General features: G+C 36.1%; 2 protein-coding genes and 1 long non-coding RNA gene across 4 annotated transcripts; all 3 read left to right on the top strand.

The window, feature by feature from the left end:
* The first annotated feature begins 37409 nt into the window (after window positions 1–37409).
* LOC134749640 (uncharacterized) lies at window positions 37410–40267 on the top strand. Its single transcript, XM_063684660.1, has 3 exons — window positions 37410–37746; window positions 37996–39779; window positions 40097–40267. Exons 1-3 carry the CDS (start codon window positions 37410–37412, stop codon window positions 40265–40267), a joined length of 2292 nt encoding a protein of 763 aa, XP_063540730.1.
* A 76668-nt stretch (window positions 40268–116935) lies between these two features.
* On the top strand, window positions 116936–251185 carry LOC134752371 (uncharacterized). 2 transcript variants are annotated; one of them, XM_063688068.1, is made up of 6 exons: window positions 116936–117419; window positions 143434–143461; window positions 182362–182392; window positions 208403–208450; window positions 228943–230848; window positions 250056–251185. In XM_063688068.1, exon 5 carries the CDS (start codon window positions 228961–228963, stop codon window positions 230839–230841), a length of 1881 nt encoding a protein of 626 aa, XP_063544138.1. In that variant the 5' UTR covers window positions 116936–117419; window positions 143434–143461; window positions 182362–182392; window positions 208403–208450; window positions 228943–228960; the 3' UTR covers window positions 230842–230848; window positions 250056–251185. The 2 variants fall into 2 exon arrangements, with proteins under 2 accessions (XP_063544138.1, XP_063544148.1); XM_063688078.1 differs by lacking the exons at window positions 116936–117419; window positions 143434–143461; window positions 208403–208450 and having other exon boundaries at window positions 182374–182392.
* LOC134755460 (uncharacterized) lies at window positions 147179–147488 on the top strand. The gene is made up of 2 exons (XR_010129047.1): window positions 147179–147246; window positions 147411–147488. It is a non-coding gene; the product is annotated as an uncharacterized LOC134755460 (long non-coding RNA).
* Window positions 251186–251397: the final 212 nt, after the last annotated feature.

Genomic DNA, 251397 nt, shown 5'->3' with positions numbered 1-251397 from the left:
AAGACAATAATTGGAAAGGTATTAAGATTATATTATTATTAGAAACTATGCAATTAACATAAACAAAAGAACATTAGTAGGTAACAATTGTAACAATGATTTTCTACGGAGTACTTAATATAGGAACAGAATAGCATATGTTTCGTGTAGTTAGTATTTACCTTAAACGGGGCTGGTCACGTGTATATTTTCGAACTCCCTTAACCTCGTAATGGGCTCGTTTACAATTATTGACCACACAACGGTCCACCTACCATACCTATGTACCTACGCTATAGCCAGGCATACTTTCTGGCAAACGATTTGACCAGTATAGCAAGACCCCTCATTAAATAGCTTTTGGGCCTTTTATTTAGCTCCATCATCCCTTGATTGATCCTACTCATAACTATTAGGACTTATAAAGTATGTATTATGCCGTTCAATTTACGGTTTTAACATTCCATTTATTAGAAAAAATAACTAAAGTTATCTCAGAACAAACTATAAAATATCAAAAAACTTGAAATGCCGATGCGTGCGTCTAGCCAGCCGTGTGTTCTAAGTTGAATGTAAGAACTTCACTTCGCTTTGCTCGCTCTTTCGGTTATAATCGTTTTCATGAATTTTAAAATGTTTTCCATTGTTCCCTCATTCATTCCTAATCCGAGGGACACTAGAGTTAGACCAAGGTAAGTCTTTTTAAACGTCAAACTTCTATGAAATCGTGACGTATACATTATACTTGCACTACGTATGCTACATATCAAAATGGTTTGCAGACTTTTCTTGGTCCAACTCTATCGACGTATCGGTCGAAAAAGTAACTCCAAAAATGTATGCGAAATTCAAATATCACCGGCGTCGTTTCTCGTTAGCCACCGATTGTCAGCTTGCATCGTGCATGAGTTGCATCAAGCTATGCAGTACCACACATATATACTTATTTTAACTGGATTGATCGCAGGCCTTTTTTTTTCGGAATTTCAGAATTCGCTAAATGATTTTTCCCCTCACTAGCTCGGAAAGTTGTCGTTTATCCTTCAATACAAGCGGGGAAAAACGCGTTTTATCCACTAGTGGGGAAAGTAATTTGACCTTGGATGGAGCGTGTTTAAGTAGCTTGACAGATAACAAAACGTAAAACGCTCATGATAATGGTTTGTTCGATATTAATTATCATTAAATAAATGGTTTGAGAATCTAATAAAAAATACCAAATTTAGCTTTATTTAATGATTTCAAGTCATAAACCTTAAAACTCCATAAGAAACGTTTGTTTTTTTATAATGATGTTAAATATAATTCTGAACGCACAAGTTGAGTCGATGCAATTTCAAAACGCATCGTTGACATTTCATACATCAGAAATGTCAACATTGTCAACAATTTTTTTACTTAAAACCTTTTCTCACCGACTCGCGTAAAAATACACAACTTCCAGAGTTTTCTGTTATAATATCGTAAAGAAATGAGTGAGTGATTCCAGTGATGAAGATGATCTAACGCCTGTGGATGTTGCACTTTCCTCGCTATAGTGAGGTGAAAAGTTTTGTGTTACACACGGGCGCAAATGTATTTTACTTCTCGTGTTTCAATTCCACACTCGCGGGTAAAATACAACTTTGCACCCTTGTATAACAAATAACTATTATTTTATCAAAGATGCCCATGATACCTATATTATATAATGTTATACATATTATTATATAACTACCTGTTTTTGTAAGAGATTAGTTTCCTTGCCAGTTGGGCGTACTTAGAGATCGTACAGTTGGTCGAGCTGGAAGGAGTTAAGAAGGAGTCTCTAAATTTCACTGCAAAAAATTACTCCTCAACATCAGAAATGCAGTGATACTAATAGGTCAATCAACTATAAACTCAAATGAATCAATCAGCTCTATCAGCTTTTTAGTATTCCATTGTTAGTATCCCTTACCAAATACATACAGGGTGACTAAAAAATAAGTGCATTCCCGTTGCCAGGGGGGTTTTGGGATTATACTGAGCAACTTTTACTGTGGGACCAAACACAACATGGCGAAAAATATTTTACCCTCCCATAGAAAATGGACCTTCCAAAATGTATGAAACAGCCAATTTTTTTTCGCGATTTCGGGGTTGGTCACATAGTAAAAGTTGCTCAGTATAATCCCAAAACCTCCCCGGCAATGGGAATGCACTTATTTTTTAGCCACCGAGTATATTATGTGGAAAATCTATCTACATTTTGGTGAATCGAATATCATTAATATCATCGTAAACTCGCAGTCTCATGATTTATGAACTTACGTCGTGTCCATTTCATCGGATCTTTGAAATATCCTTTACTGAAATGGTAGTTGCCAGTAGCTATTGTAGTAAGCTTTGTGCTCTGATGTAAGAAAACTTAACCAACTCTAAGAACAAATTAAATTATTTTCTATGAAAATATTTTAATTTGTATTTTTTTCAAGTAGACACACTACTATTTAAACTATAAACTGAAATAAATGTCATATACGAAGGAAAAAATGACCAAAGCCTCCAGTGTCCAGAGCTGGAATCGAATCAGCGTCCCCCGTTTACCAGACAGGTGCCTGAACCGCTCGGCTATCCGGTCACGGTGGCATGGTCGAAATTTCCAAGTATATGACAATTTCCCGAAGGCTTGTGGCGCCCCCTGGCCATCTCTAAGGTAGAACAGTATGGTTCGACCTTCTAACTGAATCATTTTTTTTTCCTTCGTATATGACATTTATTTCAGTTTAAATTTAACCAAGTTGACAGTTAGACTTTTTCTGAAAATTATACTGCGGTAATATATTATTGACCGAAGCGTAGCGAAGGTCTACGGTTTGACTCGCGCATTTTGCTTTTGTATGTCCGGATGTTCTCCTCTACAGGTCGCAATTCTCAACCGATTCTCGTGAAATTTTGTGACCAAATTCTATGATTAAATAGAATGTTTTTGTCGACCCGGTTTTTGGAAATTTTTCAAACTGGCGGAGTCGTGATAGCTCGCGCCCAAACAAATAGTCGTATGGATATCATAACAGTATTTTCTTTTAGAGATATGTTTACAGATTAAACGGCAAAAAATGCAGAAATTTTGTATTGCTTGTTTTGGCGGTATTTAGATGTTTAGTTTTTACTCGAGAAAGAGTAGCTGTATTTCGTCAGCTAATATAAGAATTGGCGTGGCGTGTTTTGCAAACAGTCGCTTTTTTTCGTTTGCAACGGGTGGTCCCTGGTTCGATCCCCGGTAATTGTATGCTGCTGCATAACTTTTTGTATTTATTTCACTTAAATTTCGTATTGTTTTTTTATTTATTTTATATTTTTCTATTTTCAAAAAATGAAAATAATATTATTGATTGATCAAGCGCGGGCTAAGCGTATTCGTTTCATTTTTACAAGCTTTTATTTAACTAGATCTAAAACATATGTTTTTTTATTTTAATTTTCTAGTCTTCTTAACCGCGGAGCCATACATTTATTTAGATTTAAGTGGTTCTCCTTCCGAATTTAATATAATTTTATTTACAGTATTTCTCTTAAAATACGTAGATTTTTTGCGCTATAAACTTTGAGGTTTAGGTAGTATAGATTCGTTTATGGCGGGTTTATGGAGCCAATTATTCAATAATATTATTGAAAAATTCAATAAAAACTGAGAAAATTTTGCCCAACGCCTGTCCATGTGAGTGATCATCCATGTTAAACAAGATGGTGAAGTTAAGTTTAATAATAACTAACAAAGATGTCACTTTAACACAGGTGACCTAGCTAAGTAGTGCCTAATTTGCTCGATATGTGGTGACATCGTGATGTCGAAACGGGCCGATTTTTAGGGTTCCTTATCCAAAGGGTAAAAACGGGACCCTATTACTTACTAAGACTTCTCTGTCCGTCTGCATGTCACCAGGCTGTGTCTAATGAACCGTGATAGCTAGACAGTTGAAATTTTCATAAATGATGTATTTCTGTTGCCGCTATAGGAACAAATACTAAAACGTACGGAACCCTCGGTGGGCGAGTCCGACCCGCACTTCGAGCGCTTGATTTCGTGTGGCTCCCTTCAATATATCTCCACTACTAAGCATTTCAATACTTTTAGAAATTCAAAAATCAGCCAGGTATACATGGTGGTTTGGGTCAGTAAGGGCAACTACCAGATCCCGTGCTGCTACGTGAAAATGGTCTTAGAAAACCTTTCCTCAATTTCAAATTAATGAAGATTGGGGTTTACCGATTTTGGAAAAAACATAGGTACCTACAGGATGCAAGAAAAAGATCATTTTTGACAAATGCCTGCGGCGCCCTTTTTCTCTTACCTACAAGCTTTTCACTGTAGGGTAGGGCAAAGCTCAACATTCAAGTCTTACATACAGGGCGCCTGCTTTACGCTATGAGGTCCCTAAGCGGCCCTATGCGGTCTTCGCAATATCTTTTCCACGCCACGTTTCACGTCAACCACTGCGGCTGTGTCCCTAATAGCCTTTTCCCACGTTTTTTTGATGCCAATCGATCCCATTCCTATCCACGATCAACAGCTTGTATGGGACCATAAAAAACTTCGCCTAGGAAAGCCACAAATCGAGGAAAACTTTTCCCATACAATTTGTATGGAATGAAAACTTTTATTTTTCACATGCTATTTTTTATGCCAATCGATTCCATTCCTATCCAGTATCAATAGTTTCATAGGGTTCAACTAATGGTAATGTACCTACTAAAAAGCAACAATAATTTTCAAAGCGAAATTTATAAACATAGAAAATATTATGCTGAAGCGATCAACATCAAAATCAAAGTGATTTAGTTAGTCGAAACCGTTTTCTCCCGAAATAAAGTACCTATTGTCTATAGCTATTCTACCCTCTTATTTAAACCATCCTAGACACATCCATCTTAAGCTATGCTCGCGAGGTCTACAGCTCACAGAGCCACTAGTTATAGTGTTTTTTGGAGGAAAGCACATGCGAAGAAATAAGACAATTTATTTGATTATTTAGCTCCTACACATCAAAAACGATATCCCTCTAAGGCATTAATACAACTCATATAGCCATGTTCATTCCAAATACTTGTGTAATATAAAATAATGTAATAACGAAGAGTGGCAGAGTATAAAAACAGCAGTGACAAGTTCAGCTAAGAGCACTATTGGAGAAGCAAAACGTTCAAAAAATATGGAATGATTTGATAAGGAATACGAGCAAGCCCTCAATAAAAAGAATGAAATGCGGCTTAAATATCTTCAAAACGACGACTTAGAAAACAAGGAACTTTATAAGACCGAGAGGAACAAATACTGAAAATGGCGCGACGCAATAAGAGAAATATGGAAAGGGAGAGGTTTAGGAGAATGGAGGATTTGAGGGTGCGTCATTTCGTACGACCGTTTTACAAGGAATCAAACAGCCTACGTAGTGGAAACCAGCCTAAAACCAATGCATGCCAAAATACCTCTGGAAGTCTTCTCACGGAAAAGGCAGATGTGCTTAGGAGATGGACAGCCGCGGAAAAGGTGCCCATTTACTTTGACGTTGAAGAACGATTACAGTCGCCTACTTGGTTAGAAGTCCAGCGGGCCATGCGTTGCCTGAAGAATAACAAGGCGCCGGGGCTTGATACTAATACCTCAGAGTTACTCAAAAAAGGAGGCAGCGATCTCGAGGAGCGAATGTTTAGACTCGTATCTATGATATGGGAAGGAGAAAAGAATTTAGGTATTATTGTGCCTATCTTCAAAAAAGGAAATAAGAGCATCTGTAGCAACTACCGAGGTATATCTGTTTTGTCTGCGGCTTATAAAGTGTTATCAGGAGTCGTGTATAAGCACCTTTGCGGCTATGCTGAAGAGATATTAGGAGAGTATCAATGCGGATTTAGGCCTAACCGCTCTACTGTAGATCAGATCCACCTACTGCGGCAAACACTGGAAAAGGCATACGAATACAACATCGACCTGCATCACATGTTTGTGGACTTCAAGCAGGCATTTGACAGTGTTAACCGTGCACAAATACTGTCCAGCATGCTGTGTTTGGGTGTGCCAAGCAAGTTGGTTAGACTTGTTGATGCCACTTTGAAACACTCCAAATCCGTCGTGGCGATACAAAACGATTTATCTGAGCCTTTTGAGATTCGTTCGGGAGTGAAGCAGGGAGATGCGCTTTCGTCCATAGTTTTCAACCTGGTACTTGAGGCTGCAAGCTGCAACACATAAACTAAACATCAATGGACTGATCGACTACAACACCACTCAGCTTGCTGCATATGCTGATGACATTGTCATTACCAGTAGGTCGAGAAACAAAATGGCCGATCACTGCCTAAACCTACAGACAGAAGCCGCTACGTTTGGATTACGTGTAAACGTATCCAAGACTAAGTACCTTGCGACATCAAGGCGGACTGGACTGCCAACAAAAATCTCTGTCGGCAATCAAGACATCAAAGGTGTGAGCAGCTTCAAGTATCTCTCGGTCGACGATTAACTCTCAGAACAGAACTGACGAAGAGATAAAGGCCCGCATTGCTGCTGGGCACAAATGTTTGTACGCATGTAGCAAACTTTTGAGCTCTAAACTGCTTAGCATACGATCTAAACTTATTATCTATCGTACCATCATCAAACCTGTCATGACTTACGCCTGCGAAACATGGACCTTAACTCAGAAACACGAACTAAAACTTGCAGTGTTCGAAAGAAAAGTGCTCAGAAAGATCTATGATCCTGTAAAAGAACATGATATCTACCGTCAACGCATGAACCACGAGTTGGATTTACTCATAGAGCACGAGAACATCGTCAGGTTCTGTAAGTCGCCGCGGCTGAGATGGGCGGGTCACCTTGAAAGGATGCCGGACAAGAGGGCAGCAAAAGTAATGACAAGGTGGACGCCGCAACAAAAAACACCGCATGGCAAGCCTAAGAAGCATTGGATGGATTGTGTAGAGGAAGATCTAAGGAAGATGGGAAAGTTTACCAACTGGAAGAAGGTCGCGAGGCACCGCGACAAACTGGAGGAAGATTGTGGAGGAGGCCAAGACCCACAAAGGGTTGTAGCGCCAACGGAAAGAAAGAATATAAAATAATGTTTGTTCAATAATAAAAGCTACTGTGCACGCTGTTTTGGCATACCTTAGATCCATAAAATAATAATATATTACCTGTGTAGTATTTTTATGTAGTATTCGCACAATCAGCAACTGTTTTGTAAGAACGAGACATGTAAGGTTATTAATCTCCTTACTTACTCTATCCTATAAGATTGTAATGATAGCTGTACTGTACCAGTACCAGGTCGTGTGGACGCGGCTTTAATAACCGGCTGTTACTATTTTTCTTTGAAAAAAAAAACAGTACAACAATGTACTTTTGTACTACTTTCCGTCCGCTAAAACAGTACAACAATGTTTTTTTTATTTTTTTTTATTTTGAGTTTGTCCATAATGAAGAACTTCCTGTACTATTTTTGCTACAATAACCTGAATACCTATTTCCAAGCATATTGGAGAAAAAATACTTTGCTTATACAAATTAACAAGCACAGGACACCAACAGTATCCAGCTCCATGAGTCATATTGTACTAGCTAACTAGTTCATTCTTGTTGTACAGTGGAATATTTCAAACGAAGTCTGGTTAATTTTTCCCCGAAATGGGTGGGATTACGTTCCATAAGTTTGGACCGCGTCGGCACGTGACATCGTTACGGAGACGTGGCCGCAGTAAGGACGTGCCCATACTCCAACAAATTATCTTGACAAAAGGATAGTTTATTATTATTGCAGTGCATTAATGAACTGGACAATTCAACCAAGATCTTAAATACTAATCAAGACAAAGTAGAGAAACTCTTCATAGATATTATACGATAAATTATAACAAAAATATCCTTATTATGGTGTGATACATATAGGCGCGTGTTGGGTTTGGCAATTACTCTGTAACTGCTGGGTTAAGGTACTTTTATAATATCACTAACACCTGATAAAACAAAGTCCGCCGCCGCGTTTGTCTGTATCCTGTATGTCTGTATGTTCGCGATAAACTCAAAAATTATTGAACGGACTTTCATGCGGTTTTCACCTATTAATAGAGTGATTCTTAAGGAAGGATTAGGTATATAATTAATCAAGGTTTTAGTGTAACCCGTGTGAAGCCGGGGCGCGTGGCTAGCAATAGTAGCAATACATAATAATATATAATTAAAAATAATGCGACACGCGAAGTACCTAAATTTTGCGGGTTCTAGGTATAATACTTGTGTTTTTAGTTTATAATGGTAATTTTACAAAAAATTCTTGAGAAATGCCATGTATCTTCTCTCTTGTACAGTTAAGTGAAAAAATATTTATGGGTGCCATGTCATGTTGGACGAAGTCAATTACAGCAACTAGTCTCCAAAATGGATGAATGTTTTATTCAATTCGGACTTAAAATAAATTGCAAAAAAACTAAAACTTACAGTTGCAAAAAACATTCTGACAGCATCGAACCGCCCAAAAGTTTACAAACCCATCATACTACAGGACACACCCATAGAACAAGTAAATCAGTACAAATATTTAGGAAGCGTGATAACCAATGACTCTAGATGCACCGAAGACATTAAGCCGAGAATCGCTATGGCTAAAGGAGCCTTCAATAACAAAAAAGACCTACTTAAGGCACGCATTTCCAAAAAAGCCAAGAAACGATTGATAAAAGTGTTTATCTGGAGCATTGCGTTGTATGCGAGTGGGACGTGGACACTGAGACAAAAAGACTGAAAAAGGTTGGAAGCTTTCGAAATGTGGTGTTGGCGGAGGATGGAAAGGATTAGCTGGACTGAAAGAAAGACGAATGAAGAGGTTTTGAATATGGTAGGAGAAAGGCGAAGCTTATTAAATACCATAAGGAATAGCAGAGGCAAGATGTTAGGACACCTATTACGAAACGACAACTTTTTCCTTAACATCCTGGAAGGAAAAATTGAAAAGACGAGAGGCAGTGGAAAGCCTAGAATCACATACCTGAGCCAAGTAAAAGAGAATGCATCGTATGAGCAAATCAAAAGACTGGCTCAGGAAAGGAAGGACTGGCAATTACTCCACCGACAAGAGCAAAGCTCTTAAGTGATGATGATGACAACTTACTCAAAAATATGTCCCATGGTTCTTAATTCGCGACATAAGAGCTATAGGACTTATTTTTGAGTATGATGAGTATATACCCATATTTTTACACTTGACTGTACCTAATACTCGTAGCTTTTTTGTGAGCAAAATTATAGTTACTATATTAAAACTATTGAATAAAACTGTCACATTCTTTATCAATAGCCAGTTAGGCAGGGACCGCCCTATCTAGCAAAAAACCTCTATGAATAACGCGTGAAAACTTTTCGGCACTTTCTTCCCTTTTGACCCTAGGTATTATAGACTTCCATGCAATACCTAGCGGTAAAAGTGCGTTGTGACGATCGCGTGGACATAGTGAGTGCAGTGTGCTTGACTACAGCCGAGCCGTGTGGTCGATACAGCCGCCCTACCAGACCTTCACTTGACGACTCCAGCTGCGGACGTGCGGACTGCCCTGCGCCCCCCGCCCCCGCCCCATCAGCGCGCGCGCAACGAGCGACGAGGCGGGCGGCGCGGGCAGTGCACGAAGTACAGCCGCCCCGGACACTCGTGCCTGAGGAAGGATTCCCGACGAATCCGAAACATGTCGCCAAAAGCGACTAAAAATAATAGTGACTGAAACCGTACTGATCTAAATATGTAACATAAATACTATAACATTTTCACTACTTGGTCTAACAAATTAGAAGAAAAGGTCCAATATTTCACAATGCAGAGTTGATTTTGAACTGCTCTAGATTGAAAACTACTGAATGGATTATTCCCAAATTTTATACCAAGTGACTGTGAATATCCTCTATATAATGTTCAAAGTTAATTAACCAGAAATATTAAAAAATAAGAGAAGTACATTAATTTCAATAACAGTATTTTCTGTTATAGGAAACTACTAAAATACTGTTATAATTTTTTTTTTTTACTAAAAACATACCATGTGAGTTTAAATAAGTAATACTAATAACTGCAAACATTCGATGAATTCTTACGACCTTCCGCTTACCGTTTAGGACTACCTACGTACGTTCTTGTGTTTTATACGTAGTCATCACACTATTGCAAACTCATTCTGATAAAATATAAAATATAATAACCTTACGTATTAAATTTTTGCATCCAATTAGGAAATCATTTTTGTATTTATTCGAATATAGATGCATCAATATGTACCAAATATATTTATAGCCATGCAGATATTGCTGTGGTAATGAATGCATATCGCATAATGATTAATGACCTAAATGTCCACCCGCAATGTTTTCCACAATATAATGCGTCATAAAATCCATTAGCATTGTGATAACCAATATATCTTTAACATTTAGCAAAAGTTACGCTTTATTTGTTGGATATGTAAAAGTTTATTGCCGTTTCTTATTTCTTATTTATTACAAGTACTGGAATGAAATGAAGACATGCAGGCAAACCAAAGAAATTCTACCGGAACTGAACCACAAACTTACCAAAATATTACTGAAAACACCAAGAAGCCAACTACGTAAAATAGTAGGATTAATAACAGGACATAACACACTAAACAGACACCTACATATTATGGGTAAAACGGACAGCCCCATGTGCAGAGCGTGCATGGCAGAAGAAGAAACAACAAAACATATTCTCCTAGACTGTAAACAGGTAGAAGTATATAGGAGCAAATACCTAGGAAATCCATGCACACTAAAGGAAGCAACTAGCAACCTGAAGACCTTGCTAGGCTTCGTGGAGGAGCTGGGGTGGTTAGAGTAGCGCTACCTCGTTTCACGCAAAATAGGCACATTGGATGTCGAGTTGCGGAAAATGCCCAGCAAAACTAACTAACTATTTCTTACATCAACACACAAAACAGCGTTACACTTAAGACGTTTAACAAAATAGAACCGTTTTTCCCCCGAAGGGTAAAAAACGGATATTTAGGTTCCTGCCGAAGCTTGAACCACATATGAGATAACACCCTTGTAACTCAGCCCTAATTAAGGGAATTTATCAACTTGCAGCGCCATCTATCGCGCTACTCAAGTACTAATGTCGCCCGGTTGCTAGCGCTCGGCTGCTTTCTCGTCAGTACCATATGTATAAGCCGATAAGGCCCTTAGGCGTGGTTCAAGCTTCGGCAGGAACCTAAATATCCGTTTTTTACCCTTCGGGGGAAAAACGGTTCTATTTAGGTATCCTTGCCTCCCGCTTGAACCACATTTGAGACGTGTTTAAACCTCTGCCGGCGCTGGCCCGGGCGTACTGTGACCTGTGACTGATAGTTATAATATTTATGCAAAAATCACATAATAAGAATATGGGCTTGAAATATATTCCGTATTGATATACCAAAAGATTGTTTGCGTCAAACCTTAATGACTAGAATGTCCTCATTTGTAATTATCGATAGATACGACAATCGTTAACACTGACTGGCAACATAACTAAAGTTATTCATTGCGACTATGTAAGTATGCTGAATCACATCTGAAGCTACGCGAGCTGTGATACTTGCAAAGTGAACCCCATCAAGTGAGTTTTATATCGTCCACACTACCTCTGATGCTTTCCTTACAACACCCCACTAGGTGAAAATGATAAATAGGTTATGTTGTATAATGTAATGATAATTATTATTTTACAAAAAAAAGAATACTACTTGTCTACTGCTTAACACAATGAAATATAGAACTGCCGATCCATCCAAAAATCTGTTTCAATTCGTAACTAATTGGAAAAACCCTGGGTCCTCTCTGATTTAAAGTATTTTCTATCAATTAAATGTAAATTGGTAAGTATAGGTCAGATGTAATGTAATATGTATTTTAATATGCACGAATAACCAAATGTTTGTATTTTTAGACATTAATAGTTATTTACTATACCGGCTTCATTTGTACATAGCCCACTACATAATGACAACAAATTCCGTAAATGTGTTGAAAATTATATGTATACCTACATAATGTGTTTATTTGCGGAAATAATTGAATTGTATTTCGAATCGAGTACTGCTCTGCCTGAAAGTAGCGTCAGAAAATGAAGAAGAAAATACATCATTTCACGATTTAGCACTTTAATATCTAGTAACAACTTTCAGCTAGTAGTAGTTTCAACTGAGCCGATAATACATCCTTATTGATTGGTTTTATGTGAGGGTTGCTTTAAAACAACCACATTAATGTTAAGCTATGAATAGTTAATAATTCTTATATGAAATGGTAGGCTCCTATTTATTTTAAGTGTCAATTATGCTGCTAAATTTACTATCCACAGATAACTGAAAACATGCCATTAGGCTGGTACCGCTTCAACTGAGCTTATATTATATACTTGTCAGTCATGCAAGCGAATGTAACGAATGGCGAATGAACAGAATTACTGAGTAACAATCACGCAGGTGACAATCCTATGGTGTTGATGATTGTAAATTTAAAGTGATGCTGACAACTCCAGTTGTTGTGGATGGCATCTCTCCATGATACTGTGCGTTTACTGAAGATACGTCTACCAAGTAGAATATTTTAGAAGATATTTTAATCATTGAATCATTCAAATGAGTTCACCTATAACCTTTAGGTTTGGCATTTTAGGTTGTTTAACGTTCACTCTTTCTGGTGGCGAATTGATTCCCAAAATGAATATTTTATGGTTCGCGCGCTGGTAGTGGATTGTACAATAGTTTATTGTTAGTCTTAGCACACTTCGTGAGTTTTTTATTGCTTTCGTACCTATACATACGATCTTCTAATAAGAGCGTAAACACCTCTTGGCTGACCACGGAACTCTTTGAATAAGAATAGACGAAGTGAAAATATCTACTTTAAATTGTAGTGCAACCTATTAAAACCAATTGCGAAACTTTCGTGAGACTAAGACAAATTACATTACATTACAGTATTATTTGTTTATGTCCACGGGTCGAGCTTCATAACGTAATCTAATCTCAAGTGCTGCGCTAGCGCCGTCGCGCATGTGGTGCCGTGGCACAGTTCCTATTGACCCTTGACACGTGTAGATGCATTCATTACCAAATATTAATTTTGATAAGAGATTTAGCAATGCAAGGACGTTGTATGTTGTTTATTGACTTTCATGCAATTGTGCCATCAGGCAGGGTATAATGCTACAAATATTTATTTACCGCTACTGTAGTCAGTTTGACATATACTCACAAATAAAAACACTTTGAACTTTGTATACCAGTTGAATTTAGACTGTTTTTATTATCTTGAAGGAACCCTAGTACTAATCTGTCATCATGATGTCCCCAAGTAGACAATTATTTGATGATCTAGGCCTTTCTGCGACATATTATTTGTCACTTCGTTGACGTAAAGCTGATATATATCTAGAAATCTCATATTTACTATATTTAATGAATGTATAAATATATTCATGATACATTCATTAAGAATTGTAGTTGTCTTCACAAGTAATGCTGTAATTGGATTAGCAGCGCGTCTGCCCTATATCCAAGACACGATGATTTTGTAGGGTACTACAAACCTACAACACTACTTGATTGCATTGACGATGATGTTTACAATTGCGAGTACATGCCATACGAGACCTGTTACAACAGTATGCTGTAAGCCCTGGACTGCTGTAAGCCCTGGACTTCTACCTTTCAGTTAAGCTTGTAGTACTTAGATCTGGCAATGACAACAGAACTAGTGTTGATTTTTAGAGTACATTGCACTCTATTTAACTGGCGAGCATATTGTAGTCATGAGACACTACTAGAATCATATTCGGCTTAGATCTTGCGCGATCCTTTGATGAGCGTTCCAACGTTATTATCAAGCCTCTGATTCCGTGCACTGGTATTTATTTGGGATTTGACCTAGTTGACTCGTCTTTTAAGGATGTTCTCTTTCTGGTATTTGTCTAAGAATATTACATATTATCTTGAACTTGGGTGCCTTTGGCCTAAAACTCCGTATGTTATAGTTCTTTTGTAAAAGCATGTGACTACTTCGTAGGAAGGGAAACATCTCAACTAGAAATCGAAAGAAGGGTTTGTATTTCCGATCCGTGCTCTTTTCGAATCAGGTATCTGCTATCGGTGACTGCCTGCAAATATTTTCTAAATATTACTCTTGTATGTACGTTTGCGTACGTTGTACCTTTGTATGTACATATAATGGCTTTCCCCGCAGTCCACATGGTTTCGAAGATTTGGAAGTTATTTGTCTTATTGGAAAATCAAACAACCCCTCGGAGCAATTAACGAGTTTTATTGTTTTATCATGTGTGGTCGTTTGAGTTAAAGACTTCCAAGTTCATTTAGATACAAAGCCGTGGACCATGGCTGTTGGTTCGACGGTTTAGTTCCCTTAGTCGGCTTCACTAATTTAATTCGCGATTTTTCGGTACACAGGATCAGTAACTCCACTCTAACTGAACTACCGAAAAATCTTTTCATAAATTCTTTCTTTATTTACACAAAGGGAAGCTTCGTCAGACATATAACATCTACCACTAACGAAACCGATGTTTCCGCTCCTATTGAAATGGAACTGGAACGTTTGCGGTCAACGTATTATGATTTAAAACCCGCTGCTAAGATAATCTTCCAAAGTGGAGCTCGTTACTTACAGCATTTGAAGCTGAGTTTACAAGTTTCTACCTGATTGATGTGAATAGAGCATTATAAATGCTTTTGTTAGTTCGGCCTTTTGAACGGAATGTGATAGAAGGTATGTTTTCTACGTGTTACTCTTAGTTCTGTGGTCTCTGTGTGACAGCTACTTAGTAGACGTTTTGAAATATAGATAATTTCTAGACTAGCGCAAAGGTTTCTCTTTGTGACAGGCCGCTATTTTGTAGCTATAGACTATAGTCAACATTAGAAGAGGATACAGGAGATGTTTTAGTATCCCCAAAAAGACTATCAAAACCTGACTAGTCATCCAAAAGAGGGATTAAGTGCGATGATTTTTTCACTCATATATATCATAATATGACAGTCGTAAACGAATTTGTATTTTACGTGTATTTATATTCCTATTCAGAGGAGAGCGTTTTAATCTTCTTTTCTTCTTTAAAACTGATGTCGATTTTCCTTGCCTCCCCCTCTCTCGTTTTGGTAAAGGATCTAGTTGGGCAAAGTATAACACAAGGTTTTTCACTCTGTGCTTTTCCCTCTGCACAGTTTCTTAACTGCCATTTTGCAGTTGGTTATACAGTTACGATCCTCAGAATGTATATAGGTATGTTAGTTTTTTAGGTTCGTTCACGGCAAACAATTCCTTGTTTGTTATCGACCAAGACCAACATTTGTACACAACCAAGATTTACTGTAACTGCGTTTCTTTATCAATTTCGCGCCAAACCCGCCAATAGAAATTCAGCTGCTCATCGTCCTAAAAGGTGACACACAATTCGATCGATGACGTAGACTAACCGGGTCGCACATGGGTAATATCAGGACCATGCAGATCTTGACCAAGCAGACATCGAACAATAATGCGACCAATAAGACGTCCGCCACCGTATTAATGGTAGACCATGAGACAACGGTTGTTTGTCTAACAATACAACGTCATTTCAGAGGACGATACGATGCCGTCTCATAGGACGACACATTAGGGTCTCACGATACGACAAAATGTCGTCTTATCGAACAACAGAATGTAGTTCTACGGGGCGACGCAATATCTTCTCACGGGACGATACCACAGGATGACGCGATATCTTTCCACAGGATGACGTAACTCATCAGGACGACGCCTTGTCGTTTTACCGGACGACGCTTGGCGTTCCACAGGGATGCCAAGTCGTCTCATGAGACGACGCTACGTGTGCTAGTGTTAAATATCATTTGAAAAGAATGTTGGGCTCACATGTTTTAACATATGAATTTCTGTACACTGCACTCGTTCAAATTGAGAGCATTTTGAACTCAAGGCCTATAACGCCAATGTCATCAGATATTGAGGATCTATCGTATTTAACGCCAGGGCATTTCTTAACCGGTGCGCCCTTAACTTGCTATCCTGAACAGGATATCACAAACTTACCTGATAATAGATTGAAGTTTTGGCGGAAATGTACTGCTCTGCAGCAGCATTTTTGGCGATATTGGTCTAAACAATACCTAAATGTCTTACAAAACCGTCCTAAATGGAAGACTGCCTTGCCTAATATTAACGTAGGTGCTCTAGTTATCTTGCGTGAAATAGATGCTCCGCCTATGACTTGGCCAATGGCTAGAGTGACTAAGGTTTTTCCAGGTCAGGATGGGAAGATAAGAGCCTTAGAAGTTAAAAAGGCTAATGGTAAAGTTCATACAACTTCTATTACCAAAGTGTGTATATTGCCTTTAGATGAATAGGTAATGTTTTAAAAATGTTATAATATCTGTATTTTGATATTTTAGTTAAATATTATTATGACTAATAATCCTACTGAATTGTACTGATACTTAATTTAGTATAACTGTAAGTAGGTAGTCATGAGATATATGTTGATGCTGGTCGCATCTAATATATTAAGATGTTTATTTAGTTCTATAAAATGTGTCTAATCTTGTGTTCTTACATACTGTCCCATAACTACATTCGTAGCAATCTTGTGAACTTGCTTACATAGCAACTTATTAAGTTTTAATAAGAGTTATATTAATTTAAATTTCACAAACCTTAAAAGATTACAGTCCACTCTAAATATTGATCTGTGTAATACAAGTATACAAGGAGCTAATGTAAAATGTAGTTTATATTTAATAAGGTATTGATTTTGTGCCTAGTTATGTTATTTCTGTTGGCGGAATATGTTGCAGAATAGAGTTTATATAGCAACATTTAAGAAAACTACTGGTTACCATAGCAATGTGTCAACATTCTTCTTGGACAAAATATAAAAGCATTCGTTTGTACTTTCGCATTTTAATTCATAAAAATTACTTATTTTGACTCCAAGCCAAAAGTATATACTTTAACATAAGTACCAGTGTACTTTTATGACGGTGCCTGTAGTAAGGTCACTGCGTCTCGTCGCTGGGCCACGGGCACCGAGCGGAATGTCATCGGAATGATGAATGTCAGGGATGCCATGTCGTCTCACGGGGCGACGTCATGTCGTCTCACGGGACGACGCCATGTCATCTCACGGGACGACACCATGTCGTCTCACGAGACGACACCATGTCGTCTCACGGGACGACGCTTGTCGTCCCAGAGGACGAAACCATGAGGCATAAGTAACCGTGTACTTTTTGTGACGGTGCCTGTAGTAAGGTCACTGCGTCTCGTCGCTGGGCCATGGGCACCGAGCGGAATTTCACGAAGTCGGAGGTATTCAAAATTCTTCCACGTCCCACAGGACGACGCCATGAGGCATAAGTACTTACCCGTGTATTTTTTATGACGGTGCCTATAGGAAGGTCACTGCGTCTCGTCGCTGGGCCATGGGCACCGAGCGGAATGTCACGAAGTCGAAGGTATTCAAAACATTTTTACGATTTGAAATTTCTCGATCTCCTTTAAACTTGCTTTGTAAACGTGTTGCTCGGCTGAGTTACAAAAGCGTACTGACGAGAAAGCAGCCGAGCGCTAGCAACCGGGCGACATTAGTACTTGAGTAGCGCGATAGATGGCGCTGCAAGTTGATAAATTCCCTTAATTAGGGCTGAGTTACAAGGGTGTTATCTCATATGTGGTTCAAGCGGGAGGCAAGGATACCTAAATACAGATTTTGCCCCTCATTGTTGATAAAGAACATAATCCATTAACTCAGTCATGACATTTTTACCCTTGTAAGACCGGCCAAGTGCGAGTCGGACTCGCGCACCGAGGGTTCCGTACATTACATAATTTTAACAATAAGTTAACAATGTATTTTTTATGTAAACCGTGAGTGAAAGGTAAATTGCGGTTTACGATTTATGACGTATTAAAAAAAACTACTTACTAAATCTCGTTCAAATGATATTAGAAACCTCAATATCATTCTTGAAGACCTATCCATAGATACCCCACACGTATGGGTTTGATAAAAAAAAAATTGAGTTTCAGTTCCAAGTATTAGTAACCCCCAAAATTTATTGTTTTTTTTTTCTATTTTTGTGTAAAAATCTGAATGCGGTTCACAGTTTACACAACAAACAATTAACAATTAATATAATAAGTACCTACAATATGATTTTGCATTAGCCCCCTCCACCTCTAAGTCTAAACATAAGTTGATTTACCCATTCAACAGTTGAAATGGAAATAAAATAAAGAGGTACATATATTATTATCTAAAGGGAAATCTAATATTATTTTACACAGAAACGCTGTAATAAATTATATACCTAGTCTGTTGAATTAGCTACGTGCAGACAGCGTTCTAAACTAACATGTCGATGGGGCGTGCTACTGACCGGTCAATTCGAATAACGTGATAATTAGACTTATATTGACCGGGATATAGACCGTGATTACCTCATTCTTGCGCGTTGGTCTTATTGGTCTGGTCGCGTTCACACTCGTAATCACGGTCTATATCCCGGTCAATATAAAGTCTAGTGAAACTAACCGTGAATCATTCAAAACTCTAAACGTGATAATTACTAGATACGAGGACAATGCGAGATCTAATAGATACGTTATAGTTGAATGACAAAAATCAAGTAGGGTGACTGCTATTAATTGGCCACTACATAGTAATTGGCAATAAGACTTCTTAACGGCTTAACAATAAGACTTCTTTTTGCTTGTTTCTTTCTGATTTGTAGTTTAGTTCTCAACTACCTAGTTATCTTTTGCAGTTCGATTCGAGAAACCAATTGCCATTTCACGCTACAATAATATAACCAAAGATAGATATAACTCCGTAATAGATGCATACAGTCTAAGGAAAAAACGTGCCTCGAAAATCACGAAAATTTGATTCTCGACCAGATGGCGCGCCACTACCTTTGGCCTACTCTCGTATAGAGGGCGTTGACGGTTTCGTTTGTTATTTAATAATTTTAACGCATATCAGTGAAACAAACAAACAGTATCATATTTAAAAACATTTTATCGTATTTTTATAAATCTTCATTTTTAGTTTTAAAGTGTGTCGATAGATGGCAGTGAATTTACTGTGGTTACAAAATTTACTATGGCAGTACCGCTCTATCCTATTATATCCTCTTTGATATTACCATGATGTTCTGTCTCTAAATGTGTTTTAGTTAGTTAGATCTAAAGGTCACGCTGTGTTATTTAATTCAACGTGGCTACCAGTGCATATAATTTAGGCTATTATTTAATGCACCCGTTCAATAGCTAACGAGCACCATTCAACCCCTGTAGGTGCCGGCTATGAACTAGATTCTATGCGGCCTGTTATAAATTCACTCCTGGTGTGTACTTGGTCAAATTTGGTTACCTACATGAATTAAATTTATTTTGTTGGTGTAATACCACCATTAGATATACTTGCATATTGAAGCAAACATCAGGCTCATTTTTATTATGGTATTTTCTTTGTAATTAAATTTTCTTTGCTAGTATAATTTTTTTTTTTTGTGTCATGGTGTTTGTATATTGTGTGTCATTGCAGCTGTAAGTGAGAACTTACTTCTGACGCAGCCCAATGGCTGAGAACCTTGGATATAAACCTGTGACATACCTGTTATATTTTCGATTTATTTGTGACTTTTTATGCCATTCGATTAAATAAAATTGCAGCTGTCAAATAAATGATTTATCTATCTATCTATCATAAGAACATACGTGTATACGATTCGAATACGTGTATACTTACGAAGTAGATCAATCTCGATTTATATGTAGACGTACATAGGTTATATAATATGTTATTGGAAATTTCTGTTTTAAATTCGATTGATGCAATTCCAATCGATGTGTCAGTGTTTGCCTACCAAATTTAGGGAAGACTAACACGAAAAGATTAATCGGTGGCGTCGTACGAAATGACTGCCAATCGCCTTCAATCACGTAACTGCGATTGACAATCGCTTCAATCGAGTTTGTAAACAATCAATCGAGGTTGTCAATTTCACGTCACTAGACAATCGTGACTCAATAATATCTATTTTTTGTAAGTATCTAAATCTACATTTATTTAAACAATATAAAATAAATTTCCTGGCGCAGAGATTGTCCATCGCGGTTCAGCGCGGAAATGCGGCTAGCGTGATGGGCACCTTTTCGCCGGGAGCGATGCGGGGTGGGTTATTCTATTAGTTTTTGAAGATTAATTCAGTTTTAGTTTTATTAGTAGTACCTAAATGTCTTAGTTCTTAGGATTTTTAGTGATTAAAACAAAATAGATTAAAAACCTTCACATAAATATTATTTACTTTGGTCTCCTTAATAGATGTCAATTTTTATAGATTGTAATTATACCTATTTATACATATGTTACATAATCACCTGTGTAGTTAAGAGCCAACAGGAGCCGAGACCAAACTCAATTTTGAGATTTGAAAGAGAATATCGTCGTCGCGCTGACGGGGGCGGTACCGCGTACCGAGGGACTATCCCAGTGTGTGTGGTGCACGCACACCGACGCGCACGTTATTTGCGCTCCTCGCCGGCCTCACGCCGCTCGCGTTTTTAGTAACTAAATTCAATATCCTTCTACAACCTGCAATCTAATTAACATTTCGAGTTACAGAATAGTAAAAAAACATAACACAACATGGACATACAAGAAAACATTGTTGTATAAAAACATACAAGATAACGGCTGTTAAATTAATCCAATTAAATATTTTTAAATATGATAAACAAAAATTTTAAATTATAGTCGTGAGTATTTTAAAAGTAAAACTCCCTTATACCTTGATTTTAAACAAAGTATTTTACTTATAACTTACTTGGTTCGTATGAATTAGTGACATACCTAATTAAAAAAGAAAGCTATAACTCCCTCGGGAACAATATAGGCCTTTTCCCTTCAGTACACCTGCATGAAATAAGATCTTTTCGAGCAAGCGTCTTGAAAAACAAATTTGCCGCTCTCCGGCTCCGTTGAATAGAAAAAAAGAAAGCCTCAGGTTAGATAAAATTATCATAATAAAGAAACATGTGACATGTGATATTTCTTACTTTGATGTAATTATACAGTTTTATTGATGGTCCGTTTTTTTATTTATGTGTCAGATTTTGATAAAAATAGGTATAAATTGAAGAGCTCCTAATTCTGATCGGAATAAATATGAAACCCAATAAATAAATAAATAATAATAAATATTAAATCAATTTTATAGGACATTCTTACACAGATTGACTAAGTCCCACGGTAAGCCCAAGGAGGCTTGTGTTATGGGTACTCAGACAACGATATACATAATATATAAATACTTAAATACAAATAGAAAACACCCATGACTCAGGAACAAATATCTGTGCTCATCATATCATATCATCGAACCCAGGACCATCGGCTTCACAGGCAGGGTCACTACCTCCTAGGCCAGACGACCGGTCGTCGCCCAATATTTTGGGACAATAGTCTAGTCTACAAAAGGTTCAAGGTGGTGAAAAAAATAGTGTAAGCTGTTCGCATAAAAAAACCGCAAATCGATGTACAGGTTAGCCGTTTGGTACACGTATATACTAGTCAAAACAAAATTTTTGACCCGCAGTTCCTAAAAAAAATTCCCTTAGGGGAGTGCTGAAACCTTTTTTTGTATAAAAAAAAACATTTTTTTTAAACCTATCGTATACTTCTCATCTATCATACGAAAGGGCTTTTTGAAGCGATTCTGAAAATATACCACATCATTGCATTTTAGCCATTTTTAGGGTTCCGTAGCCAAATGGCAAAAAACGGAACCCTTATGGATTCGTCATGTCTGTCTGTCTGTCGTCCGTCCGTATGTCACAGCCACTTCTTTCCGAAACTATAAGAACTGTTGAAACTTGGTAAGTAGATGTATTCTGTGAACCGCATTAAGATTTTCACTTAAAAATAGGAAAAAAAAATTTTAGGGGTTCCCCATACTTAGAACTGAAACCCAAAAATTTTTTTTTTCATCAAACCCATACGTGTGTGGTATCTATGGATAGGTCTTCAAAAATGATATTGAGGTTTCTCATATATTTTTTTTCTAAACTGAATAGTTTGCGCGAGACCGAGAGACACTTCCAAAGTGGTAAAATGTGTAACCCCCCCTCTAACTTCTAAAATAAGAGAATGATAAAACTGAAAAAATATATGATGTACATTACCTTGCCAACTTTTACCGAGAACTGGTTTGAACGAGATCTAGTTAGTAGTTTTTTTTAATACGTTATAAATCGTAAACCGCAATTTACCTTTCACTCACGTTTCACATAAAAATACATTGTTTAAATTGTGTAATGTACGGAACCCTCGGCGCCCGATTCCGATTCGCACTTGGCCGGTTTTTTCTTAAATTGAAAGAAAAAGAATTTTCAAAACATACCAAGTTTGGGCTCCTCCAGATACGATATGGCTGATTTTTTTTGTACAAATGATACGTGATATCCTCATATGTAACCCCAAAAAAGCAATAAAAAATTTATTTAGTTTTTTTTTTTCAATACAAAGTGACACAGTTCTACTTAACCCTTTAACTTGACCCCAAACTTGGTGTGTTTTGAAAATTCTATTTGTTTTAATTTACAAAAAAATGGCTAAAATGTAATGATGTGGTATAATTTTAGAATCGCCTCAAAAAGCCCTTTCGTATGATACCACACACGATAGGTTTTTGGAAAAAAAAATATGTTTTTTTTTTCATACAAAAAAAATGTTTTAGCATACCCCTCCTAAGGGATTTTTTTTTTAGAAACTGCGGGTCATAAATTTTGTTTTGACCTCTTAGTATGCGTGTGCCAAACGGCTAACCTGTACATCGATTTGCGGTTTTTCTTTGAAATTGGGCTTGTACGGCTGCCACTAATAGAGATACTAACTCCTAAAAATACGTATGATACCTCATTGGATTCAGAATGATGTCTAGAAAAATGTATTCGAAGCGTTTATTCCCACATAAAAAAAGTTCAAAGCTATTAACAAAAAACGGCCAAGTGCGAGTCGGTTCCGTACCATTACGCAAAAAACGGCAAAAAATCCCGTTTGTTGTTTGGGAGCCCCACTTAAAAAAATATTTTATTCTGTTTTTAGTATTTGTTGTTATAGCGGCAACAGAAATACATCATCCGTAAATATTGCAACTTTTTAGCTATCACGGTTCACGAGATACAGCCTGGTGACAGACGGACAGGCAGATTGACAGACAGACAGACAGATATTATTTTAAAGGTATTAAATATTCTTTTAAAAATTAGGAAATAATATGGTGTATTTAAAACATATCATGGAATATACTACGGTTATAAATTGATATTATGTAAAGTAATTTTTTCAACAAGTTAGGCAATTATTAAGTAACCACATTTTTTTCGAACTTTCGTCTTTGTTGTAAATTAAAAAAAAAAGAAAATAATTGGCGTAAAAAGTATTTCGCCTCGTGGAGCCCCTTTCATGAGATCACGTCACAAAAGTTTTAATAAAATTAATACTTTGTTTAAAATAATTTTTTGAATAATAGTGAAAATTGTAAAATATAAAGCAATATAATAATACGTACTTAGAACTGATACTTTTCTAAATAAAGAATGAATAAACTAAATTGTGTAATTAATTTTTAGTGCAAATCACCACAATTTGCTTCTAAAGAGCAAATCTGTGACCAAAAATTATATATAGTTTTAATTTTTCGTTCGTATATTCAGATTTGTGTATGAAAATGTGAAACTATTATTTCTAAAATAAATTATTCGTCCCTAATTTACACAAAATTTATACCAAATTTGATCTCATATCAAGAGATAGGTAGAAATAGAGGCAAACTGGACCGCAGAAGCCGACTTTTCCCCTCCCTTTTTGGGGGGTAGCCAGGACTTAATCTCGTAGCTAGTGCGTCAGCTCAGCTTTGTATGAACCAAGGAATAATAAATAGTGTTAAACGATATCCCCTGAGGCCAAAGTGCATACTCACTTTACTTACTTCGCCTACTAAGAGGCAAATCGCGACTTTGTTATGGTTTATCGATAACTTATCACATCACTAGATTATCGACTTTAAATGTCGACTATTGCCCATCACTTTTCTGTCCGTGTACGTATTTAGAAACTTGACCCCGCCCCTAAAATTAGTGCGATAAGGACAACTGCAGCTTAGGCGAAAAATCCTGCGTAAAAATCTCAAAAATCGAGGTTTCGTACTCGACTGTTTCCTCCTCCAAAACTTAAGCAATCGTAACCAAATTTGGAAATCTAAATGATTATGAAATTGTCTGTGTCGGACTGTTTTGATTTTTTGGCTAATTGATACCAGTTTTGAATACCACGCCTCTCATTGCGGCATAGTCAGTGAGGCCATTTTTGGCCATGTTTGAAGGGCTCTAGCGCCTTAAAAAACAAAAATATCAAAAAAAGCAAAACACACCGACACAGATATTGACAATATTAATCTGTGTTGAAAAAATCATTCCTCTAGCTTCAAAAACCAGGGAGGAAACAGTCGAGTACGTTTGTATGGAGAAATGACCACTCCTGTTGGCTCTTAAAGATTATATTACACATACATAATTACTTATTGAAATAGAATCATCTAACAGATGGTGACCCTTTGTATTAGATTTAGTTATAATCGGGGGTGAAATCTTATCTGCATAGTTTAACTTAAGGGAGGCACAAACACTTGCGTAGACTTTAGATCCAAGAAGTAGATACTAGTAAGAGCAAATCTTGTTGTTGTTGTTAGCTAACGATAACCATCCATATTATTGTAATTATTAAACGAAATATTCTAAAAATTTAACTTAGCGAAACGAGATCGACTTTTCGTCTTCGTGGGCCCTGATTTACCTATGTTAAAGTACCTATAGGTATATTATACAAAATATTAAAATATTGTATGTGTTGTGTTTGGTTTTGTTTAGGTGTGTTTGAAGGCTATCGCCCCGCATCTTAAGTACTTATAGCAAATTTGGATTGTTCGCGCTAAGCTGTGGTACACAAATCGAAGTTTCTACTGTCCCCTTATCTAGAACTTTTGTTGCATGAAAAGTTCAACAAATACGTTCAACTCCAATAATAGCGTATGCTCGTAGTATAACCAACCAACACGTTATATATCTAGTATTGCAGAGAAATCAGCCTTTTCACACGGTTTAGTAAAGCTCATATAAACTTGAGATAAAGAAGTAGAAGTTGAAAATCATTTTTAAAGTAGGTAGTACCTTTTTTTCTGTTTCACTCTTTCTCGTCTTTTATATAGGTACATAATACATAAACCTATAAGGTTTATTTTGCGACAGGTACCCAGGTTAGGGATTACGTACCATTAAGGTAGCACAAATTTGCAATATATTTTGACAAATGCACTGGCTGTATTACCCTTAGCACGAGTGCGCCGCCCAAATATATCGGATACGACATATACTACTCATCTTATTCTATTTTAATATAAAAAAGAGATGGGCAGTCTGTCTTGCGCTCTAGATACTCTCGGGATACACTCGTACCAGAGCCGGAGCATTGGACTAAAAAAAAAATTAAATGTTTAATTACTTTTAACCCAATAAATACAGATTTTATTTTATTATATTAATACGATCCAGATAATATTAGAAAAACTCAAAAAGATTAATTCAGATTTATTTCTGGCTATGAAATTAAGGTGTTATTATTAGAACTTTTAAATGCTGCGTTTTCTTATTAAGTAATCTGTCTTCGCTCCGCTCGCTTTGACACCGCACAGTTTTTACAGCTCTTCACACTCTTTTACGAACAGCAGTCGGGCTATAAATTCAAAATGTCCACTTTATCCCGACCTCCTTCACCCCCCTTTATGCCTCCAACATCACACGCTAAAAGTTCAAATCTATTGCCACAGACAGTTCTGGGAAAACTGGTTTGTAAAGTGATTGAAAAGCAATATCAAGATGGTATTGATAACTTGCAAGCTTTGTTTTGGTTAGATATTACTATTCAATTAGCAAATGGTGGAATTCAATTATTGATATCGAAGCTTAAGCCACGTTGGGCCACGTTGTTTATTTGGTATTTATTTTATATTTGCTAGTTTTACACATTAGATTTCTTTGATAATTTACAGTGCAGTCCTTTCAGCAAGCGAAATAAACAGGAAGGAAAATAAAATAATGTCCAGTAATGACACTAAATGCTAAATTTATTTGAGCACAAGAAAACACGATATATTTATTACGTTGGTTAAATCATTCTAACTGTTGTATTAGTCTAATCAAAATGTCGAATTTATTTATATGTAACTACTTAATGCCTGAACGTATTCTAAAATGTGTTAGTTATTTGTGCGTTGTGCATATATGTTTTAAGGGTACCTACAGGAAAAGTCGCAATGACTAGTCCCAATTACCCACGATTATCTTAGGGAACTAGTCAAATTATTTTATTCAATATTTTGATTTGTGTTCTTTTAAATAGGTAGGTACTACTATATTATATAAATTATAAACTAAAATGAATACCAGAGTTGGGTTTTTTTAGTTAGTATATGACATATTTCAGTTTAGAGCTTAATAATGAAATGAATGAAAGTATTTAATATAATTATGTACTTATAGATTCAAATTTTTCGAGATTTGATAACTATATGAACTAGAATGTTTTCTCTTTTGTATGTCTCGTGTTTGTGTGAGTGTTGCGTGTTGGAATATTGACAATAACTAACTTACGTGTGGTACCCACTGGTTTGACTTTGTGATATCTCCCCCAACTGTTTCATAAACTTTTCGTCAGGTAGTTACGGAAATCTCTGTTTTGACATTTTGCTCGCGTATCAGTTATCTGCGATCCGCGAATAACCTGAGTTAAAACGTCGGAATTAAAGGTACCTAAGCAGGTCCTAAACAGGATTAATTCCCGATAGACCCGCTAAAAATTATGCTTTGATAAGTATTGTGTTTTATAAACTTGACGGTACACTGTTGTACGATGTACATATCAATGCGGTAGGATGACACAACACAATGCTAAATTACAGACGTTTCGCTCATTCCATTTGCGCAAGCTTTAGTTTTACCTGTTAAAAACATTGCAATGCACAAAATTGCACACACAGATTTACCAAAAGTGTAGTTATCAACAAAAGTAATAAAGTCAGACAGCAAATTTATTATCGCGGCGTTACACTCATTTTGTGCACTGAATATACTCCCGTAACAACCAGGGCAGAGTGTAGAGAGGCAGCGGGTTTGTTTTGTTGAAATATTTTCCTACTCTAGTTACTGATATCTGTCATTTATACATCCATGAACACTAATATAAGAACATACATAATAGGTTTGAAGAAAAGTCTATATTGTCTATTCCCCATAACAGCACTTGTGCTTTAAAATCGCTTAAACGTTACTGCGACTGCTACCAACCTAACAAAATCGAAATTAATACAGTCTAAGGTCATTGCTGCCAACTTACAAAATATTCATTAGGTTGTATAGTAGAAACAATTGTTTCATAAGTCAGAAACACGCATGTGACACCCTTAATATAACTTAGCGTTGCTTGTTAGTCTCCATAGGCTAAGGTGGCCAAAATCGAGAAAAAAACTGTCCAAAAATTCATTTAACAAAGAGCAAAGTGCCAGGTATCTATAGACTACGAAGACCGCTTTTTAGTCACTACTTACATACGAGAGCGTTTCAAGTATCTCTCTTCTATCAGATGTTCTCAGACTCATATTCTTGCTCCTCCCTCATCTATTTCAAAATTATTAGCTAAATCTCTCCCCATATTCAAAAATCAAGTAAAACTATAGTTTCTATCTCTGCCTTAAGTTGCCTTTTTATATATTGTATATATGCTTGTATAAATATATATATTATTTATACTATATATATATGTATTGTATATTTATTTGTGTGTTAGGTTTTGTTTTAATACTTATATGTATAAGTAGTAATTGTAGTATGTGTGTTTGTGTTTAATAGTCTCCATATTTAACTCCTTGCACTTCCTGTATGAGTACTTTTGTATGAGTTCTACATTTCCTACATTCCCAAATTTATTACATTCCCAAAGGTTGTCTGGAAGAGATCGCTTTTTAGCGATAAGACCGCCTGATGTTACCTGGTTCTATTTTTTGGTTATAATGTATGTAAAATGTATAATTTTGGTGCAATAAAGAATATTTACTTACGTACGTACTTAACTCAAGGCTTAATAACTGCGTTCGAGCGCGAAACTACCTCGGCAGAAATGAGTGCCATTAATATTCTAAACAATATGGATTCCTAGCTTTATGGAGTATTGAAATTACAATTTGATAATTCAACGCGTAAACGACTGTGTGATATAGGATAACCGCTTTCGCGTTTGCACCCCAACAAGGCTGCTACAGCTTAATTTGAAGCGGAGCGACCACAATAGCACGGCGCAAATGGGCCGTGGCATAACGCTAAACATCGTTTAGGACTTTTTTCGCCCCAAAACGTTGAATAAAAACAATTTTTGCATGTCTTTTTCTTTACAAATGAAAACAATTGAATGCAAGTGAATGTTAATTTTGTTTCGGGTCGTAACTAATTGTTTTGGTGTAAAACGTTTATAAATTGATAAAATAATGAGTTAGGAGTTAGTTTAGGTAAGTCGGTAACTAATAAAAAGGACTGCCAGGGATATGAAGTGCCCATAAATCGGGGAAAATTTTTGGATGGTAAAGTTATATTAATTCATATTGACTTAATATAATGAGGATAACTCGATAAATTTGGAATCTTGAATACTAATAATGTTGATGTTTATGATATTATGATACTATGCTATAATTAATTAAAAATTATTTGCCATTATAATAAATTATTAATAAATAAATAAATCTAACTCGGACTGGTATGGTACGGGATACATTCCCAATATACCTAACATAGAATAAAAATAAGTTAAGTTAATATATATATATATGTTTTTAGTCTTAAGGTCAATAATTTTGTGTGCCCTTATAGGGTGTTCTCTACCTACTGTTTTATGCTTGTAACACCTTACTGTATTATGAACATGTCTACAATTAAATAAATAATAAAGAATATGTTCGTGAAATATTAAAATGCGTTGGTCTGGTCTACCAATGTCAGCGTTGTGGATTTATCGGCTGTCACCATGCCTGTCATGTTCTAACAAGAATGTAAATGCGATAGTGACGCATAACACGACAGGCTATACAAGGGAGTTTTCAGAAAATAGTGTACCCAATTAGCGTGAGTAGTCAAGAAAAGTTAATCGCTGTCAGTTTTGTGAAGCATGAATTCTTTATAGGAATCAACTTTTTGCCTTTTTTATATTGTAATATCGCTTATAGTTTATGAAATGAACACCAAACCCAAGTTTTTATTGAAATTTAATTCTTAACCCTTAATTTGGCATCATCCAAAATACTGTAAACTATTTCTGAAAAAATGTAGGCAAGTAGTTTATTAGTAAAGATCACTTATAATTATCGTCACAAAACAGTGATTTTTTGGGTACACTATTTTGTGAAAACTCCCAAAAACGCGACCATGCTACCGCCGCTGATCTAGATCTCGCGATACATGAAATCCTTGCTCAAGTTGTCAATGTGGGCGACAGCAATGGGGCAACGAAAACAACGCAATTTAACAGCGAAATAGTTGACATAGGAGATATTGCTGCCAATATCGCCTATGTCAACCTTTACAGCGCTGCGGTGAGTGGTAACAGCAACCGCCATTAATTGCAACAATTAAGAACTACTTGGCATCGCTTCGCTCTCTCGTTCGACTATGATTGGCATTTGCAGTCAGGAAAAAAAATAGTTAGCAACAAAACCAAAATTCATTTTTGATAAATTAATTAATAATCGACAAGCATTAAAAATTAAAATAATGTTTTGATGCTTATCGTCCAAAAACCAGCAGTTTATGTGCAGCAGCAGTATATCATGGTATAGTGCATCGTACAAGCACGCACGCATGCACACACACACACAAACACAAACACACACACACACACACACACACACACACACACACACACACACACACACACACACACACACACACACACACACTTAAGTAATTATCTTAGCAGTAAATTAATTAGTCATATTCCTATCATCTTTGCTAAACTTTAAAAATTGTATACGTAACAGCGATCTGACCATCTGTATCTGTTTTTAACTTGTGTACACAACCAACCTTTGCTGCATTGCTAGAACTGGCGGTGGTTCATTCCCTGATTCCTATAAGACAGGTTTACCTAGTTTAGGGCTCAGGACACTATTCCTAGGCTTTCTAACAATGGAATACTCCTAAAAATGTAATTGTACTATAAGCTGCATTTTTGATACACAAATAAATCAATTTTCATTTTCATAATATATGTACAGCACATGATTGTTCTATTGTTCTAAGCCCTAATAGTGGAAAAATGTGATTACGGGAAAAAATCTATCGATGACAAAAACCATTCGAGACACCCCCGTCGTCACCAATCACAACAACGACCACAACCGTCACATACTATTATCAATTTTACTGTTCTTCATCCATTCGTAATTCTTAGGTAAAAGCTTCTTATATTACATTTTGTTGAAATAAAATCATTCAAATGACATACCTGCACGATTTAATAAAGGTACCTATATAGGGCCGGTGGGGCCGGGTGACTTGTTATAAGAATTCAGAGGCAATGTGTCGGCGAGGGTAAATAAGCCTACATTTGTCTGCATTGCGTCCCATCTGATAGAATTACAATGGCGGCCAATCAAATTAGGTACTAAATAGGGAAGTATGTGTTATTTTTTGATTAACCAACACAATCGATTTTTGCTACCGCAAAAAATTGTGTTTTACTATAATATAGATAAAAAGACAACTTCGAGCGGTCGATTTGTTTTGTGACGATTTCTTTATTGCTTTATTTGTCTACAAAACTAATATTTTACAGTGTTCATTATAATTGAAAACGAATGGTACAGTATTTTTGTATGATACGAATATAATATTTCTATCGAAACATTTTCTATAATATAAAAAAAAACGAATTTAATACCAGGGGCAGGGACCACAGGAGTTCCACTTGAGAAACACTGTACAAACAAACAGTAACTATAATATATATATATAGTCCTCCTCATCGTTTTCGATGACGGCGACCCCAAATAAACATTATGGACGTTGTCTAGCGTGAGCCCTAATGTGGCTGGCCAGGCCGAACTTGTTCTTAAATGTTCTATTGCACGCGTGACAATAAAGTTGGCCAGCTGCGTTGAACGTGTACACGTAGGAGGGCTTAGGTTTTTCTTTCCGCAACTGGCGTTTTATGTCTAGGCTGGTGAGGCGATTATCTTCAAATATTTTGACACCGTTATGGATGGTAGAACGCCAACATGACCTTCTTCCAGCAAGCTCCTCCCAACGCCCAGGGTCGATGGCGCAGGCGCTCAGATGCCGTTTGAGCACGTCCTTGTAGCGCAGGTGCTGACCACCGTGCTTCCGCTTACCCACCGCCAACTCAGAGTAGAGAACAGCTTTAGGCAAGCGGTGGTCATCCATTCTAAGGACGTGCCCACACCATCTGAGCTGCCGCTGCGTTAGCATGGCTTCCATACCATACATTTCGTAACTATAATAATGTGTAGTAGTAGTAGTATTTTTACTTATGCTGTATTTTTAGTCATGATCGTGATATGTAGTAGTGTTTCACTTTGTCAGCAGTGCCAAATAAACGGCAGGGTCAAATTAATTATATTTTTTTTAAATGTTTTTTCTTGCCCCATTTAGATAAGGTGCTGTGAAAGGTAAGGTTCTATTTTGTTTGTAGCGGCAGTTAGAAATTTTGCACCATTTTGCATTTTGCATATTTAGATTCTAAGTGGAATGACACGTTTGTCTCGGGAGAATGTTACGTCATGTTTTAAGGTGTACATACATTCGGAAAAAAGTACATAATCACTACATAGTATAAAATCAAAGTCGCTTCCTGCTGTCTTTGACGGATTTTGATGCGGTTTTTTTAAATAGATAAAGTGATTCAAGAGGAAGATTTAAAAATATGTACAAAACATTAGCATTGCACCCGTGCGAAGCCGGGGCGGGTCCCTAGTATAATATAAAAATGCTAATTTTTACCATTCGGAAATGTTACTTTAAAATCCTGTATATTTCATGTTAGGAGTTTAACCAAATAGAGTTAGACCAAGATAACTCTGCAAGGCTTTTGATAGCATAGACTGTGCAAGTGTTATTTATACGTCATAATTCCATAGAAGTTTGACTTTTAACATAACACTTCCACAGTCTTAGCTATCAAAATCGCTGCAGGCTTTTCTTGGTCTAACTCTATTTTATTAATCTAAAAATAGTGTATAGTGTGTAGTGAGTATTATATATATAAATACCAATAACTAAAATAACCCCATAACAAACAATTTAATAGCAACATTCAGATAAAAACCAACGATACGAAATTACATAGTAAACCTATTCCATGAAATAGTTTCGAAATTTTTACACATTGACAAATGGTCGGTATATGCGCCCCCGCGGCGACGGTTGGCCAAGGCCCGAGCATCTCTCAGCGTCTTCGGGCCCAAAATATACAATAAAATTCCAATTGACATAAGAAATGCAGGCAGTGACACAATTTTCAAAAATAAATTAAAGGCGTTACTAATTAAATGTGCTTGTGACGATATAAATGAATTTGAAAACCTAAGTGATAATTTGCAGTATTAAGTAGTGGATATTTGTTGCATGCATCTTTTGTTTGTAATTTAATCGAATCGATGATACTGACATTTTGTAATTTAATTATTAATTTATAACATTATTCTATGATTATTAACTTGAACCAATAACTTTACTGACATATTGAAATTGTATTTTATTATATCTATCGTACATTTAAGTCTAATCTTGAAGCATTTGGAAATATGACGTGTAATTTTTTTTATTTTTTTTACCAATAAATAATCTGAATCTGAATCTGAATCTATGGGTCTCTAATGTTTGACATAATTATTGAAAGTCATAATGTAATGATTGTCATATTATCATTAGTCATAATTTGGTTTTTCTCAGAAACACGTAACTTCAGGATTGCCATAAAACAAACCTAACCTAACCTAACCTATATATAGGATAACCCGAGGAAAATCCTGAAAGTTAACGGTTTTAAAATTATGACTAATGATATTATGACAATCGTTACATTATGACTTGCAATAATTATGACAAACAAAGGGACCCCTGTTGGTATAAATACTTAAGCCACTTAAGCACGGAAACAGGTGTCACTATACTCATTGTTAAAAGCGCGCACGCAGTGCGCAAGCGAAGCAGCGCATTTGCTAGATCTGGGTGCGTAGCCAACACGCCTATCGTTTACGTTCCGTAGTAAACGAGACGCAACTGTCACCATCGCACAAATATGGAAGATAGACGGGCCAATTCGAGTTTTAGTTGTGCGATCTGTATCCGATACGATACTGATCTGTCAGTGTTAAAAGTGACGTTTTTAGTTGAAGATATGTTTTGACACCGACAGATCAGTATCGTATCGGAATCAGATCACATAACTAAAACTCAAATCGGCCCGATTGATACACAATAGCGTTTCGTTGTCGTACCTAGTGCAAGCAATTGTCACCTAGGCTAGGCACCCTGGACTGAACGGACTTATAGAACGCCACTAAACTTGTACCCTACTTGCCCTAAAATATGTCCTCAAAAGGTGTCACGGATGTAGTTACATATCTGCTGCAGTTATTACCCACCTACTATACAATGTGTGGCCTGTAATAGGAGCAAAAAATTAAACTGTAGGCTATACTCCTCAAACTGACCAACATTTGTTCAGCGACTTTTAAAAACAATGAAGACTTTAGACTTCGTATTTTTCATACAAAATAAATATTATCTTCAATGTACGCCATTATCATTGTGATTGACATTGCCTGACACCTTAAACAACAAAATTCCCAATACATTGCGTCTTGGAAAAAACTTTAAAGTGTATTAAAAATCAAAACACATGTTATTTTTAAAAGCCGCTGAACAAATGTTGGTCGGTATGAGGAGTACAGCCTACAGTTTAATTTTTTGCTCCTATTACAGGCCACACATTGTAGATAAGCATGTTTCAATGAAGGCAATATTATCAAATTTTCCCGAAAATAAACAATGCCTGCGTCAATGTAATTAAAACTTTGAGAAACCCGTACGTCTTTCGGCAAAGCTTAATTGTGTTTCATCAGTTTCTTCAATAAAATTCTTTAAGCCGTTTAAGGCATACCTTTATTTTATTTGGTAACATTTTGCTAGGATGTTAATTTATCTTACTATGTAATTTTATCTGAAAACTAAGATTTTGTAAGAAAAATCGACGTTTATGAAATGTGTAATCTAAAAGTTTTTCTTAAATCTATATTTCTTCACTAGTACCTTTTGTAGGCCATTGTATTTACTTCAGCCAAATAAGCCTTTTGTTAAGCATCTGTAAAGAAATCTGTAAACCCAATTTTCGCGATTGCAAAATTTACATTCAAAAATCGTAAAACCTTCACGTCATTATTTACAACCGCATTATGACACAAAAGAGCGGATATAAGATTTTTTACGGCCTACGCCAGATTTTACATCGCCTTTCTTTTATAAGCGTGGTAGGTATGAGTTTAGTGAAAAAATATTTTTTATGACGGGAGGTTATAGGGTGTTATTCCGTCGTTGTTCTTAAGTAATTTTATTTTGGCGTCCGAAATGCTACGAGGCTTATAGATACTTATTAATAACAACTGTACAGTAGAAGTCATGGAACATGTAAACACTAGTGGCTCTGTGAGCTGTAGACCTCGCGGTAACATTGATAAACTTAAAAACATGTAAAAACAAAAAATACTTACTTCGTTTTGAGTTATTTTTATAGTGTATAATATTTCTATAGTCTTAAGTGCCAGTGTTGGCCGAAATGTTAATGCAATTAACCATTAACCAGTACAAATTGAACCGTAAACTATAACCGTCCGTTACGATTACAATTTGTACTGGTTAATGGTTTATTGCAATTAACGTTCGGCCAACACTGTTTAGTGCCATAGACCCTAATGGGCACTTAAGTCTTTTATGCCAACTTCCACCATATTGAACATTTAAATAACGAAACCACAGAAAAATTCTATGTAAATACTGAACCTGCTCACAAAACTTCACGAGAATCGGTTGAGAATTGCGACCTGTAGAGGAGGAACATCCGGACATACGACAGCGGATTGTCCAAGTCAAAACGGAGACCTTCGTTAACTCTTCCGTCAATAATTACATCAATAAGCTGCACTTGATTTTTATAACATCGGGCCGAACCAAGGACCAAAGAGGTACCTAATGACGCTAAGTGCTGCAGCTGTAATTGTTATGAATATTAGTAATTATGAATGAATATGAGTTTGTAAGCTGCCACCGAGGTGTTGATGCATTGCAGGCATTTCATTACAGCCATTGTAATACAAGTTATAATTTGACTATATACGAATGAAACTTTGTGTACAGTTTAGTTTGCACGGCAGTGCCCGCGGGGCGTTATTTCGTCGCAAAGGCGCACTTTAACAGAATAAAGCCGCGAAGCTGCGCATTTCTCACGCCGTATCGCCGGCTTCTGCATCCCGTTTGCACAAACAGATATAAATGTTTTGTTTACGCGCTTAATGGACTTGTTTTTATTTTTTGGTAAAATAAGTTGAGATATATTTAAATGAACAAGTAGAAGTGCGAAGAAGAACACAAATGTGTGTCTTATTAATAGCAGCTTCACTAAATAGATGTGTTAACTACCATATTCTTTAAGCTCCGGTCATGACAAAAAAAATGCTTTATAGCAATATGACAATTTACAGTTTTTGATTAGCCAGTGGTTTATTGGTAGTCTCCGTGAGGTTTTAAAATATTTGGGTTCAGAATTGGGTTCGGGGACAAACCAATTTGAAAGAAAGAAAGAAAATAAATTTATTCAGGACGCTTACAATATTGCTTAAATGTAATACACTTTTATTAATATAAAACATAAACGTCACTGAAAAGGTCTCCCCTCAGCTTGATGTCAAGTTACCTTTCAGGTATCTTGACGCTGGTCTTCCGTGGAGACCTGTCCAAGCGATCGCGTCAGCACGTAAATTTAACTAACATTGGTTAAACTAAATTGATATATGGCTTATTTAATAACATATTTTTGTAAGACTTATTAGAGTAAAGGTTGGCACTTACAAGTGATCCACTCTTTGAGCAGATTTCTGCAAATTCAGAATATACTTTTTGTATTCTACTTTGAAAGACAAAATGGAATGTGTGTTTCTTATGGGCGGCGGTATGTTGTTCCAGCATTTCGTGGCAGAGTATCTAAAACTACCACGAAATGCAGTTGTATTGTGCCGTGGGCAGATAAGACGAGTAGCTTCTCTAACATGCCGCTGAGAAAATTGCAATTTTTTAGATAAATATTGGGGTGTCAATGACTTAATAATGCCAAATAGCATACATGCGAAATGCAATAAACGACGTGACTCCGTGTTCATCAGCCCGCTGTTATTAAGGTAAGGAGTTATATGAGTTCTGGGCGGTATAACGAAACAAAATCGAGCACATGCGTTCTGCACTCGCTGTATGAGCTTTTTTGTTTTGTATAGAAGACATCTTCCTATAACCGTATCTGCATAATTCAGTTTTGATAAGACTAGTGATTCACAAAGAGCAATTCTAACATCAGTTGACATATATTTACGAACTTGGTATAGTATCTTAAGTCGATAAAAACATATTCTTGAAATGTCTATCACATGGTTATGGAAATTTAGTTTACCGTCCATAAGAATGCCTAGGTTTTTAGCTTCTGGGACCAGATCAATACGGTCCGTGCCGATTTTAATAACAGGGTTACAATTGTTAATATCACGTCTTTGCTTATCAGAGCCTAATATTATAAATTTTGACTTGAGAGGGTTTAAAACCAAACTATTTCGGCTGGACAACTGAATTATCCGTTCCAGATCGTCATTGATTTTATTGACTACGCTAGGAGTATCAATAGGCTTGACAGGCAAGTACACCTGCAGGTCGTCAGCATAAATATGATATTTACAGTATAATTTGCTAAGTTTCTACTGCATTCCGTAATCATAAATCTCCCTGAAGGATTATAAATACCTTTGTATAAAGCGAAAGTGAGTTTTAGTGAGGAGCAGATTCGGAATTAGTTCCGGTAGGTATTAGGGGCTGGCAATACAAAGATAACGCGCGGTTTTGCTAAGAATACTTTAAGGGAAGTTTGGATGTGGCAACTTAAAAACACACATTTTAATAGGCATCTACCATGTCCAAAGCAAAAACAGCGAGAAGTAAATCAACGCAGAGTATTAGCTTCTACTACCAGAACGTACGCGGATTGAGGTCGAAAACTGATGTCTTCCATACTAACATGCTGCTGAGCTCATACAGCGTCGTAGCACTAACTGAGACCTTCCTTGTCAGTTCAGTGAAGGACGCAGAGCTATTCTCCAAAGATTATATAGTGTTAAGGAAAGATCGACTAGGTGATGTGGGCTGGGGTGGTGTGTTGCTTGCTGTGCACAAAAGCTTATCTGTGCGTCGTCTGTCTAATATCGATGGTTTAAGTAACGACATGGAACTAGTTTCTGCTTTAGTCGTGGGTAAAGCGGTAAAATTTGTGTGTTGCGTGGTTTACCTCCCACCTAGTTATAGAGATGACCAATATTTGAAAGTTTTGACATGTTTAGAAAATGTAATTTGTAAATTCCCTGACCATGAAATTATTATTTTAGGTGATTTTAATTTGAATTCGTGTAGTGTAAATGTCCAGAATAATTTTAAATGTTTTATGGAATTTTGTCAACTGTATCAACATAATAATGTGTGTAATGGGCATGATGGTATGCTAGACCTGGTTTTGAGCGGCTTTACCCCAGAGACTGAGAGAGTGAGCGTTTGCGGCGAAGTCGATGCGTTTGTACCGGCTGATACGTACCACCCACCCCTTGAGGTATTGGTAAAGTTTAAACGTGTTGGTATGCGTTCCCCGACCTTGCAGCCTCGTCCTCCTGTTTCGGGTCCTAAATGGAACTTTCGTAAGGCTGATCTTAGAGTGCTTTATAGCGCTATATCGGATATTGATTGGGGTGATGTGCTCACTGAGAACTGTTCTGGCACTGCCGCTGAATTATTTTACGCCAAATTGAAAAATTGTATCGACAGTAATGTCCCCCTCAAAAAACCTGCATCTGGAAATAGATATTGTTATCCTACCTGGTTTACTGCAGATATTATTAAAAACATCAAGTTTAAGCATTTTCACTTAAAAAGGTACAGAGAGAAAGGAGAGCTTTTTAATCTGGAAATGTTTAGATACTATAGGACGCATGTAAAGACTTTGATTGAAAGTGCGTTCCGACATTACATACGCAGTATTGAGAGAGACATTACTGACGATCCTAGTAAATTTTGGAAATTTGTTGACAGTAAAAGGAAGGATAGACGATGTGACACCGAGTTTGTGTACAAAGGGAAGACTGTGATGGGACAAGAAGCGACAGACTCTTTTGCTGAATACTTCGCCTCAGTATTTCAGGGGGATGTTCCACTCTTGAATGCTAAGTTGGCGGCGCAAAGTTGTTCCGGCCTTCCAGTTAGTAGTGCACGCGTGGCAGTGGAAAAGATAGATGCTGCAGACCTTCATAAAGCAGCAAAAGATTTAAAAGCACGAGCTTCTGCTGGACCTGATGACATATCATCTTTTCTGGTAAAAGACTGTATTTCAGTTCTCGAGGCAGCACTTTTACACATTTTTAACTTAAGTCTGAAAAATGGGGAGTATCCAGCATGTTGGAAGGTCTCGAGGGTGACTCCTGTTCCTAAGAGCGGCACCGGTCGTGATGTGTCCAATTTCAGACCTATAGCTGTGCTACCAGGTTTCGCCAAGTTATTTGAGTCCATAATAGAAAGCCGCATCAGCCTTCAGATACAATGTTGGTTAGGTGACAGTCAGCACGGATTTCGTCGTGCACGGTCTACTGTCACTAACCATGTGAACTTTGTGGACCACGTCAGAGATGAACTGGATGCAGGTCGGCAGGTGGATGCGGCTTATTTCGACTTCAAAAAGGCATTTGATCTGGTAGACAACGATATCCTGCTTCAAAAATGCAGTGCCCTGGGTTTTACGCCGCACCTACTGAACTTTCTATCTAGTTACCTTCGTGACAGAAACCAGTATGTTGAATGGGGTGGATATAGTTCAAGGCCCTTTTTCACTCGGTCCGGCGTGAGTCAGGGCAGCACTCTTGGCTCAACATTATTTACGATAATGATAAATGACTTGCCGAGGGTGGTACACACTGCTGGCTGTTTGTTGTTCGCTGATGACTTGAAACTGTATCTGGGAGCAGGAGACAAGTCTGATCTAGAAGATCTCCAGAGGGACATTGACGCGGTGACCGAGTGGAGTGAGAACAATAAACTGCATTTTAACACCTCCAAATGTAAAGTTATTACTTTCTCGAGAATTCGGTCACCTCACATTAAACAATATCACATTAAAGACGCAGTGATGGATCGCGTTGATGAGATAACTGACCTGGGGCTGACCTTGGACTCGAGACTTGACTTTAGGACGCACGTTACCAACATCTGTAAGCAGGCGAATAAGGTCCTGGGGTTTGTCATGAGGGTATCTAGCCAGTTTCGTGACACTCGTGTTTTGCAGCTGCTATACAACGCCTATGTTCGCAGCAAACTTGAATTTGGCGCTTGTGTCTGGGATCCACACGAAAGCAAGTATACCCTCATGATAGAAAAAATCCAGAGGAAATTTGCTAGATTTCTGTATAGGAAAAAGTTTGGATATTATCCTTATTTGTATCCATCACTGTTTGTCAGTGGTATGGTCGGGATGGATACATTAGAGTTGCGGCGGAAGTTGTTACTGATGGTACATTACTATAAGCTACTTCGCAACCAAGTCGCGAATCCATCTGCACTGTCTAGAATAGGTCTATCGGTGCCGCCCCCTCGCCGTTGCCCAGCGGCAGGGGAGGGTGGGGCGGTGGTTTCGCGGCGGCGCCGCCGCCGGCGTCTGTTCGCGTGCCCGGGCTCGGTGAGGCGCACGCGCTGGGCTGCAAACGCTCCCTCTGCAAGAGCTATCGCTCTGTTAAATGATATGTCTCTGCGATTACCTGACGTTGACATTTTTTATCATGCGTCTTACCCAGTTATCAAAGGCATTTATGAATTTTTGAATTTAATTTAATTGATAATTATTTATTTACTTTACTGACATAATATTATATAATTGAATTTGTTTCTCTTTTTTTTTGTAATTTTGACATGTAATTTTATAGTGTAAGTGTAACATACCATGTATGATATAATAACATGTAAGCGCCTTGGTTATAGACTGTAAGCTTATTTGTAAATAAATAAAATGAAATGAAATGTCCATGTTGTGTGATAAGTTTGGTAAAGAATAGGTAGTTTTATTTCAAAATTTGCATAGACATATTTCTAAAATTCTGTTAAGTCAAGCTATTTTAACAGAGAAATTGAGCACTATTTAAGGATGTTTATGATAAATACTCTATTTAATAAAGGAAAATAACTTTACTTGCCACGTAACACAATACAGATTATTAAGTAGATATCTATAGGTACTTTTCATCAATATCTGTCTATTCTCTGGTCACGTCACAATGATTCCTATGTGGCCAATTCGAACGTACATTTCAATATCTAAATGATGTTAATTTGTTTTAACCTTGTAGGCGTGCATTTCGCTCGTACTTGTTTGTACATGTATTGGCGCGAGCGAGACGGAGGAGCGAAACGTTATCAAAATATAATTAATCAGATATCAAAATATACGTTTGTATTGGGTTCAATATTACCCACGGATAATTAATATTGCAAGTCAATCATGCCACATCAAATGCTGCCTGAATCTTTGCCTCCAATTTCCTTATCTAGGGCGCCAAAAGTGTAAAGTTTCCGGAGTTTGTTCGCAACGGACGGACGGACGACAGATAACTTGGCTGTTTTCATATCATCATCGTAATCCTGAAAAAGAACACTCCAGTACAAGTTTCGAACAGGCTTCACTTGCGAAAGATTTATTAAATTAAGCTATGATAGACAGGCGGTCTTATCGCCAAAGAGCGGTTTCTTCCAGACAACCTTAGGGTAGTGGAGACAAGGCAAAAGAAAAGTAATGTGTATCGTATTAATTTTTTAGGGTTCCGTACCTCAAAAGGAAAAAACGGAACCCTTCTAGGATCACTCGTGCGTCTGTCTGTCTGTCCGTCTGTCACAGCCTATTTTCTCCGAAACTACTGGACCAATTAAGTTGAAATTTGGTATACATATGTAAGTTTGTTACCCAAACTGCCTGGCCACGACATTGGGCGACCTGCGGCAGCGGCGGCGGCGGCGAGCGAAAAGGGAATGTTACAAAATAAGGTGAAAGAAGAGAGAGGCCACGACCCGCCGCTGCCAGCGGCGACTCGCGCGAATTTACTCGAGCGGCCGGCGGCGACGGGGAGCAGCGCGGCGGGCGGTGGAAACAAACACGAGGGCGCGAGGAACGCGGCCTCGACTCACAGCGGCGCGACCGGCGTGAGCGGCGGTACGCATCGGGCGGTGAATCGAAGAACAATTTTTTTATAACATTCGCGCACGACAAACAACACGGGAGTGCTTATCACGGAAATATTTAATAGGCCTGCAATTTGGATGTCGAAACTACCTAAACATAAGTTGCGGGACGTAATTAAAAGGTTGTGGGAAGAAATAAAAGAATTTTTTCCTGCTTCTACACTCATTCTAGTATACTCGAAAAATTTTGCGGGATACTTTCTATATTCTTCGCACAACACTCTAAATTCGCCTAACATATAACGTTCGTGCACACCTCTTATATTTAAAATAACTCTCATGAAAAATGACCTGCCGTCGAGGCACTGAAGAGCCACTTTTGGCAAAGATATTTTTTAAACAGTTGAGTACGTCCCATTCGCCCGATGCCGCCAACGCTACTGCGAAGTCGTGGCATGCTCGCCGCGCCGCTCTACCTTGCCGCGCCGCCCGCCGCACCGCTCGCATGTCGTAGATGGACATGTAACGTTGTCGCGCTTGGGAATGTTCTGACCTACTAATTGTCCCGATAGGAATGGGAAATTTGAAATGAGTAGGCAGAAGAACGTTCAATAAAAATATTTATTACCACAACTAGCTCAGATGGTCAAAAACGGATAAAATGTCGTGGTTCGCGCTAATACTTGTTGAGATCGGATTCCGCTAGTCGTTTGCAGCCAAAGTACTCCCCTGACGGTGCCGAGGTGGTAGGCGCAGGTCTTTCGGGTCGGCGCTGAGTTCAGCGCAGCTCGTAACTGTGTGGCGCTGAGTCGGGGAAAGGGCCAGAAGCAGAACGGCAAGCGGGCGGCAAGCAGGAAGCCAATAAAAGTCACTCTGGACTTTGGACCCTGGAACGCGCCATCATACAATGCGTTAGAAACGGTCCATAAGCCTTTGTGAACACCAGCGGCAAGAAGGAAAGCACTATAGTAGTTGTGTTGCCGTGGAAGTTCACAATTCAGATACGGAGATTACAAAAAGGCGAAGTAAATTAACGAAATAAGGAATTTAAATGCAACTATTATTTTTAATACAAAATGGAGGGTCGGTTGACAAAAGGTCATGACGACTATGAATAGAACTATAGTGAGGAAGTGATTTATCTTTAGTTAAATGACAATTACTATGAAATGGTTGTAATTTCAATATGTAAGTTAAAATTCCAAAGCAATAAAATAACACTAAAACATCCTAAGCAACTAACATATAAAATGTATCCACTTACCCAATTCGGGGTACACTTTAAAACATAATTAAACACCACAGTGATTTTATAATCGTTGAGGGACGCGTAGGGACGAAGTCAAAATTCGATTACGGATTCGTTATTTCGAACCGTAGCAGAGATCGATAATGAGCGACGTGCGTTCCACTCAACTTCAATGATAGAATGAACGAGCGAGCGGGTGCGCGCGATGACATGACACAGCGCACCGATAAGTGCATTCATTCAAGCACTCGCGAATGTGAACATTATTGTGAATGAATGTTATAACTATGGCGCGACATATTTGAAATAATCAGCGTGATGATGATTTTATATTCCTGAATACACAGTTTTAAGACAGTATTGTTGTATATTTTAGTGTGTAATATAGTTAACAATTCTAAATATATTTTTAATTAGGTAAGTAGTATAGGTAGTTCTTAAGGTCTATTTTTATGAAACATGTAACGTATTACGTTACAACGTAACCAAATGAATTTTAAACATGGGGGCCACTTTTGGGGGTAAATGAGAAAATTAAAAATAAAAATTTCAAGCAATATCGTGTTACATATCAAATAAAAGAGGTCATTGTGAGAATCTCAAATATATATTTCTTTTTTAATTTTAGGATAAATAGTTTAGAAGTTATTCAAGAAAATAGGCAAAAAATGACCATTCCCTCCCCTTAATCCCCGAAACTATTGGGTCTAAAATTTTGAAAAAAAAATACACATAATAGTTATTTACCTATAGATTACAGGAAAACCTATTAGAAATGTGCAGTCAAGCGTGAGTCGGACTTAATTACTTAGTTTTTGATCCGACCCCTACGGGTTTTTTCTGACTCGCACTTGGCCGGTTTTTTTTAATGAAATTAATTTCGGTCAAATAATATCTTAATAATATCTATTGGGCAAATTTTTCTTCGGAAATTATCGATAAGCCCCCTAATTTAAATGCAAGGGTAATCAAACAATATCTGTAAAATTTAACTTTGGTACCTACTATATTTTTCATTCAGGGTATTTTTAGGGTTCCGTACCTCAAAAGGAGAAAACGGAACCCGTATAGGATCACTCGTGCGTCTGTCTGTCTGTCCGTCTGTCACAGCCGATTTTCTCCGAAACTACTGGACCAATTAAGTTGAAATTTGGTATACATATGTAAATTTGTCACCCAAAGTCGGACATGTAACGTAAACAAATGAATTTTATATATGGAGGCCACTTTTGGGGGTAAATGAGAAAATTAAAAAATAAAGTTTTTCAAACTATATCGTGTTACATATCAAATGAAAGAGCTCATTGTGAGAATCTCAGATACATTTTTTTATAATTTTAGGATAACCAATTTAGAAGTTATTCAAAAAAATAGACAAAAAATTACCATTCCCCCCCTTTATCTCCGAAACTACTTGGTCAAAAATTAAAAAAAAATACACAAAATAGATCTTTACCTATAGATTACAGGAAAACCTATTAGAAATGTGCAGCCAAGCGTGAGTCGGACTTAATTACATAGTTTTTAATTGGATCCCTACGGGTTTTTTAAAGACATTTCACTTACGTAACTCACGTTTCACATAAAAAATACATATTGTGTAATGTACGGAACCCTTGGAACGCGAGTCCGACCCGCACTTGGCCGGTTTTTTTTGAAATACGTTAACTACGGCGTTTGACTAAGTACATTTTAGGAAACTAAATGACATTGTTAGATTTTGTAAAGGCGTATCGTGTCGCCCGTGCGTCTCACTCGCGCCAATACATGTAGGCACGTACAAGAACAAGCGAAATGCACGCGCGACTGACATCATTTAAATAAAAACAAGAGATATAAAAATTAAATTAAATATATACAAACTAACTTATTTCTAAATTAATTATAACTAAATTATTAATATCAATATAGATTGCAGACAATTTATTCACGCCACATTACCTATACGGTTTGGTGGCCTAGGCATAAGACAAATATCTAGTGTCGCATTGCCCGCTTTTCTGTCTTCCGTTCATGGTACGCTATCCCTCGTTGGTAAAATCCTTATCCCATCACTACGTGATTTCGAGGTAGCGTACCTGACGGAAGCAGAAAATGCATGGCGTTCGGCCTGCCCGGACAAAGACATGCCGACCGAAAAAGCCACACAACGTTTGTGGGACGAACTGCTCTGCCGCCAGGTACAAAACTGGCTCCTGAATTCAACACAATCTAGAACAGAAAAAGCCCGTCTCCTTGCTTCTTCACAACACGAATCCGGATTCTGGCTCCACGCTTTCCCCTCTAGTAACTGCGCAACTTTATTAGATAACAATTCTTTTAGACTGGCTGTCGGCCTCCGCCTGGGTGCCGAAATAGTTGTCCCCCACCGCTGTCCCTGCGGAACTGAAGTTGAGGGTCAGGGCTCCCACGGCCTCTCTTGCCGAAGGAGTGCCGGTCGTCTATCCCGCCATGCCAGCCTTAACGATGTCATCCGTCGGGCCCTTGTCAGCGTGGGCGTGCCAGCCGCGTTGGAACCACCCGGCCTGGCGCGCGACGATGGCAAGAGGCCTGATGGCATAACTCTCATCCCATGGAAGATGGGGCGGCCGCTCATCTGGGATGCTACATGTGTAGACACCCTAGCGCCGTCCCATCTAGCCGCCACGTCACTGAAGGCTGGCGGAGCGGCGGCAGCGGCTGAAGTCCTAAAGCGCCGCAAATATGCTGGTCTCTCAAATAACCACATGTTTGCGGCGTTTGCGGTAGAAACCCTTGGGCCGTGGAGCTGCGACGCCCTTAACCTTTTTCACGATTAAATAAAAACTACTGGAGACCTCGGGTGACTGGCTCATTCCTTGGGCAAAGAATAGGCATAGCCATCCAGCGGGGTAATGTAGCCAGCCTCATGGGCACCCTTCCGCAGGAGACAGACTTGGGGGACCTTTCATAGGTGGGTATCTATATTACTTTAATTTTTAAGTAGTTTTATTTTAATATTAGTTTAGTTATTTTTTGCAATAATATAACAAATATAACTTATTTCTAAAATAAAGCTAAATTAAAATAGATCGGTTATCTATTTATTAATCATTCACATTACCTACGGGCATGACATTGTCCTATACCTCGTTTTTTAGCATTAGAAAAAGGGTAAATAATCTTGCCGTGTCTTTTTATTGAAAACCAATTTTGAAAATTAAGTTACAACAAATATGTAACAATTATATTGCAAGGTTATATACATATTTACATTCTTTTGGTTTCATAAGTTTTTATTTTTTTAAGGGTTTTTAAATAAAAAGATTGGTTACCATTTTTCTAATGCTAAAAAAAAGACGAGGTATAGCCAGATGCAATGTAGGTAAGTAATAAAGCAAACGTTCGCGTGCAAGGTTTGAAAGCGTCCACAGGATTTAATACATCTTCAAGGCAAATATTGAGTATTCACTCGCTCTATGTATGCTGAACACTTGGACGTAATGTAATGGACAGAGGCCTTTACCTACATTACTACTTTGCATAATGGATAAAGCGGTTCAGCAGTTTGGGTGGTTTAGTTTTGATTTAGTGATTTAGTGATAGGTAATATTTAAGTTATATCATATTTGTCAGTCAATTGTTAATAGAACAATAGGACTTATTATTTTGTACTTAGAAACAAACAATTGCCTTAAAAGGTTGGTAAAATTTCAAGGAAACATTTATATTACAAGTGCATTTTGTGAACAATTAAGCAAATAAGTACACATTATTAGAAAACATTAAATGTAGCAAATCAGAATATTACCGCAACCTTACATCGATACACAGAAACCCAATTCTACCTGGCACAATAAAATCAAACCGTTCCTTTGTAGGATTCGTTTTTGCAAGTGGCGATAACTATTCTGAATAGAACACATTCCATTCCGGAGCTTAACCAGAACGAGCTGCTAAAGACGAAAGTTATCTTAGCCTCCTCACAAAAATCTGAATTGGAAAACGAAGTTGAATTCCGTAGTTTAACTGCCAACAACAGCCAAACGAGCAACACTTGAAACTGGGACAACGGAGTTGAACTTTTTGAATGGACAATTTGTAGAAGCGCCCCACAGGCTATGCTCGTCCGTAAATGTCATGCACATGTCATGTAACAATGATAACAAGAGTTTAGGATACGGTAAGCTAATTTACCTTCAGGGTTTTCGAGTATGAATACCTAAGCGCCCATTTTATTTCTGCAACATTACATTTAAATCATTTCAAAGTAGGTTACACAATGCGTGTTCGGTCATGGTGGTAGCAATAAGTTTAAAGATACTTACTGTTTACTGCCAATACATTTATGCAAATAAAATGTATGTTCATAAAGACATTGTGACATACACAATATTAACACAAGAAGCAATGCAATGACAAGTCACACGGCTGCAAAAAATCAAAACTTATTTTGAAGGTAATTGTGTACGGTTTTACAATAAACTGCTAAGCAGTATAAATAAGCTTCCAATGCAATTTTAATTTTAGAAATACATTAAAAGTAAACTAATTTGTAAAGCTTATTATAGTACCAAAGGTTCTATTAATGACAAAACTGCCTGGGTCTGAATTAACTTCATGATATTCATGTTTGTTTTATTTCTCGTGCTGACGTTTTATTCCCCTGTTTGTATGCAATTTTGACATTGATTTTGTAATAATTTATTAATTGTTACCAATTGTATTTATTTATTTCTGGTTTAAAATTAAATGTATGTTTGTTATATTTTAGCTGTACACTTATGACTTGTCAAAAGTGCTTATTTTTAAGCCTACCTACTTGAATAGGTAAATATTTTTTGAAGTTTAAAGTGTCTTTACGAACGTCATTTTTTTATACAATTTTGACATGAATGATGACATTGCCACACTGTCATTTCAAATGCCATGCAGAGTTAGCTTGGTTGGACTCTAGGTAGGCTTAAGCTAATCCTACGTTAGTACATGACATTGCACGTTCCCGTGGGAAATCCCAATCGGTTTCGCACTACCCATGAACCCCTAATCAGGCTGTAGCAGCGCAAGCGATCTAGTTTCTTCCAATTTAAATAATTCAGACGAGATTGAGCAGCGTTCCGCTATTCGATGGAAAACGGGGTGCAATGGCTTAAGGGCCTGCTTACCTTACCTTTATTTATATACGTATTTGTTTTAAATAGATAAGCGAACAAAAAACATTTTTAAGGAAATGTGTTTAATTACCAGTTAGAATAATATTCTTGAATTGAAGAGATTAAGGCCTACGTATCCAATTTGATAATCAAACTGTAACTGTCAAAAATTTTGCAATGACACTAGAATTAATATCAGAAAATAATTATCTGTTGTCTCCGTCCACATAGATTTTGTTAAAAACTTTTAACCCCATGGGTTGAACTAAAAAATTCCATCCTTAATGCCCCTACAACTTTTGAAGAAAATGGATTTCAAATTAAAACGACCTTTAACGGTTATACTTTATTCAAAAAGTCGTGTGTCTCCTTAAATTTTCTCTAAAATAGAAATGCAGTTTGCATTTGGTTTTGGCAAAAACATTCTGCGCAAAAGGAACGCTATCGCGAGTCGAAATCTTAGCACTGATTGGAATCAGCTATCAAAACGTAACAAAGCCACGCTAGGTGAACATACGGACCAACGTTAACATCGAACTTAGACCCGTGAAAAGTATCTCGCACTTTCAGTTCCATTTATTTTATGCTGCTATTAGCTCGGGCCAATGTACCAATATCTGGGAGACCGAGCTTTGCTCGGAAAACATAATTATAAAAACTCAAAAATGCGCGTTTTCCCAGAGATAAGACCTAGCTAGATCGATTTTTCGCTCCCGAAAACCCCCATATAGTAAATTTCATCGAAATCCGTTGGTCGTTTAAAGGTATAAGATACTCAAATTAAGGAACCTAAAAAAAGAGCTCGGTCAAAAATATCCTCCTGGGTCTTTTTATAAAGGCCTCGTTCCCAAATTAAATTTTAAATATTGCGTATAAGTCTTGACGTTTCGAAAACTTTACAGCCAGCTTGCACCAGCGTGGAATTCAGTAGTTCATCTGATAACACACTTTATAATTTTTTGATATCGGATAATCAAAATTGACATTATATTTTGCATTCCAAATATAACGTTTCCAATATTTAAGCGGTTATCACAATGTTCCGCACTTCGGACCGGCATCCGGTGCTGCAGTTTTTAACTGTGTACCTACTGTAGAGTCTTAATTGATTTGTCTTGTATGCAAAATCCGCATGGTATAATATAACACACTGCTCCGCCTCTCCGTGCGAAGCTGCGAACGACGCACGACGGTTCGCGGACGGAGAAACCGTGCGGGCCCAGGGTACGCCACGCCGAGCTCCGTAGTACGGATTTTGTACATAAATGCGGTTCGTGCACGGCAGCCCCGGTTAAAAAATACGGAGCGGTGGCGCGTCGTCGCCGCACGTGAATTCGTCGCTCCGCACGCCCCAACGAAATACGGCGGCAGAGTAATAACCGCCTCACAAGTAACCAGCCAGTTACACAACCAATTTATGTTAAGTGACAATATGGCCGCCATGTCACGAGTTGTCATTGCAACAATTGAAATACCGTTCCATATTTAACATTTTTATGGCTACTATCACAAAAAGCGTTATTTTATTATTAGATAGTTAATTGCCATATATAACGATAACTCACTTTAGATGCTGTCTGACGCTATTCAGCCCCGAGATCGTTACTCGGAAAATGAGAAAATTATTACTTTAATGCTGATAAGATCTAAATGGATTAAATTATAAAAGGAAATTTTAACACCGATCTTCTTCTATTAATTGAAATTATAAATACTTCAGAATTTTATAGAAAATTAAGTTTCCAACGGTAAAATTACGTCCTAATTAATGATTTTTTATTAGAATCCTGAGGAAACTAAAGTACCTATTACATACTTACCTGTCATTTTATTTAAAGTATAACTTGAAATTTTTTACATGCTATACCTAAAGCTAAACCTGACCATGTAAGCCCCGACTAACTTAGTCAGACATTTAATGTATAAATTTATTATTCAAAATCAATCACAGGCCCATGTACTAAATTCACAACGAAGGTAAAGTCGAGAATACGAGTACATGAAAAGTACCCGCAACAAACTTGCCCGAAACTCCAGATAAATAATCAATCACAATGGCCCGCTTGCTACACTCAAAAATTTTAACTGTAGTTTTAGATACCTACTTATTGCACCTTTTCTAGGGATCCGTACTCAAAGGGCGGGACCCTATTACTAAGACTCCTCTGTCCGTCTGTGTGTCCGTCTGTGTGTCCGTCTGTCTGTCACCAGGCTGTATCTCATGAACCATGAGAGCTATGACTTATTCACAGATGATGTATTTCTGTTGCCGCTATAACAACAAATACTAAAAACAGAATAAAATAAATATTTATGTGGGGCTCCCATACAACAAACGTGATTTTATTGCCCTTTTTTGCGTAAAGGATGACTCACGCTAGACCGGGCCGTGACCGGGCCGGAGCTTCCGGCGCTTCGTTTTCTATGTAAAGCATCACGTGATCACCTGTCATGTCATAGAAAAGTAAGCGCCGGAAGCTCCGGCCCGGTCACGGCCCGGTCTAACGTGAGTCATCCTTTATGGTGCGGAACCCTTCGTGCGTGAGTCCGACTCGCACTTTTATTTTGCCAGTTTTATTCAAAATTATTGATAATTTTTCATTTTCTTCGAGTTGAAGGAGATGTACATAACGATTAAGCTGGTTTTCACGGGACTTTGCGAACACTAGTTTAGAGTGAAAATTTCCAGTTAAAATTAGCTTTCACCGAGGCGTTACGGAGAACTAGTTTTAACTAGGGAAACGAGTTTTCAATAAGAACGGGTTTTACGGTGACTTATGGGCTGAAAAACAGGAAGGGTCAGTCAAGATTTACATTAAATTTAAAAACGTTTACTTATGTAATTATTATCTTCAGCGACAGCAAGAAGAATTAAGGAAAACAATCAATCTTAATTTTTACTTTGGGAAATTTGTAGGTATCCGTTGAAAACAAAGTAGCGTGCAAAGCATAAAGAAGAGGAAGAAACCAAAAGATTGACAATTATTTTTGGTGACCTTTTTTTAGGCTATTTGTATGGAGGTAAATTCAAAATCGTTAGAGAGTGCTGAAACGGATACGTGGAAACCACTTAAGATATGGCCTTCTTGTATGGGGAAATGGTACCTACTAATAAAGATCAAGCATTCTTATCCCAGAAAAATGTGTACGTGTTAACTGGGGAATAGCTCCAACCGAATCATGCAAACCATTGTTTCAGTCAGAAGAGTCGTGGAATGTATGGGGCCCCATACATTCCACGACTCTTCTCTTTCCGCACAGACTCTACACAGTTTATAATATCTGTATGGTCTGGTCTGTACCTAACATACCAAAATCGCAGGCGGTAAGTAAAGGGGCCCACTGACTATCAGTCCGCCGGACGATACCGGCCTGTCAGTTGTTCGGAACTGTCAAATTTTTGTTCTAACTGACAGGCCGATATCGTCCGGCGGACTGATAGTCAGTGGGCCCCTTAAGTAAATTAAAGAGGTTCGCCACAATCGCCACATATCAATAATAATTTTCAACTAAAAAAAAACGATTTCAATGGGGGATGCCGTTGAAAGATTATTATTACTCTTAGATTCCAGACAATGAAATGAAAAAGCATCTTTTGCCTAATTATGTAGAAAGGGAGGTAAAACCACCCACTTTATTAGTAGCATTTCGTTTCTGTAAGGGTCACCACAGTTCTACCTAACCTAACCCACTTTTCTGATAGCAGTTTGGTTCTGTGAGGATCGCCGTTCAAACCTAACCTAACCCACTTTTCTAGTAGCATTTCCGGGTCCGGGTCTGGGTTCGGGTCCGGTTCCGGGTTTTATTAGTCCGCATCCAGGTTCAGGTTCAGATCCAAGACCATCCGGGCCATGAGTCCGGGTCCGTGTCCGGCTGTCCGGGTCCAAATTTGGGTCCGAGTTCGGCGTTGAAGAGTTCCATTCTGATCATCATCAGCAGTTCCACTTCATCAAATGTCACTTTTTTAAATGTAAATGCTTGATTTGTTGATAAAAATACTAAAATCACTATATGTATGCCTTTAACATTTGAGGAGCTCCCTCGATTCCTCATGGATCCCATCATCAGAACTGCGTTTTGATAAAAACGGGACCAATCTGTATGTATATACTTACAATCAAAAAAATATTTTTTTAAATCTGTCTACATACATGACGGAGTTATCTTAGAGTAACAAACATAAAGAAAAAACAAAATATATATACATATATACAACCGAATTGATAACCTCCTCCTTTTGAAATCTTGAAGTCGGTTAAAAAATAAGATCTCTCTCTTTTTTTGGTTACTTCTAAAAGTAGCACAGTGGTCGTTCTCGTCACCTCTGATAATGTGGCAAGTTTTATCCGTTGCCGTTCGACGCTTGAGGCAACTTTTCTTGTCTGCATGGGTCAGTAGATTTTCATTTATTTAGCTTGGACGTACTAGTTTGTGCCCGTTGCTTTCAAAAACAAGTCTCCATCGCCTTAGGCGGCAACGCTGCAAGCGTGATAGGGACTTTTGGACGGAACATGGCACAGAATAAGGTTTAGGTTAGATAGTTTTTAGTAGGTGTAATATATATTTTCTCAAACATGCTATGTAATATTGATATTACGTTCTTTATATTAGGCTGGGAAGTATCACGTTTCAGGCGCGGCTAGACGAGAGGTCTGTAATGAAATTTCATACAAAGTTGCAGGCCTAGACCGGGAAGTGGCTTTTTTTTTAATTTCTATTTCACATATAATTGTGTCACAGCATCATGGCATTCAGCCATTAAAAAAAAACTATAAGCAATATTTGCTTTTTGGTTCGTTTATGACATTCTGCCAATACGCCTTTTTTTTTTGTTAAACCTGACGGGCTCTATGGCACTATGGCCATTAGAGCGGTAGGACTGTGTGGGGGGATGGTAGCCTGGGGAAAATCCAGGACCCTTCCGCATCACACGAGACGGTTTTGCTACGCTGGAATACTCCTAAAGTAAAAAAAAAACAATAAACGATATTTGATTGATATATATAGTTGGTCAAGCAAATCTTGTCAGTAAATACAAAACAAAAAAAACTATACTCATCCTTTTCTTTTGGGTGTTAGTACTAGTGTAAGACAAAGATAATATGATTCTCTCTGTCTATGTTTGAAATAAGACAGTCCTTTGACAAACTATATACCTATATTAAACGTTTGAGAAAAGCACTATACATGCATCGGCGTGAAAACGGGTTGTCGGCCTCATAACTATTCGGCCGGCAACCCCTTCCTTCCCGGCCTCTGTAGTAATGTACTATATAATATTGTCTTCGGTTACGGCGATGGTTACTCATGAAATAAAACTATGAAAACGGATTTTATCGCGTATAATAAATTTATCATACATTCCGACGTTTCGAACCCTTTACAGTTTACAGCGATCGTGGTCACGTTGATAAGTTCATTATACGCGATACCGTGACCCGGATTACCGTGTTCATAGTTTTATTTTAGGTGTAAAGGGGCCCACTGACTATCAGTCCGCCGGACGATATCGGCCCGTCAGTTAGAACAAAAATTTGACAGTTCCGAACAACTGACCGGCCGATATCGTCCGGCGGACTGATAGTCAGTGGGCCCCTTAATACGAGTATATATTTACCTAAAATATATATTATAATATACTAGAATCATCTAGGTATCATACAAATGCTTTACTGTACCATGTAAAAGTTTAATTTCGTAATTAGTTTTACTCTCCACACAAATTCAATGAGCAAATACATTTCGACCAAATTTGCTATAAGTATTTCTAAAGGCGCTTCTTAGATCTACCTGTTGAAACAAAGTTAAGTTAAGAGCATTAAACTAGCCCGAAGTAGTTTCATTGCGCTGTAAACGGACACCGGGCACGACAGTAAACCGTAAATGGTAGAACGGCAGAAGAATTACTTGATGAGCCATTAAGGTTTACTAACCAAGGGAATGAGGTCTAACATTTATGTACGTAAAATAATAAAGCTTAGAAAAGTATCTAGTTTGTAACTAGAAACAGTTTAATATTTAAAACTTCTCGTTTTGAACACATATTTAATAATGATTTTGTCGGGTCTTTCGCGTTTTTTTTACTTACTTTTGTTTCCCACGCTTTGACGCAAGTTACACTATACATACCTACCTACTACACTGATCTTGTTCGCGGATTACCAACACCAAGAGCCTGCGTCGAAACGTCGCCGTCGGGAATAAAGGTTAAAAAATAAATTTGCGATAGACCCGATAAAATTGGGATTTATTATGTGTAAAAAAAATTCCTTCGTATATTTATACTTTAACAGTTATTTGTTTTACAAGGGGGCAAAGTTGTTGTTTAACCTCTCGTGCTAATATTGATACCCGAGCAAGCGAAAGATTCCAAAATTGAACTACGAGCGTAACGAGAGGTTTGAAAAATGGAATCTTTAGCGATGCGAGTGTTTCAAGGCCTGGGGGTAAACAAATTTTGCCACCGAGTGAAAAACAAAATTTTTAACCACACCAACACAAGGAAAATACCAACTGTAAAATATCAAACAAAATCAAAGCAAATTGACTCAAAATCATTTAAAAGTCAATTCTACCAGCCAACATAAGGAAAGAACTCAAAATTTGCATTTGATTACTTTGCCCCACATGTGGATAAAATGGAACTTTCTCATCAGTTATTGAACAATCAAGAGAGCCTTTACCAGCTGCTGTGGTGAAATAGTTATTTCATACAAGGGTGCAAAGTTGTATTTTACGCGCGAGTGTGGTATTGACACACGATTGTTTTAACACACGAGAAGTAAAATACATTTGCACCCGTGTGTAACACAAAACTTTTCCCCTCACTATAGCGAGGAAAGTGCAACATCCACAGGCGTTAGATCATCTTCATCAACTGGAATCACTCATTTTTTTACGATATTATAACAAAAAACTCTGGAAATTCTGTACTTTTACGTGAGAAGTTTTTGAGTAGGCAAAATTTTGGTTGACAATGTTGACATTTCTGACGTATGAAATGTCAATGATGCGTTTTGAAATTGCATCGACTTAACTTGTGCGTTCAGAATTATATTTAACATAATTATTAAAAAACAAACGTTTATTATGGAATTTTAAGGTTTATGACTTAAAATCATTAAATAAAGCTAAATCTGGTATTTTTTATTAGATTCTCAAACCATTTATTTAATGATCATTAATATCGAACGAACCATTTTGTTATCTGTCAAGCTACTTAAACAAAACGCTCCATCCAAGGTCAAATTACTTTCCCCACTAATGGATAAAATGCGTTTTTTCCCGCTTGTTTTAAAGGATAAAAGACGACTTTCCGAGCTAGTGAGGGGAAAAATGTATTTATATTATTTCAGCGTTCTTATATTTTGATGATAAAGTGTGGACCAGGAAATTACACGCCTTTGAAAGCTTTATGTAAATCACCCATTTCAGCTTTCACGAGCTATGTTAGGCTCTATAGTGGTCAAACGCAGGCCGTAATATAACTGAATATTTATCTTCTCGTTTTAAAATGCAAACGCCTCGCTACGCGGGCCCCTAACGCGTTCAAAGTTGTTTCCCGTCGACAGCTAATTTTGCCGTAAACAGTTATGACGCTAAAATTCTGCAATGTTTATCCTTTATCGTCTCTATTTTAGGAAGGATAATTTGCGAACTTTTCTGTATATAGTGCACTGCATACTTCCAAGCTTTATTGAAACAACGGAAGTTACCAAGCTTTTCGTTTTAATAAGTGCCTCTCATTCATAAAATTGAACGAACATTATGTTACATAGACATAATATGTCTATTGCTCAGACGTAGGAACTTGAGCGGCTTGAGCCATATCCCTACAAGGAGTATCTCACAAAGGTATGAAAATATGCGAAGCATTCAAAGTCTTCAGAATATTGCGAAAAGATCTTTCATAACGCAGATGCTCAGAAAGTACCTACTTATAACATTGTATACAATATTATAAATTATGCGCAGTTAATGTCTAAGGAACGGAACCGTTTCTAACCGGCTTCAAAAGAATGAGGTTCTAAATTCGCCCGTTTCGTTGTTTTATTCTATATTTGTATCCACCCATACTCTCAGACATGGATTTAGAAAATGTTTTTGTTTGAAACTCACGAATCAAATTAGGTTTACAGATTAATGGCAGACGAAGTAACTTAAAAAAATCTAATGACGTAAAGGTGACTGTCCAATTGTAACTGCCGCTGCACTGCAGTTGCGACGTTACGCGGTGCCGCACTACTGTAGCAGCACGACTGCGGCTGTTGCGGCGTGCAGTCGCGACAGCGTTCGTTGATGGCTTGTCAATGTCAAGTCATATAATGTCATACGTACAAATAAAATACTAATTTACTTTTGTATTTTTTACGTGAAGAAGCGAGTGACGATAATGCTACATGCTACATGAAAAAGAAGACCAGTTTGCCTTTCTACAATAGTCAGAGTCCGACGAAGGCAGCTACGCAATATTAATAAAAAATCTGATGTTTAATGGTGATCCTTTATTCAGATAATATTGCCGATTAAATGAAAAGCAATTCAACATTGAATGAGACTTAATAATTGACGAAATACAATCAAATTACTCAAATAAAATTAATGCAGAGGAAAAATTATTCTTAACATTAAGGTAAGTTCACAATGTGAAATTTTCTTCCCCATCCTCTTGCCTAAATGCGTGACCACCGCACACAGCAATCCGACGGAAACGGGACTCATGGAGTTCGTGATATATACGGGGGGAGTGCGCACTTGATCCACCTGCATCACGTATAGGTACTCGGCCGTCAGAAACGTGCGGCTGGATTTAGAAGTCTGTAATAAACGTCCCCTCAAAACCATGCCAGGTAGGCTCTTTTAGCAGGCCTTTTATTGATTTCTGCAAAGTGATTCGTGGGTTCTGGAGATGACGATGCGACACGTAAGAATAAAATTATCCAATGGTGGGCAGGCAGTCGTTCGGTGTTAGCAAAATATTACAGATTTATCTTTCTAAGTATCAATATTAAGCCAATTTTACTTTCCTTAGGTACCAAACAGTGAAGTATGATGAATAAAATAATTTGTAATTTACACTTCATATTGTCCAGTTGCAGGTGTGAATGGGCGACGGCACTCTATGATATGACCGCACCATCCATATAAAACTTGACGGGCGAGACAAGAAATCCTTTATGAAGAAAGATATTTCCCTCGCCTTGGCCGATAGAAAGAACTTTTAATAAATTAATTTGAATAATAAATGGTTTCCTCGTGTTGGTGTGAAGAATTACGTGTTGCACTGTAACACAGTTTGTTTAACCCTCATGCCTTGAGACCTCCGCAACTGTCAATATTCTAAATTTTAAACCATTCGCTTCTCTCGTGGTTCAATTTTGTATCGTTTCGTATGTTTGGATATCAATATGTTACCATGAGGTATTAAATAACATCTTTGCCCCTTGTAATAAAAATAAATGATTGCTTCTTTTATTTAGCTCAGGAATGGCTTTGCAATGACAAAATGAGAAATTGTCACCATAAACGACATTATATAATATGATATATTACAATACAATTACAGTTGCCAGGAATATTCGGCAACTATTCGGTATTTGGCCACTTTGCCGGATATTCGGTATTCTATTTGCCTCTCTATCGCTCGTGCCCTGTCGAGCTTATAGCTATCCTCGCAAAACTACGAAAAAATAAAAGAACAGTTTATTTAATGAATCTATAAATAATATCGTCGTATTATTTGAATCCCTAAATCAATAATCTCAAAATACGCTAAATTTGTGAAAGCTGATTCCACAAATCTGCCTTAAGTTATATACCTTAGTTTTATTGGATGTATATAATGTACAAATTTCTAGAGAAGGCGGAGAATGTAAAGTTATAGCAAGAATTGTGCCTGGGCGTGGGCATAGATTTAATAATAAACTATACAATTATTTTCTGGATCAACAAGAGTAGAACCTAAATCAACTTCAACTGAATGCTACTAAACAAAGCCCTCAATGTCAACCTTACGTGCAGAACATGTTGAACATATAATGTATACACTTTTTTGGGAAACAGGTTTTTCGTAAATTAATAAAAAAGTAAAAAATAAGACATGTTTTATTTTTCACAACTCTTTATTAACTTTAGTTTTGTCCGCCATGATCGTGATATCAGCAGCTTGAGCCTTGAACTGCAACTTGTAGGTACCTGGAAATTAGAAATTATCTTTTCAGTTTCATGTTGTATTTTGAATATAACTATGTATTTTTGTATGTATATGATTTATTGCTTGCAAGTTACATATATGTATGTCTGTTTGTTGAATTTAACTTCAAATCAGTAAAACGGAGCTAGTAGCGGACAAGCTGTGTTAAACGGTTTGTCTTTAGATATTCTGGCCACATCATCACAGAAAATAAATAGGTAATAGTGACCCGACCACCAAAATGGACTTTTAAATATTCGTAGTAAAATAATATTAATTTTATACTTACATCGACGTGATCCTCACAGCAATATTGTGTGTAACACTTGAAGTATTCCATTCCACATTTACTTCACGACAACACCGTCTTTCACGTAGGTCTTCGCGGACTATAATTTTTGTAAATCATTCCCACAAGTGGAAACAAGGTTTTTGATATATTAAGCAATCAAAATCTACTGTTTAGGTATTAAAAATTATAAATCAAATCGTAAGAAACTAGCGGTTTAACTGAATTTTTTTATTATGACAATTGATGACAATGACATCTTTGACAATTACGTAAGTGACGGATTTATTTACTATGGTTCGATAACTTTTACTATACGATGACATTATTATATTCAGCCTCGCGAGAAGGTCAAAGGTTTGTTGAAATATCTTGAATCCTCGATTATTATATCGCAGCAAATGTCGGAAACTGTTTAAAAACCTAATATCTCGAAATGGTTTTCGAAATAGAACATTAAAAAAAATTAACAATCCTAATTCAGATACGACCGAGGTGCTAAATGTATCTGAACATGCACTCTAGCGCCTTGACAATAAAGGCGTGTTCAGATATCTGTGAGCTCCTTGGCCGCCCCGATATATCTGCGATATATGGCGACGGTACCATCGGGGTTGTTTATCCGTGGGTGTAATAACTCCTTAGAACGTAGTGGTTATATCCTCTTTGCTTAAAACTACTAATATCTGTGATCAAAGACAATTCAGTGCAGGTGACAGATTTGACGTGCGGTCTGCAGCCGCAGTTGCAATAATACACCAAATACGCAAAAATGGCCATGCTACGTGCAGTCGGTCTCGTCATTCATTTTACTATGGAAATTGACAATAACACCGACGTGTCGGAGCAGTAGTGCAGCTGCGGTCGGGAAAACGTTAAAATCACCATATTACGTGCAGTCGATATCGTCATTCATTTTACTATGGAAATTGACAATAACACCGACGCGTTTGGGCCGCCGCAGTAGTGTCGGAGCAGCAGTGCAGCTGCGGTTGGAAACGGACAGTCACCTTTATACATCAAACAAAGTGAATCAATTGCCGGGAACTCGGTTTTATTTACTTCTGACACACTGCTATCATACAACACCAAATTTAAGGCTAAATCTCCTGAAAACCTTTCAGCATATCACACCTGAAAGTTGACTAGATCGAAATTTCAAACTTAATTTTTATTTCTCTTTCAAAGTGAATCAATTGCCGGTAATATATATACAATATAATAATATATAATATATAATAATAATAATATATAATATAATATATAATATATATATGTATACTTTAGACACACTGCTATCATACAAGACCAAATTCAAGCATAAATCTCCTGAAAACGTTTCAGCATATCACACCTGTAAGTTGACTAAATCGAAATTTCTAATTTAAATCTTATCACACTTTTACAGCATTACAGCTGGTTAAGGTTCCTAGAACTCCACTGTTTTATACACTACAGTCACACATCTATCATTTAAGATCAAAATCTTCCACAAATCTGCTGAAAATGTTTCAGCATATCATGTCTCTTTATTGAAAAAATCAAACTTTCAAAGGTAATGGTTTTCTACACTTTAAAGTCAGACCAGGGCCAGCCTCTCCCTAGTTTTGTTTACATTAAACGCACAGCTATCATTATAGACTCAAAACTCGCTTAGAACTTTTAAAAATATCATTGTATATTGCACGTGTATTTTTTTTAATTTTTTGTTATTGAAAGTTACGTTTTTTGTGGCTTCCTCGCTCGATTTAGAACCGAGAACGCCTAAGTTCTGTAAACAATTGAGCAGGAGCTTTCGTTCGGAACCAAATATATGTCTGTGTGTCGTTCAATGACATCAGAATAGCATGTGTGAACTTAACATATCATATAATTACAATAATAGATAAAAAATTCGTAAATGTTCTCAAGAGATGCCTTTTTTGTGTCAAGAACTCTTTTTTACCATGTATAGAGGCTAGGATATTTTTTTTATCCCATTTGTAACAAAATAATATGCTAGTATGTGAACTTAGCAATTAGCATATCATTTTGTGAAATTCCATAGTGTTGCTTTTTACGATAAAAACGCCAGAACTATTGCTAAAAAGTATCAGGAACTCTATAACTATGGTGCATGCTAATAGAACTCCAATAAAAACGTGATCTGCTAGACTTTGATATGCCAACTTCACAGACATTTCATAAACGCGCTACAAGTCTCAATTAGCTATTAATCGTTTGTCGTAATCCATCATTTTGACTTAGGTATGTACCTATTTGTAAGATAGGGATTGAACATAAATTAACTAATTGAGGTTTGCAAAGTTAAGAAACTCGCTCATTGAAGAAAATTACGTTAAACAAAAGCCAATCGAGCGCACAGAAAAGCCCAGCGGGAACTTATATCAGAACGTACCACAAACAAGTGATGAGTCAATTTCCAGTAGACTTTCCATGACCTTGAAGAAGGTACTTAAGACATATTACATTATTTTAAAATGGGTCACTCACGTATTATTAAGTCGAATAGCTCGACATCTTAAGATACTTAAGAAGACAGTGTAGGTACACGAAGTTATATATCTTATCCGTTAGCGGGTTAGATGACATAGACATAATTTCGGTTAGTTCGAAAACTTCGGTAAGTTAATATTTTTTTTAGATATATCGAGTGATATTCGACATTACCTATATCATCATCAACGACATAATATATCATTCATCAATCCCGGTTCAGCCATTTAGTTAAGAGGGAACATAAGGATAGACAATATAGACGTACACATTTTAGCTCTAACCGCTGTAATAGCTTACCTGCTCATCTACGGCCACGGCCTAAACCATGTATGATGAAGTTGGTTAGAATGAGAAATGAAGCATTTATTTCTTGATAGGTAGTCATACTTCTAGCGTCTTTAGATTGCGAGATATGGACACTGTGTCAATTTATCTTTGTATTAACCTACCTCGGTCTCCCCTCTAAACTTCTATAATATCTAAGTATTTGTTGAGCTAACTTTGACTGAACAATTGAGGTAGGTAAAATAGTCTTATTTATGGAATCTGGAAATGAGCCACTTTCAGATTATGAGAATTGTAAGTACATAAACACTCGTTTTTGTAGTACTTGTTTTCAAACACAACAAATGCTCCGTAACTGATGTTATGAAATTATTCTATCTGACCCTTGCCCAAAATTCGTATTAAAGATGACATACAAAAACAATTGATGATAAAACCAAAGCAAATATTAGGTATAAGTTTAGATTAAGGCACAGAAGTTTCTGTACAAGAAACCTCGTCGTACAAGTGTGGACATATAACCCTTCTTATGGTCAGAACTCTAACACGCCGGCCAAGAGTGTCCTGAGTAGTCGAAGTTTAAGGCATAAGCGATGTTCAGAAAAACAGGAGTAGCATTCTCATTTCAAGGATATTATTTTTAATTTATTAATAAATTTGCGAGCCCTGAGATGTAGATCTTTGCCAATTTGTTCCTTCAGTTCCTTGTCACTCGCGAGGCATTATGAAGCTGTAATAGAATACAGATATTAGCGTTAGATCATCATCATGATACTGTCCTGGCAGGTTTCGGCCACGGCGACTGTTTAGTACTGCTTATTGAGAGCGACGCTCGTGAGCTCTCAGGTGGCTGACATAACCGATTTTAGCAGCAAATTTACGGCCGCATTCACTGCAGATCAGCACCCCTCCGAAAAAATTGTAATTGATGACCTCAGGTGGTCGGGCTTTTAACTTGTCACGCTTCGCATCGAGATCTACTCGCCTCTGCTCTTCGAAGGCTTGCACTTTTGTACTTACTGTATACCTCCACTTCGGCCGATCTTGTGCCGAAGTCTCCCAGTGCGATGGTTCTATGTCACATCTCCGCATGTGGCGCTTCAGCACATCTTTATAGCGCAAAAGTTGGCCGCCATTTTGCAGCTCAGAGAAAAAGATGCGCTGCCGCTTAGCTACTCTGTCATTGGACATACGGGAGACATGACCACACCATCGCAGCTGTCTGTCATTTTTATTTTTATTTTTTATTATAATTTTTTTCTATTATTGTATTTATTCTATTTTCCTATTTTATAACCTTGGTTGTTGTTATACGTATATTTTTACAATTATTTTGGATATTTTTATTTTTTATATTCTTAATTACTTTGATCGATTTTTACTGTTTACCTTTCTATTTATAGAAAGTGGTTTTATGCACAATGACTTTTTTACTGTTTTATTTTCTTTTGATTATATATTAACGGACATTATTTCATGTTATAGTTTTTTTTTCTTATTTTATATTTTCTTTATTTATCTTTCATCTTAGGCTAGGTTTTTATAATGTATATAAAAGTAAAATACAAAAAGTTATACAAAGATAATACAAAATACATATTAGACGTATAATATAAAACCTAACCTAGGGTGCCGCCAGCAGCGGGGCAAGGCCCAAGCTGCCGGTGGTCAGGGCCGCAGAGAGAGGAACCGGCGGACTATCCGCACCGTGTCCAAGATCACCGCCTTTTGCATCTGACCCTTGATCCAACCACCTAGCGAGTCTCTCTAGATGTTGGTCGAGACTTCGCTATTAGACCGTCGAATCAACATCCCACATGGCGGTTATCTCGTGAGCCAAGTTTAGGTACTTACTGGACTTGTCCTTCACCACTTTCACGAGATTCTCATCCTGGGGGATGGTAATGTCGACGAGCATGGCCTGGCGTTGCGATCGATCTATTATCACAATGTCAGGTTTATTGGCTACAATAGTCCTGTCAGTGATGATAGATCGATCACAATAGAGCGTGGCACGACCATTCTCGAGAACTGGCGCAGGTAAAGTGATACTTAATTATTATTATTGATATTGTGTTGCGACGATCCTTTTGTGAATGCATTTTATTTTGATATATAAAATATAATGTACATTTTCAATACTTAATAAAAAATTAAAACACCGGAATAAGGTTTCGTTGTTTTTACTGAGTGTGTAGGGGTTGTCCTCCTCACGTCTCATGAATCCGTCTGTAGGTATATTGAATTATTTAGCACACATTGTGTCACAATGTTTAGGCGTTTCGAAATAACAGGACTCAGGATTCCGTAACGCAGCGTACTACGTAGGCGAACAACACGCGAACACGAAGCGAAGCGATGCGGCGCGGGGTGAATCAACCCTTTGATACCTATAGAAGTGTTCTACGTGGGCGATCTCGTTGCGAACGTGAACGCCGTGGGCCCGCGTTCGTGAGTTGTTCGCTTACGTAAGAAGCAGTGGTATGTGAAACTGCGAATTGTCGCAGTTTGTTGTTAATATTGATTAATACTGACTTCGCTTCGCTCTCATAACTTGCGCCTCACAATCAGGAGCCAGCAGTCATAAAACACAAGCGTCTTCACCAATAAAACGCAGATTTATACGGAACCCCCATTATATGCGCGTTCCTCTTTTATTCGCCCCGAAGAGCTCTCCATACGCTATCGAGATTGGGGCAAAGTAACATATTTGGCGATATCTAAAGAGGCTTATTATTTTGTTAGGCATATTTGGATTGAAAAAATCTTGTTTTTTTAATTAGAAGATTATTTCATATCGGGAATTATTCGGGAGAATCTGAAGAAAAACTTTGTTTTAAAGATAAATGTTCGTTTCATTTCCAAAATTAGTGTGTGAATCAGAAAGTAAGTTAGATATCCATAATAAACTATTGGTACAAATGTAAAGTAAAATATTTTATTCTAAAGCTCATATATTGCTGGCGTTTGTATTCATATTGTTTATGGCTAATAAATAACAACAATAAGAATAAGTTAAAACTTAAAAGGAAATGAGATACGTACTGGTTACCCAAGGTATTTGCAATTACTAACATAACTCTTGTACGGTCGGGTCGGTGCCCCAACTTAAGTACCTGTACCTACCCACGTCGCCATACTAATTGAATAGAAAAGCGGATACTACAACGCACTTATTACAACACAATTAAAATATTTGCTACTAATAATATATACAATAAACATACGATTCTAACGTGTGCCCGTGCCCCTTATCTTGCATATAACTTAGAATTATGTTTTCAGCAAGTTAGAACGCTGCGCGGCTGTTTTCGTTTCAAGACAAAACAATTGGAAACACACAAATCAACGTCCCAAGACGTCGATGGAAGTTTTGAAATATTTCATCTCGTACGAAATTCAAAAGAAAGCGAAATGGAAACCTGGAAAAATATTTTGATACCGAAAAAAAATATTTATTTTACGAAGATTAATTATAACGTCAACGTTTCGAGTCAACTTTGTAAATAAGAAAACAAAATAAAACAAAGTTAAAATGCGGCAGGTACCTATTACGGCAGTGCAGTTTTGCCATATACACTTTACATAATTTATGTGACTACTACATAATGAAACTTGAGCGATTTGTATGAAACTTGCTTTCAGCTCGTTTCATAAAGTCACGTTCATCGTTTAATGCCTAGTTAAGTACAGTACACTGCTATATCTACACACATGTTATTAGCTCTCTATGTTGTGTTCAGGAACATATGTTACGACCGCCATTGCGACATTTGATCACACGCTTTATAAAATGTCATCTCGACTGATACTGGAAATGAGGTCAAATCAAATTCCTTTGTTTTTCAGAGATGTTCGAAATTTGAATGTCATTATTAATTCTTTATCGACGTTATTATTACGCAATAATAACATTTTCACAGATAATAATTTTGGTGTAACAAAACATTTTATCTTTATGCTGGCCGCAATTATAGGCTTAATGAAAAAATTTTGTTAAAGGTATAAATCGATCAGGTTTGTGTTCGGGATCAAATGTCTATATAGGACCCCATAGCATTGCAAAACACTACAAAAGTCAGAAATGATAGTCAAAGTCCGACAGTCGTACTTCACTCGCGAAACGCTCCTAACAAAAGGATAAGTGAACAGTGAACGTGACGTCAAGGTCACTGAGAGCCCATCTTGAATGTATGGAAAATAAGTAAAATTGCGATTTTGTCGGTGAAATATTGCATTTATGCATATAGTGGTAGCAGTAAGTACAACGTACGAAAGAAAACAAAAACGTTAACCCTGTTTAGTGTTTAGCAAAGATAGATATAACTCCGTAATAGATGGATCGTTTGTTATTTATAATTTTAACGCATATCAGTGAAAGAACATGGGTCAAAATCATATAAAAATAATTAATGCAAATAAAAAAATCATTTATCCATATTTAAATACATTTTAACGTATTTTTATAAATCTTCATTTTTAGTTTTAAAGTATGTCAATAGATGGCAGTGAATTTACAGTGGTTACAAAATTTACTATGACAGTACCGCTCTATCTTATTATATCCTCTTTGGTGTTTAGGTACAGTGATTAAGTGTTTAGTGCGAGTTCATACATTTGTTACTTGCATTAAGTAGAAAATGTACGAGTCCACACTTAACACTAGTCATTGTAGTATAAAGAGGCTGTTACTCAATTTAAACACTTCTATTTTATAGTTTCGTCGTCTGAGATAACGATTAAGTTGCGAAAGCCTTTTCGGTAAAAACTCAAACCACAGCTCCTACTGGCGAATATCCAAGTAGATGAACATGAAGAAAAAAGAAGCTCTGGAAAAAACCTACCAGATAACCCTAAAGCGATTTGAAGGAAGATCGCTTCCCCCTTTTCACTCGAGAGACATTTTCAGAACTTTTTTCGTCTAAATCGGGTAGGCCAAAAATGCTCGCCTAAACCGGGTGAGATTGGAAAAAGTGCTTATTCGGTTTATTGCAGTTACGTATTGCTGTGAAAATTTATTTATTACAGGAAAAAAATACGTATGAACAACTACGTCAATTTTGTTATTTAATTTACCTAATTGTAAGAAATTCATGCTAAATTATTTTTAGACTGAGGTAAGTCTGCAACGATTTTGATACCATCGTCGCAGACATCTCGGTCTGGCTCTGGTACTCTTCTAATTTACCCCCCAAAAAGGCCAATGATTTCGGAGCAAATTGGCTGTAATAGACGGACGGACAGACAGACAGACAGACACGAGTGGTCCTATAAGGGTTTAGGTTTTTTCCTTTTGAGGTACGGAACCCTAAAAATATCAAATGTTAAAGTATGAAGAATAAGGCTGAACTAAAATTAATTATATAGACGAGTACCTATGTCCCGTTAGTGAAAGATGCATTTTAATTTGGTGTTATTGAAAACTTTCACAGCAAATAAAAACTTTAATTTAAATATAAAGGTTTTAAGTTTTATAGTATAGTAGGTCATGATTAGTTCGAGATATTCATATCCCGATCTCTCCATACAAACTTTGTAACTGAAATTAGTTTTTTTTTTTGCTGTGAAAGTTTTCAAGTTACGTTTGTATTTGAAACTTTGTACTTACAATAGGATAAGGTATATCTAGGGCTGTAATTAATTTATGTAGCCTCAGGTACCATAGTTTAAAAAATACAGCGAATTTAAGTTTTTCATACAAATAAAACTTGTTTTTACTCTATTTCGTTTATTAAATCACATCACACAAAGTGTGTAAAGTTTGGGGTAGACATCACATTTTCAAACAATCCACTACACATAAATACACTTTTCGTCGGGTAGTCACACAAATCTCTGTTTTGACGTTTTGCTGGGACTTCAGTTAGCCGCGACCACGACCAGTGAGACCTACGAAACGTCGGTAAATAAAGGTAACAATAGTAATTTGTGCAACAAGAGAGGAAAGTTGGTTTTTCTTGCGAGGGACTCAATAACACGAGATGTAAAACAACTTTGCACTAGTGTTGCACACATAATTTTTCACCTCAGTAGTGAGAACATATTAAAGGTTAAAATGTATTTCGAATTATACAGAATAAACAGAAAAAAAAGTATTATAATATGTACGATACGATACGATACGATACGATATGAGACGAGACCGGACCGGACCGGACCGGACCGTACCGTACCGTACCGTACCGTACAGTACCGTACAGTACCGTACCGTAACGTAACGTACCGTACCGTACCGTACCATACCATAAAAAAAATGTAATAAAAGTATAAAGTTCATGGCCTTCACTAAATTAAAAAGCTACATTGTTTCACTCCCTGGAGTGAGGAAAGTCGCACTTTCCTCACTCTAGGGAGTGACGAAAGTAGGCTTGTTCGAGCTGCTGAGGTGAAAAATAAATTCGCGATAGACCCGATTGTAAATGTGATTTAATATGTGTTCAAAACGCGAAAGTTTTAAATGTTCTATTTCGTTTGTCTAGAGCTATATAAACTAATTACAGGACTAGATACAGCTAATGTCATTGTATGTGCAAAGTTTCATTACAATCCAAAACGTAGTTTTGTAATGAGAACCTAGCCTAGTTTGCCGGGGACGAAAGTGGAGGACCCGCGCGTAGTCGCCTTTTCATACAAACATCCTCATTTTCCTCCCTGGATATTAAGATTATTGAAAATATTTTGTCACAATCTGTTGTATATCAACCACAGCTATGCCCTTAGGTTTGTTTTATTATCGAATTTTTAATTATTAATAAAAGCATTTAACAATTTGTATGAAATCTGTTTAACGCCCCCAATTTTTACAATAATCAAAATCGAAAAAAGTCAAACGTAGGGGCATAACTATGATTAATATTAATATACATCAAGTTATCCAAAAATATTTTGCATAATGTCAATACCCAGAGAGGAAAATGGGCACTACGTTTGTATAAAGAAGAAGCCGCCATTCCTCTTAATTAAGTTTAATGGGAGGTTTCTACAATAAATACCTATGTGTTTTATTTCGATCTATTTCCAAAGGATCTAAAACAGCTGTAAAAATCATCTTTACATTGCAAGGCCTTTTGAAGCAATAAAATATTTAGGCGCGTAATTTTCATTTCGACAGAATTGTTTACACTCGCCATAAAACAGAATATTGCGTGATTATATTGAGTTCTTGTTATACTATGTAAGCATGTGACACTGTCTGTTCCTATTTACCTCAGGTGTAATAACTTCTCCTTGTGGTACCAAGGACTCCTTGGTACCACAATCGTACATGACGCTTCACTATGACCCGCGCCTAAACAACACCATATTTAAATATTATTACGACGTTATTAAAGAAATATATTCATACAATAAATTAACGCAACTTATTCAAGTAAGTAATACATATTTGTCCTTCGCGACAAATGAAAAACAGATATTTCATTACCTATGTATAGGATGCGGGGTCCCTTTGTTTGACATAATTATTGAAAGTCATAATGTAATGATTGTCATATTATTATTAGCCATAATTCCGAAACCGTTAACTTTTCAGGATTTTCCTCGGGTTATCCTATAGATAGGTTAGATTAGGTTGTTTTATGGCAATCCTGAAAAGTTACGCGTTTCTGAGAAAAACCAACCGAATTATAAATCATAATATAAATTCATGTAGATTAATTAGTCTAGCATCATTTATAATGTAATTTCATATTATCAGAATAAATATATAATCTAATCTAATCTATGACTAATGTTAATATGACAATCATTACATTATGACTTTCAATAATTATGTCAAACAATACCAATAGGATGCATTACCTGGAAAGAGGCGGGTCACCATCACCTTCTTGACTTGGTCATCAAATATTATAGTATTTTTCATATAGTTTGGGTACGGTGACAGTTGTCATCTCCATGCAAATTATAACGCAGCGTCTTAGGTAGGTACGTAAGCGAACAACTCGCGAACGCGAAGCGAAGCGGCGCGGCACGGTGCGGCAGGCCCACGGCGTTCGCGTTCGCAACGAGATCGCCCACGATACTTCTATATTAGGTATCAAAGGATTGATTCACCCCGCGCCACCGCATCGCTTCACTTCGCGTTCGCGTGTTGTTCACCTACGTAATACGCTGCGTAACCTTACAACGTAAAATCGGCAAAATATGTTGTACAGTCGCCATCAGATATAACTGAGCGGTCAAGGCTCTCACAAATATCTGAACACGTGTCTATTGTCAAGGCGTTAGAGTGCGTGTTCAGATATTGTGAACACCTCGGCCGCTCCGATATGTCTGATGGCGACTGTACCATGACCATGACCATGAGTCACTGACAGTGTCAAAACTGACATATACGCTAACGTCTACGTAATTTACTTTCTTACTGTACTCGCATATTAGTGCGAGCGAGATGTATAGAAACTAAGTTACGTTCACGATAGCGTTTATACACAGTGCCAAAATGGTGGTAGCCACACTGAGACTTCTCAGCAGTTAATAGTGCACGTAAAAACGGAGAAATACGAGTCGTAAGCACCAACGTCTACTATATTTTGTATCGAATTTAACCTTGAACCTTACTTGGATACTTACTGACTACTTAAATTCAGCTTTCAAGGCGTTATGAGGGAACCGTCATATGCTAGACAGAGCTACCCTCTTTTCAAGTCGTAATATTTAATCCCACAGCTGCCGTCTGCCTGCAAACTTTGTTTCGGCAAACTCTGTGGAGTTGGAAGCTCAGCTCGCTTCAAGTTTGTATCTCTTTCATTAATATTTGATGATTTAAAACAAACATTAAACAGCATTGTCAAAATCACTTATCCATTACTATACATTCTAGTTTCAATTTGCTTTTTCAGGGTTATGTAGAGCAAGTTTTCTTTATGCAAAATAGAGTTGAAATGAACATGGTTCATAGTGTTCATACACAGATTGTAAAACAAAAGTTGCGCGAGTTGGCGTTGCGGCAGGCGCGGCGCGGCGGGCCCACGACGTTCGCGTTCGCAACGAGATCGCCCACGTAAGACACTTCTATAATTAGGTATCAAAGGATTGATTAACCCCGCGCCGCATCGCTTCGCTTCGCGTTCGCGTGTTGTTCGCCTACGTAGTACGCTACGTTAGGCGGTAAAAATTGCCTAGAGGCGCACGGCACGTGCCGCGTCGTCCATCACGCTTTTCAATTAATGTTTTTAAGTCGTATTTTCACGATTTTTTTAGAGAATATAGAAATACAAAGAAATGGTCCAACTTTTGTTACTAAATGGCCTCGCTTTACTCGCTTGTTAATATTGCACTCGGCTGGAAATACGTTGACCAACAATTTTGAACTACTTACAAAATGTTATTAAAAATTAAAACTAATATCAAATAATAAAAAACGTCAGACAACAAGCATTTAATAGGCTTTATGGAAATATGCGTTAAAAATAAAGGACAAACCGAAATACATTCCTTCATTTAACAATATCGATACGATTATTCTAAGGAAATAAAGCTATGGGCATTTCGCTGTAACTGGGTTATAAAGTTCCGCTCGGTACAGCCAATTAAATTATATTTATTACTTTCAGATTTTCAGGTGAGTGTTGTTTTCCGTTTGAGTGTTTAATTTATTATCTTTTGCAACTTTTACGCTGGACGACTTTAGGATATTTATTGATAATTAAATTAATTAATTATTAAAGTTCCTCTAATGTACCTAGTTTAACAAGGGTTCCATTAACAATAATCTGTTCAATTTGCCCGTTCAAAATGTTTGCAGTGCACTACTACTACAGTACTACCTACCCGTTCACTTCAAGTTGGCCGTTACCCCCCGGCCCGCACATCACCCCTCTGATGCCTTATTCACTTGGCTACCACAGTTTTACAACTTAGGTACATTTAATACAATCACAAACAATATTAAATTAAGTGAGCATTAAAAAATAAAGTACGAAATTATTTTTTGTCGAAAGTACTAGTAATTTTATTATACCCTGTGACGTTATCATGTTACGGCGACGGCCAACTTGAAGCGAGCGGTTAGTATTTTTAACCAACCCTGACAGTGACGCCCAAGTTTCATATAAAAACAGGCAGGGAATATAATAAATTGAAGAAAAACCCTATTGTTTTAAATACTTAAATGAAAATAAAAAATAAGTACCTGCAATTGCATCATAAATTATGGCAGCGTTCTCGGGTGAATTTCATTAAGACAAAAGGGGACGAAGTTACGTGACCGCTTCTCCGTACAAACGTAGCTCCCATTTTCCTCTTTGGCACCGTGCGAAGTACATGGTGGGGGTAAGTAAAACGATCGCAGCGCAGAAGGTGGTAAAAAATTGACAACTAACGGATTAGCGTTAACATTTCATACAAGTTATATGGATCGAAATGGAACTTATGGAACTTTAATTTACGATTAATCTTGAGATATTCATTTAAATTGTATGGTGTAAGGGACCATTGTAATCTGTATGAAATGCTTAATATAACTAACGTATTTAATTTGATAATTATTACTACTGTATCCGTGTAAATAGCTTTGCAAATAAGTAAGTTATCCTTAAAAGATAGACATACACTATCGCGGACTCTTTTGTAGAGCAATGAAAGAGAGATCTTTCCACCATACATTGTTTTGTTATATCTCAAAAGGGTTGGGCAGCGTTTTCGATTAAAGCTCTTAGCCAGCGTGATTTTTTTCTGACTTCATTACCAAATATCGTCATATTTCAACCAATTTACACAAAACCTTAACAACATAACCTTCCTCAAGAATCACTATTCATAGGTGAAAACCGCATAAAAATCCGTTTATCCGTTCAGTAGTTTTCACTGAAATTATTACGATTTACTTACTTCTCGCTTAATTGTTTTGACAAAATACAAGCCTATAGTTGCAACCGCTGTGTGGCGCTGTCGTCGTGCACGGTCCCAAGTCCCAATTAACATTATAGAAAATTATGATTACGCAATGTGATGAATGTGGGGAAAGGGAACACCGTACCTAAGCTATGTAAAAAATACTCTAATAGCAAAAGAGTAAAGTAAGTAGGTAATAACAATAATAAAACCATATTTAAAGAAAACGAAATTTGCATTACAGCGCCATCTAGTTCAAACAAGGGGAACTTGTTTGTCCATTGGACTGTGTAGCATATCAACCAATTTGAAGTGTGCTTGCAATGTACCTGTTCCTGTTACGCTACGTAGTTTCAAATAATTCCAATAGATGGCAGTAAACTTTAATCATGAGAATCCAGGAAGGATTTGCACAGATTTGTATATGTTATTGTATTGTATTTATTACTGTAATAAATAAGAAACTCTCGGACATTTCACGTTCACGTCTCGAGTAATGCTGCCCCTAGCCTACCGGACTGGCTCTCAACGAATGGAATGTATATACAGGTGTACCTATACAGTAACACGCACACACACACACACACACACACACACATACTTGTGGGTTCTTTACCTACAGCCTACAGGCATACAGGTAAATTTTTCAAGTATTATTGGAAACTAATTTACGTGTTATCATTGTCGTACCACTCGTACCAATTTCTGGTTGTACATATATGCTTAGCAAACTAATATTTAATCAGTTTTTTATAAATTAATGAAAACTTACGTTGAATCAAGTACAGTACAATATATTATTTATAAGTACCTATTTATTTACATACGTTCCATTTTAAGTGACAAATGCAAATACAACGACGCTAACTTAAGCGCACTTCCGTGAAAATATCTCAACAGCAAGTAGGCATAGAGTAACTTATACTAGAGCGGTACTGTCATAGTAAATTTTGTAACCCCAGTAAATTCACTGCCATCTGTCGACACACTTTAAAACTAAAAATGCAGATTTATAAAAATACGATAAAATGTATTTCATCATCATCATCATCATGTCAGCCGATAGACGTCCACTGCTGGACATAGGCCTCCCCCAAGGCTCGCCACTCCGACCGATCCTGTGCCGCTCGCATCCACCGAATTCCCGCGATGTAAGTAATGTATTTAAATATAGATAAATGATTTTTTTTATTTGCATTAATTATTTTTATGATTTTGACCCATGTCCTTTATGCGTTATGATATGCGTTAAAATTGTTAAATAACAAACGAAACCGTCAACGCCATCTATACGACAGTAAGCCAAAACTAGTAGCGCCCTCTGAACGGGAATCAAATTTTCTTGATTTTCGAGGCACGTTTTTTCCTTAGACTGTATCCATCTATTACGGAGTTATATATCTTTGAAGTAGGTAATACATACTATGTTACATATAACAATTTTTTTGCTGACTATGTTTTAAATAATAATCAGAGGCAGCCTGTTTCATTTCTTCTTCTTGGTCCCAAGATAACCTGAAAAGCTTCAATAGTTTTGATTCAACTTTTTATTGATTTAATTTGGATCCATTTTTGGTCGCATATTTCATGGTTTTTAGGGTTCCGTACCCAAAGAGTAAAAACGGGACCCTATTACTAAGACTTTGCTGTCCGTCTGTCTGTCTGTATATCTGTCTATCTGTCCGTCTGTCTGTCACCAGGCTGTATTTCATGAATTGTGATGTGAGACAGTTGAAATTTTCACAGATGATGTATTTCTGTTGCCGCTACAACAACAAATACTAAAAAGTACGGAATCCTCGGTGGGCGAGTCCGGCTCGCACTTGTCCGGTTTTTTAGAACATTCAAGCTATCATATTTATTCACAATACGTGATCTGGGTGTTACAGCGCATAGGTAGATTTTTCCTTTTTTAGGTTCACTGAAATTGCCATTGACAGAATTGAACAACTTATCGAAGAAAAGCAGAATATCTGCCGTGTCGCAACTTTCTTCTGATTTTTCTTTCTTTTTATATGATGTTACCCGTGTTCTTTTACTGATATGTGTTAAAATTGTTAAATAACAAACGAAACGTGTAGGCGCCATCTGTCCGAGAATCAATTTTTCTTGATTTCCGAGGCAAGTTTTTTCCTAAGCATGTATCTCACTCGATTACTAGCCAAAAAGCAACGAAATGTCGGCGTTAATAATATACAATAATTTAGAGTATTATTAAATAATAATAATAAATAATAGTGCATAATATATCACAGAGGTCGATATGGGGTAGGTATAATATACGTACATTTTGTTCAAAGTAGCCTGTCTATCTAACTATACTCTTTTTCATTTCATTCGCGCACCGAAATGCCATGGTAATCGTCAATGTCGTGAATGTAATTAAGGCGGTTCCCTGAGCCAGAAAGCGAAAAATATCCTTATATGATCATGTTTTTCTAAGAGGCATTGATATTCGTAGACGTGGAAAAAATATATGTAGTTTTTGACTATATTATCTTTAATATCATAGCTTCCGATACACGAATTATGACACTTCGCTCGATACAATTAATTCCCAAAGTAACCTGTAACTCGGACTTTTAATCCAACTTTACTCGGTTATTTATTGTGATACAAAAAAAGAAGAAAAAACAATCTTAACTTAAATAGTAATTTCATAGCTTTCGAATTTCGATATTGTAGGGTAATGATTTTAAAATAAATAAAAATCGACAAAATTTGATCAAAATGGACACTTGGCGCGCATGCTCTTTCCCGTTCTTTCTTGCGAAATGTGACAGAGACAGCGGCAAACCGATGGAACGGCCTTAACAAAATCCATATAAAAAGGGAATGGGCTAGTCTAGAAGACAAATGTGTATTAACTTAAACAGTTTTACTATACTTAACCATAAAGTAGAAGCTTACGTTTTCGTAGATCCGATGAACGTTCTTTTCTCATAAATTTAAATAATTAGAACATTCGATTTTATTTTAGTGGCCTTTTCGTATTTGTAGCCTCACGAAACGAAGCCGTGACGATTCAAGAATTAAGGTGCCGTAGGTTCATAGAGCGGAGTTTTTGAAAAATTGTACCGCTTTTTAGTTCCCAATACGGTTGCCAGAAATTTAATTAGCAATCTTGACTATTTTCTCTAGTGACTTCATCAATTCGTTGACAGAAAAAAATCACGAAACACTGATTTAAACTTTCACGATTTTTACTCATTATTATTCACAACGACGGGACTTAATCGCGCAAAATAACGCCTGCCGCAACAAGTCTGCCGTTGCTGAGCATTTACTAGAGTCAGGGCCAAACCACTGGATTGAGCTTCACAACCCTAGAATACTCTCTACAGATCGTGGGTTTTATAGTAGAAAAATCCGTGAAGCCATTGAAATCAAAAAACATAGAAATTTCAATCGAGACGAAGGTTTTAAGATCTCATCAACATGGAACCCAGTCATTAGTAAGTGTAAGCGAAAACAAATATCGAAAGTTGAAAAATCGAATATTGTGAGTGTTGTGTGTCGACCCGGTGACATCCCTAGTGCGCAAAACGTTCAAGTTAATAAACAAGATCAAGTGCGGGTAGTTCGAAAAACTCGCGCGCCTAGAAGATGTTGATGTCAACTTTAGCCAGTTTTCTCCGAGACCACGGGGACAACGCCGTCCTCGAAACGTTGGAGGTAAATTTAAAACTTATTTTGCGCGATAAAGTCCCGTAGATGTGAATAATAAAAATCACGAACATAGCAATCCTCTTACAACAAATTAAATTTCAAAAACACGATTTCCGCGGTCCTGAGCACGCACGCACATCCATCTTGCTCACGCTTACACTAAGCGAGAGAGAGAAGAGCACGAACCTACGGGGCTTTAAAATGTTGTTAATTTACTTCTACATAATACGGGTGTTACAACAAATATTATGAATAAGAAACTGCCATCGAATTCGAATTGGAACTGACCTCCAATACGCTGGTTTTTAGTCATTCTCCCGCGTACATGAACTTAATGCCGAAAGGACGAAAGGTGAGGCAGGTATTCTAGATGTTGAGCTTTTGTAACATTGTTCGCGATGGGCTTGATTAAAGTTTTATTTTAATGTTAAATAACTTGTGTGAAGTCAAGTTGGAAAATCCATAAAGTCAATTAAATTACACTTAAGGACATTCCAGTTAAAATGCATAACCTAATCAATAAATGCTACACAATACGAAGAAATTCATTCATATTCGGTTAAGTTATATTACCTACAGGAAAAGAGTCCGAAGTTTGATATCGTTTCGGATCCGCATCGTTGCATCCATTTAGCGCTAGCTAGCAGTCGTGCGTGCCCACAGTGAGATAACGACGATTCCAATATGGATGCAGTAATGAGCATTCGGAGACCTTATGTGGCATATATTGTGGGAACAGAGGTTATATAGAGCAGGCCGCACTTATGTATGTAGGTAGGTTATAAATACAACAACAACATTTTATTATTGTTAAATACAACACAAAGCCCATTGCGAACAATGTTACAAAAGCTCAACATCTAGATGACCTGCCCCACCTTTCGTCCTTTCGGCATTAAGTTGTAAATGTTATTCTTTTGTTTTGGCTAAGATAGATATAACTCCGTAATAAATGGATTCAGTGTAAGGAAAAAACGTGCCTCGAAAATCACGAAAATTTGATTCTCGATCAGATGGCGCCACTACCTTCGGCCTACTCTCGTATAGAGGGCGTTGACGGTTTCGTTTGTTATTTAACCATTTTAACGCATATCAGTGAAAGAACATGGCTCAAAATCATGTAAAAAAAATTATGCAAATAAAAAAATCGTTTATCCATATTTAAATACATTTTATCGCATTTTTTTAAAATCTTTATTTTTAGTTTTAAAGTTTGTCGATAGATGGCAGTGAGTTTACTGTGGTTACAAAATTTACTGTGACCGTACCGCTCTATCCTCTTTGGTTTTGGTTATGGTGTTGTTCGGGGAATCCAGTGCTTGGCAGTACTAAAGTACTTACTTAGACAGCGTTTATATGTATGATTTAGTAAACAAAAGAAACCAATTCAAGAGCAAAATATTGACATTTGCAAAATCAATATTAAATAAATATTTATATTTCTGTCTTGAAACTCTATAAAGCGGTAGTTAATAGGTACCTAATCTTAGCGATTGTCATATTTCACAATAAAATGTTTCATTCCTATTTAGTAACTTGGGCTGTTTTTAGCATCCAAAGAAAAAAGAGAGGTGTCTGAGGTGTCATATGTATAAAGTGTTTGATTTTCTGTGGTATCGTAACTACGAAATCACCAGGTTTTGCTATTTTTTTCTGTGCAGATATTAATTTCGAATGCTTCGTCTGAAAAATGTTAGAAGCTATACCCACTCCACAGTTATCTCTGTTCCGTTGACAGAGGGTGCGGTCGTTCAACCTGGTATCGGTGAAATAACCTTAACAGTTAAGCCTTCCTTCTTTGACTAATCTGGGGATCTCGCGGAAGTATAATAGACCCTGAGTAACGCAAATTGCTCATGCCTAAGTCTAGTTATTTAGGTTTAAATTGTGCCTGAAGATTCTGGTGGGAAACGAAATCCCTTAACTTTTTAGTGCATAAAACCTGATCTATTTGAATGACACCTCAGTTAAATTTAGTAAAGCCGTTCTTCCAAAGCATATCAAATCAATAAACTAAGTCACATACAGGCATTAACTGTAATGACAAAGAATACAAAGAATTTTGTATTATTAATATTTCTTTTAGTTACACGTATGTCAATAAAAATTTAAACTACAATCATTTAAGTTGCAGGAGGCTCAGATAACGGAGTTTTTGAAAAGTCATAGCGCTTTTTAGATCACAATAAGTTTGCTAAAAATTTCGTTAGCCATCTTGAGGCCTTTCTCTATTAGGGACTTCAGGGGTTGGAATCCTGAGTTTTTGACTTTCACTTGATAGAAAAAAATCACCAAAATAGGTCTAAAATGCACTTTAAAAAATTATAATAAATTTTGCACAAGAACTAAACGTATGATAATTATTATGCTTGAGTGAACTCGGCGATTACGTTTTTGTTATTAAAACACACAAAAACTTAAAATTCAAACACTAAACATGATATCTGCGGTCCCGAGCACGCACCTCAACCTCCATCCCGCTGAGAAGAACATGAACTTACTGGGCCTTAACCAAAACAAAACGTATACCTAGGTATCTTAAAAAAGAATTCCCTAGTTTTGATACACAAACATTTGTCAAAATTATAAACAGTATCTGTGCCGCAGCAAAAAAAATTGTCAATATTTTTGGGCCCGCCTGTATTATATAGTAGGTAGGTAAGTAATAAAAACATTAAGTACCTATAACGTTTTATTTTATTATTTAGATATACTATCTGATGATAAAGAAACTGTGCCTGTAAATAAAATAATACGAACTTGCCTTATAAGTTAGCTAACAGGTTTATTTTTACGTTACATAATTTAAATTTGAAAAATACAGCAAAACAGAAAACAGATTTATAATTTGGGTGTACATGTAGATCGTTAAATATGTCTTAATTACGTAGAATCTTAATAGCGGGTGAAGGGAATTGAAACGATCCCAAATGGATCGAAGTTTAACAACTAGGGGCCCCAACACCTAAATTATAGGATACTCGTAATTTTCATGTGAAAAGCGGGTAAAAAGGTCATAAGGACAAGACTTTTACGTCACCAAGTGATGTTCCCACGGCCGCAAACAAAGGTAGGTTCGTTCTCCATGAGAGGTCCTTTCCTGGGCCTAATAAGGGATTGGACACTGAGTGCATTTAGAGTAGCATTAGCAAGCTGATTCATTGACAAGTTAATGCGCGTTTCATCGACTACAACAGCAAATTTACTAGGTAAGCAAACTCTCTTGAGAGTGTCTAAATATACGTTTTTTTTTACGTTGAATTAGAAGTTTGATTTTTTCACAGCTTCAAGGGGCTGTAGACCTGTTAATGGTTTTCAATTCAACTTGATACCTACCTATACGCGTTCCCGAGATAAAGGGTCTTGACAGACAGACAGACGGACGGACAACAAAGTAATCCTATAAGGGTTCCGTTTTTTCCTTTTGAAGTACGGAACCCTAAAAAGTAGACGTCAGGGATCGATCTCCCATGCAAATTTTCAATTACGCGCCTTACAAAGTTTGCCTGCAATGCGCTGCGACAGTATATCACGCGCGAAATATCCTACCCATCCCTCTCTAATTAATACAGTCAGAAAAAAACGAGTACCTAGTCTATCTACATACTCTCGCTTGTGCTAAGCCTACAGAAGCACAGACAGACTACATGACGTCCTGTAAGTAATAAAGAAGGTTCTTTTTATTAGGGTTCCGTACCCAAAGGGTAAAAACGGGACCCTATTACTAAGACTCCACTCTCCGTCTCTGTCTGTCTGTCGGTCTGTCTGTCAACAGGCTGTTCATGAAGCGTGATAGCTAGACAGTTGAATTTTTCACAAATGATGTATTTCTGTTGCCGAAATAACAATAAATACTAAAAAGTACGGAACCCTCGGTGGGCGAGTCCGACTCGCAAATGTCCTGTTTTTATTAAGACAAAATGCAATGGACTGGATTTGCTTTTGTTATCTAGCTTAGTTATTAACTATCGGGCAAATATATAAAATAAAGTTTTGTTGAGAGAAAATGAAATTTAATAACTACAAAATCAGTTTCTGCTTGAATTTTAAATATTCTTGTAATTTACATTTAATTTCAGTAGGTACCGGTAATAATTGACGATGATATATATATGATTACAATTTATCTAAGTAAGTATTTAATATACCATAACTTTTTCAAGCTATGTGCTCCTGGGTGCCAGGGAAATGCAATTAGTTGTACCTACGTTATAGGAAGATACCTTTCTAAATTCTAATTCCTACTTATTCTATTAGTTATAAAACTTCAGGTCCAGGTGCTTATTTTGTGAATTTTGGCTGATGTCTGACTTGTAACTATTGCATGTTTCATGTTTTTGTATCAGAATTAGATTAAGTGAAATTAAAATAATTTTAAGAAGTAAATTAAACTATATTAGGTACTTAAATATTTTACAACCAAGATGTAGTACTTCTAGCGCAGCGAGCATTTGTGTTTATATATGTAATGTACATTCTCGTGTTTTGTTATTTTTGTTATTTTTAATCGTTACATAATGTAACTCAATGGATGACTGTTATTGGCCTTGTTTTATGTAAACATAATTATGTCTTAGTTATATTTACGGCTGTTGTTATCCTTAATACCAATAAAATAAAAAATAAATTATAATAAAATAAAATCGATGTCATTAGGTATATTTTATGAAAGACGGGCCGTCATTTGTATTACAGCTTGTAAATAGTCTGACAATTCAACTGTTACTTTCTTAGTAGTACTAGTAGGTAGTTATCTACTACTACTAGTAGTACGTTAGTAGTTATGATGGCGCTGGTGGCCTAGCGGTAAGAGCGTGCGACTTGCAATCCGAAGGTCGCAGGTTCAAACCCTGGCTCGTACCAATGAGTTTTTCGGAACTTATGTACGAAATATCGTTTGATATTTACCAGTCGCTTTTCGGTGAAGGAAAACATCGTGAGGAAACCGGACTAATCCCAACAAGGCCTAGTTTTCCCTCTGGGTTGGAAGGTCAGATGGCAGTCGCTTTCGTAAAAACTAGTGCCTACGCCAAATCTTGGGATTAGTTGCCAAGCGGACCCCAGGCTCCCATGAGCCGTGGCAAAATGCCGGGACAACGAGAGGAAGAAGACTAGTAGGTAGTTATCACTTTATTGTACCCAACACAGGTATACAAAAATAAATTACAGTAATGCAAGTACTAAGGCGAACTTTTCCCTAATCCTAATCCAGCTAATCCTTATCCCTAACTTTCTTTAGTTTATAAGAAAATTAATTTTTAAGAAAAAAAAACCGACTTCAATGGTTTGCCGTTGAAAGGTTACTTATTGTTGATGGTGCACTCCAGACAATGAAATAAAAAAGACAGCATCTTTTGCCTAACTAAAAGGAGGTAAAACCATCCACTTTTCTAGTAGCATTTCGTTTCTGTAAGGGTCACAGTTCTAACCTAACCCACTTTTCTGATAGCAGTTCGGTTCTGCGAGGATCGCACTTCAAAAAAAAGTCCAGGTCCAAGTTTGGGTCTGGGTCCATAACGAAGAGAATAAATTGCTAAACGTGAACGTAAACGTTGAAGAGTTCCACTCTGATCATCATCAGCAGTTCCACTTCATCAAATGTTACTTTTTTTAAATGTAAATGCTTGATTTGTTAATGAAAATACTAAAATCACTATATGTATGCCTTTAACATTTGAGGAGTTCCCTCGATTTCTCATGGATCCCATCATCAGAACTGCGTTTTGATAAAAACGGGACCAATCTGTATGTATATACTTACAATCAAAAAAAGAATTTTCAAAATCGGTCCAGAAATGACGGAGTTACTCCATGTAACAAACATTTAAAAAAAAAACCGAATTGAGAACCCTTCCCTCCTTTGACCCTCCTTTTGAAATCTTGAAGTCGGTTAATAAAAACTTGTTCTATCCCCACTATCCACGTAGAAGAGTCCTTAAAAAGTCCTCAGCAGGATGACAGACCGTTTTCCGTGGCCAGTCCTGACCTCATCAGCCCAATAGCGATTCCCATGGCAATTGTGTGAGATTGGCCGATACTTCCTCATTGCCTTCGTATTTCGATAGCGGTCCCTGTAGTAAATATCAAAGTTACAGTAAGTCAACTGATTGATTTGATGAGATTTGTTTTACAAGTACATATACATATTATATAATATGGTTTTACATATTCTTAAAAGGAAGGTAGCAAATACCTACAATCATATAAATTGTTATAAATTATACACACGAAAGTATCTATACGCCGTGCACCTGAGAGTTAAGTGGTTGTTTATTCTTCACAAATTTACCGCCTCGTAAGGACCGATATTATATATGTACTCTACTACAGTAGAGTTCGGTTATTTTAAATACACTCAGTAATATTGGTAGTAATTAATTTATTTCTACACTTTTCGAATCAACTATCCCATTGAAAATAATTCGCCAATTAATACTGCTTACTCTGGTGTGGTGAAGGCGGCCGCAGCACACCATTGACGTCATATAATATCACGCATATTTAAAACTTAAAAATAGCAACAAAATATATATTTATACCGTGAGAGATACAAATATATCCAGAGCTTAAAAAACTACTCTAAACTAAACTAAACTAAACTTAAAGTCTACTTTCTGACAGGTCAGCAATTTCTAATTTGGTTTGAAAATTGAATTGTGAATACTCATCAACAATACCCACTGTGTTGCGGTTAACACTTTGTTTCGATTATTTCAAAACGTGTCTGATTGTTTTTATAACGGACCGAGGAGATGAGATATCATCACGCTTATGTTTGTAACGTTCTAGTTTACAAAATAATCGCATTTAAATTGAATGTTCTAATTACTGGTAATTTGAACATTAAACGTATAGACAGAGGCACGTGCCTCTGCCTATACTTACCCTACATCAATAATCTTCCAAATCTTAGATACAACGAAATAAGGGTTCAAACCCCACTTATACATAACATAATGATTAAATTGTAGTTTATAAGTTATAAATGATGCAACCATTTTCAATTTTATTTTACTAAAAATATGAGATTCCACTTGATTAACATAATATCCAGTCTCGTGATGTTGTGATATCGCAAATTATCATAAAATTCGTCATTAATATAGGAAACCCATTTTTTTCACGTAGGTTATTTATTGCCCGGTCCTACAATATTCTGTCATTTAGAAAATAGTAACATTATCAACACGGTTTCCTAAGTTGGTTTCTGACGAGTTACATTTCCGCGTTTCTAAAACTTAGCAAGTAAAAACAATGCCAAAACTTTGCTGAACTACAGTGGGAGTTATTATTCCACGAAAATGCAAATTTTGAACTTAGGAAATAGTTTACTCTGCACGGAAAGTAGGTGCCTACTTATATAAGTTTTGCGCCTATTTGAATTGCCTTGGCCTTTTGTCTAACATTGTGTTTAAAATTAATTTTTAATACAGTTGCTCAAAAAGTGCTACTTTTCGTGGCTGTTTAGCGTGCGGAAAGTTGGTTTTCGCGAACTAGTGCTTTTTACTTTTCCAATTTTTTTAAATTTTTACTTGTTCCAATTCATGACTACTTATTGATGAGTGTTAATATTAGTTTCCTTTAAACGTCGTAATCAACATAAGAACCTACTGTTAATGTAAGAATACGAAAAATATGCATATTTCATATTTTATTACTTACCTCTTCATCATTATAAGTATTATAACACGTTAATTTTTTAATGTTGAAAAACCGTTCTTAATAAGTTGTTTGAATGGAACGGAACGCCTGTCAAAGAAGAGGCGTATTTTCTTACTGCAAGAATGTTTTAAGTTTCCAAAGGCAACATTCGATATTGTTTTTATAAATATACGATACACAAATAATCGTAAATAACGATATTTAGGTAATGATAGTACAATGTTTTAATATTTACAATTGTTTCTGTCTTATAGAACATGCATTTGAAAAAAAAACTCATTGAAGTGGGTTCAATAATAATAACAAAATCTATCCTAGTCGAATAAAAGCTAGAAAAACACCTCTTCATAATGTCAATGTCAATGATGTCAGTGTCACAGAATTAATAATATAAAAGTTTCGAATTCCATTCCTTACTTGTTGCTTTTCTTATTTTTTCGCAACTGTATTAAAAAACGTATATCTCGGTACTCGTGCCGTAATGACATACTTTCCGCACTAGCATCGAAATGTACTATTATATAATTATTTGACAGTGTATGATTAATACCGAATAAAATATATCTATCTATCTATCTATCATAATTACTTATACGTATTATATTTTTCGAGTCAATTAAAAATATATATTACTATATTTTCCAAGTCAAATATGTAGATCTAAGTAGATTAATTTAAAAGAACTAAATGTTTCACTAGGTTAAAATTTGCAAGTTTACATAAGTTACTCGTATTGACCTATTCATATTTAAACGACGGTAGCTATACGTGAAACATATCTTGAAAAATAGAAGAATATGGAGAGTTCCAAAAAATCCGACTTTAGGCATCCCAAGAATCCCCTTATAATTCAAAGGTCGTCCAACAATAGATGGAACGAATAAAAAATCTGGCAAAAACTGAAGACATTCATCTTCGTTTGGCATCGGCCCGGTTGACTAAAATGTATATTAATTATTAATATTATATAATCTTTCAATTTTTACAATAAAAAACATGTTTTGAAAATATTTGAAAATGCCAACATTTTAGGTAAGTACATACCAGTCACCTGCAATAATATGGTTCACAACGAAGGCCACAAAAATATCTGACGCGATCTTATTTGTAGAGCCATAAGAGCGTGTCACATATTTTTGCGGCCTTCGAAGAGTAACATATTATTATTGCAGGTGACTGTATATAATATATTTTTCCCCTCACTAGCTCGGAAAGTTGTCTTTTATCGTTTAAAACAAGCGGGGAAAAACTAATTTTATCCACTAGTGGGGAAAGTAATTTGACATTGGATGGAGCGTGTTTAAGTAGCTTGACAGATAACAAAGCGTAAAACGCTCATAATAATGATTCGTTTGATATTAATTATCATATTTTGTATGTCATAAACCTTAAAGTGCCATAAGAAACGTTTGTTTTTTAATAATGATGTTAAATATAATTCTGAACGCACAAGTTGAGTCAATCAATCAATCTTTAAGTAGTATGGCTCCATCGATACTGTCGATGATTTCGCCAACGTCAAAGTGGGATCCACGTGGGATCGAATTAATATTTCTTGATTTTCTTCAGCCAGTGTACGGTAAATAAAATTATCTCTAGGGCTCTAGCCAGACACGGTTAGAGGTAGAAATACCAAATGCTCTTAGAGCACGACGTTGTTCGGTAGTTATTGTTGTTATTGTCTCGTAAAACCGATAGCTGGATTTTACGAGAAGCACGTGGACTACCGGCCGTTGACTCCAAAATGGTGGTTAAACACGCTTTGAGATTAATTCTCCATTCACTGCACACTACCAAATTATATTACTGTATAATAAAGCTATCGATATTACACTTTAAACAATTTTAATGAGCAACAAACAAAGGAATTAATCACGAGGCTACTATCAAGATGGCGTTCGAACGGGAAGTCCTAATAGAAAAGCAAGTTGAGTCGATGCAATTTCAAAACGCATCATTGACATTTCATACGTCAGAAATGTCATCATTGTCAACAAAAATTTTACTTAAAAACTTCTCACGTAAAAATACAGAATTTCCAGTTTTTTGTTATAATATCGTAAAAAAATGAGTGATTTCAATGATGAAGATGATCTAACGCCTGTGGATGTTGCACTTTCCTCGCTATAGTAAGGTGAAAACTTTTGTGTTACACACGGGTGCAAATATGTATTTTACTTCTCGTGTGTTGAAACACTTGCTACGCTCAGGATTCTATTTTAGAACCACTCACTTCGCTCGTGGTTCAACTATAGAATCCTTTCGCTTGCTCGTTTCAATGCCACACTCGCGGGTAAAATACAACTTTGCACCCTTGTATAACAAATAACTATTTACCACCCACTTCACCGCAGCAAAAGGTACTTTCCGACAGCAAATCCATGAGTTACTTAACAATGTATATAAATAATGTGTAACAATGTAGGGGTAAATAATGTTGTCCATGACCAAAATTGTTAATAGTTGATATGTTTTGTGAAATATTAGGTATTCTCACTGCACCCACACTTTCGAGGATTTCTGTTTTGTCTTATGGTTGACTGGTAGGGAATGCCTTAAAGTATTAAGGCCAGCTATTTATAGGTAGGTACTTATTTCTATTGTACACACTAAAGTTTAAGTAATAATAACAAATAAACCATTAAATACTTATACCATACGGATTGGCGCATCATCATGGTAAGTGTTATCCAATTTTCAACACTTACGAGTCGCCAGTACATACAGAGCCGCCGAATTTACCTTTTCATACAATTGAAGTTACGCTCTCCTTTTATAACGACATGCTGGAATAACATGAAACTTGGTATGAACATTTAAGTAATTATAATTTTTCTATGTACTTAAATCTTCTTCTCGCTCTATTTTCTTTGTATTACAAAGCAATGAAAACTATTTTCAGGCATAGATATAGGTATGTTACCTCAATGTTTATGCCAAATTTCATGTTATAAAATTTTAGTATGTCGTTATAAAAACTGTAACTACGTTTGTATAGCGGCAGCTCTGTACTGGCGACTCCTACCTGCACATAATATATTTAGTTATAAGTAATTATCTTAATTGTTGACTTTTTAATTTTAATATTATGATAATTTTAAACTTCGTTTGTTAGCTATGTAGGTAGTTAAATGTACTCGTTGGTGTAGTACATGGTAGGTTAGCATATATTAGTAGTCGGCCTTAGGCCAGTATTCGATTGTTACACGGCTGATTGCTTGACCCGTGGATAGCTAGATTTAAGGGACCCTTAAGTAGCGGCAGTTTGATCCCACACTCGCATTTCGCCTTAGGCATATGTCTATAACTTGAAATTTATGGATTTAACAGTAAGTACCGAACGGCTTCTTTATGTCAGTGCTACCAGGAAATTGTGTATACGTATACTCGTTATAAAAAGTGACTTATACAACACAATTGAGGATGAACAATCAGGAGATATTTGTCTATAGTCACTTAAACCAAGATTAACTTCCATTATTTAACTGGGCCTAAAAAAGCCCAAATTATACGAAGGCGTGTCGGCATATTAGAGCGAGAAGAACTGACAGACGGACGAAATGTTATTATTAAGGTTTCAAGGCCCGAATTCCAAATGACCAAACGCAGAAGAGCATTCGTCTCGCCCGGACTATTATAACGGCGACATTGATATCCATGACAACTTCGCTATATTGGAGCTCAGACTAATGATTGTTCGCTGACGGACGGTAAACAATGAGAATAACAACTATAAGGGATTACAGTGGTGAGAATTTAAATTTGGTTCACGCTTCGGTAGGAACGCAAAAAATCGTTTTGGAAACATTTTAGAAGATTAGACGGCCTTTTGTTTTTTTAAGAAATAAATGGCTGTGCAAACTGTGGGACTAATGTAATCGCGTAAGGAACTAATGCTGAACGATGAATATACGAGTATTAACGAACCAGTTCTCGAAAACGTCTCTTACGATTAAATTTACAAGATAGAATAATAAAAACGGAGAAAAGAAATCGAATAGAAGGAGGTCTCCAAGTCACGGGACCAACGTTTTTTTGACATAAAGACTGTCCCGGAAATCGTGCACGTTTCAAATCATTTTGTTGTTAGTTATTAATTAAGACTTGCGATATCGAAAGTTTATTTGAAAAACCGGCACAGAAAAATTACATTTTCATTTTCACATTCAAAAGCACATTTTCACATTTTTAATTTTTTTTTTTAATTTTTATCAGTGGCCAGTGTTTATGACGAACGTGCACGATTCTCTTAAGAGTTTGTAAGCGATTCGTTTGACGAGCGGGTATGCGAGTAAATGTATAGTTATGTATTCAATTAAAAAAAAACACCTTGTTATACCACAGATAAAATAAAGTAATTATATTCATTTGATAGCTTATTAAAGAGGCATACTTTGTTGAAAAATCTGGAGGTGTCGCTGGCGTGATAATACTTTTTAAAAAAAATTAAAAATATATTAGTATGGCAATATGTCACAAAATTAATATCATGTAATTGTCCTTACTACATGCACAATATACGTGTCGCACGTGAAAATCGGCTGGCTAGAAAAAAAAATTTGAAAAAAGTTCATATTTCGTTTTTTTTATTTAACTATAAAGTTGGGGTCGCTGAAATTTGGCATACTCGATACTAATAGAAAGACAAATCACAAAAAAAAATTACAAGCCAAGACTCACTTAGCTTATCCTGGCATGGCCTTACATATTTTGAAAATAAATTTGTCTCTACTTCCGGGACACCCCAGTAGTTTCCCGATGTTAGCTTTTAATCTTGCCAAATAGAGGAAGATTCTTATGGGATTCTGATAGTTCTACCTATATTTTATTAAAAAAAAATCGTATAAAATAAACGTGCCTAAATTTAAACTAGTTCAACATTAAACTGTTAAATTTAGCATTCCTTCATCTGGCACGAAGTTCCAACCGCGACTAACTTTGTAATTGCAGTGAAACTTCGGATTTATTCCCTGAAATAATGATAATTAGAGCATTCCGTGACACGACGCGATTTGGCTAATGCGACTGTTTTAACTTTGTATTTAGGGCTACGGTGCCGGCTATACTATCACAGAATTATAAACTTAAGTTGATTATTGCCCAGGTCAAAACGAGCAATCAATGAAGGTTCCATAAAGTGACCCCCTAGTTCCGCAGCTCCAGCAGTCTTTCCTCTTCTCAAGTTCTCACCTAAAATATGTAACTTGTTTTGGTATGTGAATGTGACAGTCGTGCAGTATTTCAATTTAAAAAAAACCGGCCAAGTGCGAGTTGGACTCGCGCACGAAGAGATCCGTACTATTACACAAAAAACGGCAAAAAAATCGCGTTTGTTGTATGGGAGCCCCACTTAAATATTTATTTTATTCTGTTTCTAGTATTTTTTGTTATAGCGGCAACAGAAATAAATCATCTGTGAAAATTTCAACTGTCTAGCTATCACGGTTCATGAGATACAGCCTGGTGTCAGACAGACGGACAGTGAAGTCTTATAGTAATAGGCTCCCGTTTTTACCCTTTGGGTACGGAACCCTAAAATGCACATGCAGTATTAATTTGTAAATTGAAATCATATCTAGAAAGCCACTATTGCATGCAAAGTTCAATACGTTGCGGTTGCGGTATTTGGCCAATCGACTCGCCGATGTTTAAATCCACTAATCTAATCGGATACATTTTCTGCTACTACAGTATCGCCTTAACATAATGTAACACAAACACCCCCCTCATCAAATCACGTTTACCTATTTGTAAAAGCCTTGAAATGCCACATTATACCAGGGTCGTGCGCCCCTGACATTGCCATAATTTACTATTCGCCACCAAACATCACGCGATGATTAGCTAAAACATTATCTGGTTTCTTTTGTCGTAACTCGGGTATAATGGGTGTTTATAAATTAGATTTCTGTAAGGTCATCGTTGACGACCCCTAGCTTTTTGGCTAATGGGATGGAACAAATAAGGTTATTACTTGTACCTCGTACTAAAGACCTCGGTATGTAACGACTTACCTATACTACATATAGGTATATTGTATGATGCATACTGTTCAATTGTACAAATTAGGTATGTCACCGAAAACGTAAAACAATGTTTTTCTACTCGTCGAGTATAATCTGTGTATTACAACTTCATATGCAACACTACAACCTTACTCTTTTCAACGTTGGATAGTCTATGGCACTTCCGACTCAAGCATAAGAATTTTATCGATACGGTTTAGTCAATTATAAATTTTTTGAAAATAGAACTTCATACATTTCGATAAAATATTTCGTGTTTAAGGAGACTCGATTCAATGCAAATTAGCCTACTTACACGCTGCTGCGTCGCATCTGCTTTGTGATTGGTTGGCCAACAAAAACATTTTATTTTATGTTGTAGTAGAAACAATTGCTTCATAAGTCAGAAACACTCATGTGACACCCTTCATATAGCAACATCCATACCCTACGAAAACCGCTTAGCATTGCTTGTTAGTCTCCATAGGCTACGGTGGCCAAAATCGAGAAAAAAACTTAATCTTAACATTGAATTTAGCAAGGAGACGACGAGGTGTCGTTGACCAACCCGCCGGGGCGCCGGGCCCGGCGGCCGGGGCGCGTACGAGTACGAAGGTATCGCGGGCTGCGGCAGCTCGCGTATCTTAGCTGTATACTTTTGGTTTGTTTACCTATATGATTCTACTAATTGAAAGTATCATTTTTTTGTCTCGTAGAAAAAGTATTGTATACAATAGTGATATAATCAAGCTTTTCAATCTCGTACCTTGACTTAAGCAACTCAGCAAGCTTCGTTGCTTAAACACGGTACTCGACTGAAAAGCTCTCTATTATATCACGATTGTATAAAATACTATTTTATTAATGCTTAATAATCATAATTGATATGCTATATTGTCATATCCTGGCCATTTTACTTTATAGACAAACTGACAAGTTTAATAGCGATCCTGTATCCTTTATCATCTATGATTTAATAGGTTCCTATAGATATATATATATAGCTGCTATACCCGCAACATTTGCTCCCTTAATTTATTAAACTTACATATAAAAGTACCTACATCATAAAAACGTCATTAATAAATAATGTAAGGATGGCATAAAGTCGGTATATAACTAGTATTAAGTGCCCATAAATAAAATATTATTTCCGATTCCCTCTAGTAGCATTCCTCCTAGCCTCACTCTACTCATAGCATAAAACCTATTCCCAACTCAAATATAATTTTAACAAAACACCATAAATAAACCGTTAAATAGGCAGTTTCTCACACGAAAATATGTATAAAACACCAAAAAACAGTCATTCTAAAACCACAACCCGATAGAAATAGTGTCACACAGAAATGAATCTTAAAAAAATACCCGTAAAAGTTCATTCTTGAAGGTCTTATACAAAAGCTAAGTTGTTTCGGTTTCAGAAATATTTATGGTTTTTATGACGTCACTCAACCCATTCATATGGCTCATCGTTTATTTGTTCAGACGCGCCTACTTTACATAAAACGTTTTTGACAGTTTCTTATTGTTAAATAGTTAAAGTTCATTTTTGACTAGGCCCATGTTGACGTGATTTGGTAGGACTTTCTTATCTGCGCCCTTGACACTGTGGGGCTTAAAATAGCTGAAAAAATGGGGGAAACCACGGAGTAGGATGGAGATGGCATGTGGGCGTTCCCGTCTATCCGACAGTTAGTAGCGACCGACTCACTTTATGCACAGACTATGCTCAGTTGTTGTGTAAACTTCATGCTCGAATGACATTCACGTCGTACGTACGCTCGTCTAACAAAAATTGATAATTAAATTTAAAATGCCGTATTGTGCAGTATTAAGCTGCAGAAATCACAGCGGTTTAAAAAATCTTTCACGTGGAGGTATTTCCTATCACCGGTGGTTATTTATTTAAATATAATCCGATAAATACGAAAAATCTGTTTATTTTGCATTATTTACGAATGTTCGTTAAGTAAATCTATATTTTATCAGTTAGAACTTAGAGTTCACAATCCTTTGTCACTATTCTTTACGTTTATCTGGAATATTCGCTATCCTAAATGTCAAATAACTTCGCTACTCAGATGCTGCGCAATGTCGATATTTATATCGATAAAGTTAAAGTTACGATATTTCAAGTTTGATGTTTGGTTCGGTAATAAATTATTATTTTAGACACGTTTCTAATTATTATTTGGGATAATCAATGTCTTAGTAAATATGGCAGCTCTGGTCATCAAGCACTAAGTTAAGTCGGGGTCATTTCATGGCAACCTTTCAAACCTTCGTATTCCTTTACATACGTTTTTGTTTTTTACACCCATCATATTTTCATCGTTAATATAATTAGACCAGGTACTTAATGCACTTATGCGTACAATGCATGCAATGTGCCATGAATAAACGTTTTATATTTTCTATTTCTTTATTATTAATTATTGTAGGTTACCACAAGATGCCGATATTAAAAATTAATGGATCAATGCCACTGGGCAAGAAAATTAGTTTCCGCAAAAATATAGCACCATTTGCTAGGAGCATTTCTTAGAGAAAGATTTCTGGGGCTAAAATTGCCATACATCTCATCTAGCGTCCACACGCCTAAAACTTAGTTACTAATTTAGTAATTATTAGTGACATTCGGGCTCACTAAATTAATAAAAAGTGTTCCGTACCACGCAAACTAGCGTCAAATATTGGAATTTTGCCGCCTCCCTTCCTGATTTGATAGGTCACAATCTTACAATCAAATCAAGTGGGATCGATGAGCCAGTTTCATGTATGCTTTCACACCATACAATTAATTTGACAATTTAATCAGGTTGTCCCGTCTAGATTGGCCTTAAATGCTGCTACAAGTAAATATATTGTTAAAGACGAATACTTACCTATGTAAGTAATTGCAGATTTGTGATTACAAAATAACAGCAATACCGAGTTAATAGACCTTTAAAGAACTATGATTTTTATCTGTTTGACTTTAAGATATATTTAATGTTCACATTAACAACCTAGTTGGTCAATTAATAAGTAACAAATTTCTAGTTAGATATTTGTTGTACTGTACTACATATTATTTTTCATACAATCACGATTATCACTACCTATATTATAATCATAAATAAAGTATCATCTAAATGTGTTAAAACATACGGTAATGAAATATCAATACCTAACTGAACACACAAATATCGATAAAACACTCCGATTACACTGTCCCCTCCCTATATCGTCGAATGGAAAGAAGTTCCAACGGTTAGCTACTCGCAGGCGTGTAGAGATCTCGAAAACACCAGTGTAACGTGACCGTGAGATCCGTAACAAACCATGCATAGTTAGACCTTACTTATACTGGTTTATTAGCCCTTTTCTCGCCTGTAATAAGTAAGTGATTTGAAATTATATAAAATAACGCCATCTGCTGTTGAGTAGTTGTATTAGGTGAACGTTGAGCGAGCTTTTGTGAGATGAATGAGATAATGAAAGAGTCGTATGTCATATAGCTTTGACATTATATTTTAAATCGTCACTCATGTAGCCTACAGTTGATATTCGTTCGAGAAATGTCCACCGGTAATAACCTTTTGGTATGGAAAGTTGCTACGAATCAGAGCAATTTTGTAAGTGTGTGACGTATTTTAACGTGGCTATGAATGTGTGAGTTTAGCGACACTGGTTTTCATACTAAATAGGAGTCATTTCACATCCACTAGTTTATTAATTCGTGGGGGAAACAGATGAAATGTCGAATTACGTAGATAAGGAGTAAAACGTAAATGTCATAATTCTCATAAAACACAGGTTGACAAAAATGAAACTAAAATTTTAACTATACTCGACGCGGCGAAAGATCATCCCTATGACAGTTCCGCCAATTCGCTTTTGGATAAACTTTATTTAAAAAATAGTTGAAGAAATAAGTTTTTACCGTCTTTTTATTACTTAATTGTTACATTTCTAAATAAAAAAATGTGTTAAAATACCAAAAGAAGTCCAAAAACATTTGACATTGACAGTTACTCCATACAAAAATGAACTATTTTAAACTAATTTACTCTAGAAATAGGTAGGATAAGCAGGGATAATGCCAATAAATTCATAAAATTGGTAGGTATGAGAGCCGCATCTGGGAAAAAAAATGCTGAAATAGTGTATTATTTTTAAGCATCTAAGAGCAAATGTTGGTACTTACACAATATTTTGATCTAATTATTCACTGGATATTCATTTACAGAGGTAAGTTCGTATTTAACACATTCTATCATTTGTAATTTAATACATTTTATTTATCGATATTTTTATTGTTCAACAATATTTTTAATTTTATTGGAAAAATAAGTTTTCAACCTCGTACGATTCAGGTAGAGCGTAAGTGTGCTCAAAATATTTGTATTCGATTTTCAATTACCGATTATTCCGTTTTCTGGTGTTTTTATGCTTAAACTCCGACATCGCTGGTTAAACTTCTTCTTCTTCAGGTGACATATCCTCTACGGATGTCGGCTACCACAGTCCGGAACTTATCTATTATTTTATCGGTAAGACTACAACAGGATAGAATCTTCGTAGGTAACGCATCTAACTTTGACTTGTTTATTCTGAAAACCACACAAAGGCTCAATCAGACATGAAATCTCCAACAAGCACGCAATAGGATAGCCCGCTTTAGTCTAAAGCAGACAATAACGAAGTATTACACACATTTTTTTAAGTCAAAAGCAGCCTTAAATCCATTATTTAGTTTATTATTCAAAGAAAAATATAATATACTCATTTAAACTAACACGGGACTTAATCGCGTATAAACTTACATTTATTTATGGCCTGACGTTTCGAACGTGACGTTACGTTGGTGGTCAGAGGCAGACGGGTGAGGAATTTGTATCAACACCATCTTGCCGCGCGGGTTTTTCGAACTACCCGCACTTAATCTTGATTATTAACTTGTACGCTAGGGTTGTCACTTTGCCTACACACAACACTCACGACATCCGATGGTATGTGGTGGGATGTTTTTCCCCCTTACATTTGCTAATTACTGGATTCCACGAAGTCGAAAAGGACGAATTAAGTCCCGTGTTAGTTTAAAAAAATATTACATTACAAATTACAAATAGTATATAGGTGAAATTTCAAACAATTACACAATCAGTTCCAAATTCTTTTTTTTTTTCTTAATTACTCCACGGACTGCGTAACATAATCAATAATTATTTTTACTCAAATAACTTCTTATTGTTATACAAGGTCTGAAGCCGCGTGTACCCTTTTAAACGAAGTCACTTTAGAGCCTATTACCTACACAATCACAAACCCCAACGCTAAATGTAGGAGTGCTAAGTCGTTATAACCATTAAATGATACTCTGCTAAGGGTCAAAGTATACTGGCCGCTGATTAAACACATTAACCTCTACAATGAGGTCACGTAGTTTTGTTTTGTCAACATAAATAAACTAAAAAAAAATGACGTAGATCAGGGTGAGCTTTAACGGTGTTAAATATAACAGTTTTTGTTTGCCTATTTATTGAAATAGGTAGAATTGAATAATGCGTCTAGTGTGTGTATGTGACACATTAATATTTTTTGTATTGGTATTTTAAATTACTGATTATTTCATATTTTATTTCTTATTTATATTTTTATTTTGTGATTGATTTGGTAATCGTTGCGCAAAAACGAGGAATGATGAAACGAAGTGCACAGTCCCTGCAGTTGTAAAATGCCTTTTTTATTTATTAATGTACCAAATTAGGGAATAACATGTGAGACTAAAGAAACATAGTGGCAGATTACATACAAGCGAGCGATCCTATTACTTGAGTCGATTGCAATATAATTGAAGTTACCTAGCATGAAAGTATTTTTGCGTATGCTATAGACTTATATGTGTATGAATTAAGTATAATAAATACAATACAATTACCATGGTTAATTTTCGTAACATAAATGAATCAATTAAATTAAGACTAATCACAGCTTCTTAATTACGTACAAATTTATTTTCATGCTAACTTCAATTTAAATTGAAGTTACCATGAAAGTGGTTTGCGTATGCTATAGACTTATATGTGTATGAATTAAGTACAATAAATACAATACAATTAACATGCTTAATTGTCGTAACACAATGAAATCAATTAACTTTAGACGAATTTCCGGGTCCTTCACTAGGTGCGTTTTTTTTTTCAATTCACTCACTTATCGATTCATAATGTTATATAAATTATAGAGAAAATCGGTTAAGTAGTACGTAATAAAAGTAAAAGCGAAATGAGAACAAATAAATAACCAATAAAGGGCGATTTGCATAATATTCGTCGGTGAAAGTAGTTCCGATGCGGCAGTGAACTTGACTCCGCTCCAATGAGCTAACTAGTTTCTCTAAATAAATAATAAAGACGCTAAGACATTGACCACAGCGAGGCTTAAAAGACGTTAATGTGGTGTTTACATAGCAAATGTATGACAAAAAGGCAATGGATAAGGACGGCAGCTCACTGTGTCAGGTTTGAGCAAATATTTGCTACTTTTTTGCATAAAGAAAAACAACAGTATGCTGCTACGTACTAATGAACCACAAAGCACAGAATACTAAAGAAAGACCAAGGACAGCATGTAAAAAAATATGAAGAAATAAAAATATTACGAAAGAGGTCTATCATGCATTTTTGTAGTATGTAGGGTCAAAAACGTTCAGATAACGGGCGTCATTGACCATATCCAAACAATTAACCATTTTAGTACCTACATTTTACTAATTCATTAATTTATTCTATCATATAGCTTCTAAGCGCCACTTGCACCATCCCACTAACCCGGGGTTATTCGGTTAAACCGTTAACCCAGTGTCAAATTGTACAGGTAACCATGGTAACTCCAGGTTTAACCGGTTAACCCCCGGGTTAGTGAATGGTGCAAGTGGCGCTAAGAAGTAGAAGGTACCAACATATAAACAAGGGAAGGAGAGCAAGGAAGGGAATGAAAATACATTTATTGTAAATATGTTGTCCACAGGAAAGACGCATAAAGCTAACTCATATTAGAAATGTGTTTGACCCTCGGTGATACCCCGTAGATAATTGCTTTATTTGCAGTTCGATGTGTTTTTTTTTTCATAAATACCGGCTAGAAACAAGTAGAAAGCTTAAAAGGTTAGGTTAGGTTATACAAGACAAGTAAAAAAACCACTCGCCCTTCATCTTACAAATTACCAAAAAAATGTTTTAAAAAGTGTCGTGAATTTTATGGAAATGGTACTTGATGTAAATATAAAATCGTGTTTGAAAACGAACAAAAAGCAAAAGCAGACTTTAAAAAATTACATAAACTGACACAGTAGTGTACACGCACAAACTGATACCTGCTGACATCATACATACTGGGAAAAAGAAGAGATTTTTCTTAATTAAGTATTATTACGGTATGGTGGGTGGCCCAAATAAGCTAACTAGATTAAACCAACCTTAGGTATGAGTATCAGTAAACCTTTAGTTGACTTCATGAGCCGGCCGGTCGGCATACCGATTTGTCGAGGCTTGCATCACTTGATGGGATTATAGACCAGTCTCGAGATTATAGTTTGCTTGACCAGAGACGTGTGTCCGTTGTTGCCCGTCAATCCCGTCATAATAACGCATTTACTGCCGGATTTTTGATGAGGGTAACCAAATGTGTATTAAAAAAACATGACTAAAGGTCGGTTGCACCAAACTGTTTGACATCGTTAAAGAATTCGCTAAATTTTATTACTTATATAGAAAGTTTCATAGTAAACCGCCGCGGCGCGCCGGGTGACGTTAATCAGTCTGTCAAGTGCGGATGGTGCAACTGGCACTAAGTATAAACTTACATAGTACTTCTCAGGGGTACTTTAAATTGGGGTGCTACGGACAGGAAACCTCCTAGAGTGCCGAGTCCCTTCTCATTCCTCTTGATCAGCTGATACGGGGGAAAGGGAAGGGCTCTTGGACGGTGCGCCCCGGGGGCAACGGTAAGTAATCTCTTGGTTTCCAAATAATTGATTACCGGTGCAGTGCCAATGTCTTGTCGTGGGGGGTGCTATCAATGAGGGAGAGTTTACCCGAGTGTGTGCTGGAGGGGGGCCTTCGGGCCGGGCGGCTGCGTTCGCGGATGGGTCCTTCGGGCCAGGCGCCGTAGGGCGGGTGAGGGCACAGGAATGCCGCTGACCTGTATAAAACTGCCGTCCGCGTAACAGAGGACCTATAATGACAGCCGGGGGGTTGCTAATAAAAATGCTCTATAAAAATCGCTAAGGCAACCTGAGGGGGTGGAACCAGGGGTTTTCTCGTCTCCTCCCGGCGTGGAAATTGTCATGAGGAACCAATGTGTGGTGTCGCCCTGCATACTACCTTCGAGAGGTGGAGCTTCGGTTCCAGGGCCTTCGGGTCCAAGGAGGTGACAGCACCGGCTGTCGGCAGCAGGCGGTGTTCGCGGTGGAATGCTCTGCGTCCGTGTCACCGCAACCATTGCTGTGAGACAGGCATACCGTGGAGGATTTAGTTGGTATTTAGCTCCTTGGCCACGACTCCGACATATCCGTCCTAGTTGCCCGCCGGCTAGGCGAAATACATTACTCCACGTAAAAGGAAAAAAGGAGTACTTTCAATTAAGAATTTAGATAAAAGTATCGTTACTTATGGAATGGGGAGTTAAATATGGAGAGTGGAAACTGTCCAAAAAATCCATTTAAAACAAAATCTTAATTGCTTATCGTAAATTGCTTATCGTATCGCCTTTTCCCAGCAGAATAATAATATCGTAAAAAAAACCTCCTTACTTGGAATGTAAAATGCTCTAGTGCAGAAACGTACCACTTACTGCACACCTTGTATAACAACAATGGGCCGCTTTCAGAGCATGAAAAATAATAATTAATATTCTTACTTTTAGTTTTTCTATCAAGGTATGTTTCTATAATACATATTATGTATGATTCTTATATATTATGTTCACACTTTATTATTCTTAATAAAAAATAACCATTCGTGATGCTTTTAATAAGGAATATAATTATTAAATGACAGATTTTTTTGGGTGCGTATCATAATGAATACGCACTCTTGGTATAATTTCAGTTTACAAACGTTCAAAAAGTATACTAATCTTATGTATAAATTGTATAATGCACTAAATGTCTATTTTCAATTACTATAACATAAAAATAATATAACATACGCTGTTTGGTATAACATTACATATAAACTAATGACATTCAATATAACTTTCATTACGCATAAAAATTTAAATTATTAATAAAACATATGAATGCTGTTAAGCAAAAATTTATTGCAAAATTAATGTGGGTTGACACATTATTGCTAAACTGCATCCATATTTTTATAACTATCTGCACAAAACACCGTTTAAATTATTTGCATAGCTCAGAATTTCAAAGCTCATAGAAACTAATTACAGTCAGAAAGTAGGTTAGAAATGTTGCCCCTCATAATCATAATCACAATCATAATCATTTATTTGCACATAATAAGGGTTTTACATAGATATTATAAAAGTTACATGGTCTAGCCTTTTTAGCTGTTATTGGCAGCATGCAATGCAATTTGGCGGGTCCTTATAATAGATTATTACATAAGACTACCTTAAGTCAGAAAAATAAACTGCTACCAGAAAAGTAGGTTAGGTTAATAGGTTAGAACTGTGACCCCTCAGAAAAAGAAACTGCTACCAGAAATGAAGGTTACGTTATGTTAGAACTGTTACCCCCTAGAAAATAAACTGCCACCAGAAAAGTAGATCACGTTAGGTTAGAACTGTAACCCCCAACAGAAAGAAACTGCTACCAGAAAAGTAGGTTAGGTTAGAAATGTGACCCCCTACAGAAAAAAACTGCAATCTGAACACACATATACTGCAATAATGGTTTAGAAAAATAATGAAGCAACTATGCATGCTATCTGCGTAATTGCATCTTTAATGTGGTTCGCGCTTAGAGTCAGACCAAGACAAGTCTTCAACGATTTTGATAGCACACGCAGTGCAAGTATTTTTTTAAACGTAAACTTGTATGAAATTATGACGTATAAATAACACTGGCACTGCGTGTGCTGTCAAAATCTCTGCAGACTTATCTTGCTCTAACTCAATATTTTTTTTGTGATATTTGTTTTGTACCTATATTATGTTATTTAAACGTTATACCTATTTATATTTATCATAAGCGTATCTTTGTATCTGTGTGAGGTACCAGCTTCGGCACAGCTGTTCCGCCAGCCGTTGCCGCTAGGAGCATCAAATACGTGTGTCCGCGGTACAGGAGTAACAAATACCATTTTTTGTTAAAATCTATATATCTCTTTTACTAGCCATAAATTTAACAAAAGAAGATATACTTTGTATACCTTAGTAAATTTGGCATCAACTCAGTACAAAAAAATAATATTTTGAGTTAATTTTGGGGCCTGAAATCAACTTAAAAAAAAAAACCCGGCCAAGTGCGAGTCGGACTCGCGTTCCAAGGGTTCCGTACATTACACAATTTAAACAATGTATTTTTTATGTGAAATGTCTTTAAAATACCCGTAGGGGTCGGATCAAAAACTAAGTAATTAAGTCCGACTCACGCTTGACTACACATTTTTAATAGGTTTTCTTGTGATCTATAGGTAAAGAACTATTTTGTGTATTTTTTTCAAAATTTTAGACCCAGTAGTTTCGGAGATAAAGGGGGGTATGGTCATTTTTGGTATATTTTCTTGAATAACTTCTGAACTGTTTATTCTAAAATTATAAGAAAAATATATTTGAGTTTCTCATAATGAGCTCTTTCATTTGATATGTAACACAATATAGTTTGAAAAACTTTATTCTATAATTTTCTCATTTACCCCCAAAAAGTGGTCCCCATGTTTAAATTTTATTTGTTTACGTTACATGCCCATCTTTGGGTCACAAACTTACATTTGTATACCGAATTTCAACTTAATTGGTTCACTAGTTTCGGAGAAAATACGCTGTGACAGACGGACAGACAGACAGACAGACAGACAGACGCACGAGTGATCCTATAAGGGTTCCGTTTTTTCCTTTTGAGGTACGGAACGCTAAAAAGGTGTAAAAAGCTGCCCCGCTTCCCCCTACCTATAAATAAAAGTAGGAATGTTATATTTAAAACTCCCACTCACATTATGTGACAAAAATTTGAGTAGTAAGACGTATGTTATGTGCCTTGCAGGATTTAATGTACAGTCGCCATCAGATATATCGGAGCGGCCAAGATGCTCAAAAATAAAACATTTAAAACTTTCGCGGTTTGAACACATATTAAATCACATTTAGAAACGGGTCTATCATAAAATTCATAAACCAAAAGTTGTCTCCACTGAACGCCATTATTATCCTCGAGTTGTGCGAGAAGCGATTGAAATTACCTTACCTATGTTGAACAAATAAAAGCTTTTGACTTTTTGACTTTTGAAATCAAGAAGCACCCCAGAAATTTTAATAGGGAAGATGGTTTTAACTTATCGGCAACTTGGGGACCAGTGATCCAGAAGTTAAAGCCAAGGGATCTATCTTCGGATGTGTGCGCGGATGTTGTGAGTGTTGTGTGTCGGACTATTGACAATAATTAACTTTTATGTGTAGTGGGTGGTTTGAAAATGTGATGTCTACCTCGAACTTTAAATGCACTTTTCGTGGGGTAGTCACACAAATCTCTGTTTTGACATTTTGCTGGGACGTCAGTTAGCCGCGACCACGACCAGTGAAACCTGTGTCGAAACGTCGGTAAATAAAGGTAACAAAATAAATTCGCGATAGACCCGTTTCTAAATGTGATTTAATATATGCTCAAAAATGTCTGAAAATGCTCTTTAGCCTCTTGATAATAAAGGCTTTGTTCAAATACTTTGGCCGCTCCGATATATCTGATGGCGACTGTATAATGTTTCAATAGTATAGGCGCCAAAGTAGTTAAATTTTAATAAAATCTTGCAAGTAATCAAAGTTACTTATTACTTACCTACAAGTTAGAACCGACATTGGGCACGTGCCTCAATTCTGATGGATTAGTTTTTAATGGGGCTAGCAAACCAAATTGCATAAGACCCAGTACTAATGCATCCGATTTAATAAGACGATGAAATAGGAAACCGTTTCAGCCATAGATGTGATTAAGGCATGGAAATTGACTAGTTATAGAATCTCAAACCAGTTAGAAATAAAGGTCCAGTTATAATTAGAATGTCCATTTAGTTGGAAATTGAAATTGGATGGATAATAGTATTTTGTGCAACAGTTATGTAGGGTTCTTAAAATTCAAGAGCCGAAATTACAAAAATCAATCAATCAATCAATCTTTAATGTCAAAAACACATGTCAATAATTACAATACAAATAAAATTAAAAATACACAACACCCTAAATTAAATAACAAAATCACACATTAAAAAATTAAATATAGTTATATATACAAATGTCAAAAATAAAAAACCATTAAAAATCAAAAACACATGTCAATAAAATAAAATTCACTGGGAATCATTTCATGTTAAACTTAGTATAAAATTCTTTTACCGTGAAAAATGCCTTGTCAATTAAAAACGCTTTCAACTTTTTAACAAATAGCTCAAAAAGAAACGAAGTTGAGTTTTGTCAATACAGGCCCGAAAATTTTAAGACCTAATTATGTACCTTGCACACTATATTTTTTTAAGAAAGCAAACACCTAAAATTATAATTAAAATCAAAGTAAATAATTGTTTGTAGATCTTTGCCTAGAAGTCAGGATAAAAAAAAACAACAGTTGCATAATATTGTATGACAATTCCTAAAAACACTGCTGTTAGGATCCTAAGAACACTGCACCGGGGCCCCGCGCGCCGCTCTTCTTATGAAGTTGATTTCAATCTCACTGGCAGTCATTTACTCTACAAATAAGTGCTGGAGTAGAAAAATGCTTTATGCTTGCTCATAAAACTCATAATACTTACTCATTCTTGGGTGAAATAATCAGCCGCGTCTATTGATCCCTTATTTCATTTGTAATAAATGTCAGTTGTGATAACAAAATGTACTTACTTATGTATTACTAATATTACGTACTGTTAAAACCAGTTTTAAGTTAAAACGCGTTTTTTTTTTTTTTTTTTTTTCAATTTATTTGGGACAAAAAACAGTAACACACAGGGTTTAGGCACAGAAATAGAGTACAAAGAATACTATAGTGTGAGACCAACCACATCGTCCACAGATTATTAGATCTACAGTATACATATAGCGCTAGGTAACAATATATCTGATAAAAAGCTAAAATTAACAAAGCTACGATTACGAAATAAATTTGTGGATACAATAACAAATTCATATTTCTGGCAGCAAAAGTACATACTTTTATACATAGTCGTACAATTTAATGAGCGAGTAAAAACAGTAATAAAAAACAGCATGGCTCACCGGAGCGACTTTTAATTATGTTTTGTTTGAAGCAACTGAATCACATTCTTTTTATACACATTGTCAGACATCACGAAAATGTCAATTTCATTAAAATACATGTTGTAACATTTAACCAGCCTGTATAGGGGATCACGTTCTCCAGCGTGGGTGCGGCAGCGCGAGTCCGCAAACAGCTGGTGCTTGCGCGCAGCGCGCTGCCGCGCCCGCGTCGGTACGCGGTAGCTAATAGCCCCGCTCAGGCTGGGACAGTCGAATTTGTTATGGCAAAGGTTATATAGGACCATCGCGTCCAGAAGGAGGCGTCGGTTTTGTAAGTTGAGCAAATTGTACTTATCGAGAAGCTGTTGGTAACTTGATCGCGAACGGTTTTATCTCATTAAATCTAGTTTTCCTAAATTCCTCGGTTAAAACACGTTCAATTTCTAGTATTTCTACTAACATGCAGATTCCAGGCTCACTGATACTCAAACTGATAGAAGTAATTAGACACCATTGACACCCTTTGGGTTCGATTGTTTCTAGATGGCCGAAGGCGAATAGTGGAAAAAACAATTTTGTAAAGTTCGAGTACAGTAAACGTACCTATGTAGCAAAAATACATTGTACACTGTATTGTGGTGTCTATTGAAAGAACGCGTTGAAACGGCACTATCCTTAATGTTGCCTTTGCTTAGTTTTCTGAACATGCTCTTTACTTTCTTTTGCTGTGAGTAAAAATAAAACATTAGGCGGTGAGTGCATTCGTGTTTGCTCACTAATTAGCGCGGGGCGCACCTATGGAGTTGAGAACAAAATAGAAGCGCCAATTTAATTTGTATGTTTAGTGATTCCAATCTATTCGATTCGAGGATATTGGGGTAGAGGGGAACAATATGTCGTGACGTAGGGTGACGAAAGCGTATCTCGGGCTCCGTATTGGCCGCGATAGGTATCACGCGACATACGCAACTGCGTCTCTCCGACAAGGCGACAAGAGATGTCGCTGTGAGTCTCGTACGGAACATGCCCCCGGCCTTGAAAGATCTGGCTTTCAAGAGGATTCTTGAGCGTCTCTCCTCTCTTCATCTGGCTGAGACACCAAGGGGCAGATTTTGGTGTAAGCGCGTCTTATGGTGCCTGATGCAGTATGGATGTCTGCCACTCTTGACACTCCGTCTCGCCCAGGGATAGTCTTGACGACACGTCCTAAATGCCATTTTAGCGGAGGCAGATTGTCGTCCTTTATGAGAACCAGTGTGTTCGGCTTCAGGTCTTCGCAGTGGCTCCTCCACTTGGATCGCGTCTGTAATTCGGAGACGTACTCCTTGGACCAGCGGGCCCAGAAATGCTGCCTAATCTTCTCCACCATCTGGTACCGGTTGAGTCGATGAGCAGGCGCGTGCTGAAGGTCCTCTGAGGCGGGCGACGTCAAAGTGCGACCGACGAGAAAGTGCGCAGGGCTCAGAGGACGAAGATCGTGCGGATCCGATGACATGGCGTATAAAGGACGGGAATTTAGGGCCGCCTCAATTTGATTTAATGCCGTGCTAAATTCCTCGAACGTGAGGTGAGCGTTACCAATAACACGGCGTAAATGAAACTTACATGATTTTACTCCAGCTTCCCATAGGGAACCAAAATGGGGTGCGTAAGGTGGAATAAAATGAAATTTTATATTACAACTAGTAGCGTAATCTGTGATGTCGGGACTACATTGCGATAAAAACTTGGCAAAGTCGTGCATCAAACCCACAAAGTTCCTGCCATTATCTGAGTATATTTCGTTAGGCTTTCCGCGTCTCGCTATAAAGCGTTTGAGAGCTAGAAGGTAAGCATCGGCAGTCAGATCGCTGACAAGCTCTAAGTGGATGGCTCGCGTGACGAAACATACAAACAAGCAAATATATGCCTTCACAGTTTGAGCACCTCTGCCTTTGCGGTTCAATATGAAAACTGGCCCTGCATAGTCCACGCCGCAAGTTAAAAAAGGATATGTAGGCGTAATTCTCTCCTCGGGTAGGTTTCCCATAAAAGGAGTAAGGGTTTTCCCTCTTAATCGCTTACAAACAACACAGTCATAAAAAATCTTTCGCGCTAGATTTCTACCACCTAGTGGCCACCAAGCATCATGCAGTTCAAAAAGAAGGGCTTGAGGCGCAGCGTGTAGAAGTTTTTTATGTTCGTGGCGAAATAATAAAAGCGCAAAGTGATGTTTGCTTGTTATTAAAATCGGGTACTTTTTTTCGTAAGCAAAGTATTGCGAATAACCAATGCGACCGCCGACTCGCATAACGCGATCTTCATCGATAAACAAATTTAATTTACTTAAATTATGCTTAGTTTTAATTGTTTGTTTATTAGTCAATAGCTTGTACTCATCTGGAAACGATTCCAGTTGAGACAGCCTGACTAATAAATTTGTTGATTCCCGCAGTTCCTCGACGCTAATACTGCCCGTACGCTTATTATTCTTATTGCGCGCGTTATGAATAAAACGTAAAACATAAGCAGCGGCGTGTATCATGCGCGAGAACTGAGAAAACCGCTCGAAAGGAAATAATGCCGCTTGTGTGGTAGCGGTAAGCGCTAAATCTACGTTAGATTTAACCTCCGGCAGTATGTCGTGCGCATCATTCGAATTTGGTAATTTTGGCATGTTTTTAGGGTCAAAATTAACATCCTGCAGAAATTCAGGTCCTTCCCACCATAAACTGGATCCAGCTAGGTCTTCCAATCGAACGCCTCTCGAAACTAAGTCGGCTGGGTTAATTTTACCGCTGACGTGGCGCCATGGAAGCCCTTTGGTTAGTTCATGGATCTCAGTGACTCGATTCTGCACAAAAGTTTTTAATAAGTTAGGTGCCATGCGCAACCACCCTAAAACGCAAGTCGAATCGGAATAAAAAACGACGTCATCAAATTTGCAATGAAGACTATTTATGACCTTGTCATATAATTTAGCGCCTAGAAGTGCGCTGCAAAGTTCCAGACGGGGCGTACTAAGGGCTTTAATAGGACTCAATTTCCCTTTCGAACATAACAATCGTGAGCATACTTCATCATCATCATTTATTGTGCGAATATAAATGCAAGTGCCGTAAGCAACCTGTGACGCGTCTGTGAAGATATGCATTTCTATGCGCGTATAATTACTGCTACCTATTACATAACGCGGCACTCGGATAGTACTTATAGCAACTGATAACGATTTAGTAAAATCATTCCAGGTGCGCATGACGTCAGAAGGTACTTCATCGTCCCAATCAAGTTTAAGAAGCCATAAACGCTTGAGTAAGACCTTGGCGAGCATAATTGTTGGACTTAATAAACCTAAGGGATCATAAATTTGCGAGATATGTGATAAAATAATACGCTTGGTTACTTTATCATTGGGTTTCATTAAATCAAGTTGCGAGTTAAAATAAAATTGATCATAGTAATTATTCCAACCTATGCCCAACGTCTTTGAATTGCAGTCTTTATCGAACGTTAGTTTAGTTTGCGCGTCAGACAGTAGTGCGAAATTAGACTCTAACGACGGCTCACTAAAGTTGAATACCCTGAATAATAAGCGCGGTTTCATTGCATAATCGTAACAATTCAAGTTTATCCTGTGACCCAGTTATCATGTCGTCTACGTAAAAATCTTCGTTAATTATTCTTTTAATGTCGGGATCGGTGCATTCAGTGGCTAACTGTTTTAAACAACGGACACTTAAGAAAGCCGCCGACGCCATACCGTAAGTGACACGATTTAAGCGATAAATTTGTATCGGTTCGTCGGGGCTGTCGCGCCAAAGGATCAGTTGAAGGTCACGTTGATTTTCTGCCATTAGTACCTGACGATACATTTTAGCTACGTCCGCGCATGCCACGTAACGATGCTGCCTAAAGCGTAAAAGAATCGACAGAAGGTCGCCCTGGATCGCGGGACCTACCATTTGAATGTCGTTCAAAGACGTACCCGTGCTAGATGCCGCACTAGCATCGAAAACTGCCCTTAAACGTGTGGTTGTAGATTCACGAAAAATTCCATGATGTGGCAAAAAGAAATGCGGTGAGTTATATGACGTCACTTTACTCATGTGCCCTAAATCGAGGTACTCATGCATAAAGTCTGTATATAATTTTTTAAACGTTTCTGAACGCTGTAATCGGTTTTCCAGCGCCAGTAAACGACGTTCAGCTTGAGGATACGTTTCTCCTAGCATTTCGGGTGGCTGCTTGAGTGGCATGCTAACACAGAACCTTCCTTCGCTGTCGCGCGTAGTGGTGCGAACGAAATGCTCCTCGCAAGCCTTCTCCTCGTCAGACAATGCGTCCCGAGTGGTAGGTACCTCCTCAATCTCCCAGAACCGCCGTAATAACGAATCTGTTGTTTGCGTAAAATTACATTGGATGTGGCCTTCAATGCGTGCGTTTAAATTGATAGGACCTGCTACTACCCATCCAAATTCGGTATTTAATAAGTAGGGACCGTTACGTAATTTTATTTTTTCCATCGTAAACAAATTCCAGAACTTATCACCACCTATTAAGATATCGAAATCTTTGTAGTCTAAAAATTGCGGATCTGCCAGTTGTATATTATCTGGAATATCGAATTTTGCGCAATGTTTATATACAACTGGCATTGCTGTATTTATTTCCGATAAAACAAAACAATGCAAATTTGTTGTGTAGGCATTAATGCGCGATTTTACTTGAACATTGCAGGTTTGCGTACACTGCGTCACAGTACGACCTACACCGCTTATTTCGTGAGTGGACTGTACTAATCGTGCGCCTAATAAATCACGTAAGGATTCTTTTATAAAACATCGTTGCGAGCCATCATCAAGCAGAGCAACGACCGTATGCGGTTTATTATTTTTATCAATCACGTCGATAAGCGCAGTTGACAACAAGACCGGCTCCAAGATCGGGTACTGCGAAGGAATTCGCTGACAATGCACATTGACCGACACGGCGGCGGCCGAACTAGATGCAGCTGCGGCCGAAGTGGATGCAGCGGGGGGCGTGACGTCAGCGGGGGCAGGGACGCGAGCGCACTCATCACTAGGAGGATGGATAATTGAATTATGTTTATTATTACACTTGCGACACGGGCCGAATACGCATGACTCCACGGAATGTCCCGCTCGGAGGCAGTTAGTGCATAACTTGTTGTCGGCTATAAACTTAAGTTTAGATTCGTAGTTAATATCGAGAAATTTGACACAAGAATAAAGTGGATGACTTAAGTTACACATAGGACACGCGAATTTTGATTTGTGCTGTGATTTTTGTGGTTTGCTGTTGGTAGAAACATTGCAATTTACTTTGTTATTGTTGTAGTTGTGAGTGGAGCTAGGAGTGATATATTTTTTGTTCACTTCGTGCTTATCGCGTACACTCGTACTTTGTGAATGTGATGCCTGCAATGTTTCTAACATATCAGCACGGTTTCGTAAAAATTGCAATAAATCATCCAATTTAATCTTCATCTGAGTGTCGCCGCTCGTAAGGCTACTTTTATGTTGTTCCCACTCGCGTTCAGTGGTTTTATCGAGCTTTGACACTAAGATGTAAATAATTAGGGTATCCCATGACGATACAGGTTCGCCTAGGACCTTCAAAGCGCGTAAATTCTTTAGTGTTGTGTCAATTAACTTTCGAAGAAGTATGTGTGATTCTTTAGGCAGAGACTGAAGCGTAAATAGTGCCTTGACGTGATTGTGGATTAATAACCTATTGTTATTGTAGCGATTAAGAAGGAGCTCCCATGCCACCGCGTAGTTACTTGATGTTAGTTCGAGCGCTTCTATTACTAACAAAGCACTACCTGTCAGCGATGACTTTAGGTAGTGGAACCTTTGGATGTCACAGAGATCCTTCGTATTGTGAACTAGTGATAAATAAATATCTCTAAAAGCGAGCCAGTTTTCATACGTGCCGTCGAAAGAGGGAAGTGATAAAACTGGCAGTTTAATTGCCTTCATTGTTGTGTTTTGCGAAATAGTGGGACTTTGGCTTTCTGTACTATTAAATTTACTTAGTATAGACTCGGCGAGGGACTGCGCACTGAAATAACTATCCTCAAACTGATCTCGTTGCGTTAACTGATCATCGAGATTTGATTCGTACACATTCGCTTCTATTTGAGTTTGAATATCGTTAAATTCAGTGTACAGGCTCTCTGCTCCTTGTATGCGTAATTTTAAATTGATTCTACAAGGCTCAGTTAAATCGTTTAAATTATCGCTACAGCTTTGAATGTGGGTTGCGAACTTTGTGAGTCTAGCCTTTATAATGCCACGTTTTTTCACCAATTCGCGAACGTGAGGTTCAATCGCGGCGTCACAGATGGCCCTAGATGGCGATTTATCGCGTGATTTACCATCAGTTGGTACCACAATATCATCTTTTCCCATTTTGATTAGGTTTAGTATAGAAAGCTGGAGTACTCACGTGTGGACTTTGGACCCTGATGCAACTCCGCGTTGTGTGGCGGCAAAAAGGAGTCCGAGAGTACCGGTCACGCAATGATTACTCGTCACAGGCTCACTGGAATTGATTAAGCACGGCATTAAGCAACTGAAGACAAAGGGTTAGGTATAGGGTGGCTGGATGTCCGTACCGAAATATGCGCGTTTAAAATCGTTGGATGTCCAGTTCTCGTCCTATAGGTATCCGCAGTTTCCCAAATTAGCGCGTCCTTGGGTGTCTTCGTGCTGCATACGCGCCTTCCGTCCAAGAAGAAATGTCGATGTGCGCTTTCTCTTCCAAAGGTGCTGGTTCTCAATGGCCTCTCATTTCGTACTCGACGATTGGCGAAGAAACCTTTGATATATTTGGCGAAGAAGGACCAATATGTTCGTGACTAGGCGCTGCGTATTTTGAGATCGACCTTTTCTTGGATGGTGAAATAAAATCCGAAATTTTATGTGCTTACTGTTATAATTCTAAATGCTTAATCTACGTGTACATGATTCGAGGATATTGGGGTAGAGGGGAACAATATGTCGTGACGTAGGGTGACGAAAGCGTATCTCGGGCTCCGTATTGGCCGCGATAGGTATCACGCGACATACGCAACTGCGTCTCTCCGACAAGGCGACAAGAGATGTCGCTGTGAGTCTCGTACGGAACAACCCAATAAAGCGTATTGTTGAAATTTTTTAGGCATCCGAATGTTAAGTAGGTAGCTACTTAAGAGCTCTTGTTACAATCCTGACATCGTAAAAGTTCTAATCATACATATGTTTTGCGTTGGTGTTTCGCAAACCACCAAAAGGCTTATTTTTATGATTTTAATTATTAAAATTTTAATTATTTTAATCACTGAAATAAAAACATGGTAATTTACAAGGGAAGAAGAACCGATTGACATCTTTCAAAAAAATTATGCTATTACATTATGGTAATATTGCAGTCGTTTATACCAAATTATACCCTTATGCCCAACACTTCGCAGAAAATATTGTCCATGAGATTCGTAGGAGTGCTGGAAATATGTTTACTCTTTTAGTTTCTAAGTCGGCACAATGTTTCTGATTGCACACTATGCCTATCTCGGGACCTTCGTGAGGCTGTTGGTGCACTAAGACACAACTTTATTTTGTGACTTACTTTCGGTATTTCCAGACTATAGAGAGCTAGCGCTTGACAGAAGGTGTCATTTAATATCGTTATATTTAGGTATATTTTTTTTAATTAATTTTATTTAGGTATTCGGTGTCATAAATATTTCAGAAATAAATGATTTGATTGATTGATTGATTGATAATTGCTCGACATAATAATAAGTATCGATGAGAGACTATGACTTAATTCATAGATTACCTGCAGGTTTGAATAATCTATGTAGTATATACTTTTTATTACAAGTTGATGTAGGTAAATATTTAAATATAAACGTCCCGTCCGGTTGTCTCGTTGTTTTACACTTTAATTTTATTGAATTCAAGGTGTTGTTAGCTTCATTATAATTATGAATTAAGATTAATAAAAATGTCACTAATATGGTAGTAACTAAGTTTAGCGAGTTCCCTAAATTCCTCACGGATCCCATCATCAGAACTGAGTTTTGACAAAAACGGGATCAACTTGGAACTATATACGGTTCAGAAATGACGGAGTTCTAAGGTAACATACATACAAAAAAATACGGTCGAATTGATAACCTCCTCCTTTTTTGAAGTCGGTTAATTACAGTAATGGAAGTACAAAGCCGACTTATAGGGATCTCTCAGCTAACATTCGAGTAGATGAGTGGAAAACTCTAGTCGGGTAGTAGTTTATTTTATGTATTTACATATTTATCAATTCTGGCACCATCGTCATTAATGTTAATAGGGTAAATTAATTGTAACATCTTGTGTATATCCAGCCTTATAACATCAGGGCTAACTTCTCTTCAAACAATGTAGAGATGCAGATGTAAACCTATTTTCTAAGAAACAGCAGTCTTTGTAAATGCATATATTGCCAATAAGAAAAGGTAAACTAGCTGTGTATGTGTGTTACTTAGGTGATGAGGGCTTTTGATGTAGTTGAGAAGGTGAAGTTCACGAAATGAAAAGGTATAATATGTACGCGTCTCCTTTAATTTACAATTGCGTTTAGTCGTTTTCGCTTTAAGTATTTATTGCAAGTTGATTTAATAGTAATACAATAAAACCATAATTGGCTGATGCCAACGTTTTACGATTAAAACTGATGAAAAAAGGAAATAGCAGTGCTAAGAATACGCTTTAATAGAATCTGTAAGTAAATACATATAGTCGTAAAACCAGCATTTTGCCATTAACGTCAAAACCCATTGAATATTTTAACTTAATAGCAACTAATCGTGGTAGCATATATGTAAGTACCTATGTAGGACCATTCTAACTTTTCACATGATTACAAATTAAAATGTTAGTATAGTATGTATCTTCTAAAATGATTTTTACGCCTAAAACACTAATCTGTTAAACAAAAACCATTGTTTATTTTGCGCGGGCTACCGTGTCTGAGCGCGTGCCAAAGCAACAATGTCGTTTAAAAAGCGGCTTATCGTGGTGGTTTTAAGGTTCAAACTTAAGTACATGTAACACGTTTTGATAATGTAGTACCATCGACCACCTCAATGTAGGCGAGCGCTTTTTAAACGACATTGTTACGTTGGCACGCGCTCAGACACGGTAGCCCACTGCTCACTTAAAATAAACAATGGCTTTTGTTTAAAAGATTAGGGTCTTAGGCGTAAAAATCATTTGAGAAATTTCATACTATACACTTATACTATACAGTTTACTGCAAAAAGTAACCCAAACCACGCCAAGTTTTGTCTTGGCGACTATGCTAATCAAACATGGTACATTTTTTTTTGAAAAAATAAAGACGAGTAATTTAACAGTTGTAACTGATATCTACTCATTAAATTACCATCCTTTTATGTAGCTGCGTACACACAAAGAGATTCTCGAATAGCAAGTTTATAGAAAGACCAGAGAAAGACTAAGTTCGAAAACCCCTTACCAAAACTTATATTGATAAGTTATAAGCTTTCTTTAAAAGTGTAAAATTCAAATTTCAAAAAACGAACGCTAGGTTTGCACCTTTTGTCACGCTTGCCGGGTAAAAAATGCAAGACGTCCTTATGAAAAACTCAACGCGTTGAAAAGAGACGGTTATAGGTTTGCCAATACGTCAAGAACCCGTTTAACAATACCTAACATGATGTGATGTGATGAGCTCGTCCATCGCTTTTCGTAAAAAAGTAAATGCAAAGATATTATTCCTGTCCTGACGTTCAATAAATTCGTATTTTCATTTTAATTATCTAAATTATTTATGAATAGGGTTAAAAGTGATACGTTTCGACCCAATAGGCATTTTAATGGATTTGTCATATAATTTCCATTCTGATATTTAGCTCCCAATTCCATAAATAACGATCCTTATACCTTTTTAAGTTAACTGAAGAAATACTACAAGTGTATACTGGGTAATTTTAAGGGTGTTAAGTGAAAATTTATAGGGTATACTTACTTCCCGTTGACCTAGAACTAAATTTTGGCAAGTAATATCGTCTTACACTACAAGTAAGTACAGGGAAAAATCTAAAATCTATAATTTTTTAGAAAAACAATACAGTTAAATTTGTACGGAACCCTCGGTGGGCGAGTCCGACTCGCACTTGGCAGGTTTATTTTAATACACCATGTATTTGTCTTATTCAAAATAGAATGTTTAACTCGAGTTACTCGGATGAAAGCACCCATTTCTAACTCGAACCATTGGTGCTCTCACTCGGTTTGAGAGACAAAATATCTCATCAGAAATCTTGTTGACATCAATAGTAACGACGTACGTTATAAATGTACGCAATACCTACATTTACAAACCACATAAATACCACTGAATCATAAATGCTGATGTATCTCAAATCATTTGCAGAAAATCACAGGCAACAGGCAAGACAAATGGCTCAAAAATATGTGAACACGACTTTATTGTCTAAGGTGTAAGAGCGTGCACATATTTTTGAAACTTTGGGAATGTATATATATTTATATTATTTATGCCCTTGACTGTACATTAGTAAATATGTACATTTTTGTGTGCACGCAGAAACCCTACACGCATACCTATGTAGGTATATCGTCTAGGGTTCATGGTTGATAAAAGAGTTAGGTATATGTTTCAGCTAACTTTAATATGCAACGTTTTCAAATATCGATAGTTACAACGGGAAAAAACAAGTGCAAAAATTTCATGAAAATGGTCATGGTACTCAACACATTCAACTTAGTTGTCAACAAAAAAAGTAACCCGTTGGTACCTAAATCAAAATCAGGTAATTCAGTGTAACTGTTATTAATTATAAAACCGAACCAACCAAAACCAGATATTTAATCCATCGTAATTTAATTACGAACTTGACTGTGCAATAAATTACCGCTCAACCAACTTTGTATGGTTGTATCGTTGTATTTCAATTCTAAGAGTTCCCTTGGGTTCAATATCATACGTCGTGCTTTGATGTTTTATATTAAAATACGTTTTCACCTCAGCAGCTCGAACAAGGGTACTTTGCTGCGTAAAAACAGTGAGACAAAATGACATTCAAGTGACCTTTATATTCCAATGTCAATTCAACGTGCATTAATTCCTATACAAGTACGAAATGCTTGGATTATATTCCCTCTGTCACTTTCACGTCATTAGCAAGAAGAAAAAGACAAAAAAATTCAAAAGTCATTCAACGGTATAATAACGGTTTATAATAGACCTCTGAAATAAGTAAGAATAAGAACGCATCGTTCCAAAACACACGCGTATGAATTCGTAATATTTAATTAATTAATGAAAATAAGTTTAAAATTTTATAAAACACTATATTTTACGTATTTTATTGTAAAATTAAACTAATAAACTTAAAAAAATACAAAGATTATCACGAAAAATTTATAATTTCAAATATTCTACTTTTATCAATCTCGACTATAGTTGACTATAGCCGCCGTCCGCAATTCGGACCGTATCTTAGTTTTTTTTTTTTTTTTCAAAAAAGTTGTTGGAATTTGTCAATTAAAGTTCTTTATTTCCATAGACATAGTATATACACGTAGTTAATTATATAGACGCGCCACCTAGCGACCGGGGGTAAGAGAAAGAATATTCATATAAAATTTGGGCAGCATAGGATTTTTTCTCTCTCGCTCTTATAAATTTCGGTATTTCGCCTTCGCCTCCTACCTATGATGCCACCCGGTCAGTGATAAGGACAAAGCATGGCACTATTTTCTCTTTCCTCTTATAGGAATCGCAATAAGACTATCTTTATCTATCAAAAAGTGTCAGGCCCTTGGTTATTTCCATATTATTTCATTGAAGTTTCGTTCGTTTTGTTATTGTATTTTATGGCGATGGCGGTAATTAAACTGAATTGTTAGAATACCTTTTTCACAAGGTATTCACCGTAAAAAAATGGGTAAACGAGTTTCGATTTGGTCGGGAAGCTGTCGAAGATCTGGGACATGATGAAAGATGAGATGAGGTCCTCAATTCTGAAAATACCAACAGCGTCCAAGAGGAAGTTTTAAGTGATCGCCGCCTAAAGATCAGAGAAATAGCAGCAAGACTAGGGCTTTCTAAGAGCACCGTCCACCGCATAATTCACGATCATCTTCACATGAGTAAGGTCAGTGCAAGGTGGGCACCTAAACTTATATCAGCTGTTCAGAAAGAGGAACGCGTGAAATGTGCTTCTAAATTTTTGGAGCTCTGTAGCGAAAACCCTAAAAGCATAATTGAACGGCTGGTGACTGGAGACGAAACAATGGTGCTTTATTATAATCCCGAGAGCAAACGCGAGTCGATGGAGTGGCGTTTTAAAAACGAAAAGCCCCCTATTAAAGCGAAGGATACCATGGCAATCCCAAAACATTGTGCACATCAGCTTTTTGGTGGACTGGTGCACCTTCAATTCAATTCAATTGAATCTTTTGGGATTGCCATGGTATCCTGATGGTCGATTTTAAAGAACGTAATACCGTTATAAATGGCGCGTACTATGCTTCTCTGATCCATAAATTGCGGGCATGAATAAAAGAAAAGAGACGAGGAAAACTAGCCAAAGGGGTACTGCTGCGGCGGTATGCACGACAATGCTCCCGTGCATACCGCCTTCGTGGCCAAGGCTGCAGTTCGCGAGTGCGGGTTCACAGGTCGACCATCCCCCGTATAGTCCGGACATGGCTCCTAGTGTTTTACACTGTTCGTAGAAAAGACAGTTTATTTATTTACGTTTTACCTTAAACGTAAAACCTATACTGGCGCCTTTTATAAAATACTCTGACTGGCTAACCCCATTGACTCCAGCCTGTCCGACACTTACGTGGCAGACAAGTTGATACTGAACCCTTAAAAACCCTTAAGTTTGTCGTACATGGCGAAATGTTTAACATGCAACCGTACAACGCCCCCTGAGTTGATGCCAATTAAAACAAACTCGCCAAAGCTCGATTTCGGCGAAACCGTTTGAGATAATCGGCGTCCGAACGTCAGGGGCAATTTCAATGTTCAACATGCTTGCTTCGTGAGTTATGACTAAATCCTGATCTGACGCCGTCCTTAATCCGATAGCAATAACGTTAAACATGCGAATTATAGTACAGTACAACTAAGTTGAACGCCATCAACAACGGTTCAAAATTAATTATATCTATTATAATTGTGTTCGTGCGACAGATTATACAGTGTCGCATTCGGTATGGAACAAATGAGACCTTAAGACGAAAGTGGAGGACTCACGCGAAATCGCCTTTTCATTCAAACGTAGTCTTCATTTTCCTCTCTGAATATTAACATTATTGAAAATATTTAGACACAATTTGTTGTATATCAACCACAGCTACGAATTAGATTATTTTGAACTTTTAATTATTATAAGAGGAGCATTTAAAAATTTGTATGAAATCTGTTTTGCGCTCCTAATTTTTACAATAATCAAGAAATCGAAAAAAGTCAAACGTAGGAGCATAGCTATGGTTATTATACATCAAATTATTTCCATATTTTGCATAAAATATGTATGTATACGTAAAAATATTTTCCATAATGGCAATATCCAGAGAGGAAAATGGGGACTAGGTTTGTATGGAGAAACGACCTTAAGAGTTACAAAAGTAAGGTCTAAATGGTTCCCAGCTGGACAAGTCTCCCAGATTCCCGGACGCCCCTTAAAAACAAGAGGGCTTTATACTTACCCTTACTCGTACTACCTACCACCTACCTCTGTAACATTATGACACACAGGTGAAACAAATGTAATGAAAACAAATTGTGAAAAAATTCCAAAAAGTAATGAAATTATCGTGTTTCTGAAATACGAAAGAAATAAGGAAAGAAAGGTATTTTTCCATTTTGAAAAAAAAAAACCAGAAGTTTTGTTTTTTACTTTGAGTGATGTACGTGTATTCAAGACCTTTTCGTGTGGGATATTTCGCAAATTTGGAAACTTTCCATTGGAAAATTCGTAGATTTCATGCATATTTATACCCTAAAATAGAATTTTAGTTCCAAAATCAAAAACTGACACTAAAGCTCATCGCAAACTTGAAAAATACGTAGGCAGAAAGCATACAGGCACTTTTGCCCAAAGCCAAACCGGTCGTACCTAACTTCACTCGCATTTGATTCTACGAAGGTCAACTGTCTGCGAGCTAGCTCAGATGCGCACAGAACGCAGCCGCGACCGACCGCTCGCTCCGGCCACGTGAAAACTTTTACGTCACCAAATAACTATAAAAACAATACTTAAAACAAACAAAACTTTATCTTAAACATTTAGAGCAATTTTAAGTTATCGTGTACAAATAGTGTTCATGTTTCAGTTTAAATTGGTAAAGTTCAAGTAGAAAGTTGGCATTGCATTGACAATCTCACAAACACAGCCTGCATGTGTTACGCTCTTAGTTTTGTGCACAGTGCTTATGTGGGGTTTTTGAACTGTATCCGGAATTTTGAAGCTGTTTGGTAAGTTTTTAAGACATTTTGCATAACTGTTAAAGTAATAAACAATAGGTAAGTACCAATCAAGTCATACGGTTAAAGAAAGTAACAGTTGCCTTGTTAGTCAAGAAAACTGTCTACTTGCATAAACCACAGGTGATGTTACAATTAAAATGACTTCTTCCAAAACTAATTAAATGTTTTATTGACTACTGTACTATTCTATAATATTTAATTTAAACATGTTACAAAAAGTTTATTTTAATTTTTATAATTTGTCAGGCTATGTTTAAGTGCTCTATAAGAATTATATTAATTACTTAATTATTGGTAATTCTATTCATTATTCTTTATATTGATCATTTAAGTATTATTTACCCCTACCTCAAATAGAATACAGCAAGCTGTGAATGAAATGAACCTCCCTTTAGGTACAAAACAATTTTTTGGACATCGACTCTACATAGAGGTCGGGTAACAATAGAGTGGATGTCAAGATATTTTTGAGCGTGTGTTTATATAGTTTATTTTTCAGCTGGCTTTAGAGACCTATCCTGTATAGGTATTTGACACCATTCCATCGCCATGGTCGAAATCGGCCGGAAGGATCATCATCATTATCAATTCATTATCATAATATACCTTTAATACAACTGGTTTTTTTTATTACTCGCAGATATCATAATAATAGGTACCTATTTTCATATTTAGAAGAGTAAATCTAAATATATATATGGTGCGACTCTGTCCGTCCGCCTGTGTCTATCACATTGCTAAATATCTCGAGAACTACTTACGCTATTAATTTTTTATAAAGAATGAATACTCGTACACGTTTCATTACCTACTTTTACTTAGATAAAGTTACAGTACTATTTTACGAAATTACGTCATAATTGGAAAACGAAGAATCAAATTACAATATTACATAGTAATCATAACATAATCGTGATAAGATCGTTTATTCATAGACAAGGTTTTTTATTTATACAGCCGGGCTTTCTCGTACCAAAGTAGTTTTGCTCTTTTACTGGCCGGGCTTTCACGTTGCTCACCGTGTAGCCGAGCCAAACGTCATGTGAACTAGTATCCTTTGGGATCCATATCAATTATACAAAATCTGAACGCACTATAATGGTTCTCCAGATCTATGACTCGGTGCACGGTGTGATACGGGAATATCACTAGACGTATATTCTCACTGCGAGTCGAAGGGCCGGGGTCACCACAGTGAGTAGGTACTTACAGTGATGTCTGGATCTATATTTACTTTTTAAATACCAATAAAAGAATAATAAGCTGACACCGGAGTCTATAGACGCTTCTAAATTCAACGACGGTGTCACAAGCGCGTTACCAACCGCAAAAAAATACAACAGAACTCGTATAGGTACACGCCAATACATATAAATTCCCTAGAGCGTCCGACTCGCTAGTGAAGTGGTCGATACAAATAACACCCCTCAAATATCTCAATAGTCAGCCTTGGAGATTTTATGACCTAGGTCCGAACCTGGTTTCGCTCACTTTCAAGTTGCAATCCGTCATATAACTTGAAACCAGTCTTGCTGGGTGTTACCGAGTTTACACGTTGCAATCTTTTTTCAGTTCGGCACTAGTTAGATTTAAATTTTACGTTTTATACAAATATCCACTCACCACTACTGGTGTTCAAAACCTTTACGAGGTTCGATTTTGAGAAAGAAAACTTTTTTAAAATATAAAATACTATGATAATAGTAACGGTTACTCTATTCTAGTAAGTAGTCTAGTAAGGTGTCGCGCGCGACAACGCAAGGTGGTTTATTGGGAGACTTGAACCGTTGTATAAAACGTTCGAGAAATCGGGCAGGCCGTCTTTTCTGTGGACATTACAAAAGTTAACGATTAGGAAATTTGGAAGGCATCATCATAAAACTTTTAAGAAGTAGGTGTTAACGTGCCTGTATGCATACAAGGAAATTTGATTTTATGATATCTACAGGAAAGATCACAAAAGTTTTTGACCCTGATGTCTGTGTGACCAATTCCGCACCGCCAAGTTAGGCGACTCTGACACAGATTGTGCAATTATACATAGTTATTAAGTCTCGATTTCATATCCATGGTGTATGAGAGATGACCTAATATACAGCTTGGTACCACCAGTTTGGTACTGACACAAACGTTAGCGTGAACGTAACTTTCTATGCATCTCGCTCGTACTGGCGTATGGCATATTAGTGCGAGCGAGATGTATAGAAAAATAAATAAAAAAGTAAATTACGTAGAAGTTAGCGTTATACGTCAGTGACTCGTGGTAGGGTTACTATTTATTTTGTAAATAAAGTAAAGTTTAAACGAGAAAAGAGCAAACTACCGCGGGCAATTGTAAGTTAGGTATTACTTATCTGTACCTATGTAATCTCATTGAATAAATATATTACGCAATAAATACCATATAAAGTTACATCATCATATCCACTTGACACAAAATCTATATATCTAGATAATAATAACAATATAGTACTTTACTAAGATCTTCATTTCACCGCACACAGGGAAAGTTCGTTGAACCCATGGCAAAAGCGATAGCATCTCGGATAGCAATGATTTATAATGACTAATGACGATAAAAATCTTAGCATATTGAACTAATTTCAACTACAGTTATATGTTGCGCTATTGCGAGCGAAGACCGTGAAATGAAATTGCATGAACACGCAAGCTTATTGATCTTAATTAGCATTGAATTATAATTTTATTATTACAGCAAGAAATAGAAACAAAAACGTATCGTCTCGTCTATTTCGAGCCCGTGGGATTATTTAAACCTAGTGTGGGATTATATATTCTTGGTTCATATGAACCAAGAAAGTTTTTGTATGTTGTTTAAATGACACTGACACCCCTAATGTCACATAATTATAAGAGCAAGTTCAGATACTTAGTTAGAATAGTTCGCAAAGCTAGAATATATTGATACTATTTTTTCTCAGTCAATATCTAGACTACAATCATTAAATTAAGTTAGAAAACTTAGAAGTTAAAATACTGATTACCATGTTTTCATTTTTTTTGTGATCTAAACTAGTTAAAGGTAAGTAAATTATATTATCAAATTACTACTATTTTGAATGCAAAGAAATGTTTGGGTACGAGTACGAGAGCGTGTTACATTTTCTTAAATAATAGTAAAATGTAAAAAAGTAAAAAAAAGCAACCTGTTTTTGCAACTTAGCTCATTAATAGCAAAGAGGGATATAATAAGATAGATCGGTACTGTAATAGTAAATTTTGTAACCACAGAAAATTCACTGCCATCTATCGATATACTAAAAATGAAGATTTATAAAAATACGATAAAATGTATTTAAATATGGATAAATGTTTTTTTTATTTGCATTAATTATTTTTATATGATTTGACCCATGTCCTTTCACTGATATGCGTTAAAATTGTTAAATAACAAACGAAACCGTCGACGCCCTTTATACGAGAGTAGGCCAAAGGTAGTGGCGCCATCTGATCGAGAATCAAATTTTCAAGATTTTCGAGGCACGTTTTTTCCTTAGACTGTATCCATCTATTACTGAGTTATATCTATCTTTGTTAATAGTAAAAAATGTAACCCGTCCGAAAATGGTGACGTGACAAACTACGCCTAATTCATAATTAATTTTAAAACAGCATTAATATCTATTGGCATTGACCGAGGTGTAGCAGAAATGCGATTAAATTAATTTGGTAATTAAAACCGTAAGTAACTTCATAACGGCTTAACGGTAGCTATTTTAGGATACAACTTTCATTTGGAAACCTTGATTGCACTTTAATCTTTAAAATCATAACTGATGTACGGTCACAGACAGGTTCACGCTAATTTGGTTATCAATACTAACGCTATGAAATGACCAATGTAAAGTCAACCCTAAATGGCTCAACATTTAAAGTCCGTGACTGTACATAGAAATTAAACATTGGGAATTTTAAGTGTCATTAATTACCCAATTTAATGTGCGACCTGCAAAAATGCACGAACACATTATGAATGGAATTAATTCCTAAAGTGGCCATGCACTTCTGCAGCTGGGTAGCTGAAAATTAAATTGAAATTTTTGCAAATACTTATTAGAGATAGCCACAATTTAGATAGCCAATCAAATTATCAACGCCTTATCACAAAGATTGTCAGGTAGTTAGTAATTTAAATAAGGAACAATAATTAGGTGATAACTTGATTCCTAATAATTAGTTTAAAGTAAAGTAGAAAAGGCATGACAATCATTTTATACTCTACAATAAGTTTTTGGCAAAAATTACATTTTTGGTACAAACTTTTATCGCTGACTTTACTTTTCTTTCCACAGGCAACTAATACTCATCGAGACAATTCTAACAACCCCAAACACAATATGTTTTATCACAGAGTTCCTAAGGCCACCTCCTGTCTCCATCATCAGATCAGCTCGATGGTACCATTGCTTGGTCAGCTTGATGGTAATATTGCATTTTCACCCGACTTATGACAGTTACATATGTATATACCTATGCAAATGCTTCATAACCGGGAAGTGAGTCAAATTTAACTTGCAAAATTTTATAACTGGACAGGTGAAATAAAAGCTTGTAATAATCCTCTATTTTCTCCCTGGTTAAAAATATAACATACCTATATTTTATTATTGCATAATCCACGACTAAGTATCATGTTATAATTTTTTTACCATACTTGTAATTAAATTGTGTTTAATGAAAAATAAAATGATGTAGTCAACGACCAAATTTTGGCATAGGTATGTTTGAGTGAGAGACTTCAATCAAGCAAAATAAATGAGTACCTATAGTATGTCAGATCGCAAATACATAAGTAAAACACACACACACACACACATTAGGGGCTGTTCCCTATAAACAGAAAATTAACAAAAACAAACAAGGAAGTCAGTGGCTTAATATTGACATGCTAAATAAAAATATTTAATTGATAGAGGCATATATAAATAGTCTACCTTTACCTGCAGTTTATATTACTCAAGTGTTTCTATAAATTGAATAGTTAAGGTCACGCCTTGTTTCTCATGATGAGTCGAACATGACGTCAGTGCAATGACGTTATTGCTGTGGTCTGACTTTGGAGAATTGATTGTAGGTCCTGGTTCGTTTGGTAACGTTCAAGGATCACTACTTATGTATGATGACTCGTTTAACATGTTACAGGTACCTTATGATTATGAATAAGCACAACCAGTAATAGTTACTTGTTTTACAAGGGGGGCAAAGTTGCTATTTTACTCCTCGTGCTATTGATACCCGTATCCCAAGCAAGCGACAGGTTCAAAATTGAACCACGAGCGTACCGAGGAGGTGGAATCTTCAGCATTGCTAGGACGAGGAGAGAAAAACATACTCTGTGAGAATTTTATTTATCTATCTATTACGGTTCTTGAAATACAACCCGTAGTCAGACGGATGGACGACGAGACAGCTGAGACTTACTCATAAATAAAGTTACATTTAAGTACCTTTCGGCTGCGAAGCCCTAAATAATAAAAAAGATGTAAGCACCTAAAAACATTGCTTCATGTTTCTAATTTGCACATAATTCAATCTACTCATAGCTAGTGCTGGATGCAGCCGTCTCTCTTATCCAAAATTATCCCCATGACTCGTTAAGAGGCCAGTGTCGATATTAGGCGCAAATTGTAAAATTGATAGATTGTCTGGGAAATTGTACACCTTTTGTTACCTAATTGAAATAACAAGTACTGGTTTTTGCTAGCACGTCTTGCCTTTTATCAGATCATTTTTTTGAAAACAGACTCACTAAATTAGTAATGATTTTTTTCTGATGGACGTTTAGGTAAACGCGCGTAAATCACTGATTTTGTCGCTCTTATTTGTAAATTTCGTAAAGTTTGGACACCTAAAAATGGTAAATTTGTATTACACATATTCTGTACTTGACCTTTATCAGATTACATTTTTGTTATATGACTTAGTTCGAGGAAATGAAGGTCAAACGAATTCAATTTTCTCCAGAAATTACTTCAAAATAAGTGCCAATTTCTCTGAAAATCGACTTAATTTCAAAGTAATTTTGATACTTAAACAATCTACAACATTTGCTGAAACTATTCTTATACATCAATTTGTATAATTTACCACCATAATTTTTTGATGAATTTTTAAAAACTGCCCCTTCTCTTCATATATTACCGGTGACGCACGCTCGCGACTTCATTATTAAAAGGCAAGATGAGAAGACGTGCTAATAGAAACCAATACTTGTTATTTAGATATTACGTAACAAAACGTGTATAATTTCAACGACTAAATCTATCAATTTTACATTTTTGCTCCAAAATCGACACCGGCCTCTTAAAAGTAGGTTACGATTGAAGAAATGAAAAAATAAAAGTAGGTACGAGTACCTACGTGTAGTGGTGCAAAACGTAATAAGCGAAGTAAATAATGTTCTCTTATCGATGATAATTCGATTTCAGGTTATCGGCTGACACACTTCCAAGTAATTCGGTCCAATATGTTCCCGATACCCGTAATCTAACAATGTCGATGTATGTTAGAGATCGGGCAGGAGTTTTAAATCATTAAAAATATTGATAGAAAATCGCGCTACTTAAATACGCACTTCTGTTTCCGAGGAGAAAGTAGAAAAATAAGATTATTAAATTTTATAACCATTTTTAGGGTTCCGTACCCAAAGGGTAAAAACGGGACCCTATTACTAAGACTCCGCTGTCCGTCTTTCCGTCTGTCTGTCTGTCTGTCTGTCTGTCTGTCACCAGGCTGTATCTCATCAGCCGTGATAGCTAGACAGTTGAAATTTTCACAGATGATGTATTTCTGTTGCCGCTATAACAACAAATACTAAAAAGTACGGAACCCTCGGTGCGTGAGTCCGACTCGCACTTGGCCAGTTTTTTTTACTATACTTGACGCGGCGAATGATGATCCCTATGGCAGTTCCTCTAATTCACTTTTGGATAGACTTAATTTAAAAAAAGAATTCAAGGGTTTTACCGTGTTTTTTTTATTACTTAATTGTTACATTTCTTAATAAAAAAACGTGGTAAAGTACTAAAAGTTTTTTCTTCTTTTAAATTTCCTATGCTACCATGTACTTAATGCTTTTTAAAAACGTGCCAAGTGCGTGTCGCATCCAAAAACCTGGAGGGTACAATAGAATAGAAAAACGCTTATTGCAAAAATCGTCTACATACAGCACCATATAAGTTTTAAAAACGAAGATCTACGAAGAAAAACGCCGGCAAAGAAGCGTTTTGTAAATTTTATTACGCTCAAAATACCTAAACACTGTGTTAAAATTTAACTGTTTCACTATTTTAGTTAATTAATAAACATATAACAGAAAGACGAACGGCGAAAGATTTCGATCCTTTTTACACGACTGCCCAAAAAAAAAGAGTGTAATTGACTCAGATTCTAAAGTTCAGAATTTTAGGATAATAGGTATCTGCAAAATAGTTTTAACTTTATGTATAGTTACCATCACAGTTTACGCCATAAAACACGAAATTTTGGTAAGTGTGCATATATTATCAGCAATATGCATTGCGGGCCCGGTAATTAGGTAAATGGATTACGAGAAATGGAGCGTAGAGCCGATCGATTGATAGTTTTTTAACTCATCCGCTACAAAGGGAGTTAAGAGTAACGGAGTTTAGGTACGCCATTAATCTGTTTGAATGGGTTTTAACATGCTTCCTCTAACTAAATTACAATATCCTGTTTTTAGAGATTTACTACACATGGTGTTTTTTATTGAATTCCGTTAACTTCGGCATACGGCATACACCATACGGTGACATTGATAACATATCAATGTCATTTCGAACATCGATAATCAAGTCAAGTCAAAGTATTTCCTTTAGTATCAAATGTATGAACTTGCACTAAACACTAATCAATATGTAAACAGGCCCTAAGGTAAGAAGTGTACACGCTTCTAAGGACATCATAAAAAAATATATATTAAATTAAAATTAAAATATTGGTTATCTTCAAAATTGAGTTAATTAGAATACCGGTGTCTTAGAGAAATTAACTTAATTTAAGCCCAAGAATGCACCCTTGAAATAAACGGAGTTCAAAAGAAATCACGAAAGCTTCTGACTTTTTATAGCAAACCAAATTCCAAATTGTTTGTGTATTTTTACCGAGTGGGACTCGCTGATTTTATCATATTACATACTTATGTATTCATCAATTTTTTTTCGACAATTTCGTAACGAATTGACTTTCACTAAATGATAATTTGCCCTTACCAACGTAGAAGCCCAAGAATGAGTTAGTGCAGGATATCAACTTTATGTCATTTGCTCAGATTTCTTTTCCTTAGAATGCTTCTGAGCTTGGTTCGATATCGAAATATGCGATACAGCCCTCGAGTCGAACACGATCCGCGATCAATTCCTGTAGGACAGCGTAATCGGCCCTAATGCCGGCGGTACCAGTGGTACAGTCATTAGTCAACGTTTAACTTTGTGGTACCACTAAATATTTAGCCGAAGCGCGGGCTGTACCTTTGAGCAATATTGTCTGGAATTTCAGTAAGGTGCTGAAGAATTGATTTAATGGAGAAGTGATTTATACATTTAGCTTTTACATTTTAAATAGTTTATTGGGAATATAAAAATTCGGACAACATTGAGGACAATACCTACACAACACTGCACACATCTTACGCTTGTATTAGTAAATTAGTACATATGTTCAGTTCCACTTATGAAATCAGACTTGTTTATATATAATATAAACATATTCATACAATTTTCTACCAACTCCATTCAAGATTTAATTAAGGTATTTTTAACAAAATTTAAAATTTATCAAACCGAACATTTTCTATTATAATTAGTCCACCTTACCATCGGTACAAACCATCTTGCTAAAATCAGAGAGCAGTAAAACACAATCATTTTTTTTTATCCTTTACTGCCAAATAAATATATGACCCCAGGCACATAAAATAAGCTGTAGATTATAGTTATTTACAATGTGGCGCGACCAGCCCTAGGTCGTCGTTACATGAAGCAGGAAGAAGTTTGTGCATTTTTAATGCAACCACGCAGCGCAGGGTAGTCCCATAAATCAGGGTTCAAGGAACGCGAGAAATCTTACCATTCTCGAGTAATCGTCTTGCATTATGAATGTTACAAAACATACTTAGTTAAACGCAATGCGTTAAAGGGTTTTAAGTTTTAAAATGATAATTAGAAATTGAAGGCAATAAATTGGCATAAATACTATAATGTTCAACTGACAATTTATAATAAGTAGGTCCTAAATGTGGTCCTAACGGTAGATATTTAGTTTAGTTTGTCATATTTTAAACCCACTTTTCAACAATCTGTTTAAATGAGTTTGTGATTCTATGGAGTGATTAGTAACAAGTTAGATTATTTTCGGTCTATTTATTTTAAATTCCATGCTACGCTACTTCATAGTAAACACAATATATAAATAGAAAGTAAAATTGATGTCACAGTAGATAGTGCCACTAGTGCCAGTTCGTTTAGTCTATTATACTCCGATAAAGAGAGTCGTAAGTGAATTATGTGCTAGTCGTAGTTGGTAACTGGATTTCAACGATTTTAAGGTTTCGCATTTCAGAATCGTACTTATATATACTTACCGTCACTTTATCAGTAGGTATAATCACTCGAAGATAGGCTACAAAGTATTGACCATAAGAGCGTTTTCACAATATCCGATCCGATATCGGATGTCGGATACGACTACAAAGAAGCAAAAAATAAAACATAGATGTATGCAGATAAAATCTGAGGATTTCAGGAATAAAGCCATACAACATGATACAACATAATAATAATAATGTAAAGAAAACCGATGTTTTTTTTTTCTCTTATCTGGCTTTTACTCCCCGCAATTTTGCACAGGGTGAATTTGCCAATGTCGGTTTTTTGACTTTCACGCGTGAGGAGAATGTTCGATATTCTTGGGAACCGAAAACCGATGTTGCCCTCGAGCCATCTTAGATGTCACTTTTAGTGTCTGCCGGAAATAAAATTGCATAAAGGATGACTCACGTTAGACCGGGCGGTGTCCGGGCTGGAGCTTCCGGCGCTTCGTTTTCTAAGGAAAGCATCACGTGATCACCTGTCATGTCATAGAAAAGTAAGCGCCGGAAGCTCCGGCCCGGACAAGGCCCGGTCTAACGTGAGTCATCCATAATGATATTTAGTCCATCGCGTTCACCCAATAGAGCAATAGTGTAAGTACATTTTAGATTCCATCAACTCTTAATAATAGTCCTTATACCCCGGCGGGTGCTGTCCCTGCGTGCGTCTTACGGGCAAGGTCTCTACGTGTTGGCTTCGGCTCCGCGCAGGCCTCCTAAAGGTCCGAAATACCATTGTTCCGTGAACGGAAAAGACATACAATAATGTAAATAGTATTGAGTGACATTCAAACTTAAATTCAATTGTTTGATAGAAAGTATGATAGCATTAAGTAGTTAATTGGATCAAAATATTATGATAGCACACCACTAAGCATTCAGTTAGATTGAACGTTTGATTATTTTGACATTTTAGATGCAAGATAATACTGACGGGATATAATCGTATCGACTTAATAAAATAATAAATGTCTGTAACTAAATTTCGAAATGTTTTATCGAATATCAGACTAAACCATTTAAGTCTGTAGTTAGCTGCAGAGATAACTGACCCCCATGCGTAGAAATTTGTTTGCAGGGGGTTCACTATCTCTGCAGCTGACTGTACATTATGTTAATAGAGGTAAAATATTTATAAAAAAATGTATTAACAAAAAATAATACTAACAGGTGGGACTTTGGCGTAACAAATAAGAAATAAAATGGTAACAAAAAGTATTTTGAGGTGTTCGCGGTGTTGTTTTTTGCTGTCCTTATTTAATTTATTTATAAACACATTATACTACAGACATCTGTTTATATCCAATAGCAGTAGTAGGATGACAAAAAATAATTAATGTATAGGCAGCAAATAACATTGGGTACTGTGCAAAACATTAAAAGCATTTATAACAGAGCTACATTATGTATAGTTAGTATCTAATATTAAGAGTCCCCGGCAAGCTCCGTTCTCCATACAGACCATACAAACGTAGTTACGCTCTCATTTAAAAACGACTTGCTAGATTGCTCTGAAGCTTTGTATTTACTTATAGTTATTTTGGTTGTTGGTTGTTAAGTTCACTAATTATCAGAATGTTACTTTAACTTAGGTAGGTATTTTCGTTGGTGGCGGTCAAGTTGGTCCCCGCCTGCGATACTTACCATCTACATTTATATATTATATTTAGTTCGTATTTAGAATAAGTTTTTATTTATTCAGCTAATTATATTTCTTTAACCTCAAAGTGTGCAAATTTTTGTAATAAATAATTATACTAGCAATGTCATATACCTATATATGTTAATTTTAAAGTTATCACGACATATCCTGAAGGTGTCTATATTGCCCCACGTTCCCCTCCATACAATCAGAGACAAATTGATTGATGTATCGAAGCATGAGCAATGATAAATGATGTACAAATGATCTCATTTGGCCTCCACTATTGTTTTTTAATTATAAGATGTTTTTCTATGAGAGTAAAAAATATTGATTTTTTGTTAAGTATACTATACTGAAAGGTTATATGTGGGTGGTACTTGCACGATTTTAATACGAGTAAAAAAACAAATAACTGTACTCATCACATCAGTGTGAGGGTACTGATACGAGTTTTACGCTGCCTTAAACGCTAGCGCCTGAGTCAACTCAAACATCTCACGTGCACTAATGTCAGAACGAGGGAGATGCATTGTGAGTTAGTTTACGCAGTCGCTAGCGAATAAGTCAGTGTCAAACTCGTGGTAAGGATACCTAAGTAATCATTACAATTCATTGGGTGTTCGTTTCCCATTTTTATAATGTATCCTCTCGTTAAGTCTATATTATACATGCCATATCACACATCTACCCTTTCAAACCAATCCATCACGACATATTGACAGACAGACAAACGGACTGACATATCAATACGATCTGAGGCGAGCATTCATCACTTAACTATTATATGCTGAGTAGGTTGCAAAACTTGCAAGACGTGGTGCTGACTGGCAAACATAATGAATATAAAGGTTGAGTATAGGTAATCATGATATTGAACAACTTTTACTCTAGGACTAATCAAAATATCAGTGAAGAAAGATACGCATGGAACAATTAATTCATTTTCGTTTGAAAACTATATCGCTAATTATTTGTTTGTTATAAAAATTACCTAGATATTTAGCATTTATGTTAAAAAATATTCATAATACTTAGGTTAGCAATTGCTAAACTAATTATAACACTCACGAATAATAAGTATTTATACTTACAGATCTTACAACTTTTAACATAAGTCAAAAGAAAATAATGTTACCCAGTAAGGAGAGACAAAGATAACGTGACAAAACAAAGCCAAGTTAGGCCGTTTAATTGTATTTAAGTACGCGGAGAAAGTGTCGACCGGTGTTTTCTTTTACTTTTCCTTTGTCGGCGCTGGGAAAGTTTACCAATGTAAATGGTAGAGTGAGTTGGGCCTCAGATGTCACATAACATAACACATATCGTATTCCAATTACTTATGAGCGGTGACCTAACCTACTACTATAGGCACCTACTGCAACAAATTTAATGTTTTATTATAAATTATTTAAGACTGAACTGCAACAGACCGGGATTGCTGAAATTATGTTTAAAACACACATAACCTTATAGAATATTTATCACAAGACTAGCGAATTTTCGAAGTTTTAACTTGATTGAATACACATTAGTACCTGAACAGTTTTTACCAGAACGGCTACCACCACCAGTTTGACACTGACATATACGCTAGGGTGTGCGTATAAACTTACTTGCTATGCATCTCGCTCGTACTCGCATATTAGTGCGAGCGTGATATATAGAAAGTACCTAAGTTACGCAGACGCTAGCGAATATATCAGCTTGACACAGTTAAAGTAGTCGTGGTAAGGCTACAGGGTAGTTATACATACTTTTAGAATTTACATTTCAAGAAACAATTATTAGAGTAAGTAGTAGTACGTTTATTTAAAGGCAGAATAATGTAAACGCAAAGCCATGACATTTCATCGCACAGATTACTTGTATCTACTATTAATTACTTATTTTCACCTTCAAAGATTTGTCTTCAAATGTGAACAGACCTTTCTTGCGCTTGAACAGTATGACTTAACCTGTTATTTAATTCCTAACAATATTTATATTAAAGTCTGATTTGTTTGCCTTAATTACGTTTCTGTAAATATAGTATTATTTTTAGGAGGTTTAACTCATTTGAGTTTACGGATTATAATTTAATTAGTATATTTGGTATATTTGTTTTAACTCGTTTTGTCAGTTTCTTAGAACGACACAACTCGTCTATAGTTCACTTTTAAGGGTAGGTACCGTTCTTGTTTGAACCGTTTTAGAAGGGCCTAAACAAATATTACTATCAAGAATTAAGAGAGATTTCTCAGTATTACGTTAATCTTCAAATCACAAAATGACAAAATAACAGGGCGATTCAGTGTCAAACAATATTAGTACAACGAAATGTTTTATACGGACTGTTTAGGTAATAATGTTTGTTAATCATCAACTTTTTCTGTGAAACCAACCCCGAAAATGCAAAAAACAACCGTTCCATACATTTATCGGCTGATTACACGTAGACGTCGATGTTTTTTTTTAGGATAAATTAAATTTAAATTTAGATATTGTTTATTTCATGCAGGTTATTTCTTGTATGTAAGAAAGTTTTGTCTGCAAAGAATATGTACAGGTACCTGGTACAATCGTGTCTTTAGGTGGTAAATGACAATTAGTTGCCAATTTTTCGCGATTTCAGGGCTGGTTCCACTCCCATTTTATCAGTATGATCAACTTATTAAACTGACAGAGCACGACTAAAGGTGTATAATACACCCTCCTACTAAGTATAATAGGAAGTTATTGATCCTAGTATAATTTAAAAAAATTCAAGCGATCTTAAGCAACACTTATAAAAAAACCCGTGCTACTTGGAAGGAGACTTTGGCGTGATGGTTTATGATGTGATATAAAAAGCGTAACTTATCGATCTTCGTGTTATGGCGTGTTATGTCACGAGTCTGTTGGAAGTTATGGTGTCTCGTAGTTGACAGAAAATAGTAGTTTTATCGAGATTCGGTAACATTAATGAATAGATGTAATTCACATGTATGTACATACATACTTATATTTATGTATAATGTGACGTTTTCAACCAAAAGGTACCACATTGTCGCTTGTCGATAAGGTTGATTTCAAATTGAAGCTATATGGAAATAGCGCCTTATTGACAACCGACAATAAGTACCCTTTTGGATGAAAATGGCACATATGCAAGCCAAATAAAAGCTTTGTTTTGCAGCCCCAATACTAAAAACGTGCATAATTCAATTAAACGTTTATGTAAGTGAATACCTACAGTATCTGAATACAGGAGGAGAGCATGACTTCTTTAGTTTTTACCGCAGACTATAAATAGGTACCTACCTATCCATTCCAAACAGGTTCTCACAAATTACTGTTTTTGCTCCATCGATGACTCCATACGTCGATCTATTTTTTAATTGTTGCCTTTGATAAAAGCAACGACCTCTTTTGTACGATCAAAAACAACTGTTTTTCAATATTACCATCGTTGTTTGCAGTATGAAGTATTTTTTAGGTTTAAAGCATCAGCTAGTTTCTTGTATTTTTTTACCGTTACAAATGTTGTAATGAAATTATTGAATGTGCTTGGGGCGCGTCACCGACTCCCACTTGGCCAGGTTTTTTTTTAATCCGGAGATGAGAAATACGAACTCTATGATAATATGACTATGAAATTTGGGTTTGTTAGACTAGATAAGTACTTAACCGTTGAGAAATTGCTAGCAATTTTTCTATTCTTTTGACAAATAACATATTGTTAGGCTAGGTTCACACGGCGTTAATTTTGCCCGTATACCGTATACGGGATTTTATCGAATACCGTAGTGACAGCAAAATTTGTATGGCAACGTTCAAAATCGATGATATTGCGTCTATGCGGGAAAGCCGTCTAGCCGTGTGAACGCAAGCAAAATCTCGTACCTATATGGTATACGGAAAAAAATTACTCCATGTGAACCTAGCCTTAGTGTCTCTTCAGTCCAGTTTGAAATATATATATTTTTTTTTTATTTCCACGCATACAATTATCATTACAGGATGAACCCAATGCGATAATTTAGCAAAAAAATTAATATAAATAAACATACAAAATACAAGTACCTATAGGTAGATATATCTAACAAAAAATTTTTTTCCTACATAACTACCTATTCAATATAACAAAGAGTTAATAATGCTACTTTTGTGAATTCACTCATCGTACATGAGAATAGGTCTATATGCGTGGCTATGATGTTCAGGGTACGCACGGCGCGCGTCATCGGCGCCTTGCCCAGCAGCTTGGTGCGCCCGCGCGGCACGGCCAGCAGATCGGGCTGACGGCGCGCCACGCAAGTGCGCGGAACACAAATACCCACAGACCCCAATATATCCGCATTGTATATCTTACCCCTGAGCAGCTTAACATAACTAAGCAATTTATATTTCATTTTGTTTATATTTAAAGGTATATAACAAGAAACTTATAAGATGATGCGACTATGACGTCACGTGGATTATCGTAACCACTTCCTCGGTTACGGTTAGTCATGCGCGAACGCAATGTTAAGGTTAGCGACGACACGGATTTATTAGACGTGTATGCTTCCAGTTTACCAATATATAAAAAACGTTGACCCCTACCTTCAAGTAATGGTCATATGCAGAGTAAAGACCAATTCCCAGTGGAAACATTTAACAACCTGTTGTGGCTTCATGTTGACAGGTTGACACACACAATTATGCATTATTATGCATATTTAGTTGATTCTAATCTCACATTAACCTATGATTACAATATGTTTTCTAAAATTAATGGATGTCTAAATAAGAATGGAATGCGAAATATATTTGACCAAATTGTACTAACAATTACATATATTGACTCTATATACTTTATTTGTTAATATTTTTTCTTGTTCACCCTGTTAATACGTAATACCTTAATACTTAAGTGTTTTGGTTGTTTAAGTCGTGCTCTACAAAAATATTGCTAATTCAGACTGTTAAGAATTTGCCAATGTAAAACCCCCGGTAACCCCCGTGGTTGCAGTAACAGCAATGCCGCTCGAAACTTTACCTGTGTAATGGCATTGTTACATCTTTATACGATTACATAAAGTTTTAATTATAGGAAATTTAATTGAAAATTTTGCATTCAGTAATATCACGGCTTAAGTACGAATAGATAAGAACAGAACCCTAAAACGATCCCAGAAACGTCAGTACTCGTGTTCATAGTACCAACTACCAACACATCATCAACAATTACTCACGACTTCATAATTATTTAGTAGGAAATCTACGCTAAACGACGCATTTAGAAAAACACAGTTTTTTCGTTTACGGTAGTAATTATTATGGGCAACTCGTTTTATAATGAAGGCCGCAGTACTTAAAATCGTATTATATATTGGCAAGTGTTAAACAGATTACGTTACGCAGTTTGCAGTCAGAGATCAAGATCAAAATACATCATTACAGCATCATTACAGCAGGTATATTAGTTACATCAACAACATCCGTTGGCGTTTTGTGAGGCATAATACACTAGTAAAATCCCTACACTAAGAGGAATAAGAGTAGAAAGTTGGCTTTCGATTAACAAGAATCATGTACATTAACATAATCTAGCAACTAAATAATATATAGGATATGAGTGTTAAAAATCTTCAAATAATGTGGACTTCCACTAAGAAAGTAATTTTGGAAATGTACCTATAAATGGGTTAAACATGGGGTTGAAAGTTTTTAAGGACGTCTAAGACGACGAACCCGCGGCCGGAGGCGAGTGATTATACATATAATTTTACTAAAAACGTAAATATTAAGTTTAAAATGAACTTAATAAAAATAAGTTACCGTGAAGATGTTCGAAATTAGAAGGTCATTAAGAAATCATTTATTATCCCGAAAACCGATCAAAATAATTGGCGCATCGTGATGTTACTATACAATAGAATGTAAAAAATCGTAATTTGTTAATTTCTTCGTAATCGCTACACCGGTTGTTATGATATTTTGTATACTGATTCTAAATACCCTAATGCATATGTACATTTTGGCTTTGTCCAATGGCTAAGGACACCCTGTATACGACTGGTACTACGATTAAGATTATGTGCCTTAACAAATTTTGTATATCTTGGGCCGCCGAATGAATTCTCCATGATAAAGCAAGAAATGTCACTATCAAGATTTGTGAATTTTAATCGCACTCTCTTTTATTATAGATGTTACTAGAAGTATTGAAAAAAGTCCTATTATAATTAATGCTCAATTCTATTGAAATTCATTTGACATTACGAGAACCTGATCACCGATTTCCTCATACAATATTTGATCGTGATATTAGCTCTCACTTATCACAGGTCAGACCAATGTCCACAGCATGACAGCTATCAAAACACGAAGGTCACTATCATCACGGCTTGACAGACCCACTAACCTGAAATTGACAATCGTGTTTCTAAATGCTGCATTGACAATTCGCTTTATTCAACTGTCAACCTAAATAAATGTCTAATAAGGTTTATAACAAGTATAATAATAATAGACTAGTACTTAAGCTTACCCACTCACCTTTCATGTTTATAACATCCTGTAAAGAATCGTATGAATGCAAAACGCTAACTAGTATGAATTTGACGTTATTCAACTTTCAACCGAGGGACGAAAGATACCTAGAATTGTACTTAATACAGTAGTATAAAAAGTAAATGACGGATGACCCAAATATTTAAAAAAATAAGAAAATGGCGGTTGGACTACTCTTTTTACGATGTTTAATATTTTTTTGACCTACCTAATAATTCATAAATGGAATTTCTTAATAATAAATAATAATGTCCGGTTTTTTATCCCATAGCTCAGTACTTAGTCAATCGCTCCCAATAATCTCGTACATTTTAGATTCCATCAACTCTCAATATTCCTTACACCCTGGCGGATGCTGCCTCTGCGTGCGTTCCATGACACGGGCACCCCTCGGTGTACCCCTTACATTTCATTTGTGTCAAAAGGGCCTTTAGGTCTTGGCTTCGGCTCCACGCACGTCTCCCAAACACCATTGTTCCGTGATGGAAAAGAAAGACATAATAATTATATTAAATTAAAATTCAAATGAATTTCGAGTATCTGTGACTCATAAGTACATAATACATACATTAAACAAAACACAAACATTAACACGATAACATTAAACAAAAAAACTACAAAATAATAACAATAATAATAATGTAATCAATAGATTTAATTGAAAAATTTACATTGTACCTATCCTTATATTTTCATTAAGCTGATTATAAAATTAGTTTGAAGGTTATATATTATATAAATACTATGACTAGCGCTGCGAAAATACCGCCGAAGTATTGTAACAAAGTAATTATAATCTTTCGTCGTATGAACTGGATTAGATTAAACTGCTATAATCGATGAATGTACTTAAAATCTTCATAATAAAGTGCAATTTCCTATGATTACAATCCGATCAGCACGAAAAATGTAAAACAATTAATTCGTATACCGAGTGCCGAGTGCCGAAACAATTAAAGGAACTTAATTGTATTGTTAAGTATGGTAATCGCCGCAGGGGTAATTTCGATTTCGAGTACATGACATATTAGAAATGGGGTTAAATTAAGGCATCGACTGTATTTATTGCACTTTCGGAATAATTAATATTATTACATTATTAGGAGACGAATTAAGTTTCTTTATATTTATATCATAGTATAAAATCATGAACACTGATTCATTGTGTTATGTTTCAGTTAAAACTTTTGTTAGGAAGTCAATTAGATACCTACTTTAACAGTAATAATAAGAAAATTAAGAAAAAGAGTAATAGAGTAATTTTAAATTTAACGCTTTGTAGTAACGCAACCATTTTTCCTTATTATTTTATATTATGTCCAAGTGATATGCATTAACTAAATAGCGTCTCTTATACTCGTAATATTTGACCTAAAAACTTTGATTTGTGTCTTCAATTAGGTTAATATAAGGATATTTTCCAGGAAACGTAACGATTAAAATATTATAGGATTAAGGTAATCTTCGCCGAATATAGGCGAGCCCAGAGGTCAATCGGCCATCGCTTCCTGACTCCCACGTAATTCATGCAAGCGGGTCAGGCCTAATGGACGCTCAAATAAGCTTTCCTCAGGTCCTTTAAAAGCAGCTATACAACCAAAAATTAAACGGTACCCCGCAATTCACAGTCACAATACCTATACCTCGTGATTACACATAATTTCGCGCTTGTTTTTCATATAAAAAAGTAAGATTTTTGAATTAATATCAATTATATATTATAGTTATGTGGGTATAAATCAAACCATTGCCGAATTCTTATTGTTTATGAACAACGTAATGGTCAAGTAAAAGTTTTACAATCGAACCTTCGGCATATTCGTGACTGAATCGTACTGAATGTAATAATTAGTACCTATTTTTGTTTAATTAAATATCGCTCTTCTTGACTTTATCGTAGATCCTAAAACGGGATGTCTAATGTGTGTACCATTATAATTGTTGAATTTAAATTCTATTGTAACTACTTACAAAGTGCGCATGGAAAATAATTACATTTAATGATTGTTTATATGTTAAATAACGACCACTTGATAACGTTCAGTTTTTAGGGTTCAGGAATCAACTAGGAACCCAAAGTTTTTCCATCATTTTGGAGTTACTTAAAAACCGACCAAGTGCGAGTCGGACTACTTCGCACATTTTTTAACAATTTTATTTCTTAAGTCGGCTCACGCTTGACCGTAGAATTCTTATAGGTATTCCTGTAATAGGTATTGAACTATTTATCTAGTTGTTTTCCAAAATTCTAGACCCAGACGTTTCAGAAATAACTCCTTCGAAATCCTTATTTGAAAATAATAAAAAATATATATTTGAGATCCACACAGCAAGCTCTTTCATTTAATATGACATACGATATAGTTCGAATAACCTTTTTTAATGTTCTTGTTAACCCCTCAATAGTGGCCCTTAAGTATACAATTTATTTATTTGCGTTACATGTCCGTCTTTGGGTCACCGACAACTCTAGGTCTCCACTCTACCAGCCTCTTGCACCACGAGCCGTCTTTACGGGCCACATGTCCAGCGCACTCCCACTTCAGTTTCGCCATTCGTCTGGTCTGGTTACATCAGTGACTTTACTATGTTCCCGAAGCCACTTGTTTATTTTCCTGTCACTTCCTACCAATCTTCTTTTCATCGCTCTTTGGGTTACTTGTAATCTGTATGGTATGTTAATAGTCACGCGAGTCTTCGTAGCGTCTGTCATGCCGATACATTTTTCTTTTCATTTGGCTAGGCCCCGTTGTTTTACCAACGAAAACTATCTACAAGTCATTGCTATACCTAATAACGTGCTACCTGTATGAGTCGAAATCCGTTTCGCAATCCGTCTGAGCAACAAAGGCAGGCGCAGACTCATGTCAGCGTTGTATGCATACAATTAAAATTAAACTAATTATGAATTAATCTTGCCTCATTGAAACGAACACTATTGTATTGCTTCGAGTGTGATACTTTACTTACTTTCACTGTCAGCACTTACGCACGACCTTGGGATTATTATAGATTAAGAACACATTTAGGCCACCATAAAGGTTTGAATAACAAAGTTTTTTTTTTCACCATAGTGCCATAGCACAGATACCTTACCTTTAAAAGTATTTGCAAATATATGCCGGTTTCTAGTAAGTATTGGACCTATGGTTTCTGGTTTCTCGACCTTTTTTGTTTCTCTAGGCACGGGAAATCTCAACCAGGATTTCTCGAATTTCTCGAGTATCTCGAGAAATTTTGAAAGTTTCATAAAACACCATGTTATTTACATTTTTCTGCTTTATTACAAATCAGACTCGTAGGAGTCGTAGGTGAGATCAATAATCAAACAAATGGTAAATTTTTAGTTACCATAAATTGCACTTAATAATCAAAAATTCAACAACAAACAAAAAAACTATAAATGCAGGCGTGCGTGCCGCGATGTGATATATGCTACAGTGTATTTCTTTAGGTAGTTAACAAAATGTAAACAAAACACAATATGGTATTTTATCAGGCAAGAATATTAAAGTCAATTAATTTAACTCGATAAAATAAAAAAATAAAAATAAAATATAAAATAAAATAAAATAAATTTATAAAATGTAAAATTTTATGAATAAATAATTGAATTAATTTAACTCGATGCGACAAACTTACAGAAGTTTTACTACGTAATATTAATACTCAAAGTAACAATGAAGCTGCTATAATTGTGCTAACTTGCTAATACGAATATATCGGGATGATTTGATTTATCAATAGTAATTTCGTTTTGCAATATTTGCTATTACATGGCCATGGCCCTATAATTCGTTTTTTACCATTAGAAAGAAGATAAGCGATCTTGACCTGTCTTTTTATTGAAAAAAAAAAACTTGAAAAATAAGTCACGGCAAATATATAACAGTTATAATCATAAAATCATATACGATCATTTACATTATTTTGCTTTCATAAGTAATAGTTACTAATTATTTAAAAGTGGTTTTCTATGAAAAGGCACGTCAAGATTGTTTATATTTTTTCTAATGATGAAAAAACGAAGTACCTATAGTAAAGAACCTAAAACGAGACGAATTCTTTACACATTTAAGGGTAGTATTTAGTATAAAAGTTTCAAAGCATCATAATCGATTGAAGCCAGAACGATAGGGGACGGATCAAGGAAGTTTTTATTTGGTTGGTTAACCATAAAAATTGTTTTAAATACCTGAAAATGTAAAAAAAAAACATTGTTTACTTACCTAAAGAAATACACTTTTTTTATACCACGTCGGTGGCAATCAAGCATACGGCCCGCCTGATGGTAAGCAGTTACCGTAGCCTATGGACGCCTGCAACACCGGAGATATTACACGCGCGTTGCCGACCCTAACACTCCTCTCCCTCGTTGAGCTCTGGCAACCTTACTTACCGGCAGGAACACAACACTATGAGTAGGGTCTAGTGTTATTTGGCTGCGGTTTTCTGTAAGGTGGAGGTACTTCCCCAGTTGGGCTCTGCTCTAGATCTGGAATGACATCCGCTGTCCTGTGCCCTACCACACAAAGCGAGATGTTATTCACAGTGCCCATACCTCTCTTTTAGACGTAGTTTAAGGACATACCCGGGTCCGGATGCAGTTTAAGGACATACCCGGGTCCAAACTATGGACACATCACGTTTTATACTCGTGTTTTCTATTAACTTATCACAAGAGATTTATTTCTCGAGTTCTCGAGGCATTGAGCTTTTTTTTCCCGTCTCGACAGAGGACAAATTTCTCGAGCAGAAACCCTAAATTTGGACCTCTAATACCTACTACGACAGTCGCAAGACTAACCACTCGGCTATAATATAATTATAATGTAATGCAAAAGGGACAACCGAACAACATCGTAATGCGACATAGAGCCTTACTTTTATGAGTGTCGTTTATAATACAAATGCTGTAACTGTAAGTAGGTAATCATACAACATACCAATCAATACCAATAGGTATAATGAAATATAGTTGGTCAAACCAAGTTGGCAGTAAATAAGAACAAAAAAACTTTGCTCATCCTTTTCATTTGGGTGTTAGTACTAGTGTAAGACAAAGATAGTATGAGTCTCTCTGTCTATGTTTGAAATGAGACAGTACTTTGACAAACTATATATGAACAGTTATTTGCGAAACAAATAGCAATACTTAGTAAAAAATAGTGAAATAAGCCCTTAATTAAGCCGTCTTCGATGCGGCTATTATTATCACGGATTATTAAATTGTTACGTATCTTTTGTGTTGAACGAATTATCTCGACGTTGATTATGCAAAAAGTAATGCCAAGGTTGCTCTAAATAAAATTTAATAAGGCGGCTTAATTTTGTTGAATTGACTGAAAAACTACTTATAGAAGTTGAGAAACCATGAGTAAAGTATAAATTTGTAAGTATGTATTTGTTTTTATAGGAAATTTTATTACAGGCAAGGCGAATTTCTATTTGTTGATCTTAGTTATAAGTGATACAATCTCGGAGAATACGATCAACTTTGATAAAATAATATTATCATTTATTAACATGTGATCTGTGTGATCAACATTCTTCATTTTTTTGTTTTATTCTTAATAATAGACTAAATAAGCCTATTGCTACCCTAAAACTCCTATAGTCCTAGTTGACATTGAAAACCTACTACCTAGTACCTACTAGTAGCCAGGCAGTCATGTCAGCGGTACCTTATGTACACTCGGATACGTCTATATCAAGAAACTATTAAAGCCCGCTTTGATTTTGTAAACAAAAAGAACACACGTTTAAATCACAATTAATATCCCACCAAAAACATTTCATGTGAAATGTTGCCAAGACGAAACCATAAGGCTAGGACTCTCAAAAAGTTATCAGAGCTTTTGTAGAGCCAAGCTTCTAACTGTACAGGCCCTAACTTTACAAACTCTACACATTAGTCAAAATATGAGGCTTGGCCGTTTCGCTACTGTCACATGGGCGTAAGGTGAAAAATGTATTCACTATAAATTATTTTGTATGTAACATTTTGCTTAATAAGTCCACTATTATTGGCATCATATCCCGAGAATTTTATTTATCTGGTGTAATCCAAACCCAAGTTATGAAGGTTCAAAAAAACGACGAAGCGCTTCGAGAAAAGGTAGGTAGTGCCCTTGCGCTTCGCTTTGCTCGTCTTGGCGGGGGCACTACCGTGCCCCCAGATCTATGTGCACATTAATAAGATCGGAAAGTGAGCGTGGCCCGGTTAGAGCACGTGGCCGAATTATCCGACAAGTAATTACCGTGTCCCCGGCGATACACAGACCTCTGAATGCTAGAAGGCACTTACAAGAGATTGTCTAGCTTAGCATCTCTCAATATTCTAACTACTAAATAGTAAGTATCCACATCACAAATGTCTCGTTTTCAAAAGTATGTTGTAGACGCATTAGGACTGCACTCGTTTCCTTGTTAAAGTTATTCCATATTATTATCGACAAAAAAGTATTCAAGTGCCGCAATTTTGTCAACAACTTAGATATACAAATATGAAGAATATTTCGATTACGGAACCATGAAGCCCGAAACACATATCGTGCACTCGTAAATGTTTACTACTTAAGTAATACCATGATAATACTATTACTTATTCTGTGCTAATACGTATAAGTGCTTTATATATTGAATACATTTCATTCAAATGAGGCACTATTGAAAAATCTGTCACTACGAGTATGTAGTAAATTTTAATTAAACCACTTCCACTTCTTTAATCCATTGTTACTATGATTAAGTTTGATGCTCGAGCAGAGTGGGCTAGGTTGATCTAGGCCATATGTTACACCTGGATTTATTAAGACACGAAACACGCTTATGTTAAACAGGAAAGCATTATAAGTTTGATTACGCCACATTACATTACTGTGTTAGGCTATGAATAAATAGATATCATTTATTTCAAGTAACTATCAGACTCATATTTATGGTTAGTATGTATTACTTATAGCTATGTTAGAATCTACATTTCATAGAATATAATGAAATAATTACTAGGGCAATGTTTCTAGGAGTACCTAAATAGAAAGTAGTTAAACATAATAAGTACTTCTAGAGACATGCAAATCATCACAATGCCTCAAATAAGAGCAGTCAAACCGCTCGGCTATCACCAGCGGTGGCAGCATGGTGGCATTTTATCGCCTGTCACTATGCCTGTTACTTTCGCACTTACATACTTGTTAGAACGTGACAGGCATGGTGAAAGGCGATAAAAATGCGACCGTGCTTAGCCCGCAGGACCCGAAACGCTTTGTTATATTGGGACCCGGTGGGCCCCGTTACATAGGCCCGCTGCGTGTAGTACGTCCATAAGCTGCCCGTATACAGGAAGGTGCAATATGCTCTGGATAAGCGACAGAAAATAACTCAGTCCTAATCCCACACTTGCGTGCTATGGACTGTTCAAGAATTAGTACGAAATGCTCTTTAAAAAATACGACGACAAATAAACGCATTAGATTTACACTAATGTGCCGACAAGCATGGTACAAACGGCGCCAAGAAGGTTCAACCGTGTGTTCTGTTCTGAGGTGTGTTCTTAAATACCTACAGAAAGTTCGTTTATTGTCGTCGTGTAACGCTGCGTCTTACATAGGCGAACACTCGCGAATGCGAAGCGAAGCGACGCGGCGCGGCGCGGCCGGCCCAAGGCGTTCGCGTTCGCAACGAGATCGCCCACGTAGGACACTTCTATAGGTATCAAAGGATTAATTAAGGGGCCGTGCCGCGCCGCTTCGCGTTTGCGTTTTGTTCGCCTACGTAGAACGCTGCGTTAGGCAATCCAACGTACATACTTATATATTATATAGCCGCATCCTTATCGAATTGCACCAAAATCACTGAATATATGGTTCAAAAATTTGGCTTGGCACCGACTTCAAACATATCAGTTGGTAACGCATATACTTAAACTTAAATATTTTATTTCATCCTTTTTGAAGTCGGTTTATCTTGTTTTATATATTTTTTTTTAGATATAATTATAATTTATTTTTTGTTCGGTAAATGAAAACAAAAAACTGATATGAAAAGTTTTCTTAATTTCTATTTAAAGTTAATTGTTTTAATGTAAAGTACCACCAAGTACAATATCGATAACTAATTTGTTAGCACCTTATATATTAACGTCTTATAAACCTATCATGTGTCGACAATTTTCTAGTGAATCTTATTCATGTTCTTTTTTTTTGTTTCAGAAGACACATCCATCGCTGTAACAAAAAGGTATATACCTATGCTTGTAGTTTATACATGTACAAGTACGTTATAAAATAGGGGAAGATAGACACCGCTCAGAGTTATATTTTTCTCAGAATGCATAATAATACATTAATACACAAGTATATAACTTTTAGGGTTCCATGGTCAACTAGGAACCCTTAAAGTTTTTGAATTAACTGATCAACTAATTAGGAACCTGTAAGAATAATCATTTCAAGTTACTGTGCTCTAGCTAGAATAAACCTTTATTTTCATGTTTAAAAGTGAACTTATTCCAAAGCCAACACAACTGTGATATTGATTCCGGGTGCGATTTATATCTATTCACGCTATTGTATATCTTCTCATAGAGACGTAGTGACGGAAAAAATAACATTACGTGATAATAATAATACAATAGTATTACGAAATAATGATTATTTACAAATAATAAGCACAAGCTGACATATTTCCCAACGGTACGTGTCATACAAATGAATTATAGAACAGCGCGTCACGTCACATCATCTTTCCATACTACCAACAGTCACTTACGGTCTTATGTCCCTACAAGTTTATTGTGCGATTTTAAAACGTTTATAAATCGCCACAAAGTCGTTTTTCGTTTGATGCTTGGTATAAAAACTCGATATTAGTGATTGCAAAATTCATCTCACCCGATCGAAGTTTCTTTTAAAATTTGCTTACAATGGAAGGCATAATCGCTGTTACATTAAATGACGTATGAAATGTACAGTGGGAGCAAAAGTGAAATATCTTTTAAAAATAACATTTCATTTGTGCTTGAATTAGATATCATGATAAATACTGAAGGATATGCTAACCTAAGAGAATATGCCCCCAGTGAGGTTTTGGCTTGTATTTTTTTGGCCGCTATTTATTCTCACTAGTAATAAATGTGCAAAATGTCAAATCAATTTCAAACGGCTAACGAAAATGAATATTTACATTTTTCTCGAGTTCCGTGTAAATGATTTACGGGACTACTATTTGTAATATTATCACAATAAATTTTGCATAACATGAAATAATGTAAACAAAAGGTGTCACAAGCCCAACAAGTATATTTATCTGTTGCAGATAAGTTACTGGCCCCTGTTACTGGCTCTGGTTAAACAAATCAATAAATCGAATACCAATAAATTCCAAGCTAGGGAAAGTAAAATCAGACTATGAATTATTTGAGCTAAGTATAGGCACAGTATTTGACAAGGAAGTAAACCAAAAACAAGCACTATGTAAACATTATCGTCTCAGAATTTAATATTACTCTTCTGTACGAGTAAATGTATAATACGTGTCTCGCGCATTCTAAGAATGTTTTGTATACTACCCGAATACATAGTGACTATAACAGATAACACTATAGATTATATCGGGCTGAGTGTACTCGACACAGGCTGATACAATTGGCGCTTGCGTCTATTCACCGCAGACGTTTTGCCGCTTGCGATTGTCATGTCATTGACAATCGCGGGTGTCAGACCATTGATGAAATTTCTAGAGGTTGCTGACTGTACTTTAGTTGATTTAGTTATTCATGATACCAGAATGTACAATTTATTTGTGAGTAATTAGGAAGTTAGTGAAGGACATGAAATGATGAGCCTTGTTATTTATTACTTGTTTGACGTATAATAAATAAAATTGTTATATTTAGTTTAGGTTGGGTTGTTTCCTTTTTATCATAGAGTAACTTATACTAGAGCGGTACTGTCATAGTAAATTTTGTAACCCCAGTAAATTCACTGCCATCTGTCGACACACTTTAAAACTAAAAATGAAGATTTATAAAAATACGATAGAATGTATTTAAATATAGATAAATGATTTTTTTTATTTGCATTAATTATTTTAATGATTTTGACCCATGTTCTTTCACTGATATGCGTTAAAATTGTTAAATAACAAACGAAACCGTCAACGCCATCTATACGACTGTAGGCCAAAACTAGTAGCGCCCTCTGAACGAGAATCAAATTTTCTTGATTTTCGAGGCACGTTTTTTCCTTAGACTGTATCCATCTATTACGGAGTTATATCTATCTTTGCTTTTTATATATGCCTACTTGAATAATAAACTTTCTTTATCTTTATCTTTACTTGTTGTTGTTTTTTTTTTTTTTTCATTTTCTGTGACTTAAATCACACAAGGGCTTTTTTGTGACCCTCTTGGAACATAACGTTCCTAACATAGTTGTTATGTCAATGAATACGGCAAATACAAAATTTTATAGAGCATCATTTTTTTAAAGGAACGCAAGTTTCAACCTTAGGGTGGTATTTGATGCCTTACTTTTACCTAAGTCAAAATACGTCAAGCCGCTTACCTATAATAGCCACTTTATCAAATGACTTAAGTGATTCTCGCTTGCCAGACAACGTAACATTTAGCCAACAATTATCCGTAATGCCATTGTCTTTATTCAGAGAAAGGGCGCGAAAATTGGCGCGAAGTGAAAGCGGCCATTTTGTGGCAGTAAAAGTGTCGAATCAGGCGCAATAGTAAAAGTCCTTTTGTTCTAGCTGATTGGGCGTGGGTTTCACTCTTTGTGGGTGTCGAGGCTTAGATTTCCGGAGTACTGTGTTACTTAATAGTGGAGTTATGATGTTTCCTGATTTAATAAACGGTATGTGTAGGAACGTAATTCACTACCTTAATATGAACAACAATGTATATAAGTATCACATGTGTTGTTTTACGCTTACAATTATCATAAAAGTGCGGTTTTAAAGCATAATATTTTATCATCTTCATGTCATTTCTTGTTTAGTAATAATAGTAAATGATTTTTATTTAAATATTCGTTAAACAAACAATACAATATGAATTACAAATAATTCATTTAACATTTTCTTAACACAATCCGATGTGGCGGTCTGACTACAAATTATCCAGAAATAATTTAGTCATCTTGTAGGTATTTAATGTTTTATTAAACAAATTTTAACATGCTTCGTACATTGGTACATAAAACTATACATACATATACATATATATATATAGATACATATTTCTGATCGTGATTCGTTCAATTTGAAACTTTTAAAGCCCAATTCAATTTAAGATTCCCAAGTTTTTATTGTATGCTTAGTCAAATATATTAACTTCTATAAAAACAAAACTTACTCTAAGTCATTGAACTGCTTGAGTAATCTTGATGTGATCGGAATTGTTAATTAGATGGAAGTTTGTCATATTGGAAGACTGTAACTAACCGTCACTTTTTGTCTATGTTAGAAAAACCGTTGGTAAGAATGACAGTTTGTAAAAGTGTCATTAGTCGCGTTTTTGTTGGTAGTGTGTGTGTGTGTGTGTGTGTGTGTGTGTGTGTGTGTGTGTGATATGACAGTAACATGTTGATAATAATATTAGTAATGTACATTGATGAACTACCTACCAGATAAAACACTAACCAACTAAAGTGATGTTCAGTAATTTTATAAGACAGTGGTAGAGCTATTGCAAAATTGATTTAAATAGGTAACTGGTCCCACTTTTCTAAACTTAAGAGGGAAGAATAGCTTTGCAATAGGTACTTTTTTGATGAAATTCCCATTTCGGAAGAAAACTGTTTCCACTAACTAAATCTTAACAAATCACTTCGATTTTGATGTCGATCGCTTCAGCATAATATATTCTAGGTTTATAGGTTTAAACTATAAAACTCCCGTGAGACTAAAATGTATTAAATTATTTTAAAACACGTTTTAAAATAATTTAATAAAACATTTTTTCTTTAAATTTCACCGACTTGTCTGACGAACGAAATAAGTTTCAATAGAAAGTATACAACTTGTATAACATGAATCAATTAGGTTGCCTATCTTTTTCCGGTCACTATTATGTGGTTGCCGTGTTTGAACAGGTGAGTTTTTATCGATAATTGCACTCATCTGCCTGACGCTTGAATTATATATCAAAATGATGGTAATTTTATTGCGAATACAGTGGTATAGGGTTGCCTGCGAAAATCCGGTCACAAATAAGGGTTGCCAGGCTTTTTAATGAAATAAGAAGGGAAGACTTTTAGCGATAACTCATACACTGCTTAACTGATCAAGTTTATTTTAATTTTATTTGAATGTGTTTGAATGAATGAAAAATTTATTGAAAATAGCCTTGACCATATTTCTTTAGGAAACCCTATTTATTTATATTCAGGAACATATTTTCTTCCATAAAATATAGGTTTCATCTGTCAGACGTATCGGTAAAGGTCGACCATATATAACGTATCTTAGGCTATAAGAAAAAACGTAAGTAATTTATTTAAGAATAATTATGCTTAGCTTAAAGAATTATCTACTTAAACATCATCAATTTTCCCTTCTGCAAAAAAACCCTATTACGAACCTGTAATTTCATACTTCTCAAGCAGATTGCTTACAGACAAACAAACAGAAAAAGTCTTAGTTAATGTAGAAGCGAGCTATAGTTTATCCTTCTAACTTAACCAAAGCCATTCAAGCTAAGTATAAGAAATTAAAAAGAAAATTGCAACTTCCTCACAAGGAGTCACGACGAGAGCCTCGTCTTAAGAAATAACGTCTCGTCATTTTTTCTGGAGAAAACACAATTTGAACCATAGTCTCATAGTGTTTGGTTACGTTTTGCTTGTAGCTCAAAATTATGAATGTACTAGTAATCTATCATAGCTGAGGTTAAAATGTCTTTGGATTTTTGTTTGAGGCTCGTTGAAAATATACTCTTTTCGAGTCGTGGTCAGAGCATTAGTTAAAGTAGTTCCAACATTGTTATTAGTCTATTTTTTCTAAAAACAACTCAATTAAAAAATTTTAAACACTTCATCAGCTCTTCATTATTATCCTTTTGTGAGCGACTGAAATGTTATTGAGTTTATACATATAAGTATGCCATTATTCGTAAGTTTAGTTTGGTTCTACCTACACGTTTTCTATAACGAGATGTCATCTACTTAATTGGGATATATCACAGAGCACCTAAAATGTAATTAAGCAAACAAGTTTATAATGCATTGGAATAGATCAGGGATACGATAATCACAGTTGATGTAAATTACAGGTCTATCAAATTTGCTTTGAAGGTATAGTCCGTTAACTCTCAGAATGACATTCGTTTTTCGGGTAAAATCGGACGTAATCGCGTAATAGAAAATGACAGTCTCTTACTGATTTAGTTGCAATCCAACACCCACAGAGTGCAGTCGTCTTTTCAGCCTTCAACTATATAAGAGTAGTTAATACCACCATAACAATAATATCACAATTTTCCAATTGTATAATTTTACCATAATTATGAATTGAAATATGGGACTGGTATTATCAACTCTATATAATTTCAAATTTGTTTTCGAATTTCAAATTCTGATTCTATTTTATTTAGATTATGACAAAAAGTCAAATCGCAATATAGTCATCAACCGAATATTAAGAATAATGTCATTAGATTAGGGCTTATTTTACATTGAGACAATAGGTATCCTTAACTTTTTGCGCTAAGTTTAAAACTTTTTGTGAGTTAATAAGAAAGCAGAACATCAGTATCACCTTCGCGTGTTATCGCCGATAGCCGATGTATCTTCCTAAAATCCGAAGGTCATTCTGAGAGTTAACGGACTGTACTATTTCGAACAAGGCTTTAAAAAAATCATTTATCCTTATCTCATGTATATCCAGCAGATAATTCGACTCCATCCTGCGTCATTACGTATGCGCGCGTAATAAGAGATATCGGCCCAATCGTTACCGGATCCCGTGTTTACATACAGATTTCTACTGGATGTACAGTCAGTAGCAATAGTTCCTACTTATCGGGGACTACAGAACTTTATTACCGCCAACTTTTATTTTCGACAAATAAATACACCGTACTAATCTCATGAAGATGAAGACAGTTAAATAAATTTCGAATATGAATAATTTCACGCCATGCTATTTAGTTACGTAGAACTCTACGCCTAAGAAGGAAGAGAAGCAACCAAATAACAGGTTCAGTTTAATTTAACAGCGATCAAACTTATGCCCCTAGTTCTGCTTCAAGTACTAAGCGCAATTCAACAAGTACATAGTTGCAATATTTCGATATTGCATATTCCTCCCGTAAGTCAATGGGTGCTCGGTGTTCAGTTGACGCTGATCTCCGTCAGCGTCATATCTCATGAGAACACCTACAAAAATGTGCATGAAGTTTTAATTAGCGTACGAGTATAGAACTTGATGTGTTATATCGCCGTGTCACTTCGTATGTTCAGAATATGACCCCAAGGAAACCCGTATAGGAAGCCCAACATTATTATATTTTACGTAGCACGCACACTGGTCGTATATTACTTACCACTGGTCAGTAATTGCCCTGTAAAACTGGCTTCTACCGCTTAATGATAGGCTGAGATACGAATAGTATATGTGGGAATACTTGTGACTTCCTATATTAATGTACTCGCAAATAAGTCTGTTTGAAAATGTGTAATTACGTAAACAATTTTCCTATACGGTTTCGTTGAGTATCGCACCCATTATTAATTTCTTCCTAAAGTCCATGCTTATATAAAACTAAAAATCAGTTTATTCCCATGATTTTGTATTTACGATATGATTGTGTATTCTCGCAGTCAATATAATATGTCATCAACCAACAAACTACTAGTCGTAATTTTAGTTAGGGGTTGTTATGTTGTTAAGTAAACTGACGCATGCGGAATATGATGACTGGTTGACACCTATCAATTTCGATAGCTGTTAGGATACCTACGACTTATTCCGAAAACCCCGGACTGCATAATGACGGATGACATTAAATATTACCGAGTGCGTTCATCACTTTTTCAACAAATCCACTAAATAATAGCAAAGATAGATATAACTTCGTAATAGATCGATACAGTCTAAGAAAAAAACGTGCCTCGAAAATCAAGAAAATTTGATTCTCGTTCAGAGGGCGCTACTAGCTTTGGCCTACTGTCGTATAGATGGCGTTGACGGTTTCGTTTGTTATTTAACAATTTTAAAGCATATCAGTGAAAGAACATGGGTCAAAATCATAAAAATAATTAATGCAAATAAAAAAAATCATTTATCCATATTTAAATACATTTTATCGTATTTTTATAAATATTTTTTTTTTAAAGTGTGTCGACAGATGGCAGTGAAATTACTGGGGTTACAAAATTTACTATGACAGTACCGCTCTAGTATAAGTTACTCTATGATAATAGGGATAATCATACAGATGCGCTAAAAGCTTGAATACATTTTCTATATAGGTAATTTTTTTGTTAATAATTGTCCACTATAATACGTCCATGTACCTATCTTACGCCACTATTACCTATTTCTTTTTTCTTTACAAGCCTTTTACAAGATGAGTTTCCTAGGGCTGCCTGTTTTAGGCTTAAGGTGTCTTCTGCGGACCGCAGAACTGTATTTCCATTGTTTTCCATGCAAAGATAAATACGTTCCTGGAATTTTTTACTTAAAAGCTGAAGCCCTATTAAATTTACTGACACGTTTGCATTTTTTGCGCACATGTTTCATGAGCATGACAATATTGACTTATTATACTACACATTCGGGTCCTTTCCGGTAAATATCAGTGCTTGCTATTATTGATTTTGTTTATTAAATGTTATTTATTGACTACATACAAACTACCTATATATAAAAATAATGCATAAGCCGATAGTCTCGGTTTTATTTAACACATTCACTGCTAAGAACACGAAGCCCGCCCGGTTCACATTTGTCTGACGTGTCGTGTTGTGTTGTGTCGTGACCGTGACGCATATAGCTTTCATACATTTAATATGGTTGCGTTCACATTTGTTTGATGCACGCTGCGTCAGACAAATGTGCACGCAATCATATTAAATGTATGAAACCGATATGCGTCACGACACAACACAACACGACACGACAGACAAATGTGAACCGGTCTTCAGGTGTGTTCATTTTGTATAGAAATCGCTAAAAATGGTAAAATGTACGTGTCAACCCTAGCAAACCTCCCGGTAGCGTCAGAAAAAAATTACAGTACGTACACGTCCGTAATTACTACAGCTTGCGTAAGCTCCCAGCTATTACACTTTAATCAGACGAGGGCTTTGCAAGTACGAGTAAGATGGCAGGGAATTAAGTGTATCAAGCTTTTATAAAACTAGCTTTTGCTAGCAGCACTCCGCAATATGACATGTTAGCCTTCAAGTGGTTAATTTTAGGATCTCGTTATTAAACAGCTTTGGATAAAAATTTTAAGGTACATACTTATTATTGTGAAAGTGATCTACTCAATTTGCAAATTTGATGATGATTAACTAATTACCTATTATAGCGGCGGCATCAATATTAGACATTTTTTTAAAGAAATAGTATGACTTGCCATAAAACGGTACTAAAATTGCGGTATGTTTGATTTTCATAGTGATATTTAGGCTAAACTCTGCGTTTAACTTTGACTTGCAATAATTTCTAAACTAATTACAGATATTCATATGATTTAATTATGAATATTTAGGTACTTACACCCCAATAACCCCGCGTGACAGTACCTACTGACTAAGTCAGCTCACAACGTGGTGATATTGTATTCCATGGGAGAATAAAACAAGATAAGCTACTCCTGCGACACGTCCCATATTATCTTGATTTTTATTTGGCGCTTCATAACATCTAATAATTAGCTTAGTCATAGTACTCATAGTCAGGCCCAATAACGTTAGTCGTGGTCTCGTGGTCCGGGCTCGTATTTGAGCCATCATTTAAGGCTAATCGGCGATCAGCCAGCGCGGGTCACTGCCTGATCGGTATCTTGTAATCACCCGGCCTAGGAATTCGACTGACTCACTTTTGCGTAACTCCCGTAATGAGACGAAGTTTCAGACAACAACTAGATACAATGTTAGGTACCTCCTTTTTGCTAAGAAACGTGATCTGGTATTAGCTTTTCAGACTGTGATAAAATGTCATAAGTATAACGGTACCTAAATAAATAAATATTATACGGACATGGTGATATACGGTGATTCACCATATACTTAGTACACACGTACATAGGGCATAGTAGCTTACATACAAATGTAGCAGCTCAGCTTATGCAGGCCACCCTTCAATCCCTTCAGGGTTCGATAACTCCTTTTGTTGTTAAAACCTATTTGACCGAAGCGTTAGCGAAGGTCTCCGTTTTCATTTGGGCAAACTGCTGTCGTTATGTCCGGATGTTCTCCTCAACAGCCTACAGGTCGTAATTCTCAACCGATTCTCGTGAAATTTTGTGAGCAGGTAGTAGGTAGGTAGTTAAATAGAATTTTTCACTCGTTTTGTTTTTTTTTGGGGAAATGTTCGATATGGTGAAAATTGGCATAAAGGCCTTAAGTGCCATTAGTGTGTATGGCACTTAAGACCATTGCGAGTACGCTGTGATAATTGTGAGGGGGCAGTGGGGGGACTCAAAGAAGTATTTTTTGTTTTTACAAGTTTTAAGCATATAAATCTTAACGCGAGGTCTACAGCTCACAAGTCATAGAGTCACTAGTCAAATTTATGCATACCTATATTAAAACGATACATGTGCATTAAAGATACAAACTCACTTAAATCATTTATCAAAACAAAATAAGATTTCTAAGTGGTAGAATCAAACAAATGTAGACTATGTCAATAAACAGTAGATTATTATTCAGGATTCAATTTGTTGCATCTGATCGACTAGTTACATCACTTAGCTACAAGAATAAATAACAGTAGTTGAAGGTTAATAAAACACCTCAATCTGGAATCTAAGGTAAAACTGAATAATGTATAGGTATTGCATATAAGAGATGGGGATTGGGGAACGATTGTGACTATGTTTTCAGATTAATGTCCCGTAACCGAAAATAACCGAATAACCGAAACTAACAAATAGACATCACCATTTCTGATCATATATCGATGCCACCGAATTTAAACAGTTTAAACTATTCAATACACCTAATCGGCAAGAATCGACTTCATGCATTACGTGCATCTCGTTCTCTCTACGCGATTTGAAAAGAGTTAAATTATATTTGGTTCTAGTTCTAGAGGTGTGTGGAATTGGTGTACAGGCGTGATCTTTTTATTAATTGTTTAGTTTTTATTCTTAACACGAACTGTGAACAATGTGCTGGTGGCGGTTACACAATCCTAAGATTCGTTTCAGTAATGATTTAAATTTGATTTGTATAAAACATCGATATGTATTATATAATGGAATAGCTTAAGGGTCCCCGGCAAGCTCGGTTCTCCATACAAACGTAGTTACGCTCTCATTTTAAAACGACTAGCTAGATTGCTCTGAAATCTTGTACTTAGAATAAGATAAGGTGTGTTATGTCTCTAATTAGTTTATGTAGCTTTAGATACCATAGTTAAAAAAATACAGCGAATTTGTTTTTCATACAAAACATGTTTTTGCTCTATTTCGTTTGTTTTATAAACTGGAGCTATATAAACTAATTACAGACCTAGATATACCTCATGTCATTGTATGTGCAAAGTTTCATTACAATCCAACACGTAGTTTTAAAATGAGAGCGGAACTACGTTTGTATGGGAAGGTGCAATTCGGCCGAGCTTGCCGGGGACTCTTAAATGAAAATGTTACTGTAACACGACGACCGGTCTAGCCTAGTGGGTAGTGAGTAGTGACCCTGCCTGTGAAGCCGATGGTCCTGGGTTCGAATCCCGGTAAGGGCATTTATTTGTGTGATGAACACAAATATTTGTTCCTGAGTCATGGGTGTTTTCTATGTATATAAGTACATACATATTTATCTATATAAGTATGTATATTGTCGCCTAGCACCCATAGTACAAGCTTTGCTTAGTTTGGGGCTAGGTTGATGTGTGTGAGATGTCCCCTAATATTTATTATTATTATTTATTAAAAATAATATATAATAAAACAACTCCAAATAAATGACCAAAATACATTAATATCTTTCTAATTTCTATAAGTTGAATTTAATTGAATTAACTCAACTCATTGCGCCATTTGCATGCATGGTGCACGCGCATCCGCTTATATGTCGCGTGGAGTAAATGCTTTAATGAGACCAGTTATCAACAGTAAAATGCTTGCTAATGAAAAAAACTTGATGTTTAATATCATTGCTTCATAATTAACTAGTGTGTACGAACTTGGCCTATTTTTGCCCTTCGGCGGCAACCGGACCGGCTGCGGCCATGCTTGGCTCGCGTGTCTGTAAAACTAGCATGTGACCGGAGAGCTATCCCCTGCTGCCAGATGATTTACTTACGCTTCTTTTGGGGTCCAGCGGGCAAATGTAACAACCGTTGATGATACTTTAAATAAGGTACTTACCTACGATAGAACGGGCTGGCACGGGTAGGATGACTCACGTTAGATTGGCCCGGGTCCGGGCCGAGCATCCGACTCCGACACTTCGTTCTCTATAGAAAGCATCACGTGATCACCGGTCACCTGTCATAGAAATTGAAGTCTCGGTTGCCACAGCCCTGACCCGGGCCGTTCTAGCATTCCTTAAGTGCGGTAAGGTCTGATAGAGAATAGAGAAGACTTTATAGTATTACCGAGTATGTCCTGACCTGCCCGCCTCTTGGCCTTCATTGTGTAAAAACATTTATAATTTAAAATTAAGTCATTCAATTAATTTTCTTATTATAAACAACATGCATGGATATTTGAAACTTGAAATTGATTCATCAAAAAACCGTTGTAAATGTATTCCCAAGTTGTAAAGTATGTATTCCACAATCGGCTAAGCTCAAACGCTTCCAAAGCGGCCAACTTCTCTACGATAGTAACGACATGTGATGTGATGAAATATTAGCATGGTGCATATTACAAACTTATTCGACATTTAGGGATTTTTTCTCTACATTAACTCATGTACAATAATAAGTTTTTAATGGAAACGTAGAATCCTAACTTTATACAAATTAAATTAACCCTTCGTATGCCCCTGTCAAAAATTTACTACTGAATACATAGGAACACATACGGGACAAAGCACACGAAAGGTTAAACAATCCGACGGAAAAATTTAATGCGTAATTACTGTAATATTGCATACAGCGTGTCTGATACTAGGTACGGAACCCACTCTGGACTGTTTACTTTTAATAATGCCGAAGGTACAAAGCCTCTGGTGCATCTTAACATTTTTTGTAATATTTACGAGATTCTCATTGCTGTAACCAGTCCCCATTCATGTTTCGACTTAATTATGGTTATAAATATGAGGAGCTATTTGCACATGTCGTGGGAAAAACCGCGACTATAAAACTAAAGCATCCGTGCAAAAATTACAAATACAACAGTAAAAAAACCGGCCAAGTGCGAGTCAGATTCGCGCACCGAGGGTTCCGTACATTACATAATTTTAACGATGTATTTTTATGCGAAACGTGAGTTAAGGTTAATTGCGGTTTACGATTTTTGACATATTAAAAAAAACTACTTACGAGATCTCGTTCAAACCAATTTTCGGTGGAAGTTTGCATGGTAATGTACATCATATATTTTTTTCAGTTTTATCATTCTCTTATGTTAGAAGTTACAGGGGGGGGGGGGCACATTTTACCACTTTGGAAGTGTCTCTCGCGCAAACTATTCAGTTTAGAAAAAAAATAATTAGAAACCTCAATACCATTTTTGAAGACCGATCCATAGATACCCCACACGTATGGGTTTGATGAAAAATATTTTTTTTGAGTTTCAGTTCCAAGTACGGGGAGCTCCCAAAATTTGTTGTTTTTTTTTTATTTTTGTGTGAAAATCTTAATGCGGTTCACAGAATACATCTACTTACCAAGTTTCAACAGTATAGTCCTTATAGTTTCAGAGAAAAGTGGCTGTGACATACGGACGGACAGACAGACAGACATGACGAATCTATAAGGGTTCCGTTTTTTGCCATTTGGCTACGGAACCCTAAAAAGGCGCTTTGCGCTTTTATGTATAAAATTTGTTACCAAAATTGGTTTTCTAGACCCTCGGTGGGTGAGGGTCTAGAAAATAAATATACTTGAAATTTGGTAAGCAATATTAAAGTACGGTTAGATTGGACAGACAGACAAGGAAGTTTTCAAAAATATTTAGGTAGACACTACAAACAGTTATCAAAATCTAGCCATATTAGTAGCGGTAAGTATTTATAAAAATCATATAACAAAAAAAAACAATTCAGTCAATGAATGTGTTAGCAGTCGGTACCGAGACAATGAAAAATCGCTTCCGTCCCGTATGAATCGTAAAAAATCACATTGCCGGCAGAAGTTATTACTCGTACTGTCACACAGTTATTACTCGTACCGTCACACATCTAGAATTTGTTTTAAATGTTGCGTTCCACATGTCACTGTCAAGTTTAACCCCGCGGCCGCTGACTCGGAATCCTTGACCCGCTTCCTATAGCGCGAGAGGACTGTTTAACGCATTGTTATAGGACCGTTAGCAACGGTGCCAAGTGGAAACGCTGAAAATGCGAAAATGTAAGGAAGTGGGACAGTAGTTTTGTGACACAAACAAATACACTGACGCAAAGCGGTTTTAAGCCTTATTTTTTCAGTAAAATATATTCTTATAAAATAAAACTATGAAAACGGATTATATCGCGTATATTGAATTTATAATTCATCCCGACGTTTCGAACTCTTGTAATTTTTCCTCAGTCACCCGTTGACCACGAACGCTGTAAAGAGTTCGAAACGTCGGGATGAATTATAAATTCAATATACGCGATATAATCCGTTTTCATAGTTTTATTTCATGAGTAACTATCGCGGTAACCGAAGACAATATTATATATTCTTATAAATTAAACGACACATACATTTTATGTATAAGTATGTATATGTATATCGTTGCGTTGGTGAATGTCCTGGCCCCCGATCCCGTGTCTCCATCTCCATCCAGCATCTCAACGTAACGGGAATCGAGCATGTCCACAATGCAGTTGCCCAAAAGCTGTCTTTATTTTAGAACCAACAGACCACAGAGTGTAAACCATGGAATCGGACCAAGTTTACTCTACACAGACTGTGCAAAGACAAAGAGTGGAATAAATAAAAATAAAAATATATAGTATATATAAGTATATAGTATATAAACATAAACTTTCGGTACTGTCATAGTAAATTTTGTAACCACAGTAAATTCACTACCATCTATCGACACACGATTAAAACTAAAAATGAAGATGTATAAAATACGATAAAATGTATTTATATATGGATAAATGATTTGTTTATTTGCATTAATTAGTTTTATATGATTTGACCCATGTTCTTTCACTGATATGCGTGAAAATTGTTAATAACAAACCAAAGAGGATATAATAGGATAGAGCGGTACTGTCATACTCATAGTAAATTTTGTAACCACAGTAAATTCACTGCCATCTATCGACACACTTTAAAACTGTTAATAACAAACCAAAGAGGATATAATAGGATACAGCGGTACTGTCATAGTAAATTTTGTAACCACAGTAAATTCACTGCCATCTATCGACACACTTTAAAACTGTTAATAACAAACCAAAGAGGATATAATAGGATAGAGCGGTACTGTCATAGTAAATTTTGTAACCACAGTAAATTCACTGCCATCTATCGACACACTTTAAAACTAAAAATGAAGATTTATAAAAATACAATAAAATGTATTAAAATATGGATAAATGATTTTTTTTATTAGCATTAATTATTTTTATGATTTTGACCCATGTTCCTTCACTGATATGCATTAAAATTGTTAAATAACAAACGAAACCGTCAACGCCCTCTATACGAGAGTAGGCGAAAACTAGTGGCGCCATCTGATCGAGAATCAAATTTTAGGGATCGAGTCACGTTTTTTCCTTAGACTGTATACATCTATTACGGAGTTATATCTATCTTTGGTAGGTACCTACCTACTCCTCCTTGTCACGTCAAAGTGGGTGCAAAATTATTTGGGATGATGGAAATGTGGTGTCTATCATTTCAACAAAAAAAAAACAAAGTTGTCTAGTTTGTATTGAGCGCGATCAAGTACACGGGTGTTAATTTCAAAACCACGCGGCTAGGTGCCGCTGCGGTCACAGAGCGGCTTCGATATCCGCTGTACTAATACCAAATACGATTCTTTTTTTTACATTTGAAACGTTTGTGCTCAACTGCCGCAGTTGGCAGCTTAGTCGCAATCTTTATACCAATGTTACAATCTTTAACGAGGTTATAACGTTAGAAGAAATAATAGTTAGGTCCTTAATAGCCGCAAACAAAGGAAACAAAATAGACCCGATTGTAAATGTGATTTAATATGAGGTGAAATAAAACTATGAAAACGAATTATATTGAATTTATAATTCATCCCGACATTTCGAACCCTTTACGGCTTAATATACGCAATATAATCCGTTTTCATATTTATTTCATGAGTAAATCGCGGTAACCGAAGACAATATAATATGAGGTCCTTGAAATTGAAATTGGAATTGAAAATAGCCTTTAATAACAACCTTATAAACTACATTTTATCTTAATACCACTTAAATAACTATAAAGAAATTTTGTTTCTGAAAGTAAGTGTAAATAATAATGTTTATATTAGACACCGGTTTTTTGGTTGTCTTGAAGAAGAAGAAAAAGAAAGACATTTATTCCATAAAGCACACATGCACAGGACAATACGATGCAAGAAATAAGATGCTTAAAAAGGGAAAATAAAAAGAATAGCAAAAACAAAGATAAAATTATTTACACATTAAAAACAAAAAAAACCGGCCAAGTGCGAGTCAGACTCGCGCACATACCATTGCACAAAAAACGGCAAAAAAATCACGTTTGTTGTATGGGAGCCCCACTTAAATATTTATTTTATTCTGTTTTAGTATTTGTTGTTATAGCGGCAACAGAAATACATCATCTCTGAAAATTTCAACTGTCTATTAGCTATTACGGTTGATGAGAAACAGCCTGGTGACAGACGGACAGACAGACAGACAGACAGACAGACAGACAGACAGACAGACAGACAGACAGACAGATAGACAGACAGACAGACATACAGACATACAGACAGACAGACAGCGGAGTTTTTACCCTTTGGGTACGGAACCCTAAAAATTACGCACGGGTCCAGCAATGTGTGCACCCAGCGCCCAGTGGGAAGAGGCCCTGTCTCAGCATATTGTTGCAATTTGCAAACGAGGCAAATTGCAACGCTGTTATTCTGCCAAGGCCTTAGAGAGCGGCATATAAATATTAATAAGATGTATAAATATAAAAAAAATCATAATAAATGAATGCATTGATTGAATGCATTGTAATTTTAATAATTTTATCTACACACATATCATAAACCCACTATGATGCCTTCAAAATCCGTAAATAATGGCCAACATTAAGATAAACTGTTTTGTTACAGCAAATTTTTTATCTGTGAAAATGTTATTATTGCTAAATAATAACATCGATTTCGAAAATATTATTTTATTCAAATTTCGAACATCTCTGAAAAACAAAGAAATTTGATTTGACCTCTATTCTAATATCAGTCGAGATGAAGTTTTATTCGAAATGAAATGTCAATTGCATACAAATTTGACAAATCTCGCTTGTTAAAGCCTGACCAGTAATATATGATCATGCGCCATGTTGCGGAATTTCATTGAAACTAATTTCTTACACTGGCAATAATTTTAATGATAGATTGTCATCATTGTCAGTGTCATTGTGGCGGTTTACTTGAATAATACGTAAGTGTTGAATATTAAATAAATAATGACAAAAAATGCCTAAAACTACACATAATTAAGAGCGAAACATTGTAAATAATGTATATAATAAACTGCTGGAAATATAACGTTCGGGAAATAAAACTACGGTACAAAACATTTACAAATTAACATCAGTGCTGACAGGTAAACAAATCAAAATGTTATTATAGTCTGGTTATTTAGAACTGGTTATTGTACTGTTATGTTATTTCTGTTATACATATACGAGCGAGGAAATACCTACAGTAACAAAAATTTGTTCGAAATTGAAAAATATTTATTATGGCTTTGGAGCCGATCGACCTTGGTCATTGACAATGTACCAAGCGTACATAGGTTACGGAATATATATAGTAAGATTGATTATAAACGAAATAATTTGTCAGCTATAGAAGTGAGCTGAGCTTTTGATATTTACCGCTTTATTAAGGAAAACATCGTGAGGAAACCGGACTAATCCTATTAAGGCCTAGTTTCCCCTCTGGTTTGGAAGGTCAGATGGCAGTCGCTTTCGTAAAAATCAATTCTTGGGATTAGTTGTCAGGCGGACCCCAGGCTCCCATGAGCTGTGGCATAATGCCGGGATAACGCGAGTAAGATGATGATGATCTGCAGTAATTATAGTCATTAATAAACTTTCTAGGTAAATCAGAGGCATCGATTATGCGAATTACGAGAGAAGGTTGTTCCTTCTCAAAGGGCCTACCGCGAACACCTAAGTTCGTTTTAGGCCGCTAAAGAAAAACAAACCGAATACAAAAAAGTAGATACAATTAGACGACCTATGTGTGATATTATGAAAATACGTGAATTTTAGATGGTAAAAAAAAAGATTTTTTTTTTAAGAAGTACCGACACATAAAAAATGTGGACCGAATATTTGGATTCTGATTTTTATTATTTATTATTTATTTATTTTGATTACGGTGAACAAAAGTATGTACTTAAGTCAAAATAACGAGTTGTCAATCCACGTTGTTCAGACTATACTGAACTGTTGCCATATAAATGAGAATAATAGCGCCCTCTTGACAATGATCATATATTTCTGGTCAGGCTTTAGTTGGTATCGAACGATATGGCAATCGAACCCCCACTCTAGTTTGTCTCTTAATAAAAAAAAACTACGGATGCGTGACATGCGTGAAAAAAGTTTTCTTTGCCGCCATTTGACGTGCAGTTTATCTTTTAATTTTAATTGGTTTGTAAGTCAAAAATAATTTGTTTTGTTGTTTTTAAAGTAACTCTAGCAAAAGTTTCGTGTAAAATGTGCGATAAAGATATTTCGGAGACGCCATCTCATATCCGCGAATTCCGCCAGAGAGCAACTATGCCCCAATGTCGGCTGTAATATGAGGTTAGTGAATTTATCATAGAAAGTTTATAATATGTGTGTAGATAAAGCAGTGTATGTAACTGTACATAATTAGGCATTCAAACACTCGTGTGATTTTATTATGAAACTCACTACGTTCGTTTCATAAACCCACACTCGAGTTTTAATGCCTTTCATTATGTAGCAGTCACATAAACTACTATAATGTATGTATATGAAAAATAATGTTATTTAGAATAGTCTTGTAATGTAATTACTGTACTATGAGGTGTAAAATTGTAATTTTATTAATAAATGATTGTAATTGTAATGAATACTTGCTTGCTCTCCGGCATGGGCCTCCCCAAGTGTTCTTCATAACGATCGCTCCATTGCTAACCTCGTCCAACATGTTCCTGCCACCTTTTGATATCGTCTTTCCATCTTCGATATTGTCTGCCTCTACGCCTCTTTTTATATAACGGAACGGAAATATGGGCACCATTTCGTTAATTCTTTGGCCCACTTTTCTGTCTTACTTCTTATAAGATGTCCTGACCATTTCCATTTCAATTGTTTGATCCGGTATTTAATATTTTAAATCTTAATTCGTTTTCTAATTGTTGTTTAATATGAGGTCCTTAATACTTTTTAAATTACAATAACGAGGGGGATAAGCGAGATTTTGTAAACGAGGTCTATAATTCCCGACGGCAGCAGGCTGGAACGTTCGTCCGCCATATTGTCATTTCTTAACAGGTTAAGGTAAGGTATCGAAGGCACAGACCTTCGGCATTCAGCCACGATAGAAAATAGTGTAAAAATATTTTAAACGGCTATTAAATTAAATATTTTACAAAAACAATATTGTCTTCGGTTACCGCGATAGTTACTCATGAAACAAAACTATGAAAAATACTATACTATATTAAATTCAAGATACGCGATATAATCCGTTTTCATATTTTTATTTCATAAACAAAAACAAAATTAAATTATTAATTAAATATTGGTTTGTATGAATTAGTGACATAATAAAAAAACTATAACTCCCTAGGGAGTTTTTCCACAATCTATAACTTCCGCGGGAACAATATAGGCCTTTACCCTTCAGTACACCTGCATGAAATAAGATCTTTTTCGAGCAAGTGTGATGAAATCATATTAAGTTGTACAATATATTATATTAGGTATTGTATAACTACACTCGACACTAATAGCCAACTGGCGAGTCATAATAACATTACAAGAGTAAGTAACAATAGAATGGGGTGAGACCTATCCAGTTCATGAATACTTAGTGTTATTCAAAAGCGTTATAAAGATCCTATTTACGAACCGTGAATAGGACCAAAGTCGTATTATAAAGACTGCTTTTTCAACCATTATGCGACATAAAGCGGTCACTAACATATCGTATGACGAAGGACATAAAAATTTCCCTTTCATTCTTCGCGATTCCGTGGATTCCACTTTGAATAGATCATGACTCAAATCTCACATAGCAACGAACCGCAAATTAATTTTCAAACAAAACACATCGTTAAATCGCTTGCAAAAGGATCATCAAATATTTTTGTAAGCGCAATGTTAAAGTAGCATAATCTTTTATACCAATACGTCTTATAACATGTTATCAAACCGAAATCATCCTTATACCGCAGTTTTAAGGATTTCGTATATTTTATTTGACGGCAAAATGTTACTTTCTCGTTATCGGGGTCAACGCCGGACAATGTCGCGTTAAATAATTGTTTTCGCTTACTTTGACCTTTATTGGAACGTGTCAGAGTTTATTTTGTATTGTTGCGTTAGTATCCAAGAATTTTTGTAGATACCTAATAGTAATTCCAGGAAATTTATTGCGTTTTAGCAATATTTTCTTTACAGTTACGACCGTGACAAATAGTTATATTATATTGATTAAAAGAGTCGTCAGTGTACAATTTTATACATAACATTGTACCATTGTATTGTATTGTTGTTGTTGTAAAGCCGAGGGATCTATCTTCGGATGTGTGCGCGGATGTTGTGAGTGTTGTGTGTCGGACTATTGACAATAATTAACTTTTATGTGTAGTGGGTGGTTTGAAAATGTGATGTCTACCTCAAACTTTAAATGCACTTTTCGTGGGGTAGTCACACAAATCTCTGTTTTGACATTTTGCTGGGACGTCAGTTAGCCGCGACCACGACCAGTGAAACCTGTGTCGAAACGTCGGTAAATAAAGGTAACAAAATAAATTCGCGATAGACCCGTTTCTAAATGTGATTTAATATTGTTCGTATTAATGATAATTACAATCAACTACATTGGCAACTGGCAGCTCATTAACCTAACTATCCGTCTTCAACTTTAGCGTTAACATACAAAAACCGACCTCACACATAGCTGTAGAATAGTCACGGCGATGGGTAGGAGATAATGACCGCTAGTGTAATTAGAATTACCATGCATTTGACTAATCTATTTGAAGTAATCTATTAAAAAGAACTTTAACTGCATTAAGAGGAAAGGGGACGGCCGCTTCTCCATACAAACGTAGTCCCCATTCTCCTCCTTGGATATTAACACTGGTGGACATGGAAATAGTTATTTGTAAAACAAGAGAGCAAAGTTTAATATTTCTTCGAGTGCTTATTTTGAGTCCCGTGCAAGCGAAAGATTCTATAATAGATTCACGAGCGTAGCGTAGCGACGAGTGAATCTAATTTAGAATCTTGCTTGAGCGAGTAAGGGGTTATTCCCACTAGTTACCACCAAGTTGTTACCAGTGGTAAGTACTGGGAATTTTTTTCCTACCTTTTACCACTGGTAACTAGTGGGAAAAATATTTTTTTGACACTGCATATCAACAGACAACTTTTTTTGTAAAAAAAAAAACTTTGTAAGATACGGTCCGAATTGCGGATTACTTACTATTTGTCAACTATAGTAGAGATTGTTAAAAGTAGAATTATTTATTTTGCATGATAACGTGTGGATTTTTTGAAGTTCATTATTTTAATGTTACAATAAAATACGTAAAATATAGTGTTTTTATCTTTTTTTGTCACTTTCTTTTTGTTAACGACGTGAAAGGGACAGAGAAAATATAGTCCAAGTATTTCGAACTTGTAGTAGACCCCGAACGTTGAAATGACATTTGAATATTTTGAATATAAAGGTCACTTGATTGTCATTTTATCTCACTCAAAATGTGGCTTTGCTCACTGTTTTTAAGTAACAAAGTACCCTTGTTCGAGCTGCTGAGGTTAAAATATTTTTTTAATACAGATGCTCAAAAAGTGCTACTTTTCGTGGCTGTTTAGCGTGCGGAAAGTTGGTTTTCGCGAACTAGTGCTTTTTACTTTTCCAATTTTTTTAAATTTTTACTTGTTTCAATTCATGACTACTTATTGATGAGTGTTAATATTAGTTTCCTTTAAACGTCGTAATCAACATAAAAACCTACTGTTAATGTAAGAATACGAAAAATATGCATATTTCATATTTTATTACTTGCCTCTTCATCATTATAAGTATTATAACACGTTTATTTTTTTATGTTGAAAAACCGTTCTTAATAAGTTGTCTGAATGAAACGGAACGCCTGTCAAAGAAGAGGCGTATTTTCTTACTGCAAGAATGTTTTAAGTTTCCAAAGGCAACATTCGATATAGTTTTTATAAATATACGATACACAAATAATCGTAAATAACGATATTTAGGTAATAATAGTACAATGTTTTAATATTTACTATTGTTTCTGTCTTGTAGAACATGCATTTGAAAAAAAAACTCATTGAAGTGGGTTCAATAACAAGATCTATTCTAGTCGAATATAAGCTAGAAAAACACCTCTTCATAATGTCAATGTCAATAATGTCACAGAATTAATAATATAAAAGTTTCGAATTCCATTCCTTACTTGTTGCTTTTCTTATTTTTTCGCAACTGTATTAAAAAACGTCGTTCGATACACGTGCGGAAATGTCATTCTTCACTCGTCCCGATATCGATATCTCGGTACTCGTGAAGTAAAGACATACTTTCCGCACTAGCATCGAAATGTACTATTACATAATTTGATGTATATTAACCATAGTTATGCCCGATTGACTTTTTTCGGATTATTGATTATTGTAAAAATTAGGTGCGAAATACAGATTTCATACATAATTTTAAATGCTCCTAATCCTATAACTACTCTTATAATAATTAAATAGTCGAAAAAAATCGAACGTAGGGGCATAGCTGTGATTGATATACAACAAATTGTGTCAAAATATTTTCAATATAGAATACATACATACACACACACATACATACAGAGATACAGAGAGGAGCATGAGGACTACGTTTGTATGAAACGGCGATTTCGCGCGGGTCCTTCACTACTGGCTCTGTGGTAACATGTATTGAAACCTTGCCTTGGTAACACGAATCTCTAGGGAATCGAAAAATATTTCGTCTTAGGGAGTTTTTGTTTTATGTTGGATATCGGATTAGAGGTTTTAAAAAATCTAGTTTGTTGTTAAGAGGTTTCGTTCCCTTAAAAAAAATTGAAGAAAAAATTTGTACAGACATAATTACAGAAACACATAGGTAGATTAAGAAAGGTTTTATCGAGGTGTGAGAAAGGAAGGAAAGGAAAAATTTAATTTTTCTAATTCGTGATTTCCTGATCTTAGTTTTAATGTGTCATCGATCAAATTACTAGAAGACAATAAAATAATTGACGACCCTAAATCTACTGGCAATGTTCTTAACGACTTTTTTGTAAACGTGAGTAAAATTACAGCTACAGAGGGAAACCATTACGGTAAACATGTTCCATTACTATGTAAATACACAATCAATAACATGAAATCAATGTTCATGTCACCTATAGACGAAGTAGAAATAATTAAAATAGTAAGATCATTGAAAAATACAAACTCCTGTGGCCCTGATGATGTATGCACTGAAATAGTAAAATTCAATATTGAAGTTATGTGTATACCATTATGTCACATATTTAATTCCTGTATTGACGAAGAAACTTTCCCCTTACAGCTTAAGCGAGCAAAAGTAATTCCTCTTCACAAAAAATGTGACAAAACTGATAAAAATAACTACCGTCCCATTTCTCTTACATCTATAATTTCAAAAATCTTCGAGAGAGCTATTGCTTCTAGAATTATAGACCATTTTAATCAAAATAAATATTTTTGCTCTGAGCAATTCGGTTTTATGCAAAATCGCAACGCTACCACAGCGGTCACTGACCTGGTCACGGAAGTAATGAACGGTTTGAATCGAAATCACAAATGTGCTGGGATTTTCTGCGATCTGAGTAAGGCGTCCGACTGCGTAAATCATCAGATACTTATTGACAAATTGCATTACTATGGAATACGTGGTCCAGTTCTAAAACTCCTTAAATCATATCTAACAGGTAGAACTCAATATGTCCAAATAACACACATAAATAACTCGGAATGCTTAGAACTAGTTAATTCAGATGATAAAAATATCTACTGTGGCGTCCCACAAGGATCGGTGCTAGGCCCACTGCTCTTCATAATTTTTATAAATGATCTCCCAAAAAAATTAACTTATGGCAAAACTTACCTTTATGCAGACTAGTATTATTTTTCAAAATCATGACTTAAATATGTTAAAATCCCAAATTAGTGAAACTTGGTCTGAGCTTGTTCTTTGGTTCGAGAGTAACGGTTTCAAACTAAATACTAATAAAACAAACTACCTAACTTTCTCTAGACATACCAATAGTATAGGTATACCTTATGAGTTGTCGCTTCCCATAGTAAAAGCGGATAATACAAAATTTCTGGGAGTTGAACTGGACGAGCAACTGAGATGGTCTAATCACATAGACTCCACACGAAAAAGATTAGCTAGTGCTTGCTATACTCTTAAAAGTTTATCCAAAACTCTTACTTCAGCAGTCCTTAAGACGGTATACTTCGCCTATTTTGAGAGTATTTTAAGGTACGGTCTGGAGGTTTGGGGAAGCAGTGTTCACGTAAATGCAATACTTATTTTACAAAAGAAAGCTGTTAGAAGTATTGGAAAAGCAAAACCTAGAGAACACTGTCGCCCTCTTTTTATAAAACACCAAATTATGACTGTAATATCGCTTTATATCTACTTAATTTGCACACATATTCATAAAAATAAATTTAAATACAGGTACAAAGGTGAAAACAAGATGCATATTAAGGAGTAACAATAGTATTGAGTTACCAAAATGTAATAATTACGTACACTTTAAGAGAAGCCCAGAATATAATGGAATAAAAATATACAATGCTTTAAATAACGACATTACAGAATGCAGTAATTTAGATAAATTTAAACAGAATTTAAAATCATTTTTAATCAGTAGACCTTTCTATTCCTTAACGGAATTTTTCGAAAAAATATACGAATGAATGTTGTTTAAATAATGTTGACTATTTTTGTTTTTTTTTTTTTTATCGTCATGGCTGTTTCATTTATTTTAATTGTAATTTTGAACGTTTTAATATTTATATGTTTCACAATGTGTCGATTATTAATGTATAATATATTAATTTGTGATTTGTAATAAGTTTAAATGTATACCTATTAGTTAGCTAAGAAGATAGGCTAATTATAATTTTAGTGTAAGATTAATATTTTGCATGCCTATTGTGGCGTAATATGCACTCATGAATTTGTACCACACTGACATGACCAATATTGTATCTGTGTATATTAGCAAAATAAATAAATTGAAAATTGAAATTGAATCATAATGTAGCCCGGAAAAACATAAAATGGCACATACTCAACACAACTATTGTTGCCTGTGCTTACTGTATTAAAAGTATGAGTAAGTCTTTTCATAATTAATACAATTAACATATGTACATTGTTTTATTTTCAGGTATGCATTCGAAAATATACAGATATTTCAAGAAATAATCTGAAGCAAACAAAGCAGTACAGGTAACGATGTATTTTTAAAATTGTCCGATTGCGTGATTGAGCATTCTTCCTTTTCTTCATTTCTTCCTTTCTTATCGAACCGCACTGAGGTCGACATTCGGTTTGACAATGCGTTGACGCTTTGAAGAAACATATCAGTTGCTTGTGCGTATAAAAGGAATAACATTTTAATTTTATCCTGATTGAAGTCAGTTTTCTGTTTTTAAAGGTATTTAACACCACTGTTTAAGCTACAGTCGGTGCTCGAAATGTGACCAGACATTTTACCATGCGCTCATAAGAATTATGAATAAAAGACACATGACTAATACTTCTCGTAAAGGCTTGGGTACACTAAATAAAAACCGACCAAGTGCGAGTAGGACTCGCGCACGACGGGTTAGGGAAGGGTACCATTACGGAAAAAACAGCAAAAAAATCACGTTTGTTGTATGGGAGCCCCATTTAAATATTTATATTATTCTGTTTTTAGTATTTGTTGTTATAGCGGCAACAGAAATACATCATCTGTGAAAATTTCAACTGTCTAGCTATCACGGTTCATGAGATACAGCCTGGTGACAGACAGACAAACGGACAGACGGACAGCGGAGTCTTAGTAATAGGGTCCCGTTTTTACCCTTTGGGTACGGAACCCTAAAAAGAACATTCCATTCCGGTCCACGTACGGAGTATAAAAGACACAAAGTAAAGAAAGTAAAGAAAGACTATTGGATGTTCTTCTTTGAAACTTCATTACACTTACACATAGACATAGTATATACAAGTAGATATAGACATGAAACCGAGCGACCAGGGGTAAGAGAAAGACATATTCATGTATTGACAGTTTCATGTATGGCAGCATAATCTTTTTTCTCTTTCACTCTTATAAATTTCGGTATTTCGCCATCGCCTCCTTGCTAGGATGCCATAACGCGACTATGAAAAAATGCCCGGTCGGTGATAAAGCCAAAGCATGGCACTATTTTGTCTTGCACTTACAGTTAGTGACAGTGACAGTTGCACTCAATACAATTAGTGAGTGATGCAAGTAATTCTACGTTTAAATTTAAAATTCTTTATTTAAAGAAAAATGTTGATTGAACAAAATTAAATTCGTTAATACTAACAATTTATTTCGTACTACTGTATTTATTTATATTAGGTAAGTACTCGTATAGTATAGTCGTTGAATCGATCAGAACAGACCAATATGCAGACAATCAATCAATCAATCTTCCTTGCCGTATCAGCTTCATCAGCAATTATTATCCGGAGTATGAAATGCCCTAATGTGGCTCGCAAAACCAAACTTTGTCTTGGAAGACGCCGTCACACGATGCGGATGCGCAATGAAGGAAGAGGAGCTACGAATAATCGTAGCTGGGTCGCAGGTATAAAATTTTCTACTTGATTAGGTACATGGCTAAAGGTTCTGATGGCGATTACAGCAGCGTGCTGCGTTACTACTATAGCGGTGTTAGTGCTGTTTGCCGCGTTTTTGACTCGTCACTCATGTTTTTAAAGAAATTGACAGATACATACATCAGGGGCAGCAGGGCCGCCGCAGTAATGTCGCACTAATAATGCAGCTGCAGTCGCCATCCGAATGTAACCTTAACAAAGGGTGACATTTGACATTAAAACTGGTCAAGCTTACTCCTTGCTTACAAAGATATTCTAATGTTTCGATTTAGGTCCTAAACCAAAACGCAAGCGATTAGCGTCATAATAAAACTGTCAAGAGCGGACAGGTTTGAACCTAAATTGAATTGTACATATTTGGAGATCATGGTATAAGTCTGCTTTCTACTTGTACTGTCTTGCCCGTAGGCTCAGGGTTCAGCTATGCAAATCGCCGTATAAGTTTGTCTAGACATATAAAGCTAACTTAGGTTTTTGATATGGCTAGGAATAACTCACGTACAATGTAGCATGGGCATACATATATGTAGTTATTATTTAGCCGATACGGATTACGATTAGCCACGGAGATAGAAGCAAATTTATGTTTCGGTGCATACAATCTCAGAGAAATGTATGTAAATATGTTATCTGTTGTGTTGTGAGATTGATTTTCAAAATAATTTATTACCTGCGCAATTTTAGTTTAAGTACTTACTACTTGCAGCACCTTAACGAATATTTCTTGATCGTTCATTTTAAAACAGTATTGCTTTCCCTAAAATTATAAATTATTTTTCCCCTAACTAGCTCGGAAAGCCGTCTTTTGTCCTTTAAAACAAGCGGGTAAAAACGCATTTTATCCACTAGTGGGGAAAGTAATTTGACCTTGGACCGTGTATAAGTAGCTACTGACAGAAAACAAAACGTAAAACTCTCATAATAATGGTTCGTTCGGTATTAATTATCATTAAGTAAATGTAACACTTTTAACTCTCGCGTTTTGTACACATAATTAATGTCATTACCGGGTCTAACGCGATTTACCCGGCGCGTTAGACCCGGTAATGACATTAATTATGTGTACGCGCGTGACATTAATTATTAAGTAAATGGGAGAATGTATTAAAAAATATCAAATTTAGCTTTGTTTTATGATTTTAAGTCATAAACCTAAAAATTACATAAGAAACGTTTGTTTTTTTATAAAGATGTTGAATATAATTCTGAACGCACAAGCAACTACCATCTTATGTTGGTACAAACTGATACATGTTATTCAAAGATATTATCACTTCTGTTCTTCTGGACACCAACGCTGACGTCACTTGATCTGAATCCTCACAGATGCCTCGGATAAACCCTCTTTTTTTTTCAATAATGAGACTCGTCCCCGCCCTAAGTAATGCTCGTCCATCGCACGCAGACGCCGTTACCATAATGTTCATAATTTACATGCAGATTATGGTACACTGGGAGAAATATGCTGCTCCATGCACATGAAATCGCGGTGCACGATAGCCATCGTTGACAGTATTAATATGAGTTATTTTGGTTTATCCGTCTATTGCTATAAAATAATTGCATAAGGGATGCAACCATGGTTATTTGATTCGTTTATAGTTAAAAAGGTCAGGTAAATATAGCGTGGCAAGCAATTTGCCGGTAGAAAAAGGCGGCAAATGTAAAAATTGTAGTCGCGAAGTGACGATCTCCCATAGAAAATTTGAATTTCTCTCCGTGCTACTGATAAATTTGTTTGCTAGACTGCATTTACACGCATATATATATATATACCTACTTATATAGGTACAGGTACCAATATACTTAAGTCTCGAATTACCTCGAAGGTTTGACGTCGAACACAGGAAATATGAAAAATCGTGTGTTAGCATAATGTATCCCACATAAATAAAATCTACTCATGACTTATGACTAAAGCCTCGTCACGAAAGTTCATTACTTATAAAAAAAAACTTTATTATTTTCATACAAGATATATATCTACAGTGGTACTACGTAAACGAAATTAATAACAAGCTTAAATCTAAAATAGGCCCTTGAGGCATTGTACCAAAAACTTATTAGTTCATTTAAAACCGGATTTTATCGGAAAACCAATGGTGTCATTGTCATCATCACGAATAAATAAACAAGTTTTTATTCTGGTCATTCAATACGGAATGTGAATTTCCATATGTATATGAAAAGTACTAGTAGTTATCTTACTTTCTCTGTTAAATTTAAAGACATTTTAAAATGTTTTGCTTTTTATGACTTTACTAAAAATGGGTAATAAAGGTTGTGATTTACATTTTATATTACAAATCTGTATGTAGGACGCCGTAAATGTTTGATTGGTTCTTTGTTTACTCATTTTGTTCATGGCTTTGTAAATAATGTTCCATAGATATTATAACAAAGAATTACAAAAATTACAATGCGATTGGGGTGGGAGTTAGCATTATGAAACTTAAGTTAGCGCTAAATTATGTAGATTAAGAGATACTTAAGCAACTTAATTAAGAGAGAGATAAAAAATAGATTTAGGTATACCTTTTAGTAAAAGATATAGCTTTAAGAATCCCCGGCAAGCTCGGTTGGAGAACCGAGCTTGCTCTTAAGCTCGGGGACTCTGTATGGAGATACAAACGTAGTTACGCTCTCATTTTAAAACGACTAGCTAGATTGCTCTGAAACTTTGTACTTACAATAGAAAAAAGTATGTATATCTAGGTCTGTAATTAGTTTATGTAGCTTCAGATACCATAGTAAAAAAAATACACCGAATGTTTTTCATACCAAACTTGTTTTCACATTACTATAATATAATCTATATTATACTATGTATATATAAAACAAACCGAAATACACAAATAAATTTTATAAGCTCTCTAAAATTTTAGTCAGACTGTACAAATCCTTAACCAACTTATACCTGCATCTATTCACTAATGGCACGCTAATACGTTACGGGTTGCCCGGTCACTTGCAATTTACCATTTAAATGCATCCCAGATAATGGATGCGAGCAGGACCTACCTAGGTGGACTAGCATTAGTACATTGCACAAGGGACGTACGCAGGATTATTACAGTACTTGACAGATTCTTATCCTGGATTTTTATGCAAGACAGCTATAAAAGTTTGAGTCTTTCGTTACATTTATTTAACCTTTATTAAATAAATTAAACATAAGTACAAAAGATGGACTGAATTACATAACATAATGCATCTACCACGTCCAAGTCCACCTTAAGCTTAAACCATAGAACACCTTTATGTCATGCAATAGTCTAATTAAAAATAATAATAATACCGACGTGCTGAACTGCTTAGTTCATAAAAAAAATGTAAGGAAATAATACCCGTAATTCCATTCAATTTAAATTTCTTCCTCTGTCGAGACAACGTCATACGAACCTCGCTTATTTATAAACACGCTCCTCTTAAGAGTTATACAGGTTAAAAAGTTTTTAGTACTCTATATTCTCATAATTATAAAGATCATTTTTGCTTAGTAATACTTAGTCACTTACAGTATTCTGCTGCCGCTTACAGTATTCTTATGTATGCTTTCAAAGAAATGCTATCTCCTGTTTAAAATGCACGTCGTACGATAGGAACAATAGTGGCTCATTATTATGCGTATGCGCGGACGCTCAACGCCATCTATCTGCGACGCGAAGAAATTATGAAATTAGTTAAATTACTCATTTTCTTCAGTGTATTTAGCTGAGTAGTCAATTCAAATTTTCACACATAGGTAAGTTAAAACAAAAACTTCGTAGATTTAAATATTCAATTATAAGTTATACATACATATAAATACTCACAAAGCTAACTTTGTTTCCACTTTCTGTCGATTGTCATTATCGGTAGGTTTAATTTTTTTAATTGTTATAATTGGCACACGTAACTCGTAACACTAAAATCAACTAATATCTTCAAATCATAAAATACGATTTTTTTACAGATCAGCAGATACTTAATGATTTCAATTGATTTTAGCATTTTGTGTAAACTCTAATTACTCTAATATCAAGAACCCAACGTTTAATTCGTAACAGACCTTCATTATAATATCGATGCCCAACAAAACATACGGGATTCTAAAAAAAACATGTTTGTATTCATTGTTCTTGAACAATTCATAAATTTGACGTTCACAGCAAGTTATCAAATATCTATTGATCCATACATTCTAATTACTTATGTTTCCCACCGCACAAACACACTACGAGTATGACACTATTGTTGTAAATGCACAATGTAAAATGTGATAAGCATTGTTAGATTGTTTGGTTAGAATGTTAATTATGAAGGTAAGAGCCTCCATTTAAGTACCTAACATTATTTAGATTCCATGGAACTAGCAGAGAACCTCAGGCAGATAAATAACGCAACTAGATCCAGTTAAGCCCATGGAAAATGTCTCGAGGAGTCATAGATATGTCTACAAAAGTCAAAAGAAGCTACAGTCGGCAATATAAGCATGAATTGTTTGCCTTAATAAATAAGTAGACATCCGGAAACAAAATTAAATATAAATTTAAGATTGTACAGTCAACCTCATAAATATAATAAAAGTTAATTAAGTATCAAAAATATCTGCACTTTCATGCGAACAATACACTGATTTAAACTTTCACGAATTTTACTCATTATTATACACAACAAGTTTTAAATTTACCTCCGACGTTTCGAGGACGGCGTTGTCCCCGTGGTCTCGGAGAAGACACCACAAATTTAAAACTTATTTTACGCGATTAAGTCCTGCCTTTGTGAATAATTCATGCGAACAAGTTTGGTTTTCCTTTTATTTTGATTTTACTTTGTGTTGATCGATTTATACCTAATTTATTTTTCAAAATCTTGCAATACTTAGACTTAGGAGACAGTACGTAATGCAATATTAAGCTAAAACGCAGTGTTTTAAGTTAGAGAAGTGCCGCAATATTGTACCTCAGTCATTTCCTTTAACAGGTGTCGAGGTAATTATCATCTTCTTATTCTAGCGCCGAACAAAGGCTTTAACAAACACAAACCTCAAACGAAAATCCTTTTGGGGACGTAACTCGTTTCACACATTCGTTCAGTAATAACCTATCTTCGGAACCACAAGGTACTAGGCTTATATGCATACTTACGTTTAAAAGTAAACAAAACGTAACATTTCCGAAATAAATGCCTCTAAAGTTGAATGAACTTACTTAGCGCCTTTTATGAGGAAAGTTTTTAAAGGGTTATGCACGCATGAGTCGGGTGCTTGTAACATTGTAGGATGTGGGACCGCAACAGGAAAGTTACAACAGAATAGGGATGATGACACAATCATGTTGAATTTAATAACAAAATCTTGTAACATAGATAGCAAATGAGCAATTTATCACAATAATGTAGATATTAAAATAATATATGGAAATAATACAAAAATACAGGACTTGAAAGTTTCAACATTTAAGTAATTTTTCAACTTCCAAAAAGGAAAAAAGTAAGGGTATCATTCGATTCCTTACATTTGATCCAAAAAAATATTGTACAGCAACTATACATATACATAAACGCAATATTTCACCGACAGAAACGCAATTTTCTTATTTTGTCCATACATTCAAAATGGGCTCTCAGTGAACTTGACGTCACGTTCACTTATCGAAGTACGACTGTCAGGGTTTGACTATCATTTCTGACTTTTGATGGGTCCCATACATTTGATCCTAAAAATAAACCTGATCGATTTATACATTGATAAAAATTTGTCATCTAGCCTATTAATTTTTTGTTTATCTGCATGTGACTACTGACTAACGACTGACAATTATTCAATCCCAAGTAACGCTATCAGTTAATAGCAATGAATAATTATGAAAGGTTTTAATTCAGAACAGTAGGAGATAATCACAGCCAGATTTGGTGTATCAAAGATGGATGCTAGCGCTAAGTAGTCTCAAAATAATTGAAAAGTTTAACAGCATATTTATTTAAATCACTTAAGCCCGTTAATATTATATATAACGTTAATATTATATACCTTGTCCTATTAACTACCTACGTATGTATAAGCAATTTTATTATAATATTATCTACTTTTAGAAAAAAGATTTACGCTTTTTCGTAATACATTTTCTGATATTAAGTACCTATGTCAATACTAGAAATCACAAGCAACCTATTGGACCATCGCTTTCACATGCACTACCCCTTTAAAGATGACTCACGCTAGACTGGGCCGTGCCCGGGCCGAGGTGTCCGATATATCATTTTCTATGACAGCTGATCGGTGATCACGTGGTGCTTTCCATAGAAAACGAAGCGCCGGAAGCTCCGGCCCGGCCCCGGCCCGGTCTAGCGTGAGTCATCCTTTATACGGCCAGTATAGCAAGATACCACACCAAAGTGATGCTTATTTTGGAGTTTAGGACATAAAGTGATTTAAGTATTGCATGATCAGCATTTCTCCTATTTCACAAAATTGCTAAAGCATGGCGCTAACAACCAGGTGCCAATGTATGCTTACATTTTAGTTTTTCCCTGCCCACGCTGTAACTAACGCGTAAGCGTTAAACAGAACTATCCTATTTCCCAATATCCATGGGGCCTGTTTCCCGGAGTTTCCGATAAAAACAACGTAATTTCACTTACGGCTTTTTGCGTGGGTGTCGAATTACTTGGAATGTGATCGGTAGTCAAGATAATCTTCCGAATGCTTCGAGGTAAAAATTACGCATTTAGCGTAATTGCCTCGTGTTTGACGTTTTATTAAAAAAAATTGCTTTATCTTTACTTGGTCCCTAATAATATATTATTAAAATATGAGCTCATCGTTATGATACCTATCCGGGGTTCACAATTGCACATGGGGCGCAGTCACATTATTAATCTGACACATTCGTGCATAATTAACCAAGAATCTTGTTTTATTGATAAACAATGTGAGGTCTCAGTAATTGTCATTTTTACCATAATTAACTGACATATGATCACTAAATAGATATACACCACAACCGCCATACAAAACAACTGAGGATCCAAATTTTCACCAATTTTGTTCCAGAGGAAAAATGGGCGGTGTACTTTTCAGGTTGATCCCATCTTTAAAGAAAATTTGTACGCATTGTCAGAAACAGTTAAAAAAACGAAAATATTGCATACCAACTACAGTTTTTGAGCTTATAGGAACTTTCAGTATGACCTAAATATTTTGGTTAAGTTCATTACCTACAATATAGTTCTAGTCCTTATGTTTAACTGCATAAATTACCATTTCAACTGACAGGTCTAATCCCATACCGACCATATCAATGTCACTGAAAACACAAATTACGTAACTCACTTCCAAATCGGACAACATAACAAAACGCCGTACATCGCCGCTCGTTCAGGAGGCCATAAACAACCGGCCCACGTCTGCGTACCGATGAATTTATACCCAACCATGACTATAAAGGCTAGTTGTGACAGGAGTAGTACAAATTTTCGGACGTTTTGATCGCTCGAATCGAACGTCATTTACGACAACGTATTTTTTGACAACAAAAGCAACCACTTTAATTCTAATTTAGCAAGCTCAGCATTAATAGGTACGTAGGTACTGACTTTTGTTAAGTTGGTTAAAGTCCATTACTTGTCCATCCAGTCTTGCACTACCTTTATCTACCTGCGATCTAGCTACCTAGCTCGAATCGTGAATCTACTTTCCTGCGGACCTTCCCGCGACCACCGTTATACCCTGTGTAATAGTGTGATAATACTATTACTTATTCTGTAATAGTCAAGCGACAATTGTAGAGTTTGTGAAACAGGGATTTAAAAAGCTAATTTTATATGCAGATTAGTTTTTTTTATTTCAATGGCTAAGCAAGCGCTGGCGAGACGGTCGCGCTTGTGAACCAATGTAAAATTGCTTATATGTAATACACAAGTTGTTACCGATCTGGAAATGACAGTTACTTTGACTCACCCGAGCGTGACTGTTTGCGCGGTTGTCAGTCTTTCATTGGCTCTGTACTCAGCCTCTATTTTATAAGAATACAGCTACATTTATGTAAAACGTGACGGGAGACCAAGACCTAAGTAATGGGAAAACATTGCTAGGCGACCAACAGCTGATTAGTATGTGCAGCGCGCGCAGGACGTCCGCGCCGGCGACATCACGGGGGCTTCCAGCGCCTAGGAGTCACAGCGCTACCTAGATTTTATCGAGAAACATATTTATTTCAAGACAGCAGCTGTTGCCATTCGTTGTTGCAGAGGCCACACTCAAATATATGTAAATAAATTTACGGCATCTGCAAAATGAAATCTGAACCAAAATGTACAGAAACTGAACTATTTAGTCTACGAAAGCTCAAACCTGTGACCAATGTCCCACCATATTGCATAATCGAACATCTTACGCACATACCTACAGCAGCACAAATCTAAGTCATTAACAGGAAAATCTCCATGTAATAAGTAAGTGGCATTGACATCAGCTTTCTAGATACACGAGATTAAACGTTAATAACAGTTTTAATCTGTTTTTATGTATGGCTAGAAATTAAATTATGCCAATTGTGCAGTTATGTTATGACTGTCTCGTAAGAGAAATTATGGACATTATTATTGTGTCCAACAATTTTATTTTTATTGCAAACTTTCGTTTTGCTTTATTGTTCTCTAATTGTAGCTATCTCAACCGAAAGTTAGAAAGACGGCTACGAATTAGGTACACACGTCATATGCCTATACAACAAAAAATGAACTTGTAAGGGACAAGTCCTTATTCTACACATATCGCAACCAAGTCGCATTTTTTGATACTTTTAGTATTGAATATTAAATTATGAAATAACGGGGCCATGCATTGGGGGTAGTTACGCGAGTTTTTTTTTAGACTTCAAATCGTTGTAAAGCCGCCTATGTCATCAACTCATCAGTCATGACTAGTGCCAAACTGTCAATAGGTATTAGTCACTGCTGCTGAGCAGTGCCAGTAGGTTGCATGATTATCTAGTTCTTAAAAAAAATACTAAATTGGGTTTTAAAGTTCTAGGAGCTATTCACTTCGTGCAAGATTTATTTGTTCGTGACGCTTTCCTTCCCTCTCGCGCATGACACGAACGGTCATTATTTTAATGTATCGTCTAATGGTAATGTTTCAATTACATCATTAAAGTAGTGTGGTGCGGTGGCGTATGGTCCGTGGCAGTGTTTTAGATAATTGAATGTTTCTGTGAAAATGTTTAGGTGATTGCTTTTATCCACTCACATGATTCCGATATTTACAAAAGGTGCCCTGAATTTCCCTGGTTCTGACATTTTGCAGATACGACGGATTTTCAAAATTCGATAACTTTCGGCACGATTCGAGAAATGAAATAAAGATTCACTAGATATGAAATAAATAAAAGAAAAAAAAAGAGACAAAAAAAAATTAAAGAAAAAAAGATTTATTATACGACGATTTATTAGACGTTCCACGGCAAAATGTACCTTATGGCGGCGGCAATACTAAAATAATATGAATTGGAGCGGCGTTAATAATAGCGTAAGCGCTAAACGCCATAAGGTACCTTTACCCGTGGAACGTCACATATCTTTACTATTTCATTACTAGTGAATCTCTAATTCATTTCCCGAACCGCGCCGTTTGTTTCTACTAAAGCTTAAAAATACACCAAGTTGACCCAATGAAATAATTACCTACTGATTTTTAGAAGAAAACTATTTTTTATAAAAAATCTTAAGCATCTTTTATTTGTACTTTATTTAAAGAAGACCTAAGGAGCTTTCAAATGATACTAAAAACCCTGATAGATTTCCTATAAAAATGCTGAGCACAACTACTTTTCACATACGTACTTCTCAAACTCCTTGCAAAGTAATGTAGATAAAAAATACTTTAGTTATGTCTATGTGTTTAAAACATTTTATAAACGTTGTCGCGTTGGTAGTCTGTGTTTTGAAAATAGTTTATACCGTATTTGTGCAGCCATTCACAGATAAAAAAAACCCGGCCAAGTGCGAGTCGGACTCGCGCACCGAGGGTTCCGTAATTTTTAGTATTTGTTGTTATAGCGGCAACAGAAATACATCATCTGTGAAAATTTCAACTGTCTAGCTATCACGGTTCATGAGATACAGCCAGGTGACAGACGGACAGCGGAGTCTTAGTAATAGGGTTCCATTTTTACCCTTTGGGTACGGAACCCTAAAAATGAAAAACCGCATACACTCCGTTTGGCAACCTGAGCTGTCATGATCATTTTAGAGGTGCGCAGTGTTGGAAGCTCTAGTTGCCAGAATCATGTGAGTGGTTATGTTAATATAATAACACGTGCGATGTTAAATTAGTCTATTTAATTTTACTTATGAGTTAACGTATCCCAATCTTAAGATTTTTTAAGTAGCGGAAAAAATGCGCGTAAAAAATACTTCTAGTCCCGCCAGGCCAGGATCAACGCTTTTCATTTGTCACTATGGTTAGTTATTTCATCCATTTTCTACGCACGCACTTGCACGTCTTTTAGGTTACCTATTAATTTTAATGATAGATTACCACAACCTTTCACCGCGTGCACTTGCAACACGTGCAACATAAAATTTCAGATTGTAAAACCTTAACACTGATTATTCCATCAAATTCAACTTATAGCCTGATGGATTTCAATGAATAAATTACTTGTAACTGCGTTATCTTAAATCTAAGCGAAGCCAAGCTTGATAATGCTTTTGACGAGACTTACGTTCAATATCCTTCGTTCATGAATATAAAAAAAAACACTTACGTTTCGAGTTTGATTGACGTTTCCTAAAGCTGCTTTCAGTAATTATGCAATGAGTTGAACGCTGTTGAAGAGAACTTAAAGCCACTTTAATAAGGCTGTTTATTGAATGCAGATTTAATATCACGGTATAAGGATTAAAAGAGGATGCGGTGAGATCAATATCCCGTCCTTCTTTGGTGAATTAATATTGCATCAATGATTGAATCCAATACTAGAGTAGTAGTATAGTTAGATGTTCGTTTCCATTTAAAACGACGAATTAAAGAAAAAGGTATTTTTTTCCTGTTAAAAAAATAACCAGGTAAACGTTTGAAGAACATTAATCGGAGTAGGATGATATGAGATGTTTGAAATATGTCATAATACTTACCTAACTTTCATAATTTTCAACAAAAAATTAAAAAAAAATATTGACCTGTTGCCTTTTTACACGACTGCCCAAAAAAGGAGTGTATTGTTTTTGGCCTTTTAATTTCGTTCCTAATACATATATGATTGTAAAATGTTATAAAAGTAGGTAGTTGTTCAAAGTAGAAAAAGTTTCTTTCTAAATGAAATGATTTTTGCTACCTAACACAAAAATTTGCACCAACAACATGTTTCTAAAATGTTATCAACTCACGATGCTAACGACTAAGTCAATTTAAACAAAGCACTTTCTGCCTTGCCTCGTGTAAGTAAAGATTAGTTTTAAATAACTTAGTTTTACTTAGGGTGACCAACAGAGCGAATCGTCACTTTTATGACTTGTTTGAAATAAAACATGTGATTGAAGTAATGGGGTCGATAAACTAGACTCGGCTTGATGGTGTAACTCGATTGCGATATTTATCTCGTTACATAAAATATATACATATATATATAACCTAGGGAAACGAATCAAATTATTTCATTAGCATATTTTGATTAAAGTAGAAATACTGCTATTTAAATTTTAAGGCCTAAGTAGCTTTTTTCCTTCGTAAATGACATCTATTTCAGATTATCTGCGTAAAAAGCGGTGGTGGTCGAGTGGATAATTGACATCTGACTTTCAACCCGGAGGTTGAGGGTCAAATCCTGGCTCGTACCAATGAGTTTTTCGGAACTTATATACGAATATCATTTGATATTTACCACTAGCTTTTCGGTGAAGGAAAACATCGTCTGACCTGCATACATCTGCGAAGAAAGTTAAAGGTGTATGTGAAGGCCCCAATCCGCATTGGGCTAGCGTGGGGACTATAGCCCAACCCAAGCCCTCTCGCGCATGAGAGGAGGCCTGAGCCCAGCAATGGGACGTATATAAGCTGAAGTTATTATTAATATTATATAGTATAATTCGATTTAACAATAAAATAACAATTAAAAATTACAACTAAACATTAAAACTAAACATTAAAACTAAACATTAAAAACTAAATATTTACACCAAAAACCGCTCCCCGCCGTCCCCAGTGCCAAGGTGCACATGATGCTCGCAGCATGTCCACGCTGGATTACCAAGGACAGCCTTTGCACCAGGAAAGACTCGGAGCAGGGGCCCTCCCCCTTCTGCCTGAGAAGACGGCCAAATATATATATTATCAGTAATATTAGTATATTAGTGTTGTAGTATTCATAAGACTGCGAAGCATCGCAGGCAATGATAACGCTAAGATGAGAGTTGTAATTTTTAACATAATAATTAACGGCGTCTCATATTTGCATAGGTACGTCACTGATTTAAAACTTTTCATTTACAGACACAAGCTGTTTGCGCTGTCTGCTGAAAAAGTGAGTATTTTAACTTCTGCTTATTCATAATTGTACCTACCTGCCTCCGTACACAAACGCTGACCAATTTACCCTCTTCAAAACTGATGGTAGCTGTCGTTACACTTACGCTAAACCACATGTGCAATTAATTATCGTAAGATGCTTTTTACTAGTCGTATTGCAAAATTATAGTAAGTAATATTTTACGCAACCCTTCAATTATGTAGTTACTCAAAACGCCGTAATCGTTAAAACAAATAAATGAGTCCTCTAGGCGATTCTTAACGAGATATAGCTTAATGGAGTCTTAAATAGTTGTTGCGGAACAAATAATAGCTATTCAGGAGATATTAATTGTTATGGTAGAATTTATAAATGTAGTGTTCTAATGTGCAATAAATACAATTATTTCTATGAAAACGGATTATATCGCGTATATTGAATTTATAACCTTAAAATCTAAAACACAAACGTATGCACATAAAAAAAAAACATAAAAAGACACTAAAACTAAAAAAAATAAATAAAAAAAAGCACACTATACTATCCTACTTATACTATCAGCCCCAATCCGACCCCCACCCAGCCCAAAAGTGCCAAATATGCTAGCGGCATTACCGCGCTGGATGGCAAGCGATATCTGTTGGACCAAGTAGGAGCCTGAACGGGGATCGCACCCTCTGTCACGTAGCCGCCGCCCCAAGTCTCTAACCAACCTCTTTGCCTCCGAACACCACGGCCCAGCCGTTTCCACCGCGACCGGAACGAAATCGTACGCTGGTTCCAGGTTTGCGTACTTTAAGCGTTTGAGCCTCGCTGCATTTTCCGCGGCTGCGCCTGCCAACCTGCTAGCAGGAGCAATATGAGTAGGCGCAAACGTACTCACGCAGGTTGCAATAAATTTATAATACATCCCGACGTTTCGAACCCTTCGATTTTGCACACAGAAATAAATATACGCCGCTGGTTGTTGCAGCCGGACGTCCGTGAAAACTTAAAAAATGTCGTTGCATGATAATTAACTGCAACAGCCCCAAAAATTGCGAGCACCCAAAGGCAAGAACATATTTCCTATCACAGATAAGTAATTTTAAAATTATATTATGCGTAAATGTTGTATGAAAAAATCGGCACGCTTGGTTTAATACAAATCGTGGTATTTGCGTCATCTAGTGTATATACTAAATCTGTCATTTTGCATGTACAATCAGCTTTAAAGTTTATAGTTTATGGTTCATTATTTTGGTTTGTGGGTATTTTTGCACTTTGTAGTTTTTCCTCAGTCACCCGTTGACCACGAACGCTGTAAAGAGTTCGAAACGTCGGGATGAATTATAAATTCAATATACGCGATATAATCCGTTTATATAGTTTTACTTCATAAATAACTATCGCGGTAACCGAAGACAATATTATTTTATTCTACCTAATTTAAATCTAAATTGGATTTTTGCTTTATCAAAATGAATTGTTATTACTATTGTTATAATTGTTGGCTTTTATGAGAAGTAATTACGTGTGCCTACTAACTCGAGGACAAATACTAAAGCGATGTTTATTATTAAAGTTTATAATATTAAGAAGCTTGATGTCAGACATGATATCGAACCGATATGTAATAGAGGATTTTTCATGAGCAAATGTATAAATATATACCTACTTCAAAAATTAATCTCTTTTAATAACTATAACATGAGACAGTAGTTTATATTTTATTTCGGGTTTATAGACATTGTGGACATGATTATCACCTATTTTATCTAAAACATTAAGGAACAAATAAATATAAATATTGTATCAAAACTTATAAACTAAACGTAACTAAATTATAGTATCCTAAATTAATAATAATAAAACACCCCTAGTTCCTCATAATAGTTCACTTTGTTACCCACTCCCTTGATCGATACCAATTATTATTCTCATTGGTCATCAGTCTGTGAAAAATGCATAATGTATAATTTTATAGTCCTTAATCACTAGAATTACTTAAGTTTTTATTTTTTTAATCTTTTTAAGTCATAAAGACCCGTATCGGCCAAATCAGTAGTTCTACAACTTTGTTATGTGTGAAGCGACCTTTTAAAAGATTATGGTTATCGACGAAAAAAAGTTTAATTGTAACGCAGTAGATAAGTAGATAGTCGTTGCCCACTTTACGGTTTTAGAGATCCGTACGTACGTACGTATTCTTTAAACCCAATATGATACATTTTAACAAATTTAAACAAAGGTTTCCTAAAAATCAAGCAAGACTTAAGTAAGAAGCATTTTCCAGTCAAAATCAAAACAGTTTGACAGCTGACAATTTAGGGTTAGTAAAAAACTAATATAGTGAGCACAACGTAAGAATCAATATTTGACACTAATGATTCGGTCAAATTGTGTTTTTTGAAAATGAATGTAGTTTGATACCTTTGGGTATAGTGCTTTACGCATACTAGTGTCCCACCCCCTCCCCCTGACGCAACCCCCCTTTCAGCATGAAATATGTCCCGGTTGCCCATTTTTTTTATTTTTTGGAGAAAGTATACAATATAGGAAAAAAGTGTCAATAAAAGAAATAATCCATATTACATTTTCAAAAAAAAGGTTATATTAATCTTTTTGATATGATGCATCATATTATTCATGTTATATCTAGATGAACTTTGACAAAATTTCACCGTTAAACAAGCTGGTTTTCCCCATACGATTTCTGTCAGTACTATCACGTAAGTACTATGTCATATTGAACTTCAACAAGTTAAGACATGAATATGGTAAGTAACCAAAAAGTTGCATATAACCTTTTTTGATTAAAATTTATTAGGGATTATTTCTTACCTAGACATGTTTTTCCTAACTCTAATACTTTTCTCAAAAATTAAAAAAAAACCGTCAACCGGGACATATTTCATGCTAAAAGGGGGGGTTGCCTCAAGGGTAGGGGAGGGGACGCTAGTGTGCGTAAAGCACCATACCCAAAGGTATCCATACTACGTTCATTAAATGCTGGCTATAATTTGATTGTCTTCCTCAAACATTAGAACATAACTTGACCGAATCATTAGCCTCATATAATAAATATCGACATGGACAAAGCGCCAAAAATAAGCAACGCAAAAGGGTCGGCAACGCGCATGTGACAACTCTGGAGTTGCGGGCGTCCATAAGGCTACGATGCTTGCCATCACTCGGGTCGTATGCTTGTTTGCCGCCGACGTGGTAATAAAAAAAATACGTACACCACACACTACCTTAATGGTACGGGCAATAAGGTCGTGAACACGTATTTTTGGCACTGTCCGTGTCGATATGTAATACTTTGACTGTACATATGTATAATATTTTTCATTTCTCATGCTCTGAAAGAGGGTCATTGCTGTTCTAAAAGGTGTGCAGAAAATGATACGTGTCTGCACTAGAGCATTTTACGTTCGAAGTACGATTTTTTTAGTTTTTTTACGATAAACAATTGAAATTTAAGTTTAAATGGATTTGTTATGCAATTTCCATTCTGATATTTGACTCTCCATTCCATAAATTACGACACTGTTGCCTAAATTGTTACCTGAAAGTACCCTCAAGAAATACAGTAAAAATTTATACTTGGTCATGTTTTTAAGAAAACACATGCATTTTACTTTTCTCGTATTCGAAATGAAAAGTAGAGTGTTTAACTCGGGTGAAGGGCATCATTTCAGTCTCGATTTATTGGCGCTCTCACTGCGTTCGAGCGCCAAAATACCTCGACAGAAATCAGTGCCTTTCATCCCTTCGTTAACAATCTACTATTTAAGACGAAAGTCGACGACTACACAAAATCGCCTTTCCATACAAACGTATTCCCCATTTGCCTCTGAATATTAACATAATATAAAAAAATCACAGTTTGATTAACCAAAGCTATGCTCTTACGTTTGATTTTATTTCGATGGATAGTATACAATAAATTGTGTAAAAATATTTTCCATAATATCAATGTCCATTGAGGAAAAAGTGACTACGTTTGTACGGAGAAGCGGCCGTCCACGATCCTTTTAATCAATTCAGAGTTCGGAATTTTGTAGAACATCAGTACGCTACGATACAATAATAGAAGCACTGCAAACCTATTTATTTAACTCTTATAGCTAATCTTATACACACAACTGGAAAAATTTCTAAAATTAATATTTTCCTTTATTTCTGCCTAATTTTCCTGAAATTTACGAGATGTTTTCCAACTTTCTGTGCTCAGGTAATAATCATTATCAAATAAGTCAAAGGACGTTCATAACTGGACAATGTACATAGACCAGGCATACCGTATACTAATAGGTTCACCATAAAGCCTATAATTATAATGTCTGGGTATTCGGGTCACCGATGAAGGTCACATGGCTGTGCGCAGATAGGAATCTGCGTAGGTGCAATCAAGTCGTTAGTGACACATACTCTAGTGATGCGCTATTTTAACAACTTGTTGATAACTCCCTATATAGGAAGGTATGTCACAATCACAACATTAATGAAACATGGTACTTATGTTCTACGGGTGGGGGTTGGGGTGTGTAATAGAAGCAAAAAATTTAACAGTAGGCTGTACTGTGTACTCCTCAAACTGACCACCATTAATTGTTCAGCGACTTTTAAAAATAACTTCTGGTTTGATTTTTACATTGCGTCTTACAATAAACTTTAGTGTAGGTAACTAAAGTTTATTGTAAGACGCAATGTACGAGTTTTACGAATTTTGCTGTTTGAAGACGTGACAATTAGCAACGTCAATTACAAAGATGATGGCGTACATTGAAGATAATATTTAATTTGTATGAAAAATAGGAAATCTGTAAATTTTATAATTTTTCACATACATATATCGACACATGTTACATACATATATCGTCTTAAGAACATCACTACCCGCACAAATGCGTAAATCGTTGTTTTATATAAGGGCAATGTTGACCAGTAATCGCTATGCTAATGTACACATGTTAATTTATTACTGTATATGTTTATCTTGTCATATTTTTATGTTATCTGATGTATTTTATACAACAATAAAAGTGACATTTTATGGTTTCTTCGGTGAAAGATTTGTGTTGCCTTGCCTGGCTATATTTGCTGGAGCTACAGATTTTTATTTGTTACTAGGTATTTGTAGAGTTTGCTGGTCTATCGTAAGTGTAATTTAAGATACACTTACCACGATATTCTTGCCTATCGTCGATAAAAAACAACACAAACGAGTAAAGTTAAAAAAAACTTAACAGCGGCAAAGCAAATAACAGTGGTTGATAAATATTTGTTTAAAGAGGAAAGAAAATGCCAGACTTTTTAGCTATGGTTAAAACCATAAATGCTGAATTTTTCTCATTTAAAGACTCGACCTCCTCTAATTAGCTTACCTAGTTGGTCACGATACATTGTATTTTTAGTACCGTAAAACTAAATTAAATAAAACGTAATTAACTACGTAAGTCTAATTACCAATGTTAATTTTACTTTTGTCTGATTTTTTATTGTTAATCTAAATTGTACATAAATAAAATTAGGTATATGTATCGACTAATATAGATTATAGGTATTTGGATAACTTACACAAATCACAAATTTCGTTCCATTATTAACCAATAATCTGCCTTCCATATACGGCGCGGCCTGTGATTCACCGTATTTAGTTTCCAAATGGAGATTTGATGGTACCGGATCATCATCTTGGCACTGAAATTGATCTAAACTTGAAAATTAATAGTATTGTCTTCGGTTACCGCGATAGTTACTCATGAAATAAAACTATGAAAACGGATTATATCGCGTATATTGAATTTATAATACATCCCGACGTTTCGAACTCTTTACAGCGTTCGTGGTCAACGGGTGACTGAGGAAAAATTACAAAATGCAAAGTATGTGGGTATTTTTGCATTTTGTAATTTTTCCTCAGTCACCCGTTGACCACGAACGCTGTAAAGAGTTCGAAACGTCGGGATGTATTATAAATTCAATATACGCGATATAATCCGTTTTCATAGTTTTATTTCTTGAAAATTAATATTCAATTTTTAATTAATAGTAATAACCTTGTAGTGAGATTGATCTGGACTAAAAAATGCTGATTTTATTTATCGGTTAGCAATTATTAAATATTGGGGTACAAACAATCGCTTCGATGCTGATATATGTTTCGCCCTTATATTTTATCCGAGTTACCAAGGGACCCTAAAGTACGTAGTAAAAAGACAGAGATTGTATTTGTCGCTTCCACCTGAGTGGGAGCGTGTCGCATTACGCGTCCGCGACATATTGTAGATGTGGCGATGAAAAACCGAGAGCGACGATGCGGAAAGCACCAGCCCTCATAGGGACATAGGGGGCCTACATTTACGCCTATTCCTCCCGCGTCGAATGATCTTCTTATAGGGACAGTTCATTTAGCTGTCATGTAAAATGTTTGTTGGAAGTAATTTTTTGGAAGTTTAGCACACATATTTATTCAGAAATGTAACATTTAAGTAATAAAGATACGGTAAAACATATTTAATTATTTTTGAAATGAAGCCCAAATTAAAAGATATTTGAAGGAATGTCATGGGACCATCATTCGACGCGAGAGGTGTCTCAATGTTTTATATTCGCTTTAATATTTTCTTATCACAATACAATTCTTATCACGATACTCACTAATAAATGTTCTTTCCGGGATCAAACCCAGGACTTCCGACTTTATACGTAGTGTCATTACACTCATTAGCCACTAGGCATAGTTCCGTTTAAAAATAAATTACGTTTTCCTTTTAATATAATTTTTTTTTTAAGCCCTAAATGAATACTTAAATAGGGCTGTCAAGTTTCAAGTGTCTGTATTTCGTTAATAAAATGTAAGATCAGTATAGAAAAGGGCCACAGCATTATCCCCAAAAGGAGGTGAAATGTAGAAAGTGACGCGTGTGAGGCGTCCGAATATAGATGATCCATTTCAGTGTTTTGCCCGGTTCATTATACGACTGTATAATTTTGCATAAATTAATATTTATTAACTTTTTTACCGACTTCTGTTAATTAAGAGGACGAGAATAAGCCAAAATAAGTTAATTAATTAAATTTATTGTGTGTAAGAAGTAGGTTAACAATCTGTCAAGTGTGTCAAATAAATGAACTACACGCGTGTGTGAGTTGTGATCGTTTCGGAGGATACATTTCCATGACGGTACGTTTATTTTAGATATACATAATAGTTAAGTAGGCACCTATAGGTAGGTAAAAAACATCTAGATTGTAGATTTATTTACTCAATACTTAATACCTATCTAATAAAAACACAAAAGTAGGTACATAATCGTGATAGCAATCATAACCATGGGTGAAAACCGATCATTAAAACGTAACTCAAATATACAATACCGCACAAATAACGGTCCAAGATTCGATTCCCGGAAGGTGCTCGTTACCGCCGAATATGGGGTCGGACGTGATATGTTTCTAGATAGTCTACACTTTGACCGAATATCGAACTGTATAACTAAGTAATAACGGTGTGTTTCGAGCACTAGGGCCTTATTACAATAGAAGTACATACATTGCCCATCTTTGAATTACGACAAAAAGGGGGACAAGTGTTAAAATGCTCACTTATAGATACAGTAGTAGTAGTAGTAGTAGTAATAGTAAATCACTTTATTGTACAAAACAAAAATTGTTAACATGAAATTCATATACATTTAGGTACAAAGTACAGTCAACATCAATAGTATAGTATAGTATGAATCTTTTCAAATGATTTTTACGTCTATGACACTAATCTGTTAAACAAAAGCCATTGTTTCTTTTGTGCGAGCGGTCGGCCATTGTGCGGCATTGTGTCTGAGCGCATGCTACGGCGCGTGCCATTGTCATATACAATGGCACACAATGGCCGACCGCTCGCAATAAAGAAACAATGGCTTTTGTTTAGCAGATTACCGTCTTAATCGTAAAAATCATTTGGGAAGATGAAAACTATAATGTAGTACATACAACAACGCATAAAGTACCTGGCACCACTGGTCGTCCGCTTGTCCGTCTGTCAAGTCCCTCTTTTTCTCAGAAACGCTTGGAGGTAGGTATCAAGCTGAAATTAATATCAAATAGGTAAATAGGGCTTCCTCCAAAGGGGATTTGTGGGTGTGAAGTTTAGAGCTTTTAGGGCACTTGCACCATTCCAGGGTAAGCCACTATTAGCCTATAGGGAACTTCCCTTTAACCTAGAATCATAAAGGAGAATAAACACTTCAGTGATCTTCTTTATTTCGCAAACTGATCCTTGCCAATTGCATTAATTTTTCTATTAGCTACGATAATACATACGTCAGAGCGACGCTCATCATATTCACGGATTTAATATGAGTACTACGCTGCGTTGTATAAACATAAACAGGTGAGTTTTTGTACTTTTTGTTATGAAATCCTGTGTCAAGCTCAGCGTGCGGTGACGTCGCTAAACTCTTGTCCGACTCACAGATAACGGTATATACATTCAGTTTCTAGATTTCTTTGACCCGTGACCCAAAGTAGCCCACAGGGCCGGGAATAAGCCCAGGTCGGGTCAGCGCTAACTATTAGCCCTCGGGCACTAACGGACTGCGAAATGGTGTGATTCAACCGTTGACGTTGATGGCAACGCGTTATGACTATCTCTGTAATAAATGGGCTAGTCTGTTTGTTTACGGTTGGTTATTACAAACGTTATGGTCAAAACAATTTAATCTTGTTTACTAGAGCAGTTAAATATGTACATGCAAACCACGCCGCTGCTTACATTTTAAAACAAATAAGTAATTTGACTTTATGTTTTAGAATCCTGACCCACGAGTACCTTTAAAATAGATAGGAACACAATAATATAATTGTGGAATCATGTAACAAAATAAATTATTTAATAACAAAAGAAAAGGGTTAAAGGTATTATAAATAAAAATAAATAAAATAAAATCACTTTAATTCAGACAAGTCCATAGAAAAATTAGGTAAAAATAAGAGTAAAAATTAAAATACAATACAATAAAATTAAACTTATACTAATAGTTGCTTCAGTCGATAGGTATGACTAGTCTCATTTGCATTATTAATAGGTTACAATAGGTACGATGTAAGTACAGTCTTAACTTACTTTTTGTTCTCGTTCTGATGAACGGAAGACCAGTAACGGAATATTGGGTTGTTTAGGTTCTCGGAGATGGTCCTAAGTATGCGATTGTCTGAATTTCTCAATCTCTCCCAGAAACCTGCGATCCTACTTCTGATGACGGCGAAGAAGTCGGGGACCCCTGCCTCAGCGAACATGCCCGACGCGCTGCAGTACCTGGGTAACCTCAGTAGGATGCGAAAACCGTCATTGTACTGAACTCGCAAAGTTGAAAATGCTTTCCTACTAAAGTTTACCCAGAGTTGGCAGGTGTACAAACACTGACAAAATGCCCGAAACAGCGTCACTTTGACACTGTTCGTACACCTTGCGAATTTGCGTGCGAGCATGTTACACCGGATGGATAGGGCTCGTCTGGATCCGGATGGATTATGTATGAGCGCGTAATGAATGTAATGATACATTACGATATTTAGGATACAAGTGCGAAAAGTAGGAAATTTGCAAGTTTTGCAACACGTGGCGGTAAATTAAAACACTTATTAAATCGACACGAGTTGCGAATAAGGGGGAAGTCCCGTAACCACGGACGGCATATAGTGCCGGACACACGTACTATCTCGGGAACTAACAACGCGAGCAATTCAAGGATAAGTAAAAGAAAAAGAGAGCGAAGTAAAAAAAACCGGCCAAGTGCGAGTCGGACTCGCGCACCGAGGGTTCCGTACTTTTTAGTATTTGTTATTATAGTGGCAACAGAAATACATCATCTGTGAAAATTTCAACTGTTTAGCTATCACGGTTCATGAGATACAGCCTGGTGACAGACGGACAGACGGACAGCGGAGTCTTAGTAATAGGGTACCGTTTTTACCCTTTGGGTACGGAACTCTAAAAAGGAGGAAAAACAGCAGCCATGGGCAGAAGCAGCCCTAAAGTAATTCATAAATAAAGATATATTTTTTCTAATACTTTTTTCATTTTCTTCAAAAAGCCTTATGTGTCCGTCACTGGGGGACTTCCCCCAATCTATTTGCACGTTAAGCGTACAACAGTTTAGAGTACAATATAGCCCTTTAAAATTTCATCATAGGCACGTAGTGTGTACTGTGAAGTAATTAATCGTATAAAAAGCAAGAATAAATTACTTTGATTCCACACTTACTTACCGCACTAAACAATCGCTTCAACATAAATAAGTACAAAGTAACAATATGCTCAACGCAGGAGCGTGTAAATACATACCGTAGTTTATGGGCCCTGTCGGGATCCGAACACGCGTACCGTCGTAAACTAGCCTTCCGATGCGTATATCGTTTTACAGCCGACCTGTCAAAAATATCCTCCCGTTATACCTTCGGTTTATAGTTAAACTTTCCAACCACCTTTCTTACCAAATTACTCCTAAACATTAATTACGAAAGCCAGTAAAATTGGTAAATTTTAAACTCGTGACGTTTTTCTTATTGTTTCAGGGCTTCCTATAAACCTAATACGTACGTTGATACACAACGGGCTTATTAATTTTTCAAGTACCTAGTAAATTGATTTAGCTTTCCTTTTTTACCGGGCAAAGGTGGAGGCGGCATAGCCAGAATTTTGTTACCCACGTAACTTATGTTTCTCAAAAATACTTTCGGAAGATTGCGGGTCACTTCTGGATGACATTGGCTCAGGACTCAGGACCGAGATAAATGGCGTACTATAAGAGAGACCTATGCTCAGCAGTGGGCGATGAAAGGCTGATATGATGATGATGATTAATTACTATAGTTGATTATTCAATGATTGAAGATTTATCAATCAATTAAGAGTCCCCGACAAGCTCGGCCGAATTGCACCTTCCCTTACAAACGTAGTTCCGCTCTCATTTTAATACTACGTGCTGTTGGATTGTATAATGAAACTTTGCACATACAATGACATGAGGTATATCTAGGTCTGGAATTATTTTATATAGCTCCAGTTTATAAAACAAACGAAATAGAGCAAAAACAAGTTTTGTATGAAAAACTTAAATTCGCTGTATTTTTTTAACTATGGTATCTGAAGCTACATACTAATTACAGACATACTCGTAGATATACCTTATCCTATTGTAAGTATAAAGTTTCAGAGCAATCTAGTTACCTAGTCGTTTTAAAATGAGAACAGAAATACGTTTGTATGAAGAACCGAACTTGCCGGAGACCCTTAAGTGCCCTTTCTTGGTTATAATTTCTACATAACTAGCATTTTCCCGATGGTGTACGAAAAAAGCAAGTTTCCCCTATATTACTTGGTTAGCCGCTTGTTTGCGTTTAAAAACTCGACTTACTTATGGAGAGCGAAACTTTGGTGCCGATGACAGACGTATGACGTTAAGCTAAATACAGTGTGTTGTTATCTAGATACTTAATCAAATAACAACTTATTACTTAGCCTCTTTAGTTTACTGATATTGAAACTTGAGTTGTGAGTTTTTATATGTACTGGCCACGTATAAAAACATAACTAACTGTCTTTGTCATGTTAAAAACAAGATTGTTGGAAATGACAACCAATTTCTGTTTACATATTTTTGTGTAAATTACCAATCATTTTTATAAATAAACATCCTATATGCGACAACGTCATACGTCTGTCATCGGCACCAAAGTTTCGCAGTTATAACGGTTTAAACGGTCGGTAGACCATACATGTGGGAAGGCACGTACTTGGGAATGTTTAACTTGGTGAATCATTGACAAGTGTCCTTAAACTGAGGAAAGTAAAGAAGGACAAATCCAGTTTATTTGTGACAGCTGGATACATCGAGAATCTTGCTATGGCTACCGTGCGGTGCGTATCACGAAATTCATTATTTAGGTCACTTAACCTGATAAAGGGTAAAAAGTGTAAAACCGGGACCCTATTACTAAGACTACGCTGTCCGTCTGTCCGTCTGTCTGTCAGCAGGCTGTATCTCATGAACCGTGATAGATTAGATTAGATTAGATTAGATATTTATTCTCATAATATGAAATTACATTATAAATTATGCTAGACTAATCTACATGAATTTATATTATGATCGTCATGACTATTTACATAATATTATTTAATAAATTAACTAGCTAGACATTTGAAATTTTCACGGATAATGTATTTCTGTTGCCGCTAAAATAACAAATTCTAAAAAGTCCACCGAGGGTTCCGTCCTCGGTGGGCGGGTCCGACTCGCACTTGGCCGGTTTTTTTACTAAATGTTTTACTTGGTTTAAAAATATTTACAATTTTGTCAAACATATTACTTTACAAACGATTTTTTATCCATACCAGTGTTTAGTTAATTTTTTATTTAATTTAATGCACAAAAACAACAAACAACCTTCACAAAAGTTTAAAAAGTTTTAATCTAACCTAACCTAGGCATGTATCAATTCAGTCGCTGCAGCAGAAGTTGTTATTGGGTGAGGTGTTCAATAAGATCTTCCTTGTGTTAGCCACTTTTGCTGCTGACAGTACCTGTTTCGGTTCATATTATTCTAAGAGATTTTACAGTACATAATAACCCCATATTATAATGAAGAATGATTCCCAGTACAGTATTCGCCTCTAATCGCAACTACATGCACATAAACGTAACCTTCAATAGGTATTTACTCTAACTCTTCTAGCTAGGCCCATGCCAAAGACCAAGTTGTAGGTAAACGTATCAATGCGGCGTTGGCTAAAACTTTATGGCCTTTTTACAGCCCCCATAAAACTCTCTTTGTCTTCGGCCATTAAATGTCAATTTCCAGGTAACATTAAAGTTAGTGGACGACCTAATAAAGGCCCTCTATACATTTGACAAAGAAGTGCAATTTTCTTGAGCGCTATACTGATTTTCAATTCATTGTTATCGGAAATCGTTCAAATATATTTATTCTGTTACCCACTCAGGTATGTTATTCAAAATCTAACCTATAGTAATAAATCTACCTAGTTATATAAATAGAGATAACCAAATGAGTGTTTTGTGATTTCTTGTAACTGACTACAATGCGTAGATATTGTCCTTATTTATATCTTTAGACTGCATTTTTAATTTTTAGAAAATATCATATTAGACAGATTTATTGCATGTCAATTTCGTCATGTCATGAATTGGAATGCTCGTTGTCACCTAACGACTAAGTAATATAACTTTTTTGACCTGTTTCACCGTACGGCGCTCAGATTTCGTAGACCAAAGTGAAACAGACATTCCAGATAAGATGTCGAAACTGCAAGCCAAACTAGTTTAAAAATGTAGTTCCCAAGTTACGAACACAATCAAGCTTCGAGACTTATCGGGTTCGATAATGTAGAATTATTACGTACGCGGTATTCTAGATCTGCGTACAAATATTACAAACAGGATTTCAACTTCATACAATCTCAATAAATAGATTTTTCTAAATTATTTTATTCAATGGACTAATATTTAGATTACTCTCGTAACTTTTGATTTTTAATTCTTAATATTCTTATTACCGTATAATGGGGTGACTTTGATAGTTTTAAATCGGTCACAAAGTTAGCATTACTCTTTATTTACTTAAACTATTCGTTTAACTTGTTAGATTACTATGTATGCCTTAAAACGGAAATTTTAAAGTTGCTCTAGCATTTCAAAGCTCCCCATTTTACGGTATAAAAAATACGGATGCCTCAAACAAAATACGGTATATAACATAATGTAATATTATTTAACATAATAATAATCATACATGACATTAAAGCTCTACAAGGGGCCTCTACGTGTTAGATCTATATCCCCACGCAAACCTATCAAAAGACCAGGCCCGTGAAATCCAAGGAGATACAATCAATCATACATAATAATCATCTTGATCTTTATTGCGAACTTCATTCATTAGCATTACCTTTACTTAGTATTAGGCAAAATCTTGGAGAAAACTTTTCTTCTTTGTTGTTTTACTCAAGTTGAAAAACTGCATAAAATACATACATTCTGTATGTGTGGGCCTGATCCCAGCGCGTGGGCATAGGATGTTGCGATTTATGACTAGGAATAGCCTTCCGTCACTTCCCTGTTGGGAATAGTGTGCCTGTGTGGAGTCTGTGCCGAAACTATTATCTCTATATTACACATAAGTACCTACAGTTGGCAAAGCAACTTGACATGCACTCTAGCATATGTATAAACTTCCATGCAGTGTGAATACTAAAACAAGTACTATAAATATGAACTAAAAGTTATATGTACTGGGTAGCGGGATACTTGAAGGGAGACTAGCAATTGTCGCCTTTTGAGTGTGAGAGGAACACTTATTTAAACTTACATATTGAAACTGGAAAAAGAAATATAAATAGGATATAAAAATCTATATCTTATCGTATAAATTGTCTATTAATTTCTTGTAAAAGTACCTACCTAGTAAGTCGATAAATATTGAACGAAGAAGTGAGTATGAATAAGATATTGTTAGTATTGTAACTAAAAGAGAAGATGGATGAAAATGTATCATGGTGTTTAATTATAAGTCGGTACATATAAAATTGAATAAAAAATTGTTTTATTTAAACCTCAAATTCCATATTCATGGTCATTGTGACATTTGTGACACCAGTGGCGCCACATCGGAAACACAAAGCATCAAACAAAACTTCACTTTCCATAACGCAAGACATTATTTCCGTCCATTTGTTACGTTATGAAACTGTCAGCTGTCAAAGTTGAATATGATCGTTTGACCCGTGGCGTAATACTGCGACCTTAGCGGTATGATTGAAAATTGTTAAGTAAATACGTTTGGTATTGTACGAGTCGTTTGCCATTGGTGCACACTTTGCTTGATATAAATTATTCAGTTTTATTCTTTACAACGTAATTATCAAACATTCAATGTTTAAGATAACTTCCCGGGAACAGTTTAAAATAATTTCAGATATTTACTCAAATCTAAGCCTTCCTTGATTGTTAATCACTGATTACAAACTCTAATGAACCAACCTGTAAGTATATAATTTTAACGTAATTACGTTTTTTTAAATCGTCTTATTAGTTCAACCAAAAAGAAGTATGATAATTACTCCAATAATTGGTTCAAGCAATTTTTTAACAAATCCTCGTTTTCACTAAATTGAAGCTTTGCGTAGTTTTATGTTGTGAATAATGGTCTTATAGACGTACAAACAGTCTTGCTAACCGCACCGAGTTCACAGTCGTCGAGTTATACCGTAAAAAAATAGAGTTGCCTCATCAATTGTCACTTTCGTCATAAAGAACATGCGTTGTCAAAACGATTACGATGTGATTTTTTTACAACTCGTAAATGCCCTTGCTCATGCCCGCTTAATATGTCCCTTTTACTACAAACTTAGTTAGTTTTTACGGACTTCAGATAAGAAACTTGTTTTTTATTATTATCTATATAAACTGGTAATAATATGTCTGAAATAAAAACTTAAATGAAATGTATCCAGGTAGACGTAAATAAAAAAATAAGAAATCATTATAAATAATCAGCAGACGACTAAAAAGTTCATGCATCACCCCCGAGAATATAATATGAAAATATTCAATATTAATATGTATGTAATTAGATTTGAAATATTTTTTCGTAAATATCATGTATATTCTTATTAATAGTATTTAAAAGCCGGGGTCTAAAAGGTCTACGTGTAAAAAGATCCACTAATCATCACTCCGAAATCAGAATGCATATTGATAGCAGTGCACTTAAATATCGCTTAAAATGTAACCTCTTCAGGCCCAAAACGCCTTTTGTTTTTTCGAGTTAGGCATAATGGTTTTATTTTACTTAGGTACTATTTATAAAAAAAATCTCGACTCCCAAATCGTTTCTCTTGAAAAGCTTTCCGGGAACGGCACATCACTATTCGTAACATAACATAACGAGTTGGTATAACCAGACGGACAGACGTATTGACAAGGCTTTTGACCTAACGCCGGCTGGTGGAGCAGGTTACCAGCGTCAGCGAAAAAACGTAAAGTATTTTATTCATAAGTATATTCTTATATAAATACCGTCAACCGGAGTGAATCCTATCTCTATTCACTCCGGTTGACGGTTCTTTTTCATACATGCTCATTAAAGGGTGGTACACAAGTTTAGTGGGAGAAATATCAAAAAAATCCCTAAAGAGGAATAACACTATATTATATTATATTATAATTATGTCAATAAGTATTTATTTAAAATCATCATCATCGTCTTTGCCATGACTTCCCGCAGGGGACGACGCCACTCCGGTCTCATCTCCGCGCGTTCCTCGCAACAGTTAGCTGTTTAAAATCAGGCTATAAATAATATGTATTATTTCAAAAATACTGATGTTTATTATAACTTTATTTCATTTGTTTATGGTTTAAAACGTAAAATGTTAATGATTTAATAGCTGTATGCCAAATGGGTCTCTGCCGTTCATGACTTTACGTCTATCAATAAACAAACAGGCGGACAAGATTTGTAGTATTACAGTAAGTATTTCAAATACAAAAATAAGCCCTTTTGAAAAGGCACTCCTCAAATGAAACATCAGCACCCGCTATCCGCTCCTAACAAACACCACGGCCAACCAATGCAATTGACCATTCCGTTAATGAGATACTAACCGATATGGGGCCAAAGGTCAGCTCTTGACTTTGCTTGCTATACATATACATGCGACCGCTCTAACGAAATCACTATAACTCGAGGATTCAATGACGGTGCTTGTTTGTAAGTATTGTTTGGATAGGGCATTCCCTAACACAAGCTAACGGTTTTTGCGCCTGTAAGAATACCGAACATTTTGTTTTACGTTAAATGCACAGACGATACACGATATATCCACGGTCGTATATACTTGTACTTAACTTTCATTAAGTAAAAATTACCTGCGGCGATAGCACGGTCGCATTTTATCGCCTGTCACCATGCATGTCACGTTCTAACAAGTATGTAAGTGCGAATGTGACAGGCATAGTGACAAGCGATGAAAATGCAACCATGCTGCCACCACTGGGCTATGTACTTAGAAGTCAATAAAAAAATCGTAGGTATCTGTAACTTCATAATAACGCTACTTATCTTCCCATAAAATGGTTAGTAACATTTTTTCTAGAACTTTTGCAAAAAGTAGTTGAAAGGAGTCATAAATACAACCTCCACTCCGGTTTTTACTGCGACATAAATCCTTAGTAAAATCTAGCCATTTTATAAAACACCTGGATCGTAAAGAGCGTATAACGATCCTATGCGACAAATACGATATTGTTAAACGTGGGTGGTCCTTAACTTTATAGCTCGAATTAAAAAAAAATATATTTAGGTTTTATTTATAATAATAGCTGGTTTGCTTCACGTGGGTTTCAAATGGTCTTAAAGCTGAGAACTTTACAATGAAAGAAAGAAATCATGTGCTCCGTTCAACGATTTATGCGCTAACTCAATGAATTCAACCATTCTGGTAGAAAACTTCAAAATAATAACTTAAAGCCGTATGAGACTATTTTTCATAATAACTAACAGGTTTTCATAAACCGTGTGAGTGCGACACAGGTAGCATATCGAATAAAAACGTTGCCATTTGGCACATCCTTTACGTGACTGTATTAGTTACTAAACCATGACTTACCAACCTACTAAAAATAAAATCAAGTGCGATATCTATTCCAAGACGACTAAGCAGAGGGTACTGCAATCACATGGCCCAACCATTAAAAAACTGGGTACTTTAATTGTTAATAATTTTTAAGAAAAAAAAACCGACTTCAATGGGGGATGCCGCTGAAAGTTAACTTATTGTTGATGGTGCACTCTTAGATTCCAGACAATGAAATTAAAAAGACAGCATCTTTTGCCTAATTATGTAGAAAAGGAGGTAAAACCACCCACTTTTCTAGTAGCATTTCGTTTTTGTAAGGGTCGCAGTTCTAACCTAACCTAACCTACTTTTCTGATAGCTTTCGTTTCTGTAAGGGTCACAGCTCTAACCTAACCTAACCTACTTTTCTGATAGCAGTTCTGTTCTGTGAGAATCGCAGTTCAAAAACCACCCACTACTACTACTACTACTACTACTACTTTTATAAATGTAAATGCTGGATTTGTTGTTCAAAATACAAAAATCACTATGCCTTTCACATTTGAGGAGTTCCCTCGGTTCCTCGTGGGTCTCATCATCAGAACTCGAGCTTGACAAAAATATGTCTTAAAAACTTAAGTTGCTTAACAAACGTAAAGAAGAGGACAAATCGCCAAACGTAAACCATGCGTCATTAAAGAGTTCCATTCTGATCATCATCAGCAGTTCCACTTCATCAAATGTCACTTTTTAAAATGGAAATGCTGGATTTGTTGAAAAAAATACAAAAATCACTATATGTATGCCTTTCACATTTGAGGAGTTCCCTCGATTCCTCATGGATCCCATCATCAGAACTCGAGCTTGACAAAAATATTTCTTGAAAACCTAACTTGCTTAACAAACATAACGGAGAGGACAAATCGCCAAACGTGAACTATGCGTCATTGAAGAGTTCCGTTCTGATCATCATCAGCAGTTCCAATTCATCAAATGTCACTTTTTTTAATGTAAGTGCTTGATTCATTGATGAAAATACTAAAATCACTATATATAAGCCTTTAACATTTAAGGAGTTCCCTCGATTCCTCATGAATCCCATCATCAGAACTGCTTTTTGACAAAAACGAGACCAATCTGTATGTATATACTTACAATCAAAAAATAATTTTCAAAATAGTTCCAGAAATGACGGAGTTATGGAGTAACAAACATAAAAAAAAAATCTTGAAGCGGTTAAAAAGCTTTGTACGCAGTATACTTTTATAGTTAAGGGGGCAAAGTTGTTGTTTAACTTCTCGTACTAATATTTATACACTAGCAAGCCAAAGATTACATAATTGAATTGGGTCTTGAGCGTTGCTAGTTTCAAGGCGCGAGAGTTAAACAAACTTTGCTACTGGGTAAACCACAACATCTTTCACCATATCAATGCAAGGGAAATACTGTATAATATAACATTACATATAAAATCCAAATGAACGATATTAAATATTTTCATTCGGAATCATCACTCAAACCAACTAGGGAACTAGGGAAAGACGCGCGTTCGATTCCCGCCACCGGTGGACTTGGTCACTTTTTCTTTACATAGTGCATTGATATCTATTTCAGTTTATAATCATCACTCAAAACTCAAATCCAACAACCAACATGAAAAAACAATTCAAAATTTGCATAAAATTTTATTGTCCTTCCTGTGGATAAATAAAATGCAACCTTCTTATCAGTTTTTGAAGAATAAAGAAAAACTTCACTTACTCGTGTGGTGCAATAGTGGGGATAAAAGGCAGGCAAAGGAAATAGTGCGTTTCACCCGAGTTTAACACTCTACTTTTCATTTCGAATGCGAGGAAACTAAAATACATGCGCAGTTAAAAAAACCGGCCAAGTGCGAGTCGGACTCGCGCACAAAGGGTTCCGTACCATTACGGAAAAAAACAGCAAAAAAATCACGTGGGAATCATGGGAGCCCGATTTAAATATTTATATTATTCTGTTTTTAGTATTTGTTGTTATCGCGGTTCATGAGATACAGCCTGGTGACAGACAGACGGACAGACGGACGGACAGACGGACAGCAGAATCTTAGTAATAGGGTCCCGTTTTTACCCTTTGGGTACGGAACCCTAAAAACACGGCTAAGTATAAACTTCACTAGTATTTTTTGAGGGTACTTTCAATTAACAATTTAGGTAAAAATATCGTTATTTATGGAATGGGGAGTTAATTCCTATCAGAATGGAAACTGTACAACAAATCCATTTGAAACCAAAATTGTAATTGCTTAATCGTATAAAAAATAAAAAACGTACTTAGAAAGAACAGTGCTACAGTATATAATATAGAGCAAAAACGAATCATGTTCTGCACACTTTTTAGAACAACAATGACCCACCTTCAGAGCATTAGTTACTTACATACTGCTGTGGCGCGACGACCCGAAGTGGATCTTGGCCTCCGACACCAAAGACCGCCATGCTACTCTGTCCAAAGTCGACGGCACCGAGTTCGCTGAGATCTTTCTGCACTACGTCTCTCCAGCGGTACCTAGGGCGTCCAGATGATCTTCGGCCCCTTGGTACTCCAGAGTACGCCCTCCAGACTGCGCGATCTTCCCCCGTCTGGACTACGTGCCCGAGCCATCGGAGCCTGGCGGCTTTCGTTTCTCCAATGACGTTCGGCTCGGACACCAGATCTTCAATCTCCTGGTTGTTGCGAAAGGTTGGTCTACGAGTGAATCACGACAAAACTGAGTACCTTCACATGAAGAGATACAAAAACACGAGGATTCGTAGGAAAGACCTCACAGTGGGAGATACCTCATACAAAGGCGTGTAGAGGTTCAAGTATCTTGGAGGCATCGTGACAGATACCAAAGAGAGGGCGAGGGCTGCCCTGCACAAAGTGTTAGTGTCCAAGCTAATGACCAGGAACACGAAGCTTCGAATATACAAAACGGTCATAAGGCCAATTCTTATGTACGGATGCGAAGCCTGGACACTAACACAAAGAGGAGCGCGCGCTGCTGGTAGCCGAGCGGAAGATCTACCGCAAGATATTGGGACCCACACCTCGAGAGGATGGAACCTGGACTTTCAGAGCATGAGAAATAAAAAAATAATTTGCATTGCTGCATGCTGCTACTAACTTGTACCTATTTCTCGTACCGGGTCAGTACACGAGCTATTGAGGATTTGAATAATCAGCGAGAATTACAAGGCTACTTTATTTACGATTACTTGTTAAAATCGTTAATCGATCTTGAGCTGCAGCTAGCTCATTAGGTCAAGTTAATCTGTGTACCTTGTTACTAATACTTTGTGTGATTACACCTACGATTATACGAGTATGTATTCATTACAGAATCCACTTATTCTCAGTTACTGAAATAAGAATGTTGAATGTAATTTTTTCTAATTTTAGTGAGTCCCCGGCAAGCTCGGTTCTCCGTACAAAGGTAGTTACGCTCTCATTATAAAACGACTAGCTAGATTCCTCTGAAACTTTGTACTTACAATAGGATAAGATATATCTATGTCTGTAATTAGTTTATGTAGCTTCAGATACGCGAATACGCGCTACAGCGAAAACAACAAAACTTGTTTTTGCTCTATTTTGTTTGTTTTATATACTAGAGCTATATAAACTAATTACAGACCTAGATATACCTTATGTCATTGTATGTGCAATTTCATTTCATTACAATCCAACACGTAGTTTTAAAATGAGCACGAAACTCCATTTGTATGGGAAGGTGAAATTAGGCCGAACTTTCCGGGGACTTAAGTTTTTGTTATGAGTGACGAAGCATCTGCTAGACTCAAGAGTCGTTCTATCTATCTAGTCGCTCTATACAATACAGTTATGTTACTTAAAAGTTTCGTGATTCGGGTACGTTTCAAGTCTCAAGGTCTGGACCTAAATCCATCAAGATTTGAGTTCCTTCAATTCCTCATGGAACCCATCATCAGAACTGGACCTTTACAAAAATGTTTCTTAACTAAGTTAGCTGCGGACGAACAGACAGATAGACGGACAAGGCGAAACTATAAGGGCTGACTATGGAACCCTAATAACTGTACCTACCTTCAAATTAAGTCGAAGTAATAGTATGGGCTTCGTTTTTAAAATTGTTTTCGTCAAAAAGTGGGTATAATAAGAGTGCGATCACGCTAAGTTTTTATGAGAATTGCTACTGCCAAGTGCCAAGCCTAGTCAGTGCAAAGTTAGCGTAGCCGAAGTCTAGTAACCATGATTTTACATTATAATTATTTTTAGTCTTAATGTCAAAACAAGGTTTCTTAGTTTTCACAGATTATCAAAATATCTAACATGATTATGCCAAAACCCACATGATTGTGTGTTTGAGATTGTGTGTGTTATTTCATTTAGGGGATCCCTTTGTTTCCCATAAACTTATTGTTTCGAATTTCGATAGTCAGAAAATGATATCCATTATGATTTATGGGCATAAACATCAACTCATAATTTTTTTCAAGTATCAGTAACAAATTTTAGGACTAACAATAATGATGACCTGCAAAAATCGGAACTGCAATTTATATTGTTAAATTTTTTGACTATTGACAATATGACTAATAAAATTATGATGGAAATCGTTATGGTCTGAAAAAACCGGAACTAAAAACTTATGGGAACCAAGGGACCCTCCATTTAGTCGTTTAATGTTTTCATCTACCCTCAAATGGCTAAACATTACGTCTCGTTTTAGGTTTAAATGAAATAAAATACCACCAAATAATTTTAATGTACATATGTATAGTTAGTATAAGATTGTTATTTATTTATTTAAGATTTAGAAGCTAAATATTAATATTGACTATATGTAATAGAAATAAGTAATACTTTAAATATTTTTATTTTTTTGATACCTAATTAATTAAAAATGTATAATTATAATTAAATGTAATATAAATCAGAAATATTGACTACATGTAATAGAAATAAGTAATACTTTAAATATATATTTGTTTTTTTGATACCTAATTAATTAAAAATGTATAATTATAATTAAATGTAATATAAATCAGTAAGTAATTCATATAAAAATAATTTGACCAAAAATAATAATGTACCTAATATAATTATTCCTGTGAAATGTGTAAGTAATGTTCTATGTATAAGATAATAATAACGTGTTGACATATAAAATACTTCTATTTTACCAATAAAAGTTTGATTGATTGATTGGTTTTTTACTAGGGCGAAGTAATAGCAAATATTACAATAGTAAATTACTATTGATTAATCAAATCATCCCAAGATATTCATATTAACAAAAAAGGCTCAACTGCACTTTAGCTGACGCGGAGTTCAGGGCTCATATTTTTTTATAGAAAGTACACCATAAGGAATCTTCCCACCAAGTCTTATGGTGCGAAACCCCATAGTTTTCGAGAAAAAAAATGTTTAAGTTCCCATACAAATATCGTTCAACACGGCTCTGGCGCATTCAGTTGTCAAAAGTGTCAAAACTAAATACGTTCCTACCATAGACCTAGACATAGATGAGCTATACGCGTGCGCCCGTGAGGGACAAAACATACGTATGTTCCAGTCGCTTTTTTCCCCAAAGAGTAATGTTTTCACGATAGTCACCACCCGAAGGGCAAACCGCCCAGAAATAGGAGCCCCGCGTAGCGGGGCTCCGTCGGCTCAGGGTGAGAAGGGCTTGTTCTCGGAAATATTACTCTTTGGGGAAAAAAGCGACTGGGACATACGAGTGTGATTAAATTAACTACTGAAAAAATAAATACCTGGTTAAAAAGCAGACTGGGGAAAAACGCGAATGAAACAAAAGCTATTGGGGAACAAAAATTTTGGGTAATTAATCTATACAGTCTATACATAACATACATTTAATTGCATCACTTAAGACAAACAACTGAATGCGCCAGAGCCGTGTTGAAGGATATTTGTATGGGAACTTAAACATTTTTTTTTCTCGAATACTATGGGGTTTCGCACCATAAGACTTGGCGGGGAGATTCCTTATGATGAGTACTTTCTATAAAAAAAATATGAGCCCTAAACTTCCGCGTCAGCTAAAGTACAGTCCTTCCACAGAAAAAAGCATGATTACAGCAGCTTCATTGTTACGTTGACTAAGTAATATATGTATTCTAGTAAAACTTATGTAAGTTTTGACACATCCATAAATTAAGTGACTTGAAGAAAGTTCTTGCCTAATAAAAAACCTTACTGCGGTTTGTTAACATTTATTTAAATACCTATAGATACAGACTATATATTAGTCGCACTTGGTAAATATGTACCTATCTAATGCAGACTTGCATACAGACGAGAAACAAGAAATACTGAACAACCGAAGCTGTAATAGTTATTTGTGCAACAAGAGAGGAAAGCTGGTTTTTCTTGCGAGTGTTTATTTTGAGTCCCGAGAAAGCGAAAGATTCTATAATTGAATCACGAGCGAAGCGAGTGATTCTAAGGTAGAACCTTGAGCGTAGCGATGGACTCAAAAACACGAGATGTAAAATAACTTTGCTCTCGTGTTGCACACATAATTTTTCACCTCAGTAGTGAGAACATATTAAAGGTTAATAGTTATTTGTTATACAAGGGTGCAAAGTTGTATTTTACCCGCGAGTGTTTTAACACACGAGAAGTAAAATACATTTGCACCCGTGTGTAACACAAAACGTTTCCCCTCACTATAGCGAGGAAAGTGAAACATCCACAGGCGTTAGATCATCTTCATCGACTGGAATCACTCATTTTTTAAGATATTATAACAAAAAACTCTGGAAATTCTATACTTTTACGTGAGAAGTTTTTTAGTAAAATTTTTGTTGACACTGTTGACATTTCTGACGTATGAAATGTCAATGATGCGCCTCGTGATTAATTACTTTGTTTTTTTGCTCATTAATATTGTTTAAAGTGTAATATCGATAGCTTTATTATACAGTAATCTAATGTAGTAGTGTGCAGTGAATGGAGAATTAATCTCAAAGCGTGTTTAACCACCATTTTGGAGTCAACGGCCGGTAGTCCACGTGCTTCTCGTAAAATCCAGCTATCGGTTTTACGAGTCAACTACAAATAATAACTACCGAACAACGTCGTGCTCTAAGAGCATTTGGTATTTCTACCTCTAACCGTGTCTGGCTAGAGCCCTAGAGGCCCATTATTTTATTATTTACCGTACACTGGCTGAAATATTAATTCGATCCCACGTGGAGCCATACTACCTAAAGATTGATTGATTGATTGACTTAACTTGTGCGTTCAGAATTATATTTAACATAATTATTAAAAAACAAACGTTTATTATGGAATTTTAAGGTTTATGACTTAAAATCATTAAATAAAGCTAAATCTGGTATTTTTATTAAATTCTCAAACCATTTATTAAATGATAATTAATATCGAACGAACCATTATTACGAGCGTTTTACGTTTTGTTATCTGTCAAGCTACTTAAACACGCTCCATCCAAGGTCAAATTACTTTCCCCACTAGTGGATAAAATGCGTTTTTCCCCGCTTGTTTTAAAGGATAAAAGACGGCTTTCCGAGCTAGTGAGGGGAAAAATGTATTTCGAATTACACAGAATAAACAGAAAAAAAAAGTATTATAATATGTACGATACGATAAGATACGATACGATACGATACGAGACGAGACCGGACCGGACCGGACCGGACCGGATCGGACTGTACCGTACCGTACCGTACCGTACCATAAGAAAAAATGTAATAAAAGTATGACTTTCATGGCCTTCACTAAATTAAAAAGCTACATTGTTTCACTCCCTGGAGTGAGGAAAGTCGCACTTTCCTCATTCCAGGGAGTGACGAAAGTAGGCTTGTTCGAGCTGCTGAGGTGAAAAGGTCACGTATAATGTTAGTAAGTAGCTCATTAAAATCGTCACAAGATATAATTTTTGTTTGTTGAATATAATCCTCCTGATGTAACAATAGTATCATCTGTAGGAAACCTGACTGTAATTCAAAACAAACACGACAATGCGGAAACTTCTTTTATTTTTTGAATTCTCCTACGAACTTACATAATAATAATATATGTATGTACATATGACCTCATACGCTGGTCGTTATCATTACTCGTGATACAAAATTTCATATCGAAGAATCATTTTGATATTTAACTTATATGACCTACTAGACCGATCTTCTATTACGACTATATCATTACCCGCGACTTCGTAAACCGAGAACCATTAAAAACTTTCAACTCCATATTCCAATGGGTGTTTGTTTGGTAGGGCGGACTTAATTAATAAAGTGCTTTGCCATAAAATAATACTAGTGCTCTTATTTTAAAGTCAAATTGAATTATATCACATCGAAACGTAATATTAATTATCATCATTTCATTGTCAACAGATTCTCAAGATAGCTCCTGAGGATCCTCTAGCCGCGTCTTTTTATAAGGTAAATTATCACAAAATATACTCACAAGTGCAAACCTAGCTCAAAATGAGTAGTTTGAGTTTATGTTTGGTTTAATAGTATCATCATTCTTACAATATAGCTTCATAAAATTGTATTTAAGAACAGAAATGTAAATTTCAAACTAACATAAGTTTAAAGGAATTATTTTATTATATCTTATCAATAAACTTTACAAAAAGGAACTTCTATGAGAACAGATCTTGCTTAGCTACGTATGAACTAAAAAAAAAGAATTTGACTGGTAATTACACATAAAATATAATTTAGCAATATAACATCCTTCAAGTACCTATGGAGAATTGAATGCGTTACCAGATAATTGTCGCGGTCAAGGTTCCATGTCATCACGCTGCGCTGCTGACGTCCATTCAATAGTTATGTGATGACATAATGACCTGTCAGCACGTGTCGAGAAGCAAAAAGCAAATTAGTGTTATTTGTAGATTTAATGAGGGTCCAGTGTTGAAATTATTAATATTTTGAATGTTTTATGACCTTCCGATGCAAATAAAATATTTTTGATATTTGGTTTTTGCAACATCTTAGGTAGGTATGTGTCAAGCGGACTACTGCATCGTCCCGTTCTTTCTGTCAAAACAAACGCTTTAGGTATTATAGGGAAGAAAGTGGCCCGGAAGAAAATTTTGTTGCATTCAATGATTTCTTAGTACCTTAGTTACCTTACCTAAATTTTCATTGGATTAGGAGCTGGTGGGCTATTCCCTGATAGAAAGAGAATCAGATCTTTAAATACCAATGGTACCCTACACGTATAGTAGGTACAACACGATAGCTACCCGATTCACTGTACAAAAATACAAACACGTGACAAAGGTTATCTTTTTTGTCAAATAAATACAACAATTTATCTAACCTAAAAACAAAACCTTCCCTTATAATCAGAAACTTAGCAAAATCGCACTAGCAAGCTAATTTATAATGCGAAGTACCTGCTCCGCTCCGTTGTTCCTTATTCCAGTAGTCACATGCGTTGTTCTTATAAGGATGTAAGAGCCAGTCTTCCCTTACCGGAATATGCCCTTTAGGCGTCGGCGGGTAGTGTAACAATTAACCGAGCGGTGCTGCCCTCTGCCGGCCGTTCAACGCGCTCCAATTAACTCTAAATTAGCCACTCATCTCAATCAATTCCGAGTGTTTATTGGTGGCGTGCGTCATATGCGCAAAGCGATTTTGACTTTTCTCAGAAAATAGTGTACCTACTATCATATGTGGTACTATTTACTTTTTTCGAAAAACTAACAAAATGTTGGGTAGAAACAGTATCCATACATTATCCATACTAATATTATAAATGCGAATGTCTGTCTGTCTGTCTGTGTGTTACCTCTTCACGCTTAAACCGCTGAACCGATTTAGTTGAAATTTGGTATACAGATAGTTTGAGTCCCGGGGAAGGATATAGGATACTTTTTATCCCAGAACTCACCCCTCAAGGGGGTGAAAAAGAGGGGTGGAAATTTGTATGGGGAATCAATAACCGCTGAATCGATTTAGATGAAACTTGGTATGGGGATAGTTTGAGCTGTGGGAAAGGATATAGAACTTTTATCCCCGAAATCATCCCTTAAGGGTGTAAAAAATGGGGTGGAAATGTATATTGTGGACCAATTTGGGGGTGAAAAAAGGATGGTTTAAAAAGGAGATTTGTTTAAGAATTAAGGTACCCAAATTACTAATTCCACGCAGACGATAGTTAAATGCGAAAGTGTGTCTATCTGTCTGTCTGTCTGTTACCTCTTCACGCTTAAACCGCTGAACCGATTTAATAGAAATTTGGTATAGAGATAGTTTTGAGACCCGGGAAAGGACATAGGGTAGTTTTTATCCAAGGAAATCGATAAAAAGCAGATTGGATAAAAAAATAAGCTACCCAAATTACTAACTCTACGCAGACGAAGTCGCGGACAAAAGCTAGTATCTAATACTGCTGCAGTCGTCATCCGAATGTCACCATTAGGTTCAAATGAATACCAGAAATCAAGAATATTGTGATGAAACAAATATCCTCAATTCTGTTATACTTAGACCATGTATGACAGATTATTTTAAAAGTGGAGTTCGATTACCTCTTACTTTCCAAAACAAAATTTTTAAATGTCACAAGAATACTTTACAAAAATCATCCCTTACTATTATTCAATTAAAAGTATCCTCAGCTTGCACCACGCACCTCAGCCGCTCCAGGAAGAAATTAACTCGTAAGAGAGCACTTCTGGTTTCAGATAGATCGGAATTGCGTGTCCGGCGAGCAGGCTGGAAAACTCGGCAGGGTTCCGTGAAGGCAGAAACTGACAACTTGATATATCTACTCAACTAAAAAACTCGTTTCACTAGCATCAATGCGCGGTACCTCTAATTTTAGTTTTTTTTATGATGAATAGGCAGGCGTTTGACCACGATCCCACCTGATGGTAAGTGATGATGCGGTCTACGGTGGAGCACACTTACCTATGAGATACCTATTAAATCTTGCCATGAAGAGCCGCAGATTGTACTCATGCGGAAACACAGACTCGGACAGGGCGTTCCACTCCTTGGCAGTTCGCATAAGAAATGTGGAAGCAAAACGCTTCGTGCGTATTTTTGGAGTTCCTACCATGAAGCGATGCCGGAGTACCGTTTGTCTTTGAGTAACTTTAAAAATCCACCAATTTTCTATCTGTTCTTTTATTAGCGCAATAAACAAATCTCATGTAGACGATACTAACGAGCCCGAAAACACTTTTCATTTCATTGTTACACGTATTACTAAGTAAACCCGCGGCTCCGGATTGGAGGCTAAGCTTTTCACACGCCAAATTTTATAAGAATCAGTTTCAAAATTATAACGGAGGTTTACTAATATGCGAATAAAATTAATCAAATATTCATGAAAGATACGGAATTAAGTAACAGCCACGTTTGAAGACATTTTTTGCCCGGTCAAGTTTATAATCTGTTGCACAGTTTTTCTAAGCATGCTAGCATTGGTACGAGTTGTTAATTTACAAGTATATTTACAACGATTGTAATTGTACAGTACTAGATAAAAACGTTAAAAAAAACCGGCCAAGTGCGAGTCGGACTCGCGCACGAAGGGTTCCGTACCATTACGGAAAAAACAGCAAAAAAATCACGTTTGTTGTATGGGAGCCCCATTTAAATATTTATATTATTCTGTTTTTAGTATTTGTTGTTATAGCGGCAACAGAAATACATCATCTGTGAAAATTTCAACTGTCTAGCTATCACGGTTCATGAGATACAGCCTGGTGACAGACGGACAGACGGACAGACAGACGGACAGCGGAGTCTTAGTAATAGGGTCCCGTTTTTACCCTTTGGGTACGGAACCCTAATTAACAAGAACTTGCTACTAAGATCCATTTTAATCTTTAGTTAATTATGAAGTTAGAAAATATACTAATATTCACTAGAGGAGACCGAGATGAGTCATTATTATAAACAGAGATAAGTTGAAACAACTTCAATTTTGCTGTATTTAAATATTTTATAATCGTCTTGAGACAAGAACGCATATTAAGGGAGCAGCGGACGGTGGTTCCATCGCCCACACTGTTAACTGACAGTTCGTAAACCTTATTACAAAAGGCCTAAGATCCACCGATGGACAGTTGAGAATGTTGCTATTTGTACGAGGCTTAATATCATTTTTTCCAGCTCAATAACTTACTGTTACAGCTAGATATCTCAAAATTGACATTGTTTCAACCTACTTCTGTTTTAACTGTACTCGGTCTCTCCCCTACCTATTTTAAATTAACTCTATTGTAAGGGTGGTTGCATTGCAGTATGTTTTTCTTTCATGATTGCGAATATTGCGATAAGCTTATTTTTATTGCGACGATTAAGCCGACAAAAGTAAAGTCGGATGTAATCTCAGAAGACACAAAACGCATTACACTAAACTATAAAATACATCATTTTTTATTATTTATTTAATTTATATCTCTTTAATTTTACAGCGTATTAATAAAGAAATAAATATTATACGACAATTTTACACAGATCGACCTAATCCCAAAATAAGCTCAATAAATAAGGCTTGTGTTGTGGCCACTAGACGACGATATACATATATAATACTAGCGACCCGCCCCGGTTTCGCACGGGTAGTTCAACTAATTTACACAAAACCTTTACAAATTATACATATAAACCTTCCTCTTGAATCATTATTTTAAAAAAAAACTGCAGAAAACCCGTTGCGTAGTTTTAAAGATCTAAGCCTACCTGGACAGACGGACAGACATCGGAAAGCGACTTTGTTTTATACTATGTAGTGAAGTAGATATGTATATATAAATACTTATATACCTAGAAAACATTCATATAAACTCAGAAACAAATATTTGTGAGAAACACACAAATCAATGCCCTTACCAGGATTCGAACCCAGGACCTCCTGCTTCTTCTGTAATGCTGTATAATTTACCTACTGGTAAAAAAATATATATTGTCGGCATCATCATCATATCAGCTCTTTTTCGCCCACTGCTGAGCATAGGCCTCTCTTCTAGTACGCCACTTGTCCCGGTCAACGGACAACGGACAAATACCCATTTTGGACAAAAAAGTTAGGGCAGCTGTTATGAGGACAAACGTTGTTAGGGATTGCGAGGATTATGGAAAAAACATTAGGAATATTGATAGTTATGGTAAAAATTCTTAGGACAAATAAGTTTTAGGACAACCATAACTTAATAAAATAAAATAATTGTTATGACAATTGATCGTTAGGGCAAGTGCCCATTAAGACAAAACAGAGCAAGTGATTTTAGGAGAAACGTTGTTAGGGATAGCGAGGGAGACCATAGAAACTCTGTAATAACCCTATTAAATGCCGCCCAACCCAGCTGGATTCTCCTGGAGATCTCCTTCTGCTGGTGTTTTTAGCAAATGATAAAATATGACCAAGATACAGGTATTGCTCGACCACCTCTAGTATTTCGTTCCCAACCTTAATGATTGGAATCGATTTACCGGGGATGTTCGTCATAACTTTAGTCTTGGACATATTCATCATAAGACCGATAGGTCCGTTGAAGATATTCAAAGAAGCATGGTATACTTAGGCTTTCAATTATGCTTTGAATATCTTCCAGGGTCTCGGCAAACAACACTATGTCGTCGGCAAATCTCAGGTGCGACAAGAAGACAAGGATATTGGTATCATGTTTGCTCCCTTATTACCCAAATTAGAGTCTCATGTTATAATAGTACGTAGTATAAGAGCTAGCTAAATTTAGACATACTTGTTGTTAGTCAGTGGAACGGTGCCCTTAAAAGTATAGTTTGTTTTTAATAAAAATTGTTACAGTATTTTCTGGTTCTCTGTATTTCATACCTTACGAACTCAAAATAAATCTTGTAACAGTTGCATTGCCAGATACTGGGGAACTGCCAACTTAAGATGACATTTGCAAAAGTGGTCATAAAATTTGCAACGTCTAAAACTGTAATTATGAAACTCAACTACCGCTCCTGTTCCTTGAAGTACATAAACATAATTTATAAACTTTTTTTCATCCTGATTCTCTCGATATTATTATAGTTAATCCTGGTATAAAAACGTATATTCGTGGGAACGGCGCGTAACGCCAGCAGGCAGGTCGGTATAATTGGCCGCTGCATATTAATTTACCGTACACCTTCATTACTTTATTTTGGTCCACCTACATGTAGCAAAGGTATGTAACTTGCGTCGCGTTAAGGCTATAGCTTGTATACAGAAACAGTGGATTCGCTGATTGTAGCCTAATATTTGAAAAGTAAGTATACATGTATTTCTTTAAATATAAACTCTGCAGCTCGGTTAAGTAACGTCGTTTTTGTACTTTCTATTAATAATCTGGGCAAGGGCACCGAGTTCTGCTGAATAGCTACATATGAACAAAAACTATTGTATAAAAATAACAGGCTCAGGGCTAGTGTTTGCAATCCGAATATTCGGATATGAATAATATTCGAATATCCGCCAATAATAATATCCGAAAATATTCGAATAATACAACTCAAAATATTCGAATAAACGGATATTTTAGATAACACAGAAATAACGTTTTTGACTATGTTTTCATACAAAGACGTCACCCCACCTAATTTTAAATGATTACTATAACAGCTAAACATGCATGTACATATACTTTACGCAAATAAATAATCTGAATCGAACATATTACTGTTATTTTTAAAACCGTACTTAATAAGGAGGGTTTATAATTATCTGGATTCACTGGTGCCTACAGCCTAGTTGGAAATACATCTAGTGCCTCACCTCGTGTTCATTCGTCTACTCGTACATTCAGTCTTTATCGATCCAGTAGCAATGAAATGCTAACAATGAAAGCAATACTTACTTACTCCACTGGATCAGTGACCCAAAAAGGATATTGGCCTCTGAAACAAGAGAACGCCATTCTGTCCTATTCTGCGCCACTGTCACTACTATGATCCTATAGCCATGGCCTCCAGATCGCTTCTGGTGGTTGATTTTGAGACCAATCTTCTCTCCTTTCTACTCTATGATCCTAGCCATGGCCTCCAGGTCGCTTTTGGTTTGAGCCTATAGCCCCAAGTCATCAGCATGATCCAATGATCTTATGTTTGCCGTTCAACTCTACACTCCCATCACACATAAACAATTTTCGGACGATGTATTCGAGTGCCAAGTTGATCAGCATTGGCGAAAGAGCGGCTCCTTGTTTCAGACCAGTGACTAGTTCAAATTCGGCTGTTGTTCTCCACGAGCTTTTTACACTCATCCTGCTTACTTTGGTTGCTTTTTATTTTTATTTATTTATTTGGTGGCAACAATTATCATTTTTAACAAGTTGTCTGGCACTTTAAAGCACTGCAAAATTAGACAGTGTCTCTCTGACATAATTATGCTTTGGAAAAACCAACAAATAGAATATGGATGTTTTGTGCCTACTTCCATTTCCTTTTTATCACCTATTTCAACAGGTATAATCCACAGTGCTGCGGTTCTAACACTAAAACTAATCATCACCAACAACGAAATGAAAAATTGCATTATTTTTACTCTGCATGAATCTCCGCCTGATAATGCGATTTCAAAGCATCCCATAAGGTGTCTCTGAAACTAGCAGCTCACCGTTTTATGAGAGTTCTAGTAGCACCCTTAATAGTTCTATAGCCCTAGGTGGTATTTTTTCCATAGTTCTGCTGATTTACGCAAAAGAAATTTAAATTTCGCATTATGGCACTCTAGCATCTCCGCCGTTATCAACTCCACGCTTATTTTAGCGCTAGATTTACGAATTATATTACTTGGAATAAATATTTTGGTTTCATTTATAATTATCCGAAATTATCCGAAATATTCGAATATTCGGAAAATACAAATTGTATTATTCGAATTATCCGAATAAGAAAATCGGACGGATATTGCAAACCCTACTCAGGGCCCTATTTAATAGACATTACAATTCGACAATTTTGTAAAAAAAAGTGACATATTTGTTAAATTTTACTTACAAGTGCTGTTTAATAAACCCTACAAATAAGTAAAAATTTACAAATAAATAACTTACAATTTTCACAGTTATAAACGCTGTTTAATAAACGTTTACATATATTAAAAATGCCTGTAGCTTTTGATGACAATATTGTGTTTACAAAATTGTAATGGTAAGGTACAATTTACATAAAATGTAAGTTTTTGCCACAAGTATTTAATAAACGAGGGTAGACTTCTTTCTTGAATTTAGAATTTTAGTAGGTATCTTACGCAATAAATTTCTTATTGAATTGGTTTACCTATTTTAAATCATGGACAATGATAAGAAAATGACAATTTTGTCTCTCATATACGACAATAATAGAATATTAATTAGTGAAAAACTAACTCACGAAATGAAAATCAACAAGTGGAAAGAGATAGCTGAACAGTTAACGTATTTGAGTGTTTGCATGCATTAAAAGCAAAATGTATCCTTTTACGAAAAACTCTTCGTCTTCGTTCATTATCACTATGGTCACTATTGCTGTCACTACTCGTTGTTAGAATCATTTTTAGGGTTCTGTACCTCAAAAGGAAAAAACGGAACTTATAGGATCACTCGTGCGTCTGTCTGTCTGTCCGTCTGTCACAGCCTATTTTCTCCGAAACTACTGGACCAATTAAGTTGAAATTTGGTATATATATGTAAGTTTGTGACCCAAAGACGGACATGTAACGTAAACAAATAAATTTTAAACACGGGGGCCACTTTTGGGGGTAAATTATATCGTGTTACATATTAAATGAAAGAGCTCATTATGAGAATGTCAAATAAAACAGTTTAGAAGTTATTCAAGAAAATAGGCAAAAAATGAGCATTCCCCCCCCCCCGTTGTCTCCGAAACTACTGGGTCAAAAATTTAAAAAAAAATACACAAAATAGATCTTTACCTATAGATCACAGGAAAACCTATTAGAAATGTACAGTCAAGCGTGAGTCGGACTTAATTACTTACTTTTTGATCCGACCCCTACGGGTTTTTTTAAAGACATTTCACTCACGTTTCACATAAAAATACATTGTTTAAACTGTGTAATGTATGGAACCCTTAGAACGCGAGTCCGACTCGCACTTGGCCGGTTTTTTTATTCTTATTTAGATTTTCCGGCATACCTCATCAAGTTTTTATACATCATGAGAGTGCCTGTCAGAATTATACTACAATTTACAAAATATGTAAACTTGGGATTACTATTATGTGTTCAATAAAGTAGTTTTCCATACAAAATTGTAAAATTGTACCTGTGACGTGAAAATGTTTATTGAACCAAATTATGTAAAATTGTAGACACAATTGTACAACTATGTAAGTTTTCCACCATGTTGACAAATTTGTAAGTCACATTTTTTATTGAACAGAAACTTGTAGAATTGTAACCTGTCACCTACAATTTACAATTTGTAAAATTTATTAAACAGGCCCCGGATGGACTCATCTGAAGATCCACGTTGGCCATATTAGTAGATTACGCAAAATGCTTGAGACGAGACCACGACGAGACACATTAACTTACTAGTAGGTATTTTAATTACATTGATAAATATGATTAACTTCCAAACATATAAATAGAATATAAATACTATATTCGTAAACTCAAACACAGAAAAGAAAATTATATAAGTACCTAATATTTAAGTACCTAAAATGAAAAAACATAGTTAGGGGAAAGTACCAAGAAATCGAAAATAAAAATTAGAGGTTAAAGTTTTTAAGATCTAATAAAAGAGTGCCTTAACCAAATTAATTGGTACAAAATGAACTTACTGTTAGTGGTAAGTCTTGGAGCCGCTGGGAAGGGAATCGCGTCGGTTTTTTCTGGACAGGAAGAGACGACCGGTCGGACCGTTAAGGCCAGTTAGCCCGGCATATGCAATCAATTTATTATGATGCTACATTGTCAGGCTGATCGGCGAAATGGTGCTAAACTACACAAGTAGGTACACGAGTTCATTTTCCATAAAAGATTCAGTCTATTCCTAAACTTTTACATGTCGCGCCCACTTGTGGTATTTCGCATCTCACTTTAGCAGTTCTTTGGCAGTTCGTGTTAAAGTTGTGAATTTTTTAACCATTGACTGAGTGTTCTAGAAAGAAATAGCTGAGTATCCCCCTTGAACGTGGGAAGAGGAGGGGGGGTGAAAGTAAAAGAGAAGCCATGCAGTTCTATATTTTTTTACTTAATGGTTAAAATGGTTAAGGCTACTAGGGTATTTTCGTGTAGAACAGATACAAAATAGTTATTTACGATACAAGTGCGGAAAAGAGGAAATTCGTAACGAGTGGTGATAAATTAAAACACGACCGCAGGGAGTGTTTTAAATCGACACGAGTTGCGAATTACCTATTCGCACGTGTATCGTACAACGTTTTACAGTACATATGGCCCTTTAAACTTTCGACATATGCTCGAAAAGTGCTCTTTTACGCACTAGTGCGAGAAAGTAGCAGCATATGTACTGTAAAATTAATTTTTAATTTTAAATGAGTATGATTTCATACAAAACGAAACTTTTTTGATGTATACCTAACGTCATAAAAGTAATAAATTTCCACTATTACCATATATGTACTTACACGAAAATATTATAAAATAGCATATCTAATGTCATTTTAAAAAAAATACTCTATTGACACTTATTCCACAAAAACAAGTAATATATCGCCTGCAGTGGCTCTATTGCCCCGTAAAAACAAAGTTACGCAACCAGTACCAATATCATTTTTCTTATTCTCCGCAGAATCATAAATAGGGCTGCCAAATTGGGCTAGTCCTGAACAAATCAAGCGGCCATAAATCTGATGGCATGGGAACCCTGGCTTAACGGCTCGTCACAGTTCTGGGCTACAGAACAAGCAGTGCCATACGCGGAGCGGGAGCGCGAATAAAGTTTATATATTTATATTTCATTTCATGTTACAGCTGAACAATTACTCGTAATTTTAACAATTCAACAAGGTCGATATCGGGCGTGCGAGGGTTGGAGTAATTTTGGGATTTATCTACAGACTTGCCTTCATCCACGTTTGCGAACGTCTCACTAAAACACATCAGTCTTAAGAATGGCTATTGGCTACTAGTGATGTCGCGACCCCAAAGGATCGAAAACAAATTGCCCCAATCGCGCTACTCATTAGGTATGTGGCAACCTAGTAAAGCGACATGAAAAATCTTAGAAGCTAGGAAGGTTATTCGCTCCTGCCGCCCTGCCTAGAAAATTGCTCTTGCTTGCTTAAATGAAGGCACAAATCTCCCATTCACCACTGCAACAGATGTGTGAGTAGCCGATTCTTTTATAAAACAAATAAATTTCGCATTCAGTATCTTTAAGTAAGCTTTCTGATTTCATGGCCCTAACCGAAGCTCCTTATTTGTCTACAACCGATCGGGTACAGTTAGACGCAATATTATCTAGCGAGCACAATAGCTCTAATCGTGCGACCGAGTCGTGACGTACAGTCGGCCACGGCGTGCTCATTGAAAAGTGCGCTTTTTTGATACAGTCGTGATAGCATCTTGGATAAAACCGATAAGGTTTTGGTAACAGTAAAAAAAGATGAGAGACTGCTTTCAAGAAACCCTAATGTTTACGAATGTTTAATCTCTTTGCTTTTAATATTTTGCAATTATACGAGAACTAATTTCCAAACAAAAAAGACTTGAAAAATTTTGCAAGTTTTTTTTGTTTGGGCTTATGGTTTTATAAAATATATTATGGTTTATTAAAGATTAGAATTTAGAATAATGCTATTAACCGTCGTACTTTCTCGTTTACATTATATTTTGTTTTTATTACATTTTTTTTATTACAAGCTTTTATTTAACTTGCCCTGCCGGGCTAGCACATGATTGGCGCGAGAGTATCTCGCCGCGACATAGAATACCCGTCCCCCTTTAATTCATACATTTAGTAAATGACGGGTAGTCTATCTCGCGGCGAGATACTGTCGCGTCAATCATGTGCTCGGTCTACTGTTAGTATGTTACTGTGGGTCAAATCTTGGAAGCTAAGCTTGACCCTTTCCCTGATTTCCGATTGAGCTGAAATTTTGCATAAGTACATATGTAAATCGGATAACAATGCAATATTATGATGACATTGAGCTGATCTGATGATGAAGACAGGAGGTGGCCATGCGAACTCTGATGAAATAACGCAAGCTAATTGTGTTTGGGGTTGTTAGAATTCTATCGATAAGTATTAGTTGCCTGTGGAATGAAAAGTACAGTAGGGATAAAAACTTGTACCCAAAAAGGTTTTTTTGCCAAAAACTTATTATCTTGCAATATATGTATGAATGTACCTAGAGCTAAACCAAGAAAAGTCTGCAGATATTTTGACAGCACACGCAGCAGTGTAGGTGTTATTTTAAACGTCAAACTTCTATGAAATTATGACGTATAAATAACACTGGCACTGCGTGTGCTGTCAAAATCTCTGCAGATTTATCTTGGTCTAACTCTACCTAAATTATGCAAATCATTTTAGGTCAGCCGCTTATTGCTTGCTGATATTCAATTGAACTGAATGCTAACTAGTATACCTACTTAGGTATAAAAGTTCGGTGACAATGTAAAAAATGTAAGATGACCATAGCAACTCTGTAATAAAGCAACGCAAGCAATGATTTTGGGCTTATCTAATTTGGGAAGATGTAGTTTAATGTATCTGAAATAATAATAGGACAGTATTTACGTATCTGTGATGTATTCCGACGACCTAAACTATAGGTATATATACCTAGAGGCCTATTCGAATTTTAGAAAACCAACGTTTACACTCGACTCGTACCAAGGTAGTATCAGATCAAAAACGAATCAGGTTGAGATTTTTTTAACTTTGAATATGTCTCCTCACAATTATAGGGTAAGACCTCCAGTGAATGAACACTTAAGCAATTATCCAAGTTTGAACAATAATTTCTCAGCATTCATTAATAATTTTAACAATTAATTGCAATTTAATTAATCCTCATTTAATAATTAAGAAAGTAATTTCTGCGAATTTTTATTACTTTCATAGTTTTTGAGTTATAACATTATTTATCAAAAGTACCCAAAAACCTAATGAATGAACATGAAAACTAGTAAATTAACACCGCAAAAACCAGTGAATGAACACAATTTCGATCTTTTTAATCAGCATTAAAAATACATTATAATACACAAAACCCGTTTCCAGCTCAATTCTAGTAGGTATAGCGAAAGCGTGATATTAAATATATAAGAATGTAATAAAATCATGGTTATTCACCAATAACACAGAAATCTGTTACATATTAATAAGAAAAAGAGAATCAATATTTAAAACAAGAAACAACGTGCATATTTTGTTGAAAAAAGGTCAGGCTCAGCAAATAATGCTTAAAATAATAGACTTTTCATTCCGTTGTTCGTGGTTACATTGTTCATACGTAGAATTAGTAGAAACCCAATGAATGAACAATCCAAATTTTGTACTGTTCATACATAGGCATGAAAAATCTAGTAAATGGAAAATGAAAAATCTAGAAATTTGGTTTGTTCCAATACTGGCTGAATGAATCAGAATCGTTTTCTATGCAGAATCGCAAAATATAAACTCAATACCATTTCGTTTACATACAAATTTAGAAAAAAAATGAAATCTAGACGACACCAGTGAATGAACACACCGTTCATTTACTGGTTTAAGAACATTTGATAAGCCAGTAATGGAACTCTAAAAAATAAAGACTTAATCGCATAATACGCCGACAGAGTGTGCATTTATAGAAGGTTTAACTCTTAATCTATCCAAATAACTAAACTTTGTACAGGTAAACATTAAATAAGCACTTCATATGTTGCTCCAAACGTACACTGTTCTTATCTGGGATCTAATTTTTCCATACAAAACTTCAAAACCAGAAACACGTAAACTTCAAACGCCAGTCAGATTCAAACTGGTTGAAAATAAATTTATCACGGGTTGCTATTGCATAGGAAATAAAGTTGTTTATAAGAAAAAAAATACGACGTGGTAGAAATTGCTATATTTCTTATTTTACTGGGGGGTGTTCATTCACTGGAGTGTTTACCCTATATAGGCAACACGATTTGTATATTAAAATACCTATATTTTAAGTACTTACTAGACCTTAAACGCAATCGCGTTACATTTAGTTATAAGTTATAACTTATAACTTAATAATCTCTTTATATTAACCTAGAATGTGTGCAGTAGGAACTTTGCGACCTCATATGCGAACTATTAAGCGCACGACTTACTTTAAATACTAAGCCACTTATAATTATGTAGGAAAACTACATTTACACTTATAAAGCTGGATAAACTATTATTACACAGCAGTTTAATTACATTATCTTATTAATTACAAGCTGTAATAAGCGTCACGTATTTACTTTTAGGGCAGATAATTAAGCACTCTATTTTGCGTTTAAATAGGTTTTTTCACATTTAAAGATATTTTCATAATTTTAGACAAGTAACACGCTCTTCAAATTTTAACTAAATCAAAATTACCTCAGGATCGGTAGTTGCATGTTATAGCGATTTATTCCTTTTTCAGCACATTCTTGTTTCGGCAAATTCTTGTTTCGACATTCTTGGTATGGCAAATTCTGGATTTGGCACGTTCTTCTTTACGATGGCGATACAAAAATATGCCGATATTTTTGTATCGCCACTTTATTTCACCTCCATTAAAAAAATGTTAAATAAGAAGATGCCGAAAGAGGAATCGTTTCAAAAATAGGATTGAATGAACAGCTAAGCTTTACTATAAGTCAATAAAAGCCCCTTTTTAACTAAAATCAGTGAATTTTCTTCTATCTTGAAGTATAATTTATGAAATAATATACCAAAATAATATATATATTGTATACTTTCTACTTCGCCACATAACTCCTGGATCCATTTGTCTGTGTGGTACTTACAGACAAATTTGCGGATTGATCAACATACACGCGGAGTATTTAGAACGCACCTAAGATACGAGTAAGAAGTACTTAAACATGTATCACGTACAGTCAACCAATTTGATTCCTAGGCCACTATAGAGCCTTCTCTTTAGCTATTAGATACTAGACGGGCCCGCGGCTCCGCTCGTAACAGTTAAAGCATATCTAGTCATAAGTTCCCGAATTGATTATATCTTTAGTCATTGAAGTGTAATTATTAACTTAATAAACTACATATTTACATACATCGACACTACCACCACCATCCCTTATTACCGGCACCATCCCTTCGCAACATTCCTTGAACTGATAGGCTACATAACTTGGTATCAGCTTAGTATTTTTGGCCATGGAATCTAACTTTTGGCGCTTCTCGCCATCCACCCGCCGCATGCATGACAGTAAGTGTTTGCCAAAGCCGTGAAAGCCACTCTAAATAATAAAACTCAGGAATTTAAAACAATAAAATACAAATGACTTACACTTTCATACATCACCACTATGACATAAGTCATATGGCATAAGCCACTTGTATGGGCATAGACTAAGGTTGACAGCACTTTTTATTTTACTTCGAGTGAGAACGCCGAAATAACTGTATACCAATATGACAAACTTATTTGAACTTATTGAACTTACGTCAAATAATTTGGTCTGTAGCACCAAGAGTTGCCGAAACCAGCCGAGAGTTGCCGAAAATAGCCGATCGTCGTAAAATGAAGATTGTTATGAAAATTTCTTTTGCTTATTGTAAATTAAATACGCATCGAAAGCGATAGTTTTTATGCTTTAGTTCTAGTATCATATTTAGATAATAAATTTGAACAGTTTTTTCTTATCATACGTGCGTCGTATTCGAGAAACGTGTCAAAAACTTTTTTAGAAATTTGTAAGGCGCCATCTCGCTTCTTTCCTCGTTTTTTATCCCGTTCTGGTTTTTCAATAAGCACTGCCGTAGAAGATAAACAAATTGATTCATTATGACCTAGGAATCAAATTGGTTTACGTACACGTACGCCTTCCTGAGAGTCTTGGAGTTGTGTACCAGTAGTTTTTTATCTCTTTTCTTTAACTGTCCTTATGCTTTTTCTTTTCTTCTCCTTTTTATTTCCTTTTCGTTTTTCCCACCAAAACATTTAGCTAATAGACAGGCTTTTTATGTTTTTGCCAGCAAGCTAAGCTTTCCAGCTTTCCACCTTGACCTTTTCTCTGATCCCATTTACACTAATTAGCTATTTTAGAATCAATAAAACTTGAAGTTCAAATGGAATCTTAAGCCAGACTTAGTTTTAATCACGACTACGAGAGAATAATGTTTAGTTTTTTCATATTATTTATTAGCGACAGCATTGCTACGTCACTAGATTTATATTTATACGTGCTTTTGCATCTTGCCCATTCTTATCTTATATTGTCTGCCCACCGCTACGTCATTATTGGCCGAACATAAGAAACGAACGCTTATCCTGTTGTTATCGCCGTGATAAGCTCGATCGAATACGCGCTATCGAACCCAGCCGTACATGGTGAACGTATGACCCGTTTACGTTGCGTAAGTTAAGGTCAACGTACACGGACAATGGCACCCAATGCGCCGCACGGATACACCGAGATCTAGACCACATGCTCTTATGAGCTCTTAAAAACAAAAATCTTTATTAATGTATTACTCTTATAACTCTAATTTATAATTTATTTTTTGACAGCTTTTGTTAGAAAGGGACTTCCACTTGTATTACAAGCTACAAGCTTTTGATAAACGGGCCCCAGGTGTCTGTCTCAACACATTTGTTTCCGATTATAATTTGTAGGGTTTTTCATTCAAATAACACAAATCAAAATGTGTAGGTCATAAACATAGAGGTACTTGCCGCAGTCATTACAATTTCAAACAGTCGCTGTATCAGGTGTCTTAGAACAAGTGCATTTTTTTTCTTTTAAACATGTTCTTATAATGATCGGGAATCAAACGGGCACCCAGTGCAGTGTGCCGCATCTCCGCGTTTATGACGTAACGGTAGCTCGATACCGACACCGGCAAACGCGATTGCTGTTTTACGACTGCCTCGCCGCGCCGCCTGATGAATCCAAGCCGGGGCTTATAACACTACTGTTTACAAGACATGTCGTTAAATTGATGGGATGGTACACTTGAGAACAACATTCGTAATTCATACCCGTTTTAATGACTTTCGATTATAAGAAAATTTGTATGCAATACAACGCCAAATGTATTTTTCACCACACCAGCTGATAAAGGCTTTTGAGTTATTCCCTTACCTGTTGACTAGTAGAATTGACTTTTAATTAATAAATAATTTATAACATTCATTTGATTTGCTTTGATTTTGTATATATCAATATTACATTTAGTTTATTCCTTGTGTTGGTGTTGTGTAAAATTTTGTGTTTCACTCGGTGACAAAATCTGTTTAACCCCCCATGCCTTGAAACCCTCGCAACGCTCAAGATTCCATTTTTAGAAATTAGCACGATAGGTTAAACAACAACTTTGCCCCCTTGTAAAACAAATAACTATTATCTGGTATACTTAAATAGTTATTACCCAGCCAGCAAAAAAGCTTCTTCTCTAGGTTCAAACGCCTGAAATTAGATTTATACACTCGAAATTGGATGTTGCTGTCTTTTGGCTCAGCAACAAACAACTTGTCACGCCGTATTCCGTTTAAGTTTTATCGTCCGATTAAATTAATGGTAACTTTTCTTGCTCTATATTATTCTCGTCATATGCTGCACTAAATTTTTATCCGAGCGACAGGAATACCCTCTTACCTTTGAAGCGTTTTTACCTAATAATCTTCTTATTTCGAAATTCAGCAGCTCTAGTAAAGACTAGTATTAAAATTATGGACAGTATTTAGTATAAGAAAATGTCAAAAAAATTCACAATTTATTTCTCAACCGTTGCATAAAAGTATAGTATATTTATTCCAATTCACTTACAAAGTTTTACAATTATTAATAAATACCTTAAGAAATAAATAAACAATTAATTCCGAAACAACAAAATACGATCTACATATAATTGAAACATTACATTAAATCAAATTAAAAAAAATACAAATTACTCTGACTAAACTAAACCACAGCCACCCTAAAAACTAAAGCGTGTTAAAATATAATATTAGTAATATTTTTTAAGTATGTTCGTTTTCAATAGTTTTCTTTGTATTGTAAAGGAATTATTCGAAAATCGAAGAATGTTGACGTTATTATGCAGGTTATAAAAAGGCCAAAGTTTATATTATTTTGCATTCGATGAGCTATTAAAACGGTAGGAGCATAGGTCAACACTGTGCTGTTGTTCACATCACTTACGGCGTTAATCGCCTCACGTCAACCAGTATAAGTGTGTAAGTATAAGTTGATACGATTGCGAGGTCAAAAAGCTCACAATCGGGAAAAATCTTTCGCGAATTAGTAGTTGTACGGGAACGTTTGGGTTGTAGGTTCAAATCCAGGTTTGTAAAGACCTAACTAATTAGTTACATACGTTGTGATTAAATCTTCTCGCTTGTCTGGGACTGTAAGTTGATGGTCACTAGTGCATAAATATAGTGTAGTCATGAATAGTCATATGATCAAGATTGTAGGAAATGGCGAATGAGCCCTGTGTACAACCGGACTGGTTTATTATCGAGATATTAATTGGGGAGATTAACTTGAAATTGACATAATTTGTTTAAATTGTTATATTCTAGAAGCCAGAACAAAACAGACTTCGGTCTAAAGGGGCCCACTGACTATCAGTCCGCAGACCCGTCAGTGGGCCCCCCTTAAAAGGAAAGTCACAATTCTAATTAGTCTGAAAACTAAGAAAAGTAGCATATTTATACGAATCTTCAGTGCCTCAGTACAGTACCCAGTTCCGAAGTGTATTGATTAGATATTATTAGTCATTATGGACACGGTGGTTAATAAGTCACAATAAAAAAACATCACTTTCAGCAAAAGCTTCTATGCAGAGTTTGAACCTAGATTATGGGAGTAAATAAATTACACCATTGCAAACTTCCAATGAGTGCCGATCGAAAATGAAGTATTAATTTTAAAAAATCCCCATTGGTTTAGTGATTTCATACCCCAAAGAACACTCCTGGTTATTTTCAACAAAATCTAAAATCAGTCAGCACACACCTTAGTAACGATGCAAAAATTGATGTGGATGTGACAAATAGAACCAACTCTGGCTGGCTCAAATGGCGACAACTTACAGGGGTCCTGTATGACACAAAAATTCCAATAAAACGAAAGATTATGTGTATAAAACCGCTGTACGTCCCGCAATGCTGTATGGGTCAGAATGTTGGGCTACTACCAAACAGCACCTCAACAAACTACACACAACTGAAATGCGGATGCTTCGCTGGTCTACGGGTGTCACCAGGTTAGACAGAATCAGGAATGAGTTTGTCAGGGGAAGCTTTAAGGTTCTGCCTATCACAGAAAAAGTTAAAGAAAACCGCCTCCGCTGGTACGGGCATATCTAAATACGGCCAGAGGACCAAATAGTACAGCTAGCCCTAGATTTGCCAACGACAAAACGAGGACCTGGAAGGCCACCCGCCACTTGGCTTACGACGGTCGAGAAAGACCTAAAACAATTAGGATTGGACGCCTGCACAGCTCAAGACCGAGCACAGTAGAAGAGAAGGATAAGGAGGGCCGACCCCAAGTAGATGGGAAAAGGTCGCGACAAAAGAAGAAGTCAGCACACACCTTCAGACGTTTTCATATAGAATGACTCAACCCTAAACGTATTTTGGCTAAATACATTGAGATGATGACCAATCCTTTGCTTCATTACATACTGTTTTGAATTTAATATTTACCTACCTGATAGCCCCGTGTGATCTTTTTTATGAAGCTGATATAATATAATAATAATATAAATATTATACGGACATTCTTACACAAATTGACTAAGTCCCACGGTAAGCTCAAGAAGGCTTGTGTTGTGGGTACTCAGACAACGATATATATAATATTTATACAAATACTTAAATACATAAAAAAAACATCCATGACTCTGGAACAAATATCTGTGCTCATCACACAAATAAATGCCCTTACCGGGATTCGAACCCAGGACCATCGGCTTCACAGGCAGGGTCACTACCTAGTTACCCACTAGGCCAGACAGGTCGTCAGGTCAGGTCAGGTCGGTTATTGCTTATATTACACGCATTCTATTCCATCACTCTTTATCACTCAAATCACTGTTTCACCTTATAATACAGTCTAAGAGGAGTCTGTAGGCCACCCCACCTAATTGGGTAACGTATCACAACATATGAGCATTGCGATACAACGAAGAAATGCCGCCAGCAGCATCCTTGGTACAATGCCTCAAGGGCCTATTTTAGATTTAAGCTAGTTATTAATTTAGTTTAGTATTTGTATTGTAGTACCCCGCAGTTTTACTTACCCGTGGTGCAACCAATTGGACATAGCGGTTGGACCACGGGTCGGGAGCGGGTTTTATGCTCTTGTTCTTTTCTCGTATTTAGATAATAGATTTGTACAGTTTTTTGTTATTACGTGCGTCGTATTCGAGAAACATGACAAAAACAATCTTAGAAATTAGTAAGGGGCAATCTCGTTTCTTCCCTTGTTTTTATCCCGTTCTGATTTTTCAATTTTATATGTATGTATATATAGATAGGGAGCTACATTTTAAAAATCTTATGTTTTTAAAAGTAGTTGCCAGAGCCAAACCTGCAGCCTAATAGTTTTAGGGTGCCTAAAAATATCCAAAAATACCTCATCGGCTAGCATGATAAGACTTATGCAAATGAAAAGTACTAAACGGCCCTAACCTGGAGCATTTCAAATGCATCCGAATTTTATGTTCGAACCTAAAATTCTATTGTGTGTACAATTGTACAGAGTCAAAATGAGTCCGGAGTTTATATGTTTACTTTGATAACATGATAACATTAGCTTTTTTCTTTTTTTGCAGATGTGACTAAAGCCCACTATGGCAGCCACGGACGGCCAAGTCGTAGTCGCAGCATCCCGCTGGTCCGATGAAGGAAACTACCTCCGGGAGTATGTCGCTAAATACCGGCTGCCCAATGTCGCCAAGATCATCAAGGGACAGTACGGCGGGCTTGGCGTGCCCACTTTGCCAAGCCCTAGTCTACAGAGCACTGCCTTGCTTGTTTCAGCGGGAAAGAGCAAGAAAATAATAGCACAAGCCATCAAACTGAAAGAAGGACGACGAATGGTCAGTGTCGGACCACGGATCGCCATCCCAGAGACATACAAAGGCTATTTTGAGTTACTTAGCGAGGAAGGGAGAGCAGTCAGATGCATAGAATCTGTAGCAGAACTAGCTAGGAGAAGGCTCGATGATGGTTGTCTTGTCAGGGAACCTATCAGAGTAATTTGTGGTAAAACTGATTTAGAAGGAACTGTGACCGCTGACGGTGCAAGAAATTTACCAGCAGGTGAAGTCATCATGCCTAGAGGGGAAATATACTTAGGGAAAAACAAATATTTGAAGTGTACGGATTCCAAAGGAGACGTCGTTCTTCTTAGCTTGGATCAAAGAGGAAAATTCTCTGCCGTCGCCAAGGAAGAAAATATAAGTGGGGTTCATACTGCAAAAACGTTACTGACAAAACGACTGCCTATCACTGTGAGACTTGTGCATGGTACCCCTCCTAGAGGCTTAAAAAGTTCGAACCATTTTGTCCCAGAAATTCGACTCCTATCTATGTTCGAAGAAGAGCACGTTTTCGCCTTACCGTTGCAAAAAGAAGGAAACGCATTAGTAGGTTTGCCTTTAGCTGCACCAATCAAAATGTTGAGATGCAAAAACGAAGAACAGATAAAAAACTTTATGGAATTTTCTAGGCTCGTCGATAAATGTAATCGCTTGTTAATCGAAGTGGTTGATAGGATACACATATTAGATGGAAAACTGGGCGATCCTAAAAGGCTTTTGAATGCTCCTCTTCATGCGCCACCGTTACTTAAAACTGGGTATTTCTTACGGAGAAGTGCATCTTCAGACACGGCCAATCAACATAAACATTTGTCTAGGCATAGCCATATTTACAGTAGCCACAGAGATGAGAATAGCATTCCTGATGAGAACGAAGAAATCGATCGGATCTACGATTACGTACGAGGCTTCGCTCCTCTTCCTAAGAACATAAAAGCATCTTACACAAATGAACCAACTCTAAAACACGAAACTGCTCCATCTTCTCCTGCAGCTACGCCTATCCACATGCCTTTAATAACGGAGATTAAACCCGAGCCACCTCCAATAGAAACTATTCCATCCAAAAAACCTCTAAATCAGAAAGCAGAGAAGAGAACGCGAAAAACTGCCGTAACTACAAAAGAAGTTCCCATAACAGTTTATAAAGAAAAATGTTCCATCGCCCCGGCGCCGAACCTCCCTAAATTGTATATCAAAAACGGTATCAGTAATAATAAAAGTAGGATGGTTTTCAGACAGAAAAGCAACTCACCGACTAAAGAGTCTCCTAGTCCTATAGCTAGTCCAATCAGACCGTTAACGAAAGGCGATTCCCCGATCTTCAATATTAGGTATAAGAGTCTTTCAAACATTCATCAAGCTATGGAACTTGATGGCACCCTAGACTCGAGCCACTCAGGAGGTCGGACATCTGGGGACTCGGGAAATGGTCCCAAGCTTCCCGAAAAGAGATCAAGGAAACTTAGCAGGCCTAAATCTCTCACTAATCTGGTTTGGGAGATGAAAGGTTGTCCGGTAGAAACAGTAGAGAAGCCTAAGGTTCGGAGTAAAAATGAAGGATACAAGAAGATCGGAAACAAGTTGTCCCTAGGAGCACAGAAGAGGGTACCGACGTTGTATCTCTAACTTCTTGGTAAGTCTAGGTTGATATTATTCAACTTACTAGTCACATAATAATTTAATTACATTTCAATTGCAGATTGTTATGTCGCAGACTTTGTAATGTCACCGAAAATATGAAGGCATAGACAGTTGAGATGTTATAGAATCCGTGGTACCAAATTTAATTCAGATCCCAAAAGAATTCCTCCATCTTTATACTCTCCGGCAATTAACAAGTAAAATCTGACACATTCGTCGTTTCAATATTATAACACGACGAGTAAATATTACAGCAAACTTATCAAAAGTGAAAAACGATAGGCATAAGTTTATATTTTTAACTTACTTATATTTTGCAACCTATTTTGAGGCTTGGTTTTCTTACTTTTTCCAAAGCTTCACTCTCCACATTTGTACGGTAATTCTACGGTTTTTGATGCAAAAATGCATATCTTCTAATCAACCCTGTGTTTAATTGAGATGTAATTTGATATACTTTGGTTTATTTTTTCACAATTCATCATCATATCAGCCGAAAGACGTCCACTGCTGGACATAGGCCTCCCACAGGGATCTCCACAACGACCGGTCGTGCGCCGCTCTCATCCATCGGCTCCCTGCGACCTTAACCAGATTGTCGGACCATCTTATTGTGGGTCTGTTTCTGCTGCGTTTCCCGGTTCGCGGTCGCCACTCAAGAACCTTTCTGCCCCATCGGCCATCGGTCCTACGAGCAATGTGTCCCGCCCACTGCCATTTTAGTCTGACCACTCTGAGCTACATATGTCAACAATCTTGGTTCTCTTCCGGATCTTCTGACTCCTCATTCGATCTCGCAGAGAAACCCCGAGCATAACACACATATATTTTCACAATTATTATTTTACGAGTATAATTTGATATCATGCAGATGATCTGATTATTCAGTCAAAAGGTAGCCAAAGGAGTCATGGTTTAATTAAATTTGTACCGTCTTCAAGAGTTGACTTGTATTGTATAGAACAAAAGGTACAGTCAGCAATAAAAGCCCGAATAAAAATAATAAATTTCTTAAGACAAGATGGAGCCAAGTCCCTCGACCCTTATCCTCTAACATAGATAAAGGGATAGTCGCCGTGCTTATAGTTAATAAATAATGTAATATATCAGACAGGTCAAACCTAAACATTGAGTATTAGGGTCATCTCATGGATCTTCGTTCGTAGTTCGCTCCCTGTGGCCGATAGCTCAATTTATGTGCCGCCACAGTCCCAGCGCCATTAGAGTTGCACGCTCAGGATGGCACATGTCGTGGCATATCACGATTACTTGCAGAATGGCAAGTTGCAACGTTTATTATAATACTTCAGAATTATTTCCCCAGCAACAAACAAAAACAATAAAACATATATATTTAATGTAATTATATATGTATGTAATTTATATATGTATGTACAAATGGATTTGGAGACTAAAAAAACCGGCCAAGTGCGAGTCGGACTCGCGTTCCAAGGATTTACACAATTTAAACATTTTTTATGTGAAACGTGCGTGAAATGTCTTTAATAAACACGTAGGGGTTGGATCAAAAACTTAATAATTAAGTCCGACTCACGCTTGACTGCACAATACTAATAGGTTTTCCTGTGATCTATAGGTAAAGATCTATTTTGTGTATTTTTTCAAAATTTTAGACCCAGTAGTTTCGGAGATAAAGGGGGGGGGAATGCTCATTTTTTGCATATTTTCTTGAATAACTTCTACTGTTCATCCTAAAATTATAAAAAAAAGGTCTTAGGTAATTTTAAGAACAGAGAAGTACGCGCAAATAATGTTGTTTGCATTGTTACCCGTTTTCATAAACAAATAATGTGTTATTACATAATTTTTAAGAAAAAAAAACCGACTTCAATGGGGGATGCCGCTGAAAGTTCACTTATTGTTGATGGTGCACTCTTAGATTCCAGACAATGAAATGAAAAGACAGCATCTTTTGCCTAATTATGTAGAAAAGGAGGTACTTTTCTAGTAGCATTTTGTTTTTGTAAGGGTCGCAGTTCTAACCTAACCTAACCTACTTTTCTGATAGCATTTCGTTTCTGTAAGGGTCACAGCTCTAACCTAACCTAACCTACTTTTCTGATAGCAGTTCTGTTCTGTGAGAATCACAGTTAAAAAAAAAACCACTTTTCTAGTAGCATTTCCGGGTCCGGGTCTGGGTCCGGATCCGAGTCCGGGTCCGTGTCCGGCTTTCCGGGTCCAAGTTTGGGTCAGAGTTCGGTCCGGGTCCGGGTCCGAGTTGGGGTCCATGTCAAGACCCGGGTCCGGGTCCGAGTCCGGGTCCAAGTTTGGGTCTGGGTCCATAAGGAAGACAACAAATCGCCAAACGTGAACTATGTGTCATTGAAGAGTTCCATTCTGATCATCATCAGCAGTTCCACTTCATCAAATGTCACTTTTTTAAATGTAAATGCTGGATTTGTTGATGAAAATACAAAAATCACTATATGTATGCCTTTCACATTTGAGGAGTTCCCTCGGTTCCTCGTGGGTCTCATCATCAGAACTCGAACTTGACAAAAATGTTTCTTGAAAACTTAACAAACATAACGAAGAGGACAAATCGCCAAACGTGATCTATGCGTCATTGAAGAGTTCCTTTCTGATCATCATCAGCAGTTCCACTTCATCAAATGTTACTTTTTTAAATGTAAGTGCTTGATTTGTTGATGAAAATACTAAAATCACTATATGTATGCCTTTGATATTTGAGGAGTTCCTTCGATTCCTCATGGATCCCATCATCAGAACTGCTTTTTGAGAATTTTCAAAATCGGTCAAGAAATGACGGAGTTATGGAGTAACAAACATAAAAAAAAAAACGAATTGAGAACCTCCTCCTTTGAAATCTTGAAGTCGGTTAAAAAATACACCAATATTCATAAACTTTGCCGCTTCCTCAATTTAAATACTATCTGAAATTATGCGCTCAATATTAAAAATCATAGGCTATACAATAATAGATGCCAATTTATAAATAAACTAAATTACAGAAAGAATTAAAAAAAAACTAAAAGATACTTAAACAATAAACAAATTACAAACTAAATAAGAATACTAAATAATACTAAAGTAAAAATAAACTTAAAAATACTTACATAAAAGGCCCTTCTAAATTTTGCCCCCTAGGCAAGGTGCCCATCACGCAGGCGGCATTCCCGCGCTGGATTGCTATAGCCAATCTTTGCGCGAGAAAGCCGCCCGCGCGAGGGTCACCTGTGGCCTCCCTCAGGCGTTTGCTAAGCGCTTTGTGGAGCCCCCGTGCCCCCTTACCCCAAGGGCCTAGTGTCTCGATGCCAAAAGCCACAAACTCGTAGTGTGCGCCGAGACAACTATATTTATTCGCCTTGAAGCGTTCTCGAACGTCAGCCGCCGCCCCGGCCTGTTTGCTGGTGGCTGAAATGTAGGACGCCGCCAACGTGTCTGCGCAGGTGGCGTCCCACACCAGCGCGCGACCCATCCGCCAGGGGATCAACGACATCCCGTCGGGGCGCTTGCCGTCATCCCTTGCGATCTGGGGCCAGGGACCGGCCCGCTATCCCTTATCGGGGTTTTATAAGGGTATTGCATAAGGCTTAACTCACCATACCCTTTGCCAGACGAAACCCTTTGTTTTGGTTTTAAAAACCCTTATATAAAGCTACCACATTTGAGTAATCGGTAGCCCAAATACCCTTACAAAACCCTTATCATCCGCTCACCAACACCTTGCATATTGCTTATAAGGGTTAGCCTTATAAAGGGCTTCCCTTTTAGCATATAAGCGTGCTAATTTAAGTCGTCTACCTTGTTCATAAAGCACACATTACTTCGAATCCGAGCGATCGTCGGCGGCGATGGCGGCGTTCTTTGACTAGGCACGTATTTTCTTTCCTTTTCATACACTACCGTAGATATATACTAATCCTGTCTCTTTCACGCAAAGGGAAACCTTTATAAAAAGCGCTTAAAGATAAGGGTAACCCTTATTAAGAGCTAGCCTTATTTTTGGTTAGCTTTTCGGTAAGGGTTAGTCAAAGGTAAGGGTATGAATGGGCTTGCAGTTCAAAAGGGAAAGTCTTTCAATGTGTTAGCCGTGTTTAAGTGTCGCCCATTGAAAGGGTTTTATCGCGGAAAGGGTTGTCCGGTCCCTGTCTGGGGCTCCAGAGCCGCAGGGACGTTGGCGCTGACGAGCGCTCTCCTCAGGATGTCGTTGAGCGCGGCATGACGGGATAGGCGGCCGGCGCCCGAGGAGCAGGCTAGTCCGTGATGGCCGAGGCGATCAACGGAGGCTCCACAAGAGGCGCAGCTGTGGTCCACACATACATCAGCCCCGACCCGGAGACCGATGGCAATTCTAAGAGTAGTTGGGTCGATAAATGTGCCGGTGTTGGGTGAAGGATAGGCGTGCAGCCATTGTCCCGACTCTGGCCTGGACACAGCTAGGAGCCTTGCACGGTCTCTTCCCGACGACGTGTCAATTAAACCTTTCAAAACGGCAGTGGAGGCTAAATTGTCCCAGGCAATTTATTATTTAGTCGCCAAACTATCATTTCAAGCTCCCTATTCATAATTTTGGTGGCTTGAATTTGCTGCCAGTTTTTATTAATAATATGATGCTTATATTTGGAGCTAATATAAATTTTTAGGCTATAAAATATTAATACACGGCCAAATTATATTATTATATGCCCAATGAAAGTTCCTGTTTAGTATTTTAGTTGCCCGAATAATTAAGCCATTAAAAATATAATATATAATAATAAATATTTGGTGGTTGTTTTCACCATTCCATTGTTATGATTTGCTAAGGTAACAAAAAGTTTCATTACAATCCAACACGTAGTTTTTAAATGAGAACGAAACTCCGTTTGTATGGGACGGTAAAATTCGGCCGAGCTTGCCGGGGACTCTTAACGAAATTAACATTACCAGAAAAATATTATGTACTTCGGTATTTTATTTTTATTTCCTTTAAGCGCAGTGTAACAACAGAAAAAAACGACTATCTAGAAACAATAAACCTATAGGCGCGACTAAGCATGATCATTTGCTAAACAAGGTTAAACATCGATTGTACTAAAATAAAACAAGTACCTACTGCGCTAAAATAAAACAAGTGTCAGCACGCACGTCGGCACCTATAAGAGCGCACGCGCACATAACGCACGCATACGAATAATTGCGTGTCCAAACACTATTCATTTGAGATCATGATCACTATAAATGCCACTGACCGATTCGCAGATAAGGATGTGGCTGGGACGTAAGCGGAGCGGGACCACGTAAAAGAATAAGTTATACTCGTAATTTATTATACATCTACATGTAAACTAGTATACAAATATTTATTACAAAGTCAGAGAAAATGGTAAATATTCAACATATCAATTTTACAAACACGTTTTTTAATCCCTATATGTTGAACGTAACGAACACATTAAACGTATCTTATGCCGTTACATGCTTACTTACCTAAGTACTTCAGTTATTTTGATACACTGGTCAATTCGAACAACGTGATAATTACTAGATACGAGAACAATACGAGATCTAATAGATACGTTATAATTTAGTTCTGAACTAGTTATCTTTTGCAGTTCGATTCGAGAAACCAATTGTCATTCACGTTACAATTATTATGACGTTTTGCGATATCCGTTAGATGTCCATTGGATGTCTAAGTTATATTTTAAGCAAATCTTAAAGACATCGTTCAAGAGGACATTCGGAATACCGCTATTATTTTCCTAATCAATAGCGGCACATAATTTCATTAAAAAAATATATTATTATAATTGTTCATCAATATCACTTATGCATTATAACATAACTATATAGTTACAAAATTTTGGATTATAGCTTATATCCACTTTATTAATTGATTACCTACAGCTACACCTACCTAATCTAAACACTTTACAAACTCATACAATGCGGCAACCGGCAACTCAGTAAGATTTGTAGCTTTATTACTCAGTTTAACGTTTGGCGTGACTTTACCTCTTTGTAATCAGAGCTAAGTTATATAACAGTCGTAATTATTGGATTCATGTCGATAATTCAAATCGAAAGTGCGTCCAATTACCAAGGGCTAGGAGCCCTAGGAAACCATTAAACGTAGAGGCATAACTTAAAGCTTACTGTCCAATACATATGTATAGGCTTTAATTCAGGATTAGGTAGCCAGGGCGTGTCTGGGTTGGCCATTTGCAGTAGGTACTAGGTAGCTATTAAATGAAAATAGGGGGTAGATAATAAATTACTTATATGATAGTTGAATGAGAGGTTTGTACAACTTAATTCTTGGAAATAAATGTTCTGACTAGGGCAGGAAAAACTTGGTTTGCCAATCTTTAGTTTTGAAAACACTGTTTCTACACTGTTTACCCAACTACTGTAGAAAAGCGGTATAATTACATATTGTGCGTTGTGGCTCGGTAGTAGGTAGACTTAACACATGTATAAATAGTTAAATACCTCAAAACTTAGAATTAAAGGTACTATAAACTACAATATTCAAGTATTTAGTATTATAAAAAAACGGACTAATGCGTGTCTCAACACACGTAAAGCTGGGTCCGTTTATTGAGTGTTAATCATGCTCAAAAACATTTTCGGAAAGGGTATCGATTAAACTCTTGATATTAAAAAGGATTAATTATGTTGAATTTAAGATGACTCGTATAAAAGCAGATGAGGTGACACACATTTTACAACTTACAAAGGGACTAAGTATTTCCAAAACTAAAAAGCTTATCTAGAAACTGTAAAGATTTTTCTTAAAACTTAAAAAAGTCCCAAAATATGTATTTTTTGGTATCCATGCAGGTATCATGCCCGAATAGGCATGATTGGGTGATATTGAAGTTCTTATAAGAGAAATATTTTGATTTTGACCCTTTTTGAGACTGGCTAAGTCTCCCGGACTCCCCTTTGAAGATTGATTTTCCGGTGATTCATCACTGATTTCATGATTTACTTAGCAAAATAGAGTATAAAATAGACTAGCTAGCTACATAGACTATTGTTTAGTCTGGCAAGCGAAGCCACAAACAGATACATACAAATTATCCGCGTACTACTGCGAACACCAATAATCTCTCAATCGACTCCTGCGCAAGGTGCATCGCGAAAGCGCTGGCATTTGCGCGACATTTAACCGATGCTTGCCATTTACTGAATTTAAATATACATACTAATATTACCTAGGTATTGCGATCCAGCTAAGGATGCTTTGTCTAGCCAAAGATAGATATAACTCCGTAATAGATGGATACAGTCTAAGGAAAAAACGTGCCTCGAAAATCATGAAAATTTGATTCTCGATCAGATGGCGCCACTAGTTTTGGCCTACTCTCGTACAGAGGGCGTTGACGGTTTCGTTTGTTATTTATAATTTTATCGCATATCAGTGAAAGAACATGGGTCAAAATCATATAAAAATAATTAATGCAAATAAAAAAATCGTTTATCCATATTTAAATACATTTTATCGTATTTTTATAAATCTTCATGTTTAGTTTTAAAGTGTGTCGACAGATGGCAGTGAATTTACTGGGGTTACAAAATTTACTATGACAGTACCACCGCTCTAGTATAAGTTACTCTATGGTCTAGCTATGCCTTTACTTATCACAGTTAAATTAAACATCGATATTGACGGGTCTAAAAGCGGGCACGTCGGTGACGAGACATAATTATCTTAATAGAAGTATGTTACTAACTTATATTTTTTTCAGACCTTGTCTCAGTGGAAGGAGTAAGTTTAATAGTAATATTCACTATATATATGTTTATATAATTCATTGGGAATCCTTACGTAAATCACATAATGGCTTACTTACCTTACCTTCTCTATAAGCTAAATATGTGATATGGTCTTATTTAAGGCCTTAGAAGTAATTTTACGCACAATCGGATCGCATGACGAATGCAGACGTAACACAATGCCTGAGATCAAGGTACCGTTAAATGTCACGGTATTTCCTGGCCGACAGTACCAACAGGTTTAGTTTTAAGCTGGCCTATAAGGAGGTGTCAAAATTGCCCATGTATGTACAGAATACATATTTGGTGCGACAATAAAACATAATGTATGACATACTTATCAAAAATACCCTCTCTCACGCCAATATATTACGAACACCTACGAATGAGAAGATAATTCCTATAAAATGAAATCAGTATAATTTCCCCAGGGGGTAGACTTGAAAAACAAATATCTCATGTCCATGCCCGTAATACCCAAAACGTACAAAGTTTAAATAATAGACAGATTGACGGACAGTTTTGTTATAATTATATGGATTGCCCTTGATTTTTAATGTTTATATGATTACGTAAGAATTACCCAGATCACCCAGAAAGTGTGCTGAAAGAAAATAAGTGATAATAAACAATGTTACAGGTGCATGTATGTACCTAAATTTAATTAAACTATAGACATTGTTAAGAGTATTTCTGTCTTTTTTCGTACCTAGGCATTCGATAAATGTCATGTGACACTTGTTAACTGTTTGGGTAAATTAAAGGTAATAATCGTTAATTTTAAAAGGACAATATTTAACATTTAACATAGTGAGTAAGTATTTCACAACATTAAGAAAAGGGAAGGTCAGCTACATGTGTATAAGAGGATAGTTTTCATCGATAATAACATCACCGACGGTAACTAAGTTCTGGGTATGTGTTTTGTTCTTTGAGTGCTCTGCTTTAAGACTCGACTCAGTTTTTCATACTCTTATAATTATGTCGAAACTAGTTTTTTTCAACTTGATACAGGCCCGAGTCTTTTGTAGAAAGTGAGAGAACATTGCCTTCAAGTAAAATTCATGGGTTATTAGGTGTACAAATCATACAATAGAGCCATTTTCTTTATTTTTTATTTGCATAAAATCTACAAAATAGTTGATGGTATCTTTTGCGACTCACAAGACTCAATAGAGGACTCGACTCGGGAATTAAAAGACTAGAAAGTAAGCGCCGAGTCTATTAAAATCTTGAAAAATTTTGGTAAATGACGTCGCTCTAACAAGATAGGCAATATTTTAATTTAAAAGTTGTTAAAACTGAAGAGTCTCCTCGGCAAATATTTATGAGGCATAAAACATGCACCGGTACGTGAACCGTTAGTTTTTAAACCGCTGGATACTTTAACGCGACTACTTTGGTGTTTAAATTAATGTAGGAGCTTGTTATTTTTTTAGGTTGTATTATTTACATTACAGGACAGTCACACGGAGGGGATACTACATGATAATTATTACTTGTGGTTTGCTAAGGGACTTTATTTGGTAAGGGAATAGCAGAAAAAGAAAAATATGTGTTACGTGTTGGTATCTCATTGCAAAGCATTTAGATTAAGGATTATTAGGTATCACCAGATCACCATGTAGAACTTCGAATTCCATTTTGAATAAACATATCGGGCAACATTTCATTCCCGGAACATAACTTGGTACTGTTAGCTTCGTCTCGTAAGCGTATATATTCCATATATATCTCTCAACTAGCGTATATATTCCATATGTACGCTAGTTGAGTGAATTGAATTTTATAAATCAGAGCCCTGCCTCTGGCGTAGGTATTAAAAGTGCAGAATACCACGATATCAATAAATAAAAAAAACCGGCCATGAGCATGTTTTTTTTTTAAATATCAATTTTTGATTTTGTTTTTAAAGATGGGGTTTCGTCACTCAGTGACGATGTCACCCCCGTACTGAGATCTATAGTAATAATGTACGCAATATTACCTACACCACTACATTTTTTTTAAAGTATAGCTTGCAAATCATCCTGGCCTCGTCTGATAGTGGCGATGCCAGGACGATGTTGCAGGATGATGTTGCAGCTAACTATGTTAGTAGTTTTGATAAATGTCATGTCGCTCCTCAGCGCCTCGTTGCGGACACATTGCATTCGGGGCAGTTTGGTGATACAGCTAATTTAATAAGGTGCTTGAATTTGTAATTTGTTTGACGGAATGTGCCCGGAACGAAGCCTGAGGAGTGATACTACCTGCTTAGCTTTTTGGGACCTGAGGGGGCTAACAGTACTGTTAAGTAGCATGCGAGCCATGCTCAGTGTAGGGTTCCGTAGTTACCATACCGTCACAGTAGGCTAAACTGGAGCTATTAGTATAGAAGATTGTTAACGACGGGATGAAATTTGGCTTGGTGCCTTTCACCCGACCTAAACAATGTACTTTTCATATCGAATACAAGGAAACCAAAAACACAATTAAGGCAAATTTGCAAAGTAAAAGACGTAATTGGCCATGATTTTTTCCTTAGAACTTACTTTCAATCGGAGACTTAGCATGTCTGGTAATAATAACATACTTTAACTTGTATTTCGGTGTACATTTGTAGTTGTTTTGTACATTTAGAGATGTAACTCTTTGCTCATATAGGATTTGTTTTTATTTTGTTTTTGTTTTTTTATATTGTTATTTTGACAGATTCCATACTGCAATATTTTGTATCACATACTGTGCAATGGTATCATAGCGTGTACTGTGTAACATATTAGTATATTCAGTTTTTATTTGCGAGAATATCAACTTTATCAAAAAATGTTTGTTAAGCACAGCTGACGGTGACGACGGTGCCATGGCTAATACTCAACTGAGAATTTGTGCAGGTTTACCGCTGCCGTGTGTGTGCTCCATCCAGCTAGGGTTTACCTGTACATTTTAACTGCAGGCGTACCCTAGCGTGTATGGCCAGCTTAAACAGTATTTATCTACCTTAGTTCATTGTTTAATCCGTATAAATTTTATTTAATCCGTAGTCAAATTTCGTGTGCATGAAAAACATGTTGTTTACATGTACAGCAAAGTCGCGTTGCTAAATTAATTTAATATCAAGCTCGCAATCTGATGGTGTAAAAGCAGGCGCGGCCGCCGGGGAGCGCCGCCATTAGGGACATTTACGAGTATGCCACAATTACTTCATATCGCAGAATAAGTACTCGTACTGTTCTGCGTAGTTTTACCAATGCTACTGTTCTACGTCTTACACTGAAATAGTAGATTGTGTCACAAGGGAGCAAAATTACATATTTACGGCGAGGGTTTACTGTACATTGAATCCTGAACGAAGCGATGGATTCTATAATATTCTAAAGTAGAATCCTGAGCGTAGTGAGGGATTCAAGTGTTAACGCCCAAGTCAGAAATAATTTTGCTACCATGTGACACATACTGCTTTTTACATCGCCTATGAGTTTTATTATTATTTATTGTTTAAAAATATTATTTTAGTAATAAAAAAGTTAACAAAAAATATGAAAAGAGTGTCCTAGAACAGAAAAGGGCAACTTTGATCCCTCCTAGCAGGGAAGAAAAAGTCCCGTTTCCGAATAGGTGATATGAATTAGTAGATTATTTACCAAAGGTGGAAAGTGAACCATAACCGAGTTAAACACTCTACTTTTCATTTCGACTATGAAGAAAGTCAAACACAAGAAAATATTTTGACGGTTAAGAGTTAAGAGAATTAGGGTTTGTAATTTGCGCCATTTACATTTTGACTGGAAAAAAAATTCTAAAACCATAGTCAATCCGATCTTAAATTGGGATGTCTCTAAAACGGCCTTAATGTATACACGCCTTAAAAAGGGTGAAACTGAATGATTGAATGTAATGTATTGATAATATTTTAAACATTCATCGACTTTTATATTGATTTATTAACAAATATTTGTGTTTATTTCATACATTTTAATATTAAATACAAGTAGTATATTTTTTAATACTGCAATGAAATTGACATTTAATTTCGATAATACTTGGTCTGAAAATGCGGAAGATGTTACTGAACAGCATAATATTTTAAATGGCTATGCGCTACCATTGATTAGAAACTTATACGTTATACATCAGGCAGTATAGTCAGTCCACAACTTGTACAGAGACGAGGACGTCGGTATTAAAAATGTATCTAAGAATGTAATTATGCCAGTAGACTGAAACACTAGTGAGCGAAATCCAAAGTGTGTTGTGTAAAGTTCTGAATCTGAATAAGGAAAGTTTTTTTCACTTAATAGTTTTCTTTATGTATGTATGGTATGGTGAATATTACTATGATTCACCTGATAACTAGTAACTTAGTAAATTATGCTTTGGTTTCATTTCACATTATGCTTCACTGGAAAGTTAGCGCACCCTGGGAGCCCCGCCCAGCCATTAGGGACATTTCGCCACAATTAACTTATCGCGTAATAGAAAGCAGCAAATGCGAAATTGTTGCACGCCACTATCTGACGCTATATTTTATTTACTTATCTTTGGTTATGTAATGTCGAAACAGGAATATAGGTATGGTACACAGCAAAAGCCACTTTATCTAAGCCCGAAACACTTTAGCATAGTTGGTAAAGTAGTGACTGCTTACAAACCTCGATCCAGGGCTCAAATCCCGGTCACATATATCGATATGTATTTTTTGTGATTACAATCATTATGTCATTTTGTCTTACAATTTCGAATACACAATACACACACAAAATTCGTGATCTTAAGTGCTTTGAAACATTGATGTAACTTTAAATATACTCTACCTACCTAAATAGGTATCGAGAATGTAAAAACTTGATAACATTAAGGCTTGCATTCATTGTTGCTCTCTCCACTATTTATTCCTACAATATCCTTAAGGGCGCAATGTAAGTGAGCTCAAGCAAAAACTAGTAGCTTAGCACGGCCGTTTTTGCTCGCTATATAAAAGCACATAGATGGAGAACATAGATAGCGTACTTCTTTGAAATCTATTTCGATCTCCGCACTATCAATCAGGCTGTTTATATTGGCTACTGTGCACAACCGTATCTATATTATCTTTACTTTGTATCTAGTTAGTACTCTAATTTTTGTTAATCTTAAACTTTATACATAGCTGAATTTACTAAACTTAGGTATAATTACAAACAGACGGGCGTAGCGAAAATATAAGGGTTCCTAATTGACTAGAAAACCCTAACTTAAATGTGGACCGTGCCTTGAACCTTCACCTGAAACCTGCTGTATGTAAATGGTATAATGTTATACCATGTGTAAAATGAGCTCGAGTATAATTTGTAAACGACAGTATATTTGATCGTGTAAAGTTATGGGTTGGTCGCCAACCGCTAAACGTAGTGAAATTGAGATGCCAGTCTATTCGACATTTTATTAGTCTTGTGAATCGAGTTTAGACTTAGGCACAGATACTAGTTCAGCAATATCATTCAAATGTGTATGAAATACAATAATAAAGTGACAATACAATACAATACAATAGTAATGTTCTGAAAAAACGACTACTATTAGAGTTGACGTGCTTTTTTCATGTCCCATTTCAGTAATCTTTAAATTATCAGAAATATGTACCTACAAAATATCTTACTTTCTATATTCATTAGAAAACACGACTTCCATTAAGCGTAAGTATTCATATCGTCATTAAAACTCTCTATAAGTTAACGACAAATCATACGAATATAAGCTACACACAATTCATTTTTGGTTAAAAGAAATTTAATAAGCGTAATGCAGATTCAAAAAAGATAAGGATAGCAAAAAAGTAATATTTTTCAGTTGTTAGCTAGTTTCATGTTATGAAGTGAGGCAACCGGTCACAGCTGTGCTAGATCTTAGACCAACGTCCTATCTCCTATAAATAAAGTTTGAATAATGTAATAGCTTTGCCACTGATCGTTTTTATGCTTCTTTTTTACCTTATTCATGAGATATGACCGGCTGATTTGTTTTAGGTTTATGGCAAAAATATATAATTCCAAGTTTTTTTAGTTACAATCGTATTTCGAGTCAATCCAACTTATGGGTAGGTATATATATGATTATTTTGTGGGAACTGTTAGACTCGTTAGTGACAGGTATGACGTTACTACGAGTACCTACCATGTTATGGCCAATATGGGCTATTTGTCTCAAAGTTTTCTAAGTGAACGTAGTTTAGGAACTAAATCCTATCTGTCGTTTTAAAATGTTAATAAAATAGGAACATAAGAAGAAAACCATATTCATATGTACATAATATAAATATTATATAAGAAAGCAAGTAATATTTTAGTAACTTTTTTTTTCTGCCAGACAGACCATAAATAAGAGACTTGTTTGTATGAGTCGATTACCTTTAATTTCGTTTCCTCGCACTTGTGTCAGATTTCCCTCCATGTAGCATTCCTACTAGAAATAATTCTCGTCAAACAGAAACAATATTGTCTACAAATGAAGCCAAACTGTATAAATCAGCAATAAGGTAGGTATAACCGCATTGCAGGAGAACAGTTTTAACTAATTAATCATTAAAATAACTTTATTATTCAAATTAAACTGCAGACCAAGTTATTTGAATAATTTGACACGAAGACATAAAAACATCTAGAAACTACATAGGATGTACTTCCTAGCGACATTATGATACCTATTTATAGAATAATTACATACGTATATGTATATAAAAGTTGTATGTAGGTAGGTACATCAAGCAAACGGTCATGAACATAGTCTATAACTTTTTCTATTTGCAATGAGTTAAATAAGGTAAAACGATTAGGTTTTTGTAAGCCGTGATATTTGTATGAGCTGGTCAAAAAGTAATTATGAGTAGCAGTGACAGTGAAATTACTAGGAAGAGTTAAGCGCGCTAGAAACGTTTCATTTCGTATTGACAATCACAGTCACGCAATTTAAAATAAAATGCAAATCTGTGCAGACAACCGAATCGTCAAACGTGCGAGACAACAAACAATCCAGTCGTTTAATGGCTAATTAGATTTGCATTTATTTGGGGAATTACTCCGGCACCGTATTAACTGTACCTCGGTGTGTTCGTTCCGCTCGGCAGTGTTAATAGCGTACAGTGAACCAGGGATAGCTGTGGCTACTGGGTGTTAGACGGCGCTGGTTTTATATTATATTTTTGCCAGAGAAAATTAAAACCAAAATAAATTATATTTTAATTGCTTTTGTTTAATTTTTTTGCGCATTTACCAGTTCGGCAAGCCTATAGGTTGAAGTTACCAAAAACCCTGCACTTAATTAATGTGGACTGTAACTGCGGCAAATTGGTAAACAATTTTATTGATAAATTAAATAAGTATTGCAAAATTTTACGCCATTTCCATACAAAAGAAATATATGTTGTACCAATTCGCCTTAACTCAATTAAAACGATTTTTAAACTCCCATAAAGCTATCATGTCCACACGTTAATTAAAATAATTTACTCTTAACTCAAAACTTAAAGCCATTTATAATTTAACTAGGTATAATATAATACGGAACACAAAATACGCTAGACAAGTCTCAATTCTAACCAATTACCTACCTACTAAATACTCGCAAATTATTTATTTCTGACCGTTCTATTTTGTTACTTAAATTATGACATAGTTTCAACATCATGTTTATATGCTTTCCCATGAACAAAACTATGTCTTTGGGTAAATAAATTGAACTTAATTGAGTCAAATATGATAATTTACACTGTTTTGAAGACACGCCTACCTAGTCTACATATTGTACATCCGGCATTCAGCCACGATTGAAAATTGTGTAAAAATATTTTAAACGGCTATTACATTAATCAAATAAAATATTCTGCTATAACTCCCTAGGTAAAAAATCCTTCCTGTAAAATAAGTATCTAACGCCATTACCATAAACAGAGCCAAAGAACGACTCCAAATTTCTCTTAAAGGTTTCATGATTGGTGCCGTTACTATATAGGTATAGGTATCATTACATTTTGTTTTATCCCTGTTATAAATGCGTAAGTAACTGTGTCTATCTATCTGTCTGTCTTTTACCTCTTAACCCGTAAACCGTTGAACCAAATTAGATGAATTTTGGTATGGAGATAGTTTCAATCTCGGGAAAGGACATAGAATAGTTTTTATCACGGAAATCATCATTCTACGTAGACAAAGTCGCGGGCACAAGCTAGTCATTAGCAATTTAAAATAGTTTGTTATAAATTTAAAACTATTTTTGTTTTCGTCGACGTTTATCGTTTTAAACTATCTTTCTAGCTGTATAAGTAAAGAAACCGTAGTAAATCAAATTTATTATGGACCTTTACAATAAGAAGTGGTTCTCACAATATCACATAAACAATGACTATGACTTACTTGGAGCTTAAATTAAATGTTCCATTCAAAAAAAGTCATTGTTTGTTTTGAACAAGCCGATTTCGAATGACTTATGCATACTAGGTAATTAAAAGATGTTACTACGATTTATTTATGTTGTACGTATATGTTACCACATCGTAATATATGTTTTAAGTGGGTTATTCCCACTAGTTACCACCAAGTTGTTACCAGTGGTAACTACTGGGAATTTTTTTCCCACCTTTTACCACTGGTAACTACTGGGAAAAATAATTCCCAGTAACTGTCACTAACTCGGTTTGGTGGTGACTACTGGGATTTTTTTTCCAGTAGTTACCACTGTTAAAAGGTGGGATTTTTTTTTTCCCAAATCACCAAAATTTTATTAGATTTCAATACTAATAAAAACAGTATAAATAGTGTAGTATAAATATAGAGTGCTTTAATAAATAATTACAAGTCGATTATTGTTTCAGTAAACTGCCTTAAAAGTGATCAAAAATAATAAAACAGTTGAACCGGTACAAGTGCAAAAGCTAAAATATATATAAAGATCAATTTAATCATCAATTTAGATATTTTAGATTATTTTTAGTGATTTTATTAATTACACAGTTTTTATTTTAGTATTTTTGATAAATTTCAAGGCATTTTACTGAAATAAAACACTAATCAATAATAATTAATAATATATAATAATAATTTATTAAAGCAAAATGTATTTAAAAAAATTGGCTGTGTTGGCATTTTGGCTGGTCTAATGTTGATATTTGTATGGGCCCTCCCATACAAATATCTCTCTCTTTTTTTCGCTGTTTCGGTATTGTTTCCATAGTAAAAGTTGTACAGTATGACCTACATATTCACTCCGTAAATTATTACAGGTAACTATAAAAAACAGCCTGTATTTATACTGTTTTTATTAGTATTGAATAAAAACAGTATAAATACAGGCAGTATAATAGTAGTTACCACTGGTAAAAGGTGGGATTTTTTCTTTCCTAGTAACTACTGGAAAAAAAAATCCCAGTGGTTACCACCAAATTGAGTTGGTAAAAGGTGGATAAAATTCCCAATAGTTACCACTGATAGCAACTTGGTGGTAACTAGTGGGAATAACCCTTCTAAGTTAAGGTCAGGTGGGGTAAGAGAAACTATGGGGCAAGAGAAACTCTTTTAGGGAAAATAAACTGTTAGAGATACTTAAGTATATTTGAAACTAAATTAAATGATAATACTCATCAGATTTCAGCATTTAGGTACTCATGAGTATGACCCAACACAGTGACGGATTTACTATATTTACTGAACCAATCAATTAAAAAGAGGAAAATTAAAGTAGTTGTACGTCATATGTACGTTCATGGTGATTTGTGGAAACACAACAAGTGATGCGCTAATTATGTATCAGGGGGTTATAAATGTGTCTTGCGTTAACATTGCAAACTAGACACTAAAATACAAGTACCTAACAACCTAATGTAGTATTGCGCAAGTTTTTTCCCGACGGAAAATAAATCAAGAGATACCATCTGTCAATTTAAAATAAGGCATGTTCGAAATGGGTCGTTGAACCGAGCGACGCGCGCGGCGAAACGCCCGTTTTCGAACGCTTGCGCAAGCCGCGATGGGACCAAAAGATTATTTTTAAACATTTATTAAGTTGCATAAGTAGTAAAACTTTGATATTAAGTCGAAATATAATACAACACGTAGTGTATATAATAAATTAAACCAATTTTTTAACAAGCAAATACGTCTGCGAGCGATACTCCAAACTTAATATTAAAGGAAAAAATTGAAAAAGTTACGCTCCCTGCAGGACTTGAACCTGCAACCTCCGCAATCCGTGCGTTGCTCTTACTTAACCAATTGAGCTACGGAAGCCTTCCAGAACCTCGCAAATCTTTTCATTCCTTCCCTTATGCTTGTGCTTGGGGTGCTTTACGCCACCCCAAAGGCGTGATGGTAAGGGAAGGAATGGAAAGATTTGCGGGGTTCTGGTAGGCTTCCGTATAGCTCAATTGGTTAAGAGCAACGCACGGATTGCAGAGGTTGCGGGAAGTCCTGCCGAAAGCGTAACTTTTTCCATTTTTTCCTTTAATATATTAATAAATTACCAATGCTGGAATGAGAGAACATAATTCTGTACAAATTATGTACAAGAACTATAAAATCTTCCACTTAGGCTTCGTTTACACTGCATTGTCCTGCTCGATTTTTTGCACTATAGGTACGTCTTAACGGATAAATAGTGGCACATACTTTGTGCATAGAACCATTCACACGGCGTTTGTACTGCAAAAAAACGTACATTGTTTATACGTTTTTAAACGGATACTCACCGGACTTGTCAAGCAAATCGAATGAACTTTAACGTACCTATTGGGTTTGAACTTGCAGTGGCGAGCAGTATAGTTCTGTTTCATTCACACGGCATGATGATATACGTTTATTATCGAATAGCAATCGAACAAGCGAGTGTCTATAGTACTCGAGCGTCTATTGTAGGGATCTCACGTATTTTGTTTGTAATTTCGTGGTTATTTTAAAATGGTTGACGAATCTTAGTTTAGTGGAACAAAACTTTCAATAGGCATCCGAAAGTAAATTGAAAAACTTTGTTTCATCGTTCCTAAGTTTAGCATATAAATTTTGGAATGTTTTATTACGCATGAGTTTTTATTTATGGGATGAACCCAAAATCTTCTGTTTTGTCGGCGGAGAAACCGTTATCGCCATTGATACCAATATAAAAAAGTACGATGAAGCGTGGATCCATCAGGATCAACGTGCAGGACGTTGCCGTGTGAACCTAGCCTTACGGTAATTTCCTAATTATGTATGTCCCCTCCCCATTATAATTATTTATTTAACTACAATATATTATACCTGTACTTAATATCTTATTTAACAATGACTAGCTGAACCACGCTGCGGTTTGATGTAGTTCTGTTACGAAACCTACGTCACCTACGAAATTGTCCGTCCCTTTTTGTATACAAACAATTATTATATATTTATATGGGATTAACAATACATATATCGACCCTCTTCAATAATTAAGAATATTAAATATACCCTTATTTTTCATTACAGGGTGCAATGGTGAAGATCTTCGAAGACGAACGAGACAAGTAGTTATCTCCGGACTGAAGTGCGCCTGCAGCCAACACTTGAGCGTAGACCAAGGACGATTTAACACCTGAAGTAGATCGCACTGTATGACCCCGTAAGGTCTAATATTTTAATTTCAGTACCATTTCGTACCTTGTCACAGTGACAATAGTAAGAGGTCCCTATTACCGACTTTCATATTGATTGTCACTGTGACAAGGTAAGAAATGGTACGGAAATTAAATTCCTTGATTATACAGTTACTAGGTGGTCAAGCGCTAAATTTTGACAATCTAGTTACCAAAACGCGTACTTGAGATGTCAACTTTTCAGCTACAATATTTTGCACTAATTTACGCGTCTTATTATTCCTTTATATATGACTTGAGCTATCACCGTCACGTAGTAACATTGTATATTCCCCTTGAAACCCAGCCCCTACTTGGCAGAATACACAACTTTGTTAAAGGTACGCAATGTTGGATATAACTTTTTCGCATAACGATATGTTTCCTATAAGTAGTCTAAACGTAAATGATCGTTAACATAAAAAAATCGAATATGCTAATCAAACGACGTGCACCTAGTCGTGGAGTCTTCAAAAACCCGATTAGATTAATTTGAAATACCGTTTCATGTTTCAATTTTTTTTTTTCATGAAATAAATTTTGCTCGTTACTCGCTCGTCCGAGTGCTCGTCTCTCTCCCAACACATGTCATATAAAGATGACAGCTGAGGAGGGTGGCATCTAATAATGGGTATTAGCATGTCGAACACTGAATAGGACGTTTACCTTACACTAAACATCAAAAACTGGTTCTTCCTATCATTAATGCTAACAAGCCTTCATTATTAATTTACAAACGAACGATTTTTACTTCACACGAGTTGGTGCGAAGTAATCCCACGATACATTATTTCTTTGTTAAATATAGTCCATTATATTCTGACAAAGTAAGTCTATAGGAGCCGAAAATGGTTCAGAATTGTTACGGTTTCTTTAAATACTCATACAACGACATAATCGACAGGTAAAAAGTCCATGAACTATTTAATACCCTGCCAATGTTAATATATGTTAAATACTCGTAAAGTTTACATATATTTGAATTTGTAGCTCTTAGGGCCTGGCCACATGTACGCGTTGCGACGTCGCCGACGCAACGCGGCGCGTTTTGCGGTGCCGCCGCCGCAACGCAGAAATCTGCGGCGCCGCTCGCCGCAACGCAAAATCTGGCGGTGCGTCGTGCGACGCCGCGCGCGGTACCGCAAAACGGTGCGCGGCGTCGCCCGCCGCAACGCAAAATCTTGCGGTGCGTCGTG

The sequence above is a fragment of the Cydia strobilella genome, chromosome 2 (assembly GCF_947568885.1).
Source record: "Cydia strobilella chromosome 2, ilCydStro3.1, whole genome shotgun sequence".
In the NCBI taxonomy this organism is placed as follows: Eukaryota; Metazoa; Arthropoda; class Insecta; order Lepidoptera; family Tortricidae; genus Cydia; species Cydia strobilella.
Note: the sequence above shows the minus strand (reverse complement) of the source record. Positions and strands in the feature narration are given on the sequence as shown.

What these genes read in the sequence shown, in the direction of transcription:
- LOC134749640 (XM_063684660.1), top strand. Translation starts at nt 37,410, where the DNA reads ATGTCCAAAGCAAAAACAGCGAGAAGTAAATCAACGCAGAGTATTAGC. An exon ending in AGTTTCTGCTTTAGTCGTGG is followed by an intron (nt 37,747 to 37,995) that starts GTAAAGCGGTAA and finishes ATGGTATGCTAG; the next exon opens with ACCTGGTTTTGAGCGGCTTT. An exon ending in TCCTGGGGTTTGTCATGAGG is followed by an intron (nt 39,780 to 40,096) that starts GTATCTAGCCAG and finishes TGCACTGTCTAG; the next exon opens with AATAGGTCTATCGGTGCCGC.
- LOC134752371 (XM_063688068.1), top strand. Translation starts at nt 228,961, where the DNA reads ATGGCAGCCACGGACGGCCAAGTCGTAGTCGCAGCATCCCGCTGGTCC.